General features: G+C 46.5%; 2 protein-coding genes across 2 annotated transcripts; both read right to left on the reverse strand.

Annotated features, from left to right (window-relative positions):
* Positions 1-58,067: 58,067 nt before the first annotated feature.
* LOC147690057 (interferon-induced very large GTPase 1-like) lies at positions 58,068-62,240 on the reverse strand. Its single transcript, XM_086937617.1, has one exon. It carries the CDS (start codon positions 62,144-62,146, stop codon positions 59,594-59,596), a length of 2,553 nt encoding a protein of 850 aa, XP_086793743.1. The 5' UTR covers positions 62,147-62,240; the 3' UTR covers positions 58,068-59,593.
* LOC147690056 (interferon-induced very large GTPase 1-like) lies at positions 58,068-218,656 on the reverse strand. Its single transcript, XM_086937616.1, has 5 exons — positions 218,571-218,656; positions 199,867-199,924; positions 197,854-197,950; positions 72,713-77,380; positions 58,068-62,232 (listed from the first exon to the last, which is right to left on the reverse strand). Exon 4 carries the CDS (start codon positions 77,373-77,375, stop codon positions 72,714-72,716), a length of 4,662 nt encoding a protein of 1,553 aa, XP_086793742.1. The 5' UTR covers positions 77,376-77,380; positions 197,854-197,950; positions 199,867-199,924; positions 218,571-218,656; the 3' UTR covers positions 58,068-62,232; position 72,713.
* Between the last annotated feature and the right edge of the window lie 69,702 nt (positions 218,657-288,358).

A 288,358-nucleotide genomic window follows, 5' to 3' on the forward strand; every position in this document is an offset into this window, starting at 1 on the left:
ATAACAAACCCAAAAACAAAACAAAGAAGTGGGCGCTACCCACGAATACTTAACTAAGTGTTCTCTCACGCCCACAGAGGTCCGTCTAACGTCTCGCAATACCAGTCGTCACAAAAGGGGCAAAGGCAGGGCGGCAGTCAGGGCAGCAGTCAGGGCAGCAGTCGTCAGCAGCCGTCGGAAAGGAGTAGCCGCGCTGCGAAAGACCTTCGGTCCACTTCGACATGCAGGGGTCGCTTGACGTGGTTCGCGAATCCTCCGGAATTTTCTTGCGGGGCTCCTCACTAAGCATGGGCGGAAAATCCGTTACGCTCGCGGATTTTGCGGATTTTCGGTAAATTCGCAATCCGCGAGATTTCGAATTTCCCGCAAAATCCGCAAATTCGCACGCAGCGGATTTTTTTTCTTTGCGGTGTAAGTTCGCAATTGCGAACATGTAGGTGCGGTGGGCAGCAACAATCTCGCACTCGCGAAATTACAAAAATTGCAATTCCGCACAAGAAATCTACTAGCAAGCAGCATAGACCTTCTGAAAATGATTATTTTTATCAGAATAACTCCTCAGGTTGACATTTGCCTGCACTTTTTTAGATTTGAGGCCTTTTGATTTTCTTTGGATAACTTTTGGATTAGAAATCAACTTTCTCATATAAGCTTGGTGGGGCATTAAAGTAGCTGTAATGCTGCTCTGCAGAAAAACGAGTTTTGCAAAAGTGAAAGCAGGTTCAAAAGTTCAAACTCATCATTAGTAACCGTTCCCTGTAGTGCTTCCTGACAAGGGCCCCTCCAAAGTTCAGTTGCTAGTTGCAACAATTGTATGACCCTGCTCTGACCCTCACAGCAGGCTCATAGAATAGCTACAAGTAGGCCACAAAGGTCCTGGAAAAAAAATTGCACTGCAACAGAAAGCAAATTACAGATAAGAATGCAGGTGCCAGACTGGAATTTTAAAACAGTGACACATTAATAAATCAACCCCAAATTAATTCATGTCAGTTGAAGCAGGCAGGTGTGCTTGCTTTTTCCCCCCATAATCTACAGTGATGATGAACCAGAGGGTGGCATAAGGCATTGATGTACCAGAGGGTGGCATGGGTAAAACAGAGGGTGGCAGGGGTGAAACAGAGGGTGCTGGGAACCTGTGATGATGAACCAGACGTAGAAACAACATAATCGTGACCGTTGCGAGCCGACATGTAAGTTCGCAATTGTGAACTGGTACAAAACCCTCGCGAACTGGCAGAAATCCTTGCGAACTGGCAGAATTCCTTGCGAACACAAAAAAAGCATTCAGCAGGTTCAAAAGTTCAAACTCATCATTAGTAACCATTCCCTGTAGTGCTTCCTGACAAGGGCCCCTCCAGAGTTCAGTTGCTAGTTGCAACAATTGTATGACCCTGCTCTGACCCTCACAGCAGGCTCATAGAATAGCTACAAGTAGGCCACAAAGGTCCTGGAAAAAAAATTGCACTGCAACAGAAAGCAAATTACAGATAAGGATGGAGGTGCCAGACTGGAATTTTAAAACAGTGACACATTAATAAATCAACCCCAAATTAATTCATGTCAGTTGAAGCAGGCAGGTGTGCTTGCTTTTCCCCCCCATAATCTACAGTGATGATGAACCAGAGGGTGGCATAAGGCATTGATGTACCAGAGGGTGGCATGGGTAAAACAGAGGGTGGCAGGGGTGAAACAGAGGGTGCTGGGAACCTATGATGATGAACCAGACGTAGAAACAACATAATCGTGACCGTTGCGAGCCGACATGTAAGTTTGCGATTGCAAACTGTTACAAAACCCTCGCGAACTGTCAGAAATCCTTGCGAACTGGCAGAAATCCTTGCGAACACAAAAAAAAAATCCGCGAGAATTCGCGGATTTTGCGGATTGCGAGGTCGCAAATTCGCAAAATTCGCAAACGCCAGATTCGCAAAATTCGCCCATGCTTACTCCTCACGACCCTCGGGCTGAACCACTACCACTGAAGCCGCCCCACGTTGTGCGCCAGTTGAAGAACCGGGCCTTATGGACCTGGCGGCGCAGGGCACGCCTTAAATCTCCGAGTTCACCTGCCTTGTCGGACAGAGACACGGGACACTCTGTTAGGCGTAGACAACCAGGTTTATTAGCTGCAGCTAAGCACTGTTGTCTCAGAAGTACAGAGTAGGTTCTTAGGAGACTGCCACTTTACTCCCTGGCGCACAATATTTTATTACACACATATTTACAACGTATACTCCCAATACATACAAGGCTAGCCAATAGGAAAAGTTGGAAAACAAGCTATCAAGTGTCCCAAATACATCCTTCTTTCAGACCCTGTGTGTCACCCCTCCCCACAAGTTAATCAGTGCTAGTACCTACAATCCAATTCGCAGGTGGCAGGACGTATTTGCATGTCTCAAAGGATAGTTGTGTAACAAGAGAATACAAGGAGAGAATAGCGACGGCCAGTCGGATAAGATAAAGTAAGGAAAGAATAGAAAGAGCCAAACAGTCAGTCGAGACAGGGATCAATCAGCCTAGACATGGATTAGTGGACTCGGCCAGACCCTGACATTGGTTTCGTAAACAAGGGCAGGGGTTACTTTTTAACAGAAGAGACACGTACCAGCTGGAAAAGGCAAAAACACTCCGTTCGCCGTGCTGCCTGAGTGAGGGCAACACAAAATGGCAACGGGACACAAAATGGTGGCCGAATACGGGACGAAGTCGAAAAATGAAGAACCTCAGCATTCCCCTGCCTGTAATATTTTTGAAAGTTTTGAAGAGCGCTGGAGTAAAGACCTGCTTTGTCTTAAGGTTTTCAATCAGTACAGTTCAAAATATCTTTAATCTCGGCATCCAGGTGCTCTGTCTCATTTTTGCAGATATCCCAGTCTTCTTCGAAATGAGGGAGGACCTTTTATAACTGATCTTCTTGATAAGGTGGCGCTTCTTCTTCAAAACATGGAACGGGCACTCTGATATAGGGACATTATCTTTTAGGGTGTTTAGGGCGATTTCTGAAATGTCAGCCACTAAATCATCCTAAGCCGGACATAGGATGGCCCTTTTTTTTTGCTGGATGCTAGCTGTGACTAGCATTTTTAGGAAGGCTAGATCACGGTATAGACGCGCTGGCATGGTCAATACTGGTTATTATAAAGTCAATAGTGTACCTGTTACAGGAGACTCTTTAACAATTCTTTTTATAGTCTTTGGTCTTGGTTTTAAGTGTGTAAGTGATGAAGAGACCGGGTGGGAAAATTTCAGCAAGCAGTCTGTAGTCTTCTAGAGTACTGGGTTTTAAGTCTCAGATTAAGTAACTGTGGGGTTTCTTAGTAGAGTTGTTACAGGCTTCCAAGACAAACTGGGAGTTTCCAGGGTACATCTGTTTAGCTATAATGAATATATGTTGTTTACCTGGGGGTTTACATGAAACAAGATATGAGGCATTGAGAGCTACAGAACAACTGCTCTTCCCCTTGTAAAACAAGTTCTGCACGATGTAACATATGCTTAGATTATGATGGTGTGAATATTGAGTAAAAGCTTTTTCTACTTCATGGTGCACCCACCTTCACTCATAATGGCGTCTACAGTCACCATGTTTACAAGGCCTGTAAGTAACAATGCATCGTCTTTGAGATTATTCAGTAAACCTTTTATAAATTTGATGTGTGGGAACCTTAGCGATAGCTCTGTATAAAGATCTTGCCAGCTCAAATAAAGCCAAACAATATTGTTTGGGTTTAGGATAAAACCCTGGGAACTTTTTCAAATAATTTCTTTTTAAAATAGATTTTACCACAATTTGAGGGTCCTGCTAAAATGCAGGAGAATGGGTGCTGCAACCTGGTGTCCATAGTTGGTGTTACTCTATTGTACCTTCAATAACCGTACAGTAGGGTTTTGTACTCTTCAGTCAGGACCCTTTTATCAAAAACTAGGCACAAGGTTTGGATTGTAATCTCCCACTGTTTTTTGGACCGGTTGCTCGGTTGTTTTACGATTGTTTTATCATTTTCATGGTTGCTCGAGGTAGAGTATTCATTCACCAAATACTTTAGCCTGTCAAAATTGATGTTGACACTGTTGTTTACATTTAACGTGATGCATTTGACTTTCATACATACTGCATTGTTAGAAGTCCTGTAAGAACAGGTTTGAAACTGGATGACGTGAACTTGATTATGTACTCATCCTTTCCTAGCTCGCTGGTCAAATCGGCTAGATAATCACCAAGTTGTGGATCTTAATCCCCTTATTTGCCCACAAAAATAAGAAAGCCAGTATCACGAGCGTGAGCAGTTGTGAAACAGGCAATGATGATGTTTATAGTGTTACAAGTAGTGTGGTACTCTTTTGTATATTTCCAACACAGCGCTGCGGTTTTGTCATCGATAAACTCGCAGCTGGACACCTCGTAACATGGCACAAAAAGATATTTATAAAGTTTGTCAGGAACTGTGATGATGGTCGCGTTTGACAAGTTTGTACTCTGTGCAAATTTTCCCCATAAGGAATTGAGGCATAGCTTGGCTTGCTGTCATCTGGCGGGATTGACTACGATGAACTCGGGTCTCAAGTATGTACCCTCGTGAGTGTAGTAATCATCAATGTATTTTTGATTTGAGGCCTCGTTAATGCACCATTCTGGAAACCCCATGCCTCCTGCTTGACTATGAGAAATAAGTTAATATGCTCAGAAAAGAGTTGGGTGGTAGTCCTCTCAAATTTCATGTATTTTTCCAAGTCAGTATTCTTTCCTAGGCACACCTATACCGCAGTGCTACACCAGGTACAGGCGTCCCTAGGCACCCATTGCTCGTCATAATCTGTACTTGCTAGTCTCGTTACTTTCATTGCATGTTCGACACAGGGTGAACAGTAGCTTACCATCCACTCTGTTGGGAAGAAAAGCCTCTGGGGTGGGTAGGCTTGACATTGAACAAATATAAAGTATTTGTCTATGACTTTAAAGTCCCTATATATGATCCTGGGTGGACCTAAGGAGTATAACTTCATCTTGTTTACAAATGGATACAGCCAACTGTATAGAATGTGTACATCCCCCAAATAAGGCATTGTGGGGCTCCAAAGGTTTGGGTAATTCATTGCTCTGAATGAAGGAGCATAGTTATGTATCTGATGTTAACATATCTAGCCACTCATGCTCCCAGAGAGATCTCAGAACAAAACCACAGTTTCAACATATTGCGCCTTTAACAGAGTATGCCTGAGCAAATGTTCAAATTTGGTACCTAAAGGTTTATTAAACTTGTGAGGTTTGTAGCAGTGGGGACAACAGCGGTAAAAGCAACTGCTGTATTCAAATGCCCTTGGCAAGCCGTTAATTATTGCATTCCAATCTAGGAAATAACCAGCCACACAGTATTCACTACCCTGCAAGATGTGTTGGATGAAGATGTTTTCCTTGTCGGAGATGTACATGAGCTATGAACATAGGGGGTAGAATAATGCATCTGTTTACCGTTATAGAGGTTGGGCAGCACTAGAGCTATGCTTTCAGGTTGTAAAAACATGTGCATGTAGGTAGACAATTCCACAGGGAAAGCGCTAAGGCAATATACTATCACACCTAATACATCTGTGGGAAAGATAAAAAATTAGCTGGAGTAGTGCAGAAGGCCATAAGATCAACCCCTTCAAACTTCGAATTAGGAAAGACATCTTTAACATTAACAACTTTGAGGAGGAAGTAGCTTGCCAAGCAGCAAGATGGCCGCTTGTTGAGAGGGCTCTGCCGCCCGTAAACTAATCCTACATCATCTTAACATTGATGGACTCGAAATCTGCTAACACAGTGCGATAAATAATTGCAAAGGAGGCATGAAACGGCTGTGGTGCGAAAAAAGCTGCGCAGCACCCGGTGGCCCTGAGCGCAACACTCGTAAGTCAACAAGGCGATCTGGACCCAGCTGCGAGGTTGAAGCGAGCCGACTTGCCCGCTAGCTGTTTTTTGCGTGGTAACGAAGAAATCACAGTTCGCCGGGAGGCAGACGCGATACGAGCCCATAGGAAATATCGGCGGCCGGCTCTGACTGGTCGGACGGTAAACTGAAATACCTCTGCCGGAACCCACAGCCGTCCGGTCGTGAAGCGTGGCCCAGGAAGATTTGTAGCAGTAAGCGGCAGGTGAAGCTGCAACATACATGCGGGGAGCAGATAGAAACTGAGACCCTACTTGAGGTGAGCTGGGCCTGCTGTGTGCCGGGTTGCTTCTCTGGCGAAGAGTCACCATTCCATGCCTGTGTGCACCTGGGGGAGGCGGCTTACATGAGTCCCAGAGGCCCCCCATTGTGATGGTATGAGCGGGCATGTGACGAAGGCCACTGGGAACTGCTGCTGTACTGTTCCTGCTGGGGGGCGTGAAGAGAGGAGACAGCGATCACTGCCGTGGAAACACTGTTGTGGCCCACTTCGCGAGCTGGTGCTGCACTCAAGTTGTGCTAGTGCAGGATAAGGAGAGCTCGACCTTCCCCCTCGTGAGCACAAAAAGGGCCGAAAGGAGCGACGCAGCAAGGGCACTGATTTTTATATTATCGACCATATATGAAATGAAAAGAATCTATATATATAAAAACGAAAGTATGTCTGTCTGTCTGTCTGTTTGTCCTTTATGCATTACTACACCATTCATCCGATCGCCATGAAACTTTGAGAAGTTGTTGAGTACACTCCCGCGAAGGTTTCTGGCATACATTTTTTTAAATACCGGCCCCCCAGGGCCCTCATAATCTTTCAAATACTGATGTACGCACAAGACGGTAAAACAAATTGTGTATCCATAAGCACTCAAATAAATAAATAGAATTAAAACACCATTCAACCGATCGCCATGAAACTTTGGGAAGTTGTTGAGTACACTGAATGAATGAATGAAACGGATCTTATCTTGCGCAAACTTAGCCCAGTGGGCGTCAAGGCGCCTAAATCAAATATAGTAGCTAAGCCCCCCACTCAACAGCATTCTCTCATTGATAGGCCCTCTTAAAGAGGCAGGTTTTAAGAGCCTTTTAGAATGACTCAATTGTGGGAAGGGTTTTTATTTCGATAGGGATCGAATTCCAGAGCTGAGGGGCAAACACGGAAAAAGCTCTGGCTCCCCATCTGTCTAGTTTAAAACGATGAACAACAAGTTGACAGAGTCCCGCAGAACGAAGGCTTCTTGTAGGGACATAGCGTAAGGAGAGAGCCAATAGCACTAGAGGAGCCTTCTGTCAAAGCTCTGTAGGCCAAACACAGAATTTTAAAAGAGATTCTGTGCTGGACAGGTAGCCAATGGAGTTCTTTCCTGGCTGCAGTAGCGGAGGAGGTTTTAGGAAGGGCCAGGACAAAGCGAGCTGCAGCATTCTGCACAATCTGTAGTCGATGTATGAGGCTTTTATTGGCTTCCATATACAGCTAGTTGCAGTAATCTAACCTCGATCCTACCAAGGCAACTGCAACCTGTTTACGTGCCTGGGGGGAAAGATACCCATGGATTTTGTTGAGTATCCTGATCACACCCCAGCAAGTGGCCACGGTCCTGTTGACTTGAAGGAAAAGGGAAAGCGAGGTGTCTAAAATTACGCCAAGGTTTCTGGCAGATTGGGAGGGGGTGGGGCAGAAGCCAAGATTAGGTGGCCACCACTCACTTGACCAAGCATCTTGGTCCTTCCCAAAGATCAACACCTCCGTCTTTTCGCCGTTCAGTTTCAGGGAATTTATAGTCATCCAGTCTGCCACATACTGCATGCATACCCTGAAGCTGGCGGCAGATGTCCTGACAGAGGAGTGAGCCAGCGACACCATAATCTGTGTGTCGTCTGCATAGGATACCACCTCCATCCCCTGCGATCTTACTAGTCTTGCCAGGGGAGCCACATAGATGTTAAACAGCGTCGGACTTAAAGCTGACCCTTGTGGCACCCCCCACTGCAATGACTTGGCAGGGGAGAGGTGGTTCCCGAGCATCACTCTCTGCTCCCTTTCCAACAGAAAGGAGTTGAGGAGACTCAAGGCCGGTCCCATGACACCAGCTTCCCTGAGCTGAGATGTAAGAATGGCCAGGGACAGGGTGTCAAACGCGGCCGTGAGGTCCAACAAAACCAAAACCGTGGTTTGGCCAGAGTCCACTTTGCGTCGGATGGTATTGACCACACAAGTGAGGGCGGACTCAGTACTATGATGTTTTCTAAAACCGTGTTGCGTGTTGTCAAGGTATTCGGATGATTCAAGGAAGGAGGACAGATGGAAATTCAGATGCGCCTCAAGCATCTTGGCGGGGGCAGGGAGGAGGGAGATCGGCCTGAAATTTTTCAGCAAGGCCGGATCGAGGGACGGCTTCTTAAGGAGAGGTTTCACAATCGCCTTCTTCCACACAGAAGGAAAAGAACCCTGGGTAATAGCCTTATTCATTACCTCCAGCACAGGAGGAAGAAGGCTATTTCTACACTCTTTCATTTTTTTCAGAGGTAGAGGGTCCAGGGGGGAAGCAGATTTGGTCCTGTCAACCAACAGGTTCAGTCCTTCCAAGGATAAAGATGGACTCCGCAAAGGTTTCCGCCAAAACAATTTTTTTAATATCGCCCCCCCCCCCCCCAGGGCCCTCATAATCTTTCGAATACTGATGTACGCACCAGTCGGAAAAACAAAAAATCGTGTATCCACAAGCACTCCAATAAATAAGTAGAATTAAAACACCATTCATACGATCGCCATGAAACTTTGGGAAGTTGTTGAGTACACTCCCGCGAAGGTTTCTGGCATAAAATTGTTTAAATATCGGCCCCCCGGGCCCTCATAATCTTTCAAATACTGATGTAAGCAAAAGACGGAAAAACAAAAATTGTGTATCCACAAGCACTCGACTAAATAAATAGAATTAAAACACCATTCATCTGATCGCCATGAAACTTTGGGACGTTGTTGAGTACACTCCCGCAAAGGTTTCCGCCATAACAATTTTTTTAATATCGCCCCCCCCCCAGGGCCCTTATAATCTTTTGAATACTGATGTTCGCACCATATGGAAAAACAAATTGTGTATCCATAAGCACTCAAAAAAATAAATAGAATTAAAACGCCATTCATCCGATCGCCATGAAACTTTGGGAAGTTGTTAAGTACACTCCCGCAAAGGTTTCCGCCATAACAATTATTTTAATATCTCCCCCCCAGGGCCCTCATAATCTTTCGAATACTGATGTACGCACCAGACGGAAAAACAAAAAATCGTGTATCCACAAGCACTCGAATAAATAACTAGAATTAAAACACCATTCATCTGATCACCTTGAAACTTTAGGAAGTTGTTAAGTACACTCCCACGAAGGTTTCTGGCATAAAAATTGTTTAAATATCGGCTCCCCAGGGCCCTCATAATCTTTCGAATACTGATGTACGCACCAGACGGAAAAACAAATCGTGTATCCATAAGCACTCAAATAACTAAATAGAATTAAAACACCATTCATCCGATCGCTATGAAACTTTGGGAAGTTGTTGAGTACACTTCCGCAAAGGTTTCCGCAATAACAATTTTTTTAATATCGCCCCCCCAGGGCCTTCATAATCTTTCGAATACTGATGTACGCACCAGACGGAAAAACAAAAACCCGTGTATCCACAAGCACTCGAATAAATAAATAGAATTAAAACACCATTCATCCGATCGCCATGAAACTTTGGGAAGTTGTTGAGTACACTCCCGCGAAGGTTTCTGGCATAAATTTTTTTTAAATATCGGGCCCCCAGGGCCCTCATAATCTTTCGAATACTGATGTAAGCACAAGACGGAAAGACAAAAAATCGTGTATCCACAAGCACTCAACTAAATAAATAGAATTAAAACAGTATACATCCGATCGCCAGGACACTTTGGGAAGTTGTTGAGTACACTCCATCGAAGGTTTCTGGCATAATTCTTTTTTAAATATCGGCCCCCCAGGGCCCTCAAAATCTTTCGAATAATGATGTACGCACCAGACGGAAAAACAAAAAAAAATTGTATATCACAAGCACTCGAATAAATAAAGAGAATTAAAACAACACTTTGAAATGTTTTCCATATTAAAATGAATAAGTTTCAATAAAGATGACACAATGTAAATTGAATGTTATCATAACGAGTTTTCTTGAATTTCCTTTCTTCAGAGATCGCAGCAACGCGCGACGGGTAAGCTAGTTTGAGATAAATTGTAGTCCATCGTGGCGTATTGTTATTACAGTGTTAGTCTTGTAATTATCGAGGGAATGTCACCGAAATTTTACATAAAAAAGTGGTGATGACTAAATGTCTGCTGTGGAAATTTGGGTTTCAAAATATGTATGTAATAATGTAAAAATAAAAAATGGTGTATGCTTTTGTCACTTTTTCTCTTTCCCCAAAATGTATATTTAAAATTGTTTTAATCTATTTTAAAACACTTTTTTTGTTTCTGTATCTGTTTCTGTAGCCCAGATGAAGTCTGTAGTGATGGAACGCATTGGATACCTTTGAAGTAGAGAGAACAAAAGGCATTTTTTCCTAAAGAAGATTAAAAAAAGAATAACACAAATAAAAGTGTGTCTTGTATTTTGGGGGATTATCTGTGACAATAGGGGTTGGGCGTATATTACCCTGAATCTCCCGAGCACTGCTCTTGGGTTACCCCCCACTAGTACAGTTCTGAAGGTCTGGAATTGTGAGGATAAAAAAAGCGGTTCCCAATCCGAGCACCCAGCGGAGTATCCGCCTTCTGCTCCTGAGGATGCCTTGCCGCTATTCTCTGTTTCAAAGCTCTGATTATGATATCCTCGCCATCCTGTTCTGCTGTCGGGTATGTTGAGGTGGGTGATGGAGGTTTTACACTTGACGAGGGGCTTGTGGGATCGTACACGCCTGGAGATGTAATCAATGGCATAGGACATAGTGAATTTAAATGTTGCTCATTATAGCTCTGTGCAGTAGAGGTGTAGGAAATGTTGGGGCTGGGAACAGCAGGCTGCTGCCTCTTGGGGTCTACATTAGAAGCAGCACTGTGAGAGGCTGTTGCGCTGGCTGGTGTTTCAGAACTCAATAGCACCCTGTCAGGCCATTTAAAAGCCCTGTACCTATATAAGATGTGTCCGTTTGGGATTGATTGTTTTCAAGCCCTTCATCGACTAGGGTTCGTGAGATTTTTAAATGCAGTTGTGGCTCACCAATTAGCTCCTTTAGAAGCCCTATACATGCAGAACACCGGTCCTGATCTGGATGATCATTTTCAAGCCTTTCGTCAAATAGAGTATGTGTGATTTTTTTAGGTGTATGTGCCTTTGAATGATCGTTTTCAAGCCCTTCGTCCTAAAGGTTATATGAGATATTTATGGTCGATTATGGGGATACTCTGTGGAGCCCAGCGACATTCACCCTCTCAGAAGGTGAACACTTACTTGCATGAAGATTATGGGGACATGGCTGGGCAATACCTGTATTTTTTAAGATAGATCTGTAGGGATGGTTAATAAGTCTCGGACTGTGGGTTTCTTCTTCTTCTTTAAGGAAAGGCAACTCTATTTGGTTTGTTTAGCGTGAGATCTACTTCATGGTTTTTATATTCCCCTGGCTGTTGTGAGTATGCACCTGGAAGAGTGCACTCTTTTAGGTCTACACCCTTGCCAAAAATGGCCTTCCTGTATGCATGTTAGCTGTACTGGTTGTGGGTTTTGCTGGTAAAGGAGTTGTAGGGGTTACAGTAGCAAGTATCTCCTAGACCATCGTTTGCAGATTCCAAGCATGGTTTGTTATGACCCACTAGACATCTCTCACTGGTTGCTGGCATAGGATTTCTTTGACGGATATGTGTGATGCCTTTATCTGCATCTATGTTTGCTTAACCCTTAACAGTACTCCGGCGCCAGTCTTTTGTGTTGGCTCTACGATGGAAACAAAACAAAAAATACATATTAGAAAAAAAAGCCTACCCGGCTTTTTACAACCTTATGATTGTAACTGCCTGTCTAACTATTGCTTTACATTTTTGTATAGCCCTTACTAGATGCTGGACAATCACGATGCTTGAGGCAAAAGTACATTAGGGTTATTTTGGCTACATTTTGTAAAACACAACTGCTTTGCCCTTTTGTTGAACGCCTTTCTTTATACCCAGTCCATGTATACGCTTTTTCTTTTTTTGAAAGAGGTCGTGACCCTTACAGGACTCATTTAGGCTCCGCCCACCACTTTTGCACAGGGGTCTACCCTTTGCTGAGGTGTGGCATAATTGTGTGTTTGCAGTTGAATTGTGAAGAAAAAGAATCACTGTCACATTCCCAATATAATGTACTGATTTAGCACACTACCGGAAGTCACAATGGAATTTTGGGGGGTTTTGGACTATACGGGCTAATCATTACACATCCTTCCTACAACAAGGTCATCCCTTTATTCACCTGTACTAGTAGTATTATGCTGGATGCTGTGGGATGCATTTTTACTCTTCAATAGCTAGCTGCACTTCCGCTTTATAACCAGTAAAAACACTTACACAAGAATACATTTTTTTAAGTCTGCGCTGTTGAGACAAAACGGTTATTAAAGGTCTCAGAACTATGGCGCTGTAAATATCTACCTTCCTGAAATTCAACCTTTTCCTCATGACTCCATGTTAATTCTTGGAGATCCTGGGCCCGATTCACAGAATGAATTTAAGACTCAATCCTAAACTTACTACTGTTTTGGTATTCACAGATTGCACTTACTACTTTTGGTATTCACGGAATGAACTTACTACTTTTGGCATTCACAGAATGCACTTACTCATTTCGGTATTCACAGAAGTTAGAACTACTAAATTTAGGACTCCTAAATGCCTTCTGTAAATACCGGAAGTCTTAAGATTAGGATTTTTCTCAATTTAGTAGTAGTAAAGTTAGGACTCCTAACTTTAGGACTCCTAAATGCCTTCTGTGAATACCGAAAGTCCTAAAATTATGATTTTTCTCAATATAGTAATAGTAAAGTTAGGACTACTAACTTTAGGACTCCTAAATGCCTTCTGTGAATACCGAAAGTCTTAAAATACGATTTTTCTCAATTTAGTAGTAGTAAAGTTAGGACTCCCCCCACAAGCGGTTTGCCAGCGTACTTTGACATTTTTCATCTCTAGTCCTTACGTATCTCCTGGCTAGCTTAGCCAAGCCCATGTTCCACAGTTGTCGGGTTTTCATTTTGTTGCCACACTGCCCTGTTTTCAAAAAGGCACTGTTTTTACTCAGCTTGGACTAATGGGGAAACGAAAGATAGCTTTAGAAGTTCATGCGACAGCGGAAATAAATACCACGGACTACTTTCTAAAGAGAGCAGCAAGGGTCCTCGACAAGGAAATCGAGTTGGTGGCACGACGATTCTCCCACTCACCGTCAAATCAACAGGTCCTACTCTCATCTAGTGCATCTAAAGGCCGGGCCCCATCACTGCGCACCCTCGAACTAGTGAAGCAGCTCTACCCCCTGTGATCAGGACCGAGGTCAAGGCAGGGTAGCAGACAAACAGGATGTTGTGGACGGGGCCTGCAGGGTACAGTCAGTCCCAGTGACCATGCCAGGTCACAGGATGATTGCCACCAAGCTGGTAGCAACTCGGTCTGAGGCCCAGGGGGGCTTCACTGAGGGCCTGGGTATGTGGCGAAGCAATAGTGCTCCTTGCCAGGGGCCAAGGCAAAGCAACCTAGAGCTGAGACCTCAACATCTACCATCCCGGGAGCAGCGTCCCTCTTGAAAGACGAGCTGGAAGCTATGTTGGAAGCATGTGTGGGCTCCCTCCTGGCAGGACTGGATTCCAAATTGGAACCGATCCAGCAACGCCTGACCTCTATTGAGAGGCATCTCTTTGGCCAGGCCCAGCACATAAAAATGGACAGCAACACAGTTAACAATGGTCCTGTGGCCACGTTAGTTTGTGATGGATATAAGGTCCATCGACAGCCTGGTCCCCTATTTGCAACTGGGGAAGTTATATCGTCACGCACCTTCTCCCACAAGAGCACCATCACCAACTCGGCTCGCCCAGCTCCCGACCCCAAATGAAGGATCAAAGGAGGTAGCGTCACCCCTGGAGACCACCAGGACGGAGGCCCGCCAATGTAGCAATACGATCACCAGGAGAGAGTCTGGGAAAGGAGGGGATCCCAACATTGTAAACGGCGAGCCAGGAGTGCAGTTCCAGGGCCCAATCACCCTCCATTTACCCCCAGAAGCAACATCATATGTTGAGGTCCTGGTGTTGAAGCCTGGTGTCACTGAATACTTTCACCTGTTACAAAACAAAGTTTTGCACTGGTTGAATAACAATACAATTCTGGTATTCAGAAAGGAGAGGCATATTAAAAAAGGTGCGGAGGGATGCGTGGGTAGGAGGATCTATAAAGTGTAGTGATGGTGACTGTGTCTTAATTCATTTTAATCAACCCCACTTGGCACAGAGAATCCTGCATGCGTCCAGCCTTTGCACCACTATGGGCACTATGGGCCCTGTCACATCGATCGATGCCCTTCTGCTATGCTTTTTCTACAGAACCTCGTCCCAAGCTATAAATCTAAGCTTACAGTATTCCATGGGATCCCCTTAACCAGTCCTCCAGGAGTGTCAACAGGTCACTTCATCCATCCAAGTTTAAACACCTTCACCCCCTGGGGTTCCAAGATAACTGTGATTGACGCAAAGGGTTAGTGCCAGAGATCCAGACGCTTCCCTCCTTGCAACTCGAACTTACTCATCAGCTGGACCAAGGCAACCCCGGAAGCCATTCCTTAGATGTTAACCATTACAACCTCATCTCATGGAACATAGCCAGTTTGGCAAGCAATTTCAGGGTCTAAGAGTGGCAATGCCTTGTTCAAATATTTTACATGATATTTTTGCAGGAGACATGCGCCATCTACAATTCTTTTTTCTGGAGTTGTACAAGTCCTTTTTTGTGCCCGCTACCCCTTCGAGGGTAGGCATCCCAAAGGGGGGATCAGACCATTTATGTCTCCCTTAGGTTAAATGCAGTATTGTTGAATTGAAAACAGCTAATTCACGATTGCAGGACTTGCTATTTTCCAGTGGGTCTACTGGACTATTGTTTTAACATTTTTATAATGCTATTTCACCCATTCCTGAGGTTTGTAACATATTTTGGTTGGGCACCTTTTTGAATACTTTGCACTTGCCACATCACTCATTTTGTATTGATGGGAGACTTTAACATCCATTTATGTGGGGACCCAAGAAATCAGGGTATAGGGGGTTCATCCTGTCCCCATCTTTCCAGGATGCATCTAGAACATAGTGGCCAAGTTGACAACTTAAATACCCTAGTATGTGATTTTGATCTTCTATCAGCAATGATAAATCCATACACTCCTAGGAGACTTCAATTTCCATCTTGACTGTAGTGAAGATAAAGACACCATGTCCCTACAGTCTGAAATGGAGGTCTTCGGTTTATCACAGCTGGTGAAGGGACCTACCCACAATGCAGGACACACTCTAGATGGAATATTTACCAATTTAGAGAATCTGTTGGTAACTGATGTCCTGCCAATGACTTGGACTGACCACTATTTGGTACAAGCTTCGATAAAAATTAACAAAACTCCTACCATTACAACGCCTGACCCTAAACAGGAATCGTTTAAAGTATGGAAAGATATCAACATTCCTAACTTTAAGGACGCACTAGATATCTCAAAACCCACTTTGTCCAACGATCCAGAAACTGAAACTGAGCAATATCAAGCATGGCTAGATCAGGCTGCTAATAAATTAGTGCCAGTAAAAAGGATGTCTAGAAATAGAAGTTCCCCTTCAGCCCCTTGGTATACAGAGGAGCTCAGAACATTTAAACAGCAATGCAGAAATAAAGAAAGACATTGGAGGAAAAACTATGACAACGAAAGTAGGAAGACTTATAAGGAACTTCTAACTCAATATAAACTCCTGATCACAGAGGCCAAAAAAAAGTACTATAGTGAGCAAATTGAAAGTGCTAAAACCTCTAACAAAAAGCTCTATGAAATAACTAAACAGCTGGCAGGATGCGTTCCTGACCTTAACCCTCCTTGCTCACAAAGCTTCTGTGACTCATTGGCATCCTTCTTTTATACTAAAGTCAATGATATTTTTTCGGCATTCAATTCTGGTGATAACCAACATATTGGAAATATAACTACTCCATTCATAAGCAATAGCCTGTCTCACTTTGCAGAAATCACAGAAAACCAAATCCAGGACATCATCAAAACCATTAAATCTGGATCTGCATTGGATCCCTGCCCCCTGAATACCCTCCGCTCACTAATGGATACCGTGATCCCTGTTAAAACCCAAATATGTAATCTTATGTTTCGTACAGGCATTTTCCCTAATCCTCTAAAAAAGACTCTATTAAAGCCACTTCTGAAAAAACCCGGCCTAGATAAAACTGAATTGAAAAATTATAGGCCTATAGCCAACCTTCCGTTTCTTGCCAAAATAGCAGAGAAAGCCATGAATACTCAACTTGCGGAATTCATCGAGCAGCACCATTTGCTCGATGAAACACAATTTGGATTCCGCAAGTTTCATGGAACTGAAACAGCGCTCATCAAACCGGCGGACGACATCCGATCTATCAGAGACCAAGGTGGTACTGCACTATTGGTGCTTCTAGATTTATCGGCCGCCTTCGACACGGTCGACCACAAGATCTTAGTCGACCGTGTTGAAAAGATTGGCTTACAAGGTCTGGCAAAAAAACTACTGGCATCTTTTCTGACGGATAGATCCCAGGCAGTTATCCTGGGACAATTCGAATCAGCAGAGTTGTCACTGCCATGTGGGGTACCTCAAGGTTCATCCCTTAGTCCGACACTTTTTTACATCTAAGTGTCGGAACTCGCTAAAACCATCAAAGCGCATGGGATGGACCTTACCTCATATGCGGATGACACCCAGTTGATTCTGGCCATCAGAAATAATGGGGAATCAGTGGCGGAGAGTTTTAAAACAGGTATGCTGGCCATTGGACAATGGATGGCAGCAAACTGTTTAAAACTGAACTCCGATAAAACTGAGGTGGTAACTTTTGGCCACCTCAGTCCCAACTGGTCTCCATATGGTGGCCATCATCCTTCGGAGCTTTGCCCAAACCTGTTACGAAGGTGAGAAATTTGGGCGTCATCTTTGATGACAATTTAAATTTCATGGCCCATGCTAATCAAACTGCTACCACAGCGTTTTACAAACTACGCTTGATCAGGAAGATTCTTCCCTTTCTTCCCAAAAATGTAGGCAAAACATTGGTCAGCTCTCTTGTCCTATCGGCATTAGACTACTGCAATGGTTTATTTGCCAATGCCCAAGCTAGGGTTATTAAGAAAATGCAGACAGTCCAAAATGCAGCAGCCAGACTTCTCTCAGATATCCCCAAATTTATGCCTATAACCGAGACCTTAAGAAATCTTCACTGGCTCCCTATCAGGAACAGAATAAAATTTAAAACACTGTGCATTGTGTACAAATCGCTACATCATCAAGCGCCTCAATTCCTGAGAGACCATCTTGTTCCATACATTCCTTCTCGGACACTCCGCTCAGCTAAATTGAACGATTTGGTAGTGCCACGGACTAAGCTGGTCAACTGGGGAGACAGATGTTTCCTGGTTGCCGCCCCAAAATTATGGAACACACTCCCGCAATCCATAAGATTCAGTCCAAACCTCATGTCTTTTAGAAAGAATCTGAAAACATGGTTATTCAACCGCTAAATACTCATACGATCGCACAGGAGAGCCTACAAAGTACAGCGGCGAGACGCCTGCGGGCAATTGTTCGCGCTTAAGAAATGCTAAAAATAAATAAATAAATAAATAGAAGGACATTAGTTCCACCTTTCAAGGGCATGGTAGTGATTCTTTTATTGACTTTATTTTTATCTCTACCTCCCTTTTTTATCTAATTTCTGAGTTTTCCATCAAAGGGAGCATCCATAGCAATCACAACTCTCTGTGCTTCAAAGTCAGCTGGCCCTTATTGGGCTTGAAATGGGGCAGTTCCGCAGTTGGAGTGGGATCAGTGCAGGCCACAGACGGGGGCAGAAGGCTCAAATGGGATCAGATCATTCCTGAATCTTTTCAGGAGACCCTTTTTGCAAAATGTCAGAATAAGATTGACATATGTTTGGCAATGCTGTTGGAGCTGGAAGAGATAATTGTCAACGCTTTTGTAACCATCTCCCGCTCCATTGCCGACCTATTGATGGTTCCTGCTCCTAAAAGGCACCCAGATAGGGCTCCAAGATGGTTCGACTCAGCTTACTCACGTGCAGCCAGGAAGCTAAAGGAAGCCTTACATGACACCCCTAGAGATAGTGTCCGAGGTAGAACTTTTCAGAAATCAGAACAAAGAAGCCCTGGTTAGGCGTAAGGAGGCTTTGAAGGGGGATGCTTGGAGTAAGCTTATGGAAGCCAGTACAATCAAAAATTCACTGTTTTGGAGCATCGTCAATAGTCCCTTTCTAAGAGTGGATGCAGCTAATGCCCTGGACGCTCATATTACAGAGACCAAATGGGTTAGCCACTTTGAGGATATGTTTGGGGGTCCTTTGGCACCAGTGCGTACCTCGAGGAGCGGGTGTTGATAAATCAGTCTCAGAGGGAGAGGTTTGGTTGGAAATAGATGGGCTGACGCTTATCAAGGCACCGGGACTGGATGGAATCCCTCCCGACCTTTACATCTCCAATGTGGAGTTTTGGGCCCCTCTGTTTACCTCTGTTATCAATGCAGCTGTTAGGTCTGTTCTCCTGGCCTCGTGGGCCACCACGTCATCGTTCCAATCTTTAAAAAAGGGAATAGAGATAGCACCCACTGCTACAGGTCTATCTCCTATCTGTTTAAACAGATTTTATTGGATAGGCTATCCAACGGGGCCCTAGAAGATAATATCAGGCGCCCAATATGGCTGCCGCCCTGGTCGCTCAACGATAGACCAATGTCCGAATCTTTTCATGATCTTGAACAAGTACACAGTCGCCCGTTCTGGTACCATCTTTCTGCCCTTTATGGACCTCTCCTCCACGTTCAACTGCATGAACAGAAGGAAGCTGTGGCAGACCCTGCTATCCCTGGGGGTGGACAGGGACACAGTTCCCTTTTTACAAGATCTCCACCAAGACACGAAGGCAAGTGTGCGATATTCCAGTGACTTGAAGGTTATGCCCTTGTTCTCTATTCAGAGAGGGGTCCATCATGGGGGCCATTTGGCCCTTTTGTATTTAATGCTTATATAAACAACTTAGACAAGTTCTATTGGAGGCCAGGGTGGACTACCCCCAGGTAGGACGGCGTAGCCTTCTGGTTCTGCTATATGCAGACGATGTGGTCTTGATGGCTAGGACTGAGAGGGGTCTGCAAACGCTGTTAAATTCTTTTGTCCAATTCATGGGGATCAGGACCTGTTGGTCAATAATTCAAAGTCCTATGCTATGCAAGTAGGTGCCCGCTCAAGTATACCATATACCTTTAAGGTAGGGTCCACCTCGGTCCCAAGGACAAGTGTCTTTTCATACTTGGGGGTTCTGTTAGCTGCCAAAATGAAATGGGGGCCCCAAATAATTTGTAGGAAAAATGACCTTACCTGGGAGACTGTGGCTGTTTTTTAACTTTGCGTAGATTGGGAAAAAGACCTGTGGGGCCATATTACAGCTTTATATGGTCAAGAGTGTTTCAAAAACACTATATGGCAATGAAATTTGGGGGTATCCATCCCTGACGATCTCCAAAATGCGGAAAATAAGTTCTTGAGATGGCTCTTATCTGTTCATCAGGGCCCCCTCTTTCACTGTACATGAGGATCTGACCCACATCACGGATCTGATAGCCTACCACCCTTTGTCTCTTTGGTTAAAAATCTGGGCTGGCAAGAGGGCATCATTAAACAAAATGATTTTAAAGGACTGTTTGGCTCTCAATCAGGTCTCCCAAGTTCCGTGGCCCAAATATATCAAGGAGAGTCTAAAGAGCATGGGGAGAGGAGACCTTTTCATTAATCCTGAATTGACCAACAAGAAGGACTTGAATTATATCTAGGTGGCGTTTTTCAAGTAGCAGTCAATGGTCAGGGTAGAGAAGTAGCTTCTGAAGCCCATTGTACGTTGTTTCATCATGTGCCATACTTATTGGGGTTCATAAACTCAAATGATCAATTTCTACTGACTAGGTTTTGGTTTAATCTCGTTTACCTCCTTATCGCCCATCCAAGAGGGCAGTGTAAGGGCCAAAGTCTGTCGTCCTGTGGCTGTGATGGAAAATCCCCACAGGACATGGTCCATTTCACGATGTTTTGTAGTTTTTATGATACACCTTGAAAGACCTTTTTAGTCGCGTTCCTGAAAAAGGCCAACTTAAGGCAAGTGTGATCCACTTTTATCTTTTTACAAATAGTTGAAACAACAGATTTTATTTGTACATTTTTGTAAACACAGATTTCCTCACAGCCTGCAGCCTCCTAAGCAAATGCAATCAAATGAAACAAATGACATTCTTCAGCTATCATTCCCTAAACCGCAAAGGAGGACCTTGAGCCCTCACAGTTAAAAACAAGCATTTGCAATGCAATAGGTCTCGCATTAGATCATTTTGAGCTATTGGTATTGTAAATGACAAATGTTTTATTTATGTGTTGGTTTTGAAAACAGCAAAATTAATAGCTTTGTCATTTACAATGCCAATAGTTATAACTTTCGCAAATGTGACACCTATAGCATTTGTAATACAATATGTGTTGCATTTACGTGACTTAGATGTATTGGTATTACAAATAACAATGGTTTTAAGAAAGAATATTTAAATAAAAGTGCTTGTAATTTATAATGGCAATAGCTTAAACTTTTGCAAATAACTTTTGTGAAGATTATGTTCAGTGTATTTTATTGTGACGAAAATCCAAGAACAGAAGTGAAATAATATTTTTTTTGTGTTATTTGTAATAAAGCTTGAAACATTGAGAGAACATATTTGAACCAGTTGCTGTTGAATGGTTGCACAGATTGATGCTGTGGTGGCGCTGAGTGATGTTGTAGTGCCCTTGAGTGATGCTGTGGTGATGCAATAGATAGATAGAGTGAGGGCGATAGATAGATAGAGGGAGAGAGGGCGATAGATAGATAGAGGGAGGGAGATAGATAGGTAGAGGGAGGGCGATAGATAGATAGAGAGAGCGCGATAGATAGATAGACAGATAGATAGAGTGAGGGAGATAGATAGATAGATAGATAGATAGATAGATAGATAGATAGATAGATAGATAGATAGATGGCGATAGAGAATGCAATAGTTGTTATGCTATATTTTGTTGTGTTTTGTTATGATATGCCATGCTTTGTTTTGTTATGCTATGTTTTGTTATGCTATCTTTTGTTGTGTTGTGTTTTGTTATGCTATGTTTTGTTTTGTTATGCTGTGCTGTGCTTTGTTATGCTATGCTATGTTTTATTTTGCTATTCTATGTTTTGTTATGCTATGTTTCGTTGTGTTCTGTTATGCTTTGATATGTTTTGTTATGCTATGCTGTTTTGTTGTGTTATGCTATGCTTTATTTTGTTATGCTATGCTATGTTTTGTTATGCTATGCTATGTTTTGTTATGCTATGCTATGTTTTCTTATGGTATGCTATGTTTTGTTATGCTATGCTATGTTGTGTTTTGTTATGCTATGCTATGTTTTATGTTATGCTATGGTTTGTTTTGTTATGCTGTGCTTTATGCCATGCTGTTTTGCTATGTTTTGTTATGCTATGTTTCGTTGTGTTTTGTTATGCTATGTTTTGTTATGCTATGCTATGTTTTGTTATGCTATCCTGTGCTATGTTTTGTTGTGTTTTGTTATGCTATGTTTTGTTATGCCATGCTATGCTTTGTTTTGGTATGCTAGGTTTTTTTTTGCGATGTTTTGTTGTGTTTTGTTATTCTATGCTATGTTTTGTTATGCTATGCTATGTTTTGTTATGCTATGCTATGCTTTGTTATGCTATGTTGTGTTTTTTTATGCTATGCTATGTTTTGTTATGCTATGCTATGTTGTGTTTTGTTATGCTATGCTATGTTTTGTTATGCTATGCTATGTTTTGTTATGCTATGCTCTCCTTTGTTATGCTATGCTATGCTATGCTATGCTGTGTTTTGCTATGCTATGTTTTGTTATGCTATGCTATGCTGTGTTGTGTTGTGTTTTGTTATGCTATGCTATGTTTTATGTTATGCTATGGTTTGTTATGCTGTGCTTTGTTATGCTATGCTGTTTTGTTTTGCTCTGTTTTGTTATGCTATGTTTCGTTGTGTTTTGTTATGCTATCCTGTGCTATGTTTTGTTGTGTTTTGTTATGATATGCCATGTTATGCTTTGTTTTGTTATGCTAGGGTTTGTTTTGCGATGTTTTGTTGTGCTATGTTATGTTTTGTTATGCTATGCTATGTTTTGTTATGCTATGCTTTGCTATGCTTTGTTATGCTATGCTTTGTTGTGCTATGTTTTGTTGTGCTATGTTTTGTTGTGTTTTTTAAGCTATGCTGTTTTGTTGTGTTTTGCTATGCTATGCTTTGTTAATCTATGCTATGTTTTGTTATGCTTTGTTGTGTTGTGTTTTGTTAAGCTATGCTTTGTTATGCTAGATTTTGTTTTGTTATGCTAGGTTTTGTTTTGTTATGCTATGCTATGTTATGTTATGCTATGTTTTGTTAGACTATGCTATGTTTTGTTGTGGTATGCTATGTTTTGTGTTTTGTTATGCTATGCTATGTTTTGTTATGCTTTGCTTTGTTATGCTGTGCTATGTTGTGTGATGCTATGCTATGCTTTGTGATGCTATGCTATGTTTTGTTATGCTATGCTATGCTATGCTTTCTGATGCTATGCTATGTTTTGTTATGCTATCCTGTGCTATGTTTTGTTGTGTTTTGTTATGCTATGTTTTGTTATTCCATGCTATGCTTTGTTTTGGTATGCTAGGTTTTTTTTTGCGATGTTTTGTTGTGTTTTGTTATTCTATGCTATGTTTTGTTATGCTATGCTATGTTTTGTTATGCTATGCTATGCTTTGTTATGCTATGTTGTGTTTTTTTATGCTATGATATGTTTTGTTATGCTATGCTATGTTGTGTTTTGTTATGCTATGCTATGTTTTGTTATGCTATGCTATGTTTTGTTATGCTATGCTCTCCTTTGTTATGCTATGCTATGCTATGCTGTGTTTTGCTATGCTATGTTTTGTTATGCTATTCTATGCTGTGTTGTGTTGTGTTTTGTTATGCTATGCTATGTTTTATGTTATGCTATGGTTTGTTATGCTGTGCTTTGTTATGCTATGCTGTTTTGTTTTGCTCTGTTTTGTTATGCTATGTTTCGTTGTGTTTTGTTATGCTATCCTGTGCTATGTTTTGTTGTGTTTTGTTATGATATGCCATGTTATGCTTTGTTTTGTTATGCTAGGGTTTGTTTTGCGATGTTTAGTTGTGCTATGTTATGCTTTGTTATGCTATGCTTTGTTGTGCTATGTTTTGTTGTGCTATGTTTTGTTGTGTTTTTTAAGCTATGCTGTTTTGTTGTGTTTTGCTATGCTATGCTTTGTTAATCTATGCTATGTTTTGTTATGCTTTGTTTTGTTGTGCTTTGTTAAGCTATGCTTTGTTATGCTAGATTTTGTTTTGTTATGCTAGGTTTTGTTTTGTTATGTTATGCTATGTTTTGTTAGACTATGCTATGTTTTGTTGTGGTATGCTATGTTTTGTGTTTTGTTATGCTATGCTATGTTTTGTTATGCTTTGCTTTGTTATGCTGTGCTATGTTGTGTGATGCTATGCTATGCTTTGTGATGCTATGCTATGTTTTGTTATGCTATGCTATGCTTTCTGATGCTATGCTATGTTTTGTTATGCTATGCTATGTTTTGTTGTGTTGTGTTTTGTTATGCTATGTTTCGTTGCGTTTTCTTATGCTATACTATGCTTTGTTATGCTATGCTATATTTTGCTATGCTATGTTTTGTTTTGCTATGCTATGTTTTACTATTCTGGTGTGTGGTTGTGTGTGTGTGGGGTTGTGTGTGTGTGGGGTTCTGTATGTGGGGTTGTGTGTGTGGTTGTCTGCGTTTGTGTGGGTGTAGTTGTGTGGTATGTGTGTGTGGTTATGTGTTTGTGTGGTTGTCTGTGTGTGGTTGTGTGTGTGTGTATGGTTGTGTGTGTGTGGTTGTGTGTGTGTGTGTGTGTGTGTGTGTGTGGTTGTGTGTGGCGGGTTGTGTGTGGGGGGTAGTGTGTGGGGGTAGTGTGTGGGGGGTTGTGTGTGGGGGGTTGTGTGGGGGGGGTAGTGTGTGTGGGGTTGTGTGTGGGGGGTTGTGTGTGGGGTTTTGCGTGGGGTTTTGCGTATGTGTGGTTGTGTGTTTGTATGTAGGGGGGTAGTGTGTGGGGGGTTGTGTGTGGGGTTTTGCGTGGGTTTTGCATGGGGTTTTGCGTGTGTGTGGTTGTGTGTTTGTGTGTGGGGGTTCTGTGTATGGGGTTGTGTGTGGGGGGGTTGTGTGTGTGGGGTTGTGGGTGTGTGTTGGGTTGTTGGTGGGGGGTTGTGTGGTGTGGGGTTGTGTTTGTGTGGGTTGTGGTTGTGTATGTGGGTTGTGGTTGTGTGTGTGGGGGGGTCGTGTGTGTGTGGGGTTGTGTGTTTGTGTGTGGGGGGGTTGTCTGTGTGTGTGTGGTTGTCTGTGTGTGTGTGGGGGGGGGTTGTGTGTGGGGGGAGTTGTGTGTGTGGGGGGTGTGAAGGGTCCGGCCTGCGGCTCAGAGAAGGGGGTCAGTTTCCCGAGGAGGGCTACTGCCTGCTTGGCCCAGATGTTACAGTCTGCTCGAGAGTCTCTGGCACCGTCAGAGATGGAGATAACATTCGTCTTTGGGGGTAAATAGTAGGAGGCAAGGGTGGGGGAAAGAGAGGGACGAGGGAGATCACAAACAGAGTGTGAGAAATTTAAAACAAGCCGCACAGGAGTAGATGCTTGACCACCATTATTTAAGATGTAAATAAAAAATAAAAATGAGTTGGCTGAGGCGTGCGGAAACACATTTATTGGGAGGGTGTAACACCCCAAACACCTTCCTTGTCCCTAAAGATGTGCCTCTCTCCCTGCAGGCTCTGAAGAGACGGCTGTGTAATGGGAGGGACTGTCCGTGCTGGTTGTGAAGTCTTAGGGACGGTTCGAACAGGCTCAAACTAAAGACACATAACGTGAGTCTCCGCATGGTCTGATGACTAAAGAGTGAAACTCAGGAGAAGAAATTTCCCAAACAAAGACACACCATTACAGGCCCCGCCCCCACTGGGCACTTCGCAGCAGTCACCGTCTGGAATTCCGACAGAATTCCCCTCAGAACAGCAGGTAGGCGAGCGGGGGAGGGGCCACTGTCGGTGTGAGGAGAGTTGCCTGCCTCAACTGAAATGTATGTGCAATATCCTGAGTCACCACATCAGAATGCAAACACCGCTCTCTGCAGAGGGAAGGACGTTTCCAACAACACGCACAACGCAGAACAAATACTGGGCACAACACAGAACAAGTACTGGGCACAACACAGAACAAATACTGGGCACAACACAGAACAAATACTGGGCGGATACCACACTCCTAACACGTCCAAGGAATCATGGCCGGTGTCAGGAAGTAAGCCAAAACTGGCGAAGCTTGTGCTTGTTTAAAAGGCACGTTGTCTATGACGGGTGATGTGGGACCATTTGCAGACAGTTTAGGGCTCACAGGAGGATGTGTCTCACAGGCCGTCAGTGTCAGGTCCAACGGTCCTCAGGATCTCACGATGCTCTATAGGGTCCACCTCTCGACAGCCCCTGGGTCTGAATGAGCACAGACGCACAGGAATGATCGAGCGAGGGATAATCAGGAAGGTAAGGGAGGGAACAGCGGGGAAGGGAAGCTGAAACGAGAACAAGGCACCATGAGACAAGCACAGACTAAATATACAATTCACTTAGCAGAAACATGTAGCCCCACCCTTGTGTGTATTGAATAGATATACCTGGTAGGAATGAATGGGAGGCTTTGCCTGGCAATCAAAAGAGGTTGAATAGGATGGTAGGTCTAGAATACAAGAACCTATGGTCAGTATCTTCACTCAGCAAACCTCATAGTTCATTACATATTACACATTACACTGTACTACATACCAACGTAAATGCAAAATGGGGCTTCAACAGGGGTCAGTATGGAATTTAGCCTGCCAGGCGAAGCACATAAGCCCCTGTTGTTAGAAAGAAATAAAAGGAGACAACAGTTATTGTCTTCACTCTCGAATTTGCATTGCCCGGTTACTTCACCTGACAATACGCTATGCTGTACACAAGGAATACTATAAAGGTCCTGAGTCCTGAAGTGATAGAGACTCATAAACAAAGCACAACCAACTATGTCTTCCGTTTGGTTGTAGAACCACAGAAATAGATGCACCTTGGAGAATAAAATGTCTCTATGCAGATAAGTCCGTTTTACTCACTCAGGAACAAAGCAAATGCACGTGGAATATCTGCAAGAACAATAGCCCTGGAAGTCAGAAATCAGGTGGAACCCAGAGCAAGGAATGGCAGTTCTCAGAAACAGGGTTCCCACGAAAATCCACAAAACAGCTAACACTGTACAGACTGCCTGGAAACTGGCGTCTCACTAGCCAGTGAAACGCTAGAGCCTCAGCCGAGGACTCCACTGAAATGGGAAGCGCCAGCCGACGCCACCCCTAGACAGAAGCGGAACGCTTCTCTTGCACTCACCAGCCGGTACTGAGTACACTCGATAAAGGATACGCTGGAACACACGATCTTACCACGATCAGGATCGGAACCAGAATCAACGGCGGCGCCTTCTGTTTCCTCGCCGGTAATGTTCTCTGCGCGTGTGACGTCATCACACGGGCGTCGCGCGCGCAGTACCTGGAAACATGGGAAATGTAGTTTTTTTGAGATTAGATCGCGTCTCAAGGCAGGGTTCGCGCCTAGCCTCCGCCGTGAGATCTAACAGTACATCCCTCTCCCGAAGAACACTGACAGAGACAAGGTTTGGTCGGAAAGCGTTGATGGAACATCTTCACAAACCTGGGTGCATGGACATTGGATACAGGTTCCCAAGAGTTCTCTTCATTACCATAACCCTTCCAAGCCACCAAATACCACAATCTGGTGCGGTATATCTTAGAGTCCACAATTCCTCTCACCTCATAGTCTTCTTCGTTATCCACGGCGATCTCAGCAGGCACCAGTTTTCTGTGCATTCTCGTGGGTTTCACCAAAGACACATGAAAGGCAGGATGAATGCGTAAGGAGGATGGCAGAGCCAGTTTAACCACCACAGGATTAATGAGCTTAATGATCTTGTACGGGCCTATATATTTGGGATTGAACACACTATAACGCTTAAAGCGTATGTTTTTTGGTGGACAACCAGACGTAATCACCCACCTTGTATATGGGCCCTGCTCGTCTGTGCTTATCCTCATAGGCCTTGTACCTCGCTTTGGACTGTTTTAACTGGCTCTTGACATGCTGCCATGTCTTATGAATGCCCTGTAGCCTTTCTTGTACCTCTGGGACAGTGGTGTTTGATGCAGGATGGTGAAATGGCAAGAAATTAGGATGGAAACCATAGGTGCAGTAAAACGGAGCGGTCTTGGTGGAGCCATGTACCGCGCTGTTATACGCTATTTCAGCTAGCCATAATCTATCCACCCAGTCTTCCTTGGTGACCTCAACATAGCATCTCAGATACTGCTTCAGAGTTTGATTAACCCTTTCAGTCTGCCCATCTGTCTGGGGGTGGAAACTGGTGGAGGTACTAGATGTTATTCCTAAAGCTTTACACCATGTCTTCCAAAACCGTGCTGTGAACTGGCTGCCTCTATCGGATATGATCACTCGGGGTAACCCATGTAGCCGTACTATGTTGGTGAGAATAAGTCTGGCTAACCCGCTAGCTGAAGGAACCTGTTTACAAGCGATGAAATGAGCCATCTTAGTTAAATAATCAACCACCACCAGAATTGCAGTGCACCCCTGATCTTTAGGCATGCCCACTACAAAATCCATGGAAATGTTTTCCCAAGGCAACTCAGGAGTGGGAAGGGGTTGTAGCAAACCAGCCTGTCTAGAGTGTTGCGCCTTCATTTGACTGCAGATAGGACATTCAGCCACCCACTCAGCCACGTCCTTCCGAATGTTAGGCCACCAAAACTGTCTTAAAATCCTCTCTAAGGTTTTACTGAATCCATTATGGCCAGCACACGGCGCACTATGGCACCACTGGAATACTTGTTTCCTTAAGGATTGAAGGGGCAACAGCAGCTGTCTCTGTCTCATTGGAAGACCCTGAACCATCTTCCACTCGTTGTGTTCACTCAACCATTTCTTCCATGCTTCATTCTGAATGTTTCTATTTACGCTTCTGAGGAACATCTGGGTACAGGTGACTCCGATCACCTTTTTTGGGTCGATTATGGACTCCTCCCTTGCGTTGATTTGTTCTGTTTTGGTGAACTGTCTTGATAAAGCGTCCGCCTTTCTGTTATCCTTTCCAGGTCGGAATGTGACGACGAAGTCGAAGTCCGCAAAATGCATCATCCAACGCATCTGTCTAGGTGTTAAATGACGTGCAGCAGTCATGTATTGCAAATTACGATGGTCGGTAAACACTGTTACTACATGTCTTGCTCCCATTAAATGATGTCTCCATTCCAGGAAGGCGGTTCTTATTGCCAACAGTTCCTTTTCAGCAATCACATAATTCTGCTCCGCTGAATTCAGTGTACGAGAGAGGTAAGCAACAGGATGTAACTGGCCGGTTTCGGAGTGACGTTGGGACAATACTGCTCCTACAGCCGTGTCAGAAGCATCTGCTTCTACGATAAAAGGTTTACTAGGATCCACGTGCACCAGCACCGGAGCAGAAACAAAAGCCTTCTTGAGGTCATCGAAACCTTTCTGGGCCTCCTCCGTCAGTTCGCGATATTCAAACGGTAGCTCTACATCTTGTTCAGCCGCGGTAGCGATGTAATGTATACCAGCTAGACCATACGCAGGTCCTGATTTCACAGGGTAACAGTTTTGCTGACAGTATTCAGACGTGAAGTGTATGGTTTGATTTTCCCAATCTATGGTAGGGTTGTGTCTACGCAACCATGGAAGACCCAAAATCATTCCATACTGAGGTGCATGAATGATATTAAAGGACAGTCTTTCCTGATGTTCAGTAAACATTGTCATACCCAGCTCTCTGGTTTGCAATCGAATAGGACCTGAATCCAACTTTCGGCCATCCACAGCATATACTGCTTCGGGAATCTCCTTTTCTACGAGAGTTAGACCTAAACCGATGGCCTTGGCATGATCCATGAAGCACCCCGTGGCTCCCGAATCCAACATTGCTTTTATTGTTAGTACCTTCTTTTGTACTTCCAGCCTCACTTCCACGAAAAATTGCAGGCCATCTTGTCTCTCAACTCCGTCCAATGAAGGGATGACGAACGTACTTGAAGGACTCCCTTCCTCCACCTTCAAGCCTTCTCGTTTCCCGACTCCTTTTCAGCTGTCACCACCGACACCTTTTTGTACACTGTTCTTGTTTTGTTTCTGTTAGGGCATTCCCTAATGAAGTGTCCCTTCCTACCGCAATACAAACATAAGCCTTTCTTCCTTCTATATTCCCTTTCCTCCGTAGTTAAAGGAGACCTCACTGCTCCTATTTCCATGGGTTCAGGGGTAGATTGGCTTGCTCCTTCCGACCCCCTAGGATTCTCGTATCTTGGGGGTAACCGATCCTTTCTACGATTGTCACCCTTACGATCACTTAGACGATGATCTAACCTCAGGACTAAGCTGATCATGTCTTCACAGGTACTGGGCTGCGGATCAATCTGGGCAAGGACATCCTTCATTTCCTCGGTGAGGCCATTATAAAAAATGGCATGTCTCTTTTCTTCCGGCCAATCTGTTTCTGCAATAAGCCTTCTAAAATCGTTGAGATAGGTTATCAAATCTCTATTACCCTGTTTCAGTCCTAGCAACTCCCTGTCTGCTGTTAATGTAGCTGACCTGCGATTGAAAGTTTTTTCAAAATCCGCCCTAAAAGCCTCCCAGTCCCTTAACAAAGGATCATCCCTCTTCACCAATGGTACTGCCCACTGAGCCGCATCCCCTGCTAAATACGAGATGAGATAAGCAACTCTGGAGTGATTGGTATTAAATACCTTGGGCTTGCAGGAAAAATGCAGTAATACCTGTGTAAGGAACACCTGTACCTTGCCACTGTCCCCATGGAAACGTTCGGGAGGGGCTAGGGGGATTGGGGCGGGAACTTCCACTACGACAGAGGAGGTCTGCTGAGTACCAGCACTGAAAGGGTTACGACTTAACCTATCCACTTGAGCCTGCAGGGCAGCTGTCTCTGTCCTGGATGCTTGCAATTCTGTTTGAACCAGCGCCAGGGCTGCTAATATATCATCCATTGTGGACATTGTATCGTGAAATCGGGAGGACTGAAAGTCTTGGGCCGTTGATTCTGTCAGGTCCAACGGTCCTCAGGATCTCACGATGCTCTATAGGGTCCACCTCTCGACAGCCCCTGGGTCTGAATGAGCACAGACGCACAGGAATGATCGAGCGAGGGATAATCAGGAAGGTAAGGGAGGGAACAGCGGGGAAGGGAAGCTGAAACGAGAACAAGGCACCATGAGACAAGCACAGACTAAATATACAATTCACTTAGCAGAAACATATAGCCCCACCCTTGTGTGTATTGAATAGATATACCTGGTAGGAATGAATGGGAGGCTTTGCCTGGCAATCAAAAGAGGTTGAATAGGATGGTAGGTCTAGAATACAAGAACCTATGGTCAGTATCTTCACTCAGCAAACCTCATAGTTCATTACATATTACACATTACACTGTACTACATACCAACGTAAATGCAAAATGGGGCTTCAACAGGGGTCAGTATGGAATTTAGCCTGCCAGGCGAAGCACATAAGCCCCTGTTGTTAGAAAGAAATAAAAGGAGACAACAGTTATTGTCTTCACTCTCGAATTTGCATTGCCCGGTTACTTCACCTGACAATACGCTATGCTGTACACAAGGAATACTATAAAGGTCCTGAGTCCTGAAGTGATAGAGACTCATAAACAAAGCACAACCAACTATGTCTTCCGTTTGGTTGTAGAACCACAGAAATAGATGCACCTTGGAGAATAAAATGTCTCTATGCAGATAAGTCCGTTTTACTCACTCAGGAACAAAGCAAATGCACGTGGAATATCTGCAAGAACAATAGCCCTGGAAGTCAGAAATCAGGTGGAACCCAGAGCAAGGAATGGCAGTTCTCAGAAACAGGGTTCCCACGAAAATCCACAAAACAGCTAACACTGTACAGACTGCCTGGAAACTGGCGTCTCACTAGCCAGTGAAACGCTAGAGCCTCAGCCGAGGACTCCACTGAAATGGGAAGCGCCAGCCGACGCCACCCCTAGACAGAAGCGGAACGCTTCTCTAGCACTCACCAGCCGGTACTGAGTACACTCGATAAAGGATACGCTGGAACACACGATCTTACCACGATCAGGATCGGAACCAGAATCAACGGCGGCGCCTTCTGTTTCCTCGCCGGTAATGTTCTCTGCGCGTGTGACGTCATCACACGGGTGTCGCGCGCGCAGTACCTGGAAACATGGGAAATGTAGTTTTTTTGAGATTAGATCGCGTCTCAAGGCAGGGTTCGCGCCTAGCCTCCGCCGTGAGATCTAACAGTCAGTGTCCTTTTCACATGATGCCCACAAGTGCTTGCCACAACATGCCTACGAGAGTGCCCAACAGCAGAGTTGAGCAGGATTATAGGGACCTGCAGGGTCTACCAAGGTCTCATCATCCAGGAACAGCCGAGGAGTACGAAGCTTGGGGAACGGGAAGGCTGTCAACGTCATGTACATGCCATGGATTGTCCCGGACTCCGAGAGGCCTGTTGTGGGGGGAGCAGCCCTGTGTAGCGTCCTCACAGCGTATGCTTGGTGATAAAAGTATGTATTTAAGTGTAAATTTGCGGTTTACCGAAAACATCCGCAAGTGCTCCTACAGTCACCATATTTCCAAATAAATTCAAGAGAATGTGATTGACACGTGTAAACTAAAAGCGAACCAATCAGAAATACTGACTAAAAGTCTATGCTCCATTAAAGCTACAGCATATGGTCACAGTACTCATAGCTTGGAGATGAATACAGCTGCGTGGTAGTGAGTGCTACACTTGCTATGCTTTTATTACACCAGTCATCCAACGGACTGCATATGTAATGTTCGTGACAAATGTCTGAGCCTGCGGGGATGCTTTCATGAAATATTCACTTAATCTCCCTGTGCCTACGCAAACAAGAATAGTTGGCATTATGTGTATTTACAAACTGAACGTAACTAAAAATATGGAAGTTCCAACTTTGTGAAAGACTGTGACAAGTGAGGCATTTAGTGTGGGACGTGGGTAGTTACTTGGGGTATTTGGCAATGGGCGGTGAGACGGCATAGAAATGTCCTGAGCAAATGGTTGGGGCCTGAAGCAGTGGAGTGTGAGAGGTGAGGGGGGAGTCACAGGGAGATTAAGGGACAGAAGGCAAGCGGCCGTGAAGTGCAGGCGGGGGGCGGGGAGCAGAGCCTTTGAAGAGCCAGAGTCACGGCCTGCGGCCGTGAATAAGTGAAGTGAATAATTAGGGGAGGAGAACTGGCAGGCTGTTAGGCAGAAGGCTCAGGCAAGCTTGTGCACGAGGCGTGCACTTCCCAAAATCCGCTGGAGAGCCCTTGGCCTTAAGTAGTGGTTTAGCTGCATTAGGGCTCTTTTTCCTATTCCGCAGGAATAGGAAAGGGGCGAGGCCTAAAAATAGTTGTCCCTCTGACACCCCTATTTTACACACACATTTTAACAATTACAGGACAGTACCAAGAGCCGCTTTGTCAACATGTACAGTTTTACATAAGACTGGTACAGACCATCTGTGCATATTGGAAGTAAACACCTGTAAGTAGTGCAGGATTACAAATTAGCTTGTGTTCAAAACATTGCGCCGACCGGCTTCAGGAGGACACTGTAACACATTTGCATGTTCACAACTATCAATGACAAGCTGACACACTTTTTTTCAAACCATAAATAAAAGCAGGCATGTTCAGACTATAAAAAGCAAAAACTGGATTTCACTATGAAACACATTGAATGGAAAAAATAATTTAAATGATACAAGCTAGCATTGTTTTCACCTGTAGCAGAAGTTGTCCTGCATTGCCCGGTTCCTCCCAGCAATTCAGTTCAAAGCTTTTCTCCATATTGCTAAGGCTCAAGGACCACAGAATTAAAATAAGTCTTTCACAGTTGCTTGTAATTGTATGTGTGGCTTAGGGGCATACTTCTATACTTAGTAGAGCTTGTTATTTATGCATGGGGCCACTTTGTGGAGGGGGAGCACCCATATGTGTTTGGGTTCCATTTCATAGCAGATGGCTGCTTCTGACTGTGTGTATAGCCTTGGGTCAACATTTTATACTTACTAGAGCTTTCTAATTATGCCATGGGTCTATTTAGGGGAGGGGGAGTAGCCATCTGTGTTGGGTTCTATTTCTTAACAGTCTTGATTCAATTATGAATTTGTCTAGACATTTCTGATGAAAGACCTTGTTAAGTTAAATATGCACTAACCAAGATATGACCGATGGCTTAGGGAGACAGTGAAGCTGGGGATTTTGTCTGTGTATTTCCTAAGCCTCTCCTTGAAGGGCCCTCTAGATTTCTCATGAAGGATTCATGTCTGCGCATGTCTGAACATGCCTGGGCCTGCTTTATTAGAGATTCACATGCTGTGCACCCAAGAGTGTTGCAAAATTGCCTGTGTGTGGGAGGTCCTGCAGTGGGAGAGGGGTCACGCAGGAAAGAGGGGGAGTAACGCGGGGAAGGGGGTGTCATAATTAAAAAAATATATAAACTTACCTTGAGGCCGGTCCCGCACCCAGCTCCTGCTCTCCTGTCTCCATTCCAGGAACAGGAAGCAGGCAGCCAGGCTCCTTCACGAAACCAATCACAACACTACAATGAAGCATAGTGATTGGTCTCGAGCGCTGTGACACAGCGCTCAGCTAGGGTCTGGAGGGGTGGGCATGTTCTCCATGCAAGCTGCAATGCAGCCTGCATGGAGAAGGGCAAAGTGGTCATGACTGGTTTGGGCGGCCCGAGAGGGCCGACCTAACAGCCATTGCGCACTCAGGAGTGGGCAAACCATTCCTCCCCTGCCCTGCTTGAAGAGCAGAGCAGCCCCACCCACCGCCCACCCGCAAAGCAAACATAAAATGGTAATAACAAAAGGTTATTACCATTTTATGTTTTTGCTTCTTGCACTGCGGGAAAGCGGTGGGGCGACGCTCCTCTGCCATAGCAGAGGAGCCGCCACTGCCCTAGACACAGGGCATTAGGGCCTGTACCTGTTATGACAGTATCCTAACCATGTTTAAGGACCATGAGCAAGTGACTACACGTGACCAGGGTAATGTCACAACACATGTGAGCCAACACGGTCATGTGACCCTCCTTTCCCCGCCCATCTTGAAGTAACATCACTGCCTGGGGGGCCCCAGGGGCCAGGAAGTCAAAGTTACGGAAGTAACATCCTTTTTTTTGTTTGTCGTGGAAGGTATCCATCATTAATAATTTCCAGTTTACTGTGTTAGTGTATCATTTACTTTTGAGATTTTCTTTAGTTTTTTCTTCAACACTTTCAATTGAAATTACACAAAAGAAAATAAAGTAGAATGTAATTTCACCACAGTTCTTTCTGCCCCGTCTATGTGAGCCTCCAGTGAGATGAAGCAAGTGGAAACAAGTTTTTCACAATTATGCAACAGTGTGTGAATTGCCATATTAATTTTCGTGGTCGCCTGGTGGTCCCATCGCTCATTCAAAACAAGTTGATCAATCAGTTAATCAAAAGAATTAAAGATATAATACATTTGTATCTGATAAAAAAGTATATCACTCACTTTCTCCTTTTGTTAGTGAGGAGCCAATGAATATATAGCGTTTAACTATATTTATATCATAGGGGACATATAATGATGATTTCTTTACTCTAAATGGAGGCATGTGTATTATGAGCGATAACTGATCTACTAAGTTTCAATAACTGTGGACATCTTCAGAGGATTTATATTGCGTCATCATAAGTTAAAGCTTCCAACTGTGCAAGGTTTTTCCTTCCCCCCCAGTGCAGGTATAACCGAGATACAGATATCCCCATTTTCCAATGTACACAAATAATTAAAAGCATCCTGATAAAAAATATATTTACCAGTTTTAAAAATAGGTGCTAAAAATTGTTTTCTAAGATCCTTATAAAAACTACAAAATAAACTAAAGTGCAGTGTGCTTTGGTTGGTTCAGGTAGTAAGGTATCAATCAGTCCATGCCCTAATTTTTGGGAAGGTGACCCTTAAGTGCAATGTTCCTAGGTATAATCTGGTGAGATAGAATCTGCGTTGGGTTTTCTTTACATTTATCAATTAGTTTTGTAGGCCCACTTGTACTGGGCCTGACAGATATCTACACACCGTAGATTTTTTTTGACTCTTGAGTATCTCGTTCTCTCTCTTTCTCTCCCGTGAGTATAGATTTAACTTCGGTTTTAGTATATTGCAGAATTTTAACTGTATCCTTAACGCCGATGTTAATATCCACTTTTCTTAGGTGGTTGTCTATGTTGGTTGCCCATCTTATTAGGTCTCGGCTAAAGACGCGCGGAAGCGCGTCTCCGCCGAGATCTTTTGTCAGCGACTGTGCTTCCCAGGAGACAGTTTCGGCCACGCGCATCCTTGGAGGCGATTTGAAACGTGACCGCGCGCTGTGGCCAGGCGCTGTCTCCTGGGAATCTCAAGCACCACACACGCATGCGCATACACACAAGCGCCCATGCACGCACGCACATACATACATACAGAGACACCCCCCCCTGACACATACACACACGCGCACACACACAAGTGCACCGAGGCCCCCCCTCCCCTTCCTCCCCCGCCGTCACCGTCGCACACATACATACACACACGAGCATACACGCGCACACACACACACCCCCAGCCTTTTGGAACTTACCTGGGCAATGTCGGGGACTCTGCTCTCAGCACGCGGCGCCCAACCTCCTGCTGGCGCGGCCCCGGGGCTCCACACCGCTCAGACGAGCCCCGGGCCGCGAGACTCAACGACTCCTCTTCCGGTCGGGACGTGGCCCCGCCCCCGTCACAGGCGACCGTGCCTGACTTCCGGGGCGGCCGCGATACTAAGAGACTGCATATTTCCCACTTAGAGGTTCTACTTTTGATGCGTATTTCCATCTGGACAGGGATGAGGAGTTTAAGGTAGGTCATACCAGGCCAGACCAGTCACATTTTCAGAGTAGCAATGAAAGGAAAATGTACGTATAGTGAATTTAAACTTTTGTTTGAGCAGTTTTACAGAGCGCGAACTGGACTCTAGCTTCACATAAACACCTGGTTATATTACACAAAATCGGATTCTTTTCTAGAGTGAGATATAAAGTGATTTGCTCAGAATCACAGGATGGTAGGGTAACGCCGGGAGTCGTATTCTCCCATGGACTTTACGTAGTACGTGATGATCCCCCTCAAGAAAATCTTAACAACCTATCCTTTACAAGGTGGTTTTCCTGGCGAGTGTGAAACCCTTGGACAGTTATCTCCAGCAAAGACCCGTTTTGTGCTTCGACTCGTGCAATAGCGCCTTGTCGTTTCATCAGAACCGCTGACTGCCGCCTTAAGCACCGGGGCTTACAATTACCACCACGAACTGGAAAAAAAAGTTTGTTTTTCTGAAAAGCCTGCAGACAGTAGCTGTTTATCTCTCCTGCTTCTTTTCATTTTTCATAAAGTTGAACCAAGTCTGTTTGACGTATTATGGACCTAGGCCCCAAATTTAAGTCACTTGAAAACATTTTTCCCAACACACTGTTGGCGTTTGTTAGACCTGGCACCTTGGCGTGAGTCTCCCTTCCACTTTTTGCTGATGTGCCTCCGATGTTTTGCTGGTTTTCCGTTACTCAGGGCACTGCGCCACGGCTGACCCGTGCCACAGTGCAAGTGCTCCCTACTGTAAATTGTACATGCGATTGGTATCCATGATTGGTGCATTGGGTTTACTGTTAGTCCCTAGTAAAGTGCACTAGAGAGTGCCGGGGCTTGTAGATGCCAATACTGCTGGTGGGCCTGCAGCGCTGGTTGCGCCACCCACCGAAGCAGCCGGAAAGATGTGTCTGGGAACTGCGACCGCAGAACCCGCGTGCGGTCTCGTACCGTCACGCTAGCTGGGCAAGCGCACCCACTTGCCAGCCCCCGAACCTTCCCTTGACTACATATTAGTCACCCCTATGGTAGGCCTGCGGGCAGGGTGCGTTGTAGGTGTAAGGTAGGACAAGCCCTGATGTGTGTGGCATGTCCTAGTAGTGACTTACAACCAAAACCGTATTTCACTATTGAAGGCTACATGCTCCATTAGGCCAGACTGAGCTGCTGGAATTATTACACCCTATAATCCCAGCAGGCTCAAGGAGCATGGTAGCGAGTCGTGTTTAGTATGCCTGAACTCAGGATGATAAGATATTTCTTTTAGTAAAGTTTATTTTAGTATCCTGGGTTTGCAAATGCTACTTTTAGAAAGTTAGCATTTGCTTGCCTAACCATTTCAGCCCGCCTCTGCTGGTATGTGGATCTGACTGTCTGGGACGTGTGAGTGACAGGGCTGGGGGGATGACAGGTGGTGAATGCGCAGATTACACCTTAGTGGGAGGTAGGAGTGCCTCTTGACTCGAACTGTAGCTGTGCTCTGCCACCACAATGCTGGCTCCACCCTCCTGGGGAGCGACTAATGACTCAGCCGGCACCTGGCCCAGGAAGGGCGAAGCCCCCATCAACAAGGTACTCTGGCAGCCCCTGTCCGCACAATGCTGGCTCCACCTCCTGTGGGGCGTCTGATGCGCCTGCCCCTCACACTGAAAGCAGAAGCCGGAGTACACCCACCAGAGTACTCAAGGACTGAAAGTGGCTATGCAAAGGCCCCCCTGGCCTGCGAGAACAAAAGGAATGGCCTATAAAAGAAGGAGCCCTGCTCCTTGAAAATTAGATCCTGTTTGGGCTACAGAAGGAACTCTGCCCGACGAGAAGGACCATGAAGGACAAGGAAGAGTGCTGACTCTTGCCTGTGTCTGTTGCCTTGCTGCCGAAGGAGAGGAAGAAGGAAAGACTGCGAGAAGACTTTTGCTTTACTTTGTACCAAACTCTGCTAAAAGATCTCCAAGGGCTTGCAACTGAACTTGCCCCCTAACCAGCGCCCCAGGACCAGTGGGCGCCACACCCTGAAGAAAGCGACTACGTGTGCTGCTTATCGCTGCAGTACCGACGGAGGAATCTCCTCCAAGGCAACGACATCCACCTGACCACCGTGACCGGGGCCCAAAGCAACAGCGAAAGCAAAGTGAGGACCAGCCGCCGCTGGCCCGAACACCGTGACCGCAACTGCACCGGGAGCCCGAGAGCAAAGCGAAGGAGGACCCGTCCGGTCCGAGCTCTCGAGTTGACTGCGCCACGAGCAGCCAATCCACTTGCAAAGACGGACAGTTGCCCTGTGAGAATCCACTAGGTCGGTATCTTGCCCGACAGCTCAGTTGTGAGCGCACAGCTGCACCGGCACTTGGCTGGGTACGTCCTGCACTTGGGGACCGTACTGCCACCTGCCGCCACCACACCGCCGCCGCCTCCAGGGTCGGAACGGACGACGAGGAGAGGACCCTGCCGCCACAGAACACCGCTGCCCCGGATGACCCGTGAACTGCTCGGCTGAGAGCCGCAACGAACAGCGACCCCGGGAAGGCAACGCGACGTGGGACAGATCCCCTGGAAGCCGCCTGCTCCACAAGAACTTTGTTGACACCGGCCTGAGGGCCCTAAGAGAACGCTTATTGCTAGAAAGAACTGTGGCAACCTGAACTAAGTGACTTGAAACCGATACCTTAAAGTACGTTGACTGTATTCACAAGCCTGCTTAAAAACCTATATAAAGATATATATTTTTACAGAATACAGTCTGGTCTCGTATTGTTGCAAGTGTTTAACCCTATGTGCCCCAAAGATTAGCCTACGACTGCTTAAGCCACACTACCTAGAGGGTAAGCAGAGGTTGTCTGGAAGGTAACCCTCAGCCCTGACGAGGAAGAGAGAGTCCCTGCTTGTCGCTAGTGTTGCACTGCGCCAATTAGAGCCTCCCCCTTCCTACATTGGACGCAGCGGTGAGGATTTTCGAATTTACACTTTCGATATCTATACCTGAGCTTCTGACCACTACACAGGGATTACGGTCCAGTTACTTAGCCACAGACTTTGCTTTTTGAATTTTGCCGAAAGAAGATTCCGAGTGCGAAAACCATGCCAGGCACGAAGAGCCTGGATGGAGCGGAGTCCACGACCTCTGAGGTGTTGGAGGTGGAGTGGGACGCTGCAAAGCTGGACAAATACTCAAAGACGGAGCTGAAGTTTTTCTGTAAGAAACTCAAAGTTCCGCACACTGGTTGCAAGAATAAGCCAGAATTCTACAAGGCCCTGAAAGCCTGGATAGAGTCCAGAAAGGCCCCGGAGGATCAAGATGCCCTCGCGGAGCAAGATGCAACTGAAGAGCAGAATGCACCTATGGATCTGGTGGATCTCGAAAGGCAAGACAGCGTGCACAGCTTTGGTAAAGGCCTGTCGCCAGAGGAGCTGGCAGACAGGAAGGAAACAAGGAATCACGAAAGAAAGCTGGCAGAATTGAAAATCCAACTGGAGCTTGAAACAAAAAGAATGGCGCTGGAAGAGCGAAAGCACCAGATGGATTATGAAGTAAAAATGAGGGAGATAAGTCTCAAGGAGAGAGACTTGGATCGTCCTCCCTCTGGTGGCAGCACATCGCCAGTGCAGGTAGAGTCAAGAGTGCACATCCCGAAGGACGTAGTTAAGGAGTTCTTTAAGGGGGATGACATAGGACAGTGGTTTAGGGCATACGAGGTAGCCATGTCCTCCCACCGGGTCCCTGACAAGGATTGGGGAGCGGGGTTGTGGGGAAGGTTCCTTAGCGAAGGGCGAGATACCTTGCTAGATTTGCCCGTTGAGAATCAGAGATCCTATTCCCACATGAAAGAAGCTTTAATGCGCAGGTACGGGCTTACCCCTGAAATGTATAGACAGAAGTTTAGGCGATGTACTAAGCGGCCTGGGAATACGTATGTGGAGTATGTGACTTATTTTTGCAGAGCACTGGATGGTTGGGTGAAGGGTAGCAAAGTGAATGATTTTCAAGGTCTCTTTGATTTAATTGCATGGGAGCACTTGTCTGATCACTGTTTTCCTGAGTTACGCCAACACCTGATCGATAGCAAGCTGTCCAACCCGAGGAAGCTTGCTGAGGAGGCGGACCGCTGGCTCAGCACCAGGGTTCACAAGGGTCCCATGGGAGACTCCGCCAAGAGTGGGCAGGGTCCCCAGCAGAAGAGTGGGGGGGACAAGGGGGAAAACAGAAAGGGTTCCAAAAAGGCCCCCAAAGTAGTTCCCAGGGGAACCCGCAGCAGGGTTCTCAGCCTCCCCCACCCTCAAAGCAGAATGGGGCCCCGACAGGTAAGCCTGTTCCAAAGGGGCCCTTCAATTGTTACAAATGTGGCGAGCCTGGGCACATATCCAGTGACCCCAAGTGTCGCCTGTTTGGAAAACCCGCACCCACTGGTGCTCCGCCCCGTTAAGTGACTAGTGTTCACTTAGGAGAAGAAGTGATGGTCCCGGGGGGTGGAGATCCCGTTCACATGACCCTAGTCTCGCTAGGAGACAGTGAGATGATCCCTACGAACTACCTGCCCACTAACACTAAGAAAAATGGGCAGGTGGTGATCATCAATGGCAAGGAAGCTGAAGCTCTTAGAGACACAAGAGCCAGTGTGACTGCAGTGAGGCAGCACCTGGTGTCTCAAGAGCAGGTTGTACCCCATGCCTACTGTAGGGTTATCAACGCTGATAATTCTGAGAGTCAGTGTCCGATGGCTCAAGTTCCCTTCGAGTGGGGGGGGGGGGTCTCTGGTACTCTGCAGGTCTGTGTAAGAAAAACCATGCCTGTTGACTGTTTGCTAGGGAATGACTTGGAGCACTCCCCTTGGGAAAAGGTGGAGAAAACGACTCACCTGCGGATGGTGGGTCTGCCTGACTGGGCGTGCGTGACCACCCGGTCGATGGCAGCCAGTAGGGGTGATCAAGAGGTCCTGGGGCCTGAAGGAGAGGCCCAGGAACCGGCCTTAGGGAGAGGGCGCAGGGGGCGCGGGAAACCGGCCCCTGAGGTTCCCACGGTCCAGGAGGAAGCAGACCTTGAGGGGGATGCCCTGGAGCCTACAGGGGAACAGATCGCCGAACTGGGGGACCTGCCTGAGCTGACCCATTGGCAGCAAGAAGGAGGACCCTCCAGGGAGGAATTCTGCAAGGAGCAGAAAGAATGCCCCTCTCTCGTGGGTATGCGGCAGCAGGCTGCAGACCAGGCCAATGGTGTTCAGGCCAAAACACATTACGTGTACTGGGAGAACGACCTCCTGTATTCAGAGCCTAAGGCTGCTGAACCTGGGTCAGCCCGTGTCCTGGTGGTACCCCAGAAGTTCAGAGCCTTCCTACTGGGTCTGGCTCACGATGTGCCTTTAGCAGGACATTTGGGGATGGACAAGACCTATGACAGGCTTGTCACCCACTTTTACTGGCCCCAAATGCATAAGAGTTCAGACGCTCATTGCAGAACCTGTCCGACTTGCCAGGCAAGTGGGAAGACCGGAGGGAAGAACAAGGCTCCCCTCCAACCCTTCCCTGTGGTCGGTACGCCATTCCAGCGAGTGGGTATTGACATTGTTGGGCCTCTGGACCCCAAGACAGCCATGGGCAACAGGTTCATCCTGGTCTTGGTGGATCATGCCACCCGGTACCCTGAAGCCATCCCTCTGAGGATAGTGACGGCCCCCGTGGTGGGACGTGCACTGATGGGAATTTTCTCACGAGTGGGATTCCCTCTAGAGGTGGTGAGCGACAGGGGGACCAATTTCATATCCAAGTATATGAAGTCCCTTTGGCAAGAGTGTGGCGTAACGTATAAGTTCACCACGCCTTACCATCCCCAAGGTAACGGGTTGGTTGAGAGATTCAACCGAACCCTGAAAGGCATGATCATGGGCCTAGACGGTCCGATGAGGCGTAAGTGGGACGTCCTCTTACCATGCCTACTCTTTGCATATCGCGAGGTGCCACAGAAGTCCCTAGGGTTCAGCCCCTTTGAGCTGCTGTACGGTCACCCCGTGAGAGGACCGCTGAGTTTGGTAAAGGAAGGCTGGGAGCAATCTCCCAGGAAACCTCACCAGAATGTATATAGCTACATGCTGGCCTTCAGAAACCAGACCAGACGCTTCAGACAACTTGCCGAGGCAAATCTGGAAGCGAGCCAGGAGGAAATGAAGCGGTGGTACGACCAGAATGCCACTCTGGTCGAGCTTCAGCCTGGACAAGAGGTGTATGTCCTGGCCCCAGTGGAGCCCTGTGCCCTTCAAGATAAGTGGACAGGCCCATTTGAGGTTGTGAAGCGCAAGAGCCCCGTGACATACTTGGTGGACATGAAGACGCCCAGGAACCCTTTGCGGGTCCTACATGTCAACCGCCTCAAGACCCACTTGCGAAGGTCCGAAGTGGGCATGTTGTTGGCAACTGATGACGGAATGGAGGAGGAGTCGGAGCCTCTTCCTGACCTCTTGGTGGCCTGTGAGAAAGATGGGTCAGTGGATGGAGTTAACCTCTCACCCACCCTGACCGCCGAACAACAGGAAGACTGCCGCCAGTTGCTGGGGCAGTTTCCAGATCTGTTCTCCCTGGTTCCGAGTGTCACAGATTGGTGCATCCATGATGTGGACACTGGAGACAGCTTACCTGTGAAGCATAAGGCTTACAGGGTGACTGACAGGGTCCTGGCCTGCATCAAGGAGGAGGTCTCCAAGATGCTTGCCCTTGGGGTGGTTGAGTCTTCCAGCAGTCCTTGGTCCAGCCCCGTGTTCTTGGTTCCGAAGGCTGCTGCGCCGGGAGCCACACCCGAACTCCGGTTCTGTGTGGACTATAGAGGACTCAATTCAGTCACGAAGACTGACGCGCACCCCATCCCCAGAGCTGATGAGCTCATTGATCGGCTAGGGGCTGCCCGGTTCCTCAGCACGTTTGATTTAACATCTGGGTACTGGCAGATCGCCTTGACCGATGGGGCAAAGGAGAGGTCGGCATTCTCTACACCAGATGGGCATTTCCAGTTCCGGGTTATGCCATTTGGAATGAAGAATGCCCCTGTCACCTTTCAGAGATTGGTCAACCAGGTGTTGGCTGGACTGGACGAGTTCAGTGCCGCCTACCTGGATGACATCGCGGTGTTCAGTGGCACCTGGCCAGAACACCTGCGACACCTCTGGGAAGTGTTGATGGCCCTGCGCAGAGCAGGCCTCACAATCAAGGCAAGCAAGTGCCAGATTGGGCAGGGTTCAGTGGTGTACTTGGGACACCAAGTTGGGAGTGGCAAGGTAGCACCCTTGCAGCCCAAAATCGAGACCATCCTGGCTGGGGAACCCCCCAAGACCCAGACTGCAGTGAGAGCCTTCCTGGGGCTCACTGGGTATTACAGAAGGTTTGTCAAGGGCTATGGCACAATCGTGACCCCCTTGACAGAGCTGACTTCGAAGAAGCAGCCCAGGAATGTGATTTGGACTGACACCTGTCAGAAGGCTTTTGACACCCTGAAGACTGCCATGTGCACGGCGCCCGTGCTCCTGGCTCCGGATTTCTCCAAAGAATTCATAGTGCAAACAGACGCTTCAGAGCATGGTGTAGGGGCTGTTCTTTCACAGATGACTGAGGAGGGCTTTGACCAACCCGTAGCCTTCATAAGTAGGAGGTTACTTCCACAGGAAAGTAGGTGGAGTGCAATAGAGCGTGAAGCATTTGCTGTGGTCTGGGCGCTGAAGAAGCTAAGACCCTACTTGTTTGGGTCTCACTTCCGAGTTCAGACGGATCACAGGCCCCTCAGATGGTTGATGCAAATGAGGGGTGAGAACCCGAAACTGTTGAGGTGGTCCATTTCTCTACAGAGTATGGACTTTACGGTGGAACACCGCCTGGCACCGATCACGCCAACGCTGACGGTCTGTCCAGATGTTTCCGCCTTAGTGATGTGGAACTCCCTGGGGAAGGGTAGTTCCCCCCACATTTCAGCTGGAGGGGACACATGTTAGACCTGGCACCTTGGCGTGAGTCTCCCTTCCACTTTTTGCTGATGTGCCTCCGATGTTTTGCTGGTTTTCCGTTACTCAGGGCACTGCGCCACGGCTGACCCGTGCCGCAGTGCAAGTGCTCCCTACTGTAAATTGTACATGCGATTGGTATCCATGATTGGTGCATTGGGTTTACTGTTAGTCCCTAGTAAAGTGCACTAGAGAGTGCCGGGGCTTGTAGATGCCAATACTGCTGGTGGGCCTGCAGCGCTGGTTGCGCCACCCACCGAAGCAGCCGGAAAGATGTGTCTGGGAATTGCGACCGCAGAACCCGCGTGCGGTCTCGTACCGTCACGCTAGCTGGGCAAGTGCACCCACTTGCCAGCCCCCGAACCTACCCTTGACTACATATTAGTAACCCCTATGGTAGGCCTGCGGGCAGGGTGCGTTGTAGGTGTAAGGTAGGACAAGCCCTGATGTGTGTGGCATGTCCTAGTAATGACTTACAACCAAAACCGTATTTCACTATTGAAGGCTACATGCTCCATTAGGCCAGACTGAGCTGCTGGAATTATTACACCCTATAATCCCAGCAGGCTCAAGGAGCATGGTAGTGAGTCGTGTTTAGTATGCCTGAACTCAGGATGATAAGATATTTCTTTTAGTAAAGTTTATTTTAGTATCCTGGGTTTGCAAATGCTACTTTTAGAAAGTTAGCATTTGTTTGCCTAACCATTTCAGCCCGCCTCTGCTGGTATGTGTATCTGACTGTCTGGGACGTGTGAGTGACAGGGCTGGGGGGATGACAGGTGGTGAATGCGCAGATTACACCTTAGTGGGAGGTAGGAGTGCCTCTTGACTCGAACTGTAGCTGTGCTCTGCCACCACGATGCTGGCTCCACCCTCCTGGGGAGCGACTGATGACTCAGCCGGCACCTGGCCCAGGAAGGGCGAAGCCCCCATCAACAAGGTACTCTGGCAGCCCCTGTCCCCACAATGCTGGCTCCACCTCCTGTGGGGCGTCTGATGTGCCTGCCCCTCACACTGAAAGCAGAAGCCGGAGTACACCCACCAGAGTACTCAAGGACTGAAAGTGGCTATGCAAAGGCCCCCCTGGCCTGCGAGAACAAAAGAAATGGCCTATAAAAGAAGGAGCCCTGCTCCTTGAAAATTAGATCCTGTTTGGGCTACAGAAGGAACTCTGCCCGACGAGAAGGACCGTGAAGGACAAGGAAGAGTGCTGACTCTTGCCTGTGTCTGGTGCCTTGCTGCCGAAGGAGAGGAAGAAGGAAAGACTGCGAGAAGACTTTTGCTTTACTTTGTACCAAACTCTGCTAAAAGATCTCCAAGGGCTTGCAACTGAACTTGCCCCCTGACCAGCGCCCCAGGACCAGTGGGCGCCACACCCTGAAGAAAGCGACTACGTGTGCTGCTTATCGCTGCAGTACCGACTGAGGAATCTCCTCCAAGGCAACGACATCCACCTGACCACCGTGACCGGGGCCCAAAGCAACAGCGAAAGCAAAGTGAGGACCAGCCGCCGCTGGCCCGAACACCGTGACCGCAACTGCACCGGGAGCCCGAGAGCAAAGCGAAGGAGGACCCGTCCGGTCCGAGCTCTAGAGTTGACTGCGCCACGAGCAGCCAATCCACTTGCAAAGACGGACAGTTGCCCTGTGAGAATCCACTAGGTCGGTATCTTGCCCGACAGCTCAGTTGTGAGCGCACAGCTGCACCGGCACTTGGCTGGGTACGTCCTGCACTTGGGGACCGTACTGCCACCTGCCGCCACCACACCGCCGCCGCCTCCAGGGTCGGAGCGGACGACGAGGAGAGGACCCTGCCGCCACAGAACACCGCTGCCCCGGATGACCCGTGAACTGCTCGGCTGAGAGCCGCAACGAACAGCGACCCCGGGAAGGCAACGCGACGTGGGACAGATCCCCTGGAAGCCGCCTGCTCCACAAGAACTTTGTTGACACCGGCCTGAGGGCCCTAAGAGAACGCTTATTGCTAGAAAGAACTGTGGCAACCTGAACTAAGTGACTTGAAACCGATACCTTAAAGTACGTTGACTGTATTCACAAGCCTGCTTAAAAACCTATATAAAGATATATATTTTTACAGAATACAGTCTGGTCTCGTTGTGTGGTGGGTTGGTTGTGAAGGTGTAATGTTGCAAGTGTTTAACCCTATGTGTCCCAAAGATTAGCCTACGACTGCTTAAGCCACACTACCTAGAGGGTAAGCAGAGGTTGTCTGGAAGGTAACCCTCAGCCCTGACGAGGAAGAGAGAGTCCCTGCTTGTCGCTAGTGTTGCACTGCGCCAATTAGAGCCTCCCCCTTCCTATAGCGTTTTTGGTGCAAATGCTGGAAAGTTGTATTGAAACCAAGCTAAAATAAACGGTCTAAGGGACTCCCCTCAAGCTTAAAAGGCGGGATGAGCAGCACGGAAACTTCAACTTTAAAAATAGTCACCTAAGTCCTTCGAATTTAGACCACGAAGGACTCGTTTTTCCTCAGTCTTCTGGACTTTTCAGCGGCCTTCGCCACGATGAACCACCTCCTCGCGCCTGAGTTGGGTGTCACCCGCCTAAACTTGCCCCTGCTTCCATATAACCCAACGGGGACAATACAATCTCCCAATTTTTTTTCAAAATCTCCCACTTTGAAAATGTGGGCATGGATGCAGCAGTGCCTGCGAAATAACTGCTGCTTTAAGGACCTATCCGGTGATGTAACCGTGACTTTGCAAGAAGAGTGTAACAAAATATGAACGTGGCAAAGAAGGGATGTTCTTGCCTCCCTGTTAGAATTACGTTTACGTATGTAAGGTGTTTGTTTCCTAGTGCTGCTGACAAAGGCCCAACCCCCCTCTCCATCAACAGGGCGTGTTCTCACAGTGCAGGAAACATTTTTCCTGTTTCAAACCCTGGATATATCTACCAGCAGCTTACATGTGGTATTTCAGCGTTTGCCATGTCCGGGGAAACCCTCGGTAATACAGAAGTCCTGGTTTTCAAAGAGGGCTGGACATCTGCTTATATGTTGACTTTGGGTGATGAATTAAGTATCACCGCTGGCTCAGATCACTCATTTCCAAGGACCAAGCATCAAAGTCAAAACACAACTCAGTGCCTAATTTAAGCCGGTGTATTCCAATGCTCGGCACCGACACCGGCGCTTGTGGCAGCGTGCCACAAGGTGGCGTTGTCTAATTTAGAGACGACATCAACAAGTTAATTATTAATTCTGTATACATTAAAATTAAATTAAAATTAATTTTTGTAAATTAAAAATTACAAATTACCTGCTGGCCAAGCCATTCTTTTACGTTTGAGGGTCTTGAATAGTTGGTTAGTTAACAGTGGGAGGGCAATGTGCAGTGCAAGCTGCAGCAGCCTCCTGACGAGAGACCTGGCACATATAGCCGAAAAAGCTCTTTGACACCTTGTGCAGAGTAGTGAGTGCAGAGTAGTGAGTGCAGAGTAGTGAGTGCAGAGTAGTGAGTGCTTAGTGCAGAGTAGTGAGTACTGAGTGCAGAGTGGTGAGTGCAGAGTGGTGAGTGCACAATTTAAACTGCCCTCTTGAGCAATATGTCCTGCATTCACACACTTTTCAATGACCCTGTCAGCATTTTTTCTGTAGCACGAATCAGTATCAAAGTAAAAGTTTGATCTGCTTTTCAGTGTCTGGGCGACTACTACCCAATATAGGATAAAGTGCTGGTTATAACACTGGCAGCACTTTACATAACGAGTGTACAATTTAAGGAAGCATTTATAGAGGGGTACTTGCTTGTCTCCCGCTTAGAGAGCAATTTTCAATTTGAATACATCCAGCTCATAGTAAAACGAGTTGCGAAGACTGCTTGCTGACAAGGACATGGTGGATGAACATGATCACACTATCGGAATGAAACCATGCTTTCGTGACCTATTGCAAGCACTGCGGGCAGGCAAGGCTGAAGCAAGCACTTGCAAACGTCCCGATCGTTCCTTATAACTCTAAGCTGGTCATTAACGCGAGGTATTTTCATCTAGCATGCTGACCAGGCTTTGCGTTCACTGACAAATTGACAGTACGGTTCGAATGAACTGCCTGTTTAGAAGTATTTCATCCACCTAGACACATCAAAAGAACGAACACTGGTTTAATATTTATTTGAAAGAACATAAGTGGATGCGTATACACTTTATAGAAGGCTCGAATTGTTAGATGTACTGAATTCGCCCTTAGATGTTCTGGTCTTAAGGTAGTCTTGTATAGTGTACGTAAATTTCTATCTACATTTGAAAGAATAAATGCTGAGCCAGTGAAGGTGTGTCGCAGATTTTCGCTGCAGTAGTTAAACTCTCTGCATTTTTCCCCTCATGCGTCTGATGCAGGTTGGTTTGGCAGTAGAGTTACACTCCTAACTTTAGATGCTTTATGCTAGTTAAATATTTTTCCTTTTTCTCACTGCCTTTTTCTCTCGCTCGGTCAAAGCGCGCACAACCACGTGCATTGTGCCCAGCTTTCATTTCAAAGCAGACACTTGGTGTGGACGCGCCACCTCTGCTGGCAAACGCATTCACCCCCCATATGAATCTCCCTCCCACCCTTCCTTTCATGTCCACTTTCCTTTGAAGTTTCAGCCCGAGCTTTCACCGGCTCCTCTCCGCCCCCTTCCTTTAATGGGCCTCCCCCTCCCCCAGCTCAGAGCGCGCATCGCTTGATATATTCTATGCTTTGCTCCTTCGTTCACTTTGCCTCTCTTGTTTCTGCTACGTAAGGCTGCCTGCTCCATCAAAGCGATGCAAGGGTCCCGCTTTTTAAAGAAACGTTTAGCAAATCGCGGCAGTCAAAATACATTGATCAGAAAGGATGATTGCCTAAATCCGATTACAGAATTAAAGGGCCAGTTCCCAGGACATCTATTTAATTGTATGATCAATTTGAAGAGAGAGAGTCAGGATCCTTTCAGTCTCCGTTTGGATACTTATAATCAAGTGGGGGAAAGGATCACTAGTCCTGCGTAAACCAAGGTCTGCAGGTACGTAACGGAGTGTCTCCCAATAAAAAGACCCTCATACACGTGTTTTAAAGTTCTTGGGTTCTCGTAGCGGTATATGATGTGTCCCCGCTCTTGTTTTACACGTGCGTGCGTAATCCTTGGGTCAATTCTTTGTGTGCACCCTCCGCCAGGAGGTTTTACCTTTGGTTTAAGGCAGTAGTGATCATGGAAAGGTGGGTGGTGGGGTAGTGGTGACAGTTTTTTAAAAATCCCGGACAGCCAGATAAGGTACTTTAATCGGTATGGATTCGGGTACAAATTATTAAAAATTGTGCTGCTGTGGAATCTGTTATGAAAGGTCAGTAGGCTTTCTTCAGGACCAGGGGGTGGTGAAGTGACTAAGCGCACAAGTATGCAGGCAAGAATGAGAAGGAACCAGTGAAACCTCCATCCTAAAAGCTGCGACCCCGAAGAGGCAAATTGCTCTGTTTGTAGAGGTACAATGTGACCTTCTACTGCCAGAAGAATCAGGTTCTAAATTTACCTATTCTTTTCACTATTAGTCACTTCACCACCCCCTGGTCCTGAAGAAAGCCTACTGACCTTTTGGCACTTAAGGCTGAAACATGTTGACCTTTTTACCAAAATTATAAAGTGTGCTTGAATTCATAACAGATCCTTTCCCCCACTTGATTATAAGCATCTATTTAATCGGCCATTGACCCATGTATGGTAAAGTTGCATTGTGTCAATGAGTATTGCAAAGACTCCATGGTGTTGCATTTCACGGATGACAGGAGGCATCATTTGAAGCACATGGGTACACTCTGGGCCATTTAGTGCAAACACCTGCCCCTTACATGTATATGCTATATTAAACTACACATAATCCCACAGAAACTGCAGCCCTGGTGAGGGTTAATTTCTCAGTGAGGGATGTTATGTACATGCAGGCCTCAATTTAGAGAGTTAAGACTTCCAAGGCCTCTATTTGCCATGGATGGTTCGTAGCTCTCACAGGTAGGTTGTTAATGATGATACCCTTGTAAGAAAGCCAGCAAAGTTGGAATTCAAACCAGCATCACTCAGCACCACCACAACACCACTCAGCATCACCACAACACCACTCAGCATCACCACAGCACCACTCAGCATCACCACAGCACCACTCAGCGCCACCACAGCATCACTCGGCACCACTCAGCACCACCCTAGCATCACTCAGCACCACCCCAGTATCACTCAGCACCACGCCAGTATCACTCAGCACCACAACATCATCACCACAGCATCACTCAGCACCACCACAGCACCACTCAGCACCACCACAGCACCAATCAGCACCAACACAGCATCACTCAGCGCAACCACAGTATCACTCAGCGCAACCACAGCATCACTCAGCGCAACCACATCATCCCTCAGCGCAACAACAGCATCACTCAGCGCAACCACAGTATCACTCAGCGCAACCACAGCATCACTCAGCGCAACCACATCATCCCTCAGCGCAACCACAGCATCACTCAGCGCAACCACAGCATCACTCAGCGCAACAACTCAGCGCAACCACAGCATCACTCAGCGTAACCACAGCATCACTCAGCGCAACCACAGCATCACTGGTTCAAATATGTTCTTTCAATGTTTCAAGCTGTTTTCAAGCTTTCATGCTTTATTACAAATCACAAAAAGATGTTAATATTTCACTTCTGTTCTTGGATTTTCGTCACAATAAAAAACACTGAACATAATCTTCACAAAAGTTATTTACAAAAGTTTAAGCTATTGCCATTACTAATTAAATAAATTATTTAAGTATTAATTATTAAAAAAATTAAAAGTCATTGTTATTTGTAATATCAATACATCTAAGTCACGTAAATACAAAACATGTTGCATTACAAATGCTATAGGTGTCACATTTGCGAAAGTTATAACTATTGGCATTCATCACTCAGCACCACCACAGCATCACTCAGCACCACCCAGCATCACTCAACACCACTCCAGTATCACTCAGCACCACCCTAGTATCACTCAGCACCACCACAGCATCACTCAGCACCACCACAGCACCACTCAGCACCACCACAGCACCACTCAGCACCACCAGATTCACTCAGCATCACCACAGCATCCCTCAGCGCAACCACAGCATCACTCAGCGTAACCACAGCATCACTCAGCGCAACCACAGCATCACTCAGCGTAACTCACAGCATCACTCCGCGTAACTCACCGCATCACTCAGCGCAACCACAGCATCACTCAGCGCAACCACATCATCTCTCGGCGCAACCACAGCATCACTCAGTGCAACCACAGCATCAGTCAGCGCAACACCAGCATCACTCAGCGCAACTACAGCATCACTCAGCGCAACCACAGCATCACTCGGCACAAACACAGCATCACTGGTTCAAATATGTTCTTTCAATGTTTCAAGCTGTTTTCAAGCTTTCACGCTTTATTACAAATCACAAAAAGATGTTAATATTTCACTTCTGTTCTTGGATTTTCGTCACAATAAAAAACAGTGAACATAATCTTCACAAAAGTTATTTACAAAGGTTTAAGCTATTGCCATTACAAATTAAATAAATTATTTAAGTATTAATTATTAAAAAAATTAAAAGCCATTGTTATTTGTAATATCAATACATCTAAGTCACGTAAATACAAAACATGTTGCATTACAAAAAATTATTGGATGGTTTCCTGTCTGTTGTCAACAGACAGGAAACCATCCAATAATTTTTTAATTAAGATTGAAGTTATGCATATGCTACAATGCCTTTTTATCTTTTGTGTATAATGATGTACCAATTTTATCAAATGTATCTATAATTTGTATTGAATCTGTATTTTGATATGTACAAACAATAGTGTTATATATTTCTTTCTTGTGGTCAAACCACTCTTTATGTGCTAGTTGTTTCTAACCAAATTTGCCTGGGTATTTTACTCACACATGCTATTTGCCCTGACCCAGGAAACTGAACTGTTTCAGGGGGTCCTTGTTGTTTCGCACATTACATTTTTATTTGCACAGCAGATCTCTCATAGTTACAATGTATGCTTGACTCTTCAATCGCTCCCTTCACTACACCTATCGGAAGAGAGACACACCAATCCTCTGACATACCTGGAGTTCACATCCCCCCAGAAGCCATACATTTAAAAGCCATCACCATGCATGCACAGTGGAGCCACTGAATCACACAGCTGTACCTCTGGGCGGGTGAGCTCAAAAGTGCAACTGCAAGAGGCAGAGGCAAAGCAGAATCCCAGACATGGCAAGTGAGAAGGCCCATGTATTTAATCCTATGCACACTGACCCAGTCCTATATGATAATACAGCTCAATGTCCAGATCAGGCAAGCCATCCCCTGTTCATGTGGAAGAGACAATGTTGACCGCTTAACTCAAAGCCTACTTGTTCATGCTCCTTTAATCATTAGCAGTTCTAAAGTCAAATACCTAACAAGGTTAAAATAATTCTCTCCGTAACTGCGAATACTTCCGCGCCTATGTAAAAAAAGACTGTCTAAGGATTAAATGAGTAGGGTGGCGAAAGGGAAAAACACTAACCTGCAAATGGGAAATACCGAGATAGTGGAAGAAGGCCACAGAGTAAATCACACATGACTTGAGCAGTATGAGCCAAATTTCAAAATCATCCCAAATCTGATTTGATTACCAACCGAGGGCAGGGCTGGTAAAATTAACTAGAGGAGAGAAATAAATAGGGTAGAGTAATACAGTCCCATAAGATAATATATGGTCAAGTGCATGGCTTAAAAGAAATGCTACATGACTTAGGAAGAAGAAGCTTTAACCATTATCTCTAACATATTATATCATAAATAATGCAGTAACAAAGTACTAGTAATGTTGCAGAGGATTAAAACTGATGACTCACTTTTGTAAGAAAAGATGGCATATTTTCCAAAGTACTCTCGTGTGTTGAAAGATGGTCCATTGTTTCGTAATGGAGACAGAGGCCATGTCCTCCACAACCAGAGAGTTTCATTATGGTGAGAAAGTGGAGGCCCTACTCCAGTAAACACACCACTTCCTCTGAGCAGGACAGCCATGAGTTTGGAATGGTGTGAGCACTGGTGTGAGGGCCTTGATATTAGAGTACAATACTAGACTTACAGTAAAAGGGAAACTTGTTGAAATCCATGACGTTTCCAGATAAATGACACACCCATTTGAAAAGATCACTTTGCCAACCAATGATCAGAAACTCTGGCAGAACTGAGTAAAATGAATAAGAAGAACCCATATCCCTAATTTCAAACAAAATGTGTACATTATAGAAAACTACAAGCAAAGATTTAGAGACAACATTTGTTTTACTTAAAAGATAAGTTGGTGCGGGAGGGGGAATAAAATGAAAGCACTTTACAGCAATATTTCAAGACGATACACAAGTGATAATTTGCGCTAGTTTGAGCTCAACTAATGCTGATGGTATCATTTTCTTGGTGATAAAGGGTAATTGTATGCTGATAAGGCATTTATTTCAGGATGCTAAAGTATTGGAACATTTCTTAAGTGCCAGATTTGCCAGTAAACCTAGTACTTTTTTGCAAATGTGTTTGGGAGATTTTACTACAATAGCCAGTACTGGCTACATTACAAAAATAATTGTTAGAGGGGCAACCCGCTCCTGAGGGGTCAGTCTCATGCATTTTAATCCGAGCCTGTTATACACACACTATCAGTTTGAACGTTCACCATCCACAAATGATTGTGACAAAAATGTTTGTTAAAGGGTACTACTCCCTGGACTGTACCATCAAAGTACTTTAACGAGGACTAACACTTATGGGACACAGAATGGATTGACAATAGGAAATGGTACTGGAACAATGGGACATGGACTGGAGGTATTTCTCCTTCCCATATTGATCATACCCAATAATGGTATGCTTTGGAAACTTAGGCAACTTTTTTCATTAGATCAGATTATCGTGAATAAACAGTTTTATCTCAATCCCTTTAACAGCTTAAAACAACTTATGGTTCAATTTTTTTATGTGATTCAGTTGGTGAGTTGGAACTGTCCTTCCGTATTTGATTTTTATTTTGTTTAAATAACTTCTAAAGGTATTTTGAAATAAGATAATCAAGTTGCAGGGCAAAGTTCATCCTTCATTTCCACCATTATCATTTTTCAATAGAAAAAAGGTAGAGATTTCAATAATCTCTAGATTGTCAGTCATAGTTTTTAATGTGAGTTTTGACTACCATCACAAAGATGGTGTGCACCTATGTGGAACCCATGTGGCTACAACGAAATCTGTTATAGTAAATTTCACATACGGATTCACAGGTTGATGGAATTCTATGTTTGTATATGTGGAAGCTCGACCAGTAAGATAAACTTCCAGCATTCTGTTTTCTTTTTTTGATTGCTCTTACATACCAACTCTACTACCAGTGAGCCATGTTTGTTGCGGCCTCAGTCAGTCATTTTTATCCAGCCCACACCTATTCTCAGGAGTTATTTCGCTGTTTCGAGTCACACCCTCTGTCAACTCTTCTTGCCATATTAATATGGGGTGACAGAAGGTGCCCGTTCACTATGGTCTGTTTGCACCAGTGTTTCACCTTACACAGAAGGTCTGCCGTTGTTCCCCTCGGACCCGGTTTATTAGGGGTACCCCAATTAAGGCTACAACTAGCGGAGCAGATTCGGGGGAAGATGTAGTAGAGTGGTGTCACCCCGCAAGTAGTGTGGGAAACCTGTTAAAATCGGGTGTATCCTGCTCATTAGCCCTACTCTGCTGCACAACCTTCTGCCCATTAGCTATTTTTACAAGAGGCATGCAGCCAGCCCTATTCCTACTCCCCTGTGAAGGTAACAGCACATTCTGCATCCCTGGCGCTGTATGACTGAGCCCATCTATCACCACCCCAGGGCCTGTGAGCAGAGATGCCCATGTATTCATATATGCAACACGTGCATCTTCTGCAGACCTGCCAGGCCCATTGGGTACAGCTGGAGAAGACTCAGTACGGGCTACGGTAAGGATGATTGGATAACTTTGCCTCAATCCCTCTAAGGCACAATAATAATGGTGCCAATATACCTTTAAACATAGCCTCAAATTTTGGCAAAGCATATCCAGTGCCAATTCAACTTTAGAAACATCACCCATATCCAAGTTCAAAGCTGCCCCCTTACGGCCTGATAATGCCTTTTTACCCCCACCCCTCTTCTTTTTAGCTGGGGGTTCTGTAAGGGGTGAGCTATTCATATCTGGAGGTTCCTCAAATACCACTGACTGTGTGTCTGCTGGTGAATGTGTTGGTTCAGGGAGTTGGATAACGTCCCCTGCGGTGTTAACTTGGGGAGTGGAACCATAATCACTTCTGATGTTTTCCATTGAAAGTCTTCTTTCAGTCGATTCTCTCTCCTTTGAGATGACATTCGCCGCCCGCACCAGAAGGGAATCGATAGTAAGTAAGTAAACTGTTTACTGTTTCTGATTAATTAAAACCATTACAAAGGTACATTTGGATACACATTTTATCAATAAACATATTTAAAAGAAAAAGGAAAGAGCTTACTTTGTTAAAAAAGGTGCAGAGGTTATAAAGTAGGAGTTTAAGAAATGTCCATAATTCCTTAATTTTTTTAAACCGCCAATGTCTATGTTGGATTGTTTGAGCACAACTAGTTTAAAAAATTTTACAAACACCCCATGTAGTAGCGGGAGTCTTGGGTCGAAACATGCAAGGACTGCTTGTCTCCTTGTGCGTATACTGTATTCGTTAAAGGTGGTATTTAAGAGAGCGACTCTTTCCTCTTTTAACTTCGTGCAGGAGCATAGCAAATGTTCGATATCTTCTTTCCCTGCACCACATAACCTGCACATTGTCCCGCAGTTCCTTCTCAGCTATGGTTGAATGGGGTATGGCTGGTAGGATACCTAGCCTGTGTTTTAGGAAGGCTTCTTTTGATGCACCAGATGGGAATCAATAGTAGTGATTGTATCTCCTCCTGGGACGCTCGACCCTAGCTTTCTTTACCCCATTGGGATACATTTATACAGTGTATATACTGCAGTCAATTGCCTTGCAGGCTAAAGGGGGTGGCCCAACCCAGCCTCCTCTGGACGCTGATGGGTGCAGATGGGCCCGCTCTTGGCTCGGGCGCGGCCTGTGCAGCAAGAGATTGAAAGCCGCTATAAACGTGCAGGTGGTGTGGCCCCACACTCTCAACACAATACGGTGCAGCGCATCCAGGTGTTGTGAGCTACAGGCATGTAGTCCTGGACAGGGGCTCTGGGGTGATTAAAACCACCAAAGTCTCCGTTCCCCAGGCTCACAACTGGCATCAGAGATTCTCACGCTGCAGGAGGCCAGGACACACAGATGGTGTGGCTCACCCACTCCTCATGATATGTTGCAGTGCCTTTGGGCACTGTGAACTGCGGGCGATGTATTGCACCCCTGAACGCCAGTTTCGATGAGGACTAGCAGAGACTTCCTGTTGTCATAAATGTGGTTTAGAAACAGGATTCTGGCACTTAGCCTGGCAATGCCCAGGGGTCTATGCCTTCTGGGAAAAGGTGTTTCAAGAACTGGGAACTAATATCAGTGCGGATCTGGAACCGGACCCATAAATGGCGTCATTGGGATGGGATCTCACAGTGAACAAGAAATTGCGTTCATTGTTAGCCATTGGACTCTTACTTGCTAAGCGGCAGGTAGCACTGCGATGGATGAGGGGCCCATTCCATGAATCACAGAATGGCATGCTGACGTGTTGTACTGTAATACTCAGGCTGATACATATAGTGAATTACTACCCCCAGGAGTTGTCCTAAGTGTTACTGGGGACCATAACAAACGTACCTGTTAAGTAGAGCTAGCGAGGCAACTCCTGAGTCGCACACTACTGCTGAGGAAACATAATTGCCAGAGGCAGGAATATAGTCGCTTGAGGGCACTAATGGGTGGAGGAAGGCTTACTTTGAGTGTGCCCTTACGTAGCAGTTGAGCCCCTCAACAAGGCATTGGTTAGCAGAGAGATGATCTGTAACCATAGGAGATATTGCTTTTACCGTTGACAGGCTTGTACACATGATACTTACTGTATGCTAGACTTATCGTTTGAATACAAATGTGCTTATGTGCTGTTGAGATCTGATATATTGAACCAAATGACTATGCTGTGATTGTGTTTTTTTAAAGTTTTTATGTATTTTGTTTTATATTGAAAACAATAAATTCAATAACAAAAAAAAAAGTACTGCGAGCGATGTAGTCCTGAACAGGGGCTCCTGGCGATTAACAATGGCAAAGTCTCAGGTCCTTAGGCTCACAACTGGCATCAGAGATTCCCTTCATTGATAAATGAAGGAGCAAAGGTGGAAAAGTGGGGATGAATACTCCTAGAAACCTTCCATTGTTACAGATTCCTAGGATTACTGATGACATTTGATGTAAATCTATTCTGACCTTTTCCCATTTGCCTTAATTAGAGAGTATATAAAGCCATTCCGAGTTCAATTTGAAATATTACTCAAAATACAACTGACACAATGCAGAGATAATACCAAGAAGCAACTCGAAACAGTGACACTTATAACAGATAATATTAATAATTAACGATATTGTATCAACATTTTCACAGTGCCACTTATAACAGATAAATTGGAATTTCCATCAGACACTGTTGGACAGACTAAGACATTTTATTTTGCATAGTTAATAAAAACTGTAGCATACATTGACATAATATAGCGTTAAAAACGACCCAAGCAAATAACGTTAAAATCTCATTAAAACTAAGTGCAGCATTTGTGTTGAGGGGGAATTAGCAAAGTTCTCTGTTCTTCAATTGTTGCGCAACTTGCTTTAAAAAGTTTGTAAAACAACAATTAAAGATAGTATCCGTTGGGTTAAAACATGAAATAGTGGCCTGTCTACAAGAGCAGATGTTTTGTTGATTAAAAGGTGCTCTTAAAAACATCCTCCTTTCACTCAGGAGGTCGGGGCAGATACAGACTACACGAATGATGTTCTCCTCAGCCATATGACAGAGTCTACAGGTTAATGGTTCTGTTTTCTGGGGCCAAAGGCACGATGTGGCCATGCCCGGGGAGAAGACCAAAGTGATTCCTGATAAAAGCCTCCTTTTGCTGCTTGGACCAACCTGCATCTAGATAAAATTGGGATTTGAGAACTTTATACCTCTGTGTATAGTCCAAACATTTGATCTGGCTGTTAATATCTCTTTATTGGGTACAGCAGAGATTATTTTAGTTACGGCATGTATAGATTTTTTTAAAAAGACCCTTGAGAGAGTGTTGCACGCACAAAGTTGGTATTCTCAAGTCGTCGAAGTCAGAGTCAAGAGACAAGCAAGCGTATTTCACGCAGAGAGCTTTGATCAGTCGATTGTCTGATGAGGATGGCATCATTTTCCATGTTTGGATGTATGCCCCCTTTCTAGCAATTAGGTGATTCACTAGACCAAACTTGAGTCTGATCATAGCAGGGGAGGCATTGGGAGCAGGACGAAAGAGAAAGTTTTTGTGATGACTGAATTCCGAGTCACTGCATCTTTCCCTTGTAGAGACTAACTTCAATAAGACAGGCTAAGGATTCATTTTGCTGCTATTAACTTTAAGAGGGGAGTAAAGCTAGGGCCTTCCAGGGGTCTCTGCAAAGATCAAAATGCCAGAATAAAGGCACTACCAATCCATTTAAGCTCCCGTCTTTGTTGATGAAAGGAAACTTTATCATTGTATAAGACACCAAGATATTTATAGGTTGGAGGGACTAGTACATCTGCTTTATCAGTCTATATAGTGCAGTTTGGAACCTAGTTAAGTCAATTATGCACCTTCAGTTTCACAGAAAACCATTGCTGTGTTTTCAAAAACCGACCGGAGCAAAAACTAAGATTTTACAGCAGTCTTTTTTGGCAAATTATGATAAAACAATACACTGCATCGGTGCAAGTGTTTGAAATCTGGCCAATTTGAACTTTGGAGAGATACTATGCACCTCTTTATGCAATGAACACACTGTAAATGTTAATATACATTTACATACATAACCTTGACATATACTGGTACTGGATTGTCACACATAACACTTAAATTAAGAGAATGGCCTTAAATGAATAGACGTTGTGTCAGAAGGTATTACTTCATATAAAAGGTGGGTTAGAAAACATTGTTGTGCTGTTAACCTTTACAACTGTTTCAGTTCAGAGATGGCATCGTCTTTTGTAATTTCAGTCCACGCTTGAGGGATTTCCCCTTTTCCCTCAAACTTTCCTAAATAGTCTCTTTCTAGTGTACTTCGGAAATGGCACACAAACCATTTCCAGTACGACTGGCTTGAGTTATCATGCTTGATACTCCAGTTTGAATATGGGGGTCCTGCTTGTTTATAGTTCTTGTAGGGGAATTGATTGCTTTCACTGAGAATACACATGCAGTCACTTGCCACAAGACTGGAACAAATGTCAGTGACTAAATGATCAGTTTCATACCATTGTATGCCACTGACGGCCTGAGGACGATGGAAATGAACACTGTGGTCCCCATCATGACCAGTAATTGTGCTTGTGCAAATGGCTTTACAGAAGGGGCACTGCTCCATGCATCCACAGAGCTGCTTTGCTAGTATAAGATGAGGTTTTACATCAAATGAATCAAAACTGATCTCAGCGAAGCTCATCCTCAAACAGCCAACTCGACTTTCCCATGTTTTACTCAGAGCCTCTTTAAGAAACTCTAGGTCTGGGATTTCTTGATGTTCAATGACTTTCAGGTCACTTCTTGAAATGTTAAGGTTATCTCCAAGTTTTCTACAAAGTTCATCTAGCCACATTGATGCACTTCCATGTTTATCTTTTACCAATTGTGTGGTTTCACCAAAGACCAAGACAATAAGGTTTTGGAAAAAATCCAGTGTAATGTTCAATATTGTCTTCAGCCTGGAGTTTTTTGCATCTAGCCAATATTCCTCAACACGTGCTTTAATGAAAGTTTTATAGTAATCTTCAGGGAAATGAATGTATTGCCTGTACTGCTCAAAGTCCTCCTTCTCAGCAAGAGATATCATAATGTGTTTTTCGAACTGGGCTTTATTTTCATTGAAGGCTGGATAATCCGAACGCATTGAGTCTGCTATTTTCAGAGGAACACTGTCATAAATTGCTTGCTGCACAGCTTCCTTAAGCTTGTTGCACAAACAATCTGCAAATGTTGTAATGGATGTCGTTCCCTGGCAAGAGATTTTAAAATAATTAAAGAAACCCTCCCGTTTACTTTCAAGATAGGCCACTGGGTCATTCGATTTCTGGAATTCTTTATGTATTTTAATAAATTCAATTGCTGCAACATTGCATAAGTAAAGTGATAAATCAATTTGATATTCTCTTGTAAAGTTAAAATTTTGACCTTGAGATGCACTGCTGACTTTCTTTATGTCATTAACTATCTCGTGGATGTAACTTTTATTGTATGCCATTTTCTGCTTTCGCTTTGTTTCAATATATTCATGAGTGCTCTGCACTATGCGACTTGTTACTTGATTTCTGTGTGCCTTATCATTCTCAGTAAAAGGTTTTGGAATGAGGTACACATACTTGTGAATTTGAATATGCTTGGAAGGATCAAGGGAAAATGCTTTCCTCTTGGAAACATCCTTGAACCTGCCCAATAAATTAGGCACCTTTTGAAAGTGAGATAGGAGAACATTTTCTACATCAACCATGATATTCGGGTCTTCTGTGTGGGGAGTACTAGAGGACAATTCAGTGACCCACTTAATCCACAAACAATTAAAATGATCCTTAAGTTTCTCATCATCCAGTGCTTCATTTTTTAATCTTAAAGCTAAGTGTTTGCTTTTCTCAAATAAATTGTCTGAATACTCTGACTTTTTTAATTCCAATTTACTTTGACTATTTTTATAACTGAGCAGTTCTTCAGACTTATTTTTAAGTTCATCGATAAGTTCTTGTTTTAGAACCTGGAGCTGTTTCTCCACACTAGCTCTCCACTGGACAAGTATTTCACAATCTGTACCTTCACTGAAAAAGACTTCTAGGTCCTTGAAAATACCACCATACAGCTCTTGAAACTCTTCCTCCAGATGTTTATTCTCTATACGGTTTATGCTACAATTTCTTATGCGGTTGTTGTATTTATTCTGCAAGTTCAGCATGTGGCTCCTAAGCTGCCAGGTCCAGTCATTGAGTTTCTTTTCTAGTTTGCTGTATGCAGTAATTTCTAGTGTATTTTTGAAGCTGAAAACAAAGTTCTCATTTAACAAAGCTCTCCAAAGATCTTCAATGCGATTTTTCAACTGAGATATGCTTAAAAGCTTAGATTTAGATTCTTCTTTTGCTATCATTAAAATCTGATTTCTTAGATCCTGAACATTCTGACTGTAGTTTGGATTAAGGGGTGCCATTGGTGGATTTCCTTCCCACAGGTGAGAAAAGTAGTGAATTTGCTCATTGGCATCAAATCTGATAACATCACTGAAGCAAGTCACCTCACACAACTCCTGCTGCGCTGCTGTCTGAGCCATTTCATCCAGTTTTTTCCGAAGGCATTCTCTAGCCTCCATGTTTTTGTCTTGGGCTGATAAATGTCCAACATTCTGATGAACAAACAAACATCTTGGGGAAAGTTTAACTTGTTTCATTCTTAAAAAAGCTTGGACAACAATTTGAAGAATATCTTGAATCTGAGAAGCATTTTCTCCATACACGTTTATTAAAGTCATGTTGCCAAGGCCAATGACAAAGGTAGCCAGCTCATTGTCAAAATTAAGTGCTGACTTATTTTCTCTTTCAATGGACTGAAGGCCTTCTGTGTGAAGGACTGGGTTCTTTGGACCCAGCGGTGCCAGGGCACAACACCTGAAACCTTCGTGGGTAACCTGCTCCGGCGTACAAGTCACAGAGACACGGGACACTTCCTTCGGCGTCAAAGAGTCAAGGTTTATTTACTGCAGGGAACACAGAAGTCACAGGAAGTACATCGAGTGTAGTTCGGGGAGACTGCTTCAAATTGTATTTGTGGATCGCTCCTTTTATACAGTTTTTACCCATAGGATAACATGATACACAATAGTTTACAACCTGGTTCCCACAAGTCGCTCTCAGAGGGGTCGCTTAGATCACTTTGAAACACACAAGATCCGGAACATAAGTGCGGAAACATTTGGCGGTTCCCAACTGTAAAAACCCATCTTCCCACCATTAGCAAATTCCAATCAGCAGTAAAGTAGATCGAAATAGGAACGAAGACAGGTGCAGAGGAAGACGGAGACAGTAGGGAGATCGGAAAGGGTGTAAAAGGGGAGTGTCGAGAAGCACGAGATACAGGCATCAAAGGGACGTGCCTAATGAGATGCACGACTGAGACAATAAGCCCGTGCGGCAAGATGAGCCTCGAGCGGCGCCATCTGCCTTACAGTAGCATCCCCCTCGTCATAAAGACACTTACAAAGAACATGCGTCTTCCGCCATATCTTGGGAGTCCCAGGGTCGCGAAGCGGACAGCGTCCGTTCGCTGGCTACTTGAGGGCAAGAGACAAAATGGATGCCGTATCTAAGATGGAACCCGTGGGTACAGATGACAAACCCACATAACAAACGAACGGTTTAAGTTAGCACAGCGAAACTGCGCACACTTACAAAACTCGTCATTTGCGGTTCATAGATACTAGACTCGACCATATTCGTGCGAGTTAAAAACACCAATTACAATTGTCACGGAACCTCAGACGCTCCTTTTGCCCTCATGTAGGCAAGCACTAGTCGGAATCATACTCGATATTCATCAGACCATCAAGATGTCGCTGTAGCATAGCTCTGTCCAACCGAGTCCCCTTGGTAACAGATGGTTGTCTCATACACGTTGTAGCACAGAGGCCACATAAGGCAGGACCACACTGCACACAAAGGCAACACGTGAACAGGAACACTACCACAACCCCGATGATCGTCAGAATCTTCCAACCCCAAGTCGACACCAGGCCCCAAAACCAACCAAGTAGCGTCCAATCCCCTACATCCACGTGTATGGATTCGGAGATCTTGTGCAACTTCGAGATGGCTTGATAGACAGTAGGAGCATTATCTGGAATGAAAATGCAACAGCTCGAATGGATCACTTTACATACCCCACCGCGATCTGCTAAGACAACATCTAAAACCATACGGTTTTGTAATGTCATAAGTCTCTCCGCCTGAAGTTCTGTGGTGATATTACCAAGGGCACTGGCAGTAATGTTAGCTGTCGATTCTACCACTCGAGTCAAATGTCTCAGGTTCCTACTATTAACCATAGGTCCCCAAAACGGGAGGAAACCCTTGAAAAAGTCTCCTGCCTCTTGACCGGCAGTATCCTCTTCGCTAATTACGCCTCGTACAACTCTAGTCTTATGATAATCGGCATCTACAGTAAACGTCGGAGGCAACAGATTTGCAACAAAACATGAGCCCATGAAGTCTGCGGGCAACCATGTGTATGCACGATCATGACAGATAAAGTATGTACCCTTGGCAGCCAGAAACACAGGGGACGGGGACATTGGCAAAACGTAACTTTCAGTGCAAGCACTTACTCCAAGTGAGGCTTGCGAGCCACGACCCACAAGACAAAGATTACCAGTGTGGGGTACGACCCATATTGGAGGCGAGCTTTTAAGCTGCTTTTCATTAGTGAACGTACTATATTCCCCTCTATTCGGTGCCCTATAGGCTTGTACCTCTGCCTTAGGGATGAGAAAAGCATCATAGATCTCATCTTCTAAATCCTGTATTGCCATCGATACTACCCACTGATACGAGGTAGGACCTGGTTTGGGGGAACGTTCTGGAGAGGGGTGGAAACCTAGTGCGCTTCGAAGCATTGTTTGGTATGCTCGAGCTGACCCCTGGGAACTATACGGTAACACCAGATATGGAATTCCCTTACCCGTAGTATGTGGCATCAACCCACACACCCAACAATTAGTAGTGTTAACCACTAACTGATGCTGATGGAGGAGCTGGATAAAGGAATTGTTGCGGAATTCTACACGTCTAGCCTGTTCGTGTTCTGGTAACATATGAAAGGAATGAGGAGAAGCAGTAGAAGTAATGTTAGGGTAAGGAGTAGGAGTAGGGGTAGGAAGTAAGAAGTAAGACATAGTGTAATACACCCCACCCGCCAAAAATGCAGAAGCAGTTAAAAACAAAACAAACAACTGGGATACAAAACATTTCGTACGACTAAGTTTCTGCAGCTTGACTCTATATGCCTGAGCTCCTTCCAAATCATTCAGCTTCGAAAATGCCATTTCCCTACGACCGTCCGCAACGTTTCTTGACGCACTTCGTTCTGTGCAGCAATAGTCAATCCCCAGGAGTTCCTAGGAACCGACGGTCTTTAACCTAGTGTCAAAACCTACTGTCCAGAAGGAAGTACGCGCGCGGCCCTACGGCCCTCAATACACAATATGTATATATTAGCACAATATTTCTCAGCTGTGGAAGAAAAAGATACAAGGAAGAAGCTTGATATATATATATATACAAAACAATTTTCAATGATACGAATGTTCAAAGTTGATCATGGGAAACGAAGATATTGCAGTTATCAATTTCAGCAAAGCAAGCAAATTTTTATTTGTCCTTAGTGTGAGATCGCAAAGAATATCGATGTTTCCCGGGACGTGTCTGCACGTCGAACAAAGGATCTGTCGAAGAGACAGCGTCCTGCTGATCAGTTCGTTGGTCTGGTCTTGAGTCTCTTGCTGACAAATGTTCAACAGTGGCTTTCTGCTGCGCTGAGGGTTCTCCAACAAGCTGTGCGTCGCTAAAAGGTACAAACGCCGGCAATGTTTCTGTTTCTGTTGACGCAATGCCTTTCCTTACCCACGGGTCTGCCGACAAAGGAATAGGGACTCGCTTACAATGGGTAGCATGTACCCAATTTTTCCGCCCCTCAAGACGAACGGCAGTCCTCGTGGCCAGGAGCACCTGGTAAGGTCCGGTGAAGCGAGGGTCCAGATTGTTTTTTCGTGAAAAATTTCGGGTAACCACCCAATCTCCGGGCTGGAGCTGGTGGCCTGGACCCTCCGTCTGCGTCGGCAAGGCGTCGTAAACCTGTTGATGAATTAACCTCAGTTTAGCAGTCAAGTCATGTAAGTAATCAATCAACATCGGAAACTCAAGATCAGAGAATATTCCTGGCCTAGGAACCCCCCACACATTCGCAGGACGGCCGAACACTATTTCATAGGGACTGAGCCCTATTCGGGAGTGTACAGTCGCCCTAGTTGACAGTAATGCTAGAGGCAAAGCATCAGGCCACGAAAGTCCAGTCGTAGCTTGAATCTTCGCTAATTTTAGTTTAAGGGTGCCATTGTACCCTTCAACCAATCCAGCTGACTGGGGATGATTGGCGCTATGGAATTTCTGATTTATTCCAAGGCCCTTACACACACTCTTCATCACACTTCCAACAAACTCACTTCCGTTATCTGACCACACGACTCTAGGCATTCCATACCGAGGAAAGTATTCCTTCAGTAGGATTTTCGCAGTAGACAAAGCAGTATTGTCTTTGAGGGGATAGGCCTCGATCCATCGGGAGAATGCGCAAACCACAACCAAAACGTATTTCAGGTTATTGCATCGCTCCATATGGATGAAGTCCAATTGGATCACCTCAAAGGGATACAAAGGAGGAGCAAAACTGCCAGGGGGAGTTGGGGTTCCTTTGCCAGGATTGTACATTATACACACCATACAATTCTTCACCAAACGTTCAGCACACTTAGTAATTCCATCATTCTTCCACACATCAGCCAACAACTTGCAAATACCTTTCGCGCTAATATGTGCTAACCCATGTGCCATTTGCACAACGGCCAGTACATACGCATCAGGCAACATCCATCTTTTCTGATCTGACAAATCAATCCAGCAACCATTCACATCCAACCTTCCCGTACTTTCTTTCCACTTCATCTTTTCAGTGTCGGTGGCCTCATTCTGAACTGCTTTCACACTCTCTATAGTATTCTCACACATACTTGATTCTGTAGGCCACCTAACCGAATTCGTCACATACATTCGAGTGCTAAGGTTCCGGGCAGTCTCCTTAGCAATCTCATCTGCAAACGCATTACCACGACCAACATCATCCGTCACTTTACGATGCGCACTACATTTAACAATTGCAACTTGAGCAGGCAAAGTCAATGCATCCAAAAGATCGTTCACAAGCTGGCCATGCTGTATTTTCGTGCCATGTGACGTCAAGAAACCACGTTCTCGCCATAATCGTCCGAAACTATGCGCTACACCGAAAGCATACTGACTATCGGTGTACACATTCACACGTTTACCTTTTGCTAATACACATGCTCTAGTAAGAGCGATCAGCTCTGCAGCTTGGGCAGAATTCTGATTCAATCTCGCAGTCTCAACAACAGTATTCAATGTCACCACAGCATAAGCAGTAGTCACATCACCATTCGGCAATTTAAAACATGACCCATCCACATACAGGATGCCATCCGGGTCTTCCAATGGGGTGTTTTTAAGGTCCACACGACCTTTTGCTTCCTCCTCTGTCCGCAAGTAACAGTCATGTTCTGTTACTGCATCTGACTCTGCACTAATTGGTAACAAAGTTGCCGGATTTAGGACATTACAACGTTTTATCTGAATGTGGCTTGCCAAGAGCGTCAATTCGTACCCAGATAACCTCGCACTCGTCAAGTGCTGAGTTTTCGTACGGTTCAAAAGAGTATCGACTGCATGCGGAACCATCACCGTAAGCATATTATCCATGACCAATCCTGCTGATTGTCGGATGGAGACCGCAGCTGCCGCAGTTGCTCTCAAACAACTCGGCAATGCTCTAGCTACTGGGTCTAAGGTCGAGGAAAAATATGCACATGGACGTTGCTTACCACCAAAAGGTTGCGTTAAGACGCTTAAAGCACAACCTTCCCTCTCGTGAACATATAACGTGAACGGTTTACTGTAATCAGGGGTACCTAACACAGGAGCCGAACACAATGAATCACGTAATTCAGAAAAACTTTTCTGACATTCTTCCGTCCATGGTAAAGGAGTCGAAACATCCTTGCACGTAAGAGCCACCAATGGTTTCGCTAGCAATGAAAAATTAGGAATCCACTGCCTGCAGTACGATGTGATACCTAGAAAGGCACGCACATCTCTTTGGGTTTGTGGCACAGCCATGCGCGCAATCGCTGCAATTCTCTCTGGGGTCAATCTCCTTCCCTCCTTTGACAATAAGTGACCTAGGTAGGTTACTTCTTGACAACAATATTGGAGTTTAGAAGGTGACACCTTGTGATTTAACTCACAGAGATGTTGCAGCAACGACACTGTAGCAATTTTGCAAATGTCCTGAGTATCAGCAGCCACCAATAAGTCGTCGACGTATTGGATTAAAGCCGCACCAACCGGCAACCTAAACGCATCTAGTTGACCCTTCAAAGCTTGACTGTAAATCGATGGACTTTCACAGTAGCCCTGAGGAGCGCGTTTGAACCGGAAGCTACGTCCACCAAGAGAGAAACCGAAAAGGTCCCTGCTCTCTTCGGCAATCGGGATGCTGAAAAACGCATTTTTCAAATCAATCACCGAAAACCATGAAGCTGTAGCTGGAATCAGAGTCAGTAGCGCCGTAATGTCAGGCACAACAGGGAATTGAGGAACCACAATTTTATTCACCTCCCGTAAATCGATAACAAAACGATAAACAGGCGGTTTGGTAGGATCAGTACGTTTAAGAATGGGCAGTACAGGACTATTGCACACGTTTCCCCGAGTTTCTTCAATGACATCTTTCTCGATCAAATCATAGATGATCGCTAACAAAGCTCGTTCACCATCAAGGGAGATACGATATTGGGGAATACGTGGCAATCGCACATTCGATTTCAACTGAACAACATAAGGGGAGATATCAAGTAGGCCCACGTCATTTGGACCCGTCGCCCACAAAGATGCAGGAAGAGAACTCAATTCCGGTGGAAGCTTATCGAGGGACAAGTACATGGGAGAGACTACCCTCTCTCCTAACGTAAGCTTTACACCCGCAGGAGAACAATACAAAGTCGCATACAAGCGTTTAAGCAAATCCAGACCCAAAAGATTTTCGCCACAACCAGTAGACAAAATCAATGGAGCTTCGAGCTCACGTGGCCCAATTTTAAGGGGCAAAGGGCGCGAAACTGGATTGCTAACGGGGGCGCCAGAGAATCCAACGGAAACATTTGTTAAGCCAGACAAAGGTGCGCCAGGGAGTTTCGAATGCATGATAGAACTTTTCGCTGCACCAGTGTCCAACAGAAAAGGCTCAACGACGCCCGATGTAGCAACTGCGACGTAAGGCCCTCTCTGATCAACCGGAACTGATACCACTCCCTCTCCTTGTCTTTGGCTGTCCTAGTAGTTACTATCGTCAGGTCCCTGATCGACGTAATAATCGTCTACATTGTACTGCGCAGATCGTCCTTGCGATGATCCACGTTGATCGAAACAGTTATTAGAATTTGATGAATGGTCAGAGCGATCATTCTGAGCACCACGACCTCTACCACGTGATGCGTGCTGTGCACCACCACGACCTCCTCTAGACGAATTACCACCACTACGGTCATTTAAAACAGGACAATTGAATTTAATGTGTCCCTCCTGTCTACAATAAGCACATTGATTGTACCCTAATGAAGATCTCTGAAAAGATGAATCATTACGCGGCTGCGATCGATTCGATTGCGACTGCGATCTATTCTGCTGAGGCGCATTCTGATTAGAACGCGGCGGATATGCTTGTTGTAACAACACTTTAGTTTTCAGCTCTTTCGTCTTTTTATCGGCACGGTCATTTTCCTCTTTTTCTCTATTTTCGTAATATTGTGCCGTAGCCAATATCTGAGCTGAGGTAGAAACGGCCCATGAACTTTCTGAATTTTTCAATTTATGGCTCAAGTCGGGCAATAAGTTCGATACGAATTTATCCACAAACAACCTCTGTCCACCCTCAGTACCCATATCCTGCCCACTATGATCGACGAATGTTTCCTCGAACCTCGTAAAGAAGTCTGAAACACTCTCATCTTTCTTCTGCTTACAGGCTGACAACTTGTCCCAATTTACCCTCATAGCTGGCATAAGCGTTTTCATTAATGTAATGATTCGCTGGGGAAGAAGTTCAATCAACTGATCGGGTTTAGTAGCAGCCACTTGTCCAGCGTCTGCCGCTGTAATGGCAGCCCAATCACCACCTAATTCATTCGCGTGATCTTGGTGACGAATCTTGGCCCATACCGGTTGCGGTACGACATTGCCAAACAACATGTCGATATCGGCCAGATTCATTATCGTAGCGTCTACGAGCTGCGATAATTCTTTGTAATACCCCGCAGGATTTTTGCGAGGATCAGGCAAAGTTTGTTTCACCTGAAGCACTTCCGATCGTTTCCAAGGGAGGTGTATCCACACTCTCTGGAAATGTGCTGGTATTGGAGCATTAGCATTAGTATTATCAGCGGGTACCCAAACTGGCGGAACTTCACGCATAGGATATTGGCCAGACCCATCTCGTTGTTCAATGTCCTCAACGAACAATGCATGAGGAATAGGAGCGGGACGAAGAGATAGCAACCGCTCAATAGCACGTCGGACATTAGTGTCGACTATCAGTCCAGTTGCGAACTGAAGCCGGAGTTCAGACAGGGCGGTCAGCACCTCGTCAGGCGCATTGGCCGCTATCTGATCATGTAAGAACTTGCACATTTCATCAAACACATATCTCTGAGTAGGTATGTTGAATTGATCAAACGTTTCGAGGACAACACGAGGTGGATTTCTAACAGGGTTTATCATCCAACCCATCGCCATATTGTATAGCGCAACACGTTCTCTATTACCAGGAAGCTGGCTACGTCTCTGTGGACCATCAGAACCTGCAGACCCAAAAACAGGTCCGAGCGACTGAAAGAAGTTTGTCGCAAGGGGAGAATCACGATTACGAGTAGAGGGAGAAGAGTAAGACACAGGACTAACAAGAGAAGGAGTAGAGACGTTAGCAGCAACAGGGGTTAACAACACAGGAGCAGTAGCGTGAGCAGTAGCGGGAACAGGAGTATGTGGAAGCGGAGGAGCAGTAGGAATAGAAATAGGCAAAGGAGCAGGAACAGTCGGAAGAGCAGGTGCAGGTTGAGGAACTGGTGGAGGAATAACAAGTGGAAGAACAGGTACGGCAGGGACCACAGGAGCTGCGGTACCCTGTACGTACGGAGGTGGCGACTTCATAAGATAGGACATTAAAGAATCCTCAACTGCCTCTTCCTTCTTATCCGACTCCGTAGGCAAAACAGGATAGCATTTGTCTATGGACATACGCTGTAATCTCTCAAACACTTCCTTATCCTTATCCTCCTTATCACGCTGAAACTGCTCAGCTTTCTTCACTATAGTAGCAACAGTATCTCGCTGACTACGTTTATTTTGTCTGATCTCTTTCTGTCGGGCTTCTTTGCGCCAGAACCGAAAGGCATCAAACATGGCCGGCCTTGATTTACGTTCGAACAACTTTATTTCCAAATTATCTAAGATCGACGCTTCGAAGCTACCGTGAGGTGGCCAACGAAGATCGCCGTCTTTCTTTGTATATTTGATCCAATAATCGTTAAAAGCAATCGGGCCTAGCCCATGTTTGCTATATAAGTCATATGTAGGAGTTCCAACCGGAGGTATCGGACACGAGTCCTCCAGCAGGGAATCCGCACCACAAGGTCTAAAGCAACTGAACAAAGTACTGCGACCAGGCATCTTGCACACTAGCCGAGTTTCACAAACTTCAAGGGTTACGGGATTTCGGGATTTACCAAGTCCCAGCAAAGAACTAAACCCTCGGTCTTTGGCGGCTGCAGTCGTCAAACAAATACAACAACAACAAAGTACGCTAGCAAAGTGTCACCGACAAAAACACTCACACAGCGTGTACAACAAAGACACCCGCTAAAGTGTCTACAACAAAAACACTCGCTAAAGTGTTTACAACAAAGACACTCGCTAAAGTGCCTACAACCAAGAACTCTGGGAGCGACCCACAAATACTTAACTCAAAGATCAATGGCGTCCTCAGGAAGGCCCGTCAATCGTCTCGCTATACCAAGGTCTACGCCAGGCGCCAAAACAGGTCTACAGTCAGGGCAGCAGTCCGTCGCAGCCGTTAGGAGGCGGGAATCTTCGCGGGAAAAGTCTTCGGGCCACTTATTTCGACAACAGGATCGATGAAGCGGGGTGCACCTTCCCTCGGAGATTTCACACGAAGTTCCTCACGATCGTCGGGCTTGGACCGGTACCACTGATGCAGCCCCACGTTGGGCGCCAACTGAAGGACTGGGTTCTTTGGACCCAGCGGTGCCAGGGCACAACACCTGAAACCTTCGTGGGTAACCTGCTCCGGCGTACAAGTCACAGAGACACGGGACACTTCCTTCGGCGTCAAAGAGTCAAGGTTTATTTACTGCAGGGAACACAGAAGTCACAGGAAGTACATCGAGTGTAGTTCGGGGAGACTGCTTCAAATTGTATTTGTGGATCGCTCCTTTTATACAGTTTTTACCCATAGGATAACATGATACACAATAGTTTACAACCTGGTTCCCACAAGTCGCTCTCAGAGGGGTCGCTTAGATCACTTTGAAACACACAAGATCCGGAACATAAGTGCGGAAACATTTGGCGGTTCCCAACTGTAAAAACCCATCTTCCCACCATTAGCAAATTCCAATCAGCAGTAAAGTAGATCGAAATAGGAACGAAGACAGGTGCAGAGGAAGACGGAGACAGTAGGGAGATCGGAAAGGGTGTAAAAGGGGAGTGTCGAGAAGCACGAGATACAGGCATCAAAGGGACGTGCCTAATGAGATGCACGACTGAGACAATAAGCCCGTGCGGCAAGATGAGCCTCGAGCGGCGCCATCTGCCTTACAGTAGCATCCCCCTCGTCATAAAGACACTTACAAAGAACATGCGTCTTCCGCCATATCTTGGGAGTCCCAGGGTCGCGAAGCGGACAGCGTCCGTTCGCTGGCTACTTGAGGGCAAGAGACAAAATGGATGCCGTATCTAAGATGGAACCCGTGGGTACAGATGACAAACCCACATAACAAACGAACGGTTTAAGTTAGCACAGCGAAACTGCGCACACTTACAAAACTCGTCATTTGCGGTTCATAGATACTAGACTCGACCATATTCGTGCGAGTTAAAAACACCAATTACAATTGTCACGGAACCTCATGTGTCAACAACTAGAATGTAATCAAAACCGTGATCTTTCTGGAGTTTTTCATCAATTTTAACAAGCTGCATAAATGCTCCACGAGTGCATCGTCCAGCACTGACAGCAAATTGCAGACCAAACATTGTGTTTAGCAAAGTTGACTTTCCAGAACTCTGTACACCAAGCACAGAGAGCACAATCAACCTTTTATCACCACCTATGTTCTTAATTAATTCATCTAAAACTGCTCCAACCCATTTTACTGGAACATATGAAGCATCTCCATCCATCAACTCAACTGGGAACCCATTAGCCATCAAATCTGCTGCTATCTGGGGAAGCATACTCACACCAGCATCTAATGCCTCATAGATTTGTCCCAATTCCCTCAATAAGTGCTCAAGGCCAAACATAGATGCATTGATCTTTTTGGATAGTATTTCTAAACAGTTGTCCACTTCATTGTTCAGATCTTTGTCTTGTTTTATTTTTGTCTCTTTTTGTGACTTTAGTTCTAAGTATTGTTGACGAAGGTTTGTAAGTTGTTCACAGAATAAGTCATCTATTAATACTTTGAGCCAATGAAGAAAAAACCTTTTAGTTTTACCAGAACTGGTTTGCAATGTACGTATTAGTGATTCCATTAAGCTATTGATGGGTTGTGCTTTTTGCAACTGAATCATCCGAATAGCTTTTTTTTCTGATTCAATGTCACTTCTGTGCTGTTCTATGCTTCTGTTGCCTTTATTCTTCAAGCGGGTTAGTTCTTTGTCTTTTTCACACCACTTGAGCCAAAGGCTTCCTTGAAGAGGAAGGAACTTTTCTTTCACATCTGTTACAGGTGTATCGCCTATGTGAGACATCAAAGTCCTGGCTAGAGCCTTGCCTTCTCTACATTCCTTCCTGTCTTCATCAACATGGAATCCATGCTTCTGTGCAACACTTGCACAGTCTTCTAATTTGCAAGTGTGAGTAAAACTTGCTAACAGCTTAATAATTAATGTTTTCAGTTCATCAATTAATTCTGCTTCATTTCTGTTCTTCAGAGCAACCATAACTTTGTTTCCAGAAACCACAGGATCACTATTCTCTAAGTCATTGCATAGACAAATCGAAGGTTTTGGGGAAGTTAGAAGGTTATTCAAGAATTGGCTCTCTGCTGCTTCCTTGTCAGAGCAGGACATGAAAACAACATTGACAGAAGAAATATCCTCTAAAAAGGCAGCCTGTTTCATGTGGGTGATAGCATCCCCATGGAGATTAGTAAATGCTATGCACTGGTCAAATCGGTCATCCTTGTTCCCACTTGGGCAATGCCAGAATATTTCTGCAACGCCCGCCATAAGGACCGAGTCCTTGCTACCGCCAAGGCAATTGCGATGGAAAAATATGTTACGATTGTGCTTATTAAGCAAAGAGTTCATCAGCTGAGATTTAGAATGTGCAGACTTACCAATTCTAAAGAAAGACACTATAGGAGTGGGTACACCAGAAATTGATTTTTCAATGTATGTGTTCTCTTTTGCCTGTCCCCTTTTTTTAGTTTGCTGCCAATTCTTGCTAACTTGCCTAAATGACCAGAGAGGAAATTCTATTTCTGAAGTGCACGGATTTGGTACCAGTAAAGGTAAAGCAAATTGGCACACAGAAAGCTTTGTGGAAATCCACTGCCTCATAAAATCATCAGCACAGTGATATATAGCCATCTGCACATCCATGGGATGCACCAGTGCTCGGTTTGCAATAGCCTTTTTATGGGTTTTCCCAGGGACACCAAATATCTTGCCCATTATATTCAGTGGTTCACCAGAAGGATGTATTTCTTCAGAAATCTTAGCATAACCCTGACCTGCAAGATCTTCAGACTTGCAAGTCAAATCCCTTGCGCGGTAGTCCATTATCATAAGCTTCTGTAAAAAATAAAAGGGAAGTTCATTATTGGTGCTAGGCTGACTTTCAGTTATCTGGAGGGTGAAGTGGTCTATAACATGCACATGCTCTGGGGTCATTTTCTGTGGATAGTAGTTTTCAAGTCCAAGATGCTCTATCAAATCGGAAAGGTCTTTGTTTGGGACAGCAGCACATGTTCCATCAGCATTGTGGTAATGGTCTGCTGTTTCTGAAACTGACATATCTACCTGGTTGGCTCTCAATGATATTTCATTTAATTCTCTTATCAAGCTTTCTTTGTGAACCATACCACTTTTACTGTTCCAAAGTCCTAGCTTGATGTTAATTAAGTCTTCCTCTAGTGATTTAAAGTCATTGCATTCAGTATATTTTTCAACCACATCAGACACTTCCTTTGACAAAATCTCTTTCATATGGCCCATCATGAAATCAAAGCGTTCTTTTTTCTGTCTTACAGACACCTCCTTGCACTCAATTGCCAATGTTAAGCTCGTCAACAACAGAAAAGCTTGCGCTCTGGAAGCACTCTCTTCCTTCAGACATACATACATGTTGTGTGCATCTTGCATGTTGTTGATCATAAAGTCGATTTCAGAGCCCCCCAAAAGGTACCGAAAATAACCAGATTCCACGGAGTACCCCAAAGGAACTACATATGAAACTAATAAGAACTCAATGTCAGGTTGTACTGTGGCCCTCAGCACTTTGAATATAGAATATAAAGCTGAGCTGATGTTAAAGGTGGCCTTTATCTGAGCATCATGCACTGCTTCAATGTGGGAATTGAAGCTTAATTTAGCTTCCTCTATGGAGTTTTTCTCTTGTTCTAGTACACCAATAAATTCATAGAAATTTGTAATGCTCATTTGCTTTTGTTCTTCCTCGGGCTGATAAATCCATTTAATTATGGGAGAATATATGAGGGCGTTCTCACTGGAATAGACATCAGAATTTAAAAGGCAGCGCATTTGAGTTTTGATGTATTCACTTTCATTTCTCTGTGCATTTTCATATGATTTCATTACTTTTGCCAGGAAATCTGGAAGAGCTTTGTTGGAGAGGCACACACGAATCCAAATACTGTAGTTGTTGTCTCTTTCAGTCAGTTTTTGCTTGAACCAGATTAGCTTCTTCAACTGCTCTTCGGCATGGGTGACCTCCCAAGATTCAAGGTCTCGTAAGAATGCTTGTGCTTCTTCCGCTGCACTAATAATCCCTTCTCCAAAGAGTAAATGCACATCTTGTTTTGTTATAGCTTTGTAGGCTTCCATTAGACACGTTCCTAGTTGATAAACATCTTTAAAATCATTTCTGTGAGACTGAAGGATTATATCCCAAACTGGTACCAAATTAAATCCTGTATCAATTACAGACCAAGTTTTATTACTTGCCATCAGTCCTGACTTCCATTGTACTAGGGAATCTGCTTCCACTGGACCCCCTGTCTTGGTGACAGACAGTTGAATGTTTTTCTCAATAGATTCTGTACTTTTTCCGTGGGAAGAAGCATCAGAGTGAGAACTAGACACACTCACACCACCTCCTGCACTTAGGCCAAAACCACAATAGCTTGCTCCCACATAAATATTAAGTGTCTGGGTTGCTATTTTTTTCACCTCTTCTATATCTTCCATTTTGAATCCCTCAGAAGAAGCTTTCCACCAATATACCCCTCCAAGATGGAAAGGGCCAGTATCAACATGAGAGCCAAACTTGGTGAAAAACTTACCAAATCTAGTATTCAACATCTTAACTTTGTCTTGTTCTGTGGTAAGACCTAGTAGTTTTTCGATTTCTTTGAGCTCGCATAGAGCTGCAGTGGAAAGTCTGATTTGATGGTTTTGAAAGAAACACGAGGCAAGCGGAATATAGTTGTACTTTGTGGTACAAATAAAAGTATTCTCAGCATGTGACTTTTTATTTTGTTCCATCTCTGAGCTTTTGCTATATTCATTGCTGCATTCAAAATAAAAACCCATACAGTCTACTTTGGCCTTGCAGCTAACAGTAAATCCTCGACTCTCCATAACTTTAGTGAATATCCTTTCTGATGAGTAAGAGGAAAACTCCTTTTTCTGATACACAGGCCCCTGTTCTGGACCAAAGAGGCTGAAATTCTCAGGAATGCTAATGAGATGATCCCGCTTCTTTAAAATGTCCTCTAGTTTATTGGTCTTGTATATTCCTTGCAGGATCCGTCCTCCTGATGCCCATTTTAACACCTCCTTATCATCTATATTTTCACGAGCTGACAATGAGCATTCTGTGAGCTGTATCTCCTTGTGCAGACTTTCTATAATCTCAATCAAAGAATTGCCTGAAGTTGGCCAAGAATTTTCAGGAATGCTCATAGCCTTGCTCAGGTTCTCCAACTTCTTTTTAATGTCCTCATCATCTTGACTTTTTCCAAGAGTCTGCATTTCTTTCATCTCCTTCAGTGTCAACTTTGCCTGTTCTTGATTCTTTCTCATCAGTTCCAAGCGCTCATCTTGCAGTTTCTTCAAAGTTACTTTGCTGTCTGGTATTTTGAGTATATTTCTGAAGGCCCGTTGTTGCCATGGTTGCTTTATATGAGGTTCTAACTTCAGATAGTCTTCATGGCTCAGGTGTTTCATGGCCTGTGCATTGGTCACCCCAAGAATTTCCTTTAGCTTCGGGAGCCAGAACTTTGCATCAAGTCCCTCTTCATTGAGAATCTTCTCAAGTTGATGTCTTCCAGAGTCTTCCAGAACCTGCTTGCCAGTGTGATCAATATCATCAGACATTATTTCTGAAATAAAAAAAACATGTTTTTAGAAGCAATTCTTTTATAGTTTAACAGCCTGTCAGAGTTAGGTAAGCATTAATGACAGACAGCAAACAAACAACATAAACAAGTGAGTGAAGAAATTTGGCAGGAATGAAGAAACAGTTTTGCAGGTCCATGACTGGTTTTAACAAACATAATGATATGCTTTTTATCTTGGTGTCTGCTTAGTGTAGGAATAACCTTTCGGGGCAGTCTGGCACTGCCAGTTGGGCCAGCTTGAAAGGGGCAGTGTGTGGGACATATATTTGGTCCAGTGCGCCGTGATGGGATCAAAAACAGCCCAAACACTGGCCCTTCTGGCAGTGCCAGAGTGCCCGAAAAGTCAGTCCAACACTAGTGTTGCCCTAGAAGTATTTGGAACAAGTAAGCCGTTTCAGACAAATCAGCCTGCTGCAGAGGTCTTAACTGTATGTGGAACACTAAATCCCGATCCCTGTACACCTTCAAATTACCCTTATCTAAGGATGCTTTATGGAAAGCATTAGTGGACAAACTGAATGCAATAGCACCAACACTTTGATTTGTAGTTGAATGCAAGAAAAGATTAACTGACAAGGAAACCGAAGGCTGCAATGAGGACAGGAGGAGGACTGGAAATCCATGAGGGCTTGACTTCAATGGAGAAGCAGGTAGTAGCAATCACTGGACCTGAAATGTTAGCCGTAGATGATGGCACAGATATTGATGATCCTGAAACCTTACCAATAACACAATGTAAAATGTAGAACTAATTTTATTTTTAAGTCAGAGTTTCATACTTACAAGCAAAGGCACTTGGAGGTACAGGCCCTCACCATATTGTAAAATGCTTTTAATGCAAACTTTCCAAAGTACATTGGACGTGTTTGTATTTTTGTACTTTGTCAAATGTTTGTCATAAGTTGGCTATGAATTTACTATACTATCTTGTCATACCAAGCAAAAATTCATTTTCTCTGTGATGCTCATATTATTGCAAGTATATGTTTGCGAGTTTATTTTCGGTGAATACCAAGATATGTTTGCTCATAACAAAGTAATTCACAATTTCATTACTCTACAAATGATCTAAATTGTCAATCTAGCTTCAAAAGATTTAGATGCATTTCAATGTGCATGTACCATCTCCAACATTGTTCATATTTAAATATGTTTTCTAATCTCTTCTTTATCAGGAAAGTTGTTTTTAGTTGAGTTGTGAGCACATCTCAAAAGATATAAATTCCAAAATGTATAGCTTTTGTTTTTTTAATATGTGTCTTTGAAGTACACTTGAGGAAACAGTATGCAAAAGAAACTTCAAAGTATGTTTCTTTTGTTTCTTAAGACGGATTTGACACATTATTTAAATATATTGCTGCTCCGTTACGCATTCAAAATAAAAATATTTTCTGTCGCTTATGTTTAATAATACTAACATGTATAACACATGCCCCTAGTAATAATACATATTAAAAATCTTATCATCTAAGTGTATTCTATCCTATATTTTGTATATACCTTAACAATACAACCACAGCAGCTCTACTGTGCATATCTTATTTTGCAGCAGGTTCAGTCTGTAGTTTCACAGTGTTTCTGAGATCGTATTGATGTGTTGAATTTAGTATTGTTTCTCCTAACGCCCATTCTTTTTAATAGTGAGAAATTGTCAGGCTATGAAGACATTTCTAACACAATATTTTAAACAATGCATTTTCCACATTTCTACAGCTATGTGGAAGTAAATAATAATTGTGTTCCTTGTGCTCCCTTGACTGACCAATGTAAACAATGTAGACATTCATTTTTGGCTCCAGGGGATTGACGATTCTGGATCTGGCAATGCTGAAACCATGAAGAAGAGAAAACAGCATTCTTCTTCCGTTAACAGTGATTTGGCTAACCAGCTAAAGAACAGCATTTCCTCCATCCAAAAATTCTGCCATGGACACGAGCACAAGGTGGACTCCTTCATCTCAATTATGAGTATCCTCAACAGCAACATTTTTGCTGATTTACAACCAAAGCAGACCCTTGCTATGGATTTCACTGTAGCCTTCAGTGCACTCATTGATGTTTTAGCTACCAATATGCCTACATTTTGCTCAGATGCTTCAGTATTAGTCACACAACTTCCTATGCCCTTTCCTCAAGCACAACATGAGGAGCAGCATGCTTACTCATCAAAGGGAGAAGATAAATAAATCACTATTGTGCGTTGGAAGGTAGCTAAATAAGCAGTGAGTTCTTCTTGATCAGTTGCTTCCATTGGCCTGTTATTGTCATCAAGACATCTTTTTTTATTCCACCTGCAGTCATAAGTTGGTGTTTTGGAGTATATTCTCTCCAGATATTGCTCCCATAAAACTACCTCCTTAGATAGGGGTAATTCTTTGTTATGAGCCTGATTAGAACAACTTTAATTTATATTTATGACATTTTTTCCGAATAATTTAATTTATGTATTTGCAAAAAGATATTTGCACAAATATCTAACAGTAGCACACAAACGTTTGCTGTTTCATCATTTTGTCCGTAAGTTCTGTCATTTTGTTAAATGTTGTTAGTTAAAATTATTGGTCCAAAATGTGACCTTTTGTTTTCTTTAACACACATATAACTTCAATTATCACCACATTGGAAGGACATGTCAATTGATGTAAGCTCCTGATAAACTTCGCCTGATATTTTTTGTCATTTTCTTAATCTAGCTAAGTGCAAAGAATACTCTAAAATGTACACTTACACTCATCATCTTATCTCCACACACATTAGCACTTTGTACTGCCTAATGCCAACACAGTCACCCATGCCGCATAGCGTAAGGATGTTTTTGTTATTTTTGGTGCAGAAGGAGCTCCCTTCCTGATCCAAAAGTATCCTATGAGGCAATGTAATCTATGCAGTGTGCTACAGAATGCATCTTATATGTGAAGATTAGATATATATACACACACACAGCCGTCCGTAATGTTCCTTCCACAAAGGACCAGGCGCAGGCCCAAGAATCTTCAAAAGTTTAATTGCACTTTAGTCAGCCATTACAAGTTTCGGTCACCGTGTGACCGTGTTCAAATGCATGCCACACTATTAACTGGCATCACATATAGTATCCACAAGGCAGACTCTATCTCTAAGTCTGTTTTCCTTATTTTTCAAAACACCCAAATGAAAATTACTCAACATTTAATAATACCACAAATATATTTTTACACTCCTCTGTGATACTAGTATGAAGCAGGCTGAGCCCAACTCACACAAATTTCAAAAATCAATTATCAAAGCAGGAATACTTGGTATAGCGGCATGTGTTCGACTTCATTTTAGGCAATTGCAAATTCATGTATTTTAATATTGCACATATATAGCTCACACTCCACATTATTGCATAAATGAATTAATATACATTAAACAACCAATCATATGAATTACCAATCATTCAATCAATCAAGCATTTGTATAGCGCGCTACTCACTCGGAGGGTCTCAAGGCGCTTGGGGAGGGGGGGAGGTCCGCTACTGCTCGAACAGCCAGGTCTTGAGTTGCTTCCTGAAGGAGAGGTGGTCTTGGGTCAGGCGGAGGTGGATGGGGAGGGAGTTCCACGTCTTGGCCGCCAGGTAGGAGAAGGATCTTCCTCCGTTGTGGCTCTTCGGATGCGGGGGACGGCGGCGAGTGCGTGGCTGGTTGATCGTAGCTGGCGGGTTGGAGTGTAGAAGGTCAGGCGGTCATTGAGGTATCTGGGGCCTTGGTTGTGGAGAGCTTTGTGTGCGTGGGTGAGGAGTCGGAACGTGATTCTCTTGCTGATGGGGAGCCAGTGCAGTTCTCTCAGGTGTTCGGAGATGTGGCTGTGTTGGGGGATGTCCAGGATGAGTCGTGCTGAGGCGTTCTGAATGCGCTGGAGTCTTTTCTGGAGTTTGGCTGTGGTTCTGGCGTAGAGGGCGTTGCCGTAGTCCAGTCGGCTGGTGACGGGCGCCTGGGTGACCGTCTTCCTGGTTTCGGTGGGGATCCACCGGAAGATCTTCCGTAGCATGCGTAGGATGTTGAAGCATGACGCGGAGACGGCGTTGACTTGTCTGGTCATCAAGATGGAGGAGTCCAGGATGAAGCCCAAGTTGCGTGCGTGGTCCGTTGGCTTGGGTGCGCTGCCCAGGGCAGGAGGCCACCAGGAGTCGTCCCAGGCGGCGGGTGATGAACCCAGGATGAGGACTTCCGTCTTATCTGAGTTCAGTTTCAGGCGGCTGTTCATCATCCATTCTGCTACGTCTTTCATCCCTTCGTGTAGGTTGGTTCTGGCGGTTGCGGGGTCGTTGGTGAGGGAGAGGATCAGCTGAGTGTCGTCGGCGTAGGAGATGATGTTGAGGTTATGTTGGCGTGCGATGGCCGCGAGGGGGCTCATGTAGATGTTGAAAAGAGTGGGGCTGAGCGATGATCCTTGTAGTATGCCGCAGATGACTTCGGTGGATTCTGATCTGAATGGGGGGAGGCGTACTCTCTGGGTTCTTCCAGCGAGGAAGGAGATGATCCACTTCAGTGCCTTCTCCTGGATTCCGATGTTGCTGAGGCGCTGTACTAGGGTGCGGTGGCAGACCATGTCGAACGCCGCGGAGAGGTCCAGGAGGATGAGAGCCGCTGTTTCCCTGTTGTCGAGCAGGGCTCGGATGTCGTCGGTGGCTGCGATGAGGGCGGTCTCGGTGCTGTGGTTGGCTCTGAAGCCGGACTGCGAGTGGTCGAGGGATCCATTCGTCTCGAGGAAGGCGGCCAGCTGTTTGTTGACGGTCTTTTCGATGACTTTGGCTGGAAAAGGAAGGAGCGAGATGGGGCGGTAGTTTTTGAGGTCGGTGGGGTCCGCTGATGGTTTCTTCAGCAGTGCACTGAGTTCGGCGTGCTTCCAGCTTTCTGGGAAGGTGGCGGTGTTGAAGGAGGCATTGATGATGTCCCGGAGATGGGGTGCGATGATGGAGTCGGCCTTGTTGAAGACGTGGTGAGGGCAGGGGTCGGTAGGTGATCCGGAGTGGATGGAGTTCATTGTGCGGAGGGTGTCTTCGGTGTTGATCGGGGTCCAGGCGCGGAGGGTGGTGGTGGGGGGCGTTGGTCCGGTCATAGGGTGCGTTGGCTGTGTGCTGAAACTGTTGTGTATATCTGCAATTTTGCTGTGGAAGAACGAGGCGAGCGAGTTGCAGAGGTCTTGCGATGGGTTGATGTTGTTGTTTCCGGCGCTAGGGTTCGAGAGCTCTTTGATGATGTTGAAGAGTTCCTTGCTGTTGTGGGTGTTGTTGTCTAGTCGTTCCTTGAATGCAGTTTTCTTGGTGGTGTGGATCAGTTGGTGGTGTTTTCGGGTGGCGTGTTTGAGGGTGGTCATGGTGTCTGTTGTTGGGTCTCTGCGCCAGGCTGCGCTCATTGGCATACAATTGAGCCATGGTGGGCAATTACTGGTTTTTGTGTCAAAAAGTATGGTTGCATGGTAAAAAAATATTCATAACACAAATCACTGCATTGATGTCTCTTTACTAATTTCCTACTCCGCTTCATTCATAATACAGTCTGTCCTAGCCTCCAGCCTTACGATTTCCTGTTACTGTGACCTGGACCTTATGTGGATATGCTCAAATTGCTTTAGTTGCTCCTATGCTGATCTCAGTGATCTCTTACGGTTTCCTCCCCTAAGATGTTTGGGTACTGCATCCACCACAGAATAGGAGAGAAATCTCTGGTCATTTCCACGTACATCATATATGTGTTGTGCCCCTGGGTATGTCCAGTTCTTGTTATTGACAGGCCTGAGGTGTTGCAAAATTTTGCAGTGAACTTGTAAAATGATATTCCTAACATATCTTTGGCCACACCTAGAAACTAACATGTGTAAAATCCCCTAATCTTTCTAGGTTTATAATTGAATGGCGTCATGAATTATTTTGTATTGACAGTGTGTGTGCATGCTTCGCACCTGTGGCACTTGTAGAAACCATCAGTTCCCTGCAGCCAACTCCTTTGCTTTTTTATTTCTGGGCTACTCAGAACCAAGGCATCCCTCAGAGAGTACCCTCTGCCGAAGGTTATCTGCAGGGATTCTTAATCTCATGGCTGAGTCCTGTTTTTTCTTTCCTGTGCACTCTTCGCTTAGGAAGAGTTAACTGTCACTTTCCTTAGACTCTTACCTTAGCTGCACGGAAGACAAAATGGTTTTGGTATAGCCATGTTCAACAAACCTGCTCAACATCTTGTCCTTGCCAAAATGCCAGTCCTCAAAACAGCTGGAATTTTGCCGCAACCTAAGCAAATCCCCATGGGGGGGGTGCTCATTTGAAGGCTGCGTGCATGCTAGGTTGTGTTTCCAGATGACTTTTTTTCTGTACATTTTAGTCTCCAATCTATTCCCTTTCACGAACACCTAGAGATCTAAAAATGTCACTTGTGTTGTAATATTGTAACCAATAAAATGCACATTTTAAATCATTTTAATTGATTGCATCAATATATACACACATATATATATATATATATATATATATATATATATATATATATATATATATATATATATATATATATATATATATATATAATGATGATGATCATTTATTTTATTGCACTGTTATTTAAAACCATTTGCAATATAACAAAGTGATTTAAAAGCAAAACATTAAGAACAAATATTTTACAATTATAAACAATTTCATTTCATAAGAAGTACAAGTAAAATTTAGGAGAGTTAAAAAGGAAAACAATCTGATTAGTAAATTAACTAATATTTGAAGCATTATGAGGGAAGTGAGTCTTTGTATGTCCTATGCACGGCTGTTTTCTCGCAGTTGGCGTGGTCTTGTTCCTTAGCAAGTCTGGAACGCACTTCCTCCATGTATCTCCCTAGCCTGGCCAGGTCAGACAGTAAAGTGCAGGTGAATAAAGCCAGAACAGCGTCTTTTACTGTCTGAACACCTTTGCGTAGCCATATTGGCTTTAGTAGCTTCAGACGAGATTGCAACAGACCCGGACAGCAACACATCAGATGTAGTAGTGATTCAGATTTGAAATCGCAGATTCTACAGCTGTTTCTATGTTCAAGAGCTTTCCACCCTGGATTTAGTTATTTTATTGGGAGTGGCACTAGTCTAGCCCACAGAATGTTTTTTAGAGCCTTTCTCCCCAATTCTTGGTGGAGGTAAGGCTTTGTGCTCCGTGTAAGTTACCATCAGACCAGATCAACTGCTTCCACTCGCAAAATTTGCTAGATCACTTTCTCTTGACACTTGATAGCATTGTTTGTTAATTGCCTTCTTAATGCCCAGGTAAATTATATTCTTTTGACCCCAATTCTGTACTGCCAACTTCTATAGGCCTGCCATGGGTTAGGAGGTCTGCTAAAGATGGGTTATAGCATGCTCTTCATGGTCCCATCCCGATCTTTGAGTAAGTGATAATAATATTTTGTGTGCACTCCCAAGCGTTCTTTGCTCTGTTGCGCTAGACCGAATTCCAGACAGATGCCGCTATTGCGGGTGTGTTTAGGTAATTTAAAGATACGTTTGTATGCCCAACATTGTGCTTTTACCATCATTGTATTAATTTTGCCTCGGAATGCCTGCTGCGCATAACCTGCGATTGCCTTTATTTTAGATTGTAGCACCTTTCTAATTGGGATAGTGGTTGGACTTTGCATTTTCTCGTGAAGTTTACACAAAGCATAGATTGTGGACTCTACTTTAGATTTCATTTTGTGTAGAGTTGCTTTGCCTGACTCACTCAGCCAGCACCCAAGGTAGATATACAACTTTGAAACAATTTTTGTATCTTTACCCATGTGTCATTTGAGGAGTGTTTTTTGTGCATCTCCCAAAGATTAATACATTGGACTTTTCTGGCTTTATTGTAAGCTCATTGATCTGATTGTAGCATTTTGAGCGTCTAGTCCTCTTTGTAATCTTATTTTTGTATGGTCCATCACCACTAGGTCATCTGCGTATAGTAACATTTTTATTTTATATACTCCAGTTTTTGGGACTGCGAGGTTGGCGTTGTGAAGCATCTTTCCTAGGTCCGCTGTATATAGACTGAAAAGTGTTGGGGCAGGTACTCACCCCTGTTTTAGGGCTCGATTTGCAAGGCACTTTTTTGTTGTGGTGATGTTTGTTAGTTTAACTTTGATCCAAGTATTGCTGTATAACGAGATGATTGCGTTGAGCAGGTCTGATGGAATTTCCCAAATGCGTAATTTGGCCCAAAGCTTACAACGTGGTACCCCTTCGAAAGCTGCTGAATAGTCAATGAAACATGCAAAAACTGGTTTCTTATTTTTGATGTTTGCTTGCTGACCTAAATATGATATGCAATAAACAAAAGAAGAGTGTCTACAAAAAAAGGATAAGCCGTTTTAGGGAGCACAGTAACAACCACACTGGGATGTTAAAGAAGGCCCTCACTCACCACCTAGTGATGACATGCTTCATCATCGGGCCCCACCAAAGAGACCGAGTGTCTCTTTGGTGTGCTGCAACGCCAGGATTACTGCGGAGCGGGATGGTGAGTTTAGGGCGTGTTGAGTGTAAATGAAAATTAGTGAGTGATGAGGGTATTAAAAAAGTCAGTAGTGTATCTGAAGTAACAATTTATTAAATGATCACTAAAGACAAAAGATATTAAAATATGTGAGGAACCAGTCCACTTTAATTGAGTGGTGGGTTCCTAAAGAGTAGTCGACATGTTTCTTGCCATCGAAACGGTGTTACTTTACCCGGCAATTCATCAGGACTGGGTGTTATAAAATAAACCCTGGCGGTATGGGCACACTAAGGCCTACCCTTACCTAGGGACGTGAGTGTGAAAATTATTAAAAAAAAGGTGAAAAAAGTGCAAAAAATTAGGAATAGTTGAATTATTCCTAATTACTCCTGGTTTAGGAGGCTTCTACTGATCGTTTCTGCACCTGGAAGATAAAAAGGACAGAGACATACGAGTAGAACAAGACAAACATTTAGAATTACTCTTGGTTGTCATTGGTTTTGTAGTGAATATTGTGCTCCAAAGGTGAAAGACACTCTAGCTGTGTAAGAATAGAGCTATGGTTAACAACACCTGTTAGCCCCGGGTTCACATGAGCTGGGAGAGGTGTAGTGTACTATTCGTGGTACAGACTAGTAGTGACTAAGGGATAAAAAAGGGTGAAAATCTTCATAGAAGATCGTCAGCTTTGCGATCAATATAAATGATATGTAAAGATCGCGATCAAGTTAAAATTGTCTCACTTTCAAGGTGTTAGGAATGAACACCATGGATCTCAGGAAGGGGGTGGAAGCGTATTCGGCACACCCTGTAATATGGCAGAGCAAAGGAAAAATGAAGAAAGGCATTTAAAATAATGTAAGGCCCCTTGGAAAGCGGAGCGCGATCTGTACTTAGCTCCATGCAGGCAGATGACTCCCACTTACGCCCTTGACGCTCGGCACCCGTAGTCTACCTACGTCGCCCTCGAACCGGACCCCGACGATGATAAAGCGGGCTCGGTTCGGTGTTTAAGGTGATCTAGCAACGAGAAACCTCGTGACCGATCGTCATAACCAATTGAACGCACCGTGCGGTAGCGTTGGTTTCACTACGTCACGTAGCCACGCTCACCCGGAAGCAATCACCGCCTCGCTACTTTGCTCTTAAACACCGAACCGAGCCCGCTTTATCATCGTCGGGGTCCGGTTCGAGGGCGACGTAGGTAGACTACGGGTGCTGATCGTCAAGGGCGTAAGTGGGAGTCATCTGCCTGCATAGAGCTAAGTACAGATCGCGCTCCGCTTTCCAAGGGGCCTTACATTATTTTAAATGCCTTTCTTCGTTTTTCCTTTGCTCTGCCATATTACAGGGTGTGCCGAATACGCTTCCACCCCCCTCATGAGACCCATGGTGTTCATTCCTAACACCTTGAAAGTGAGACAATTTTAACTTGATCGCGATCTTTACATATCATTTATATTGATCGCAAAGCTGATGATCTTCTATGAAGATTTTCACCCTTTTTTATCCCTTAGTCACTACTAGTCTGTACCACGAATAGTACACTACACCTCTCCTACCTCATGTGAACCCGGGGCTAACAGGTGGTGTTAACCATAGCGCTATTCTACCACAGCTAGAGTGTCTTTCACCTTTGGAGCACAATATTCACTGCAAAACCAATGACATCCAGGAGTAATTCTAAATGTTTGTCTTGTTCTACTCGTATGTCTCTGTCCTTTTTATCTTCCAGGTGCAGAAACGATCAGTAGAAGCCTCCTAAACCAGGAGTAATTAGGAATAATTCAACTATTCCAAATTTTTTGCACTTTTTTCACCTTTTTTTTATAATTTTCACACTCACGTCCCTAGGTAAGGGTGGGCCTTAGTGTGCCCATACCGCCAGGGTTTATAACACCCAGTCCTGATGAATTGCCGGGTAAAGTAACATCGTTTCAATGGCAAGAAACATGTCGACTACTCTTTAGGAACCCACCACTCAATTAAAGTGGACTGTTTCCTCACATATTTTAATATCTTTTGTCTTTAGTGATCATTTAATAAATTGTTACTTCAGATACACTACTGACTTTTTTAATACCCTCATCACTCACTAATTTTCATTTACACTCAACACGCCCTAAACTCACCATCCCGCTCCGCAGTAATCCTGGCGTTGCAGCACACCAAAGAGACACTCGGTCTCTTTGGTGGGGCCCGATGATGAAGCATGTCATCACTAGGTGGTGAGTGAGGGCCTTCTTTAACATCCCAGTGTGGTTGTTACTGTGCTCCCTAAAACGGCTTAGCCTTTTTTTGTAGACACTCTTCTTTTGTTTATTGATTATTGACCGGGGAACAAGAGTGTCAGAGTACTCTCCCTACCTCTCTCCTTGTCATACATACTTAAATATGATATGGCCATGATGTTATTGATTGTCGAACAGCCTTTATGGAAACCTGTTTTATAGGGGGAAGGATTTCATTATCTTCGACCCATCTGTTTAGTTCTGTCAACAGGGTGTTAGCATAAGCTTTCCCTTCGATGTCTAGAAGGGCGATTTATCTGTAGTTTATTGGTTCTGTGTTGTTGCCCTTCTTGTATATGGGTTGTAAGATTGACCCACGCCACGAGTCTGGCACCTTGGCCTGTAGTCGGAATTCAGTGGATAGAACGCTACTCCAGTAAGTTGGGTCTTCCCTAAACATCGCACCCGGTAGGCCATTAGGTCCTGGGGCCCGTCTTTCCTAATCTTTTTTACTACTTTCTCAACGGCTGTTACGTCTTGCTCATTGTTTGTGGCTACGTTAGTGGGTTTCACTGCATTGTTTGTGCACGCTGTATAGCCGTCCGTGGACCTTCCGAAATAAGTGCCATCTTCCTTTTCCACATAAATTGTTGCCACAAGTCTCAATCATGTGTCAGCTTGTACAGAGTTACGCCGATCTACTTTATCATTATCCAACTGGGCTATATTTTGACAGAGTTGTTGGTGTTTGTAAGGTTTTGTTAGTTCATGAATCTTGATCCATTCTTCATCAAGCTTATTTTGCTTGAGCGTTCATAGCAACTGTTTCCGCTCTTTATGCAGTTCATTGCGCTTGTCCAGTGTTCTTTTAGATCCTGCAATTTTATGTGCTCTATTGCCTTGTTTAAATTGTGAGTAATGACACTCAGTTTTGTGTTATTATGCACTGTGTGTATGGTAGTTTTCTCTTTTGGTTTAAGCTCAGCTTTCTTCAAATCTTTTTTCAGGGCAGTAGTCCACTCTGACCAGCTTTCCATGTTGGGCTTAACGCCAGAGTGATTGCCTGTGCGTTCTTGTTTTTCTTTCCAATCCTTAAATGCTGTCGCCTGATGGTTGTTCCATTTTATTCTTCTCACCAAGCCTGTTCCTCAGTGCCCGTCGATTGGGCTACAATGGTGATTCTTTCCCGTTCTTTGACAGTGATGTTCGGTTCAACCTGGAGTAATGCATGATTGCTGGTATCATCTGTATTGATTTAAAAATTTTCGATTTTTCAGGTAAGTTGGTTCCATAAAAAAATATAGTCAATTGTAGAGCAATTCTTGAATGTAGTTTTCCTTTGGTTTTTTGAGTCTGAGCTTTTAAGTAGATTTTCAGCTGAATTGAGGTCGTAATTTATTAAAAGATTATTAAAAATTCTTCCAGCTCTAGTTATGTGTTTACTATCACCCTGCTTTGTTCCCAAGTAGAGGAGATTGAAGTCCCCCAATAGCATTTTCGCCGGAGAAGTGAGACGCTGTTTTCCTTGTCCCTTTTTCTTCAATTAACAGTGCCTGCAACATATTAAAATCAATGTTAATAATCCTTACTGTCAATTGTTTTGCGTGCTTAACATAAGTCGAGATCCCACCAGACGGTCTTCCGTAGCGGTTGTTTTTAATGGCTAATTTATGGAATCCAGCGTATCCTTCCATGTGTACTGGTTCTGTAGCCCAGGTTTCTTGTAGGCATATGATATCGCCCTCTAGCAGTTTGTTTATTGCTGTGACTTGTTTAAGAGCTTTTCGTAGTCCTGCCATGTTCCAAGTGACAACTTTAAGGGTGTGTGGTGTATTTTGAAGTAGCCCTGATGTATCGATATTTACTGATGTTGGCGATTTTATCTCCGGCATCACCAGAGGGTCCCCTGGAGAATTAATAATGTGTTTTTTTTGTGTCAGATATAAGTGTTACTCTGTGTGTCACTGTTGGTGCCTCTATTATTCTCCCTCCATTGACTTTTCTGGGGTACATCTTCTTTTATAATTCTGTTTGTGGTTGTTTACCCCTGTGTTCTAATTGATATACTTAGATTTTTATAGTGCCCGTCTGATTGTGTGTTCGAGGTACCTTTCAGTATACTTTGGGGATGTTCCTTTGCTTTCTTTGTGTGGTTAGCAGTGTTTGATGGTTCAAGTAAAATTAGGGGATATTTTTCCTGCTCGGGTATCATAAGTGTTATCCCCCAAATTTTGAAAATGTCTTTTTCCAAGAGCACTGCTTCTGGGATGTGATGGTTTATCCACGTCACTACCGTGTTTTCCTGGGTGGGATCTTTCTCCCTTGGTTCGAAGTGAACACTCACCATGTCTGGACTTGTTATACTGGACAGTGATGGTATATGTTGAAAGAGCCTGAGTAAGTTGCCCCTATTCAAGATGTCATGCCTGCCCTTTGATTTGTAAAGTGGTTGAAATATGCCTAGTGTTGCTTTTCTTGTGTCAGCCAGATGGAGATTGCCCGCCACATTGTGCAATTGTTTGGTACCCTCAGACGTTATTTCTCCTGAGAACTTAGGTGTGTTGACCTGGGATTGATTCTTCCCTTCCTCCATTTTATCTTTGGCGTGTTTGTTTAATATTTTGTCCAAGCAGATTTCTTTTGTATGCAATTGTTTGGTTCCCTCGGACGTTATTTCTCCTGAGAACTTAGGTGTGATGTCCTGGGATTGCTTCTTTCCTTCCTCCATTGTATCTTTGGGGGGCTTGTTTAATATTTTGTCCAGGCAGATTGTTTTTGTATCCAGTGTGTTCCTCTTTGCTCCCTCCACTTTTTCGAGTTTCTCCTGTATTTCTCAGGCAGCTAGTTCGGTTCTATATTTTGTCGTCTCTTGGCCGTCTCTTAACTGTTTGTTTGCTTTTGGTAATTTGGTAAAGATTGGATGTTTTTTTTCCCCATTTGTATGTACTGTTTTTGAACTTGTGTTTTTACTGGTTCATTTGAGGCGTAGGTTGACTGCCCCCAACTTTTCATAATTTGTGTAGTCTTTTCGCGCTTTTTTTTTTTTTGGGGGGGAAAACCTTTATTTACAACACAGTAGTACACAGCTATTCAGCCATACATTCCGGAGGCTAGGCAGCAAGGCATTATGCAGCTTGAATGGTGCACACAGAATAGAATGCAAATACGCATAAGGTTTATTTTATTTTATATAAAAGAAAAAACAATGTAATAAAAGAAGGCACCTAGCTAGTGCAAGAAGGCAAGGCAAAAGAACATGAGTGCGACATCGCCCCGTTCCAGGGGAAGGCTGGGTCAATATCTTAAGTAGTAGACCATACGAGCAAACCATGTAAATAGATAACGGGGGGAAGGAAGGAAGGACAGTTGTACCTCAATCATTCGGCCGGGGTCAAGAGCTAAGGGGATAAGCGCTCCTCCAAGGGTGTTGTATCAGGCGGAAGGCAGATGTCACCCCTATATTCATTCCAGGGCCCCCAAATCTTGTTCTATTTCTTGGGCCTACCTCTGGCAACATACACTGTCTTCTCCCGGAACATGCACCAGTCCATGTTAGCCTTCCACATCTCAACTGTTGGGGGCAAAGCCGCTCCCCATTTCTGAGCAATGTCCCTCTTAGCTACCATGTTACCTAGAGTGACCCATTGAGTCTGTGAACTGTTATAATCCGTGGGGCCCCACACATTTAACAGGCAGCGCCGGGCTTCGGCCAGCAGGTCCACCCCGGTTACTTCACCCATCACTGCATGTATTTGCCTCCAATATGTAGCCACCGTCCTGCACTGCCATATAATGTGCATGAAAGTCGCTAAGGAACTGCACCCTTGCCTACAGAGGCCATCCACCGAATGGCCCATGTGTATCAGTCTGGGGCCGTGACATACACCCTATGCAGGATTTTCAATTGCACCAGCCTCAGTCTGGCCGGGATTGCCACCTCCTTTGGAGACGAGACCGCGCACTGCCAATCCTCGTCATCCAACTCAACTCCATCACGGATCCACTGATCTCGCACCCCCAGAAGAAGGTCAGCGCGGACATTAATCAATTTTTTATAGGTCAATGAGATAGCACTGTCGGGCATATGGCCGTCCAACAACCTATCCTCCAGCGGGGAAGATTCAGGGATCTTTCCACCCTCCGGCATTACTGCCAGGAGGGCATGTTTCAACTGGGCATATCTGAAAGATTCCTTTCCACCCAACTGAAACTCCCTTTGTAACACTTCAAAGGATTTGACCTGCCCCTTAGCTATCATGTCTTCCACCCTGGAGATGCCTATCAAGTCCCAGCGGTCAAACCCCTTGGTATGCCACAGTTTGCCCAACAATTCAGAGTCATAAAGTGGAGTTGCCATCGTGAGCCTGCCTTTCCACCCCTGTGCCTTCGTCACTGCTCTCCAGATGTGAACCGCTGTCTTAGTGGGACCTGTCATTCCTCCATCCAGAGACCTCGAATACAGAGCCCTGTAGTATTTCCCGTCGTCCAGGAGCCACCGATCCATGGCATATCACGGACTTACGGCTGGACCATAGAGGCAGTGGTTAAGGGCAGCCAGCTGCGTCGCCCAATAATACCTCCGAATGTCGGGCAGCGCAATCCCTTCGTCGTACCACGGAAGGGTCAGTTTAGTAATGGCTATGCGCGGCCTGCCATCCCAGAGCAGGGTCCGCCGTAGGCCCTCGACCTATCTAAAATACCCAGACGGGACCGGATCCTGGGTGTTCTGAAGTGCGTACAGGAACCGGGGCAGGGACATCATTTTGAACAAAGCCGCATGTCCAAGCAGGGAAAGTGGCAGCTTCCGCCACCCCTCCACATCACACCGAAGGCGCGCAAGAGGGGGAAGCAAATTGCTCGCGTAAAGTAGTTTGGAATCAACCGAAATGTAGATACCCAAGTATTTAAACAACTACCTCGCTACCTGTATATTACAGTCCCGCGGGAGCCCCGGGACCTCACCCCTCAGGACGTACAGGTGGGACTTCGACCAATTGATGACAAGGCCAGAATGTCTGCCGAAAGTGCGCAGTACGTCGCAAAAAACAATAAGGGACTTACACGGCGAGGTGAGGTAGAGGAGAATGTCATCCGCGTACAGAGACACTCTATCCTCGAAACCCGGGGACCATTTGATCCCACTGATGTCTGGATGCCCTCTTAGCCATGCCGCCAGGGGTTCCAATAGTATAGACAACAATTGGTCCTCGACACAAATTTATCATCAAGAAAAAATCATAGTACTTAATCCAGTTGACTAACTCCACGTTGCGACTGAATCGGTCGTCTTAGTAGTATAAAACAATACTAGCCCACAGCCTCAAAAATCATTTACAACAGATGCCCATGGATTAATCAAACCCAAACAGAAGAATCAAATCAGGATAGTTAGTTTAATGTAACATATGTCAATGTATAGACTGTCAATGCAATTATATACAAATATTTACATAAATCATGAAGTAAAAAACTTTTTCTTAAAAAACAGGGAGAGAACGTGCACAGAGAAAGATAAAGTGTGTGCTCAAGTGAATGATCAAGAAAGATCAGAAAGAACAGTGTGAGTCATTTATACAAAGAAGAACATTGAGCCTGTCCTATGTAATGCTTGTAAAAAATAATTCTTTTTTACTTTGCAGAACGCTATTTACAATTCCTTGGTCCTTAACCTGAACCACTGGCAATGGGATCGCCAGACAAAGGAATGGGGTTGGACAAGGGGCGGGGGTCAGTAGGTACAGGCTCCCACCTGTACGTCACCCCTCAGGACGTACAGGTGGGACTTCGACCAATTGATGACAAGGCCAGAATGTCTGCCGAAAGTGCGCAGTACGTCGCAAAAAACAATAAGGGACTTACACGGCGAGGTGAGGTAGAGGAGAATGTCATCCGCGTACAGAGACACTCTATCCTCGAAACCCGGGGACCATTTGATCCCACTGATGTCTGGATGCCCTCTTAGCCATGCCGCCAGGGGTTCCAATGGCAGTTCTTTTGTTTTCTTAATTTTTTCTTCATGCGTCTTGTCAGGTTCACCTGTGTGGGATGAATTAGAGTTTCCTGCTTGTCCTCCATTTTAACCCGGTTAACGCGGCGGACATTCCGCCGCGGTGCGAGCGTTCTACTGAGTGGGCGGGGCTGCGTCGGCCAACGGTCATGGGCAGCACCCAGAAGGTAGTGCGGCCGATGCGAGCACGGAACGGGTTAAGTTTTTCTGTAATGGCTATTTGATGATTGACAGATCCTGAGTCTATATTTACGCTGGCCTTGCTTAGTTCCTCTTTTGTGGTGTTATGCTTGGGCCGTGCGAGCTTATCCTTGTGGTTGTGCTGGTTACTCTGATCTTTAGACCTTCTATAAGGGTTGTAAAGGCTTTCGGGATTGTTGCTAATTTATCAATTGTTGGGCAACAGGCACACTCCGTATTTAGTGTTATTGCATTGACTTGAGCACGCGTAATTAGAGAGTTAAGGTTGATCAGTTTTTGGTCAATCCCTGTAATTGAATTAGCCATAACATTTAGCAGATCTACTTGCACATCCAATTTGTTTGCCTGGTAATTCAGAGCCTCCAACGTGAGTTGTGATGTTTTAAAGAAAATATCCCATATAGTTCCGGAGTCGATTGCTGTCACAGTATTGGTTATTGTTACTGAGTCGTGTGTCTCGGGACTTTGACACAACTTTGTGCTTTTGGGGAACTGTTTTGGTGGTGATGATTTTGAAATGTGTGTAGTTCCTTCTGACTCCTGGGTGTTTTGAGCTGCTTTCGCCTAGTATATTTGCTTCGGTGTTCGATTGATAATTTTTACCAGTACCTCAGTTGATTGTTGAGCCTCGGTTGGTTGGTGATCCTCAGTGCTTATAGATTGCTCTTGAGTTTTTTGCAAAAGTGGACTGTCGGACTCCTCTTGTAGATATCCGGTCACTTGCAGGGATTGTTCTCTTGATGTGATGAGTTCCAGATCAGTTATGGACCCCCAGGAGTTTTTTTGTTGTTCCATTGGATCGGTGGGCACTGTGGTCAGACCTATGGGCTTATTTAAGTCAGTTAAGTCATGTGGGTCATTTAAATTATCTGAGCCATTTGTCTCAAGTATGTTGTTAACTTGTGTGTCCCTTGTTATACTGTTCTTTGTTGGTGCAATTGGTTTCGTTAATTGGTTTACTCCCTCTTGAATAGTAAGCATTGTTCCTAATGTGTCTTTTAGGAAGTCGATCTTGCTTGGTGGATTATTTGTTCTTGCAAATATTGGAAAGACTGGCGAGATTAGTGTTTGAACCTCCCCCTTAATTTTTGCTTTGTTGTTTCTAGCCGTTGGTCCTTGTGTTTTTCTCTTCCTTTTTATTGGAGGGAAGGGCACTCTGTCTCTTCCAGACCTCATCCTTCGCCCCCCCATTTATTTTTTTGAAGATCTTCCTTTTTCTTTTCCTTATGTTTTCATTTTTGATAGTTGAGTAATTGGGTATTTAGTTGATTATTTAGTTCTTTATTTATTTCATAATTTGGTTGATTGACCAGATCTAGAGTGGTGTTGCAGACTGGTCAGTTTGGCAACCGGATAGTGACCCTGGTCCTAAGTCTCCCAAGGGTCCTGACACCTGACACAAAAGTAGCTGGCTTTCCACAGCCCCCACACACCCCTGCAAGCATCCCACACCACCCACTCACTTGCTTAGCTCTCCGTGTCCGGTGTCAATCACTGTGAGGGCTGGCTCTCTCCATACTCTCCGCTATCCTTGGTCAGGCCACTCTCCTGCACCCCAATCCTCTCCTGCCACTAGCAGATAGCGGGCGAGAGAGAAGCAAGAGCCTGCTGGCCACAGCGCCTGCAATCCTTGCTCCTCCTGAGGAGGCAAGGAACCGTCCACCGATTCGCTCAAACTGCCCAACTGCCCAACTGCACCACAATCCTGCTCTCCTGACGTGCAAGGGACCGTCCAACGCTCCGTTCGGACTGTTTTGGTAGTGATGGTATTTTGACGCAGTACAGGTACACCAGTTTTTTTTTCCAATACTGTTTCAATGTTGTGTCATTGTGTCATTCACCAAACATCATTATCGTCCTCCTCTACCGCTACCCCCTGTGCCGCCGTCAAAGTACCGACTGTCACCGCGCAGGAAAGCCTGCACTCTCGCAGACCTTCAAGCCGCAACGGCAACAGCGGCAGATCAAAGAACTTTCTACCGCGATGCGGATCTCAGCAGGGTGGCTGGCCGGCTCACAGCGTTCTTTTAGCGGTTCAGCGCACTGAATGCAGCGCGGCTCAGCCCCACCTCCTCTTCTGTAGGCGCGTGCTGGTCAGCAGGTCACTTTTTGCACTGTGCACTGCTGTCTATTACGTGCTGTATATACATTCACTGAAAAAAAAGCTACATTTACAGGAGAGTTATAGCTAAAATATAAAATTTAAAAAAACTTCAAAATTAACTGAAAAAAACAAGCCCTGCCAAGTACCACGCATCAGGCATTAGACTAATGAAAAGGGGGGGCTCTTGGCCCCCCCGCCCGCATGGCGGCGCGGCGATCGTCTCCTCCCTTCGTGCCTCTCGGTGGTGGGGCGTGCCTTCCTGGGCGCGCCCCACCACAGATTGGTTGGTGCCCTCCCTGACCCGGATACCATGGTAGGATGTCCGGGTCAGGGGCGGGCGTGCTGGGAGGGGCTGGGTGGGGGGCGTAGCCATCCTCACCCAGTCCCTTGTGGATAAAGAGGTGGGGAGCGCCCGGGAAACCCTCTTGTTCCATGGACGCTCCTCCACAGCGTGTTGTGCCCCGCGCTCGGGGCTTCTTGTTTCTATTGATTTTTCCGTTTTTTATTTCAGGTCCATCGGTGCAAGCTCTGTGGAGGCAGTGGCGGTGGTATCCAGCGGCGGTTGCCCGGCGATCTTCTGGTCCTCGTCGGGGCATCAAAGTCAAGGCTGCATTTTCCCGGGCCACGTCGAGCGCCGCCTACCCGATTGTCTGGGTGCTGGAATTTCGGGAGAGCGAGGTATTTCTCGGCGCTGATAGTGCGCCAGAGCCACGTGGAGCGCCACCAACTTGGTGAAAGGATTACGCGGAGGATCTAGGTATTTCTCGTCACCGGAAGTAGCAGTGGGGGGGCTCTGCATAAACGGGCTATCGAGCGGGTGTGTGCTTTGAGGGGCGAGAGGCCATAGCGTAGCGTTAGGAGCTTTTGGGGTTGTTTTTTACATATCAAGGATCGACACACTGAACCCCCGCCTTCTCCGCTCCTCACATTCGTTTACAATTGTTCCCTATCTCCGCATTACAGCGCGCGGTGAAATCAGCCGGCTGTTCGTGGAACTGTATAGGTTGCGAAGCAGGGTCGACCAGGGCAGGACCTGGATGGGAGACCAGGGGAAAGGCTGCCTTTGAATTCATGTGGATGCTTCTTTTTTTAATTACTGCAATTTTGGGGTCGTTTTAATTAGGAAACAAGGGTCTTCTACCAGTGTTATTGTTTAATTGGCCCCCTTTTCTAAACAGAAATCTGGGGTGTTCTTTTAAATTGTTAAAGGCATACAGGCAAAGACAGTGTTGAGGTGGGGGAATAAAAAAGGGGGCCAAGCTTCCAGGTATTGCAACCCTCTTTAGGCGCTGGTTTCAACAACTGCTTCAGCCTCATACTCCCAGGTATTGATATCTTTTCTATTACAGGCGCTTAAAGAAAACATCGCTGCAGTTCAATTGATCAGCTCGAAGAGGTGGACGTAGGACGCGGTTGCGGACACAATACCGGCGGGGAGTGCGCAGGATTGGTCGGTAAGAGGAGAGCGGGGGGCTAGCATTTCATCGCTCCTGGTTGCCGCCGGGTGGGTCTACACTAGGTTTACTCACCCCTGACATAGCCGGTGGTGTTGCGGCCGCCGTTGCATGGTGCTTACAGCCCCCTGGACATCCTCCATCTGGTGAAGGTACAAAGCGCAAGTACGCTCAAATTGTATCACTAGGAGTGTAGGCAGTTCTTGTGGTTTTGAACATGCCAGGGCCAAGGGGTGGTAAAGGAGGGTCCAGGATGGAGGTTATGATGCAGACCGTGATGCTTGAAATGAGCAACATTAACAAGCGATTGGGGAAAATTGATGAATTAGAGGCCCGCTTTAATGAGAGGTTTGATGAGGCTCCTGGCCCATCGGGTAGGCCTGTTCGCCAGAGGGGGGATTTTGTTACCCCGCCTAAGAGGTCTAAGGCCAAGAAGCCCAGGTACACTGCCCCCCCCCCCCAGAGCCGTTAGTTCCGGTACCTATTATACCTGTTCCTGCGGTTCCGGCCCCTCTGGCACCTACGCCAATAGTTCCTGTTCCTGCAGCGCCAGCCCCTGTCAATCCGCTGGCGCTTCCCCCTGCCGGGCCTGCCCCTTCACCTGTGGTGCCCATCCCAACCACGGGTTTGCCGCCACCGGCGGCGCCTTTGCCTCCTACACCTCTGCCACTGGTTATACCCCCAGTGGCGACGGCAGTCCCAGCAGGCAACTTAGACTCAATCCCCCCTGAACTGGTATCTCAGATAACGGCCTTGATGCCGTGGCTACAGAAGGGGGGGGTGTTGCCGGCTTCGTCAGATCATGCGGCAGAAGCGGCAAAATTGGTGAAAAAGATTAAATCTGCAGCGGTGGCTGACAGTACTGCAGTGCCCTCATCTTCTTCCCTCGCAGGTTCCAGTCCCGCCCAACCGAACGGAGATGGTGGGCAGCCGGCCCAGGTGCCCGGAAATGGTAAGGAGGTGGCGCTGCCTCTCTTGGGAGATGGTTCTATACCCTCCAGGAGTGAGAATTTAGCACAACATGTGTCACAGACTGTGAAGGAGATGATTTGGGCTGATAAATATGTGTACATTTATTCATTACTGCTTGATAATAGGGAAATGGAGCATGCAAAGACGCTAAAGGAGTGGATGCATCCAAGTGAATGGAGGGCACAGTGTTCTAGATTTAGGGTGGAGGAAACTCTGCTTAACTGGATCAGGGCTTTTGCAGTATTCACAGCTATCAAGGCCGAACGACCCCCTAATGTGCAGGCGCCATTGGCGTGCTACCAGAGCAGGATTGTAGGGTGGAGTGAACAGTACTCTGGGGATGCGTGGAAAGGGTATGATGTCAATTTCAGGAAAGCCTTGGAATTTAATCCATCACTGACATGGGACAAGGTTGACTCTATGTCATGGCATCAGTAATTCTCAGAGAGCTCGCCCCCCATCAGTCCACGAGTGCAGTCAAGGTTTTTTCCGCCAGACCTCAACAGCCCTTTCGGCCAACCCAAGCGGGTGAGGTCCCGGGTAAGAATAGGGGCGGCGGGTCAGAGAAGAAAGGGGTGTGCTGGGATTTTAATAAACGCACCTGCACAAGGGCCCCGGGCACCTGTAGATTTAAAGATGCATGCAGGCCTGTGGTCACCCCTCACACTCAGAATCATCTTGCAGGTCCAAGCAGGGCAACCACGGTCAGAGGGGAAGAGGAAAGCCAGTGTAGTACAAACAAGTTGGGTACCCCCACGCCTGTAGATGTTCTGGCAATGATCCCATGGTTAAACAGATATCCGGACCACACAGCAGCCACACTACTTCAGGAAGGTTTCTCCCAAGGCTTTAGGATCCCGGCAGGGGGGTACACAGGTAGCGCCCATTGCAAGAATCAACTGTCAGTGAAACACAACCCTATAGTGGTGGCGACAAAAATTAGCAAAGAACTGTCTCTGGGCAGGATATCTGGCCCTTTCGTGAGGGTGCCTGTCCCCAATTTTGTGTGTTCACCACTAGGAGTAGTTCCCAAAAAAGAGAAGGGCCAGTTTAGACTGATCCACAACCTGTCGGCGCCCAGAGGAGCGTCTTTGAATGATGCGATTGATGAGGGGATTTGTAGTGTAAAATATGCCTCATTTGACCAGGCAGTGGACTTGTTGCGTGCCCTGGGGCCAGGGGCTTTGATGGCAAAGTCAGACATAGAATCTGCTTTCCGTCTCCTCCCAGTCCACCCAGCTGATCATCATCTCCTAGGTTTCACTTTTGAGGACAAGTTTTACATGGATAAATGCATGCCTATGGGCTGCTCCATATCATGTGCATATTTCGAGACGTTTAGCACATTTCTAGAATGGGTCATGAGACAGGCGACGGGCCACCAGCAGGTCATGCATTACCTGGATGATTTTCTCTTCTTAGGTGCGGCGGGCTCTCAGGAGTGTGCCTGGGCACTGCAGGAATTTTGCGTGCTCATGCGGGCTTTTGGGGTCCCGCTAGCGCCAGGGAAGACGTTTGGCCCATCCACCTGCTTGGAATTTCTCGGTATCGAAATTGACTCAGTGGAGGGATGTTTCAGGTTGCCCAGGGACAAAGTGTCTAGGTTTAGAGCAGCGCTACGTCAATGCCTACGCAAACACAAGGTTTCATTATAACAATTACAGGAGGTGGTGGGGCAACTGAACTTCGCACTGCGGGTCATCCCTATGGCACGCCCGTTCTCACGCTCCATTGCCCATGCAATGAAGGGACTACGGGAGAAACATCACCGCACGAGGTTGTCATCTGTGGTTCGCCAGGATATGCTTATATGGATGGCGTTCCTGGAGGATTTCAATGGCAGGGTAGTGTGGCCCGGTCCTCCCACCACATCAGCAGAGTTGGGTTTATGGACAGACGCAGCTGGTAGTGTGGGCTTTGGCGCCATCCTGGGAAACAAGTGGGTCGCTCAGCGATGGCCGGAAGAATGGAGAGCATGGGGTCTGACCACCAATATTGGCTTCCTGGAACTCTTCCCAATCTGGGTGGCATTGAGGGTCTGGCCCGAACACCTATGTAATCAATCAGTGGTGTTCTGGTCGGACAACATGACTGTTGTGGAATGTATAAACCAACAGGGGGCACGCTGTCCTTTCATACTGCGCCTGATCAAGGAGATTGTGTTGCAGTGCTTGAAAATGAATGTGGTTTTCAAAGCAAAGCATGTCCCTGGCATTCTCAATAATGCTGCTGACTCCCTCTCTCGCTTTAAAATGCAGGTTTTCAGGGAACATCTTCCTTCAGCAGACCCCTCTCCGGCTCACTTCCCGGCAGTACTTTGGCAGATTGGTGCCCCAGATTACAGGACCTCGTGGTTGCTAGCTTAGCCCCCAGGACCAAGACAGCTTACGAAGGGGCGTTTTTCTCTTACCGTACTTTCTTGGGGCAGGAATGGGAGGTTAGGTGGGCACAGGAGGACAGCTTTGCGGCTTACTTGGAATGGATGCACAGGGAAGGGCGCTCCGTAGCAGCTGCGAGCAGGCATAGGGCGGCGGTCTCCTTCTTTGCGCAGGCTAGGGGCATGCGAGACCCCACTAACACCTTTATGGTGCGCAAGGCCTTGAGGGGTTGGCGCCGTTTACAGGCTCACCCTGCAGATAAAAGAAGGCCCATCGGGCTAGCACGGCTGACAACTTTATTGGTGGCACTTCACAGTGTATGTAGCTCGGAGTGGGAGGTACTTCTGTTCAAAGCTGCATTTTCCCTGGCCTTCTATGGGGCTCTGAGAATTGGCGAGTTGGTGGCAGCGTCCAAACATGATCAGCAGGGGGGCCTACAAGGGGCCTGTGTAAAAATCAGGGAGGATACAATGTGGGTGACAATTCAGAAGTCCAAAACCGACCAGGAGTCACGGGGTCACACCATAGTGCTCCACCGAGCCCGTGCCAATCCTTGCTGCCCCGTAGCTCATGTGGAAGTCTTCCATAAACAGCGGGGGGCACGGCGGGAGGTGAACTTTTGTGTCACGCCGACGGTACGCCCTTGACCAGGTACCAGTTTAGAAGGGTCTTGGAGCTGACGGTCAGACAGGCAGGTCTTGACCCCAAGGAATTTGGCACTCACTCATTTAGGATTGGGGCAGCAACTGAGGCAGTGGCAAGGGGCCTCCCAGTTAATAATGTGAAGGAAATTGGGAGATGGTCCTCTGAATGTTATAAGCGATATGTGCGAATTGACATGTTGTGACAGGATGGTGCTCACGCCCGGCTTGTTTCTGGTTTTTTGCAGTTTCTCAAACCTGTGACGCAGGGGAGGAACTCGCCACCGGGCATCAACAATCTACGCCATCACGGAACAAGCGTCGGGATCAACACAAGAAAATGGTTTGGATCATAGGTCACTCTTATGTGAGGCGTGCTGACTGTGTTTTTCTTTCAGGAGACCGTAGGTTAAAGGCCGCGCAAAAGGGGTTTGACATTTCATTCTTCGGGAGAGGGGGTTTATGTCTCAACCAGTTCAGGGACTTCTTCCAGGGACTCTTAGCTCAGCAGCCCGCCCCCCGTCAGTGGTGATACTTCACCTGGGGGAGAATGCAAATGCTACTTACCAGTATGCATCTGTTCTTGGCATGTAGGGCTGCTGACATTCATATCTGTGCATAGTCCGCCACCTAGTGTTGGGTCCGGATGATTGCACATTGTTGTCCTGGAAGAGTCTTCGAAGTATCACGAGATAGGTGGCTCCTCCCCTGGACTACAGTGCGCATGGGCATCGCCTCCATCCCCAGATTGTTTTTAGCCATTGGCAGAGATGGAGTGAAGAAGTGAGTGATGACCATGCTATGAGCATATGTGTGTATATGAATACATACTGCAGCTGCTACAGGCGCCGGGGAGGAGGGTGGGCGATATGAATGTCAGCAGCCCTACATGCCAAGAACAGATGCATACTGGTAAGTAGCATTTGCAGTTCGAGGCATGTGGGCTGCTGAATTCATATCTGTGCATAGAATACATAGCAGTCCCTCCATTAGCGGCGGCCGCCCGTGCCAGCTGCAGCAGTCTGAAAAAGCGTTTTTAGAACAGCCTGACCAACAGCTGCCTGTTGTTTGGAATGCACGTCTACACAGTAGTGCTTAGTGAAAGTATGAGTGGTAGACCATGTGGCTGCTCTACAGATGTCTTCTAAGGGAATGTTACCTAAGAAAGCCATAGAGGCCCCCAACTTCCTAGTGGAGTGGGCCCTCGGTGGGATAGTGAGAGTGCGCTTAGCTTTAGCGTAACAGATCTGAATGCACTTTACTATCCATCTAGCGATTCCTGCTTTGGAGATTGCATTTCCCTTGTGTTGTGTGGCAAAAGCAACAAAAAGTTGTTTGGTTTTGCGGAAATCTTTTGTCCTGTCCACATAGTACATCAAGGCCCTCTTCACATCAAGGGTGTGGAGCATACGCTCCGCCAGCGTCTCTGGGTTTTGGAAAAACACCGGCAATTCAATTGTTTGGTTTATGTGAAACTGTGAGACCACTTTGGGTAAGAACTTAGGGTTAGTGCGGAGCACCACCCTGTTAGCATGTACCTGGAAGAAAGGTTCTTGGATGGTGAGCGCCTGCAGTTCGCTAACCCTCCGTAGCGATGTGATTGCTACTAAGAACGCAACCTTCCAAGTTAAAAACTGGAGCTCACAAGAGTGCAGTGGCTCAAAGGGAGGACCCATCAGCCTTGTAAGAACCACATTGAGGTTCCATTCTGGAGCTGGTGGAGTCCTTGGTGGAATGACCCTTTTGAGTCCTTCCAGAAAAGCCTTGATAGCAGGGACCTTAAAGAGTGACAGGTGCTGCCTATTCTGGAGGTATGCTGCCATAGCCGACAGGTGAATGCGGATGGAAGAGTAAGCTAGATTACTACGATACAGGTGAAAGAGGTAACATATGATGTTTTGAATGGAAGCGTCTAGCGGGTCAATGCTGTGGTCCACGCAGTAGATGACAAACCTCTTCCATTTAGCCGCATAACAAGCTCTAGTAGTGGGCTTCCTTGCCTCCCGAATGATGTCCATGCAATCGGGAGGAAGATTGAGGTAGCCAAACTCTAGGACTTCAGGAGCCAGATCGCCAGGTTGAGCTGTTGCGGATCTGGGTGCTGAATGTCGCCATGGCTCTGCGTCAGAAGGCTGGGAGTGAGATGAAGCCTTTGATGCGGTACCACGGAGAGTTCCAGAAACGTGGTGTACCATGGTTGGCGAGCCCACGTTGGAGCAACCAGGATGAGCGTCATCGAGTGTTGCCTGAGCTTGCGTGCCACCAGCGGTATCAGAGGTGCTGGGGGAAAAGCGTACGCAAATCTGCCTGACCAGTTCATCCACATCGCATTGCCCTGTGATTGGGGGTGTGGGAATCTGGCGGCGAAGCTTTGGCATTTTGCGTTCTCCTTTGTGGCGAACAGGTCTATCTCTGGATGACCCCACCTTTGGAAGTACGGTTGGAGTACTGATGGATGTATCTCCCACTCGTGCATCTGATGGCTGTGCCTGCTGAGCAGATCCGCCATTTGATTGTCCTTGCCCGGGAGATGCTCTGCCATGAGGAAGATGTTCCTCTGAATGGCCCACTTCCACATGCTCTGAGCCAGATGAGACAGCTGTGGAGAGTGTGTACCTCCCTGCTTCTGGATGTAGTACATGGCCGTCATGTTGTCCGTCCGGATCAACACGACCTTGTTGCACAGATGTACTTTGAACGCCTTTAAGGCCATGAAGATTGCCATCAGTTCCAACACATTGATGTGCATCTTCCTTTGCTGAAGTGTCCATAGTCCCTGCACAGTGTAGTGGAGTACATGCGCTCCCCATCCCTGGAGAGAGGCGTCCGTCGTCAGGATGATCTGTGGGACAGGCTCTTGGAATGGTCGGCCCTTGCAAAGGTTTTGTGGATTCCACCAATGCAGAGAGTTGTACGCCCGACCGCTCACCAACACTAGGTCTGTCAGTTGCCCATGAGCCTGAGTCCACTGACGTGCCAGGCACTCCTGAAGCGGACGCATATGTAGTCTCGCGTGCGGGACAATGGAGATGCAGGAGGCCATCATGCCTATCAACTGCATGAACACCTTCGCTGGAAGCGAGTGTTGGGGTCTGAATCGTTGGATCAGCGCCTGGATACTGGCGATTCTCACTGAACTCGACTGCGCAGTGGCTGCCAGAGTGTCTATTGTCGCGCCCAGATACTGTCGCACGTGGGCGGGCTGGAGATGGGACTTTGGGTAGTTCAGAGAGAATCCCAGATCGTGCAGGAGGTGAATGGTGCGTGACACGTGGTCTACGCACTGCTGTTCCGTCTTTGCCTGAATAAGCCAGTCGTCTAGGTATGGAAAGACATGGACGTGCTGGCGACGGAGATGCGCCGCCACAGTCGCTAGGCATTTCGTAAATACTCTCGGTGCCGTGGTGACCCCGAACGGCAGGACTCTGAACTGGTAATGCTGGTCTAAGATCGTGAATCTGAGATACTTTCTGTGGGAAGGATGCAGGGGAATATGAAAATAGGCATCCTTCAGATCCAGCGTTGCTAGGAAGTCCCCCTGTTGAAGCAGGGGAAGCACCTGCTGCAATGTGAGCATATGGAAGTGCTCCGAGTTGATGTACCAGTTCAGGGGCCTGAGGTCCAGGATCGGCCTGAGTGATCCGTCCTTTTTGGGGATCAGAAAATACAGGGAGTAAACCCCCGTTCCCCGTTCTTGCAATGGAACGAGCTCTATCGCCCCTTTTTGCAGCATGACCAGAACTTCTTGCTGCAACAAGGTCAAGTGCTCGTCGGACATAGCACGGCTTCTTGGCGGTATGTCCGGTGGAATGGACGTAAGTTCTAGACAGTACCCGTACTGGATAAGAGACCTCACCCACCTGTCCGTGGTGATGGACCTCCACGCCGGCAGGAACTGCTGGAGTCTCCCCCCGACAGGTGTCGTGTGATCGGGGGGAAGTGACAAGACGTCACTGCTTGTTGGTGGTGGTGGACCTGGAGGCATTGTTTCCACGTCCCCTGCCTTTGATATTATTGCCTCTGTAGCCACCCCTGCCCTTGTTGTTGTTATACGAGGACTGGGTGTTACCCTTGTAGTATTGCGTGGACTGGGATGCCTGGCCCCTCGAGGTGCCTCTTGAATTGGAGCGGCGAAAGGAACCACCCCGAAACTGCTGACTTTGTAAAGCCCCCATAGACTTGGCAGTTTCGGTATCTTTTTTCATCTTTTCTAGGGAGGCATCCACCTCAGGGCCGAACAGATGGTCAGGATTCACTGTTTGACCCAATATTGTGGTTTGTATGTCGGGTTTGAACCCCGAAATTCGAAGCCAGGCATGGCGTCTAAGTAACACACTTGTATTGATAGCCCTGGAGGCAGTGTCTGCCACATCTAGGGCACATTTGATGGATGCATTTGTAATGAGTTTACCCTCCTGAATGAGCATCTCCCCCGCCTCCTTGTATTGGTCAGGCAAGTGTTGCAGGATGGCCTCTAATGTGCCATAATGGGCCCTATCATAACGTGCAAGCAGGGCTTGAGTGTTAGAGATCCTCCAGATGTTCGCTGCCTGTGCAGCAATGCGTTTGCCTGATGCCTCAAAGATCTTGGACTCTTTGTCTGGGGGAGGAGCGTCACCAGTAGTCTGCGAATTCGCCCTCTTTCGAGCGTTGGAAACCACCAGGGAGTCCAATGGCAAGTGTCCCTTAATATACGTGGGATCCGTGGGCGCCGCTTTATATTTCCTGTCGATGCGAGGATTGACCACCCGCGCCCGGGTGGGCTCCTTGAATACCTCCTGTGCATGCTTCAGCACCCCTTTAAGCATCGGTAGTGTCTTGACTTGTTTTTCGGCTACCGAGAAGGTGTCGACTAAGAAGTCCGCATCCACGGGGTCCGAGTGCAGTTCGACGTCATGGTTCGCTGCAGCTCTCTCTATTAAGGCATTGAAGGCCGCCGAGTCCTCTGTCGGGGACGTCTTTGCGGCGAAAAGTTGAGTGTCCTGACCCGACTGCGGGTCGTCTGCGTCGCCTCCTGCTGTCCAGGGCACATGCTCCTCTTCCGGATCCGAGTACGCAGGATAGGTGTACTCGGCCTCTTCCTCGTCCACATCAGGCGCGGGGGAATGGGCCGGCGAGTGTTCCAGGGCTTGTGGAGACAGAGGTTCCATCAGAGCCGAAGAGTCCGCAGAGTACCTCTTGTTCTTGAGTGGAATCCTAAAAGGTTCCAAGGCCGGCTCCGACGTAATCTTTCGTTTGAGGAGCGACAATTTTCCGGTGTTGGCGTCGATGATCACCTCACGACGTTCCTCCACCGCAAGCGGCTGGAGCCGAAGCTTCGACACCACCAAGGCAGCTTTCGGCGTCAATACCTCCTGTGAGTGTCCGCCCTGTTTAGGCGCGAAGGCCTTCGGCGCCGACTTGGGTGGAAGGGTAAAACGAATGGGCGTTTGTTCCTTAGCAGGCTTCGGCGTGGGTCTAGGCACTACAGTGTCCTGGCTGGGAACCACAGTGGACTGTTGGATCCGCTTTAAGGATTCCCCCACCTTCCTTGTAAGGGATGCCGAGGGCTGAACCGGCTCGAGCGACTCTTCGTCTCTGAGAGCCCGATCGCCGGTAGGCCTCTTCTTCGGGGCCGACGCCCCATGGCTAGGCGCACCGTCGGCGTGACGCTTCTTCGAAGCCGTCTTCGGGTCCACGACCCCTTTCGGTGCCGACGCAGCCGCGTCGGAGGCCTTCACCTTCGGCGCCGACCCAGAGGGCTTCGGGTCGGCCATTTTGGCGTGGCTCTTCTGGTCGGCCATTTTGGCGTGGCTCTTCAAGTCGGCCATTTTGGGTTTCGTGGAAGTTGACGCCTCCAGAACCTTCTTCACCAACGCCACTTTCGGTTTCGGTTTCGCATCCGAGGGTGCGAGACCAGTTGGCTTCACTTTCGGTTTCTTCTTAGAAATGTCCGTGACCGGGCCCGGAGGCGGGGACGTAGGACTCATAGTTAGATCTTGGGTAAGGCCCGAAGGCGATCCCTCGACCTGGGCCGTATGACGGGGAGTAACCCCGGAGTCTGGTTGGGGATGCTCTTCCTCCGAGCTATCTCCCATCGTGGCACAAGCCAGTTCGTCGTCCCCTACCTCGTCGGAGACTTCGTCGTAGGCCTCCTCACCCGCGTCGTAGGTCTCTTCCTCGGACGCGGGGCCAGAGTCCGACCCTTGTACGTCGTCTTCTCCCTCGACAGATTCCTGGAAGATGTCATCAGGTGGGGGTGCCGAAGCCGACAATTGAGCCTGGAGCCGATTAGCCCGGCGAATCTTTAAAGTCTTCTTACTTCTAAATTTCGAACACGCCATGCAGGTGTCTTCACGGTGATCCGGTGACAAGCATGTATTGCACACGGGGTGCACGTCGAGGTGTGAATATTTAGAGTGACACAGCGGACACTTCTTGAATGGAGTCCGCTCCATAGCAAAGGGTGTAGTGTAGGCCCGTCCGCGTCGAAAGCACGTGGAAGGGCAGTAAGAGATCGGAGCTGAGAGTCAGTAAGAAACCCGAACGCAACTATACCGACGCCCAGCCTAAAGACCTTTTGGTCTCGAGTAAAAAGTAGAACAACTATCGGTTCCGATAGAGGGAACCGAAACACATCCGAACCCAATGGCGGAAAAAAACAATCTGGGGATGGAGGCGATGCCCATGCGCACTGTAGTCCAGGGGAGGAGCCACCTATCTCGTGATACTTCGAAGACTCTTCCAGGACAACAATGTGCAATCATCCGGACCCAACACTAGGTGGCGGACTATGCACAGATATGAATTCAGCAGCCCACATGCCTCGAACTGATTTGGCCAAGTTGGGGAGACGCATCCTTATTGAGGAGATCATCTCCACTGCGGGGTGGGTGGCCAGGACTTGTCCGGGTTGCACGGTAGTATGGTCGCAACTTATCCCTCGGTGGCAGTGGCGAGGGGGGGTCTCTGTTAGGGCGTTGAATCACTCGGTAAAGAGGATCAACACACAGTTGGACAAACTATTTCGGGCCCCCCGGTTGCAGACGATTCCACATGGGTGTATCTGGGGCGAACAGTATTACCTAGGGGATGGAGTACACTTGACTGAGGCGGGGAATCTTTTGTGGTCTAACAATCTCTGGGCCTGGTTAGAGGGATTTGCTAAACAAGCTTTCTCCAGATTTGAGTCTAGCTGGGGGGAGGCCAGATCGTCGGTTAACAATGCTGGCCTGTGGCGGTAAGGTCATGACCGGTGAGCAGCTATTTTAAGGTCTGAGGGGGCGGGCATCATCCTATGGAGGTTCCCGCCCAGGGGGAGGGGCCATAGGCCACTCCGAGAACTTCAGGGGCAAGGTAACTGGTGCTTCAAAGGGGCGCGGGTTGGAGTAGTCACGCTTTCCTTAGGCTGGTAGCCACCCCGCGCGCGCATACTTATGACGTCACCGGATGGCGCAGAGTAAGGGCCCTCCTTTAGTGGGTAAATGGAGTTCACGGCGTAGACCGGGTAATTACCAGGCCCGGCTGCGCATGCGCACATCTCTAGGTGAGGCGCAGCTAGTAGGACCTGACACCGGTTAGCGACCTTGCCATATGGCCAGAAATGTAGTATACAAAAATCAAGATGAGGATGTTAGATTCGGTTAGGAAACAATCTGTATTAGAGTTTCTGTTAAGGTTAGTCTCTCAAACTTGTTGACAATATTGTATCTAATGTCCTGTTGATTTTTGTATAAATTGTTGACCATGCAATTAAAAAACCTTTTTTAATTTCATATCTTAATAAATACGGCCGGGGGGTTTTGCGACCTCCCGCCTTCCAAAGATAACCAGGTCTCATGTTCATGTGTCAGGGGTTGGTGTGGTCAGATGGGGAGGGGGCGGCAGCCAGTCGCTGACCATGTGAAAAGGGGGGGCTCTTGGCCCCCCGCCCGCATGGCGGCGCGGCGATCGTCTCCTCCCTTCGTGCCTCTCGGTGGTGGGGCGTGCCTTCCTGGGCGCGCCCCACCACCGATTGGTTGGTGCCCTCCCTGACCCGGATACCATGGTAGGATGTCCGGGTCAGGGGCGGGCGTGCCGGGAGGGGCTGGGTGGGGGGCGTAGCCACCCCCACCCAGTCCCTTGTGGATAAAGAGGCGGGGAGCGCCCGGGAAACCCTCTTGTTCCCTGGACGCTGCTCCACAGCGTGTTGTGCCCCGCGCTCGGGGCTTCTAGTTTCCCCACCCACCATCCCTGGAACTAAATGGTTGATGTTGTCTTAGTCTAGTTTAAGCATAATATGTTAGGTGCTTGTTGCCATCCATCCTAGGCATAAGAGAGCTGTGTCTTGTTTGTATATGATGCTGATGATGCTTTCTTTAGGAATTTTTTCCCCCTTTTTAGTGAACTGTGATGAGACATGTGATGATATTGCAATCGTGCTTAGGACCTTTTTTCCCTTTGTAGCTTTAAATTGTTGTTTTGATATATTAGCTAGAGTAGTTGTCATTAGAATTTTTTCTCCTAGGTCGTCGTATTTATTAGGTTTGGGGCATGCGGTAAGGTCATGACCGGTGAGCAGCTATTTTAAGGTCTGAGGGGGCGGGCATCATCCTATGGAGGTTCCCGCCCAGGGGGAGGGGTCATAGGCCACTCCGAGAACTTCAGGGGCAAGGTAACTGGTGCTTCAAAGGGGCGCGGGTTGGAGTAGTCACGCTTTCCTTAGGCTGGTAGCCACTCCGCGCGCGCATACTTATGACGTCACCGGATGGCGCAGAGTAAGGGCCCTCCTTTAGTGGGTAAATGGAGTTCACGGCGTAGACCGGGTAATTACCAGGCCCGGCTGCGCATGCGCACATCTCTAGGTGAGGCGCAGCTAGTAGGACCTGACACCGGTTAGCGACCTTGCCATATGGCCAGAAATGTAGTATACAAAAATCAAGATGAGGATGTTAGATTCGGTTAGGAAACAATCTGTATTAGAGTTTCTGTTAAGGTTAGTCTCTCAAACGTGTTGACAATATTGTATCTAATGTCCTGTTGATTTTTGTATAAATTGTTGACCATGCAATTAAAAAACCTTTTTTAATTTCATATCTTAATAAATACGGCTGGGGGGTCTTGCGACCTCCCGCCTTCCAAAGATAACCAGGTCTCATGTTCATGTGTCAGGGGTTGGTGTGGTCAGATGGGGAGGGGGCGGCAGCCAGTCGCTGACCATGTGCATTTCAGTGTGGTGCTCCGCATCACCCTATTGAAATGCAAAGTTACGCATTTCTACTAGCACCTCCTTAGCTGTCAAGCAGAAGCGCTCTAAGCACCACTGTTTAACTGTGCAAATTAGTGGCAGCGAGCGTTCAGTGCTGCTTACAGCAGGCTGAGGGGCTAGGTCAGCTGAGGCTGAGCTCGCTCTGTACACAAACACCGCAGCATTCAGCAGAGACGTCATGAGTCAGTCTGATTTTGCCTAATGGCTACTGCTGAGACAACGGGGATATACACTTGTGTAATAAAGAAGCACCTATAGGTGGGTCGGTGGTAGCGCTGGAGTGGGGCACTGCAGTGCACAGTTTCAAACTGCACAGCATGATGCCTCAGTTAAGCCTGCACTGTAGTGAGGGGCTGTAACATAAGAGTGATCAATGTCCATAGTGAGCTGTGCGCAGTCATCAACTGTGGCAGCATGAACACTTTAATCACATTATAATTATTTTCAAGGCAGTATGTCGTGATTATATTTTACAAGTAGCAGTGTCAGTGGCTAAATTCACTTACAAGCACTGGGGGTGCGTTGTCCCCTGCTGGTATATAGTGAGCCATGTGCAGTCATCAACCACGGCAGCATGAGCACTTTAATCATATTTTGTTTCAAGGCTGTATGTTGTGATATTTTAAAGTGGTGGTGCCGATGGCTCAATCCACTTACAAGCGCAGGGGGTGCGGTGCCTCCCTTCTGGTATATGCTGGTGGGGAGTAAGCCATGGGCCGGCAGTGTTGCTCGTGCACTCAAGAGAAGGTGACAGTATAACATATCCCTACTCTACTCCTCCATCCGCAGCTCTCTGCAGGCCTCGCTGTGTGTTAACACCTGCCTGCAGTGCTCCACTGACTAAGTTGCTAAGTGTGGGAGAAGCATTAGCAGGGGCGGCTCTAGGCTCATGGCGGCCCTGGGCAGGGAGCGTAGGTAGGGGGCCCCTGAAGAGGGGGTCCGGGCTGGGCGGAGCGCGGAGGCCAGTGAAGAGGGAGGGGTCAGGGTGTTTGGAAGTGGAACAGAGCTGGAGGCCGCCAAATCCCTGCCATGGGACGCCACACAAATATGTATCCATCCTCAGAGGATTATTATAATAAGGATATATATTGGAGTGGTGGCTCCTTGGGTTTGGTGGCCCTGTGCAGGTGCACGGCTTGCACATGCCTAAGGCTGCCCCTGCAGTTAGGGTGATAAGGCAGTCCATTAACGCTCCGTGCAGAAGGCCAACAGGAGCACATAGCATTTATGTATTCTTTGCGAAGCAGAGAGGCAGCGACTCTCACAGGTACAATTTTGTTGCACTCTTTAGTCTCTAATTTTGGTGAAGATGTGTACATCGGACACAAATATTTTGAGGAACGGCTGGGACCCAAGTGCAATTATCAGCACAGATTTTTCACCAGTTTGTGCGAACATGTCCAATGACCCTGTGTCAGAGGCTAAACCTTTGTTTTCATGTATGCTTGTGACTTGTCTATTTTCTTTGTGAGACCCTAGCGAATATGTTTATACATTTTAATGGTATATTTTCCATTATTAAGTACCAAGAATTTGGAGTTGTATCCGTTTTGAACATGCACTCTCCGCCAGAACTTTTCACCTGTTTTGCACTGAATTATACGTGCACATGGACTCTCAGCACTACATGATCAGTGTCTGGTGAAAAACAAATTCCAGAGGGTTCATTATGGCAGTGCCCACACATAAATGGTACTGTTTTGTTTGTGCTTGCTGGCTCTGCCTACAGACCCATACACACAATGGTAGGCACTTTTCTTTGATACCTAGACGTGGTGGACGCTGGGCTCTGCAGGTGCCCAAGGCCATGGTTCTTCAAGCCAACTCAAGTTGCTCTTCTTTCATTTCACCACTGCCCCATCTCATCTCACTCTCCTGGGACTGTGGAAGAAGCAGACAGCTCAACGCTTCAGTCTCTGGGGCCTTTCCTCCCCCACCATGCAGGCTTCGGTATAGCCCTCTATGACTCTGCAGTATTTTTGGTGCTCTCGTCTCATCTAAGGGGGCCCCCGTTTCCACGAAAAAAAATACTGGCAAGTTCTAGTTGTTGTTTTAAGAGTCTGAAAGGCCCGGATATTATAGTAAATAGGATTTTAGACAAAATTGTATATATTTATATGCAACATCCCTTTTTTACCTTTCATTATTAACGAGGAATCGTAAACGTAGCTCTACAACACATTTAAAAGTGATTTCTATTTACATTTGCTGTTTGAAGTATGTACAGATAATGGATAAAAATACCGGCTTTTAGTGGTTTTGCTTATTTTTGTACTGTCCTGGACATCTAAATACTGGTGGTGCCGGTAGAAAACTGGCTAAGTGGCAACCATAACTTCAGCAGTCCCCCCTCTCAGAGCATGTCATCACCACCCGGAGAGGCTTGCAAGCACTGAACCCTTTTCTTGCCCTCCACATGTGTTGTGAGAGTAGGAGCTGGGCTACAGTGACCAGTGTCTGTCGCAGGTGAGTGGGGCAGCTTTTCAAGGGCATTGAGCTGACCCAGCCTGATGTGAGACTGAGGGACGGTATAATCTCTTAGTTGCACTTGCTTATCTAAGCTATAAGGTTTTAGGTTAGTGAGCGTTCATGAATGATCAGTTCAATGAAGTCACGCAGTCTGTCTCCGGTGAGTGTCCTTCCATTTCTGGTTTTAAGTTCTTCCTGGAGTTTCTCATTGCTCAAATGGGTGTAATTTTTGATACTTATATGTTTCCCTTATCTTCATAGCTTGATTTTGCTAGCAAGAAAGTTACAGTCATAGTCTTTGAAATGTCGCTCATAATTACACTGAAATTATGAAAATGTCACACATAGCAATCTGAAACCTTGTCAGCTATGAAAACCAAAGGTTACAGGGACATTATAGTTAGATTCAGATTTTCAAAAACAAAACCATAGAAATTCAGCAGTTATAAAGAGTTATCTCATGTAACTATAACTTGTGCCCTAAGGTAACTTGCACTTACAGTAAATGTTGCACTGATATTACCAATGATATCATAGAAAATGTCACGAGTGATCTACAATGTGGGGTAATTAGCAGTGCATGGCGAGAGCGTGAGTTTTAGGTACCTTAGGACACGAGCTATAGTTCCTTCAGATAACTCTAACTATAACTGCAGAATTTCTATGGTTGTGTGTGTGTAAAATCTGAACCTAACTATAACGACCCAGTAACCTTTGTTTTTATAGTGAATTTTTAAGGTTTTTAAATTCTATTTCCTGACTATAACGTCCCTGTAACCTTTGTTTTTTTCAGTGAATTTCTACAGATCATTTATGCTATTTCCTAACTGTACATCCCTGTAACCTTCGTTTTTTTCAGTGAATTTTGAAAAAAATGTAATGTAAAGTTACCATCAAAGAATCTAATTGCCGCTATGCATGGCCGCAGGCACGGCCTGTGGCCAGGACTTGCAGACAACCCACCGCATCCAGCCATCCCCACGTTGTGCACAGCCTTTGGACATGCACTAGACCCTGTGGCCAACACCCCACATGCAATCAACCTCACACCATGCACAGCCTTTGGCCAAGCGCAGCGGGGGGTTTGCCACAAGACCTGGCCAGTGGCAATTCCCTGTTGCCAAACCCCATAAGGCAGACAACCTGTGGCCCCCTCCTGGTGCCGCCTTTGGTCCCAGGGCCCTCATCCCCCAGGCCCAGTGCATTATGTAGGCGAAGGGGGAACAGAGCCCCCCTCCCCGGGAGACAATCCCCCAGGACCCACCATTATATTTATGGGAAGGGGGGCACACAGATCCCCTCCCTGGGCCGATTTTGTCCCTGGAACCCCATTCTCTGAGACTCAGCGCATTTTTTTAGGGGAATGGGAATATATGGCCCCCTCCCCGGGCTGATTTTGGCCCGAGGGACCCCATCCCCAGGGCCCACCATTATATTTCTGGGGAATGGGGACACAGAGCCCCCTCCTCAGGCCAATTACGGCCCTGGGGAGGGATCTCATACCCTCAGGGTCTGGCTTTAATAAAATGTGAGAGGGAAATGTGACCCCTCCTGGGATGATTTTGGCCCCAGGGAACCCCATTCCCGGCCCGGCCAAGGTTAATATGGGTGAAGGTGGCATGCAAAGTACAAAGTAGCATGGTACAATGACCTGCCTTGAGTTACTTTGTGACAAGGGTAGTCTGTAGGTGGTGCACATACTTTCTCAACCAACCATACAAACCTTTGGACATGGAATACTATCTACAAACTCTTCTCGAGAGGGATCGTGCAAAACAGCCTTCCCCGTCCTGAGGCAGGCGTAACAAGGACATAAGTATTACATTTTTAGGTTTTGCCTGGCGAAAGCTGCGCTCTGCGCAGCTTTTTCGCGCAGGCGAAAACCTAATGAGTATAGTATGGGTCTTGGAATCCCCCCCCCGTCTTCCATTGGCTAGCTCCATAAATGGAGGCTAGCCATTGGAAGACACGTTTGTCCGTCAATGCAGGACCAGATTCAGGGGCGTTCCCGAGAATTTTTGGCTTTTGGCTACGTCACGCTACGTCAGCCGAAAGCCAATTCTCGGGAACGCCACTGAATCCGGTCCGGCATTGCCGGCACCTCCCTTCCTGAATTAAAATGGAGTATTGCTTGTTTGGAAGTGGTGGGAGATGCGATGCTTCAAGTGGGTAGTGTCACTGTTTGATTAAGCCACCAGTTGTAAAGCAAGGACGCACAGGACACGAACTAGAAGTATACAATGAGACATGTAAGTGCACGAGAAGGTAGAGCGAGCGGCAGTACCAGGGGAGCCCGCGCGAGCAGGGGGAGGAGAGCGAACAACGCCAGCCGGAGAGGACAGGGGGAGGAGACCAGAGCAGCAGCCGGACACAGGAGCACCGAGGGAGCCGAGAGCAGGGGGAGGGGACGAGCAACAGCACCAGCCGGGCTGAGGCCGCGGGAGGCGGAGGCAGCCGCACTGAGGAAGCGGCTTGCAGGGGAAGCAGAGCAACCGAAGCGAGGACGGGAGGGGAGGCGGCTTCAGCAGGCTGAAATACGGAGGGAGGAGACCCGACCACAACAACAGACGGGGGAAAGAAAAGCACGAGTTACTGAGAAACGGGAGAAGGTGGCAGCCAGAACGACTAGAGGACCGTGGGAGACGAGGCGGCTGTAGCCGTCGAGGGCACACCGAGGGGCTGCGCTTCACTGAGGTAAGGAGACTGCTACGCATGGAAGGGCAGAGGGGGCCGCGGGCAAGGGTTGAGGGGTGCGCATGAAAGGTCACTTAGGAACTAGTAATGCCTCCTTTCTGCGAAGTTGTGATCACATAACTCGTGCTGGGGCAAACTATCATTGGCGGGGTGTGGGGGGAGTGCTCAACAAAAACTAGGCCCAGTTAGTTCAAATCGTTGCAAATTCGTTTAAACAAGTCGGAAAGGACAGTGTACTCTAAACTTCTCGTTTCTTTGCGGACGCGTCAATTCTGCTGTGGCCTTACTTCGTATTTCATATTACTGTCTAATGGTATAGTCCATGCGATTGGGACACCGGAAATTACCAATAACAAAAGATACGTGTCAACTATGGAGCCCACCTTCAGCAGTGTTTGAAAGCGGCGGCTGCAGTAGAAGAGTGACTTTGCTACCGAGTTTAGATGTTACAAAACATTTATACGTCACTTTTACCATTTTTTTAATTTTAATGATAAAGTTAACTTTCGGTATGTAAAATTGTGTATACTTCTTTTTCGAGTTATAGTAACGCGTTAGTCTATCCGCATAGCAGGCTTTTACAATGTGATCTGTTCATTAAGATTTTTTTGTGTTTCATGGAAAGAAATCCTATTAGGTCCTCTAACATCTTTCTGTTCTAAGATAGCCGTCGTGTGTGTGCTGTATTTGCGGAAGTGGATATTGGTGTCCTTTCTTTATGTTGTCAGCTACAGTTTAAATGGCCTGATGCTCTGCCGCTGGCAGCAGATCACTTACAGACTCAGCATCTCTCGACACTAACATTCCGCAGCCGTCAATCATGAAGTGTGGTGGAGTAGGAGACGTCAAGGTTGCCACCCCCCAAGGTGCAGCAGTTGTGTGATCAGGTGAGACAGACCATCACAGATCTCCAATTTGAGTGTCTGAACAGTTTCTTGTTTTCATGCATGGTTAATATCAGAAAGTGAGCTTGAATTGAAGTGAATGGGGCAATCGAGACTGGATAGCGCTGCCCTCTACACTATCAAAGCTCAGCGGAGAGAAGGGAAGACATTGATTAAATAATCTGATATAAGAAAAGCGAAAGTGAAGAAGAGGGAGACAAAAATAGGGGTAGAGTATGTGGTGTAATGGCTAGAGCTGCTGACTCTGTGTGTGAGCTGGGGGCTCTCTGTGTGGGGGGGGCTTTCAGTGTGTGGGGGAGGGGCTCTCAGTGTGTGGGGGAGGCTCTCAGTGTGTGGGGGAGGCTCTCAGTGTGTGGGGGGCTCTCAGTGTGTGGGGGGGGCTCTCAGTGTGTGGGGGAGTTTCGCAGTGTGTGGAGAAGGCTCGCAGTGTGTGGAGGGAGCTCGCAGTGTGTGTGGGGGGCTCGCAGTGTGTGGGGGGGGCTCGCAGTGTGTGGGGGGCTCGCATTGTGTGGGGGTCTCTGTGGGTGTGTGTTGGGGGGCTCTCAGTAGGTGTTTGTGGGTGTCATTTGCGAAAGATAAAGCTAGTGGCATTGCAAATGACAATGCCATTTATTTATGTTAAAAAAAAACATGAATAAAAATAATGTCAAGAGCATTGCCAATAGCTCAAACTTTAACAAAGGCAAAACCATTGCATTGTAAATGCTTGTTACTTAGGAAATCAATGTTAAAGCCTAGCATTTGAAAAAGTATTGCCAAGCAATTTTTAACTGACATAATTTCAAATATTTGCACCACTTTCTCATACATTTAGAAAGATATAAAAATGAATTAGAATTAACGGTTCTAATACAGTTATTGATGAGAGGGTTGCTCGCATACTTCTAATTAAAAAACATTTCCTTGTCCTTATTTAAAAGGTTTTTAAAAACCCACAATGTCACATAACCACATTAATTTAAATATGAAAGAAATGTTACTAAAAATAAATCATGGATATAATGGTTAGTTATTAGGGTGGAAAAAGGGCACTACGAAATAAAGGGTAGAATTTGTGCAAGACAGTACAGCAAGCAAAGTAGGTGCGCTGAGATGCATCAACTCAAAAGGGAAGAATTGCACCATATCTACAAAGAAATGGTGCAGTTCTGCTATCTCAATGCACATGCAATGCCAAGAGCAAATGCATGATGAAACCTTGTGCCACAGTGCAAGGGTGTCTGTTTGTGGTCTGGCTATTTTCAATGGAGGAAGCGATCCTGTGTTACCAAATAACTATCCTTTGTGCCCCACTCACCCAACGCACTCATCTTGGACAATTGATAGAGGGTAGTGTGGCTTATGGGTTGGGATGGTAGACTTACTCTGGCGATGCCTTTGGGGAAGTCCGAGACGCTCAGGGAGCTAAGAGAAATTGAGGGTCACAGAGCTGGGATTTACTGGGAATCTTAGTGGTGGGGGATGTCTGGAGGGATGGGGGGGCTAAGTCATTTCCTTACCAGAGCTTCAGGTAGAGTATTATCGGTCAGGGGCTCAATATCTCAGATATGTGCAGATGCGGCACATTATTGGAAAGCATGAGGCTCTTTTTGCGGATCTACCAGAGGAGTCCCAAATAGAGATCTGGATACTTGCTTCCCCATACCTGCACATTTGATCTCCCAGATCTAAATGTCATTGTTGGCCCATAGTTTACCCCAGCAGAATACACTAAGCAATAGCTGGGAACTGAACCTGGGCAGGCTGAATGACACTTGGGGGATGCCTGCTGCTACCCGGGGCACGTGGTGATATGAGCGGGTTTCAACATTGTGCTGCTGAAATTGCTGCACAGAGCATACTATACGAGCGAGAGGCTGTAAAAATGGGGCGTGGAGAATCTGTTTTATGCCTGAGAGGTTGCGGTCAGAGGGCCACCTTGCTGCATACAGTGTGGGACTGCCCGCTGGTGAGGGGATTCTGGGAGAAGGTGAGGGTACGCCTGTCGGAAGTGACGGAGGTGAACATACAACTTATGCCTTCATTGGTTACCCTGGGTATCTGGGGTAAGGAGACGCTAGAAAGATACATGCTTCTCTTCAGCAAAGTAGCCCTGACAGTAGCACAGTGGGATGTTGTCCGGAAACTGGGTAGTCCCAAAGCACTCATGCTGCGAGAGTGGGAAATTAATCTAGATTGGTGCATGAGGGCAGAGGAGTTGGTGCAAAGAGCCTGGGGCTGTCCTCGAAAATGTGAAAAAATATGGCATTCTTGGAAGACAGCTAAAGATGGGTGCTTACAGAGGTGGATGTCAGAGTTGGTGAACAGGGGTCATGATGCTTGAGGGGTCATGTGGTGTGGAGGATGAAATGGAAAGGTGACAGGCTGGATCTCGGTGGGTTGTTGGTGGGGCAAAACCTGAGGTAGAGCACAGGGTGCATGTTGGACTTAGATTTTGAGGGGTGTGTTTGGTGTGTTAGTGAGTGGCTAGTTGATAGAAGCTAGCTGCCTGGTCTTGGTTTGGGGTGGGCAGGGGAGGGGATGGGTTCTGGTTAGTTGGGGGCTTTGGACATGTTGAGGGCTGCTTACGTGTGGTATACTATGGTTTCAAGAGTTAATATGCATTTGTTTGTTGAAACTGTTATTAAAAATTTCGCTTTTTAAAAAGAAAAACTATCCTTTGACGATGTTTCACTTTGCAAAGAGGTCATTACAAGGATATATAGATATCTCTTCTTGCTATGCCACCCTCAGGCAATTGCAACAATTTTGTGCAAACCCATGCCTACAAGTCTTTGTAAATACGGTTTTGCAATGAAGGCAAAGAATGTACTGCAAGAGGTAATCCAACTATGGGAAAACGTTCAGAAGACGCATATTGGGATTGATCTGCACACATATTTTCTTACAACAACAAATGGACACGGGTGTAGCTGCGTATGTCTCCATGATGTCATATAAACAATCATATCCAAATTAAAAAAGGTTTTGCGTCATGTTTGCGTTACTTTTTCAATGCAGATGCAGCAGAAGGAAAGTGCGTCTTACCCAGTATGCAGCTGTTCTTGGCATATAGAGCTGTAGAGTCATATGCTGTGCATAGATCGCTATCTAGTGTTGGGTCGGGATGTTTGCACTTTGTTTTTCTTTGAACCATAATATCCTGAATGCTACAGGCCTGGCTTTATACACCTTCAAAAAGAACTGAAACTAACTAGCCTTTGGCTGTGCATCAGGGGATACCGAGGGTCACTGGAGGGTTCCTTAAAGACACGGTATCCATTTACAGACATATAATGAAAGCCTATGGGGCTTGTCTGTCCAACCCTTCCTCTCTATCATGACACAGGATTTTTGTGAAGGGGAGTTTCTCTATGTGTGAAACTTAGCAAAATGTCTAAATTTCAGTGTTATCTGGCTATCCTTTTTCACTTCAGGATGAAGTACTGGCACGAGTAGCCTTGTTAATTTCAGGCTGCATTATTTGTCTTTGATTTTCTCTTAAGTGTCTATGCAGGTCTGCAGAAGAGGACAACTTAAGAGACTATTTTGATTGCTCCAGGGTCCACTCACATGGGCGGGACTATTCACATGATTATGACTGTAACAGAGATACCCCTACTACAGAACTGGATTTACAGGTAAGACACTACTCCTTCTGTAGTAGTGGGTCTCTGTTTATGGTCATAATCATGTGATTAGAATGACAAGCCCATCCCACACAAACCAATCCAGCAGTGGAAGAAACAGACAGAACCACTACTGTGCAAATAGATTTCTCAGCGAAGCCTGCCCAACCTGAGCATCTGCCCTGGCATCAGAGTCCAGGCAGTAGTGTTTAGCAAAGGTATGGACTGACTTCCAAGTGGCAGCCCCGAAGATGTCTGCAATTGGGGCATTACACAGTAAAGCCGCTGTAGCAGCTTTACCTCTGGTGGAGTGAGCCTTAGGCTTACCCCCTAGAGTCTTTCTAGCTTTCTGGTAACACTGTTGAATACAAGACACAATCCACCCGGAGATGGACTGTTTAGAGGTAGCCAGACCAGTCCTGACCAATCCATATTTAACAAATAATTGATCCGATCTACAAATCTCCTTAGTCTTATCTAAGTAGAATTTCAACAGCCTTCTCACATAAAGAGAATGAAGGGACCTCTCCGCCGGAGAGGAAGGATGCTAAAAAAAACGTGGGAAAAATGATCGTTTGATTCACATGGAAATCTGACACCACTTAGGAAGAAACTTTGGGTGAGTTCTCAAGACAACTTTAGATGCATGAAACAGTATAGGGCTCTTGGCAACAAGGAGCTTGGATCTTACTCACCCTGCAAGCCGATGATATAGCTACAAGGAAAGCTGCCTTCCAAGATAGTTGCTGTAGAGAAGCATTATGAATAGGCTCAAAAGGCTCCTTCATTAATCTAGACAGCACCACATTAAGCTCCCACGGAGGCGAAGGACACCTAATGGGAGGAAACACCTTCCTCAAACCTTCCAGAAAATATTTGATGACTGGGATTTGGAAAAAGGAAGTTTGTGAAGGGCATTTCCTATACGCAGTTAAAGCTGCTGAGTGAACCTTAACCCCTTCCATGCTCATGACAAGGTCAACTCGTCATGGGTGTTACCTGCGCTGTGCTTATGACGAGTTGACCTTGTCATTAAACTATAGTATTCAAGCATTTGCAGCACAGGAGGGGAAAACCCCTTAGCAGCCAAGGTGTTAATGGAATGAATGTTAAGGCCAGATTGAGCCAAATGCAGCAAGTATGGGAGGATGACATCCTCCTTGCAGGATGTAGGGTCTGCACCCTTAGACGTGCACCAAATGCAGAATCTCTTCCATTTGTATGCATAGGAAGTCCTTGTAGATGGTCTTTTTGCCTCTTTTAATATCTCCATGCAGTACTGAGGCAGATTTAAATGTCCTTACTGCACTAGCTCAGGAGCCATGTTGCCAAATTCTACGACAAGAGATTGGGATGTACCATCTGCCCTCCGAACTTTGTGAGAAGGTCCGGCCGACACAGAAGTCGAAGATGCGGCAGGAGAGACTGGTGCAGGAGGTCGGTGAACCACCACTGCTGAGGCCATTCCGGAGCAATGAGGATCATCATGACCCTGTACTGGGACAGTTTGATCAACACTGCCGTGATCAGGGGAATGGGTGGAAAAGCGTAGAGAAAGCTGTTCGACCAGTTGTTCCACAGTGCATTCCCCAGCGTTCCCGGTTGGTAAAACCTGGAGGCAAAGTCTCTGCATTTGCTATTTTCTGCGGTGGCAAACAGATTGATGTCTGGAGTGCCCCACTTTGTGAAGATGCTTCTTAACACTTTGTCGTTTCAGGCCCATTCGTGATTTTCTTGAACAAGACTGCTGAGCCCGTCTGCCTGAGCATTCTGTACACCTGGCAGATGGGTCGCCGTGATCGCCAGGCCCCAGGCCAGAAGCCAGTTCCAGATCATCTGCACCTCCAGAGACAGTGTGCGCGATCTTGAGCCCCCCTGCTTATTGAGGTAATACATTGTTGTTGTGTTGTCCGTCTGTACAAGCAGGGAACTGGTGTGAAACGATGGCTGGAAGACTTAGAGCGCCAAGTGAACTGCTCGGAGTTCCAGAAAGTTGATTTGATACGTGGAGTCTGTCTGTGACCACGTCCCTTGTATTTGAAGGTGTTCCGAATGCGCTCCCCAGCCGTGGAGAGACGCATCTGTCACAATGGTTTGAGTCGTTATCTCTTTGTGGAACGGAATCCCTCTGAGGAGATTGTGAGGTGAACACCACCACTTCAAGGACTGGGCAGTGTGTTGCGACAGTTGAATCCTGTCTTCCCAGCTCCCTCATTTCTGGTACCACTGATCCTGTAGACATTCCAGCAGAGGCCGCATGTGGAGGTGTGCATGTGGAGTGAGAAAAATGCAAGAGGCCATCGACCCCAGGAGAGAGGACACCGTCCTCACTGTCGCAGAAGGAACGGACATGAGAGTCTGAGCCTTCCGAAGGATCGATAAGCGTCGCTCCTCCGAAGGATACACGCTTGCCTAGAGTGTATCGATGGAGGCTCCCAGGTACTGCAGACGCTGAACAGGAGTCAGGACAGACTTCGACATATTGATGTGAAGGCCCACAACAGAACAGCCGTCCTGTTGAAATGTAGCTGCGCTTCCTGAAACGTGCAGGCTTTCATCAGCCAGTCGTCCAGGTACGGATAGACAAACACCTTGTTCTTCCTCAGGTGCGCTGCAACCACCACTACGCACTTTGAAAAAGTCCCAGGTGCCGACTTCAGGCCGAATGGAAGCACTGTATATTGGTAGTGATTGGTGCCGACCAGGAACCGCAGGAACTTCAGATGCTTCCTTGCAATGGGTACATTCTTGCAGATCTATGGCGCATAGCCAGTCCCCTTGATGCAGCTGAGGGTAAATCTGGTGCAGGGACAGCATCTTGAACTTTTCTCTGTGAATCCATTTGTTTGCTTGCCACAAATCGAGAATGGGTCTGAATTCGTTTTTTTATCCTTTTCGCACACCAGAAAGAACCTGGAGTATAGACCTTTTCACCTTGGAGGAGGAGGAACCAGTTCTATCACCCTTTTTCTTAACAGGGTATCGACCTCTACTTGAATGTCGCGCAACAGGTATTGTGAACCAACTGGTGGAATAAATGGAGGAGGACTGATGAAACTTAGACAGTATCCATTGCAAACAATATTCAGCACCCAATTGTCCTGAGTTATTTTTCTCCTCTCTGCCAGGTAATTTTGAATGCTTCCCCCCACCGGAGTGGGTAACAGAAGAGGGGGAAGTAATCCCTCAGGGATTAGAACCCGTGGGCCCTTGTTTCCCGATGTGGACTGCTAGTTGCCCCTGCCTCTCTGAAGTCTCTGAAAGGGCTGCCTCTAAAACTGCTGCTACTGTTGTCCGGCCTGACGTCCCTGTCCGCATTGTAACCGTTGGGAAGAGTATCGCCATTTGTAGGGGCGGAAACTCTTACGCTGTTCCATAGGCTTCTCCAAGCCAACAGCCTTGAGGGTCTCAACTTCTGCTTTCATACGGGCCATTTCCTCGTCCGCATGGAACCAAAGAGGGTGGAACCTGAAAATGGCAGGTTAGCGATACATTGCTCGGCCTCCGGTTTGAGGGAGATGAGACACAACCATGAATGGCGCCGCAGAGTCACACCATGACAATATCCATGGGCAGCCAGGAGAGAGGTGTCCGAAGCCGCACTGATGATCTGATTAGAGACCATCAGACCCTCATTGACAACCTCCTGAAAGTCCTCACATTTGTCTCTAGGCAGTAGTTCTATAAACTGTTGAAGAGACTCCCACAAGGAGGGTTCATACCGACCCAAGAGAGCCGTCAAGCTCGCTGCCCTCATTGAAGTAGCTGCAGTGCTGCAGACTTTTCTCTCCGCAGAGTCAAGTCTATGGGTTTCCTTTTACGGTGGAAGAGGCCGTAGCGTGCTGCTTTTTCGCCACCACCATTATGACTGAATCTGGATGGGGATCCACCCACCAGATTGCAGGGTCTGAGTCCGGGGGCCTGTATTTCTTTTGAAGTCTTGAGGGCGCCGACTTCACTGAGGCAGGCGTCACGAACAACTCCATTGCCGGTTCATCCAAACCGGGTACCAAAGGAAGCAGAGGACAAGAGATTTGCTTCTGCTGTAGTGTCTCAAAGATCACCAACGTAGAAGGGGCAGGCACAGACAGTGCAATGCCCAGTTTTGCTGCTCCTCTTACCAGAACCTCCTGCAACGTGGTAATGTCATCGATCAGTGACACCCCTGGAGGTGGGGGATCCGACAGACTCGGCGAATATCTTCCTGCACTAGAGGACTCCGAGTCCCTAGTATACCTGGAACATAGCCGCTCGTGACGATGGCGACGGCGAGATCTGGTCGAAGACGGGTGTCGGCTGCGAGAGCGATGTCTCGGCAGGGTTCGAGATCTTGGCCTTCTTGGCACCACCGGGACCACAGGCACAGGTGGAGCCACCGGCGGCCGAGGAAGCGGCTGAGACGGAGGAGGTGGTGGTGGCGGAGGCGTCGGTAGGCGTGGAGGAGGAGGAGGAGGAGGAGGAGGAGGAGTAGTAGGCATCCTAGGTAGCAGCGGCGACTAAAAAGGAGCCACAGGCTGAGCTGATTCCGGTGACCTGGTTGGAGAATAGGTCCTGGAGTACTCCGAGTCTGAAGTATGAATCACCCTCCTCCGCTTGCGGGCAGGCCTCGAAGAGGAAGCTCTGGAAGCAGTGCCCCTTGACTGTGAACGTCGACGCCGTCTTGATCTTGAACTCCCAGACGGGGAGATGCTGACCACCGAGGGTGACAGGTTTTTCGACGACGTGCTCCGATGGCTTCTCGACGTCGACTTTCTTCTCGATGTCGACTTCCTTCTCAAAGCCGACTTTCTCCTCAACGATGTTGATCTTCATGGCTATGGCGACCTGCACATCTACAGCGAACGGCGGTGTCACCTTGACGGAGAGCGCCGATGCCTCCTGGAATCAGATCGACGTCGATAACGTGTCGATGTCGTCTGTGAAGTCCTTCCCCTTGACCTTCGATGTCGTTTAGACCCAGAGCCCTGGGTCGACGGGGAGCATATGGTAGTCATACCTGGCCCCGACGTCAACGTTGACGCCTTCAACGTCGACTGGGACCTGCGTCGTTTCTGAGCCTTCTTTCGACTGGGGAGCCCCCCAGAGGCTGACACATGGGTTGTGGAAGAGGAAAGGCTCTCTCCATGCCCAGATGTCCCACCTGCAGCCTGTTGTCTTCTCTGCTTGAAGACGAATCTTCTCTCGGAGAATGACTTGCAGATGACACAGGAGTCAGGAACATGAGATGAAGGAAGACAAAGAATACAAACCCTGTGAGAGTCCGACTTGGCCTTCTTCCTGCCACATTCTGGGCACTTTGACAAGAAAAAAGTGGCTAAACTACCCCAAAAAGACAGCAAAAGAAAGGTAAAGGCCTCAGACATAAAGTGAAACACTCAAACTATCAAAAAAGCTCAAATATATGAAGGTATACCACTAAAGGTAGAGCTTAATGCTCCAGGGTCCTGCTAACAGGAGCAGGAAAAAAGAACTGAAAGTAACTAGCCTTTGGCTGTGCATCATGGGACACTGAGGGTCTTGTTAATTTCAGGCTGCATTTTTTGTCTTTGATTTTCTCTTATAAGTCTATGAAGGTGTGCAGAAGAGGACAACTTAAGAGGCTATTTCGATTGCTCCGGGGTCCACGCACATGGGCGGGACTATTCACATGATTTTGACTATACACAGAGATCCCCTACTACAGAACCACTTTATTTTGGTGCATTCGTAAAAAGAGTTATTCTATAGTTAATGTGTGAAGCTTAAACACTCTTCTAAATGATGCGATAGCAACAAGGTAAGCAAGAAGAGTCCCTCCATAAAGGCTTTGATAACAGGCACTCTAAAAAGGGATTGATGTTGTCTATTCAGGAGGTATGCAGCTATTGCAGCCAAATGTAAACGTATGGATATGTACACTAAATTGGAACATTGTAGATGTAAAAGATAACATATAATGTTTTGTACAGAAGCATCAAGCTGGTTGATGCGGTTGTTATTACGTTTGTTCGTTCGTTCGTTCGATAACTTTATTTCGGCCTCAAAGGACCATAAAAGCGCATACAATATGTACAATACAAATATTAAGACAATAAATATAAAATGCTTCTAAAATACATTAAGTATACAGTAGAATCGATACATAGTAAAATAGGATTAAACTATATTTCATTATCGAACTTACATATTATTGTGGCAGGAGTACATACTAGGCGCTAATCAATTTCCTATGCCGATGCCACATTGCATTCAGGAAGCGCGACACAGCAAAGACAATAGGGGGGTGGGTGTCGTATTTTAGGACTCTCATTGCGCGTGAGCACTGGCCAAATCCCAATTTCCGCAAATGGGGATTAGCCAGTACTTATGTGCGCCCTGATACCCTGGTCATTTTCCAAGGAATATCCACACACGGGGCATTCTTTCTGGTTGCTTTTGTCCCATTTACTAGAGAAAACTCTAAGAGGCAAAGTGCCCAGTCTGAATTGCATATAGAGTTTTCATGCTAGTGCAGGGAATACCACGTCCAAGAATTCTTCTCCTTTATATTCTGCCTTAACCTCAAGGAACTCTGCGGTCAGTCTTCCCACTCCAGAGCTCGCCTGCAGGGTGGCTAAATTGAAGTTCTTATAATGTCGGATAACCTCAGCCTTGGTGATCTCCGGGCAGGCAACATCAGGGGTCTCCCAAAGCTCAGGTAAGCCTATCCTACTACTAATGTACTTTATGTAAGACAGCCACCTAATGTTCTTGCCTCTCAAGGCATCCCATATATCCCTGAATTCATTTCTATAGGACACAAGTTCCGGGACACAAACCGCTTCCACTTTGCTGCATAGTAGGCTCTTGTGGCAGGACGTCTAGCCTCTTTAATATTATTCATGCAGTCTGGCGGTAGATTAAGATAGCCAAACTGTAAGACTTCAGGAGCCAGGTCGCCAGATTAAGTTGACTGGGATCTGGATGTCTTATGTCTCCATGGCTCTGTGTCAGAAGATTGGGTGTAAGATGTAGTTTCTAGTGAGGAACTACTGAGAGTTCCAATAGGGTTGTGAACTAAGGCTAACGTGCCCACATGGGAGCAATTAGGATTAGTGTCAGGGACGCTTGGTTGAGTTTCTGAACCACTAATGGAATGAGTGGGAGAGGCGGAAGAGCGTAAGCAAATATCCCTGATCAATTCATCCATAGTGCATTGCCTTTGGACAATGGGTGTGGATACCTGGGTGTGAAGTTTGGACATTTTGCGTTTTTGTAAGTGGTGAACAGGTCTATGTGAGGGACTCCCCAACGTTGAAAGTATGAAAAGTGGACCTGAGGGTGGAGTTCCCATTCGTGTATTTGCTGTCTCTGCCTTCTGAGGAGATCTGCAATCTGGTTGTTGACTCCTGGGAGGTGTGTCTCTCCCGTTTTTGTATCTTATACATGGCTGTCATATTGTCTGTACGAATTAGGACAGTTTTGCCCTCTAGGTGAGTTTGAAACACTTTGAGTGCTAGGAATATTGCAAGCAGCTCTAGGTGATTGATGTGGACCAACTTCTGTTTTTGGCTCCAAAAGCCTTGCACTGTGTGCTGTTGTAGATGAGTTTCCTAGCCAGTGAGGGACGTGTCCGCTGTCAGTACTATCTGTGGAACAGGGTCTATGAACGGCCGTCCCTTTGATATATTTTGTGTGTTCCACCACTGTAGAGAGCGATGATTACGGCCGTCCACCAACCCTAGATCGGTCAATAGACCTTGTGACTGGTTCCACTGACTGGCTAAGCATTTTTGAAGTGGACGCATGTGCAGTCTGGCATGGGGAACGATAATGATGCAGGATGACATAATTCCCAGTAGCTGCATGCAAGTTTGAGCTGGAATCCAATGGTCGGATTGAAAGCGGAGAACTAAAGCCTGAATGTTTTGAATTCTGGCTGAGCTGGGAAAAGCGAGAGTTTTTTGAGTATCTATTATGGCACCTAGGTATTCCTTTCTATTGGTTGGTTGGAGATGTGACTTTGGCACATTGATTGTGAACCCTAGTTGATGCAGTAACTGAATGGTCCTGAAAGTGTGCTGAAGACATTGTTGGTACGTATTGGCGTTGATAAGCCAGTTGTCTAAATATGGAAAGACGTGAATTTTTTGTCTCCTTAGGTGAGCAGCTACTACCGCCAGACACTGTGTGAAGACTCTGGGGGTGGTAATGACTCTGAATGAGAGTTCCCCGAACTGATAGTGTTGACCCGCTACCACAAACCTGAGGAATTTGCGATGAGCAGGGTGAACTGATATATGAAAGTAGGTGTCTTTTAGATCTAAAGTAGATAGAAAATCGCCTTTCTGTAGTTGAGGAAGTACCTGTTGAAGTTTCACCATGTGGAAATGGTCTGACTCAATGTACCGGTTGAGTTCTATGAGATCTACAATTGGTCTGAGAGAACCTTCTTTTTTGGGAATTAGGAAATAAAAGGTGTATACGTCCAACCCGTGATGTTGGGGCGGCACAAGCTCTATAGCCCCTTATAGAAAGACTGAACCTCTTGCCTGAGGAGGTGTAGATGGTCTGGTAATAGTTTGTGGGGCTTTGGTGGAATATTTGGAGGCGTGATGATAAAGTCCAGGCAGTAACCAGAATGGATAATTTGGAGTACCCAATTGTCTGTTGCTATTGATTGCCAGATTGGTAGAAAATCTGACAGTCTTCCCCCGACAGGTGTTGAGTGGTCGGGGGGAAGTGGATGCAAGTCACTGCTTTGGGTTGGTGTGGGAGGTGCGTGTGTTTAAACCCTGGCCCAAGCCCTTACCGTCGTTAGCCCTGTAACCTCCTCTGAAATAACCCCTAGATGAAGAGGGTTGAATATTGCCCTTATATGTGGAGGTAGTCTCTGATGAGGTGTTCTTGGAATGTCCTTGGTAAAAGGAGCGTTGGAAGGAAGCACGACCCTGTGTGGACTGAAGGGCTCCCATAGATTTGGTTACCTCAGTGTCTTTCTTCATTTTTTCAAGTGAAGAATCTACCACTGTGCTAAATAGATGTTCCATATCGAATGGGGTATTTAAAATGGAGGTCTGAACCTCAGGTTTATAACCAGATATAGCGAGCTAAGCATGCCTTCTTAGAAGGAATAAGTTGCCCTTCATGAACCAGATCTTGTGCTTTTGATTTGTGTTCCTGGGGTAAATATCGTATTAGTGTGTGAGTGTTGGAGACGTGCCAGAAATTGGCTGCTAGAAAAGCTACCCTTTTCCCAGAAGTGTTAATATGTTTTGATTCCTTACCAGGAGGTGGGCCTCTCCTGTTGTCTGGGGGATGGCTCTTTTTCTTGCATTGGAGACAACCAGGGCGTCTAGTGGCAATTGTCCCCTTATATATATACTGGGTCTGATGATGCTGGCTTGTACTTTTTGTCCATTTTAGGGGTAAGAATACAAGCTCTAACTGGGACATTAAAAATGTCATCTACATGCCTGACAATCCCTTTAAGCGTGGGTAGTGTATGTGATGACTTCTGTGTGGTACTGAGGGTTTCAAAGAGGAAATCTTCTTCTAATGACTCCTTATGTAGCTGGACCTCATGGTATTTGAAGGCTCTACCCAGTATCTCAATGTAGCCTAAACCATCATCTGGTGGAGATGGTTTGGTAGGGTACAGGTCTGGATCATTGCAGTGGGCAAAATGGGTCTTGTAATGGCTGATCATCATCCTTATTCTGATCATCATCCCCATCATCCTGGTTGTCAGGTGTATGTGGTGGTGAATGTTCAGCTGAAATTGGTTGAAGCTGAGGGGAAGGTGGTGATGAAGGATGAATAGGTGGAGGAAGAGGAGGGGGAAGGGTTAGTTCTAACGGATCTCTTCTTTAGAGGGATGTGATATTGTTCTTCTGCATCAGCCCTTCTTTTGAGAGTGACTCTGGTGGTGATATGGCCAGTCTATGGATGGATATACAAAATCTTTTGTTTCGGATCCGGTTTTTCAATTGGGGCTTCGAAATTGGGCTTTGTAGTTTTTCTCTGCATTTCTGTCTGTTTCTGCGCCAAATTTTCGGTTCCAGAGACGAAACCGCTGATGTCTTCGCTTCTGACGAAACTTTCGGGGCCAAAGGGTGGAGGCCGGTGCCGGACTTGTGTTTTGACCCCAAAGGTCTGGGCTCCGAACTCGGTTTGGACAGAGTCCTTTTGGAGCAGGAAAGCTTTTTGGGAGGCTTAGGTGCCGCGGCAGAGGGCGGGGCGTCAGAAGCTATTTGTCGGTGCTGACCAGCGCACGAGGACGCAGGTTGGACTGGAGCCTTCTTTTTATTTATAAATGATTCATGGGACGAGGGGGGAGCTGTACTCATGGTACTTTGACCATGTGGGATGTCCCCCTCTTGGTCGGAGTAGATTTCGGAGATGGCGACCGGCTCCCGCTCCTCCTCGGTCCCCAGGGCCTCGCGGTCTCTTCGTCAGATTGTTGACCGAAGATGTCCGGAATGGAGTTTGTGTGCTGGCTCTGCATGACGCGACATCGAGCCTGACGGTTGCAGAGTGTCTTCTTGGAGCGGGAAGCCTGCCACCCGTCGCAGTCTTGTTCTCTGTGTTCGGGGGACAAACACAGATTACACACTTCATGTGAGTCAGTGAGTGGGTATTTTCGAATGGCACCAAGGGCAGAATTTGAAGGGAGTTCATTCCATCAACTGCAGGTCGACCCAACGCGGGTAGGCCCGAAGGCCTTCCACAAACTTTCTGCTCAAAAGATTATTTTAAGTAATTACGATGTGCGGTAGAAAGGGAGACGCGATCGAAAACAATACTGTCGAAGGTGAGTATCTTGCGTGCCGAGGTTCACCGAAGGAACGGTGCCGAACCGGAATACAACGATAAACGTCCGATGTTCGTGAACATCTCCTTTTACTACTTTCACTAACTACATTATCAAACATGCTGGAAAACAATCTAATAATGGAGTTGATGCCCATCCGCACTATCTCAGAAAGGAGGAGTCACGTACCTCGTGACTGGAAAGACTTCTTCGAAGAAAAACATAGTGCAAACATCCCGACTCAACACTAGATGGCGATCTATGCACAGCATATGATCTACAGCTTATATGCCTCGATCATTACTTTTTAGGTTTTGCCTGGCGAAAGCTGCGCACTGCGCAGCTTTTTCACGCAGGCGGAAACCTAATGACTATAGTATGGGGCTTGGAATCCGCCCCGTCTTCCATTGGCTAGCTCCATAAATGGAGGCTAGCCATTGGAAGACACGTTTGTCCGTCAATGCAGGACCAGATTCGGGGGCGTTCCCGAGAATTTTTGGCTTTTGGCTACGTCACGCTACGTCAGCCGAAAGCCAATTCTCGGGAACGCCCCTGAATCTGGTCCGGCATTGCCGGCACCTGCCTTCCTGCTCGGGACGCGCTGCTATTGGCGGAATTTTGATCCTGCCGTGACTTATTCAGGTAAGTGCGTTTCGCGAGTCCATTATTATATACTTTATCTATTCCAGAGAATGAAATTTGGGGCCGAAAGAACGAATATTTTTTTATCGATCTATCTTTAAATCCGCGATACTCATTTTATCGACCTCAGAAATTAGAATGTATAAAAAGGCATGTGGGGAAGGAATAGCCGATACTGTCACCTACTAACCCATTGTTACGCATTTTACCAACCTCGGAAGACGGGGGTACTCATTTTAACATCTCCAGGAGCCTCAAAAATCTCTCTGGGGGACTCGGGGTGTGGGCGAGGTTTGACTGGTGGTCACATTTAAAGGATCAATATATATATGGCTCAGAATAATGAACCCGTGAGGGGGCATGAAAGTCTCATTGGGGTGCAGGTGCAAAATGTAAGGGTACTCATTTCATTCCCAGAACGATAAGCTTCCGAGTTTGGGTGAAGACACCCCATTTCTGCAGAGGCGCACGAGCCCACGGGTCTCTGTTGTCACACGCACTTGTCGCGCGCTCGGATCGGAAGCCCCCGTGCGCCTCCGTCGCTCTCCTCGCCTCGGCTCGCGCTGTCCTCCCTGGGCTGCGCCCCGCCGCCTCCCCTCCCCGCAGCAGCAGCAGCCGCTCTTCTCTCCCGGCGCCCGCGCCTGATCCGGCATCATAAAGCAGATTAGCGGTGGAAGATTAATTTCCTCCTGTCATCTCCCCAGGGGGGCTAAATGATCGCGGGATTGCCTGGAACGGCGCTCTCCAGGAACTGGCTGCTAATTGCAAGGCTTTATGGACGGAGGGGGGAGGGCAGGGAGTGGGGGAGGGCCCGATGAAAGGGAAACCCGACACCTTTGATGGGCGGGCGGAGGGGTATTTGATATTTCCTTTCCACTTGCTCCAATTATTATTTGCTGAATGGATGATTCCAGGTCGCTGTCCGGGGAGTGTTCTCGCGCGCCTGGCTAATGCACGACTCTCTACCTTTGTTCTCGCCCTTGTCGTCGCGTGACAGGTGTGGCACCTGCCCACCTTGCAGATTCTGTGTAGGTGTGTCTGCAGATCGCTGCTCGGCAAGAGGCAAACTACCAAGTGCGCAGACGAGTGTCGCTGCCAAAAGTGCACCAGGTGCAGTGGCGCCGGGGCACCGTGTTTGACTATTTCCCCAGATTCTATTGGTGCCCAATCAGAGAGCGTACTTGTCAATGGTGCAACAGGTGCAGTGGCCCGAGATTTATGGATATGACCCTGCACCCAAGTCACTATCCAGAGGGGCGAGGGGGTGTGTTTGATTTGTGGCACACTTGCTAGCAGGGGTCTGCCTGTCAATGGTGCAGCAGGTGCAGTGGTACCAGACCCAAGGCTCTGAGGGGTCGATTGCACCCCAATACGGCTTCCTTTACCTACGCAGCCAAACGTGAAAGAGGCCTATTTACATGCTTGCGTTAGAGCCAATAGTAAGCTTGCAGCACCACTGCATGTAGATATGGTCGCCAGAGGCCTGGCTAGTAAAAATATTGGAAGAGACAGAGAAATCAGGTCATTTTCCCTTAGAAAACATAAGCTTAAAAGAGCAAGCACATAAAGCAAATGAGTTAAAAATATTTGTGAGCTGTCTAAATTGCTTCAAAGTGATTATAAGAGCAAACACGTGATAAATGCCCTCATTGCTTATTTTGTAAAATAAATTAATAAGTGCCGGTTTACCTCAGAAGTCTCATTCGGCAGGGGTGCGGAATACCAATGTTGAGTAGTCTCTCTCGTGCCTTTTTAACTCACCACCAGAAACATCGGCTCTGAATCTTTCCCCTTTTCAGTTTTCCCATGTCACTCTTTCCCTTTTTTATTTTTTTCTCCTTTACTCACGATCAAGTGTATTGAGAAAAGAATAAGTGGCAGTACCACAAAATACGAGTGATGGTGGGCCCCGCCTGCAACCACCAGCTCAAATTAAGCACAGGACCTGATGCAAAACAACCCTGACAATTGTATACACGTTCAGTTTCAATTACGCTTTCCGCGGCCTAACAATAGCAAAACGTAAGCAAAAGTGCGGTGTATTTTTCTAAGGAAGGTGGCAACCCTACTTTAGACCACCGAAAGCTTATGTGCTGGCAGTAAGCGCTATAACTAGCTGGAGAGCGATGTTGGACAGCCACCGGCTTCTCGCTGCCGACCAACATCTGGGACAGCATCTGTGCTTTAGTCAAACCTGCAACAAGCCCCCCCCACAACCCCCCCTAATCACCTTCACCACCACCACCAGGCTGTGGGCAGCTAGTGTATCATGGGGGGGCGGGGGGCTCTCTGTGTGTGGGGGGGTGGGCTTTCAGTGTGTGGGGGAGGGGCTCTCAGTGTGTGGGGGAGGCTCTCAGTGTGTGGGGGGCTCTCAGTGTGTGGGGGGGCTCTCAGTGTGTGGGGGAGGCTCGCAGTGTGTGGAGAAGGCTCGCAGTGTGTGGAGGGAGCTCGCAGTCTGTGTGGGGGGCTCGAAGGTGTGTGGGGTGGGCTCGCAGTGTGTGGGGGGGCTCTGTGTGGGTGTGTGTTGGGGGGCTCTCTGTAGGTGTTTGTGGGTGTCATTTGCGAAAGATAAAGCTAGTGGCATTGCAAATGACAATGCCATTTATTTATGTTAAAAAAAAACATAAATGAAAATAATGTCAAGAGCATTGCCAATAGCTCAAACTTTAACAAAGGCAAAACTATTGCATTGTAAATGCTTGTTGGATTTGAGTGCCGTCAACTGCTCCCAGGACATGAAGGAAATGGGCCATCAGCTTTTTTTTTATCTTTAGTTCTTCTTCCATAGTATTTGGGAAATGAACAAATTTAAAAGTAAGATTAATAATGGCATCTAGGACTGTTTCCAAAATTAGGATAAAGCGCCGTTGGAGATTCTTGCCATCATGTCACACATGCTTTAGAAGGGCCAAGATACCAACAAATGAAACACTGCCATTAGATTCATGTGTGGTGGGAATGCATGTGAGTAACCAGTTTGGCTTGCCGGGTTAGACCAAATTTGTCCAGTAAACCAGAAAAGAATGTGATGTAATTGCATGGTTTTTTGCACTTGATAGGACCATGCATAGGTTTCTGGTGCAAGTCAAGCATTGCACAACCATTCGGGAGGCGCGTGATATTTGAAAATACCATTGCAATATACTTGCAATGGTTTCGCATGGAAACACCCACTGTGCATACATCAAAATATTCAACTATTTTCAACACAAGGTGACACAATGCAGACCTTTTTGCCACGCAGGATGAAAAAAGTCATGAAAAAGAAGCACTCAAGGGCTTTCAAAATCTGACTTAAGGATCTCCGTTGCCCTGCGTTAACTTGCTTTGTGCGAAAAACCTGTGTTAATTTGCTTAGTGCACCAATGACGTAAGAGGTTTCTAAATCTAGGCCAAAGTTTATGTGTGTTAAATTTATGTGCCATTTCTAAAGGAGCTATCTGAAACTACCAACGTTTTCATACACTTTTTACTGAATTCTGGAAGTTGCAATCCAGTTTTAATCTCAACGACATCTCACCTTCGCAAGACCTGTGCCACTCGTTGGCCACCTTCTTCCACCGCAAGATCGCAGACATCCACGACAGCTTCAACGCCACGACCGCCCCGGCAACAACTGAGACCCCCGCCCCCACGACCACCATCCACACCAACCACCTGCTCTCCTGGACCAACATCGACGATGAGGACACCATCAAGATCATGAACACCGTCCTCTCTGGATCCCCGTCAGACCCCTGCCCACACCACATCTTCAACAAAGCCAGCATCACCATCGCACCCCATCTCCGGAAAGCCATGAATATCTCCTTTGAGACAGCGACCTTCCCGGAGAGCTGGAAGCACACCAAGATCAACGCCTTACTCAAAAAACCCAAGGAGAACCCCAAGGACCTCGAGAACTTCCTACCCATCTCCCTGCTCCTGTTCCCGGCGAAGGTCATCAAGAAGGCTGTCAACAAACAACTGACCAGCTTCCTCAAGGAGAACAGCATCCTAGACCCATCCCAGTACGGGTTCCACAGCGACCAAAGCACCGAAACTGCCCTCATCGCCACCACCAATGACATCAGGACACTCCTAGACAATGGAGAAACCGCGGCCCTCATCCTCCTGGACCTGTCAGCCGCTTTTGACACGGTCTGCCACCGCACACTACAAACACGCCTCTACGACGCCGGAATCCAAGAGAAGGGCCTGGACTGGACCACCTCCTTCCTCTCAGGCAGGACACAGAGCGTCCGCCTCCCCCCCCTTCTGCTCCAAAGCCACTGAGATCATCTGCGGCTTACCCCAGGGCGCATCCCTCAGCCCAACACTGTTCAACATCTACATGGCTCCGCTCGCCCACGTCGCCCGACCTCAAAATCATCTCCTACGCCGATGACACACAGCTCATCCTCTCCCTCACCAACGACCCCCACACCGCCAAAACCAACCTCAGCGAAGGAATGAAGGCCGTCGCCGAATGGATGAGGAACAGCCCGCTGAAGCTGAACTGGGACAAGACGGAGGTCCTCATCCTTGGATCCACCCCCTCAGCCTAGGATGACTCCGGGTGGCCGACTGCACTAGGAATAGCTCCTAAACCCACCAACCATGCAAGCAACCTAGGGGTCATCCTCGACTCGACCCTCTCCATGAGGAAGCAGGTCAACGCCGTCTCTTCCTTCTGCTTCAACACCCCCCACATGCTCCACAGGATCTACAAGTGGATCCCCACCAAAACGAGAAGGACAGTCACCCAGGCCCTCGTCAGCAGCAGACTGGACTACGGAAACGCCCTCTATGCAGGAGCCTCTGCCAAACTCCTGAAACGACTCCAACACATCTAGAACGCCTCCGCACGCCTGATCCTCGACATCCCTTGCCGCAGCCACATCACCACCCACCTGAGAGACCTGCACTGGCTCTCTGTCAACAAAAGGATAACCTTCAAGCTCCTCACCCACGCACACAAGGCACTCCACAACACCGGATCAGCGTACCTCAACGGCCATCTCAGCTTCTACACCCCCACCCGCCAGCTCCGCTCCACAGACCATGCCATCACCACTGTCGCCCACCGGTGGCAGATCATTCTCCCACCTCGCCGCCAAGACATCGAACAACCACCCCATCCACCTACGGCAGACTCAAGACCTACTGACCTTCAGAAGACTCTTCAAGAAATGGCTCTTCAAACAGTACCAACATTCCCCCCCCCCCCCCACCCCCAGCACCTTGAGATCCTCACAGGTGTGTAGCGTGCTTTACAAATGCTATGATTGATTGATTGATTGAATTCCTAGTACTAAAAACAGTCAGCAGGTGATGTCCAGGATAAGAAGCACATATAGCCATAACAGATAACTTGTAACCTTCATCTGAACGCATGCACGGAACCTTTCTTCCATAAAACATTGCCAAACTCAGCAAGCACACCACACCTTATCACCAAACGTACTACACCGATAGCAAGTGCACTACCCCATGTCACCTAACACATCACAACCACAGTCCATGCACTACCCTTCTTCAACAATGAAGTGTTTCAAGTCAAATAAGATTTTCCATAAGCATCTAGCACACTCATAACACAGTATTTTCATCTGTAACAACAACTTACCACACTATGCACATCTTACAACAAATAATCTCACAAATGTTGGCAGAAACCAAACTTTTTTGCAAACGTTTCATGGTTAATGTGCAGCAGCACAGAACTGAAAATCTTATCAGTAACCGAAGAAGCCCCTTTAAGACGGCTTTACATCATTCCCTAGTTGATGCCAACTCTTGAATGACAATGCAATCATCACATCGATATTCTAATTATCCCAAAATCTATTTATATTTTATTAAAAATATTTTCAGGCTTAAAATAATACTAGCTATTCCAGTAGACTGATAGATTTATAAATAATCATATTACAACGGAAATAAATGTGGATTTTGCTATACATCCGTTCATGTTACGTTTTTCGGCAGACAATTTGTATGTCTAGATGTACCTTCGATTAGCCTTCTTGCTTTGAATGTGCGTGCCACACAAGCCACTTGGAAGAGAGACTTGAGAAACCTGATAGCTCAGAGGATGAGGCTCATTCCGTGTACCTTAGTTTTGAGGTATTTCTGCAGGTCTCATGATAAAGCAACCCACAAACTCTCGCTGCCTTGAGATTAGGTTTCTATCACTTGAACGTCCTGTTTAATGCCCATGTGAAACCCCCGTATAAAGGTGGGGCCATTGTGGGAAGGGTTAGCATTACATGGTCGCTAGTTTTGGGAGGACGAAAATCTGTCACTCTAATCAGCAGAATTGCTATTTTAATTACTTTTGAATAAACATGTTTGATACTTCAAGTCGTTTAGAGATATGTTGTCCTGCCGACACTACTGCGAGTCCCATATCTGGCTGTCCTGTCTCCTCCATCCCAAACAACCCTTTATCTGGTTCAAGAATTGTGAAATCCTGATAAGCTGACATCCTGTTGAAGCCCCACCCAATACCCCCACGTGCGCACACCCAAACACCACCAAACCATACCTGGCATTCTGCAACAGCCCTTAAAAACCACAGCCTCACTAATGGCATCATGTCACGCCTATGTCACATATCTGGACCCAGATTTATTAAGAAATCACTTATAGCACCACAAGTAAATCTATTGACCAACGTTGCATGGACAAGATAGAGCAAAACTCCACCATATCTACTAAGATGGTGCAGTTCAGCTCTCCCTGTGTTGACACACTTTATGCTACTAAATGCCAGTGCAGACACTCCGGTCCCATAGTGCAAGGGTGTCTGCATGGCGTTAAGCATAGTTTCTGTACAGGAAGGAACCCTGTCCTATGCAAACACTACGCTTTAAGACGTTTCCCTCTTTGCATATGTGTTGTAGAATGCAGCACACGCTAAAAGAGGGAACAACAAGGAGAAATTAAACAAGGGAGGTGCATAATTTTGCTGAAAATCCTTCCTACAACACCCATGCACCACCCATGGAATGCCCGCTAGACACAAAGTAACGCAAATCACCACATTGCGCAGCACTGCATTGCTTTTGGTTACAACCCAAGGCAAATCACAACTTGCCTCCGATTGTATCTACCAACACAACACTATGTGTTGAGTTTGTTTTAAAAAGTAATGCAAGCCTTACACTATGGGCCTTATTACGATGTTGGGCAGACTTTTGTCTACCCAACACCATTGTGGAAAGGAACCGCTCGACCTCAGGTCGGCGGTTCTGACCACAGATATTGGATGCCACCGCCCATGGTGTGGTCGCAAACCTCCATCTCTCAATGGAGTTGAGAAGGCTTGTGCAGTCATTTCTCAATGACTGCACAAGCTTTCATTGAGAAATGGAGATTTTGAAACATCCCTGCATCCTGTGGTAAGCACCTTGCGGTTCCTGCCACACAGTGCAGGGATATTTAGGGAGGAACCATAGGTTCTTATTTAGTTATTTTTGTTTATTTGTTTATAAAGTTTTATATAGCGCAAACTTGACCCAAGAGGGTATCAGAGCGCTTTACATTTAGGATCGTTGCGTTAGAAGTTACATCAGTTACAAGAGCATAGTAAGGTACAGTACACATAAACAATGTTACAAGAATTCGTAGGAGGGAGGGGAGGAAGGAGTAATAATGGGGAGGCGAGGAGGAACTGTGCCCAATGTCCGGCTGGGTAGGTGACGGTCAAGGGGGAAACCAGGGCCAATCTCCTCATTAGCTGTCTAGCAACTCCACCGGGCATCAGCCATGTTGCTCAGGTCTCAGGAAAACCAGTTTTGAATGTATTTGATTTAAGAAGTTTATATAGTGCCGTCTAGACCCGGAGGTTCCAGAGGGCTTAACCAGAGGATCGTTGCAATACAATGTACATCTAAAAAGGTTTATATAGCGCTGGCTAGACCCAGAGGTTTCAGAGCAATAAAGCATTGTGTTACAAGTTACATCAGTTACAATAGCGTAGTAAGATACAGTAAACAAACAATGAGGTTGAGAGAATTTGTGGGAAAGGAGGGGAGGAAGGAGTCATTGCAGGGAGACGAGGAAGAACTGTATCCAATGCCCGGCTGGGTAGGTGACGGTCGAAGGGGAAACCAGGGTCAATATCCTCATTAGCTGTCTCGCAGCTCCACCAGCCTTGTTGCTCAGGTCTCAACGTTAGGAAAAAACCATCTTGAATAGATACATAGGCTACAGTAACAGAGTCAAGTAGTGAAGAGGATGCCCCCACTAGAGGATAGAGGTAAAGAAGGAGGTGGTGGGGTGGGAGTACAAACGAACCAGAGAAGGAGCTGGAGCTGCCAATTAGGCCGATGGGGGATGTGATCAAGGTCTGGTTGGAGTCCGGTGGTAGGGAAAACTGTGGCAGCCATCTTAGGGTCAGGCAAGGGATTGCTAATGCAGCATCCGAGATCAAAACTGCTTCCCCTGTTTCTCAGGCCGGCTTAACTGCTCTGTGTCCTTCATGCCACAGTCAGACTGTAGATTCATATCATCAGCTCCTGAGCATCACGCTGATGATTTAAGTAGTCAGTCCCAAAACCTCATCTGGGGAGCAAGCCCTGGAGCTCCGCTCCTTCAAGTAGCGCCCTCACAGCAGGGGGAGGTGGTCACAGCAATTCGAGAGCAGTCTCAGGCCCTAAGCAACAGGCGTGAGCCAGACCTCCAGGCTCTCTCTTCACGTACAAACAGCATACATAACACAGACCACATGGGACCGGAGATGCTCTCCGCATGCCGCGAAATGACTCGGGCATACGGGTCTCCACCCAACGATCCACAGCAGGGAACCACTCACACTATGGTGGTCACAGTGCTCAGTTTGCGTATGGCCGCTGTCACCAGTGGAGGTGCCATGGGATGTAGCCTTGGCCGCAGAAGGAGAGAGCCGCAGAATAGGTGACAGTGATAGTTTGGTTGTCCGCTCCAGTGATTGGGAGCGATCCAGGCTGTCTAGGGTGTAGGATGGCTCTTAGGCACTGTTTTGACTTGTAGGGCAAGCACCGGAGGTTCAAGGTCGCCCGAGCTGGTTTCTGTAGTAGGAGTGAAGAGGGAGGCGAGCGCGGACGCCTCCTCCTGCAGCACAGTGTCGGTGAGCGACAGGGGGAAAGGGGGCCCTGGAAGTGCCTCCCTATGTCGCATTCTGACAGCCTTTCCATGTCGGAAAGGACGACATAGAATGGCTGTCAGAAACCGACATCATAATCTTGACTGCGGACCTGCTTTCATTAAGGGGTTATGTGGTCTGTCCGTCGGAATAGCCCCGCAGGGAATGTATGATGTTACAATGCAAACATTTACAACGCATGCCTTTACAAAGCAAGATTTTACATCGCAATATCCATTACAATGCATGATTTTACATCGCATGCCATCACAACGCATTTTTAGAAACTACATTTACAACCCATTCCATTCCAACGCATACCATTACAATGCATATTACTATTAGGGCAAAAGTGTTGGATAGTGTAGGGGTAAAAATTACTATTCCCACTCCAGTGAGTGCAACAGTAGGGTAAGTATTGGATAGTGTAGGGGTAAAAATTACTATTTCCCATTACTTACCTTATATTCCGTTGTAATGGCATGCGTTGTAGTGACATGCGTTGTAATGACATGAGTTGTAGTGACATGGGATGTAATGGCTGCATTGTAATGCCATGCTATGTAAAGGATGTTGCGTTGTAATGCCTGCGTTGTAGAGGTAGTGCAATGTAATGTATGTGTTGTAAAGGTTGTTTACCCCCCGCAGTTTACCTCTGACCGCCATCATCCTAATACGGGGGTCGGACTGTAAACCTACCATGTCGGCAGAAAGCCTGGTCGGAGGCTTTCCACCAACATCGTAATGAGGCCTAAAGTCTTTAAGAATCTGTGCCCTGGTGTCTTTGACTAATGCACCACAGCCCTGTACATCACATCCTGACATTTTCTTAAAAAACAGAAACCCACATTTTCCGTAATGTGTTCTAATGGACTGTTTTGTATTTACAATGAAGTGTTATTAACTTTTTGGGATAAAACCTGTTTTTTTTGCAATGCACTTCTATTCAAGTTGTGTCTTTCTCAATGCTTGAAGTAACAGTTAAGTGTTTTAGCCATCTCAAAAGGATGGAAGGCTGAGCACACCTTGCTGAACTAGATATAACACATCCTCGCTTTTAGGGTACAAGAGGGCAACTGTGGCACTGATGATCACATGAGCAATCTGATGTTTTTGATTAGAAACACCTGCATCTCCATGGGACCTGCACTTGAAGGAGACACCAAGGTGACACCGAGTGAGAACACAATGGGCCAGATGTACAAACATTAGGAATACCGATTTCCTAATTGCAATCATCTTCGAATCGCAATTAGGAAATCAGTTCTCCTAATGTTTGAAGTACCTCTATTCCCAAATAGCAATTCCTAGTGTGTTGCAAATCGGTCTACCTCATAAATATTGATGAGCAAGAACGCAAACTACATCCCATTAGGAATTGCAGCCATGAAAGGTATGGTAGCCTCCTGAAGTCAGCAGACCACCATGTCTGTGATTGCTTTCTAATATAGCAATCTTTTTATTGATTTAAATACAGCCCGTTTTTCTTAAGGAAAAACAGGATGCTTTTAAAAAGAAAAAATGAAACTTTGAAGTTTCTTTTTTAAGAGTAGGCAGCAGTGCGTGAGACCACAGCCTGCTCTTATTTTTTTTTTTTTTTATATATTTTCAAGGGGAAGGGGACTCCTTCCCACTTCCGAATGGGTTACCACCGTTTTTTAAATGATGGTAAATTATTACAGTTTTGCAGCCAGAATTCGGTTGCAAAACAGTAATACATACCATAGCGATCCATTATTTGGAAGAGACGCCCAAAATACGCCCCTTCCAAATACAGAATCAAAAAGAGCAATTTGTGATTCAGTAACAAGTTACTGAATCGCATTTTGTACATTTGAAAAAGCATTTTTTAGGTCACAAACGGCACAATTGAGTGAATCGGGCCGATTGCAACCAGAAAAGTGCTTTGTACATCTAGCCCAATATTTTTTGAATGAAAATCTAAGACACACATTTTCTCTGGGAAAGAAGCCCCCAGGACACATTTTCCAAATGGCTGAGACCATTGTGATCCTATCACACGCATTTAACACTACATTGTATAGCCAGCTTACTGCTAGGATAAATCAAGGAGCAAAAACAAGTGAGAGCAGTGTGCAGTCAGGTCACCCAATAGGTAAAAAAGTGTTTGTGTTAATTCTTCAACTGTGCCAGCCCCTACATTAGGTCAAATGTGTCAGTGAGTGAGCACAGCATGAAAACTTACCAATTAAAATTATCTTGAAGGGGGAGTTGGTCAAATGGAAAATTGTGACTGTGATCAAATAAGTTCAATTCAGTGGTAAAGACTCTGACAGTTTCTTTTTACATATGCCACTATTTTTAAAAAACGTCTCAAATCCATAATTATGTGCACAAGCAAGGCCAGCAACATATGCCCTAGCTTGAAATTCTACTTTGACATACAATGAATGCAAAGAAATAAAATGAAATTTGGATTTGAACAGCGCGTGGCTACTCAAAGGATTGTCCTGCACTCTTCACAGTCAAGGGGAAAGAGCAGGCAATCCAAATTATTGGACAAAAGTCAAGTTTTGAGTTTCATTTTGAACTGACACTCAGAGTGAATTTGACGCAGGTCTGAGAGGGGCTTTTTCCACGCAAGATGGCTCAAATAAGAAAAAGAGCAGCCACCCGCCTTAGACAAGAGGAACCACGGACGCGCCACTAGATAACTGTACGAGGAGCACAGGTTCTTCAAGGGGCTGTAGTGTTGTATCCTAGAGGCCAAATATCTGGGGACAGTTTGATGCAGCGATCTGAACACGAAGAGCAACATTTTGGAAGTAATTCATTTTTTGACTGGGAGCCAATGTAGCTCCCACAAATGAGGAGAAATTTGGACCCGCCTCGGCAGAGTCAGAGTTAGGCAAGCTGTCCAATTTTGTACTAATTGTAGTTTTTTGACCATGTACTGAAGAAGGCCTCAGTAGAGTGCATTAGCAAAATCCAGCCAGGCCATAATCAAAGCCAGTACCACCATTTGCCTGGGTGAAATGGAAAGAAAATGCACAACATGTTTTGCAGAGCATAAAAGGCCAAAGCACGTTTCTACCACCATGTTAATTTGTTTATGGAGGACTAGCTGATTGTTTTCCTTGGCACCCAGATTTTTGACTGCCTCTTCTTGTAAATTGGGCATGGCGGCTCCTTCAGGCCAATTAATTTGCCAATGCATGTTGAAATTACGCCCAAAACTCAGCACCTCTGTCTTATCTGCATTGCACTTTAGCTGATTTGAGTGCATCCACTGAAAGACTGCAGTAAGACATGGTTTGATGTAATCAAGGTTGATAACATCGCCCTCCTTAGAAGAGAAGAAAAGCTCAGTGCCATCAACGTAGGGGATTATTTTGTCCCCAGATGATTCCACCAAAGTCACTAACTGGGTCAATGTTAAACATTGTTAGGCTAAGGGCTGAGCTCTGAGGAACTCCTGCTGTGACTTTCCTTGTGCCTGAAGAAATCAGAGGCATACCGTACACAACAGAGTACTCTCCTTTAAAAACTAAAGAAACATAAACAGACTACTCAGAGAGGCAGTGTAAGAAATGGGGTTATTGGTTGAAGGGGGTATGTATCTATCTCCGGTAAAAAAAACAATATTGTTAGGGTGAACATTTGAATCCACCAAGTTAGTTTGAGCTGAACCCTTTGGAAGCTATGGCACAAAGCAGACACGCGTAGATTAGAGGCACTTTATAAAGTAGATATGCAGCACTAAAACAGTAACAAAGCCAAAATACTAAACAGTAATGATAAAAAAAATAATTAAAAACAATAGGTTAAAGTTTAGGACACAAAATTATATCAAAATGGAAAACATGCAATAAAGGCAATGGGAGTTATGAATTGTGAAAGTTTCAAGTAGAAATAGCGACAAGAAAAAAAAAGTGCCAATGACAGCCAATGGTTGTGGTAGAACAGGAACGATGCACAATTTGACCCAGAGGTGTATGTGTGTGTGTGGGAGGAGGAGTTCCGCGCCAAACGCTGTTGCTGTTGCTGCCAAACGCTGTCGGAGCCGTCTAGCCGCCAGAGCCCTCAGAGCCGCGGCTGGAATCACTGGAAGTTGGAAGCTGCCCCTGTTTTCCGCACGACGAAGTTAAAAGTCAGCTTCCCCGAGCGGCAGGAGCCGCCAAACATTTCCGTACGCGGCTGAAGCCGCGAGTTAAGTTTCCCGAAAGTGGAGGGAGTCACCAAGGAGTCATCAAACATCCCCTTTACGCGGCTGAAGCTGCGAGCCAGTTTCCGAAGCGGCAGGAGCCGCCAAAACTTCTCCGTACGCGGCTAAATGCTGCAAGCCCGTTTTTTATAATGGCAATCCTTGCACAGCTGAAGCAGTGAACACTTTTCTCTATAACAGCAGAGGCAGCAAGTGAATTCCTAAGCACGGCAGAAGTTGAAGGAGTCGCAAGTACAGTGCCCAACCCGGACCACGAGCGTGGTAGTTTTATCTCTTTCAAGAGGCGCACGGCAGGAGCTGGCAGCATCGCCTCCTACGCGAGGGTCCTGTTTGCTTTTGTTTGAGGTTTTGTGTTCAGTCAGGAACGACAGACAAAAGGAGTCGTCAGCTCTTTCTCATTCACCAGAGCACGAGCACGAGCACGGGCACGGGCACAGAGCTCTGTTGCAAGCCAACCAGTAAAGGGCAACAAGAGACAGTGGAGCGGCCGGAGCTAACCGGCATCATCAGTGTCAACAGCCAGCCACAATAAAGCGGTGGACGAGCACCAGCACCACCAGCGGCATCAACCATAAGAGAGGTGAGAGAGCGATTTGCCCCATTAGCAGCCACCCCTAAGCCCTAAGCCATGGGGCTAGTCAGTGTAAGTCTGCTTTTACTGAAGCACTGCCGTTTAAGAGATCATCAAGTATTAGTGTTAGTGGAAGTTAAGGAAGTTAAGGAAGTGCAGGAAGTGTACTCTGGCCGCCAGCACCCGGATGCGTGCAAAGAAACATAGCGCCGGAATTCAGCACAGATGAGATCAGGCACCATCCGCCAGGAGGCCACAGCAAGACCGCGAAGGAAACAAAGAAACAAGAACAAAAAACCAAAAACAAAAGAACAAGAGGAGGAGGTTTCACAAACCTACATCGGGGAAAACGGAGCGGGTCATAGGGAAAGGCTGGTCTCAGCCTCAACCCCACCAACAAAGTCAAACTCCAAACCGACTCACCAAACGAAGATACAAAAGTTCTTCTTCTTAAAAGACCCCTTGGCAGCTATGTACGCCCCCCAGAGGGAATATGCACTACTGCCAACCCCAATGCAGCCAGCCACAATCCAACTTTCTCCCAGAGCTACTACGGCTACGTTAGACAGTGTACCATCACAAGAACAAATTCCAGAGATTCGGCTGGCACACACAGACGGTAGGAAATTGATACCAGTAATAGCCCAGGTGCACCAGGCAGCTATAGAAAGGGCGGGACTAACTCCCAAAATTAAATCGGGAGACGTAACTGAAGTACAAATAGAAACCACAGTAAAACCAAATATAATTAACACCGGAGACACCGTGGAACCCTCGGATCAAGAGGTCCTAGAGGTCCTAGAGGCTCTTATGGGGACAAGCAGAGAGCATGAAAAATCCCACCCCTTTATAGAAGGTCAAAAACAGGAAGAAAATGACCCTTCACCAGTAGAAAATCGAAACGCTGGTGAAATTTCCCAAGGAAATAAGGAACAGTGCCGTGTCAATACAAAATGGTCAAAGGAGGAAAAAATAGATCTAATAAAATCAGCAGCAAGCTTAGCAATAAAGGAATTGCGGATCAGCAAATCGATTTCCAACACAAGCGAGACAAACCTAATTGAAGTCTTGGAGTCTCTAGAAGGGACGGGACAGGACGGGGAGACGCTGTTTGTACCGGATCAAGGAGAGACCTTTGCGTGCTGCTATCCCTGTTGGATTATCCGCGTTCCTTGCAGGACTGTTTGTTTCCCTGGTGACACCTCGCGGTACCCGCTGCGCGGGTCCCGCTTCGCTAGCGTGGCAAGGCGCTTTAACTGGTGAAGCCTAATATCGGGGGCAGAAGGAGAAGGAGGAAGCACAGGGCTGCGAGCGCCAGGCGAGGGACAGGGACTCCATTGCCCAGGAGTCCCTGCGCTGCAATCACCTCCACCTGGTCGCTCTCCCTGTTCGCCCCGCCCAGAGCGCCGAGTGAAAGGCGCCTGAGAGTTGCTGGCTCAGCGGGAGACGCTGTTTGTACCCGATCAAGGAGAGACCTTTGCGTGCTGCTATCCCTGTTGGATTATCCGCGATCCTTGCAGGACTGTTTGTTTCCCTGGTGACACCTCGCGGTACCCGCTGCGCGGGTCCCGCTTCGCTAGCGTGGCAAAGCGCTTTAACTGGTGAAGCCTAATATCGGGGGCAGAAGGGCAGAAGGAGAAGGAGGAAGCACAGGGCTGCGAGCGCCAGGCGAGGGACAGGGACTCCATTGCCCAGGAGTCCCTGCGCTGCAATCACCTCCACCTGGTCGCTCTCCCTGTTCGCCCCGCCCAGAGCGCCGAGTGAAAGGCGCCTGAGAGTTGCTGGCTCAGCGGGAGACGCTGTTTGTACCGGATCAAGGAGAGACCTTTGCGTGCTGCTATCCCTGTTGGATTATCCGCGTTCCTTGCAGGACTGTTTGTTTCCCTGGTGACACCTCGCGGTACCCGCTGCGCGGGTCCCGCTTCACTAGCGTGGCAAGGCGCTTTAACTGGTGAAGCCTAATATCGGGGGCAGAAGGGCAGAAGGAGAAGGAGGAAGCACAGGGCTGCGAGCGCCAGGCGAGGGACAGGGACTCCATTGCCCAGGAGTCCCTGCGCTGCAATCACCTCCACCTGGTCGCTCTCCCTGTTCGCCCCGCCCAGAGCACCGAGTGAAAGGCGCCTGAGAGTTGCTGGCTCAGCGGGAGACGCTGTTTGTACCGAATCAAGGAGAGACCTTTGCGTGCTGCTATCCCTGTTGGATTATCCGCGTTCCTTGCAGGACTGTTTGTTTCCCTGGTGACACCTCGCGGTACCCGCTGCGCGGGTCCCGCTTCGCTAGCGTGGCAAGGCGCTTTAACTGGTGAAGCCTAATATCGGGGGCAGAAGGGCAGAAGGAGAAGGAGGAAGCACAGGGCTGCGAGCGCCAGGCGAGGGACAGGGACTCCATTGCCCAGGAGTCCCTGCGCTGCAATCACCTCCACCTGGTCGCTCTCCCTGTTCGCCCCGCCCAGAGCGCCGAGTGAAAGGCGCCTGAGAGTTGCTGGCTCAGCGGGAGACGCTGTTTGTACCGGATCAAGGAGAGACCTTTGCGTGCTGCTATCCTTGTTGGATTATCCGCGTTCCTTGCAGGACTGTTTGTTTCCCTGGTGACACCTCGCGGTACCCGCTGCGCAGGTCCCGCTTCGCTAGCGTGGCAAGGCGCTTTAACTGGTGAAGCCTAATATCGGGGGCAGAAGGGCAGAAGGAGAAGGAGGAAGCACAGGGCTGCGAGCGCCAGGTGAGGGACAGGGACTCCATTGCCCAGGAGTCCCTGCGCTGCAATCACCTCCACCTGGTCGCTCTCCCTGTTCGCCCCGCCCATGAGCATCTTCCCACTACATATGGACTAGTTGTAGCCACTGCGCGGGAGCGCGCGGGAGTGCGCCGGGAGAAGCCCGGGACAAGGGCGGGACCGTCTGTGGCCGTCCGGGGCCGAAGGAGGCCGGGCTGGGCCACCCCATTGACGAGTAGGATTTGAGATTCATATTTATTTCCTATTTCTGGGACTATACTGACTCATTTATTTGTGTGCCCCACTGTGTTTATATACTCGTAATTCCTATTAATAATGTCCCACACGTTAAACACCACCAGCTTACCACCCCCCCATTCTGAGGGTGGCACGACCATTCTAGGTCCCTTAGATAAATTCTTTTTTAATCGTGCCAATCAAGACATAGACAAAGAGATCTCACTGGCAGAAAAACGAGCAGACCGTAGGCTGTCCATTGAGCTTCTTAAAAGTTCCATGGAAAAACGTCTGCCGCAAGCCTATCCGGCATTGGTCACCCCTCTGTCTTCTATAACTTTGCCTGGGGTGATTGAAATACCTAATGCCTCTCCCTCAACTTTGGAGATTGAGGATGGTTCACCACAAACATCGGACAATGCCACTTTGTCCACATCTCTACCTATAAACCCCATTGTTTATCCATCTACAGTGAAAACCATAGTTAAAACTAGTATGTCGGACCCAAAACCATGTGTAAAAAGGAAAAGGATTACTGCCCCAAGGAAATATCATCCCTCCAAACCTCCCAATAAGGTTAGAAAAGTGGCAAAAAATCCTTTACTTACACAAAAAGCACATAGTGGGGTAAGTGGAAGTGGCGACCAATTAAATGAGGGGGACAATGCAGTTTTAGAGAGTTCTAATCGATCATTTAGTGACCCTCAGGGGAACGGGTTGGCTGTGAACGTTCCTCTAATAGACTCATTGATACCTGAGTTGGAAAAATTACTAAGGTCGCTTTTGACACCCATAGAGGTCAAAGTAAATAAGTTAATGGACCGACTAGACCACTTTGAGCAGGCTACCTTAGACAATTTCTTTCACACTAAGTCACTAATCAAATTGCAGCCCAAGATAACTGAGTCTAGCAGGGCTCAGGAAATCCCGGAAAAGGCTCAAAATCTGACTGTTGTAGCAACACCCCCCCAAGCAGGCTACCCTACAAGCGAGTCCCAGACAAAGGGACCAAGTCAACCGCTTATTCCACCAGAGCAGGTCTGCCCGAGCACTAGCGTAAGGGTAAAAGTATCTAAGGTCCCAAACCCTATGGCAAAGGACAAGAATAAAAAATGTCCACAAAACAGCGACACCGTTGCAAGTAACCACCAGCCAACGCCAAGCATTTCCAATCCCCCCACAAACATTGGAGCAGAGGGCCTTAATGGCCCCAGGATAACAAATGCTTTATCCATAAATTCTCAACAAAAACCGAATATCCCTAACTCTTGTCCTAGTGCCCCGGTTAATAGACCACCACCGACTTACTTGGAGAAACCATCCCGAAAGATTCCTCCTGTGAATCTTACCCCGGATTCCCACCCTTTCGTGGCGGTCCTCACTAATGTTCCACCTCTTTTAGTCGGACAAAGAGAAACCTTCCAGATGCTCAAAAACAAAGTAATGCACTGGTTAAAGGAAAATAGACCATTACCGGGGGGTCTGGATGGGTTGATAATAGGGGCAAGGAGGATTGACTGGATTGGGTACACCTGTAAAAACTTGGGGGGAGACTGTATTATCATCAATTTTCAAGACCCCAGGGTGGCTGGTTGGATAACAAGGCAGGGTTGGGGTACAAGTAGCGGTGGAATTGGCATTGTGGATCTTTCTTTTTTCTACCCAAGGCAAACATGCCTAATAAAAGGTGGTCCCATGAATCTAAATAGTTTCACTAATCCCCCGATGGTAAGGATTGCACCCCCACCCTCCACTCTACAGCAATGGCAACCTCAAAATATTGGCTTAAATTATAATAATTTGGAAGGCACTCAATGTTTGAATTGGGGATATTGACCAAAGCTTAACACAAGGGGAGGCCTTTCATACTGGAAGCCATGTTGGAACCCTGAAACCCCGGCATTGAGTACTGATATTGTGTTGAAGGTAACAAAAGATGATGAAAAGGCTGTATCTGAGGAGGAAAATACCGGGGATTTAATGCAAAACACGGGTGGTGAGGTGTTAACGGAACAAAATATTGTGGGTAATGATTATAACCTGGGAGAAGAGGATGGTAGTCAATTGAATCCCATAGGATTGCCCATTGTTAACATAATAGGCAGTGACAGACCTGCTCTAGGAAGTTTTGTATCTTGGAATATTGCAGGATTGGGGAGTAAGTTGATGTTACAATCATGGGCCGACTTCATTAATGGGTTTGAACTGTGTTTTTTTCAGGAGACATGGGCCTGTGATCCTATTTACCTCCAAGGCTACCTAAATTTTTCGATTCCGGCATGTCGAGGTCCTAGGGGTAGACCCAAGGGAGGCCTCACAGTCTGGATTAGGCAGAGTTCTGAATTTACTGTGAAAATGTGGGACCTGGGTTGTAGAGAGATTCTATTGCTGTGAATTTCCTCAGTAGAGTGGGGTGTGATAGATTTATATAATGTCTATGCCAGAGGTTGCAATAATGGGAGTTCCCCCACCTTAGAGGCACTATCTAATTTTCTGCAATCAAAGTCCCTTGGGAATAGAATAGTAATAGCTGGGGATTTAAATAGGACCTTTGAACCTCTAGACAGTTCCGAAAACCCATTGGGGCAGGAAGAGGACAATCTATGGGGTGTTCCCTACCTGAATCTTGCCCCTGTCAAACGTTGGACAAAGGATATTCTTTCTTTAAATGCTATGTGTTTAGAATATGGGATGCGAGCCCTCAATGGAAGAACAAAGGGAGATAAGGAAGGTGTGTGTACATATGATAATGGTCATAACAGAAGTAGGATAGACTACGTTATTTGCAGTCTCAATCTTTGGCAGGGGGTTCGTGACATGGAAGTCAAGGGCAGGATAGAAAGTGATCACAACCCTCTTTGCGTGACCCACACCTGGTGGAAGCACACACAGCCTAATCTACATGCAAGTGATGGGCTGCTCCCAGACATGGCGAATAATATGCGTAGATTGAAATGGCCCTCGGTGTTGGCGAATGCAGCCTCCATGGATTTTATTGGGTCTGAAGTGGACAAAGCAATCGTTTCCATGGAATTAGCTAGCCCCACACCGCCAGGATCTAGGGCGATTACTGAAATTCACAATAATCTTTTCGCCACCTTAAAGCCATACTTTATGAGAGCATGTAAGGGTAATCGCACAGTTTCCACCAAACCAGCTGGGTGGTTTAACCAACAGTGCAGGGCAGCCAGATTAACACTGGGTAACGCTATCAGAAGCAGGGACAGGGTAGCAATTAAAGCTGCCAGGAAGCAATACAACGCTAGCATTTCCTTGGCCAAAAAAGACTGGGATGAGAAGTATTGGGAGGAATTAAAGGAGGCCTCTGGAGCAAAGGATTCCAGGCTCTTCTGGAAGATAGTGAAGTGGGGCAGAGGTGGTACCCCAAAAAAAACGGACAATAATGTCGCTGAATCCGACTGGGTGAACTATTTTAGGCCCCAATATGCCGAGACAAAGGAGTGGGGTGGTGGGGATGCAATCTTGGCTGTATTTCCCAAGGATAATTTGTTTTCCGCCAAGGAAGTTGAAATTGTAATTAGCTCCGTTCAAGGGGGCAGGGCCCCCGGATTAGATGGGATACCCTCGGACGTTTTTAAAAATGATAAAAATAGGTGGGGCAGATATGTGCTCCTATTAGGGAACGCAATTGCAAAAGGTGCGCTAGTCCCAGAACAGTGGAAGGGAGCCATTATTATACCTGTCCACAAAAAAGGATATCGATCCCTTCCAGCTAATTACAGGCCCATAAGTTTGATTGCCACCATCCAAAAAGTAATTGGGAAGATGGTGGTAAACAAACTTATGGACTGGGTGGACGAAAATAATTCTCTTTCCCCTTTTCAGGCAGGCTTCCGGAGGGCTACCAGTACCATCGACCAGGTGTTCCGCTTTACTATGTTACGGTGGGGGACGGTACTCCTTGGTGGGGGCAGCCTGTATGTCGCTTTTGTCGACCTGCGGGCTGCCTTCGACCTAGTCCCAAGGGGCAAGCTCTGGGCAGTGCTAAGTAAGATAGGCATTCCCGCAGAATTGCTCACTTTAATTATGAGGTTGCACGAATGCAATTTCGCCAAAGTACAGTGGGGGACAAATGGTCAATCCTCAATCGACTTTCCTGTGGAGCGTGGGGTGCGTCAAGGTTGTGCAATGGCACCCTTGCTCTTCACATTATATATCAATGGGATAGTCGGCAGGATGCAGGACGCTAGTGTGGATGCGCCTTCGTTGGCGGGCATCAGGGTTCCGATCCTGATGTTCGCTGACGACACTTTGATAATGTCCAAGACCCCAGCCGGTTTGCAAAGGGCCCTGAATATTTTTGATGACTTTTGCCAGGAGCATGGCCTGGAAGTAAACATAGGCAAGACCAAGCTGATGGCCTTCTCCCGAGGATGTAAACCTCGCCCTAGGATATATTTGAATAATATTGGGCTTGAGGTCGTAAGGGAGTTCACTTACCTGGGGGTACAAATCGCAAGTAATTATGGTTGGTCTCACCACATAGAAAAGGCGGTCTTGAAACACCAGCAAATATCGGGGACCTTACGGGTGGAGCACAATAGATCTAAAACAAAACCCATAAAACCTGTCCTCGCTGTATATGATGCTAAGGCAATAGGATCGGCCTTATATGGGGCGGAGCTGTTTGGTTTTGACAAATTAACATCCTTACAGATAGCTGAGAACAGGTTTCTTAGGGGTATTACGGGACTGCCCCAGAGTACCCCATTAATCCCTCTTAGCCTCGACCTGGGAAGAAGATCGGTAAACGACCGAGCCAGACTGCGTCCCATCCTATTTTGGAGACGACTTTGGTCCACCCCTGAAATTAGGCATTATGCGGAAGGTTTCTTGGCAATAATCAAAATTGATACCTTCCATAAAATATCATGGCTGAAAAACTTAAGGGTATTGCTAGGTGAACTAGGTCTTTCCAACCTTTGGGACAATCCGTCGGGGGAAGTATTCCCAAGTAAAAATACACTTAAAGCACTATACTGGGAATGGATAGACGTGAGGCTCTGGAGAGGGGTCAAATCTGACTCAATGGGAGGTCGTTTTCTGGAAAGTAAAATGTGTCCTGTACTAGAAAATTACTGGGACAGTATAACTGTTCCTATGGACAGAAAGTTGTTCTTCCAATTAAGATCTGGTTCCCTCCCGTTGAGACATCTAACAGGCAGATGGAAGAGTTTGAATACCCAGTGCTGCCCAGCGTGCGGCGCAACCAACGAAAGTGTGGGACACTTCCTATTTGCTTGTAAGGCTTATGCCTCCCCAAGAAGGGTTTGGTTAACTCCTACCTGTAAGAACCTTGGGACATCCAGTGCAGCTGAGGCGCAGAGAATTATTTGTACTACTTCTGAGGAGCCTATTGTCATGGGAATAGCAAAGTACCTGGGGTGGGCTTGGTCCATCAGGCGGAGAGCTCTTTCTCTTAATGTTTCTTGACTATGTTTTAACTTGTATATCTTTTTGTTTTATAATGACTAAGCTTGCGCAACTGTTTTAATGTATTGGATGAAATGCCTTGACTAAGTGTGATGTTTTTATATATATGTATGTTGTGCTTTTATGAGTTTATAACTCGAATAAAGCTTTTCTACTTCTACTACAAATAGAAACCACAGTAAAACCAAATATAATTAACACCGGAGACACCGTGGAACCCTCGGATCAAGAGGTCCTAGAGGTCCTAGAGGCTCTTATGGGGACAAGCAGAGAGCATGAAAAATTCCACCCCTTTATAGAAGGTCAAAAACAGGAAGAAAATGACCCTTCACCAGTAGAAAATCGAAACGCTGGTGAAATTCCCCAAGGAAATAAGGAACAGTGCCGTGTTAATACAAAATGGTCAAAGGAGGAAAAAATAGATCTAATAAAATCAGCAGCAAGCTTAGCAATAAAGGAATTGCGGATCAGCAAATCGATTTCCAACACAAGCGAGACAAACCTAATTGAAGTCTTGGAGTCTCTAGAAGGGACGGGACAGGACAGGGAGCAACTCACCCCGAGTCCAAATAACACAATCCCGCAAAGAAGAGCTATTTTGGTCTCATCAACGCCTCTGAACCCTCAAAGAATTAGGGATGTCAACATAACAGAATCACAGGAGGATGGACATAGCCCAATAAAAAAGAAACAACAAACCCTGTCTTCACCAATAACAATCTCCTCCGGAAATGGGTCAAGCTCCAGCTCTCCAGCACTGACACAACACAACGATGACCGCCTCAAAACGAGACGGGCTGACAATCTGATTCAAACCTTGGAACAATCCATAAAGGTCCTAAATTTCCAATCGGATAAAATGGACGTCCAAATCGACCTAATAAATTTGATGGCTAGTCACATTGCCGGAATAAATAAAAAACTGGACGCAATAACAGTGTTATTAATAAAAAAAGAAACTCTAGATAGGTAGAGTGACACAAATAACCAACAAGTCACCTGCCACTGTAGCCCGATAATAGAGAAACTGGCTACATTACCGGAAATCCTACAAGACGTTTTAGGGGCAGCTAAACAGTCATTAAAACACCAGTGCCAAGGAACACCTCAAAAACTAAATGCGCAAGAGCAAACCTCCCACTTAACTAATGTCAATAATGAGGAAGAAAAAAATAAAAATGACGCTCAAATAAACTCAGATTTGGAGATAAATCTAATCCAACGCGAAGATCAAATAGTGTCACCACAGCCAATAACAAAGGCGGAAGTTAAATTTACAAAACGGGAAAGAAAGCGCGCAAGGAAGGCTAGGCTAAAATACAACAAACAACAAAACCCTGCCCCGGTTAAATTATTTCCACTTTTTACAGCAAAACCTAAAACGGAAACAAAAGTAATACCTCGACCCTTATCTGAGGCAGAAAGTGCAGAAAGGAATCAAACACACTTTTCACAGTCCTCTCTCGTAGACTGTCAAAGACCTTAGGCACACAGCAAAATCTTTTTCTGAGTCTCAAAACAAACATGGAGTCAGAAGCCCAGTTCGTCAGGATGAAGCGATTGGTAAAGAAACCCGAGTGGTGCAGCAAAAGAAGAATATAAAACTAGATGAAATTGAATCGGAAAAAGTAGCACACATGGAAAACCAGCAACTGCCGGGACACAGCAGCCCAAGGGGCGACAAAGTACAAAATAGTCAACAATCAGCATGGCAAGAAGCAGAGACGCAAGAGGGGCCCAACCTAGCAGAACTGATGCAAAACAGGTCAGAGGGATTATTGTCAACCTTCCCTCAAATTCCCCTGAAATCAATTGCTGTAATTCTAAGAGGGAAGGATCGTCACTGCAAGCTCTTAGTTCAGGAGCAAGTGGACCTACAAAAAAAGATGTCGACCCAAAAATATTCGGGCCCTCCAACTGCTAGGCTAGAGGTAAAAATTAAAAATCCGGCAGAGTACGAACGTGGAGGCAGGGAAGAACCCCTGCAAATCCTCACAGAGCTAGGAGGAAGAAACAGTAGCGTTCCACAGTCTTCTGGAAAGCAAGAAGTAAAAGACTGGTGTGAACTGAAGCTGTCGGAATACTCATCAAAAGGTACCCAGGACACGCTCAACAGGGGAAACCTCTTGAGACTTTTCCATGAAATCCCTGAACTAAAAGGAATCTGTTCACGTGATTTAATTTCAGTAGAATTCAAGGAAACACCCCGAAGGGGGGTGGAGGAGTCCCTGACAACGTGGGCGTCCAAGGACCTGGTGGACAACATTATAGCTATGAGTGGAAGATTTGAGACATGGGGAATCAGGCTTCAGGCAGTGCAACGCCCAAGGTACCCGCTTCCCTTCTTAAACAATCCAAATGAAGAGCAAAGCTCACAAAGACATCAGCACACATGTCTACGCGGAGCACGTTCCAAATCACCAACGACATCCGTGCGAAACATTAGGCACCTCAAAAGCGACAGTATGGGTATAACTGGGGAAAGCCCACAGGACCTCAAGGACTGGGCCTGGATCGCAAAAACATTGAATGATAAGTATTCCTAACAAAGGAATACAAACACGGGAACCGGCAAGGGAAAAACAGGAATTAACCAACATCTCGCTCTGTTCATAGAATGTGCACGGCTTCAGGGACATGGGCCAAGACCAAGATACAGTAACTTTCCTAAATCAACAACAAATAATCATGCTTCAGGAAACATGGAACACGGGGGCAACCTCAATACCTGGTTTCATTGAACATCACTGCCTGGCAGAAAGACACTCAAAGTATGGCAATCCAAAAGGGGGCTTATCAACCTTCATAACCCAAAAACTGAATTGGGAAACCAAAGAAATAGACACAGGGGCAAATTGGATCCAAGTGACCAAGGTAATCGGCAAGGAACAAACTATAATTCTCCTCCGAATAAATGTTTACATCCACCCGGAGAGAAAGAAGCAAAAGGGTAAATACATAATTCTAACAAATCTGCTAAAAGTATTGCAGAAAAGCCACACAAATGCTCAACTGGTGATTGGCGGCGATTTTACCACCAATCTTTTGGCGACCAATCGGGGAAGAAACCGTAAAGTACCGAACGGTGCGTTGGAACTTGTCCGCAAACTAGAAGCCCTCGACTTAATAATCATGAACGGTAACGCCCGTGGGACTCGCCTCCAGTGGCAACATACCTGAGTGGAAAAGTCGTTTCGACAATAGACTTTATTATTATGAGTACTAAACAGCTTTCAGAAATTAACAGTTTCAGAATAATCACACGACCTGAAAGCGATCATCTGCCGTTAATACTGAATCTGAAGAATAGAACAAACTCCGCTCAGAGGAATAATGCCATTACGCAGTATCCAGAAACGTTCAACCTGCGCAAAGTAAAATGGCGAGGAGAGGCTCCTGAACTGGCGCATGTAAGCCACTGGGAGCAAATGGTCGAGTTTTTACTTCAAACCGTCCCGGTTATCTAGCCACAGAGGCCTTTTAAAACAGCCAAAAGGGACCCATGGTTCAATCACGATCTCAAAACGTGCAAAAGAGAGATCGCGAGAGAAGTGCGACGTCTATCCCGAGAGGGAGAAAAGGACCTAAAACAGGAAAAAATAAAGTTGCAGACCCTAAGGAATGCTTACAGAAAGAAGTTGGAGAAGTAAAATCAGAGTATAAAGAATCAATCTGGCAGCAATTACTAAAAGCTAGCAAAAAACCCAACAGTAGCGACTTCTGGGGGATTATTAATTCGTTAACAATGGGCCCAACACTTCAGCAACAGGCAGGAATCGGTGCAGAAATCTGGACAGACCATGTAAAGACCTTGTTCAAACAGCGCAGTAAGGATCTAGAACAACAACACCAGGGTCAACATCACGACCAAAAGGAGGCACAAGCCGGACAGAGTCATGCAATACCAACAGCTAATTCAGCCCATTTAAACTCCGCTTTTGAGGAGCAAACTCCTCTGACAAATGAGAAAGAACTAAAAATCCTCATAAAGAAATTAAAGTCCGAGGGAGCGGCAGGGCCAAACGGCATTCCAAACGCAATCTTCAGGAAAAGAGTTATGGTCTGAAATCCTAACACCAGTCTTCAACGAGATTTATGTAAATTCTAACATCCCAGCTTCCTGAAGGGGGACTGTCATACACCCCATACACAACAAGCATTTGCAATGCAATAGGTCTCGCATTAGGAAAGTTTGAGCTATTGGTCTTGTAAATGACACATTTTTTATTTATGTGTTGGTTTTGAAAATAGTGAAATTAATAGCTTTGTCATTTACAATGCCAATACTTTTAACTTTTGCAAATGTGACACCTATAGCATTTGTAATGCAACATGTTTTGTATTTACGTGACTTAGATGTATTGATATTACAAATAACAATGACTTAATTTTTTTAAATATTTAATACTTAAATAAAAGTTATTGTAATTTATTATGGCAAGAGCTTAAACTTTAGTAAATAACTTTTGTGAAGATTATGTTCAGTGTATTTTATTGTGACAAAAATACAAGAACAGAAGGGAAATATTAACATCTTTTTGTGACATTTGTAAAAGCTTAAAACATTGAGAGAACATATTTGAACCAGTTGTTGTTGAATAGTTGCACAGATTGATGCTGTGGTGGCACTGAGTGATGTGGTGGCGACGAGTTATACTGTGGTGTTCAGTGATGCTGTGGTAGCGGATAGTGATGTTGTGGTGCCCCTGAGTGATGTTGTGGTGCCCCTGAGTGATGCTGTGGTGGTGCGATAGATAGCTAGAGAGAGGGCGATAGATAGCTAGAGAGAGGGCGAAAGATAGATAGAGTGAGGGCGAAAGATAGATAGAGTGATAGGGTAACGGCGATAGATAGATAGAGTGAGGGCGATCAATAGATAGAATGATGGCGATAGATAGAGTGAGGGCGATAGATAGATAGATAGATAGAGTGAGGGCGATAGATAGACAGATAGTTAGTGAGGGCGATAGATAGAGTGAGGGAGATAGAAAGATAGAGTGAGGGCGATAGATAGATAGAGTGAGGACGATAGATAGATAGAGTAAGGGTGATAGATAGAGTGAGAGCGATAGATAGATAGAGTGAGGGTGATAGATAGATAAGAGTGAGGGCGATAGATAAAGTGAGGGCGATAGATAGATAGATAGATAGATAGATAGATAGATAGATAGATAGATAGATAGATAGATAGATAGATAGATAGATAGAGTGAGGGCGATAGATAGATAGATAGAGTGAGAGCGATCGATAGATAGAGTGAGGGCGATAGATAAATAGAGTGAGGGCGATAGAGTGAGGGCGATAGATAGAGTGAGGGCGATAGATAGATAGATAGATTGAGGGCGATAGATAGATAGATAGAGTGAGGGCGATAGATAGAGTGAGGGCGATAGAGTGAGGGCGATAGATAGAGTGAGGGCGATAGATAGATAAATAGATAGATAGATAGATAGATAGATAGATAGATAGATAGATAGATAGATAGATAGATAGATAGATAGATAGATAGATAGATAGATAGATAGATAGATAGATATATAGATAGATAGATTGAGGGCGATAGATAGATAGATAGAATGAGGGCGATGGAGTGAGGGCGATAGATAGATAGAGTGAGGGTGATAGATAGAGTGAGAGCGATAGATAGATAGAGTGAGGGCGATAGATAGATAGAGTGAGGGCGATAGATAGATAGAGTGAGGGAGATAGATAGATAGATAGATAGATAGATAGATAGATAGATAGATAGATAGATAGATAGATAGATAGATAGATAGATAGATAGATAGATAGATAGATAGATAGATAGATAGAGTGAGGGCGACAGATAGATAAGAGTGAGGCGACAGATAGATAGATAGAGTGAGGACCATAGATAGATAGAGTGAAGGCGATAGATAGATGTGTGTGGTTGTGTGTGTGTGTGGTTGTGTGTGGTTGTGGTTGTGTGTGTGTGTGTGGTTGTGTGGTTGTGTGTGTGTGGTTGTGTGTGTGTGGTTGTGTGTGTGTGTGGTTGGGTGTGTGTGTGGTTGGGTGTGTGTGTGGTTGGGTGTGTGTGTGGTTGGGTGTGGTTGTATGTGTGTGTGGTTGTGTGTGGTTGTGTGTATGGTTGTGTCTGTGGTTGTGTGTGGTTGGGTGTGATTGTGTGTGTGTGTGTGTGTGGTTGTGTGTGCGATTGTGTGTGCGATTGTGTGTGTGGTGTGGTTGTGTGTGGTTGTGTGTGCGTGGTTGTATGTGTGTGTGTGCGTGGTTGTATGTATGTGTGTGCGGTTAGAGAAGGATGTATGTGGAAGAGAGCAGAAGATCAGCACAGCAGAAGAGAACAGGGAGTTAAAGAAGGAGGTGGGTGGAAGAGAGCAGCACATCAGCACGGGAGAAGAAAACAGGGAGTTAGGGAAGGAGGCGGTGGAAGGGAACAGCAGATCATCACGGGAGCAGAGAACAGGGAGTTAAAGAAGGAGGTGGGGTGGAAGAGAGCAGCAGATCAGCACAGGGGAAGAGAACAGGGAGTTAAAGAAGGAGGCAGGGTGGAAGAGAGCAGCAGATCAGCACAGGAGAAGAGAACAGGGAGCTAGAGAAGGAGGCGGTGGAAGAGAGCAGCAGATCAGCACAGGAGAAGAGAAGAGAACAGGGAGTTAGAGAAGGAGGCGTGTGGAAGAGAGCAGCAGATCAGCACAGGAGAAGAGAAGAAAACAGGGAGTTAGAGAAGGAGGTGAGGTGGAAGAGAGCAGCAGATTAGCAGAAGTTAACAGGGAGTTAGAGAAGGAGGTGAGGTGGAAGAGAGCAGCAGATCAGCAGAAGTTAACGGAGTTAAAGAAGGAGGTGGGGTGGGAGAGAGCAACAGATCAGCACAGGAGAAGAGAAGAGAACAGGGAGTTAGAGAATGAGGCGTGTGGAAGAGAGCAGCAGATCAGCACAGGAGAAGAGAAGAGAACAGGGAGTTAGAGAAGGAGGTGAGGTGGAAGAGAACAGCAGATTAGCACAGCAGAAGAAAACAGGGAGTTAAAGAAGGAGGTGAGGTGTAAGAGAGCAGCAGTACAGCACGGGAGAAGAGAACAGGGAGGTAGAGAAGGAGGTGGGGTGGAAGAGAACAGCAGATCAGCACATGAGAAGAGAACAGGCAGTTAAAGAAGGAGGGGGGGTGGAAGAGAACAGCGGATCGGCACAGGAGAAGAGTACCGGGAGTCACAGAAGGAGGCGGTGGAAAAGAACAGCAGATCAGTACAGGAGAAGAGAACAGGGAGTTGGAGAAGGAGGCGGATGGAAGAGAGCAAAAAGATCATCACAGGAGAAGGCAACAAGGAGTTAGAGAATGAGGCGGGGTGGAAGATAAGAGCAGATCAGCACAGGAGAACAGAACAGGGAGTTAGAGAAGGGGGCGGGTGGAAGAGATCAGCAGATCAGCACGGGAGAACAGAACAGGGAGTTAAGGAAGGAAGCGGGTGGAAGAGAACAGCATATTAGCACAGGAGAAGAAAACAGGGAGTTAGAGAAGGAGGCGGGGTGAAAGAGAACAGCAGATCAGCACAGGAGAAGAGAAAAGGGAGGTAGAGAAGGAGGCAGGGTGAAAGAGAATAGCAGATCAGCACAGGAGAAGAGAAAAGGGAGTTAGAGAAGGAGGCGGATGGAAGATAGCAGAAAGATCATCACATTAGAAGAGAACAGGGAGTTAGAGAATGAGGTGGTGGAAGAGAACAGCAGATCAGCACAGGTGAAGAGAACAGGGAGTTAAATTAAGGAAGCGGGTGGAAGAGAACACCATATAAGCACAGGAGAAGAGAACAGGGAGTTAAACAGGAAGCGGGTGGAAGAGAACAGCAGATCGGCACAGGAGAAGAGAACCGGGAGTTACAGAAAGAGGCGGATGGAAGAGAACAGCAGATTAGCACAGGAGAAGAAAACAGGGAGTTAAAGAAGGAGGCGGGGTGGAAGAGAGCAGCAGATCAGCACAGGAGAAGAGAAGAGAACAGGGTGTTAGAGAAGGAGGCAGAGTGGAAGAGAGCAGCAGATCAGCACGGGAGAAGAGAAGAGAACAGGGAGTTAGAGAAGGAGGTGAGGTGGAAGAGAGCAGCAGATCAGCACAGGAGAAGAGAACATGGAGTTAAAGAAGGAGGTGGGGTGGAAGAGAGCAGCAGATTAGCACAGGAGGCAAGGTGGAAGAGAGCAGCAGATCAGCAAAAGAGAACAGGGTGTTAAAGAAGGAGGCGGTGTGGAAGAGAGCAGCAGATCAGCAGAGGGAGAAAAGAAGAGAACAGGGAGTTAGAGAAGGAGGTGGGTGGAAGAGAGGAGCAGATCAGCACAGCAGAAGAGAACCAGGAGGTAACGAAAGAGGTGGGGTGGAAGAGAGCAGCAGATTAGCACAGGAGAAGAGAACAGGGAGTTAAAGAAGGAGGTGGGGTGGAAGAGAGCAGCAGATCAGCACGGGAGAAGAGAACAGGGAGGTAGAGAAGGAGGCAGGGTGGAAGAGAGAATCAGATCAGCATGGGAGAAGAGAAGAGAACAGGGAGTTAGAGAAGGAGGTGGGTGGAAGAGAGGGAGGGCGATAGATAGAGGGAGGGCGATAGATAGAGGGAGGGAGGGCGATAGAGGGAGGGCGATAAATAGATAGAGGGAGGGCCATAGATAGAGAGAGGGAGGGCCATAGATAGAGGAGGGAGGGAAATAGATAGATACAGGGAGGGGAATAGATAGATACAGGGAGGGCGATAGATAGATAGAGTGAGGGAGGGCGATAGATAGAGTGAGGGAGGGCGATAGATAGAGTGAGGGAGGGCGATAGATAGAGTGAGGGGAATAGATAGATACAGGGAGGGCGATAGATAGAGTGAGGGAGATAGAGTGAGTGAGGGAGGGCGATAGAGTGAGTGAGGGCGATAGAGTGAGTGAGGGCGGTAGAGTGAGTGAGGGCGGTAGAGTGAGTGAAGGCGGTAGAGTGAGTGAGGGTGGTAGAGTGAGTGAGGGCGGTAGAGTGAGTGAGGGCGGTAGAGTGGGTGAGGGCGGTAGAGTGAGGGCGGTAGAGTGAGGGCGGTAGAGTGGTAGAGTGAGGGCAGTAGAGTGGTAGAGTGAGGGTGGTAGAGTGGTAAAGTGAGGGAGGTAGAGTGGTAGAGTGAGGGCGGTAGAGTGAGGGCGGCAGAGTGCGGGCGGTAGAGTGAGGGCGTGAGGGTGGTAGAGTGAGGGCAGTAAACTGGCAGAGTGAAGGCGGTAGAGTGTCAGAGTGAGGGCGGTAGAGTGGTAGAGTGAGGGCATTAGGGCAGTAGAGTGAAGGCGGTAGAGTGAGGGCGGTAGAGTGGTAGAGTGAGGGTGGTAGAGTGAGGGCGGTAGAGTGGTAGAGTGAGGGCGGTAGAGTGGTAGAGAGGGTGGTAGAGTGAGGGTGGTAGAGTGGTAGAGTAAGGGTGGCAGAGTGAGGGCATGAGGGCGGTAGAGTGAGGGCGGTAGAGTGAGGGCGGTAGAGTGGTAGAGTGAGGGCGGGGGCGTGAGGGCGGTATAGTGGTAGAGTGAGGGTGGTAGAGTGAGGGCGGTAGAGTGGTAGAGTGAGGGTGGTAGAGTGAGGGCAGTAGAGTGAGGGCGGTAGAGTGGTAGAGTGAGGGCGGTAGAGTGAGGGCGGTAGAGTGGTAGAGTGAGGGCGGTAGAGTAAGGGCGGTAGAGTGAGGGCAGTAGAGTGGTAGAGTGAGGGCGGTAGAGTGGTAGAGTAAGGGCGGTAGAGTGGTAGAGAGGGTCGTAGAGTGAGGGCGGTAGAGTGGTAGAGTGAGGGCAGCAGAGTGAGGGCATGAGGGCGGTGGCATGAGGGCGGTACAGTGAGGGCGGTAGAGTGAGGGCGTGAGGGCGGTATAATGGTAGAGTGAGGGCGGTAGAGTGGTAGAGAGGGCGGTAGAGTGGTAGAGAGGGCGGTAGAGCGAGGGCGGTAGAGTGAGGGCGGTAGAGTGAGGGCAGTAGAGTGAGGGAGGTAGCATGCGGGCAGTAGAGTGAGGGCAGTAGAGTGAGGGTGGTAAAGTGGTAGAGTGAGGGCGGTAGAGTGATGGCGGTAGAGTGGTAGAGTGAGGGCGGTAGAGTGAGGGTGGTAGAGTGGTAGAGTGAGGGTGGTAGCGGGAGGTGGTAGAGTGAGGGCGGTAGAGTGGTAGAGTGAGGGCGGTAGCGTGAGGGCGGTAGAGTGGTAGAGTGAGGGCGGTAGAGTGAGGGCATGAGGGCGGTAGAGTGGTAGAGTGAGGGTGGTAGAGTGGTAGAGTGAGGGCGGTAGCGTGAGGGCGGTAGAGTAGTAGAGTGAGGGCGGTAGAGTGAGAGCATGAGGGCGGTAGACTGGTAGAGTGAGGGCGGTAGAGTGGTAGAGTGAGGGCGATAGAGTGAGGGCGGTAGAGTGAGGGCGGTAGAGTGAGGGCGGTAGAGTGATGTAAACCTTGAATCACTCAGTCTCTTGCAATAAGCTAGTCATCCAGTTTGCCAAGTCATTCCTCTACACCCCAATGCATAAAGGCATGTTCCCCCTCCAATAGGTAACTTCATGATGGTGTAAGTTTTACCAGAGGTTCTATTTGACATGAGTGCACATGTTGGGTAGCAAGTGCTCTTTATTTCAAGTCCCCATAGCTAAAATATTGTCTGGGGAGGCAGGTATTAGTCATTTTGAATGCATACTGTATTCATAAACTGCCATTTTGCTTATCTCTTAGCACCGGAAACCAATTAAGCACCGGAAACCAATTAAGTGCAGGTGCTGTGCCAAGCACCGGAAACCAATGGCTCAAAATAAGCACTGGGTGTGGCCCATGTGCTGCTGTGTTCGCTTTGAAATGGAAGTTAAAAGTTGAGGTCCGAGTGATTACAGCGCTCTGCTTGTTCTTTGTCCAATTGTGTTTTCACTTTGTTTCTGGATTCCGGGGAGTTGTTTATTTCTGTAGAGTAGACGGGGTACTTTAGAGTGAATGCAGCACCCATTATGTTAAAGTTCCCGGCTGTGTTTGGGTACGGGGTGCTGTGCTGATAGTACTATAGTTAATGCCCAGCCATTAGCAGCCATCACAGCTGATCCAAAAAACTGGCGTTAATCCTTTATTAATGCTCAGCGCCTGGGTAGGTCTGTGTTCTGCTCACACCTTGCCGCTTGGAGCCCACCTCCACCGAGCCGAGTCCATGGCAATGCCCTCTCCTCCAAGTCTGCCAGTTTAGGCGGTACGGGGCAGCAACTGAACGAGTCTACCTCTGAAATATAACTCCTGTTGCTTTTTTTTATATGAATCCAAATGGTTCTAATCAGGTGCATTTTCCACAAATGTGACTTTTCCCTCAGCTTTGGACTGGAAGCACCCCGGATCCTCTCCACCCCACAGGCCAGTCCCTCACTCGTGGTTGGACTGCGAGGGACAGCTGAGCTCCGAGGGACAGGCTGTGGTCGGGAAAGCACAAGGGCCGCCTCAGCGGGAACAGATCACACACAAGAGACGAGGTATGGAAAGAAACAGGGGCATGATGAAAGGAGAAAATGGAGGTGTGAGGACTGAGGGAGGGGCAGGGGAGAGAGGGGGACGCTGATTAAAAGAATTGAAGGGAGAGCAGTGCAGATTTCACCTGGAGCAGCAAGAGAGACGAGGCAAGGGGAGGGAGAAAACAGGCATGGAGGTTTCATAGAGGTGCTTCAGTACATTGAGCTTTAAGCCATAAAGTATACGTAGCATAACCATCACTGTGTCGCTTTAGGTTACCTCACAAACTAGGTCACTTTGCAAGTTTCTAAACTAAATATATGCACAGTGGTACAGGAAGGTACAGCCCATGGCACGGATGCAGCCCATTAGCAGTCGTATTAAGTCACCCGCACCACTGTTTCTCAGAGACTTTGTAGCTGCAAAGGGTGCCAAGTTAAAGCTTGCACTGCGAGTGAGAGGACAGGCAATCGTTACACAACACCATATTAAACAAGCAATGTCCTGAGCAAATGGTGGGGGCCTGAAGCAGTGGAGCGGGAGAGGTGAGGGGGGAGTCACGGGGAGATTAAGGGACAGAAGGCAAGCGGCCGTGAAGTGCAGGCGGGGGCGGGGAGCAGAGCCTTTGAAGAGCCAAAGTCAGTGAAGTGAATAAGTAGGGGAGGAGAACTGGCAGGCTGATAGGCAGAAGGCTCAGGCAAGCTCGTGCACGAGGCGTGCACTTCCCAAAATCCGCTGGAGAGCCCTTGGCCTTAAGTATGGTTTGGCTGCATTAGGGCTCTTTTCCTATTCCTGCGGAATAGGAAAGGGGCGAGCCCTAAAAAGGGAGACCATGGTAAGCCAGGGAATTACAGATTAATCTCCTTGATTGATGTGGAAGCCAAACTATACGCCTCGTGCCTATTGAACCATCTGCAACGTTGGATGGAGGAACAAAACATCATACCCAACTTCCAAACAGGATTCAGGCAAGGCATGGGCACCCAATCGAACCTTGCAACCCTAGCTCTCTTGACGGAACAGGCGCAAAGAAGGAAAGTCCGCCTCTTGGCCTGTTTCGTGGACATCAAATCTGCTTTTGACAGAGTGAGCAGGAATCACTTATCGAATAAACTTAAAAGATGGGGTATACCAAATGCACTTCTCACCGCCATTGTAACCTTGCATACTGACACCTGGACAAAAGTCAAGCTGGGAAACGGGTCGAGCACCACCGGAAATATTCCTACACAAAGTGGTCTGAAGCAAGGCTGTGTCTTGGCCCCAAGCCTTTTTAATCTGTATTTATCGGACATCGCCCGACACTTTGAAAACTCAGACTGCCACCCCCCGAAACTGGCCAACAAACCAGTCGCAATCCTCCAATATGCAGACGACATAGTCTTGTTAAGCCAAACTCCAGTGGGACTACTAAGATCAATAAATAACCTGGCATGCTACCTGGACTCGGAACAGCTAGAGAAAAACAAAGATAAAACAAAAATCGTTCGTCTGGTTGACAGCAGGAAATTAAAGTTCAAATGGAGGGTTAAGGGCGCCCACATGGAAGAAAAAAGCTCATATAAATATCTGGGGGTAAAAATCGGGCAGGGCACAAGTCACAAAGAACACAAAATGTCCCTCAAGGCAAAGACTCAGTCCCTGGTCTACGCTTATAGATCCTTGCGTAAAAAATTGGACTGCCCTAACCATTCGCATTTGTTAAAAGTCATGGCTGCCCAAATCCAACCAAGTTTGTCATACGGCCTTGTCCCCTGGTGTGGCAAAGATTCGCATTTCCAGAACGAATTGCAGTCAAAAATTTATAAATCAGTGTTTGATTTGCCAAAATGTGCCTCGCCCGCCGAGGTGAGACTGGAATTTGAGCTTCAGGATCTTAAATACAGGGCAATGAGTAACTTTATTAAATTCTGCCACACCCTCCGGCTATCCGAAGCGGACACTCTAAACAGACTCTGCTGGGACGAAGTAAGATCACAGAATGAGTAAGATACCCCAAATTCTTGGGGGAGTTATTTGAGCTCATCTTTGGCCACTTTGGAACTTCAACCAGCTTGGGACAACAAGATGGATCGAGTGTCCTTTAATAAAACTGTGAATGTCGCAAGCAAAAAGAAATCTTTATTGGAAGATAAATTGGAGCTCACAAAGAGACGGCACAGATGGACAGTCATGAATTCATACAGGTCTCTAAAGCCACAAGCCTACTTATCTGCCCATTTTAGTTCCTATTTAAAGATGTGCTTTCTAAAGTTCAGGATGGGGGTGTATGTCTCTAAGGATTTATCCCCCTCTTGGGTGACAGGTTTTAACTCAGAACGTTGTCGCTTATGTGGATTCCAAAAGGAAACCTTGGCCCATTTGTTGTGCGCCTGTCCAGCCATGTTAACCCAAAGGAGACAATACCTAAAGGCGATCTTTATCAATCTGAACATTCGCTCTAGCAGACAAGCAGTGGTAAGCTGGCTGGAGGGCTCGTCATGCATCTTGTCTTGCCGAGGAGTTAAGTTTATGAGATTAGTCAACAGCTGTCTATTGCAAGCGGATGATCTTTAACCATAATTGCATGTAACATATCCCCATACTTTTAATCTGTTGGTATATAATTTTAACTTTTCGGCTGTAACCTGATCTAAACATAGTTTTAGAATGATTTTATAATAACAGAATTTTATACAATTGAAATGTATGGGAGACAGAGTACAGATGTAATATGATCGCTTGCACAATGATACTTCTAGCTGTTTGAGTAGATGAAGCTCGCTTATTTTATGTAGGGGGGGGATTGTGATGATTTTAATTAATCAAGCAATAAACATTAAACTTGAAACTTGAACCTTGACCCAGAACGTGATGGAGTGTGGGTCGGAGACACCAACCAGGTTCGTCCTGATCTGAGATGAGGAAGATGGCAAGCCCTATTTTACTAGCTCAGCCGGTCTGCTGCTCTTATTAACGATCATTCGTGCTGTTGCACGGCTCTGATTCCGACAACACAGTGTCTACAGTCCCTATGCATGTGTGGGTCCACCATTGCAGCCTTTTCTTCTGTCAGTTGCACACAGAGAGAGAGAACAGAAAGAGCTGCTGCTTAAAGACGGCAGTATCCAGCACAGCCCGCAACGAGCTGCATGATTAGCAGCATTCACATTGAGTTGGGTAAGCGATGTGCAGCACTACACATCCATCTGTGGTCTAGACGATGGCATGTAGCAGCCCCATGACAGGCAGCTGCACGTACTACCTCATCAGCCCTGGTGGGTAAGTGGGCTGCCTGTGGACTATTCAGGAGGGAGAAGAGACTGAACCCTTTGTTTCAAGAGCAGTCAACTGTTTGAAAGGTGCCTCCTGACCCACAGTCAATGATAGGTAAGCACAAAACAGCCAAACAACCTCTGCCTGCCATACGCACCCAGGGCAGAAAAGAGGACTGAACAGATGGCTGCTGAAGTACTAGACAGTGCACAACAATCCCAGTTGGGGGCCTCCATGCTTTCTTTTTTTTAGAAATCTTTTTATTAAACATACTCGACATAGAGGTACAGTTCCACATGGGTCGATAACAGGGAGCACAGCGGAACCAAGATACATACTGATACAGTAGGATAATACTTTGGAATTCACGGGGAGGGAGGATCATCACGATCAAAGTTACAGGGGGGGGGGGGTACATATATTGCCACTGTACTCATTCCAGGAGACCCAAATCTTCGACCATTTTCGGGGACAGCCTCGAGCCGTGTACACAGTCTTTTCCCTCAACATACACCAATCAAGATCTTTCCTCCAATCCGCACCTTTAGGAGCATGTGGTGCTCCAAAGAGTTGAGCAATGTTTCTTTTAGCGATCATGCAGCCCAGTGTGACCCGTTGTGTGGAGTGTGCGTTGAGGTCAGTGGGTTCCCAGATGTTGAAGAGGCATCTTTCGGCCTCCGGCATAATTCCAACCTCCAGTGTTTTGCTCATTATTTCGTGAATTTTGCGCCAGTTCTCCTGGATCAGGTCACAATGCCATATTATGTGCATGAACATGCCCATTTGGGTGCACCCCCTCCTGCAGGACCCATCTGCCGGACCACCCATGTGTGCCAATTGGGGACCTGTGATGTAGGTTCTGTGTAAAATCTTTAGTTGCACTAGGCAGAGACGCGCTGGGATGGCAACCGTTTTGGGGGAGGAGACCGCTGCCTACCAGTTTTCGTCATCTAGCTCTATACCGTCCCCAACCCATTTCTCTTGCTGGGACAGTAGGGGATCGTCCATGTTGTTGATGAGTTTTTTGTAAGTCAGGGAGATAGCTTTCTCAGGGATGGCCTCCATGCTTGCAACTGAAGGGATCACTCAGATCCTGAAAGTGGTAAACACCTAACAAACTTCTATGGAGGCAAAGATAGAGGCACTGGCCATGGAGGTGAGCCTACTCCACGAGGACAAAAAGAAACTACATGAGGAGGGGCACTAGGTGGCTCATGTGCGGAATGGCTGACATTGTGTGAGGCTCCCGCAGTCCGGCCGTAATCTGTTAATTATCCTGCGTCCAAATGCCTAGCTGAACCCGGGAACACACAGACACTTGCAGCGAACCACGCTCAGCAGAAGCGGAGCTGAAAAATAAAGTGTATGCGGAGCTTAGCGGCAGGATAACGTGGAGTGCAGCTGAGACTGGGACGTCCTTCTGAAACTCCTGGAGCAGTGAATTAGGCACGACACACGCAAGGACCGGGGCTCGCAGACGGGCACTGGGCCTACGGCCTAAGATGGCGGCGCTGGTATGCTAGTCACCATTGCAATCACTATGATACCTGTTGGCCCGTACCCGTGGCCGCGCCTGGTCCATATTGATAGTGCAGTGGGAACGGCCAGTAACTGAAGACGTGAGTGTATTGCTGCAGCAAAGAGAGCTACAATGCGCGGCCTTCAGTAGCGCCATAACAATAACGCTGCATTGTTCTAACGGCCGCGGCACACAACGTTAGCTGGGTAACTCGCTCTCAGCAGCACGTTGCAGGCGGGACGGGCGAATCCTCCTGGGTGATGTATGTAGCCCCAGCGCTGAACGGTGGAAAAACTGAGGAGGCTGGGAATCTGAGGCAGTTGCATGCGAGAGGGACGGCAATCTTTTAAAACAAAGCAAGGGCTCTATAACGTCTATGAATATATGATTGAGCAGTGAGCCATACTACCAACTTATAGCTGGACAGCAGTGGGGCGCTATAACACGTATGAGCAGAAGCAATACTAGGGACAATACCACCACATTGGGGGACTATTCTGCGCTAGATACCGCCTGATGGGAGGAGGTGTGTGATTAGCAACTGGTACTTACAGGCCTTGGCAAACTACATAGCGCGTGACTTCCAGGATGTGCTGAGCAGTCCCAATTAGCATCAGCCAAACTTTATTTGCGGGCTCACATGCTGTATTTGAACGTCGAGACACACAAGAGGATCAAACAAACTGTCCTTCTGGCGAGTAGCAGTCCACTGACACCAAAGGACGTCATCATGGGGAAAACGGATACAAGCCAGCCGCGGCTCACGTTTGAGGCTAAGAAAGGCACTCAGCAACAGGTAGTGGACGGGGACAACGAGGCGGAAGGTGTAAAACAACCTTCCCACGTGGAACCTGGCGACGACCTAAAATTCATAGTCTCTGAGGTGCGCCAGGGATTTGCGACTATCGCCGACAAAATGGACACATTAACAACATGTATGGATAAGATAGCTCGCAAACTTGAAGAATATGACACACGCCTTAAAGATGCAAAGCAACGAATATCTGACACGTAAGATGCAACGGCTCAAATGCAGGAAACGGTCACACAAATGGACAAGCTGCTAAAAATTATAGCCACCAAGAACAAGGCTATAGTAGCGTGCAGCAAGCGTAATAATATTCTCATTTTGGGAATACCGGAAAGTATGAACACAGGCAAGCTGGAGGAATATGTAGAAAAACTTCTCATAGAGGTGGTGGGAACGGAATCATTGTCCCCACACTTCGTAGTGGCGAGAGCTCATCGTTCACTTGGACCTAGACCATACCCTGGGAGTACGCCTCGACCTATAATTGCGCGCTTCTTGAATTATAGAGACAGGGATACAGCTCTGAGAGTGGCCAGGGAGAAAAAAGAACTGTCTTATGATGGGATGCCCTTTACCATGTATCCAGATTTTACTCTGCTCGTCCAAGAAGAAAGGCAAAAATTCCTCTCGGTCAAACAAAAATTGAGACAGGCACAGATTCCCTATGCCCTCCTCTACCCAGCTACGTATCATGCATCAAGGGACGGCCACGATCTGCTCTTCACCTCAGCAAGCGGAGGATTTTCTCAAGAAGATCAAGAAGCAGAAGAAATCGTCTCATGCACTGGAAGACTCCTCAGGAACACAAACGTCAGATGTGGAATGAGTGCATGTGGGAACAAATAATGCACCCCAGTAACTTCTGCTACCCTCTATCCGTATCAAACATGGTTTTATTGTTAAAGAAGATTAAGGAACAGGTTATCATTGTCCCAGGGACATAACATGAATGAACCAGATATGTCCATGTGCAGGACGAGCAATAATTGAATGACCGGACACCCCCGAAGCTTACTCAGGGACCTGGTCTGAGACATCAACTACCCGAGGTAGCGAGAGATATACTTGGGCCACCCAGCAGACTATTCCCACACAGGTGTACCCCATTGTTTGTTTATTCCATATATTTGTGGTTTTTGGTAGTTAATTTTATCTCAGAATCAGCTGAGAATAGATGGTGAAAAGTATCATGACGGGTAAGAGGGTGCAAGATGGGGAGGGGTTGGGGCGATTGATACAGCATGATTGGGATGCTTCAGTGGGAGGGGGAGGGGGAGAGGGAGGAGAGGGGGGTTTTGACTGTTTGATGTCAACAGCAAGTATAGTACGCCTTGACATAAGGGATTCACAGTACAACAGCGGAGAAACAAGGGCACATGGCTAGTACACGCACAGGTTGAAGTGGGTTGGTATGATGACTACGGATAACAACAGTACGTTGCGGATATTGTCTTGGAACGTCAGAGGATTGGGAGATCCGAGGAAACGTAGACAATTGGTGGCGTATTTAGATAGACAACAGATACAAGTAGCAATGCTACAGGAGACACATCTTAATATTGGTTCCCCAGGTACATTTGGAAGTAAATGGGCAGATGTGAGATTATTTGCTTCTTATTCCTCTTACGCCCGCAGCACAGCCATATTGATTAAAAAACAGACGACGTTTGAGCTGGGAGGCACGATATTGGACCCTCAAGGGCGTTATGTTATAGCATGGGGGAGACTTGGTAAGGAGTCAGTCACCTTGGCTAACTGCTATGGCCCCAATGTCGATACCCCGGACTTCTTCACTAGCATGTGGGGGAAGATACTTAACATAGGCTCCATTCACTTAATCTGGGGAGGTGATTTTAATGTGGCCCTGAACCCGGCCCAAGATAGATCTAATCCAACAATGCATCATTGCAATCATTCCCAAGGGGCGCTGCAGGGCATCATAGAAGAAGGAGGTCTCATAGATAGCTGGCGATACATCCATCCGCAGACGACCAAGGGCACTCACTTCACGACACATACGGGGACCTGGGCACGTATTGATTACTGTTTGTTGTCAAGGGGACTGGGTGCTGCCATTCGGGGGTAGCTCATCCTGCTAGAACCTTCTCAGAACATTGCCCCGTGAAATTGACGTTAGCATTACCCAGGTACGAAAGGCCGCAACCTTGCTGGAGACTGCAGCCACAGGCTCTGTTAGATACGGTATGCCAAGCTGAACTGGGGGAGGAAATAAAAGACTTTTTTATTAGAAACAAGGGCTCGGTTGATAGCGTGGTAGTTATATGGGAAGCATTTATGATCACAATAAGGGGGTATTGTATGTCTAAAAGCTTTGTGGTGTAGGAAGGTGGATATCTGACTATATGGTTACCCCAACTTTTTGCCTAGTGTTTTGCTGGTTTTCGACTTAGTTGGCCTGGGATCCTGCTATTCAGGGACCTCAGGCTATCTGCTCTCCCTATTAAATGGACTCCATGTACTTTAGGTACATACTTGATTGGGTATTGGGTCAACTTTGTGAGCCCCTGTATAGTGTACCATAGGTCCCCCGGGCATAGGTGCATCCAAGGCCTACCACGTGCTGAAGCATGTATTATGCCACCACTGGCTGGCCATCTGTTAGAACTGGCTATTTCTGGTTGGCTAAGGCTGACGCCAAAGCTAGGCAGAAACCACCATTCTAGTCAGGGCAAGAGAGTCACACGCCAAGATAACCCCTGCTCACCCCATTGGTAGCTTGGCACAAGCAGACAGGCTTATCCCGGAGGCAATGTGTAAAGCATTTGCGCCAGCACACAACAGCAACAACATCCTAGGCACACCACAAAAGAAACTCCACGCAAGGTTATATAAAAATAACTTTTGTATTGTCAAAACACATCAGATAGTAATCACACAGTATACATTGTGCCAACGGGCACGGGCAATATTCACAAGGGATTATTTACACAGGACAGGGCCACGTGGGCCACTGTCAGAATCAGCACTTAGTAGAAATAGCACTTCTAGAACTTAGAATAAGTATAGCACAAAATAACAATTATAAATCACAACCAGTAACTACTGGTGACAGGTAAGTACCACCTATGCAACCCTAAACACCTTAGGAGAATGGCACGCAGGGAACCAGGACCTCACTAGGACCACTTGTTCTGGAAAGAACAGCCACCTAAGTATCATAATACAATTAGGGGTATAAGCCAGAACACTTTACACATGATGCATCACAACATTCAGAGGTGTAGGGAAGGAAAACACATGATGCATAAAACATACACATTCAGAGGTGTAAAATCAAGGAAGACACATGATGCATAATAACATTCAGAGGTGCCAGACCACAACTCAATAGCGCAAAAACACATGATGCCTAAAAATATTCAGAGAATGGCTATTGTGTGCCAGGGGTTACTGCCTAAAAACATTCAGAGGTGTAAGATCAAGGTGCGTAATCATATTAAATGCATTACATTTCCTAGCACCACATCACATTGCGCATAACTTACATAAGCCACTACCTGTGGCAGTCCCTAGGCCAACTGGCCGTGTTGGGGCTAGGACGCCCTGTGTCCCAATAGTCAGGGTCCTAAACGGTGCAGCTGCCCACTAATTGCTGGGCAAATATCACAGGTCCTGACTAATCCACAGAGGGGGGGCACTCTGTGGATTAGTCAGGACCTGTGATATTTGGATGTCCTAGGGCCTGGTCCTGGCCCTGGATGACTAGAGAGTACCAGTGGGGTATCCTAGTTGTGCCAGAGAGCTCTTGTTGAGAGAAACACATGTGGGTTCCGAGTGGCGAAAAACCGAAGGGTGTCCCTGCCGTGCGGGCCCGTGTCCGTGTTTTGTCGCCCAAAGCAGGGAAGCCCATCAGTGGAGTGATTGGTCTACCCTGCGTTTTGGCTGGAAGGGGGCTGTGTTGGACCCGGCCCTTTTGGCAGGTTCACCCCGAGACTTTTTGCTTTTTCCTAGCTTGTTTCTGTGACCTGGTGTTGGTAATGTTAGGCCTCTACGCACTTTTTCACTGTGGTACAGTGTAAAGTGCGTGAGCTCTCTGTATGTGTGGTGAGTGACCTGCCCTCCCATAGGAATGAATGGGGAATATGTATGACCATGGTAGTTCCTGATGTGTGGGGAGTGCAGGGTCGAGTTTGGTATGTGCGAACTTGTGAGATTGAATGCTGCACAATGGTATATGTGGCATGATTGTGTCTAGTGTAGAAGTGCCGCTTCTAGAAGTTGGCATATTTGTGTCTGGCATGTGATTGGCTGAGGCTGGCTGGTGAGGCTGGCTCCAAGAGTCTGGGAGGGTCTGCCCCGGTGTTGAATGGAGTGTTTAGCATGCTGATGTGAGGGGAGGAGTGAGCCTGGGCCTGCTTGTGGATTGACCGTCTGGTTTGAAGGTCCTGAATGAGGCTGGGTTTTCCCCACACAATGATGGCTCCACCCCCTGGGGTGCGTCTGATGTCCCTAGCCTGGCCGGTGAAAGGATTTCCTATAACCAGTTCTAGCTGGTTCTCACACTGCCTGCACCCTGCTAGACAAAGGATTTCCCTGAATAAAAAGGGGCTGTGTCCCCTTACAAGATGTTCCTGGGAGTGCTTTCCTTTTTATTTCAGGACCCCTGGGTACATCTAGCGCTGGGAACGCTTTTTGGTTGTGTCTCCAGCGCTGGAGGCGCTTTATCTTGGCTTGGAGCGCCTGGGAGCGCTGTATTCGCCCTTAGCGCTTGAGAACGCTTTATTTTTGTGTCCATAGCGCTGGGAGCGCATGATTCATGCCCATAGCGCTTAGGAGCGTTTTATTTCTGTTCTAGCGCGTTTACGGGCCTCTGGCGCCTGGGAGCGCCTTGATTGTTTTGGCCGGTGCTCACCCGGCATCTTGTACCCCGTGTTGGTGTCTGACAGTATTTTTGCCAACTTGAGAGTCTGCAGCGCGACCAGAGCCGAGGGAGGAGGCTCGTCAGGGAGGCCGCGCTGCCATTGGCTGTCGAGTCAGCCTATGCCCAGAGAGTGGAGAAGAAGATGGCGCCTGCCGCTGTGGGGCTCCCGTTCCCGAAGAGGAGCCCTGCGCTGCAAGAGAAGCCTCGCCCGCTGCACCAGCGCTGCCCGAAGAGCCCTACAGGAAGCCGGTGAGTGGGGCCGCAGAGGAGGAGGGAGGGGTGCTGGTACACATTGTCGGTGTCTGCCCCCGACCCTCTAGCAGCGCGATCTCGTGCATTGTGCTGGTGAAGCCACGAGGGCTTCAGGGGGCATTGTGATATTCAAAGCCCGTCGAGGCTCCATCGCGGGGGCACTTTGTGACTGCTTTGAGTCCACGGGGGACTCCAACGACGCCCGCATCCTTGATGATTGGAGCCCCGAGGCTTCTGAGGCCAGTTGTGTAATTAGAGCCTGAGAGGCTCACAGTTGATTCAGAGTCCCCCGAGCGGGGACTCCAACGTTCCGGGCATTCTTTGTGTTAAAGAGCCCACGAGAGGCTCTGAGGGCATTACGTTGTTCTTGAGCCCTGAGAGACTCCATCCAGGCGGCATTTCTTTGTTAGAGCTGCGAAGGCTCCCCGGGGACATTTGTGATTAGGAGCCCAGCGAGGCTCCGACCTGGGGCACTGTTGATTTTGGGCCCCGAGGCTCCAGGGCCCCACAGCTGTTGTAGATAGGCTCGAGGGGGCATATTTGTTTTACGAGCCCTGGGAGGCTCTTGAGGGCCATTTTGTTTTGGAGCCCAGAGAGGCTCAGGGGCGACCAGTTGTTCAGAGCCTGCATGGCTCCCACGTGGCCCCAATTATTGATTCACAGCTGCCCAGCAATTAGTGGGCAGCTGCACCGTTTAGGACCCTGACTATTGGGACACAGGGCGTCCTAGCACCAACACGGCCAGTTGGCCTAGGGACTGCCACAGGTAGTGGCTTATGTAAGTTATGCGCAATGTGATGTGGTGCTAGGAAATGTAATGCATTTAATATGATTACGCACCTTGATCTTACACCTCTGAATGTTTTTAGGCAGTAACCCCTGGCACACAATAGCCATTCTCCACTCTCCCTCTCAGTGTAGCTACAACTACCACTGATCCTTCAACCTAGGGTCCACACCCTCAGGCTGACCAGAGGTCACGGGCAAGAATGCCCCACCCTACCTCTACTTCTGGGTTTCCGCACCCTCACAGGGAAGTACTCACCAGAACACAATTCTCCTACCAGATCAGGACCTCACTCCATCACTGGTCTACCACCTGGAAACTATTTCACTTCTGAGGTACAAAGCACACAGCACAGTTCCTCTTCAAGCAGGTAGGGGGACACAGCACACAGCAAAGTCCCCTTTCCTCTACCTTAGTGGAAACAACAAACTGCAGGTCAGCCCCAAATCACACAGCAAGGGCAGCCCCCTCAGTCTCTTCAGCTGATCCACTTTGGTAGAGATTCCTCTTGACCTGGAAGCTTCCTACTCTCCCAACCTAGGATCTAAACCCTCAGGTTGCACCGGGGTCAGAAGTACACCGTCCCTCTGCACCCCCCTCCAGAGTTCTGCACCCTCCCACCTTGGAGCGGTACCCCTGGAAGCAAAACACCAGGACTGCCGGAGTTCTAGTTACAGACACTCCCCGTCCTCTAGACACAGGAAGATCCTCCTCAAATGACCTGTAAGTACAGCCTAGGATCCTGACCTGGCGCTCCCTTAGGGATTCCTCCAGGCCCTGAGACAGGGTTTCAGGCCAACGTGGGACACACCGTCCCACACTCACTCCGCCTCCACTGAGACAGGACGTGAGCCCCTACACCCCTACCATCCTACTGGGACCTAGCTGGGTTACACATGAACCTCTTCCCCTACACAGGATCATCAGATACACAAGCCACTACTTTTAGAATCACTCCCTAATGCCTCTGCAAGACATCTAGTACGCCGCCAGACGTCCACCTTCTCATCCAGTGCCTCTGCAGGACCTCCTGCACACCACCAGAGGTACATGTCCCGTGCAAGCTTCTTTTATCACACAAAAAAAAACTCACACCAACTCCTCCAGTTTAACACACCACTCATTCACACACTCCCCCTCCAGACTGGTGAGACAGTTCCTCACTGCCCCTGACTCTCAACCTGTACCCCTCTTACTCAGCACCAGGCACCATACTCTGGGAACTGGGAATGGGACTTCACACACTGGTCACATTTTAGCTGCCACCACTGGATCCTGCCATACTTAATCACAAATGTCCCCAGGGAGCCTTCGCGGCTCTAACAAAGAAATGCCGCCTGGATGGAGCCTCTCAGGGCTTAAGAACAACGTATTGCTCTCAGAGCCTCTCGTGGGCTCTTTAACACAAAGAATGCCCGGAACGTTGGAGTCCCCGCTCTGGGGACTCTGAATCAACTGTGAGCCTCTCAGGCTCTAATTACACAACGGGCCCCAGTAGCCTCGGGCTCCAATCATCAAGGATGCGGGTGTCGTTGGAGTCCCCCGTGGACTCAGAGCAGTCACAAAGTGCCCCCGCGATGGAGCCTCGACGGGCTCTGAATATCACAATGCCCCCTGAAGCCCTCGTGGCTTCACCAGCACAATGCACGAGATCGCGCTGCTAGAGGGTGGGGGGCGGACACCGACAATGTGTACCAGCACCCCTCCCTCCTCCTCTGCGGCCCCACTCACCGGCTTCCTGTAGGGCTCTTCGGGCAGCGCTGGTGCAGCGGGCGAGGCTTCTCTTGCAGCGCGGGGCTCCTCTTTGGGAACGGAGCCCCGCCGGTACTCCCAGCCAACTCTTCTCTGGGTGCGGGGCTCCCCCTGGTCACGGGAGCCCCACAGCGGCAGGCGCCATCTTCTTCTCCACTCTCTGGGCATAGGCTGACTCTGCAGCCAATGGCAGCCTCCCTGACGAGCCTCCTCCCTCGGCTCTGGTCGCGCTGCAGACTCACAAGTCAGCAAAAATACCGTCGGACACCAACATGGGGTACAAGATGCCGGGTGGGCACCGGCCAAAACAATCAAGGCGCTCCCAGGCACCAGGGGCCCGTAAACGCGCTCTCAGGCGCTAGAACAGAAATAAAGCGTTCCAAAGCGCTATGGGCATGAATCAAGCGCTCCCAGCGCTATGGACACAAAAATAAAGCGTTCTCAAGCGCTAAGGGCGAATACAGCGCTCCCAGGCGCTCCAAGCCAAGATAAAGCGCCTCCAGCGCTGGAGAAACAACCAAAAAGCGTTCCCAGCGCTAGATGTACCCAGGGGTCCTGAAATAAAAAGGAAAGCACTCCCAGGGCACCATCAGCAAAGAAAAGTCCCCCAATCAGCCCAGGCAAGGCAGAGGGGTCCCCCAGAAGTCCTTCAGGCATCCAGGGGCTGGGCAGAGCCCGCCCCTGGCAGATTCCAGTACAAGACAAGAACATCTTGTAAGGGGACACAGACCCTTTTTATACAGGGAAATCCTTTGTCTAGCAGGATGCAGGCAGTGTGAGAACCAGCTAGAACTGGTTATAGGGAATTCCTTTCACTGGCCAGGCTAGGGACATCAGACGCACCCCAGGGGGTGGAGCCAGCATTGTGTGGGGAAAACCCAGCCTCATTCAGGACCCTCAAACCAGACGGTCAATCCACAAGCAGGCCCAGGCTCACTCCTCCCCTCACATCAGCATGCTAAACACTCCATTCACCACTGGGGTAGACCCTCCCAGACTCTTGGAGCCAGGCTCACCAGCCAGCCTCAGCCAATCACACGCCAGACACAAATATGCCAACTTCTAGAAGTGGCACTTCTACACTAGACACAATCATGCCGCATATACCATTGCGCAGCATTCAATCTCACGAGTTCGCACATACCAAACTCGACCCTGCACTCCCCACACATCAGGAACTACCATGGTCATACATATTCCCCATTCATTCCTATGGGAGGGCAGGTCACTCACCACACATACAGAGAGCTCACGCACTTTACACTGTACCACAGTGAAAAAGTGCGCAGAGGCCTAAAATTACCAACACCAGGTCACAGAAACAGGCTAGGAAAAAGCAAAATGTCTCGGGGTGAACCTGCCAAAAGGGCCGGGTCCAACACCATCCAAACTGACACCACAGGCTGATCACTCAGCTTGGGTAAGGTGGTGTAATCACCCCTTACTTAGATATAGTATATCTATATTTACCTTATATATAGACACATATGCACCTATAAGTCACTCCTATGGTAGGCCTCGACAAGCCTTGAGGCAGAGTGCCTGGTTTTATGTGAGAGGGTGCCCTAGCATGAGCTGAGCCCCTCTACAGCTTTCGGAACCATATCCTTATAGCTGTTCTATGATATAGCCATACTATATACTCTTAAGTGCATTATAATCCTCACGGTTAATGCTAACTTTAGTTTGGCTTTATCAAAACATGTTGTGTAAGGTGTCAAACACTTTGGAATACTACCCCCCCTGCCAATTCTGGTGGCAGGGGTAGCATTCCACCCTTCTAGAGGGAGAAGACAGGTATGTTACTGCTTTACCCGCTTAAAGTTAAACAGAGCCCCAGCATCAAAAAATGGATGCTGCTGCCACAGACACAAGTCTGACCTCCTGCTGCTGGGGGAAACTCCAGCAAGGAAGGCCTGGACAATAGGTTTCCTGTCGAGGGAGGTGCTAGCACCTCCCCCATACAGCCTGTAGTGTATTAGGGCAGGGTGGGTTGAATGGAAAAATGCTTTTCCAGACACTGCCTGGGGCACACAAGGTGCTCCATGCATAGCCTGGTTCAAACCAGTTGCTGGGGCACTCCAGCCCCACTCTGGCGTGAAACTGGACAAAGGGAAAGGGGTGTAACCAGCCCCTTCCCAGGTCCACCCATAGGAGGGACCTAGCAGGTAATCCAGCCCATTTTCTTAGTAGAAAGATAGGTGCTGTGTCCCCAGGAGTTTAGATTATCCTGGAACGAAACTCTGATACGAAACTCTTGGACCTGCGACGTTCTATTCTGACTAGAAGACGGAAGACACCTCCCTTGTGGTCAAGGAGTGACCACCCTGTGCAAACAGGCACCACCAGTAACTTGCCGGTCTGCTTTGTCGACGCTCCCGCCGGCACCCGAAGACTCAGCAACTCCGACCCACATCCACAGCAAGGCTGAGACCCGAGGCGGACACGAGAGAAGTGGGACAGACACCCTGGACATCCTGCATTTTGTTAACTGCATCGACTCCTGAGGTAACTCGCAGTTGTGCATTGGGGTACGAGAAGCCCCAGACCTGAGCGCCATTTGCACCGAAGCTCAGCCCTCAACACTCCACGAGTGCAACGTGGGGCCCACTCTTGCATTTCAGCTCAACGCGTCTTCCCGGTTGCTTGCCCGCTGGCTAGTGAGCCCCCTGAAGACAAACCTTTGAAACCAAACTGCTTTCCTGGTTGCTCCAGGCTTGCTCCAGCTTCCCTGCAAAGGTGAAGCTCCTCAAACCTTGCTGATCTGCTCCGAAGCCAATCTTCACTTCCTGCGTGGATTGCGTTTGCCAAGGCTTGTTGGGTCAAGTCCGGATACCGACACCTCAGTCAACTAGATCCTTCGTGGGACAGCTCGAATCCAGCTCCTGTTTGTCGTCGACACCCCCTGGTCCTCGTGGCTGCAGAGACAAGCTTTACCTCTTCACCTGAGAACCATGCAACATCGCCTGGTTCCTTCCTGGACACTGGCTAGTGACCCAGACTCTGTCCCCTCTGCTTTCAGGTTCTTCACTTCTTCGATCCACCCTTGGATCCACCCGAACGCTCTTCCACTGGCCGCCTGCAGCACTGCTTTTGCAGATCTCCATTGAAAGCATCGACGAAACCCGACACGAAAAGACACCTATGCACCCGGCTTCCCTGGGTGAGGTAACTCGAGTATTCAGGTGCTCCTGTGGGTATTGACTCTCCAAGTGTCCTAGTCTAAAGGGGTTTTGTCGAAGTCCATCCGGAAGTGCCCTTAAACAGTAACTTTGTAACTTCTTCGTTCTCCATTACAAGTCAATGGTAACTCGTGACTGTGTTTAGACACTGCACGCGTCTCCGATGGGTCTCCTACTTCCTAACCTTTGGTTGTTTAGTGTAGCCCCAGCGATTCCCTAGGCCCTAGGCCTATTCACTAATTCTGAAGTGGTTCTTATACCACTTACTTAGCGTATGGTTTGTGAGGCCCCAGGGAATAACTGTATTTGTGCAACTTATTGTATGCTAATTGAGTAACTTGTGATGTACTTCGATCTCTGACCTCATAAAGAGTGCAGAGGGGTTGTGTCAGAAATAAGTACATATATATTTGATATATACCTTGTGTGGTGTCCTTTCATTTGGTATTCAAGGGATTATAATTGGTAAAACTGCTGGCTTCACATGCTCTCTGAAGTTTTAGCCTAAGACTGCTGGTCCATGCTACCACTAGGATAGCTTGTCTATAAGGTTGACTTTACAACCACCATCAATAAGGGTCGTTTAGACTGGTGCAAGGTGCCCACTAGAATTGTGGACATCATATGCCAGGCTAACTTCTCACATGGGGTACTTAGAGACATACAAAGAACGATTCAGAACCTAGATCGTGAATTGAAAGCTTTGGAGAGGGAGATGGAGGGGGAAGAATCGGGACAGATACAGAAAGTTTAGGGAAAAGCTAACAGAATATGAAGAGGCTGCAACATGTTAAACAAAATTTAAAGGGCCATATTGGGTAGCCTGCAAATATGGCGAAGGGGAGAGACCAGGAAAGGCGTTAGCAGAAGTAACACGACACCCACGCTTTGTGCCCATATACTGGAGATAGAGGGACCCGGGATGGTAACACATCGAGATACGCTTGATATCCTTGAAGTATTCACTACACACTACAAAATGATGTACACATCGCAGCGGCAAGGAACAGTATACTTAGATGACTTTATGGGGGATGTTGCACTTGGATGGTGGAGTGACACACAAAGGGAATTTCTTGGATTACCATTTGAGATAGACAAAATCAGGGAAGCAATCATGCAATTGAAAAATGGGAAGACACCAGGGATGGACGGTATCCCCGCTGAATTTTATAAGTCTTATGTAGACATTATGGCACCGGTCCTCAAAGAAATATTCGAGGACTACCTGGAAGTTGGAATACTCCCCCATTCGATGAGAGAGGCAATGGTCACATCTCTCTTGAAGCCTGGAAAGTCTCCTACCTCTTATGATGCCTATCGACCGCTGTCACTGATAAATAGTGATACAAAGATTTTAGCTAAGGTGTTAGCGAATCGACTCGCCCTTTTAATGGACAAGCTAATCTTACCCGACCAATCCGGATTTGTTCCGGGTAGGGCCACCTCCCCCAACCTCCGTACCCTCTTTTCTCTGATGCAGACAGTGGCTCAGACTTCCGGCTCTCTGCAGTTTTTTAAGACACCACCGAGGCGTTTGATTCTGTGGAGTGGGATTACCTTTTTGGGGTTACAGCGTATGGGGTTCACACCAATATTTATATCATGGATTAAACTATTATATAATCAGCCCACGGTCAAAGTACTGATCAATGGTCATGGGTCTTCTAAGCTTCCCATTTCCAGGGGGACCCAACTAGGGTGTCCGCTATCCCCATTGCTGTTCGCCCTGGCTGTTGAGCCGCTGGCCTCCAGGTTGTGCCAGTGCCACCGGGATAAGGCTTTCAGATGCTGTTTGCGCCAAATTCTGATGTCCTTATATGCGTACGATATGACCCTTTATGTTAGAGTCCCTCAAAATAATATCAGTCCCCTTTCAAGAGAGTTTATTGTGTTTGGTCGACTCTCCGGTATACACATCAACTGGGGGAAGTCTCAGGTTTTCCCTCTTCCCACTCCAGTCCCCAAATTCCAACTAGATTTTCTGTTGGAATGGTGCGACACAGATCTTAGATATCTGGGCATACAGGTGACCAGGGATAGAGAGGAGACGGTTCGGATGAACTATGGTACGGCAATTACGAAACTTACTAGCAATGTCATACGCTGGATTTCATTGCCTTTATTGTTGGCGCGGCGTGCCTCTCTTATAAAGATGATTGTGCTCCCACAATTTTGATATCTGTTTTTAAATATACCCTATCACCCAGGACCTTTTTTTTTCTTCAAAACCTTACGAGCTGAACTAATAAGACTGCTCTGGGGAGGGAAGCAACCGCAACTCAAATGGGCAACCCTGATCGAGCCATATGAACGTGGTGGGTTTGATATTCCAGGTTTTGAGACCTACTATCTCAGCCCCCAAGCCCAGTACGCTTATTACTGGATATACCCTCCTAGGTATATGCCACAGATAGCTACCGAGGACTGGCTCGCAGAACCTATCCCACTCAATGGTATTATACATGGACCCAGTCGCTCGCGAGCGACGCCACCCACCAGTCACGAGCACAGTAGATGCCTGGCATCGTACAACCCATATCCTCTCTTTGCCACTTACAAATTCACAGCGATTGCCCTTGACATACCACCCTGCTGTCTCCCTGGTACAAGAAAGGGATTTCAGAATTTGTGTAAACGTATACGTGTCGCAGGATGGGGAGACCTATTTCATGAAAGGAAATTTTGTTCCTCATAACACTTATTTCAGGGGACAGCCCTCTCCCCTGGATATATTTCTTTATGTGCGCCTGATACAAGGGATGAGAGCAATTCTGCCGGATTTCCCCCAAGAACCGACAACTCTTCTTCCATTGCATAACATGTTGGGGTCCACAGATGGGATGCATCCAGTATCTAACCTGTATAAATGCATACATACCCAATGGGAGGATACACTGTGCTCCGCTCACTTCCAATGGAGTGAAGAACTTGATCAAGAGCTGACCGAGGAGCAATGGGAATACTGTTGTACGCAAACCTCACATATCTCTGCTAGTTGCAGACTGCGAGTAATACCCTACAAATTTCTACACCGGTTATACTACACGCCTGCAAAAAAATACTGATTTCGCTTACAAGATCACGACAAATGTGAATGATGTGGTAGGACAGAGGGGGGGGGGGGTTCTTACATTTAGCCTGGGAGTGTCCGACAATACAGACTTTTTGGGATCAGGTACACGAGGCGCTCGAAAAATGATCAGTTGTACATTGGACAGAGAACCCATGCTGGCTCTCTTGGGTTGCACTGCTCAGATTCCCAAGACGTATCGAAAATTCTTAGGTATATTCCTGTTACTTGCAAAACATAAAGTGGCCTGTAGATTATTATTATTATTATTATTAATATTAATGGCAATTTGTATACAAAAGCGCAACTAAACCCATAGGCATCAAGGCGCTGAAGATGGTAACCAGAGAGCTCAGATATCAACCAGGGGGGGAACTTAGAGATAAGCTGCTTGGAATAGCCAAGTCTTAAGTGCCTTGCGGAACTGAAGGTGAGAGGAGATCAACTTGAGATCACTAGGGAGCGTATTCCAAAGTCTAGGCGCAAGAAAGCGAAAGGACCTTTCTTTGGGGTACGGGGCGGGCTCCCAAGTTAAAAGAATGGTTGACAGATCTATTGAATTGCCAGGAACAGGCAACCATATATGCAGAATTACTTCCTGAGGCGTCCATACCTGGAGACATCTGGGGACCTCTGCAGCACTATCTTATCCAGAGGGAGATGGAGGAGGTGGGCACTGGGCACACCAACGACGACTGAGGGGTATGGGAGATTCCTGGCTTCTTTGGGTGGCCTGAGAGGCAGAGGGTCAATACTGGTGGGATTGAGAACTATAAGATGTGGGATCTACAAATTCCTTGCTTGGGGTTTTAAGGGCTAAGATAGTACTCACTGTTTGATGTTCTGCAATACCTTAATGAATATAATGCATGAAATGGAGAGTTGTCATTAACATATGTGTTACCAGGTAAATGTGCTTCATGCCATGCACTTACGGAATTGTTGGAGTATCCTTGCTACTGAGAATGTACGACTTGCTGTATGGCTGTTGAAAGGTATTGTTTTGTTGTACAATAAAATCAAAAATAAAACTAAAAAAAAAACGACATGAGAGGGTGACCCAGGCAGAGTCGTCACTGAGCCAGCTGCATCCCAGATGGCAGATCTCCAGCAACAGGTGCTGGAGCTCTCGGACCATCTTCGCATCCTAGCAGACAGATCGGAGGATGCAGAAGTCAGAGCGTGCTGCAGCAACATTTATGTGGTTGGTCTGCCAGAGGGTACGGAGAAGCAGGACTTGGTACCATACCTAGAGGTGTGGCTGAAGGGAATGGTGTCACACCATGGCCTGTCCACTGTTTTCTCCTGGAATGGGCACATCGGGTTTAGGTGTGGATTCCACCCCAAAGGGCACCACATAGGCCTGTTGTGGCTAAGTTCCTACATTTTCTTGAAAGAGATGTAATCCCACAAGTGGCCAGACAAGCAGGCCACTTTGCGGTAGACAACAGTAAGATCTATATCTTTTCGGATCACACCCTGGTCATCCAGAGGCACAGAGCCTTGATTCTCACGATGAAATGTAGACTCTGTGACATGGGATTGAAGTGCACCCTGCTCTTCATGGACAGGCTCCAGATCACTTGTGACGGTAAATCTTTCATATTCTTCACTGACCCAATGGAGGCCTGGGACTGGGCTGAGGCCCACAAGACATCTTCACAGGTGGGGACCATGCAGGAGTAGTCGCAGAACTAAAGAAGCTCCTGATGCTGGAGAAGTAGATGACAAAGGGGGCCAGACAATCACATAGCCTGACTCCCAGCAAGGCTCAAGCAGACATGAATAGGTCATCAACGCCATGGGCTGTGGTGGCACTCCAGGAGCCTACCTCTGCAATAGCATCGGAGGCCAGCAGTGATGCCAAGGGTCACACCATAATCATCCGAAAAAATGATATGACCTATAGCGATACGGTATGGCGGGTCTCAGAAGACTGCTGCCTATCTTTGCTCTGTGACCAGGCAACTACCTCCTTGTGAGTGGGCCTTTAATCATCTTTTCAGGCCGGAATGGGGCCCTGCCAACACAAACTAAAGACAGGAGTGGCGCCTATAATTACACACTTAAACCTGAGTTGTTTACAAGATGCTTACTGTCTTTCTTTTCCGGCAAAGTGGGGCACGATAACATTGGCATCACTCAATCCGAGAGCCACGATGAGAGCCAGGACACACTATATCACTTTCAATTTCATCACCTGAAACATTACAGTGATGGTGTAGCAAGCTCAGTGCCATCGCATTCGCTCTTACTTAATGACACATACCACACACAATGCCACACTGTAGGAGACACATTTAAAGAAGCTGGATGGCGTCACCTGCAGTCCCGCTGGACAGGCCAGCTCTTCTACACCACATTTTTGGTGTACTGCCTGGGAGATCTGTTACGGGAGGCATCAGGGGTATTGTTTCATCTAGAATGGGAGAAGGTAGATCTGAAGGGATGACATATATTCGTGAGTGGGAGGCTTGATGGCTACTCAGTGCACATCCGCAGGCTGCACTTACTGAACATGAGCCAGGCAGGTCATTTGCACTTGCTGACTGCCCTGCTGGAGAGTACCATGGACGAGCACCTGGTAGTGAGAGAAGACAATAATTGTGTTGTTGACATTGGTCTGGACTGATCCCACCCACCCCTCTGGGGCACACAAGCAGGGCATTAGAACAGTTGAAAGACTGATTAACAAATTGGTGCTTACTGGATGCATGGTGGCAAACACATCCAGTGACAAGGCAGTACTCCCACTTCTTCCACATGCACACTCTTCACACTAGGATAGACCTGTTTCTCACCTCATGATATCTTACAGGGGCGACACACTACATCAAGCACCTAATGATGACCTTCTCATACAATTGCCCACTCCTGTTATCCCTACGATGGGGCCCATCGAGAACTCGAATACCCTTGTGAGATCTACACTTCCCAGCCTTTGAGGACACCGCATACCGAGGCATCATGAAGGAAGGCATAACGCACTTTTTTTCAAATCAATAAGGACTAGGCCTCCACACAATCAATCGAATGGGCCACCTTTAAGGTACAAATTAGAAGGATTTGCATTAAAACCTCTGTGGAGTACGATCAACCCTGCAGTCCTAGATGGACTGCACAAAAAGGGAGCAGTGGAGCCTGGAGCTCCATGCGATTTCGGAGGTGGAGGCCCGACTTTCCCCGTTTTTGCGGAGACCGCAGCATGCAGACCTAGGTACCTAGATGGCCTTTCATGAGTACTGGGAATACATATTGCAGAAACCCACAGAGGGTGACTCCTTGAGGGCGGAACACAGTCACCCCGTCCTAATGACTATCCAACACCTGGACGGCCACTGTGTGCACAGACAAGTGGATTTCGTCATAGTGTTTTCAGACAACTGTAGGTCCTTGTACGGATAGGTCCCAGAAGTTTATGCGGATCAACTGACCTCATTTTTAGCCAATATACTGCTGACGCCCTCGACTCAAGGACGGTGATGGATTAAACCCAGATCTTTTGACTTGGTGTGAGTGTTTGATTGATTCAGATGCTCCGTCCATCACCACCCCCTTTTGTACCGCTTTTGGCCGCCATAAGTGTGGCAGGGTATGCTCAGACGTGAGTCCCTTGCTCACTTTGCCACTGGATTCAAGCAAGCTGGGCTGAAGACGGCTGGAATGCCAGAAACCGGTCCTCGGAAGCTTGTTTCCGGTCCAGGGAAGACATGGCTTGGCAGTTCGGGCTGGACTGTTCCCATGAGGCACAGGGTCAGACTGATTTGCATATAGCCATGTCTGAACTGGGGTGGCAGAATCGGCTAAAGAACGGTGATGGATTAAACCCAGATCTTTTGACTGGGTGTGAGTGTTTGATTGATTCAGATGCTCCGTCCATCACCACGCCCTTTTGTACCGCCCTCGACTCAAGGGACAGAATCCAAATAGAGGGCCTATCATGGAGCGCGAAATAGCTCTCGCAATTAAGTAATTAATGACGGGCAAAATGACTGGCAGCGATGGCCCACGTTTTGGGTCCAGACGGTGGAGCCTCTCTTCCTCTTTGAAGGACGTGGAGGCAGAAAGAAGGTGGGCAAAGTAATGGTCTGCCTAATGTGGAAGGGATTGACAACCTTTGGCAAGAAAGAACAACGGGTCCTTAAAACCACCTTGTCCGGATGGACAGAAAGGAAAGGAGGTTCGGAAGAAAGAGCCTGGAGCTCACTCACTCTTCTGGCAGAGGTGATAGCTGCCATGAAAGCCGTCTTTAGAGTAAGAAGACGCAAAGAACAGTTATGAAGGGACTCGAAGGGAAATCACATCAGATATGTTAATACAAGGTTCAAGTCCCTTTTAGGCATGATGAACGGCTCGGGAGGAAATGTGTGCGTAATGCCTTTCAGAAACGGTTAACCACCGGGACTTAAAAAGAGAAGGCTGATCTGTATGCCGTTAAAAGGCAGACATGGCCGAAAGATAACCTTTGATAGTACCCAGAGCAGAACCCTGCCGGGCCAAAGAAAGGAGGAACAAAAGAACCTCGGAAAGGCTTATCTGTGCACCATGCCACAAACTTGTTCCACCTGCCGGCTTATACCGTCTTCGTAGAGGGTCGCCTGGCTGCCAGGATGACATCACAGACTTCAGAAGGAAGATCGAAAGCTGTCAACTGTCGCTGTGACCAAGTGCCCAACAAGACTTCAGTGAGGGCATCATTAAAGGGCAGCAGCGGCTCCGAAGAAGTGGACGCGGGCTGGAGCACCCCAGTGAGGAGATTCGTCTTCAGGGTCACCGTGGGGAGATCGAGGTTAAGGACCTCAGCAGCCCGATGGAGCACCACTGTATAAGAGGTGCCTTCCTCCATAGTAGGCGGGGGAGAGGCAAGCCCCGGATCAGAGGAGACATCGAGGCCACCGGCCTCCTCCAAGTCATCCACCCAGTCCTGCTCGGAATCACACTGACGAGCAAGCGGGTCCTCAAACCCTTCCCAGTCGTTCTCCTCCGCCAGCCCCGAAGGCAGAGGCCACGGTGGCAGGACAGGGACCAGTGAAGGAATAAACGGCGCCGGGAGCAGGGCCGGCCGGGGCCGAGCCGGCGGCGGTTCCCAATACAGATCCCAGGCGGGGACAAAGCCCTCCGGGAACCGGGGCAGGGGCGGAACCAGCGGGATCCACTGCGGCGCCACCGGCAGAGCCGATGCCGGCGCCGGCAGCATGGGACCTCTTGGCACCAAGGCCAGAGCCAGGGGCACAGGATCCTGCGGCGGTGGGGCCGCAGCCGCTGGCGGCGCCGGAGCTGGATCCGCCGAAGGAGTCGACGGACCAGCAGGATCTGGACACAGGACCGCAGGGCTTGAAGGCACACCGGCGGGAGCCTGAGGCCTAAACAGGCGGCCCATGGCAGCAAGGAATTCTTGCATTTGTGCGGGAGTCACCGACGGACCCAGGTAAGGAGGATAGGCCGCGGGACTCCCAGGCTCCAGAGGAGCTGCAGGGTCGGAGGCCCTGTCCCCCTTGTCCGCATGCGGGGACCGACGGGGAGATGTCGCAGAGCGAAAGCGCTTCTTTGACTGCTTTTTGTGCCATCTCTTATCGGAATCCAAAGGGGAAGAGGAGCGGCGGTGACGACTCCGCGAGCGGTCACGGGAGCAACTCCTGGATCTGGAACGGCACGGGGACGAGTTCCTAACTTCAAACAACTTCCGGCGCCGTTCCCTCAGGGCCATCGGGGCCATAGCCCTACAGTCCAGACAGGACCGGGAGTCATGGTCGCGCTCCAGGCAGAGACAGATGTCATGAGGGTCCGCCACCGACATATTGCGACGACAGGTCCTGCAAGACTTAAAGCAGGCATCCCTACCAGCACCAGAGAAACCAACACTAGACAAAGTCTCAAAAACATAGTAAAAAAATGACTAGGGTACGTGCTCTAACCGGATCTGCGCTTCCTGGTGAGGAAAAAGAAAGAACTGACGCCAGCGCACATGGGTGGCGCCTAAGTAGTCTCCGTGACGCCATCTCGGCGAATACAACGCCAGCGACAGACGCGGAGCTGCAGGACCCCACCTACTGACGCGCACTAACGTGTCTCTTTCAGATATGATTAGTAAGATACTTGGGAAAATCACTGCAAACCATATCCACTCCTCTTTGCCTAACCTAATCCATCCGGATGAGAGTGGCTACTTCCTGGGGAGGATTCCCTTCTCGAACATAAAGCACCCTTTCCATGTGCTGGATGGACTGTTGCGACCTCCCAAATTGGTGGTGGTCTCAGAACCCATGGAGAAGGCATTTGATAACCTCTTGTGGGCATACTTACTATTAGTCGGCCGCCAGATGGGGTTTGGGGTTAGTGGAGAAACTGCTGGCCTGAGTCCGGGCACTGTACGTAGCACCCCAGGATGGGGGGTGAGTTGGGCATGAGTATTCGGACAAATGACAGATTCTTCGCTAAGTTTGTCTTAGTCACTCTTCTGTTGTTTGATTGTAGTATTCCTAAGGGGTATAAGAGTGACTTACCTACCCTTTCTCTCTCGTTGTTTACATAGATTTGCAGAGGCACCAGTGAAGCTGCCTATTAGCAACCCTACTGCTCATGCTAGCCATTGATCCCTTGCCATATGGGATGAGAACCCTGAAACGGGGTTAGGGTCTGAGGGTGGCTGGGCAGAAACACATTATATCTCTATATGCGGACAACATCCTGATCTATCTCAACAATGTCACTTCCGGGCTGGCGCCAAAATTGGGGCTCCTGGACTCATTTGGTATGGTCTCTGGGCTCCACATACTACCACTGTCTGACGCGTAACCAGCCTTCTTGGCTGGGGCCTGGGTTCTATTGGGATCTCGATTACCTCATACATCTTATGATTCCTAGGTGTTTGTGTGTACAGAAACCCTGTGGATATGTGAAAGAGCAACCAGGATAGAGTGGTTGACACCCGCTGCGCATCATCAGCGTTTGAGTGGACACTAACATGGTCACTCATGAGTTCCATCCAGCTGGCGAAAATGGTGGCTTTACAGAAGCTTTTATATGTGTTTGCCAGTGCCCCTCTGCTGCTAGGCCGAAAGTTGCTCTCTGATGTGATCTGGGCATTGGGTGGCCCGGGCTAACCTGTGCCTTCCTTTGATGGCTGAGGCCATGGACTATGAGCTGTACCACCTGGTGGGCCAGTTATAGTGGCTGATGACATGGATTGCCCCAGAGGAGGCACCCGAGTCAATGCTTTTTTGGCCTGGAGGGACTCGGTCATATGTGCTCTGAGTGTCTTAGGAAAGTAGTCTCAGTAGCTGTGCACATCTCTTGTAGGTCTGGGTCAACTGTTCGTAGAGGGCAGCACTCTCTTTTTTCAGAGCTCTAAGGTGCATAAACCTCTCCAATGAGACAAAATCTGACAAATGCAGCACTTGGTGGGGTGCTGGGAAAAGTGTGGGGCGACCTGGGCAGGGAGCATGCCACTGACACGGTATTGCATGCATTGATGATGCAGAGCCCCATAAGACATAGTCACCAGTGTGTACACAGCACTGTGTCAGGTGGTGAGACCGACACTAACCAGTCTACAACACCGTTGGAGTAAGGAATGGATCAAGATCCTGAACCACATCCCACAGGTCTCGCAAAATGCACTACTGAAACTATTGCCTTTTAATTGAGAAGTGCCACATTTATGTTCTAAATCGCAGTTTGCGACCACATAACACACATAATGAGCAGATGCCATATCAACACCTGTTAGAAATGGGGGTCTCCAGTTGGCAATGGCTTGCACCATTGTCCAAGGAGGGACCCTTCTTCCTAGTCAGGGTAAGGGGGATACACTTTTAAAAAAACCCCTGCTCACCCACTTGGTAGATTGACACGAGCAGACAGGCTTATCTCAGAGGCAGTGTGCAAAGCATTTGTGAACACACAGTAATACAGTGAAAACACTACAAATGAACACCACACCAGTTTAGAAAAATAAGTAATCTTTATCTAAACCAAACAAGACCAAAACAACAAAAATACACACTACAGTAATACAAATATGACTTTCAAAAGGTAGAAACAGTTCTGTTCAAAGCAAATTGCAGAAGTGACACTTTTCACACAAAGTACCTTGGATGCGTCACACGCACAAACAAAAACTGACTCAGGGAAGGTGATGCGCCGGTCCCTTACGTCCACAGAAGGTAATGCGTTGGTTCCTTACTTCAGGTGAGTTGATGCGTTGGTGCCGTACTGCCACGCAGGGGCAGTGATGCCTCAGTTCCTTACTGAAGGGGAGATGATGCGTCAGTTTCTTACTGCATTGCGCGGAGGTGCGTTAGTTTTTACCTGCGGTCCCGGTGTTCTTGCAGGCGTGGCGCCCAGATGTGATGCGTGAGGATTGGGGATGCTTTGGTTCTTGCAGCCGCGGTTCCACAATGCGTTTGTTCTTGCAGCCGCACAGCTGGGCCTGCGTCGGAATCAGTGCGTGATCTCGGAGTTTGTGGATCGGTGCACTCGATGCAGCATGCAGCAATTTCTCGAGCCATGGGCAGGCGCTACGTCAGTTTCTTCAGTGATGCATTGGAAACGGATGAGTCACGCTTCTCATAATTACTTTTCCAGCTCCCAACAACAGGAAAAACCTCCAGAGGCCCAGAACAGGAGCAGGCACCTCTTGGCAGGTCAGAACTCCCAGAAAGGAAGTTCAGGGGATCTGGGGGAAGTCTTTGTATCCCTGATACTTCAAAAACAGGAGGCAAGTCCACTTCAAGCCCTTGGAGTTCTTCCTCAAGCAGGGAGCACAGCACACAGCAAAGTCCTAGTCTTTTCCTTGGCAGAAAAAGCCAATGCAGGCCAACCCCAGAAAGCACACAGCAATGGGGCAGTACTTTTCCTCAGTTTCTCAAGCTCTTCTCCTTGACAAAGGTTCCTTTTGAATCCCAGAAGTAATCCTAAGTTCAGGGGTCTAGGCCCCACTCTTTATAGCATAAAGTTCTTTGTTCTCTGGAGGGAGATAAGCTCTTTGCCCATCCAAAACTAATTCTGTCCTCTCTGGTGCAGATTCTTGGCAGGAAGTGAAGACACCATTGTCCAAGGCAGACCAGGCCCATTCAGGTGTGAAGGAAATCTCCTCCCCCTACTCTGAATGCAGCCCAGCTCTATTCAGCCCAGCCCGGATTCACCCTGTAAAGGCACACCCAAACCACCCAAGTGTCTATCCGAACAGAATGCAAATCCCCAGCCCCTGTCACTCCAAAGCCAGACAATCAATGTACAAACCTAACAGCAGCACACTGGATGGCTAAGCAATAAAGTACCTACTTTCTGAAAGCGGCGTTTTCAAACACAAAATTTAAAAATCATCCTTACTAAAAAATGCATCTTTATATTCTGAGTTCAGGCATACTACATTGTATCTTCCTATCTTGTTCCAATGGGAAGTTAATTCATAAGATGTTATAAGTAAACTCCCATTCTATTCCATGGGACAAATAGCCTTACAATAGTGAAAAACGAAATTGGCAGTAGGACCATGCCACACACATCAGGGCATGTTTTATCTTTCACATACACTGCACACTGCCCACAGGAGTACCCAGGGCCAACCTTAGGGGTGACTCACATGTAAGAAAAGGGAAGCTTAGGGCCTGGCAAGTAGGTGCACTTGCTAGGTCGACACCGCAGTACCAAACTACGCACAGACACTGCAGTGGCAGGTATGTGTTACATTTACAGGCTGCTTATGTAGGTGGCACAATCAGTGCTGCAGGCCCACTAGCAGCATTTGATTTACAGGCCCTGAGCACACACAGTGCACTGTACTAGGGACTTACCAGTAAATCAAATATGCCAAACATGGGCTCACCAATGCATAACAACAATTTAAAGAGGGAGCACTTGCACTTTGACACAACAGCAGTGGCAAAGTGCCCAAAGCATCTAGACTATTTGTTTATTATTTATTTTAACAACTTGTAGTGCGCACAAATACCCGTAGGCGCCTCGGCGCAGTGAGCTGGAGGTACGCAGGTAGGCGGGAAACTTATTGGTTAAAAAGCCTTGTTTTAATTTGTTTTGTAAATGATCTGAGCGTGGGACTAGCCTTCACATGAAGGGGAAGAGAGAGTTCCATAGTTTAGATGTTGCCACTATGAAACTTCTGTCACCCCAGTAGGCTTTCCTAGCTCAGGGAACAGTCAGCAGACTGGCATCTGCTGAGCACAAAGGTCTGCTGGGTGTATAGGCTTGGAAGGCTGATTTTAAACATTCTGGTCCTATGTCGAGAATTGCTTTATAGGCAATGCAATGAGTCTTGAATTTTGTTCTACTTCTTAAGGGCAGCCAGTGGAGCTTTCGCACCACATTGGATATGGGCTTGAACTTGGGAGTCCCTGATAGTATCCTAGCGGCTGCATTCTGTACCAGCTGCTGTCTGACCAGGACTCTTTCTTGGGCATTGATTAAAAGGCTGTTGCAGTAGTCAACCTTCGACATAACTAGAGCACAGATTAGATTTCTCCCGGTACTAGCTGGGATCAAAGGTAGCCGTTTCTCTATTAGTCTTAAAACAGAAAAGGATGAGGAGACCACTGCATTGACATGATGTATGAAAGACAGTTTATCATCAAAGATGATGCCCAAGTTTCTGGCCTTTTTTTACAGGGATTGGGGCTACTCCCACGTTCTCTGGCCACCAGGTAGGAGACCATCCTGGGGCAAAACAAAGTCCAACACACAGCAAAATAACAGCAGGCAAAGGCAAAAATTCTGGGGAAACCCACGACAATGATGCCAGGTCTAACAACACCTCAAAAATTTACCTGCTGGGCCTGATGAAGCTCAAAAAAAGTAGAAAGCCGGGAGGAAATGTATAGACTTGGTGCTCACATTGGCATGATGAGCGATTGTAATACACTGGAAAGTGGCCTTGGCACCTCCAATATTAGCCTGGAAGCAGGAACTCTGCCATTGGGCACAACCCAAAGATGAAGCAGTGTAATGGCTCCAACAGGCTACACACAACACACACATTTTTTGATGGGTTACAATACTGCTGGTTAACCTGGCCCCCCAGAGCTCCCCTACTCCGGCCAAATGTGCACCGGTGATGCCTGCAGCTGATAGAATTGTGCCTGGGCTACATCACCTGCTATGATTGGTACTTCCCTATTGGCTGTACCTCCTGTTGTTAGACTTATTGTCCCCCCCCACCCCCCCACGCAATCAACACTGCTGCACGTTGTTCCTGATCTAAAACCAGGCACAGTACTCACTGGGTTGCCTCTCTGGCTATGCTTCCTGAGCACTCAGCCCAATGTGTCCTAGAATATCCACTGTATGAACAACATATCTTTGATATGATTTTAACCGATCGTAATTGGTGTCTTCCAAGTATGTAACATTTTCAATAGTGATTTTAAAAAAAGGTTATAAATGCTCACTTTAGTCCTCCAGTCCCAATCCATCACAGAGGTACACTTCTAAAGCTGCCCCAGGACCTCAGGGGACCCATCCACGGTGTGCCCTGGTGATATACACAGTAATAGGCAATTTGGCTTGGTATTTTCACTGTATTCACTGTGTTGTCATTTAAAATCAATTAAGAATTACGATAAAAAGAAGAGCCCAGTGCAGAATGGACTGTATTCAGTGCAGGTTGTAGAGTCACAGTATGATGTACCCTAGGATACTACTGGCAAACCCTCTCAACCACCAGCACTGAGGCCCACTAGGCTCTGACTGACACAATGCCTGAGCAGCATTTAGTGAAGTGTCAGGTACAAAAAGCACAAAGGTATGCCCTGAAAATATAGAAAGGAACGATATTGCCCTCCTTGACCTTACACGGTTGATTTCTAGGCAGCTTAAATGCTTCAATTCGAAACTTAACAGATGGCTTCTGATGAGTGCAGCCTCATGAACTTCCATTAGTGGCAGGAGTCGCTTACACATAGGGCCTGATTACGATGTGAGTTGGGAAGCCTCCAACCGCAAGTCGGAGGCTTTCAGACTCACATCCTAAATTTCACTTTCGACCACCGCATTAGGAAGTGAAACTGGCCAGTCATTCTGGCTGGATTCCGCCCGTCGGCCAGTCAGAGGCCCCACCATAATCCCTGAGGACAGTATTTCCACAGTCTGGATAACAATGTCGGTTTCCACTGGCTTTCCATGTCGGGCTGTCCGACATGGAAAGCCTGTCAGAAAGTGACTTTGGGGGCCCTGCCCCCCATTCCTCCAACGCTTCCAGTTGAGGGCTAAGGTGCCTGCCATGTGGTGCAGGGGTTAGCAGAATCTCCCATTTCTCCATGGGTGCTTGTGCTACGACTGGTTTACTGAGATGATGATGATGGTTTTGCTGCATGCTTTACTTTCATGCTCACACATGTTGGTGTGCTGACTCATTCATAGAAGCCAGGACTCGCTCAAATCTCTTTAAGTGTGAACATTTCTGATTGACCTTTGAAGCTCTTTACTTGAATCCACGCCCAATAACACTATACATTTCACTCACCTCACATATGTCTCAGAAAACACTTTGAAGTCTGGCTTGTCCTTGTTATGCTTATTAATGGTGAAGCGCTGATAACACTGTTGATTCTGCTATTTACCTGCAGAACAGGTATCAGTTCATCAATGACGAGACAAACATTCTTCTGTAACTCAGTGCAAGATTTAATTTACACACAGTATATAAGAAGTTTTAGTTATACTTCAGTTCTCTTCAGTTTTATTAAGTCAAAGTTATCAGTGTCATGCAAGCAGAAGAAAAAGCACACAGCACAAACAGCCAACTGGAAAGGGTGGAAGGCAAATGTAAAATACAACAATTTAACACGTACTGGCAAAAATTCAGAGTTTAAGATAAAAAAGTGGTTTCAAACTATGTATTTGAAGGAAAATGCAACCTGATTGTGAGGATGTACTCCACACTCAGCCTTAAAATAACTCCCAAAAAAATTAATCTCCGTAACTCTGATAACCTCTTACATGCTCAATAAGTCACGGTGGGCGTGTGCTGATGACAGCCAGGAGCCGGCATGACCACGCCCGCGATCGGAATGTTCAGCACTGCAGCGGAATTCGCTCCGCAGCGATGAGGATAAGCTACAAATGCTCCCATCAATAAAAACATATACTGGCTCCCAAGCAGCCTTTAAAGTTAGTTGCAGACATTTACATTTCTTTCACATAGCAGGCACCCTGGTGAGAGGTCTTGTTTCTTTTTTAGTTGCTTGTCTCACCTCTCACTTCACAAACAGCTGATCGCTCATTCCCTTTCAGCCAGAGGCACCTCAAACTGGGCATTAACCGTTGAGGAACAGTGCTCTTTTTAACCTAAAGTATGGGAACTGTTTTTTATAGCATGTAAAAAGCATGGGAATGGCGCTTCCAAAGAGCCCTCAGCACTTAGAACTCTCCTCTAGCTCTCCAGGGCTAACGCTGCTGCAGAAAAGTGGTTTCCATAAAGGGGTAGGCATTAGACTTCCCTACGTGGCTTAAAATTCATAAACAGGCTAAGCGACTTATTTATCATTTTAAAACATGTCGACAGTGGGTGGCTCATCTATATTGGTTGATAAATCCTTTCTTGCACTCAGAGGTCTGTTCATTTTATTACAGAGTTACGGATCGGTCCCTGTGCACGCAGGTTAAATTATAAGGAAGATGACAATACAGGCTTTGATCAAACGTGTCGCTGGCCTTTCTATAAGGGTTTGCATTTAGCAATATCCCCTCATTAAAGTACCATGTAATCTATTAAAGAAAGCATAAGCTTGACTATTATATAGAATGTGTTTTCACACATTTCGACTCAGATTGATGAAAGACTGAGCCAGCCCTGCCTGTGGGCTACAAACCGATTCGTCCAATTTGTACAATATCACACCTACAATGTACTGCGACTATTTATGCATAGCAATGACAGATTAATACAAAGGGATATAAGGCAGTGTTTTGGTTTAGCCGAGGTTAGGCTAAAATGGAGAGTGGGAGGGAATAGGAGTGTCACAAAAGTTGAGAGAAATAATAAAAGCAAAAATTATGAGAAGAAATATCAACCTGAAAGAAGCCTTTGTGAAACACATCCAGAGAAACATAATTAAGAATTGGAAAATGTCATATCGTATTGTATTATTATTGCATTTATTTACTACTACTGAGAAGACACTAAAGCACATTATGGCGAGTAGCATTCTATTCTAGGACCCAAGTTCACTGGTTAGCCAAGTAGTTATTAGTTATTGTTGGTTATTGGGATTAGTCTTGTCCTCTCAAGGAAATCATTCCATGCATTTACTCAATTTTATTTCTTGTAAATTAAATAGGAGTTAGGGCTGGTCATTAGTGGGGGGTACTTGAGTTCTTGCACATGATTGGTGGGATTAGTAGATAAGCTACAGAAGATTTGGTACTGTTAGGTTGTAAGGATATTAATTCTATGAATGAGAGGTGATTTGAGGAAGGAGGTCTGGCAATTTCGCAGAAATACAACAGAGATTAATACAGTCAGGATATGACTTACAGTACGTAGTAATTTGCAAAGAGGAGGCTGCAGAGGATGGGCGGTGAGGACAGGATCACTAGAGGGAAAGAAAGAAGAGGGAACAATTAAATGGTTTGCTGATGTACTCATCATGCACAACCTCTGTCTTAATACTAGTACCCATCCATCCATCCAATTATATCTGTCCTACTGAGCCCTCTGCTGCCTTTTGACTAGGTTCACACTCTAGAAATACCAAAATACCACAGACATGCATACTTAACTATTATAATGCCCTCTCCCCTACCTTATTACCGTAGTCTCCTCTGTGATGTCCTATTCATGTGCTCCCATGCTGGTACCCACTCTCTCAGACTATGTTGTGTATGTATATCTCAATGGATGAGCTTTTTAGGTCTCGCCCTGGCAATTACAGCGCGAAGCGCTGTCTCGCCGCGAGACCTATTGTCAACGGCTGTGCTTACAAGGAGACAAGAGATGGGCACGCGCAGCATGCCGGAATCGGATCAGCTCGCACGCTTGAACACGCGCTCCGATTCCGGCATGCTGTTTACTCACAATAGATCAGGACGCGCGCAAGCACACCGACACACACAGACACACACATGCGCGCCCACACACAGATACACGTGCGCACACACAGACACACGCGCGCACATACACACACGAGCGCACATACATCCCCTCCCCCCCACTCACCGGGCTCTTTCCGCTTGACCCTGTCTCCCTCCGCAGCGGGTCAGTCTCTGCAGCAGGCGGGGCTCTCCACGAGCACGGGAGCCCCGCTAGCTCACACGCTGACTTCCGGGCACAGGAGCGCGGGGTAGGCTCCCGTCTGCTTCCTGTCTTTTTGCGGGACCGGCCACGTCCCAACACATGTTGCCTGGCTTCCTGTCCAAGCCGGGCTGCGGTGGTGGTTCAGGGAGACCGTAAAGTTTACTCAGTCAGTATTTCTAGTTTATACTGCTGACGGCTCTTTAGTTTAATTGCATTTTTTGCGGTTCATTAAAGCCGACTTGGCAGCCTCAATTTTTCTTCCCAACGTGACAGACATTCACTTTTATCTGAGAAGGGGCGATTGACATGATCTAGATGGTTCCCCTGTTTTTTAGTATAGGCTCATCGGCTACTACTAAAGCCCGGCCTGTAGGTTGCAAGCGCATAGCCAACCCAAGAGCTTATTTTAGTTGAATTTGAACTTGTGATCTGCATGTTGCATACAGATGTGTGAAGCTGGTACAGTAACTGCCAGAACAGCCCTAGTGGGGCTTCAGCCTGTTGCCGCAGGTTACTAACACCTCTCTGCAGCGTTCACATAAATTCTGTTGCATATAGATTTTTGGAGAGGTTACAGTAATGCCCTGACCTCCTGTGCTTGGAGGGGAGCCTGGGGCCACTAGTTTGTAGCACCTCTGTAGCTTGTTTCATGAGAAGTGAAGCCTCTGGACCACATTTTGCAAAGTAGTCTCTGCAGCTGATACAGTAACCCCGTGAGAAGTCTGGTGGGGAGAGCAGCCCATGATCTGCATATTGCACACCGATCTCTGAAGTGGCTACAGTAACCCTTTGTGGAGTACAGTGTATGATCAAGTTACACATACACCCATCTCTCTGCAGTAAGTATAGTAAACCTCTAAGCTGCCTCATGGGGAGTGGAGCCAGTGATCTGAATGTTACACACAGATCTCTGCAGCAGGTACAACAACCCCATAAGCTATCTTATGGGATGTGGAGTTCATGACCTGCATGTTAGGTACAGATCTCTGCAGCAGGTACAACAACCTGGTAGCTACATTATAGGTTGTGGAGTTTATGACCTGCAAGCTAAGTACCAATCTCTGCAGCTAGTACAGTAACCCCGTAAGCCGCCTCGTGGATAGCAGAACCTGTAGTCTGCATCATCCTCACACTCTCTGCAGGTACCAGTGAAGCCTGTGGTACACATCTCTTCCGTAGAAATTAGGGAATTTATCCAGCTCTGCTTGTTATTCGATTCTCAGTCATATCCGCTCAGGCATGTGCCTGGCCCACAAACCTTAGATGTGTAATAACATAAATGCATCCTCATCTGTAGTACTGCGTTCCGGTCCCATTTCTTTACCCTGTAAATAGTGTATCATTCTTTCATGTAACACCTGTCTTCAAATATCACTTACATGAGTTAACAGTAATGTGAAGTTACAGTTTGTATCGCGTGCCAGCCTTTTGCATTTACTAGTAGATACCTCAAAGGGTTCATGCGCAGAAAGCCGATCTACCCGTGATATGCAAATGACAGACTTGTTTTAATAGCATGAACTCCACCAGAAGAGCGCTTTACACGGCACCAGTTGCGTTACAGATATACACACTCATTTTTAGGCATATAGAGAATAAGTGAATTGACCAGAATCACATGATGTTTGAACTTCCGTCCAGACCCGAAACTGGTTCCCCAGCTCCAAAATCGGCCACCCTAGCCATTAAGCCACAGCCTGTCCACATACCTAAAAAATTAGTGTGTCCTTCTGTAACACAACTTGTGCTTGTGTGAAGAGCTCTGATATCTTCGGGTAGAATTTGCGCTATATTAAACTGCAATAGACAAAGAAAAAAATGTGGCCCATAGAATGAGACATAAGCGTAAAGGAAAAGGCACCTTAAAACCCAGCTAAGTGAAAGGACTTTATAAATAAACTTAATACAACCACGTATACACCTCTGTCCCCCTCCCCTTTTAGGAAGCACTATTCACACAGAAAAAGCCGGCTTCACAACATCAAGTCCAAAACCTTTCACCACTAGTGGCCTTGGCATCCTTCAAGCCCCCATTTCGCAGCCACACCCCCACTCCACTCCCTCTGAGACTCACACGGGCACTTTCAAGCTGGAAATGATGAACCAGGGAAGGGAGGGACCCCCTCCTTCTTTCCCAAGATAACTGGACCCCTGGCGCTCTGCTCCCTAAGGCCACTAAAATATTTTCATCCGTTGACCAGCCTCCACAGGGACCACTGCCACCTTGGCGCAGCATGTGCAGAAGCACCGGGGCTCCATGTGACTCAAAAGTGCTCCCCTTTTACACCCACACACATCCAAAGGGATGGGCACCACTTGCTTGCAGCTATTACTCTCACAGCAGTGCTAAGCTACTACCCCCACGGCAGCACCCCCCTTCTCCCAGGGGCCAATGCATCCTTGTGCACGCACCCCCCAACCTGCCCGCAGTGCCTCTCTGTGGCCCTCATGTCAGCCTGGCACGAGCACATGCTAGTGGCTCTACATTAGAAAGCCATACTGCATAAAAGACATGCAGTCCCATATTTATTTTTATGTTTGTGTTCTCTTTGCAAAATACACCGGCACCTAAGAGTGACATACTACAGTTTTACAAACGCATTCTTGCCTCTCATCTAGCAGACCTTATATGGCAAAGAGGGTACACGTTCTTTGTTTAATTGTCTTCCTGTTGCTCCATTAAAGTCCAGGTCCTCACTAATATTACTGCATGGTCCTCCATCGTCTTACCACAGATTACTTTCTAAACTCCACACACACACCACACATACAACTACACACACACATCCACACACACACCCACACACACAACCACACACACAACAACAAACAACTACACACACAATCACAACCACACAACCACACGCGCCCACATACACAACCACACACACAACACCACACAAATACAACACACAACCCCACACACAAAACACACACACAACCACACACACACACACACAACCACACACAACCACCACACACACACAACAGCACACACACATAAAACGACACACCACAAAACTATACACACAACCACACCGTCAGTGCATGCTTTCACCAGGCACAAACACCACCAGCCGTCATTGCACGCTTTCACCGGGCACAAACACCACCAGCCGTCAGTGCACACTTCCACCAGGCACACACCACCAGATGTCAGTGCACTCTTTCACCAAGCACACACACACCAACAGCTGCCAGTGCATGCTTTCACCAGGCACACACACACAACTAGCTATCAGTGCACGCTTTCACCAAGCACACACACCGCCAGCCGTCAGTGCACGCTTCCACCAGGCACACACACTACCAGCCGGCAGTGCACACTTCCACCAGGCACACACACAACCAGCTATCAGTGCATAAGTGCTGTGTTAACGCATCCACAATTAACTATTGTAGCAATCGCAATATGGCACACTTTACTTTTAAACATATTCATCTAAAGCGCAGCATGCCACCATTGCTATAAAATAAATACACATTTTTTTGGCCTACAATTTATAGACTTTTTGCAATTGGTGTTGCAATATTTAGCAATGCCAATAGCTCAAACTTAATTAATGCGAGACCTATTGCATTGCAAATGCTTGTTTTGTAACTGATGGTCAAGCAGCACAGGTATGAGAAGGAGAAAATAGAGCACCTGTGCCACTGTATCAGTTGGTGTATTGTAGTGTAACTCAACCTTGTTGCATGAAAGGGTCCCATGGCACACAACATCCATTGCATTCTCCCCAGTGATGGCTGTTTTCCTGGCATCAAAGAGAGAACGGCCAAAAAGCAGATTGTCTGGTACACTTCCTACTAGCCCGGACGTAAGGGCTGAGGCGAGACAACGACCACAAAAACCAATGGGAGGCACAGCCAAGCAATTATGCTCAGACTCTCCATTATATATTCAGAAGAGGTGCGTGCACCCAGGGCATCACAGTACAAATGTCATCTAAAGTAAACAAATATGAAAGACCTGCTTGAGAACACCGGTCAGAAGGCCCCTCCACCACCAGAGCAAACTTCCACAGACACATGATGAATGTTGCAGTATGAATGAAGGAAAACTGTCTCAAACTAAACAGACAAGACGGACGATCTCTTCTACATGAACAAGGCCTTACCATGGAACAACGCCCGGGGCTGGATGCTAGTGCTACTGATCTTGGTGCCCTATTTAGCCAAATTAAGGATGGTGTTGAATGCACCATTGCCTTCGCATCCACAACATTAACAGTGGCTGAATCCAGATATTTTACCACAGAGCAAGACCCCTGCTAGGGTTCACTTGGTCAATAGAACATTTTAAAATATTTTCTCGGGCAAGCCTTTCCATCTTACAACCGACCATAAACCTTTGATATCTTTACTCTCAAAACATGGAATTGGTAAAGCCTCATCTAGATTAGTGAGGTTGCTTGACAAATTCTATGAGTACAATTTTACTTTTATGTATATACCAGGAGCACAAATGTGAGAGCTGAATGCTTGTCTCGACTATAAGGAGAAGTTCGATCGTCCTACGGTACGCAGCCACAAGAAGAATGTATAGTGGCAACCTTGGAGGATGTAGTGCTTTTGGTAGGACATGTATGGTCAAAAGAATAATGGCTGACTGCTGTTTTTAGCAATGACTATTTGAGAAAGCTTAAACAGTGCATTTTGAATGGGGAGCAAATGGAAAGACGCTTAGTCAAAGAGCTTCAAGTATTTTGGAAGGTTAAAGCTGATTTATTTTTAGAAAATGGTGTGATTTTTAAGGGGGGATGCTGTGTTCCACCTGAAGGCATAAGAAACAAACTGGCTTCGATAGCTCATTAGGGTCACATGGCTCAACCAAATACTATTTAAAAAGTCAGTGAGTTATTCTGGGGGCCATACATGGACAGTTGCTTTGTTAAGTTTGTGGAAAACGGCCCTTTTTGTTTAAATTCTGACAAAGGTTTGACAAAACAAAAATCTGAGCATATTCAAACTTCCTTCCCAGAAAAACCATGGTCACAGTTGGCTATTGATTTGTTAGGTCCTTATGAAAGCATTAGATCTGGAAAAAATTATATTCTGGTAGTTACTATTTTTCAAAATGGGTGGAGTTGAAATGTATTCCACCACACAATACAGTGTCTGTTATTGACGTTTGTATGAGTGAGTTCTTCCTTTAACATGTAATGTACATTTATTGTGCATAAGACGACTTGGCGAAGATTGTTAAATTGTTATATATGATATCAGAATATTTATTGATGGAACTAAGTAAGTAAAAAAATATTAAATAAAAAGATTTTTTTTTTAGAAAAGATGGCTATTGTGTAGTGTTCTCTGGGTCAGAACATAAAGCATAATATAGGCACATAAGAAGTAATACAGGTTGAGTGGGCTAATGTTCTTTGCTCAGTCTATGCACTCTATAAAACTCTACGTTTGCTGTTGTTGTTTTCCCTGCCCCTCCTCCCCGCTACCGCCTCCCAGCTGCTGACCCTCCCACCCACGTTCACAGAGCCTACCTCGTCCTTTCAGCCCCTGTGACCGCCCGGACTCGCTCCTGACCGGTTGCTCCCTCCTTGCTCCTCTCCCAGTACTGCTGCTGTCTTCCTGGGGATTTTCGCACTGCTGAATAACATCACGGTATCGCCTGCATTCTGTTAATTAGCGGATCGCCTGCATTTGACCAATTTGCGCTGTGTTTTCAAAATCTCATAGCTCACAGCGCATGTGATTGTAGCGCCGCCCGCCCTGCATTGCATGTGTTTGTAGCATCGCCCGCCCTGCACTGCATTTAGCTGTATTTGCCCACCTGGCAGCAACGTGTATTATTGTATTAATTTTCGCTGTCCCAGGCGACCTACTGCCCCTGCCACGCCTCCCCTCTGACCTCCATCTTGTTTGCTGTTGTTGTTTTCCCTGCCCCTCCTCCCCGCTACCGCCTCCCAGCTGCTGACCCTCCCACGCTCCGCCCCCTCCACCATCCATTTATGGCCAATGCCTCCACGCGCAGCGTCCACGCGCTTCGGCCTCGCCGAAGGTGCGCCAAAGGTAAGCCCGTCTACGCCCGTCCGCGCCTGGACCGCGCCCAGCGCCAGACCCCCTGCCCCTCGCGCTGCCCAGCCCTCCCGCATTACCTACGACACCGCCACCCTCCTAGCCCTTAACCCCGGTCGCGCCCCCAACTGCGTCCAAGCCGCTCCTGGACACACCCATGGACCTTTCTCTTGCTACTCCTGCAAATTCAGCGGCACCGTCAACATCTCCGCCACGACCACATCACAGATCCCCGACCCCGACCACCTACAATGCATCCTTCTCAACACCCGATCAGTCCACAGGCACGCCATTGAACTATGGAATCTACTAGACACCATTTCTCCGGACATCGCCTTCCTTACGGAAACATGGATGAACGCTTCCTCCGCACCAGACATCACCATTGCCATCCCTGAAGACTATAAGATCACTCGCAAAGACCGTACCAGCCACACAGGAGGAGGGATCGCTATCGTCCATAAGAAATCAATCCGCATCTCAACCAGCTCTGACGCCAACCTCGCCAACTCCGAACACCTCCACTTCCAAATACACATCGACCCCAAGACCACACTCAGAGGCACCCTCCTCTACAGACCACCAGGACCCCGAGCTAAATTCAGTGAAGACATCACGGACTTCATCACTCCACACGCGCTCCCCTCCAAAGACTACATCCTTCTGGGAGACCTCAACTTTCACCTTGAAAAGATCAACGACCGCAACACCGCCACCCTCGTGGACAACCTCGCCAACCTCGGACTTAAACAACTAGTCACTTCCCCCACCCACATCGCAGGTCACACACTCGACCCAATCTTCACCTCCAGCAACCATGTCTCCTTCAGCCACACCACAGACCTCCTCTGGACTGACCACAGCTGCGTTCACTTCACCTACAACAAACCAAAACCCAACATCCACCTCCAACCTACCCTGCAAAGAAACTGGAACAAAATCTCCACGGACCAAATCTCCGCATCGCTCCTTCGAAACTCCCCAGCCCTCTCTTCTAACACCAACGAAGCCGCCGCCAACCTCACCCTATGGTTATCCAACACCGCCGACACCTTAGCACCACTGAAAAAACGTCAAAGCAAACCTGGCAGCAAGAAGGCCTCATGGTTCAACGATGATCTCAAGAAGTCCAAGAAACTCTGCCGCTCCCTTGAAAAGGCCTGGAAAAAAGACCCAACCACCAGCACCAAGGACGCCTTCAAATGCGCCACCCGCACTCACCACCAATTGATCCGAAAAGCCAAGAAAACAGCATTCAAGGATCGACTTGACAACAACGCCCACAACAGCAAGGAACTTTTCAACATCGTCAAGGAATTTTCCAATCCCTCGGCCAACTCCAACGACATCACCCCCTCTCAAATCCTCTGCGACTCCCTAGCCTCATTTTTCCACAACAAGATTGCAGACATCCACAACAGCTTTGACAACCAACCCGGAAACCAACCCACCCCACCATCTGCTGATCATCTCCCCCCCGTGAACACCCTTAACGACTGGAACCCAATCTCCACTGAGGACACCATCCGCCTGATGAATTCCATCCACTCAGGATCCCCCACAGACCCATGCCCTCACCACATCTTCAACAAAGCAGACTCCGTCATAGCACCGCACCTCCGAGACGTCATCAACTGCTCCCTCAACTCCGCCACCTTCCCGGAAGACTGGAAACACGCTGAACTCACCGCCCTTCTGAAAAAACCAACAGCAGACCCCACCGAACTCAAAAATTACCGCCCCATCTCACTTCTTCCATTCCCGGCCAAAGTCATCGAGAAAGCTGTCAACAACCAGCTCGCCGCCTTCCTCGAAGCCAACAAATCCCTCGACTCCTCTCAATCTGGCTTCCGAGCAAAACACAGCACTGAGACCGCCCTCATCGCAGCAACAGACGACATTCGAACTCTACTGGACAATGGAGACACAGTCGCCCTCATCCTCCTTGACCTCTCTGCGGCTTTCGACACAGTCTGCCACAGCACCCTTTTACAACGCCTCAATAACATCGGAATCCAAGGAAAAGCACTTGAATGGATCACCTCGTTCCTCACTGGAAGAACCCAGAGAGTCCGCCTTCCTCCATTCAAGTCCAAGGCCTCTGAAGTCATCTGCGGCGTACCACAAGGATCCTCGCTCAGTCCCACCCTCTTCAACGTATACATGAGCCCCCTCGCGGCCATCGCACGCCAACACAACCTCAACATCATCTCTTACGCGGACGACACTCAACTGATCCTTTCCCTCACCGATGACCCCAGCACCGCCAAAACTAACCTACACGAAGGAATGAAAGAAGTTGCCGAATGGATGAAACAAAGCCGTCTGAAACTGAACTCGGACAAAACAGAAGTCCTCATCTTAGGTACATCCCCCTCTGCATGGGACGACTCCTGGTGGCCAGAAGCCCTCGGAAAAGCACCCATCCCAACAGACCACGCACGGAACCTAGGTGTCATCCTGGATTCTTCACTCTCAATGAACAGACAAGTCAACGCCGTTTCCTCTTCCTGCTTCAACATTCTTCGCATGCTCAGGAAAACATTTCGCTGGATCCCCTCCGAAACAAGGAAAACAGTCACCCACGCTCTGGTCACGAGCCGACTGGACTACGGAAACACCCTCTACGCAGGTACCACCGCAAAACTCCAGAAGAAACTCCAACGAATCCAAAACGCCTCAGCCAGGCTCATATTAGACATCCCACGCAACGAACACATCTCTGGTCACCTTAAAGACCTCCACTGGCTACCCGTCAATAAGAGGATCACTTTCCGTCTGCTTACCCACGCACACAAATCACTCTACGACATCGGACCAGATTGCCTCAACTCACGACTGTCCTTCTACACCCCCTCCCGCCAACTACGCTCTTCCAGCCAAGCCCTCGCCACTGTACCTCGCATCAACAAGACCACCATGGGAGGCAGATCCTTTTCATACCTGGCTGCTAAAACATGGAACTCACTCCCCGCTTACCTTCGCCTTACCCAGAACCACCTAGCATTCAGAAAGCAACTTAAAACATGGATATTTGACAAGTAATCCTCCTCCCCTTCCTAAGCGCCTTGAAACCCTATGGGTATGTAGTGCGCTATACAAATTCCATGACTTGACTTGACTTGACTACCCTACACCACTCCATTCTACTCCATGCCACTCTATTCTACGCTATGGCACCCCACTTTAGGCCACTCCACTCCATTCTACGCCACTCCACATTACACCACTCTAATCTATGCAACTCTACTCCATGCCACTCTACTTCACGCCACTCTAATCTACTCCACCACATCCCACTATATGTAACTCTACTGTTTGCCATTCCATTATATGTCATTCTAAGCCACTCCAGTGTATGGCACTCTACAAAACTTGGTTCTGCACCACTGTAATTTACACCATTCTACTCTACGCCACTTTTTGTCCACACATTGCCACTCTGCTGTACTCCACGTCACTCCACTCAATGCCACTCTGCTCTACTCTATGCCACTCTACTCTACGCCACACCACATCACTGTACTACATGCCACTCTACTCCACCCCACTCTATGCCACTCTATTGTATGCCACTCCACTCTGCACCACTTCATGCCACTTTATTCCATATTATGCCACTCTATGCCACTTTACACCATTCTACTCTACTCTCCACTATTCTACTGTGCACCACTCTATTCCACAGAATGCCACTCTACGCCCCTCTACTCTCCTCTACTCAAAGACACTCTATCTATTCTACTCCACTCAGCCTTACTCCAAGTCACTCTACTCTACACCATTCTACTTTTTGACACTCTACTCCACTCCACTGTACCCTCTTTCTATGCCACTCTACTCTACATCACACTTCTCTGCCCCACTCCAATCTTCTCTACACCACCCTATGAGACTCTACTCTACGCCACTCCACAGAATGCCACTCTACGGCACTCTATTCCAGGCCACCTGCACCACTGTACTCTACACCACTCTATACCACTCTACTCTATGACATTCTGCTCTACCCCACTCCACTTTACCCCACAACATGCAACTCTATTTCTCACAACTCTACTCCATGCCACTCTGCCCTATGACACTCTACTCTAATCCACTCTTCCCTACTCCACTCTTCTATAAACCACTCTATGCCACTCTACTCTAGGCCGTTCTGCTCTATGCCACTCAACTCTACCCGACTGTACGTCACTCCACTCTATGCCGCTCCAATTTCTGCCCCTCTGCGCCACTCCATTCTACTCCACCCCACTCTACTCTATGCCACGCCAATCCACTCTATGCCACTCTACTTAGTGCCACTCCACACTATTCCACTTCATTCTACCCCACTCCACGCCATTGTAATCTATGCCACTCTATGCCACTCTACTCTTTGCCATTCTATTCTGTTCCACTCTAGGCCACTCGTCTCTCTACATAACTCTACTCTACACCACTCCACACATTGCCACTCTGTGGTACTCTATATCACTCCACTCTATGCCACTCCACTCTACTCTATTCTACCCCACTTTATGCCACTCTACTCTACAACACTCCATGCCACTTTACTCTATTTTACACCACTCTACGCCACTCATGCAGGGACCTCCACAGGCGGCCAATGGATAGCTACACCACTGGTGGCAGGCAGAAGCCATGTGAAAGCATTGCTGATTTTGGGTTCGAGGGTCCAAGGGGACCTCGAGCTCAGACAGGGCCAGATATCTGTCTCAAGCTTGCTGTGATGTGCCCACCTCTAATTTTAGGAAGGACTTAATATTCAGTGGATAATGTGTTATGCATGAATTTAAACAGCAGGTAGTCAAGCCCAACATGAAAATCAGCTGCTGACTATAGTGAAATTCTTTACTGAAAATTCAGCTTTTAAAAGTGTGCACTTACCAGAGAATCTCATATTTAGATCTCACCCAAGACACTGCCTGTGTTCTCTTGCAAGACTTTGTTTTCTATCAGTGGGCTTTGCCATTGCTTAGCATTGGTTGGCATCATTGTCACTCCCATTTGCTTGCTTCTTACTGATCAGCTTCTATAAGTGTCCCTCCTTTTCTTGAGTTCGTCCCTCCCCTGGAGCATGGTGTTACATGTTTCCTTCCACAGCTAATTTTTTAGGTGCTACTTTTTAGGTCTCGATCTGACGTAAGCAGCACAAGCGCTGCCCTCGTCATACGAGGCTTCTTGGAATCGATACTATTCCAAAAGCCATGTCCAAGCTCCACCTTCAGTTTTCATTTGTGCTTGTCGTTGGTGTCACAAATTATGCCAAAGGCAGTGCAATGATTGCACCTAAGGCAGGCCAATCGCTGCTTATTGCCACCCTGACTCCTTTTATCCACGCCCAGCGGGATTGAATCTTTTACCCGCGGCGTGACACAGTAGGTTTATTATTAGCTTGCTGCACTTTATTACTTTGATTAGGGGAACGGTGACTGCTTCAGGGACACCGCACTCCATTTATTTACTTTCTTTTTATTACTTTAATTCGGAGCGCGGTGCCCGCTTCAAGGACATTGCGCTCCGTTTTTTTACTTTTTTAGGTCTCGCCTGTCGATGCGCATGCGCATCGAGCAAGCGAGACTATTGCGAGTTATCCACTCTTTATCCACACTGCAAGGAATCGTGGCGATTCCTTGCAGTGCACGAGAAATTTAAGCTCAATGCGCATTGAGCTTAAATGCGCGTGCACATGCCCCCAGCCGCCTACTCTCTCTCTCAGCCTTCCCACAACTCCGCCCCCTCACTACTTGATTGCACGGCCGCTAGGCCGTGCCTCCCCTACTCTCCTCCCCCCTCCTCCTCTCCTAGCACCCCCAGCCCGAGGCAGCTTCCCCTGCACAGACCGCTCCGCCCCCTCCCCTTCCCGCCGTCTCGCATTTCCCCTGTCGCACTTCTCCTCCCCCCTCCCCTCTCTTCCCTCCAGCTTGTTTTTTGTTTATTTGACCCGCTCCGCCCCCTCCCCTTCCCGCCGTGTCGCATTTCTCCTCCCCCCTCCCCTCTCTTCCCTCCGGCTTTTTTTTTGTTTATTTTACCCGCCGTGTCTCCGATCCTTTCGCTCTCCTCCCCCCTCCCCTCTCTTCCCTCCTGTTTTAACCTTTCACGAGTTTAATTTTTTTTCTTGGCAAACGTCTCGTTAGTACGTAGACCCTAAAAACTTGCCTAGTCTGGAGGCAGTGTTCGTCGAAGGCAGGGTGTAGCGAGTCAGTCTATTTACATCAGTCCGAAACAGTTAACAATAAGGCATTGGCCATCAGGTCGGAGACCAAGGTTCTTGCTAATTAAGGATCCGTTTTGCACATTTAGTCTAACAACTGACGGAAAGCCAACCACTTTTTTGAACCCTGGGAGTCTTCCGTATTCAGCAATATAAATCCAGTTACTCTGGTGTCAATTGGGCCGTGTCGCATTTCTAGTCACGGTACATTACCGCAACCAATCCCTACCTGCTTCCGCTGCCAGCACTGCAGCAGGCCACATAGCCCCTTCCACTCCTGATACCCTCCGTCACTGTTCCCCGCAGAGGGCCTTCGGGCCTCGCGCCGCTGAGACGCCCATGCGCTCATCTTTTCGTCTCGGCGCGTGCGCAGTCTACAGGCACGGGACAAGATCACAGCTGCGCGCGTTAGCAAGTGAATGTCTCGAGTGTGGGCACGTGGCGGTCCTTGTGCAGGCAAGCGCGTGACGTGGCTCTTCCGCCCCTCCCTCAGCGTTCCAAAGAGTCTGAGACATTCTAGAACAAGATTGAGCTCTAACCTGCGAGGCCTAGTAGAAACTACGCACGCCTCATCTTGGACATGCAGACTATGCAAGGAACAAATGTATGGTCTGAACATACATTCAATTAAAATAAAGCCGTACCAGCCAAATGCTGCAGTGCCATGCGCGTTTCGGCCATGTAAGTAGTGGCAACTATGGAATTATTTTGTGCTGCAACATTCAGATTTGACAAAAAGCGCATTGCTCATCCTATGTAATGGCGCCCTTTAAAAATAGAGCAGGATACAAGGGCTTGCAAGGTGCTGCAGATGGATTAAAATCTAAAATGTGTTCAATCACTGACCAAATGCTCCAATAAAGGCAAACAGTTCTAGTACTAAACGGACTGTGCCCACATCCGAAGGCAATACCCAGAGTCACTTAGCAACTTAATCAATGTTATGCAAATCCGCAATTACGTTTTGCAGGCTATGTACTGCAGATTTAAACACGGCCTGTAAATTTGTGTTCTGCCACTACAACAAAACTGGTGCGCCTGTTACTAGTACTACAAAATAAAGTTAAGTAGGATTTTCCGACCCATACGATGTTTCCTTCTCACTACATACACGTGTGCTCCATGAACATTCAGAGACTACGTCCCCAGCAATGAATTAAACACGTGAGCATTTCATGCACCAAAACAGCAAGAACATGAATCAACTCTCGTCGTTTAAAATGTTTGTCTGTGGCAGTAGTATGCATTCCACTTGCAAGGCTTCAAATGCAGTGAAGTCAACCCATTCACTAAATCTTGCTCTAACACCACAGCACGATTGACTCAAATTTATCACAAGGTTGCTTCATTACGAACCACTGGTTTCAAATACCAATAATAGCCTCGACTGACTTGGTGACAACAAAACCTTTACAATGGGACAGAAGGTTGGGGTTGTGTTTCACTTGATGTACATTTCGTTTCCTGCCTTACTTCTCTGCTATTAGAGTGCATTGGTTATCCTGGTGCACATAACAGAATCCTTGTTTGAAGGTGGTTTAGATGCAGTAAAAAGTGTTTGTATTCTTATTGGAATGTTGAGCAGTTGTGATGACGGTTGGATTACAGTCGGTTGTACCAGCCCGATGCCAAGGGTTGTGAGAATGCAATAAAGCTTAGTAGCCACTAAGCTTGTACACTGTTATTTAATGAACAGTTTTGTTGAGTTGTCTGAACCCGCCGGTAATGAGCCCATGCTACCTGCATTCAAGACAGACTTTACTTGGGAGGGAGCCCAATGGAGCACCCACACCCTCACCCTCACCCTCACTCACTCTCACTCACCCTCACTCACCCTCACTCACCCTCACTCACCCTCACTCACCCTCACTCTCACTCACCCTCACTCTCACTCACCCTCACTCTCACTCACCCTCACTCACACTCACCCACCCTCACTCACACTCACCCACCCTCACTCACCCTCACCCTCACTCACCTTCACCCTCAACCCCTCACCCTCACTCACCCCCACTCACCCTCAACCCCTCACCCTCAACCCCTCACCCTCCCTCACCCTCACTCACCCTCAACCCCTCACCCTCACTCACCCTCAACCCCTCACCCTCAATCCCTCACCCTCACTCACACACCCTCACTCACCCTCACCCTCACTCACCCTCACTCACCCTCACCCTCACCCTCACTCACCCTCACTCACCCTCACCCTCACTCACCCTCAACCCCTCACCCTCACTCACCCTCAACCCCTCACCCACCCTCAACCCCTCACCCTCACTCACCCTCAACCCCTCACCCTCAACGCCTCACTCACCCTCACTCACCCTCACCCTCAACCCCTCAGCCTCACCCTCACTCACCCTCAACCCCTCACCCTCACTCACCCTCACTCACCCTCAACCTCATGCTAAAGATTTACAAAAAAACCCATAAACAATTCTAAATGCACTAACTCTAATGCTGCGAGACCTATTGCATTTCTAATGCTTGTTTTAATTACTTTGATTCAGAGCGTGGTGCCCGCTTCAGGGACACCACGCTGTTTATTTAATTTTTTTTTATTACTTTGATTCAGAGCGCCGTGCCCGCTTCAGTGACACCGCGCTCTTTGCCATTTGGCTGTTAGGGGAGGGATAGCCTATCATATGGGCTCTGAAAGGATCTCTCGAACTCCCTCCACACCAGGACAGAGAGGAAGGACCACCGGCTGCCTTCAGGCACTGGTTGCGTCTGCCCCAATACTCCCGGGAGCGGGTCCCCGCTCGCCCCACTGCCAGGCACATGACGGCCACAGCCGCCTTGAAGGCACTCAAGAGTGACAAAGTGGACGAGGCGCATGCTCTGGCCCGCAGCTGCGCCGGGCGGTCGGAATGTCTTTTTCCATTCATTCCCTGGATTGCTGGCTTATTTTCACGAAACCCTTTTTATGGGCTAACGTAGAATGCAGATTTATAGTGACCACCCTGAACCACCACAACGACGTAATTGGGCTAGCTTTATTTTACATTGATGGTTTTGCAAAACTCACCATACCAGAAATAAACAGATGACTATCTGATTGCGGTCCATAGAAATCGGGAACGTTATTTAAATTGGCATAGTATGCATCTAAAATGAATGTTTTTAATCACGAGCCATCAACGCTGTTTTGCCTTCTCAGAAAACTGCTAGGGAGGGATCACTAAAGAGTCACTGTTGTCCATGGAGACATATTGCAGGTTTTTCCACTATTTTGCGACTGACATCTGTTTTTCATGAACCGGCTCCAAAGGTAAAACAAGAATTCAAAATGCAATAGGTCTCTCCTTTGATTAAGTTAAAGCCATTCGCTTTGCTAATGGTCTTGTACAGCAAAGCAAATGGCTTTAACTTTATAAAAGGCGAGACCTATTGCACTTTTAATGCTTGTTTCTTTGTGTTTAAGCACTATACGAAAGTGCTTCTTTTTCAACTGTCTCCCTAGTATACTTCTCTCCCCTGGGTTTAGTTGTCCATTTTGCATCACCCACTCCATTGTATGTGTGGCACCACCCACCCTCCCGCTGTTGTCCATGATGCCACATCCATTGTCTGTGTTTCCCCGACCCTCACTCTGTTGTCCCTGTTGACCCTCCCATCTGTTGTCTGTGTTGCACCTTCTAACCACCCTCCCTCCGCTGTCCATGTTGCAGCATCGGTTGGTGTCCTTGTTGGCAATCCTACTCATCCTCCCTCCATGGTCTACCTCACCCGACATAACAAAACAAGCATTTACAATGCAATGGTCCCGGCAGCATTAAATGTAGAGCTATTGGCATTGCTCATGATTTTTTTTAAAATCATATATAAATGGCATAGTCATTTACATTGCCAATGGCTTCATCGCTTGCATATGCGAGACCTATTGCATTAGCACCCACACACAGAGTAAGTAGTAGAGTGAGAAGGTGATAGTGAGTAGGAGAGAGTTATTAGTAAAGAGTATTAGAGAGCGCATCAGAGCTGTGTGAATAATAACAGCTGTGAGTCCGTGCCTGAGGTGCATCATCAGAGCTGTGTGAATAATAACAGCTGTGAGCCCGTGCCTGAGGTGCATCATCAGAGCTGTGTGAATAATAACTACGTCAGCCCCGTGCCTGAGGTGCATCATCAGAGCTGTGTGAATAATAACTGTGAGCACCTGCCTGAGGTGCATCATCAGAGCTGTGTGAATAATAACTGCGTCAGCCCGTGCCTGAGGTGTATCATCAGAGCTGTGTGAATTATAACTGCGTCAGCCCTTGCCTGAGGTGCATCATCAGAGCTGTGTGAATTATAACTGCGTCAGCCCGTGCCTGAGGTGCATCATCAGAGCTGTGTGAATAATAACAGCGTCTAGCCGAGACCCAAAAAAGAGCTCTGGGGAAGCTCTCGCTGGCCATATTTCACTTTTTTTGCCCCCACCTGTCCTCCCTTCATTGTATGTGTTGTCACTCCCCCACCTGTCATCTCACCCCCAAATAACAAAAAAGTGCTGTGCCAAAGCTGGAGGCATCAGATCTAATTGTTCCCTTTGTTTGTGCTGCCTCCCCCACCCCACACACTCTCCTCCTGTTGTGTTGATTCCCACTCACCCTCCCTCCTTGCAGTAATGAAAGAAACAGAAGCGCTATGATGGTACCTGCTGGCAGCGTCAGTGTTATTTTTGTAATCTTATTGTTTTACTTTCAGCGATATTGAGGAGCATTTGTGCTGTTGTAAAACATGCCTGAACAACTGACAAGGCCAATGCATTGAGTAAGCAAGAGTTATTGGCTTTGCCAATGCTTATTTATTTATTTTATCATTATTGCCTTTTGTGGCATTCCCAATGTCTGTCCCAAAGTGAAGAGAAGCACTTTAAAAGCAGCATGCTGCTGCTATTGTCGATAGAAACTTATGTCAGTGAGGGTCAGGGACTGTGAAAGAGCTCTGCATTAGCCAGCCTTGAGGTGCACAAAGACAATAGAGGGGTAGGCTCTCGAAGACGACAGCTGAAGGGCAGGGGAAACAGACTGGATGGAATACGAAAGCATTTGCACACCGCCAGTTTACGTCTTGCACAGTGGCGAAATAGGGTCCGTCCCGCAGCCCCCTCGGTGTCTTGGGGGCGGGACAATACTCTGGCCTGAGAGCGCCTATCTCTGGAGGGTGGGGGAAAGGGGGGGCTCCATGTACTCTGCAGGGGGGTGGGTCCTCAAGTTTCCTTAGTCCTAATGTTTTGGAACTGGTTCTTATGTAAAGCGCTCTGACACCTTCGGGTAAAGTTCGCGCTATATAAAATCGCATTTAATAAAAAAAAAAATTTTTAAGTGCGCCTCTGGTTTCCATTACTTCATCCTGCAGAAAGCTTATCTGCAGTGGCCCCTGTTGCTCACTGTGCCCAGTGACTCCGGCTGGAATCACAGTAGGTCCAAACTCCCTTTCAGCAGCAGTAACCCTCTGCACGAGCTCGCCAGAAATCACTAAAACATGACGTAGTGGACCAGATTTCACATTAACGAAACAATGCATTGACTGTCTAAAACTTTAGTTTCAGTATGACGCACACATTATATATCGAAACAATAATCTTTGCTGCCTGAAACATGGCAATTATCTTACAGTAAACAAAAAAACAGGTTTTTACTATTCTTCGCAAATTAATGAATCAAAACAACTCTAGCATAAAACGAGAGGACAAATAAAAGACACATACCTTCACCGTTCTGCCACGGACCTTGTCTAACGGCTTCGGGAACGCCCTTCACTATTTATACCGCTGCAGGCAGTCGCCTTTAAAACAGTTTCACTTTCATTCTTGCTCTGCTAAGTGAGCACGCGATTTACAGGAAATGCAGCACTGGAGAAGTTTCCAAATATCCACACAGGATAATTTCTGTTTCTGACTTGTTGAAGATAAAGGTAACTAACTACCAGGCCTCATTGACGGAATCCTCTTCATGCTATCTTATTCGTTTGTTGGATTCATATAACAATTTGGCATATTTAAAAAAGTAAACGGCGTGCTTTTTATTTTATTACTATTTATATATCAAATGTTTAGCCCCTTACAAAAGAGACTCTAGGAGCCCATTCAGTGTCTATTTAACTTGTGATGTCAACGAACTGAACATCTGTCAGTTGTCATTATACCCCAGTCAGCGACAAAGGCAAAGACTAACTTAATAGCCCGTCCCAACGTTGTCCAGGTATGAATTGCTGCCGGCCAGTAGTATATTGTTTTGTAGGATTTCGTTTTGATAGCATTTCTTATCTGTGACAGGCCTGTGAACGCTCCGATTCACAGTGCACTGCTGATGCACTTAAGAGTGCGCATTCAGTAGTATGTAACTCGAGTTTCCCTACTTTATTTTTCCATGCAATATTATATAGCGCAAACTCGACAACATGGCATGAGCACAATTTACATTACAGAAGAACACATTCATTTGTGGTAGGCAGGGGGGGACAAAGCGGTTTTCCTGGAATCACAGGATGTTGAGCTGATGCAGAGATTCGAACGTAGCTCCCCAGCTCTAAAGTTCGCAATTCTAGAACTTGTGGCGGGAGGTGTGTCTAAAAGTGTATGTCGGTGCTGGCCATCAATGAGAGAGACCTGTGCATTTTTCAAATGGGTGGTGAAAAAATATGAGTATGTTCCTGGAGATGTGGGCCGCCGTGCCACCAATGTACTTACCGGGGGACGGTAAACACCCATTATTCTGCAACTTTTTTTCCGCATACCATCACTCCGCATACTTTCATTACGAAAGTACCATGACTCCGCAATGCCATTATAACGCATGGCATTACATTGTATATGCTTTTACCACGCGTACATTTACAACGAAATTCGTTGTAAATGCATGAATGGTAAAAGCATGTTTTTTTTGTTTGGATAAGGTAAGTATGGGTATTGGGGCATATGTTTTGGGGTACTGAGGTATATGTTTTGGGGTGTTTGGGTATTTTAAGGGTTCAGATATAGTTTTGGGTTATGGGCTACAGGGGTAGTTTTAGCGTTTAGGGATAGGTATGGCTTTTGGGGTACATGGGTATTTTTAGGGTTCAGGCCTAGGTTTGGGTTTTGGGGTATAGGGGTATTTTTAGGGTTCAGGGCTAGATTTGGCTTTTGGGGTACAGGGGTATTTTAGGGTTCAGGGGTAGGTTTGGGTTTTGGGGTATAGGGTTATTTTTAGGGTTCAGGGCTAGGTTTGGGTTTTGGGGTACAGGGGTATTTATAGGGTTCAGGGGTAGGTTTGGTTTTTGGGGTACAGGGGCATTTTAAGGGTTCAAGGCTAGATTTGGGTTTTAGGATACAGGGGTATTTTAGGGTTCAGGGGTAGGTTTGGCTTTTGGGGTACAGTGGTATTTTTAGGGTTCAGGGCTAGGTTTGGGTTTTGGGGTACAGGGTTATTTTTAGGGTTCAGACTAGGTTTGGTTTTTGGGGTACAGGGGTATTTTTAGGGTTCAGGGGTAGGTTTGGGTTTTTGGATTCAGGGGTATTTTAAGGGTTCAGGGCTAGGTTTGGGTTTTGGGGTATAGGGGTATTTTAGGGTTCAGGGGTAGGTTTGGCTTTTGGGGTACAGTGGTATTTTTAGGGTTCAGGGCTAGGTTTGGGTTTTGGGTACAGGGGTATTTTTAGGGTTATGGGGTAGGTTTGAGTTTTGAGGTACAGGGGTATTTATAGGGTTCAGGGCTAGGTTTGGGTTTTGGGGTACAGGGGTATTTTTAGGGTTTAGGGATAGGTTTGGGTTTTGGGGTACAGGGTATATTCATAGGGTTAAGATGGGTTAGTTTTTAAGGGTGTTGGGGTATTTTAAGGAGTAAGGGTGGGTTATGATTATGGGGTGCAGGGGTATTTAAAGGGAGCAGGGTGGGATTAGCACACGATATGAGACATGGCATGAAGGGCGGAACGTACCACACGCCCCCAGCGTTTGTCACGCCCCCAGCACACGCCCACAGCACAACGCAGACACACCCACAAGGGACTACTTTGCTGGCACAGTTCTTTTACCTTTTAAATGTATATGGTGGGCGTCTGCATAGCCTATGTCCTTCTGCTGCAACTGCCCTTTCCAAAACTGTATTGATTGTTGTGATTGGGGCTGTGGTTCCTGAGATTACCCGCATCAAAGGTGTGGGCTCTCTCTTTATTATATTATTACTAGCAGCCCGTCCCGACGTTGTCCGGGTATGAATTGCTGCCGGCCAGTAGTATATTATTTTGTAGGATTTCGTTTTGATAGCATTTCTTATCTGTGACAGGCCTGTGAAACGCTCCGATTCACAGTGCACTGCTGATGCAATTAAGAGTGCGCGTTCAGTAGTGTGTGAACTCGAGTTTCCCTACTTTATTTTTCCTTGCAATATTATATAACGCTAACTCGACAACATGGCATGAGCACAATTTACATTACAGAAGAACTCATTAATTTGTGGTAGGCACGGGGAGACAAATGATTTGCCTGGAATCACAGGATGTTGAGCTGATGCCGAGATTCGAATGTAGCTCCCCAGCTCTAAAGTTCGCAATTCTAGAACTTGTGGCGGGAGGTGTGTCTAAAAGTGTATGTCGGTGCTGGCCATCAATGAGAGAGACCTGTACATTTTTCAAATGGGTGATGAAAAAATATGAGTATGTTGCTGAAGATGTGGGCCGCCGAGATACCAATGTACTTACCGGGGGAGGGTAAACACCCATTATTCCGCAACTTTCTTTCCGCATACCATCACTCCTCATACTTTCATTACGAAAGTACCATGACTCCGCAATGCCATTATACCGCATGGCATTACATTTTATATGCTTTTACCACGCATACATTTACAACAAAATTTGTTGTAAATGCATGAATGGTAAAAGCATGTTTTTTTTAAATGTTTGGATAAGGTAAGTATGGGTCTAGGGGTATATGTTTTGGGGTACTGAGGTATATATTTTGGGGTGTTTGGGTATTTTAAGGGTTCAGATATAGTTTTGGGTTATGGGGTACAGGGGTAGTTTTAGGGTTTAGGGATAGGTAAGGGTTTTGGGGTACAGTGGTATTTTTAGGGTTCAGGGCTAGGTTTGGGTTTTGGGGTATAGGGGTATTTTTAGGGTTCAGGGGTAGGTTTGGGTTTTGGGGTACAGGGGTATTTTAAGGGTTCAGGGCTAGGTTTGGGTTTGGGGTACAGGGGTATTTTTAGGGTTCAGGGCTAGGTTTGGGTTTTGGGGTACAGGGGTGTTTTAGGGTTCAGGGGTAGGTTTGGGTTTTGGGGTACAGGATTATTTTTAGGGTTCAGGGCCAGGTTTGGGTTTTGGGGTACAGGATTATTTTTAGGGTTCAGGGGTAGGTTTGGGTTTTAGGGTACAGGGGTATTTTAAGGGTTCAGGGCTAGGTTTGAGGTACAGGGGTAGGTTTGGGTTTTGGGGTACAGGGTTTTTTTAGGGTTCAGGGCTAGGTTTGGGGTACATGGGTATTTTAGGGTTCAGGTGTAGGTTTGGGTTTTGGGGTACAGTGGTATTTTTAGGGTTCAGGGCTAGGTTTGGGTTTTGGGGTATAGGGGTATTTTTAGGGTTCAGGGGTAGGTTTGGGTTTTGGGGTACAGGGGTATTTTAAGGGTTCAGGGCTAGGTTTGGGTTTGGGGTACAGGGGTATTTTTAGGGTTCAGGGCTAGGTTTGGGTTTTGGGGTACAGGGGTGTTTTAGGGTTCAGGGGTAGGTTTGGGTTTTGGGGTACAGGATTATTTTTAGGGTTCAGGGCTAGGTTTGGGTTTTGGGGTACAGGATTATTTTTAGGGTTCAGGGGTAGGTTTGGGTTTTAGGGTACAGGGGTATTTAAAGGGGTCAGGGCTAGGTTTGGGGTACAGGGGTAGGTTTGGGTTTTGGGGTACAGGGTTTTTTTAGGGTTCAGGGCTAGGTGTGGGGTACAGGGGTATTTTAGGGTTCAGGTGTAGGTTTGGGTTTTGGGGTACAGTGGTATTTTTAGGGTTCAGGGCTAGGTTTGGGTTTTGGGGTACAGGGGTATTTTTAGGGGTCAGGGGTAGGTTTGGGTTTTGAGGTACATGGGTATTTATAGGATTCAGGGCTAGGTTTGGGTTTTGGGGTACAGTGGTATTTTTAGGGTTTAGGGATAGGTTTGGGTTTTGGGGTACAGGGTATATTTATAGGGTTAAGATGGGTTAGTGTTTAAGGGTGTTGGGGTATTTTAAGGAGTAAGGGTGGGTTATGATTAAGGGTGGGATTAGCACACGATATGAGATATGGCATGAAGGGTGGAACGTACCACACGCCCCCAGCATTTGTCACGCCTCCAGCTCACGCCCACAGCACAACGCAGACACGCCCACAAGGGACTACTTTGCTGGCACGGTTCTTTTACCGTTTACATGTATATGGTGGGCGTCTGCATAGCCTATGTCCTTCTGCTGCAACTGCCCTTTCCAACGCTGTATTTGGTGTTGTGATTGGTGCTGTGGTTCCTGAGATTACCCGCCTCAAAGGTTTGGGCTCTCTCTTTATTATATTAGTATGGATAGTGTGGATTGCGTACAGAGTTGCCCAAGATCACACAGGAAATCAGTGGAGAAAAAGGATGCAATATGAAAGGTCTGCAGAGGTTAATAAGAAGTCAAAACTCAGGAAAAAAACAGGCACTTGAGCATCAATTCAGCATTCAGAATACCTCACAACCAGGATGTGCCAGACATGCATATAACATCATTAACATTGAAGAGAATAAAAGCATTCAGGAGTTCCACTCTCTATATCATAAGCTCAGTACATTCCTCACCCACAATTGCTGTTTCAGTTACTGTCTGCAAATACCCACCTAAGGCATTCTTGGGCGTCCTCAGATTTATTTTCATGGGGGGGGGGGGGCGCAAAATATAAATGTTATCCATCCTCCGACATGATGGGTGCCAGGTGGGAGGCAAGAAACACTGGGGTGCAGGTTGAGCCATGGGGCACAGAAAACAGGACACATATGTTCCCTTACACCATAGGTTTATTGTGCCACAGCCATCTCTTTCTTTTATGGCCTATGATAGATATCACATCTTCAAGCAGTTGGCAAAGAAAAAAGCAGAACTACAGGCAGGAGCAGCTCCTGGTCAAAGGTAAAAAAGCGCAAGCGTGCAGAGGGTTGAGAAACCTGATGCAAAAGTTTAATAAAAGGATCAAGCTGCCACTGTCTGATTAGCAATTTCTAATATGTTTTTAAATCGCCACTATTGAATGCAACACATCCTTCATACACACATGATCAAGGCACTACGGGCCAGAGGTACGACCCACCAATTTGTGACTTGCAATTTGCGATTCACAAATTGGGATTTATAACAGTGTATCAGACACTGTTTGCGATTCCTAATGGGGTCGCAAATTGCATGCCTCATGAATATTAGTGAGGCAGGTGCAATTTGCGACCCCATTAGGAATGGCTAGGACTCCCAGGGATGGTGGCCTGCTGGGGTCAGCAGACCACCATGTCTGGGACTGCTTTCAAATAAAGCAGTCTTTTTTTTGTAAATGCAACCCGTTTTTCTTAATGGAAAACGGGATGCATTTATAAAAGAAAAATGAAACTTTTCAGTTTCATTTTTTTAAGGGCAGTCCTTGGGACCACTTCCTGCTCTTAAAGATATTTTCGCACATACTCACTTGAGGAAAGTTTTCTTTTCATTTTTTAGGACCAGGCAGTGGTCCGTGGGAACACTGCCTGCTCTTTTACAACCTTTCACAAAGGGGAAGGGATCCCTTGGGGACCCCTTACCTTTTGCGAGTGGTTTACCACTTACTGGAAGTAGGTGGAAAACTGCAAGTGTTTTGAGGTCCCAAATGCGATCGCAAAACAAGAGTACATTGCATGGTGACTTGCTATTAGGAAGGGACGCCCCTTCCTAATAGCAGGAGCCGCAAATGCTATTTTGCAAGTCTGTGACTCGCAAAATAGCATATGTACATGCGGACACAAAACAAGGGTCGAACATCTAGCCCTATAACTGAAGTATAAGACAGAAACATGCAGAATCTGCATTTGGTGGTAACGTGCACAAACTGTCAGGATCTGATTGCACACAGTAAGCGCCTGCCTGATTTGTAGAAACTACGAGTCCCAGTCGATCTTGCGGCTCATAGGCGGAGTCTATATAGACCTTCTGAACCCGGAAGTCGGGTTGTATCAGATTTTGTTTTTTCTTCTGGTTCGGTAGCGGAGCGGCTGCCCGTTATCCTCCGGTGCTGTGGTGCTTCGCCGGTCCTTTCTGTGAAGACACGGACACCCCCTGCAACTTCTGCTGGTGTTGGGAGAACGCCGGAATACTCGTTACGAAATTCAGCGCTCTGAGTCGGCTGACTCGGAGGCTTTGGGTCTTGTGGTTCTTCGCTGGTCTTCCGCCGTTTGCGCGAAGACACAGACCCCTTATGACCTTGTACCTTGGACCCATTGAGGAGTGTGTCGGCTGATACACTCCTCCGGTGCAGTGGTGCTTCGCTGCGGTTAAGCGGAGACACAGTCACCGGGTGTTTGTTTCTCCGAGGGATCAGGAGAGAAGGCATTGGGGAATCCTGACTCGCCTCTTTGTTTGTTTGTTTATCAGAGAAAGATCTACTTTCTGTTTGGTGCAGTGAGGACGTTTTTTCCATCAGGCTGACGCTTACCATCAGAGCTATATTACCGAGGAGCCCAGGAAACCTGTTTACTCATTGCGGTTGGCGGTAGGTGACGGTGGTTGCGTATTGCAGCCGTTGGAACCTTGCTCTTCTAACCTATTGATCCTCTGTTTCTTTTGGGGCTCTGGTGCTATGAACATCGGATTTTGACCGGCTCTTCTGTGATGGAACAGAAGGGGAGCGGTCCTAGTACTTGGGATTAGTTGAGTGACAATTAAAGGGACAAGGGTTTTCTTCGGTAGAGATCCTGGTGTATTAACCAGGTATGTATCAAGTTCGGCTCCAACAGTACTTTAGGCAGGCACGGTAGATAGAAAGAGAAGTAATTGGTGCTTGTGTTTTCTAAGTTACCTTCCAGAAGTGCCACAATAGGAGAGGCCCCAGGGTCATACCTAGTCGGTTCGCGCTGGGTTCTTCCCTCAGGTGGGTGGTTATACATAGGGGTATTAGGAGATTAGGGTGGGGCCACTGGTTTTTGTTAACGGGTTGTACTTTGTCTTTTCAGATTGCCTCAGCCGTGCAGCACCGTCCCGGCCCCTCCTTTTTTCCCTCGCCTGATCACCTCTAAGCTCGAGGTACGTTTACTACAGAGCTTGGGGAGATCTGGAGGTGGACCCTCTAGAGCATCACCCGGATCCCGAGGAGCATCGTGAATCCCTGACAGAATCCGATACCCACGAAACTACGCTCTTCCTGGTCGGGGTGTTCCTCTATCATGGCTACGATGGATGATGTGCTGCAGATTCTTCTGCTGGTTCAGCAGGAGTTGGCTGATTCCAAGGTAGAAACCGCGGCATTGAGGGAAAAGGTGGATAGACAGGCTCGTAACCCTTTTGATGCTTCTTCATCCACCCCTCATGTGCATGTAACGGTGCCCCCTCCTGTTCCATTGGCCACACAAGAACAGTATTCAGGGGATCCTCATAAAATCCAAACGTTTCTTACCCAGATAGCTTTACATTTCTCTTGTAGGCCCGCGTCCTTTCCTAACAATCTGTCCAGGGTTGCCTTTGCGATCTCTTATCTCACAGGGGATGCGGCCGATTGGGCGGTTCCACTGGTACGGAACGATGACCCTTTGCTCTCGAATTGGGAAGAATTTAGGAAGGAATTTGAAAGAGTGTTTGACCACAGGGCTACCACCTTTAGCACCCATAAGGAGCTGTTGGGGCTCAGGCAGGGAAAAAAGGATCTGGTGTCGTACTTGACGGCGTTTAACCGTCTAACAGTGGAGACTGCCAGGCCTGAAGAAAAGAGGATGTCTCTTTACTATCAGGGTTTGTGTGAGGAGATGAAAGACGTGCTGGTTCAAATTGACCCTCAAACTACCTCCTGCATTGACCTTATTATTCTTACCTTAAGGCTTGACCACCGCCTGGCCGAAAGGCACGGGGGGATCAACGGAGAGATAGGTTGACATCGGTAAAAGAACATGAGAATCGGACCATGCCTACTGCTAAAGAAGCAGGGCCAGAACCTATGGATATAGGAGCGGTTCGGGCCCCTTTATCCAGAGCTGAAAGGGAGACCCGACGGGCTCATGGCCTATGTATGTATTGCGGAAAAAAAAGGACATTATGTCCGGGACTGTCCGTCCAAACTCAAGAGAAGAAATACTTATTTCCCAGGGAAGAAAGTGGTTATAAGTGTGGTAGGAGAAACCAAAAAGGGTTTGGCATCCTCTGTGGAGATACTAGAGGGGGCCCAGTGCTCCGAGTGGTAGATACTATCGTTGGCTACTAAAGAGCAAAAACACTCTGAGTCACACATTGTATTAGAAATGTTGTTGACCATCCATCAAGCGACGCACCACGTCCGGTCAATGATAGACTCCGGGGCTATGGGGAATTTTATTGACCAGGGACTGGTGCATCGATTGGGTTTGAAAAAAGTACGTAGCGAAAAACCTGAGCCAGTGTTGGCGGTAGACGCGACCCCCCTGAAATCAGGACCCATAATCGAACACACCGAATCCTTAGAACTAACTCTTCCTGGGGATCCACAAGATCATGTGGAGAAAATAATCCTCAATATTATTGAGGCGCCTCAGTACGAGATCATACTGGGAATGCCGTGGCTGTGGCGACACAGTCCTACCATGGACTGGAGACAGAAAACGCTTTGTTTCAGGTCTAGAGAGTGCCTGTCACAGTGCATGAGGAATCATGGTTCCGTAGCTCAGACCCTTGCTTTGGCTTATCAAGTGGCCACAGCCGCTGAGAAGGCGGTTACACTACCGTTGGAGTACAACGCCTATCGTGATGTGTTCAGTGAGGATAAAGCCGAAACGTTACCACCCCATCGCGAGTACGACTGCCAGATCAACCTGATAGACGGGGCAGTCCTTCCGTCATGCAGGGTGTACGCCCTGTCTGAACCCGAGAACCAACATCTAAGAGAATACCTGGAGCACTACTGTGCTATCGGGTTTATCCATCCCTCTCGCTCTCCTGCAGCCTCGCCTCTTTTTTTTACAGCAAAAGCCAACGGAGATCTTAGGGCTTGCATAGACTATCGTGTTCTGAGTAAAAACACGGTGAGGAACGTTATCCGCTTCCGCTTATCCTCGTGCTGTTAGACCAAGTGCGTGGTGCTACCATTTACACTCGCCTTGATCTTCGGGGGGCCTACCACCTGGTCCGTATACGCAGTGGAGACGAGTGGAAAACAGCATTCAAGACACGATTTGGACTATATGAATACCTGGTAATGCCGTTTGGGTTGTGTAACGCCCCGGCGGCATTCCAGTTTTTCTTGAACGACGTTCTGAATGAATACCTGGACCGCATAGCAGTCGTATATATTGACGATATCCTTATTTATTCGGATTCCCCTGCCCAACACCCAACGCATGTGGGTATGATACTACAACGCTTGCAAGAGAACCACTTGTATTGCAAATTGAGCAAGTGTGAGTTTAGCGTCCGACAGGTAGAATTTCTGGGTGTGATTCTGAATCCCCAGGGGTTCAGTATGGCCGAAAGGAAAGTGGCAGCCGTGCAGGAGTGGCCGGTTCCCAGAACAGTGCGTGATGTACAATGCTTCCTTGGTTTCGCCAACTACTACAGGCGTTTCATAGCACACTTCTCACAGTTGGCAGTCCCTATAACCAGACTGTTGAGGAAAGGCGTTCCCTATGTCTGGCCTCCTGAGGCTACGGCAGCATTTGTACAGCTCAAGAAGGCTTTCTGTTCGGCGCCAATATTACGACATCCTCAGGTCAACGTTCCTTTCATCGTTAAGGCGGATGCTTTGGACGTGGCTATTGGTGCTGTATTGTCGCAGAGGGATCGGGAGACAGGCCAGTTACATCAGGTGGCGTTTTTGTCCAAAAAACTGACACCGGCAGAGACCAGTTATACGGTGGCAGAGAAAGAGCTCCTGGCCATTAAAAAAGCCTTCCAGGAATGGAGACACTATTTGTGGGGGGCTCAACATCCTGTCACGGTCTATACGGACCATCGCAACCTGCAGTACATGAAGATGGCCAGATATCTAACACCGAGGCAGATGCGATGGACTCTGTTCTTTTCCGGATACGATTTCGTGATAACCTTCCGTCCTGGCTCTGACAACAGAAAAGCGGACTCGCTGTCCAGGCAGAGCGATGCAGAAAATCCACGCAATGTCTCACCTGAGGCTATCGTGTCTCCCGAGAGGGTTCTGTGTGTGGTTACCGTGGACGATTTCTTGGATCAGGTGAAAAAACACCGTTCCATAACACAATGGCAGGAGTGGGTTGCGAAGGACCGACAGCACTCTCTTCAGCATGGCATACCATTGTATCGCAATCGACTGTATTTGCCACATCACGAGGTACGACAGAAGGCATTCAACTGGTGTCATAACGCGGTGTTAGCCGGAAATCCTGGATGTAAGAAAACCCTTTCATCTTTGCAGCAATCCTTTTGGTGGGAAAACATGGTAAACGACGTCAAGATCTGGGTCTCTCAATGCGACACTTGTGCTAGGGCCAAGGGGGAGTGCTGCAAAGCGAAGGGGGTCTTAGTACCATTACCTACCCCGTCCAGCCCTTGGCAGAACATCAGTCTCGATTTCGTGGTGGGGTTACCCATGGACCAGGGGTGTAACGCGATACTAGTAGTGATAGACAGACAGCTTAACTAAAGCAGGACACTTTCTTCCATGCATAAACTTGCCTACTGCTGCCCAGACTGCTCAAATGTTGCTTCAGCAGGTGGTTCGGTTGCATGGCCTTCCCAAGGTCATTGTATCAGACAGAGGCCCACAGTTTGTTGCCAGGTTTTGAAAGGCATGGTGCAAATCTTTGCAGGTGGAGGTGGCCTTGTCCACGAGCTTTCATCCGCAGTCTGACGGTCAGACCAAGCGACTCAACCAGACTCTCAAAAATTCCTGAGGTGTTACGCGAAGAAGGCCTCGGATTCCTAAGTATCGTTGTTGTGGTTGGCGGAACTTACGTACAACAACTCCTGGCATAGCTCCATCAAAGAAACGCCTTTCAGGGCAAATACCGGATTCCATGCCAACACCCTACCTTTGACAATTCCGAGTGAAGTAACAAATCATCCGTCGGTGCATGCTCAGGTCAAGGAGTTGCTGAAAATACACAAAAAGATACAAGCAGAACTGGTCCGGACAAAACTAACCTACAAGAAATGGGCGGACGTCCATCGGCAGGCTGGGCCTCAATAGCAGGTGGGGGACCGGGTGTGGCTGTCCACCAAGAACATTAGATTCATGTATCGCAGTATATTCCATCCACGCTTCATCGGCCCGTATCCGGTCCTTCGTCAAGTGAATCCTGTGGCTTACCGACTGAAACTGCCAGCCTCTTTGAGAATCCATCCCGTCTTCCACTGTAGTCTGTTGAAGCCGGCGTTTGGGCACCGGCGGGTGGCCCCTCCTCCGGTGGCTAGGGATGGACAGCTTGAGTACGAAGTGCGCAGGATCCTGGATTCCCATCTACGGCGGGGCCGTCTTTGGTACCTCGTATCCTGGAAGGGGTATACCGAGGAGAATTCCTGGGAACCCTGCACAGGGGGGCATGCCCCGAGGGCGGTGCGTTTGTTCCATGCTCGCAACCCGGGCAAACCTGGTTCTAGGAGGCGCTTGGGAGGAGGACGTACTGTCAGGATCTGATTGCACACAGTAAGCGCCTGCCTGATTTGTAGGAACTACGAGTGCCAGTCAACCTTGCGGCTCATAGGCGGGGTCTATATAGACCTTCTGAACCCGGAAGTCGGGTTGTATCGGATTTTGTTTTTTCTTCTGGTTCGGTAGCGGAGCGGCTGCCCATTATCCTCCGGTGCTGTGGTGCTTCGCCGGTCCTTTCCGCGAAGACACGGACACCCCCTGCAACTTCTGCTGGTATTGGGAGAACGCCGGTATACTCGTTACGAAATTCAGCGCTCTGAGTCGACTGACTCGGAGGCTTTGGGTCTTGTGGTTCTTCGCTGGTCTTCCGCCGTTTGTGCGAAGACACAGACCCCTTATGACCTTGTACCTCGGACCCATTGAGGAGTGTGTCGGCTGATACGCTCCTCCGGTGCAGTGGTGCTTCGCTGCGGTTAAGCGAAGACACGGTCACCGGGTGTTTGTTTCTCTGAGGATCAGGAGAGAAGGCATTGGGGAATCCTGACTCGCCTGTTTGTTTGTTTGTTTATCAGAGAGAGAGATCTACTTTTTGTTTGGCGCAGTGAGGACGTTTTTTCCATCAGGCTGACGCTTACCATCAGACGCTATATTACCGAGGAGCCCAGGAACCTGTTGACTCATTGCGGTTGGCGGTAGGTGACGGTGGTTGCGTATTGCAGCCGTTGGAACCTTGCTCTTCTAACCTATAGATCCTCTGTTTCTTTTGGGGCTCTGGTGCTATGAACATCGGATTTTGACCGGCTCTTCTGTGACGGAACAGAAGGGGAGCGGTCCTAGTACTTGGGATTGGTTGAGTGACAATTAAAGGGACACAGGTTTTCTTCGGTAGAGATCCTGGTGTATTAACCAGGTATGTATCAAGTTCGGCTCCAACAGTACTTTAGGCAGGCACGGTAGATAGAAAGAGAAGTAATTGGTGCTTGTGTTTTCTAGGTTACCTTCCAGAAGTGCCACGATAGGAGAGGCCCCAGGGTCATACCTGGTCGTTTTGCTCCGGGTTCTTCCCTCAGGTGGGTGGTTATACATAGGGGTATTAGGAGATCAGGGTGGGGTCACTGGTTTTTGTTAACGGGTTGTACTTTGTCTTTTCAGATTGCCTCAGCTGTGCAGCACCGTCCCGGCCCCTCCTTTTTTCCCTCGCCTGATCACCTCTAAGCTCGAGGTACGTTTACTACCGAGCTTGGGGAGATCTGGAGGTGGACCCTCTAGAGCATCACCCGGATCCCGAGAGCATCGTGAAAACCTAACACAAACAAATGACAATTAAAATATATGACAAAAGTATTTATTTTGATAATGTATTAACTTAAATATATTAAAATTAAATATATTAGCTTAAATGAAATAATAACTGTTCTCATCAGGGTTTTAAATAGGATAAAAAACTGGGGGGTCTCTCAAAGAGGTGTGGTCAGTGTAATTAGGGGCATGGCTTTAAAACAGTTACGCTAAAAATCTGTGTTTAGCATAGTGTGCCGCCCGACTTGTATTTTGCTGTTTCTGTCATTGCATCCAGATGTGTGATACAAGTAGCATCATACCTACAACAAGTAAGGACTATTGGCTTTGTCAATGGTTATTAGTTGCATAAGATAAATAGGCTGCAACTATGGCTTGTTACATATAATATTGAAAATGCTTCCAATTAAAGCCCTGGTGACCCAACCACAATGTTGCTGCTCTTACGTTTCAGAAAGAGAAGGGAAATCCAGAAAGAAAATGACTCTTTAAAGGATTTCTCTTCCCCCACAATGCTCATCTGGCATGACGTCATGCCGTAACTTCTCCGCTAGTGAGAAGTGAGCAGTGTGGGCAGTGCACATAGATGGGCTTGCTGTCTCGAAACAGGTCTTTATCGGGCTCTGTTTTGCGCCCCGGCACTTTTTTCCGGACTGCAGTGATAGGAAGCTGTCACTGCAGTCCGGAAAAAAATCAAACCGCCTGTGCCAGGGCCCAAAACAGAACCCGATAGAGACCTGTTTCGAGGCCCCCTTTAAAGAACTGCCGGTGCTCAGACCCCTTGAGACCCAGCTCACTTAAAGCCCTGCTTCTCATCCAAACTGGAAAATACAACATATGAACTTAAACTGGATAATTGTTGCAGGTTAGGAACTGCAAACATCTACACTCTTGCTCAAATTTAACAATCATATTTTTCAATGAGTAGCTTTTTATAGTCTTTATTCACTGGTTACTGATCTCGAAAAAGGAACTTTAAACATCTGTAGTTTTGAAGAAACGTATTCATTACTTTTTCAATCAGCTGTTGTTTGTTTTAATCAATTTTTCCTCGATGTATGCTCATCATGCACACACCCAACAGGCGATCATCTGCACAACTTGCACAAGTGGTCACTGGTAATGTGAGATCCATGAGAATTACTTGCTGGACTGATGGAAATAAATCTGTGCTGTTTTGAAAATCCAGAAATCCACTGTCAAACTGTTCATCCTTTTTTGACAAGATCTCAAACCATGTGACTGCTTCGGCTTCCAGGTTTGCAATGTCGTAAATTTCCCTGATGTTTGTAGTATGGCATTTGCATTGTTCAAGTGTCATTTTTGTAATGTGTTTTGGTTAAATTCAGAACAGACTCAAATTGTTCTTGTTTTCATGGTCAAACCAGCTTTCTAAAGATGCAATGATAGAGTCGATGTATGGCACATAGATAGACTGGCAATAACAGAGGAGGAACCAAAATTAGAACAAACTATTTGCCGGCCACACTGTCTGGGAACACAACGTTTGATGTTCAATATTTCTGCCATTATTTGAACATTTGCAAACATTTACTTAAATTGCTCTTCTGATTTTTGTCTGGGATCACAGAACATAGTCACAAGGTCTTGCATGTGATTATACACCTTGAATATATCAAGCTGAGCAGCTTGGAAAGCCTGTTTTACAAATCCCAATCTTACTGACTAATTCAAAATTATGGACAAGCAAAAGAGAAAGCTCACTGTGCTTGAGGAACATTGCAATTGATATTCATTGTGATGTGGTTTCCCTGATACTATACTAACCAGTAAGCTTAATTGCTTAAAAAACTCTTCAAAGTTTGAGCTAAAAATTCTAATGCTCTTGTATTTTGCTGTCCATAGTGTTTCACTCGGCAATGGCACATTGGGAATAAGAGATCTTCTTTATGGACTCTCACGGAAACACCTGATGATGGCTTTCACTATGCCAACAGAATTCTGTATATCAGGAACAGCATTCAGGTCATTAACAACTAAATACGGTTTATGTGCAGCACAGTGAGCAAAAGCACCTTTAAGATATTTTCTCTTTATTATGGCTTGAATGCCACCTTCCTTGCCTGCCATTGTAGAGCATCCATGATATCCTTAGCCATGAATTTTTTCTAAGTTTAATCCAAATTTAGAACATCCAACCATAATCATATTTTGAGATAGCATCCATTTCTTTTAAGGTTGGGGATCCAAGGAATTTTTCTCTGATGATAGCTATGGTGCTACTTGTGTTTACAACACACACTCTAAGTGGCATCTCTTCTTTTCCGGATATGTCAGCACTTTCATCAACAATGATTGAAAATCCATTTGACATATTGACTAACGACACTAGAACTTCTCTAATTGTTTCTCCACATAATGTAATCAATTCTTTTTCAACTCGGACTGACGTATAACATGCATTAACTGGTGCATTTTCCAGATGGTTCTTTAGAATGTATGACGTTACAACACATACATTTACAATTCATGGCTTTACAACGTAGTTTTTTACATAGCAACATCCTTTACAACACATGCCATTACATCGCGTGCCACCACATCGCATTTTTGGAAACTACCTTTACAACACATTCCATCACATCGCATAATACCTTTACAACGCATACCATTACATTGCATTTAAGGCAAGTATTGGATAGTATAGGGGTAAAAATTACTATTCTATCTCCAGGGGCTGCAACAGTAGGGAAAGTGTTGGATAGTGTAGGGGTAAAAATTACTATTCCAACTCCAGGGGTTCAACAGTAGGGTAAGTGTTGGATAGTGTGGAGGTAAAAATTACTATTCTAACTCCAGGGGGTCCAACAGTAGAGTATGTGTTGGATAGTGTAGGGGTACTATGCATTGTAATGGTATGCGTTGTAATGACATGCGATGTAATGACTGATATGTAGTGACATGCGTTGTCATGACATTCGTTGTAGTGACATGCAATGTATTGACTGCGTTATAGTGACATGCATTGTAAAGGATGTTGCGATGTAATGACTGCATTGTAAATGTACTGCGATGTGATGACTGCGTTGTAAAGGTTGTTACCCGGTTCTTTAGGATCTGTCACAGAGCTGGTTAACACTAACCTGATCAGCTGGATACAGCGGGAGAGATGCGTGAAGCTAGCTTTCCTTTTCCCCTATATGGAATCACCTGTGAGTACTAGAACACTCATCAGATAAATCACAATTGGGGAAGGGGAAAAAGGGACAAAGGAAACAATAAAGTTGCAGCAGACAATAATTGCAGCCGTGCAGTAGTGCTGACCTCTCTCTCCTGCGTTGACTCCGTGTCTCCTGTAGAACGATAAAACATACCACACATAAAGATGCACTCAATGCCAGCTGTCTCTATTGATGTGATATGTGTTTGTAATTCACTTCCTTTTTAAGGCTGCTGCATATACTTCATACAAAAGGGCTCAAAAGGTAAAAAGAAAGAAAGAAAAAGGAAATCAAGAGGGATTCCTATCACTTCAGCAATCAGTGATAGCGGATGATAAACTCCACAATTTAGGAATGAAGTCAGCAACCAGATAAGAAAAAACGTATCTGTTACCAGTCAGTTCACTGGTATTCACTTGAATCCACATAAGAAGGGATCTTCATTTAACAACACCAACAAAATGTGGACATGAGTAATAACCTAATCCGAGCCACTCAACAGCTCCAGGGCTAAAAGGTTAATTGTCTCTTTGTCAGTCTTTCTCACATCTTTTCTTTCAAGCAAAGTAATGCACTCCTGTGCGTTGACGTGAGAACAGAAGTTATTCAAAATGTACAAATAATTAATAAAAGAAAAGCAGGCACCTCGGGTAATGGTTTTTCTCACAGGAAGCGCTTTGGTGAATCCAGGTGCAGGCCAGGGCCCCAGCACGAAGAAGAATACATTATTGGAAACGCTCCGATTCTACTCAAGATATTTATGCAAGCGCTCACAGGCGCAAAGGAATGTTGAAACTTACAAATGCCCCCCAGCGTGTCCTGAATAGCTTGCAGGCGTCCTAGGCGAGTGTTAAATACTTCAATTGTTAGCACAGCCTGGCAACGATATCGCGTCCTTGAACTCCCAGAAGAATGGGCGTTCCGATTCTGGAGCTTTCGCCGCGAGGAAGACAATCAGGAAAATAAGAGCGTGACAGCTCTTGGTGGCTAACGAGGAATACAATATCCAAAAAGGCAACCAAGGAAAGGTTCCCGGTCTGCTCGCTGGTCTGACGATGTAATGCCTCAGCAATGAATGAATGAAATGAATGAAAATTGCACTTGTATAGCGCTAAACTACCCGGAGGCCTCGTAGCGCTTGTGACTGAATTTGCTTAACGCGGGCTCAGGGCAGATCAGCAGAATTTGGCGTACAAGTGTGTTTTCAAGGCTTTCCTGAAGGACAGGTGGTTACTGTTACCTCGAAGGGGTAGAGGGAGGGTGTTCCAGAGCTTGGCCGCAGTATGGGAAAAAGAGCGGCCTCCCCAACGGGCTTTCCTGACTCTGGCGGAAGTGGCCAGCTGGAGGGTGCCGGAGCGGAGGGAGCGGGACGGGACGTAGGGAGTAACCAAAGGATGCAGAATAGCGGGACCTGTGCGATGAAAGGCTTTGTGTAGGATACACATGGCCTTAAATTGTACTCTTGCCGCTATAGGGAGCCAGTGAAGTTCCCTTAGGGCGTTCCTCACTGACTGCCAGTGAGGGAGGTTGTAGAGTAGGCAGGCCGCACTATTTTGTGTTACTTGGAGCTTCTGGGTGGCAAAGGTCGGGGCTCCCATGTAGAGTGCATTCCCGTAATCCAGGCGGGAGAGTATAAGGGCCTGGACCAGGATCCTCCTTGCCTGGAATGGGAGCAGAGGGAGCACCTTCCGCAACATCCTCATAAGCCCAAAGCAGGTGGCGGCGGTCTTTGTGGCTTGGACTGAAAAGTCCAAAGCTTTGTCGAACCAGATCCCAAGGCTTTTTATTTGGGACTTGGGGACGGGGGGCAGGCCCAAACATGGTGGCCAGATGGATGCAAGAACAGAGGGAGAAGGATTGCCCAATAAGATGACGTCTGTCTTCTCCCCGTTAAGTTTTAGGCAGGAAGATTGCATCCATCTGGCGACAGCCTCCAGACAGGGGCCTAGGGTGTGGGACGATCCCTCAGAGTGGTCTAAAGAGACCACCAGTTGGGTATCGTCCGCGTAGGTGACGATACGCACACCGAAGGGATGGACTATCCTGTCTAGGGGTTCCATGTAGGCATTAAACAGGGTAGGGCTCAGGGAGGAGCCCTGAGGAACCCCACACCTGAGTGGATGTTTGGAGGACACCGCCTCACCCTCAAAGACCTGGAAGAAACGGTCAGTCAGGAAGGATGTCAGCCATTCCAGGGCCGCGCCCGACACGCCCATGTCCGCTAGTCGTTGTAATAGCGTGACATGGTTCACCGTGTCGAACGCGGCGCTGAGATCTAGAAGGATGATGGCGACTTTTCCACCCCGGTCCAACACAGCCCTTGCCTCTTCCGTCACCGCTAAGAGAGCGGTTTCAGTCCCATGCAGAAGACGGAGCCCTGTCTGAGAGGCCCGCAGAAGACTATTGGACTCCAGATAGTTCATCAAGGTGTTGTTTACGTGCCTCTCTAGCAGTTTGCTCAGCCAGGGGAGTAAGGAAATAGGACGGTAGTTCGCCAAGTTGTTCTGGTCAAGATTGGGCTTCTTCAACAGAGCCCTCACCATCGCGCACTTCCATGCAGGTGGTACGGATTTAGAGGTGATGGATGTGGTGAGAACGTCCAATATGAGCGGGCGAATAATGTCCGTGACCTTAATAAGGGTCTGAGGGGGTGCTGGATCGTTGGGAGAACCAGAAGTGATTTTGGGAATAACTTTGTCCAGGACAGGAATGTCCAAAAGTGGGATTGTATCAAGCGTACAAAGGACAGAGGAATCGGAGGTTGTAGATGCGAGGGGTTCTGGATCATTGTTGGCATCCCTGAAAGAGGAGTAGATGGCCTGAATTTTTGGGGAAAAGAAAACGGCCAAATCGTTACAACGATTTTGGGCGCCCTCGGCAGTGGGACACTCAGCAGGAGGTGATATAAGGGATTTGACAATTTTAAAAATTTCCCTTGGGGCATTAGCGGCTGCATTAATTTTGCCACCGTAAAAAGAAGCTTGTGCCACCTTTATCTCCTGTTTGTAGAGCTTAATGGCAGCTCTATATTCGGTTTTCCTGAGTTGGGAGTAGTCCTGTCTCCAGGCTCTCTCGCTTTTCCGGCAAGCTAGTTTCATGGTCTTAAGGGCAGGTGTGTACCATGGGGCTGCTTTAGGTCTTTTTGTGGAGTTACTAGATTGTATGGGGAGAACCAAGTCGAGTGTGCTAGAGATCCAGCCATCGAAATTGTTGGTGGCTGTGTTGGGATTCGTTACCTTCCTAGGTGGGTCTCTAGCAAGGGTGTCTTCCCATGCCGGAAGGGGGATTGAGGACCACTTCCTACCTCGATATCTAGCAGAATGGAGAGTCGAGGGAGGGGGGTTTGTGTGCCACGTGAAAGGTATCAAAAAGTAGTCGGTCCAAGGTAGTGGTGAAGGGGGGTCCACCACAAGAGCATCTATATTGCTATAGATGTGGTCAAGAAGATGACCCCTGTTATGGGTTGCGTGAAAGCCCTTTTGATGTAGATCCAGGGCTTGTAAGTTGGAGCAAAGGTTATTAGCTGTAATGTCGTGGGGATCATCTAAATGTAAGTTGAGATCCCCCAACAGAGTGAAGTTAGGCGAGGACAGCACGAGATTTGCAACAAGATCTGTTATTTTAGTAATAAAATTGTTAAGAGCGCCAGGTGGGCGATAGGCTAGGATGCCAGAGAAGGTGGTAGTGGGGGAGAATTCTAGTGAAAAGTGAAAGCTCTCACAAGTTGGTGAGGTGGTGGGGGTAATACGGCCTTTATATTTGTCTCGATAAATGATGGCCAATCCGCCACCTCTCCCTGTCTGGCAGTCCAGTCTTTTAAGCGTGTATCCTTGTGGGGTGGCCCACACAGTAGTCGGATCGTTATCTGTGTGAAGCCGCGTTTCAGTTAGAAAGAGAGCCTCAGGTTTGAGCTCTTCAATCAATAAGTGCAGTTCGGTATAATGTTTGCATAAGGACCTACAATTAAGGAGGAACATTCTCCATTCCTGACCAGGGGGTGGAGGGCAGGTGTGAGATGGGCTCCAATTACAGCTTTTACAGAGGTACTCAGTAAGGGATGGAAGGAACGTGTGACGACATAACAGATTAGAGCACGGACGTAGGGCGAGAAGCGATGAGGAGTCATAAGAAAGTGGGGCCCCTACCATTGTAAAAGAGCCAAGCCGCCAGCAAGCAGGAAGCGTCTGGACGCGGACTGGCGCAGACTGGCTTCTCTTAGGCGCCTCTTTGGCGCGTCTACGGCGCTACCGCTGCGCGTCACCGCTGCGCGGGAAGGTGCGAGGCTAAATAGATTAGGCGGAGTGGGAGACTAGCGCGTCAACCCACCTTAGATGGCCGCCTCGAATGGAGCAACCAGGAAGTGGTACCGCTTGCCTCCCTCCACAACAAACATAACTGGTTGCTGCGGTGGACCGGGGAGTGAGCGAGCAGAGTACAAGTGAAATTACACAATTTTAAAATGCAGGCTAAGCAAAGATAAAAGAATAACGCTTGTAGCAGTCCTTACTCGCTGCCAAGCGCCAGCGCAGCGATGTTTTACAGTTCAACTTCGAGCGCGAATGAATCTGACCCTTAAGTAGTAAGGGCGGAGTGGGAGACTAGCGCGTCAACCCACCTAAGATGGCCGCCTCGAATGGAGCAACCAGGAAGTGGTACCGCTTGCCTCCCTCCACAACAAACAGCACTGGTTGCTGCGGTGGACCGGGGAGTGAGCGAGCAGAGTACAAGGGAAATTACACAATTTTAAAATGCAGGCTAAGCAAAGATAAAAGAATAACGCTTGTAGCAGTCCTTACTCGCTGCCAAGCGCCAGCGCAGCGATGTTTTACAGTTCAACTTCGAGTGCGAATGAATCTGACCCTTAAGTAGTAAGGGCGGAGTGGGAGACTAGCGCGTCAACCCACCTAAGATGGCCGCCTCGAATGGAGCAACCAGGAAGTGGTACCGCTTGCCTCCCTCCACAACAAACAGCACTGGTTGCTGCGGTGGACCGGGGAGTGAGCAAGCAGAGTACAAGTGAAATTACACAATTTTTAAAATGCAGGCTAAGCAAAGATAAAAGAATAACGCTTGTAGCAGTCCTTACTCGCTGCCAAGCGCCAGCGCAGCGATGTTTTACAGTTCAACTTCGAGCGCGAATGAATCTGACCCTTAAGTAGTAAGGGCGGAGTGGGAGACTAGCGCGTCAACCCACCTAAGATGGCCGCCTCGAATGGAGCAACCAGGAAGTGGTACCGCTTCAAGCACCGGCTTCAAGGCAGAAAGGTTTATGAAGAGGAAAGGACAGACATTGAGACAGGCCTACCTCCTCCCTAGGAGTTATGGGAGATGTAGTGCACACTTTTTATACCTTCATTCACTCCTATTTGGCCCTCATGCCCGTTTCATCGTGACAGTAACACATCTCTTGCTTCAATGTGGTACAGACTTTGCATGTTTTTGCATGTTTCCGGTTGTACTTTTTTCCCACTTAAAGTAATGTCAAGTATACCTCAAAATAAGGTTGTAGACAAAAGTGGAAATAATTTTCCCAATTTTCTTCAACTTGCTTTTTCACAGTATTGTCTATTTGACAAACAATACTTGTTTCTGGTTTCTTTCTGAGCGCCAAAAAGTGAGTTGTATCCACTTGTGCATTTTTATAGTAAGTAAATAAATCATGGTTGCGTGCACTCTCATGGAAGTCTTTATATTTAGCGAAGGGCGTAGTTATGAATGCTCCTTGTGTCCAATGATGAACTTGCTGTGAAAAAACGTGAAATACTTGCACATCGCACATTTCCGTTGTGGAGAGTTGTGTAGAGTAGCTAAGCCATGGTGAATATTGATTAATCCAAACATGACTGAAACAGCGTGGTCCACAAGAATCCTTCTTGAAGTCATACTTTTATAGTGGGGTATAATTATTTATTAGTAGATTGTATTTAAAATCTGTTAGTTTTTTGATGAATTCAAATAGAATCCAATGTCATTTACAGAAGCATCAACACCGTGTCTACATTCTAGTGAAGCTGAAACTGGACCTGCAGAACTGTTGGTGCTTGGTTCTTGGCCTCCTGTTCAACATGTCAACATTATTTTCTTGATTCCTTATTATCATATTCTAAATCAACTAATTTTCATAATCACATTTTTCTTTGCAGCATGCTGTCATCACCCGGCTGGCTGTAATAAATAAACTGTGAATTGCAGATGAGCTGCAGGGTGTTGAAAAATCCTTTTACATTTATTCTACAAGGAGAATCAAGCTATCCTTGCATAATGCATAGCTATATTGGTAAGATTTGTGAACATCAAATAACTCATCTACAATCAGGCCTGGGCAGAGCGACCAAAGTTTCACGCAGTGGAATTCCGTGGAGTGACTGAAGAACTCTGTCAAATTCTGCGGAGTTCGGCACGTATGCAGATTATCGCTTGGCCACCCATGCTTGTATGTAGAAAACTAGAAGGGTGCTTAAAACACTTACACAGGACTGAAGAGCAACACTGCATGCATGTAAATAGTCAGGAAGAAAAATATGGTGCAAAACGACAGGGGATTTAGGTGGAGCTGGAGCAGAGCTCATGTGAGAAATGGAAGGTGCTTTCAATGGCAAATTATTGCTAAAACGTTTAATTAAAACATTTTTCAGCTTTTCTTGAAAATCTTGGTCCCCTTGAAGAAGCACAAGCAGGATTCAGACACACCCATAGGACTGAATCCATAGTACTTGTGCCCCCAATGACCTCTGGAACCTTTTGGCCGGACGGGACTCAGCAGAAAAGTCAGAGACACCACACTAGGAAAGTTTTTGCACATAGACTCGCTGCCCCTTCCAAGCGGGCCCAGGGCCTCCCTTGCTCGGACACCCATCATGCTCTTCTAGGTTGAGGGTGCACAGCAGCACCAGTTCTGGCTGCCCCATGGCCCTGTCAGGCAGGTACTGTTGTTGGCAGGGTATGCCCCGACGTGGGTCCCTTGCTCACTTTACCACTGGATTCAAGCTAGCCTGGTTGATGAGGGGTATTATCCCGAAACGGGTCCCAAGATGCTTGTTTCCAGTTCAGGGAAGACCACCAGTTCCGGCTGCCCCATTGCCTTGTCGGACAGGTACTGTTGTTGGCAAGGTATGCCCCGATGTGGGTCCCTTACTCACTTTGCCAATGGATTCAAGATAGCCTGGCTGATGAGGGGTATTACCCTGAAACCGGTCCCAAGAGGCTTGTTTCCAGTTCAGGGAAGACCACCAGTTCTGGCTGCCCAATTGCCCTCTCGGACAGGTACTGTTGTTGGCAGGGTATGCCCCGATGTGGGTCCCTTGCTCACTTTGCCACTGGATTCAAGGTAGCCTGACTGATAAGGGGTGTTACCCCGAAACTGGTCCCAAGATGCTTGTTTCCAGTTAAGGGAAGACCACCAGTTCTGGCTGCACCATGGCCCTGTCGGACAGGTACTGTTGTTGGTAGGGTATGCCCGGACGTGGGTCCCTTGCTCACTTTGCCACTGGATTCAAGCTAGCCTGGCTGATAAGGGGTGTTACCCTGAAACGTGTCCCAGGATGCTTGTGTCTTGTTCAGGGAAGACCTGGCTTGACAGTTCGGGCTGGACTGTTCCCATGAGGCACAGGATCAAGACTGATTTGCATATGGCTGGGTCCGAACTGAGGTGACGTAGTGAGCTAAAGAATGATGATGGATTTAACCCAGAACTGTGACTGGGGGTGAGCGTCTGAAAAGTTTCAGTGCTCTATCCATCATCTCTTTGTGTTTGCTTTGTTCGCCCTAAGTTGGCAGGGTATGCCAAGACGTGGGTCCCTTACTCACTTTGCCACTGGATTCAAGCTAGACTGGCTGATGAAGGGTGTTACCCCGAAACCGGTTCCAAGATGCTTGTTTCCAGTTTAGGGAAGACCACCAGTTCTGGCTGCCCCATGGCCCGGTCGGAGAGGTACTGTTGTTGGCAGGGTATGCCCTGACTTGGGTCCCTTGCTCACTTTGCCACTGGATTCAAGCTAGCCTGGCTGATGAGGGGTGTTACCCCAAAACTGGTCCCAGGATGCTTGTTTCCGGTTCAGGGAAGACCTGGCTAGGCATTTCGGGCTGGACTCTTTCCATGAGGCACAGGGTCAAGACTGATTTGCATATGGCTGGGTCTGAACTGAGGTGGCGAAGTGAGCAAAAGAATGATGATGGATTCAACCCAGATCTGTGACTGGAGGTGAGTGTCTGAAAAGTTTCAGCACTTCATTCATCATCTCTTTGTGTTTGCTACATTTGAAAGATAACAATGAAGTCCTACATCTGATTATATAAACTTTGAGCATCAAGTCTTGTTTCTACTATCAATAAGGTTTTGTATAATTATGGAGGACGTGGATGGAATTCAAAATTTTGACTTGACTATAAGTGTCCCGAGCAATAAGTATTTGAACTAAATATGTAATGTTTATTTGTCCTTTTTCTTTGTGGTGTTATAGAGCAAACAGTTTTTGTAAGGAATGTATACATATATAATGTTGTATGTTCTTTTTAACAATGTTTTAATTGGTGTTGAGTATATGTATTGTTATAATGTCATAGGTTATACTGGGTCTTTAAGTAACATCTTGGTGTTACAGCAATTATGTAGCATAAATGTTGTATGTGTTTTTTACCAGCCCTGAAGAAGTCCCTATGTTCTGGGATGATGCAGGTTGGCTGTGTCCTCATTTCTTATAAATGTGAAACAAGAAACAAAAGAAAGAATACAAAGAATATACATGACTTCTTGATGCTTTCTTTGGGACAATCATTGTTGTTGAATTATTTTTGACTGATTATTTGGTATTAAGAATTAAGAATGTGAACCAAATGAATAGTTTACTATGTCAAACTAGCTAAATAGACGATACTCCTTCTCCTACAACTTTTGTGACTTTTGTTTTCGGGATTTCCAAATGGTTGACCCTGGAAGTGAACATGTTTAAATACTAACAATACAATGTGCGGTAATAGTGTGCCATAACTGTTTTTGTAATTAAAGATTGGCACACCATTGCCATTGCCTCTCCATAGTGTTTACTTTACTCTGTGCTTGCTGGACTGTTATGCTCCTGTACTCCTCAACTCTGCGCTACTACTCTATGCTATCCTGATTGTGACGTGTTGAGGCCCTGATTGAGACCTCTTATTCATCTACTCTTTTCATCTACTCTACCAACTTTTTTACGTTTTCTTTCACTGCCATCAGAAATAGGAACAGCCACTCAGGGTCACTGGGTCACTGTGCAAGTGGGTTTTTGCATCTGAAATTTGTGTTCTGGATTTGACAGATGCAGCCTTGTGGTGATTTTTTGTGGTGATCACACTAAAGAAATTGTTCAAAAGTCTCTTTAACCTGTTTCAGGTTTTTTTTTAAAAGATAGATAAAGCTATGGCAAAATAGAAGGAAGAAGCTTTTTGCCCCTATTATTCAGCAGCTTCATCATTGACAGTCTCTTCTACACTTCTGACTCAGTAAGCGATTGGAAGCTTTTTTGCTTCCCTGCAGCGGAGATTGAGCCCCTCTTCGGGCCAAAATGGAGGAAAGAAGGAAGGAAGCCAAATCTCCAGGGAAGAAAATGGGCACAGGCAAACTTTTGGGATTGGTAACAAGCCCATGCAGGAGATGTCAGTGTCTGTATCCCCAATTCCTTTGTTTGGGCATCAAATGCCTGATCAGGGCAATGGAGAGTGTTCTATTGCCTTCTTCCCAGTAAGTCGAGAGATATTTACCTCTAGATCTAAAAGCACAGCAAGAGTTAACAGTGTCATTGTTGATAATGAGGAGGTGGTATTGGTGGAGGACTTCACCCTGCGTGATGTTGATCCTGACTATCGTCAGGGGGCGGGGATAGTGCCCTCTGTAAGTTGGTCCACTGTTAACACCTACGGTGACACTTGCGGAGACAAGGGACAATTGAACACAGATCCATCTATTTGTCTCTCTCGTCTATCTCTGCCGACATTATATAGTGCCGATTCTTCCCCAGGGGCTTTCTCCAATCCCAACTAATGTTTCTCTCCAAGTGTACAGTGGATTATAACCCAGTCTAATAATGGAGGTCGCATTTCAAGAGGCGTGCCTACAGACTCTTTGTTTTGTATTGAAAACGTTTTCTCTTCTATCTCGCGTTTATTTGAGAAATTTATGTCGAGTTCTGATCATGTATTAGAATTGTTATCAGCGATTTTGTTGGAGATACAGAATGGTAATAAGTGTGGCTCAATGAAATGTCACACAAACGTTTAAAATGCAAATGGAAATCTAGGAGGAGGTTAGTAACAGTGGACCCCCCATTGGAAGGGGTTTGGGGGGGGTAGGCAAGCTTATGTACAAGCTTACAACATGGCCTTGGGGCAGCCAGAACTAGTGCTGCTGTCTCCAAAAAATCTTATCCCTCATGTCGAGTATCGTTGCTTAGTTTGATTGTGGAACATTGACAGGAAATTCCTGAAGATTCAACTATAATGGAGATTTTCCCCTTGTTTAGAAAAGGGCCTAATAAAGGGAGCACCAAAGTTGGTAAAGAGAATGTGTTAGTAGTAGAATTGGAATCTGTGGTTGATGGTGTTTCTAATTTTGTCATCAATTTGATTGATATACAAATATCAGTCCTTGGATCTATCAGGTGAAAGAAGCAGCTTAATGTAGAAACCTCGTTGGCAGCCCAGCAGGCTGCTGAAAAGAAACATTAAAAACATATATCAGAGGAATCTCTAAACTTAAACAGAAAAAATTGAGATTCTCTACTGTTCTTACATGAAGGTTTCTAATGAGGAAGTGTGAATGGCACTTGGGGACATTGCTTTGTGCCCCTGTCAAGTGCCCATTTGTACAAGCATGTTTGTTGAGTCTGATGATGATTTAGTTCGTAAGACGTAAAGGGTGTTGTTTCTTAATTAATTCCATAACAATGTGATAGAAATTCAGAGAAATTATTTTGTACAGTTTTATATTTGATGCCTCTATTGCTATCACTGGATGGAATTATGTGTATTTGCAATAGCGTGCATAAATGTACAGTTAAATATAAAAATAATTAATCGAGAAGGCGACTGGACAACGTTTAAACAATGCTCGCTTGGCATTCTTTCAATTTCATTTTGCTTTTAAGCATTGCATCAATGTATGGCTAGAGTAATGTTGGTAACAACATAAGTGCATACAGTAGGTATTCTGAAAAATGAGCTGCTACCGTGGTGATGGCAAGCAATGCATCACTCAGCCTGCATGAATGAGGATGAGGATGAGCCCGAAGTAATCTGTAAAACACACGTGCGCCAGACAATCTCTTCAGGACCTGGGGAAATTTGTCAATTTTACAACCTACAGCGGTGCCCAAAAATATTGTAGCAATGCTTATATTCTTTGAGAGCGAGTTGATCCCACAGGAATGTGGAATTTCATGAACGTAAACACCAAAAGAGGCAATAAAAGGATTGCGTTCTTTGTTACGTCATCTTTTATCAATAAGGGTGATTTACAAAAGCATTTTGGAGTATGAATACTATTACTCCTGCAGAGCTTATTACATATTTTTAATTGCCTTTGTGGACAGGCCCAAAAACATTTCAAGTGGGAATTTTTGGGTCATATTAAGATAAAATGAGTACAAATAAAAAGTACTACACCCTCTTCCTACCTTTCTTAAAAGATAGATGCTTCGGGGGCAGATTCAAAACGACATGTAAGAGTATGTAGAAGAGTTCTCTTGTAATACTGCTTCCTGAACTCATAAATGCTTTTGTGAATAGGTCCACAAGTATCTGAACTAAATCTAGATATACATGCATTTGCATGTGTGTCATGATGCAGGTAGTTGCATACGTAAATGCGTGTGTTTATGTGAGGGGGAGCATACAAATGTCTATATATATATGTGTAACTATATAAGTGCATAGGTGTATATCGATAGGCATATCTCTGTTCCTCTGTGCAGATATGTGTAGGTATAGGTGTCTGTGCCTGGATGTGTGTTGCTTTGTTTGTAAGTGCTTAGTTGTATCTGTGTCTGCGTGCATGTTACTAAATGTGTGTGCATGTTCGTAGGTCTGCCTGCGTCTCTTGTGTTTACCTATGTACATGGCCGGACTGGCCCTAACTAGAACTGGGCGTTTCCCTGGTGGGCCTCTAGGGTGAGTTCTGATTTTAGACACCTGGGGGACTGTTTCGGGGGGCCGGTTTTGCAGCATAGCTGCAACATCAGTCCACAGCAACAAAAGCAGCACAAAGCTTAACACCCTCCCCTGGGACCGGCCGAGCTCTTTGCTGGGGCCGCTTTAGATTCCCAGTCCGGCCCTACCTATCTGTGTATGTATGTGTATCTGCAGATGTGTCTATATGTGTGCCCCTAATGTGATTTTATGTGTACCTATGCATCTGTAGGTCTATATTTTTGTGTGTATCTCATAATGATAACTCTTCCTACTTCTGATTTTATTAAGGACGAATTGTTCATTAGCAACCCCAAGAAGTTATTTTAAAGTTACCTGGGCTTTTTTGGCATACAATTAAACAAACAATGCTCAAATAATTCATTTTCCCAGTTTCAGCCTAAATACATCTATGTTCTTTGTTCTAACCACCATTGTCTGCCCTCCATTTATCTGTCTGAATACAGTGCTTACTGTAACTGCCTTGTTTTCAGATACCACACAGCATTATGCATGGCCATAACTCCCTCTTCGGCCTCTGCTGGTGTTACACAGCCAGGGTCAAATTGTGCACTGTGCATTTACAAAAGTGAACACATGCACTGCTCGATCTTTCAGTAAGCATGCAATGTCTCCTTCCCAATGCTCCAACAGTTGCTTCAGTGGATTTTGCTGCTTAACATCGGACTCTCTCAGAGCAGGAAATTAGACGGATCACAGGAAACTCCCAGTGCTGTAAGAGCCCATATGGCCCTAGTAGGCAGTAGTGTTGGAACAATTATCAGATTAGGGTGCTGCCATCAACGTTACATCACTGAGCCCGTAGGGATTCTGAAAAACCCAAGCATTGCAAAAAAAAACAAAAAAAAAACAAGTGTTGGCAATAAAGCACACCCATTCAGCAGTAGACTGGGAAGAGTGTAGTATGTAGCTGGTTTTGCATTTAGGAACAAACTATCACAAATATATCACTAAAACGTGGTGTGGTAGCACAATTTAATTTACAGACAGTATATTTTCAATTGAAATGCCCACTAAATCTTGACAGAAAGACAGTTTACTTATACAATTACTTAGAGAACAAATACTAATGTGTGGAAATTGTGTTTCAGGGAATATTTGTCATTTGTGCATCACCAAGTAAAGTGTCTTGATTTGTTTGGATCCTATTTAAATCTTTGATTACATCACACTTTAGAATGAGAAAAAGGTTTTTTATTTGTGGTTTCCTAAATGTTTGTTTATTTTTAAATATTTGTGCAGTTCTTTTATAGATATTTAAATATTATTATAAGAATACGTCAGTCTACAGTCTTTTTTTCACCGCCAGCAAGATTGTCCCATACTTCACTTTACAAAATCCTCACACTTGCAGTAACAGAAAGAATAATAAACACCAGCCTCCATGTTAAAAGAATAAGCAACAATTTGTCAGACGACTAGGCTAATATTTGACCTCTGTCTCCGTATGCTTAGTAAATGTGACAAGATAAAAACAAAGTGGCAGATTTACAAGCCCCTTGTGCCGCCAATGCTTCACTTTGTTGATGCAACAGCAGCGCAAACAATGAGGCCAAATTACAACGTGACGTATCTAGGGAGATGCATCATTTTGTAAAGCACTCATCACATTATACCTACGGCAGTTGTAATGTATGCAGGCTAGGCGTTCCCACGCAAAAATCCATGTAAAACTGACGCAGTGACATTTACAACATTTCACTGCATCACTCTGTAGTGTAGTTCCTATATTCCCAAAAGGCTCTGCACATTGGAATAACATAAACAGCAGTGTAGACGTAGGACTGAGGTCATCTAGGTCTCTACTGACTATGTTAGACTTAATTAGTGTGGCCAGCTAGCTCAGAGGTCACTAGAAACTTTCTCGAATGAACAGGGAGGGGTTAACTTCCCTGATTCAGACAAGAAGGGATTAGTTCCTGACAACCATATAAAATGACAACTTTTGCTCCCCCAGAATAAGGAGTATATCTCCAGAGTCGTGTGAAAACAATAGACAACTATTTCACTCAGTCAATCGTGCATGCTTAGTTTCACCAGAGTGCAGAGAAATAGAGAGACGGGTGTTTTCAATAAAAGGTGTTATTTTATTGAGCAGTCTTCTTTCTCATGCAAGAGAAATGAATTGCCACAATTGCAATACTTATCATGAAGTAAAGTGCGTACAGTAAAAGGAGTATTATGAAATAATACTGTAAAAGCATTGATATGGTTTCTTAACCATATGATACTTCAAAACGGATAAAATATTTACATACATAAAAACATTGACTAACAAACTCAACTGGTGCTTCTAAGATACGCCTACCCCGGTGTACCTGACCTAAGCCCAATACGTGGGAGTGAGTAAGTAAGTTGCGGTTTTAAGTTAAGTTGGGTTTTTGCCAAGAATCTGAATCAAGAATTCTCTGTAAGGTTTTAATGAGCTCCGTACCTTGGTTATAGAATGAAGGAGGTCTTGTATCTCTTTCTCAGGACTCGATCTCCCAGTAACCCGCAAGGGTGACTGGAAACACCGGAGCTGGATTTCTCGGCATGAGAAAAGGCAGCTTCTTTCCCGGTGTGTCAAAGGGAGGGACGGCTTCCTTCAGCTCTCGCATCAGCTGGGCTTCAGATAAGTAGATAGCCGCTCTGCTCCACACCACCGTGTGTTGCTTAAGGCAAGTGTTGGTATGTTTATACCTGGAAGGTGCTGTGTTTGACGTAATGTTGGACATAAGACGTCAATAAAAGATGTCACTAAGAACGGGCCGTTCTTTTAGTGCTCGCAGGAGTTCTATGACAAATTAAAACAATGGCATGGGGAATTCCCAGGTTGCTAGAGGTTTGGTGTGTCGAAAGAACTCGTTGTGCTCTCTAGGAATCTAAGGAAGTAGCCTTGCCGTATTTGGCTGCATGGGTTATGACTAAATATGGGTATGATTCTTATGCCTTTATAAGGACATGATTTAATATAACCATACAAGGGCATAAATCTGGAATATTTAATTAGAGTCCTAGATACATTCACAACACCCACTCCACGTATAATGTCCATCATTACTAAATACTAAGCAATATATAAACATATAGGTATGCATGTGTTTTCCAGCCCACCCCAAAATACAATGGATGCATTTGAAACGGTATAGATACACGAAAATGAGTATTATACTGTACGCTTTCAAGCAGAGTTATCATTCAGGAAATGTAAATATAATTATTGGCTGAATGAATTGCGAAAATTACATTTATGAAATGGCTCTGAATACAGAAAAAAAAGTTGAGACCATTTCATCACATAATCATACAAGATTGTACATGTGCTACAGGCTGACTCAAAATATTGTCTCTAGATTTCTTTACAAATAGAAGGTCTGTTCTCTAAGAATAGTTCTACTTTAAGTAGAGTACCATGTGCCAAAATAAAAAAAGGTAAATATTTTGGAAATTTGGGAAAAATAATTTCGCTCTCGGGAAGGGAGGAGAAAAAAATAGTTCCGCTGTTTATTAAAGTTCTGTTTATCAAAAGTGAAGGCCGAATTCAGAGTTCAGGGAACGCTGTGAGCTCGCTTTTTCAAATATTATTCTCGTTGTTAGGGGAGAACATTACTTCTGATAGGCCGGCAAAAAATGCGTCTACAACAGTAGGTGAAAGTTGGGCCAACTCCAAAAAGGTGGAAATAGTGCATATGTGCGATGCATTGCCATCATCGATGTCAGGATCAGCAATGTTCACAGAAGGTTGCACCTGTGTGGTGCTGCTTTCATCTCGTACCACACCGCCACCTAATCGTAATGGTGAAGTCTCAATGAATGCCGTCATCAGAATAGGTAGCCGCTGGGGACAACACGTTGCATGAGTCGTTACAGGACAAAACAAAGCGTCGATATCCATTGGTACTGCTGATGGTAGTGTAAGACAAATGTCCAACACGAATTCTCCTCCGCATAGCAGACATCGAAGCACAGGTAGGATGCAATTTTGCCAAATCGGTCTGAATGAAAGAAACCAGGTAGTATTCAGATCTCTTAGCCGGGCAAATCCGAGGACTTTAGTGATATGTTCTCGGTATTGTATTGCTAGGATCGTTTCTTCCATCGTTGCCAGAGTTTTGTCTGTGACTTGGCTTGCCATATCGGAGCAGAAGGAACAAAAGTAAAATTCCTGCTACGAGTCCCAAAATAAGAGGCAGGCCACCGAAGAGCAAATGCACAAAATTCGGGAAGATGCCAAGAACTGCTTCGAAGGGTGTTAGCAGTCCCGAAAAAATTGTCTTAAATACATGTGCAATGCCACTGGTATCTGACATGGTTAAGATTTGACTTAACATTTCTACGAAATGTACTGGGCAATTTGTCGATAATAGGGTATGTATCTCTGCCGCTGTCCTTGCAACTTGCAGGTCATACGTCTCTTTGGACGAGGTTAAAGGCACAGTTGTCTGTAAAAGAATAGATTCATTCTGCTTAAAGTATCAATTCGAATAGAAGAGATATTCACATAAGGCCATATTGCCGCCTCCATGTCTGGATTGCTGTTTGGATACAATACTTGCATACAGAAAAATGACCCTGGACGTTACAGTTACGAGATAGGGTTTTCCTGGCACCAAGCCACAGCAGCTGTGGTCACTTATTAGAACGTAGCTACCATTGGATAGTTGTCTGAAAAATGGCTCTATCTGTAGTAGGGGTGCCCTGCAGATGACATGAAAGTTTGTTTGATGAACCTTCACAGGCCCCATACAAGTTAATCCCTTGACACAAGAGTGTACTGCTTAGTGATTTTTTACAATTGTTACCACTAAGAAATACCTCTTTTTTTCCTTCACTGTAAGATTTGTGTGTATATGGTAAATTCCAGGTCGATTTGATGTATCCTTTACCCAACCTTTCATACAGGCCTGCTGGTATATATTTTTGTCAGTATTGAAACTGAAAAGTTGTTATCGGGATTGTAATGGTGCCATGTATTATCCATTCAATGACATGTCTTTCTGACATTGTCAATGGTAATCTCTCAAGTTTTTCAATGCTCAGTATGGTATAGTCTGCTCCTTTTTGTGCCAAACTGATTTGTTTATCAGTAAGGTTAAAGATAGAAAATAATGACGTTGTGTTGATTAAACGCCATGGCACATAGCCTGAACGCAGGTTTTGCAACATCCAGCCTAGCTTTACAATAGAACGTAATTGGGCCTGGCCATGTTGTAACATTAGCATGTCCTGCTCTATTATATCAATAGCAGATGATACAATGCTGTCCAGTGAATAGATTCTGGAGGACAGAGTCGTTAACCCATTGTCCACTACAGTAAGTGATTTCTCCAAATTAATACGGTCAATTTCTCGTATTTTTTCTGCAGTTTCAATTTGTTTTAATTTCCAAGCTTCATTGTAAGCTGAGTATATACCGGCGTATATGAAACGTTTTTGACGCTGTTTGCGAGGTCCCATTATGAAATCTCACAAGTCAGCACCTTCTTTAAGTAAAGTTAAGTGTTGCTTGATTTCGGAAGTGTGGATTTCTGTAGCCAGTCAAGGCATAGTTTTCGTACACTTTATGTTGTAACTATCCCTGGATGTTGTCTCTGGGAATATCTAGGGTCTGGCCTATTCTGTTTGAACCCCTGTATTTTGTTCAGGAATCTATCTTGACAATTATTAGTGTCTGTGGCCCAGATCAACCATTTTTTCCAATCAGGAGTTGTTCTTTTTCGTTTTAATATATAGGACACGTCTAACCCCTCATCTGTAGTGGTGTTTCTATCAGGCATAGGCTTTGGTATAGATGGGTTATTTAACTCTTTTATCTTGGCTAAACCAAGACAGGTTGTTTGCTGAATTGTGTCATTCAGGAACATTATTTGTTCTGGGATCATGCAGGCTCTGAATAATGCTTCTAGACCTTGTACCTGCCATTCTTTTGTACCCCAGATGGTTTTAGTTTCAATGTTGTTTTTCCAAAATTCAAAACCAAATGTAGATATTTTATCATAACATTTTTCAGAATAAACCAATTTAGTATTTGTCAGCATGCTTTTCATTCCTGTCTTATTTAACATTTTAAATAAAACGTTTCTGGATCAGATAAATTAAACCCTGAAAAGTATGGGAATTTTTCATGAAATGTTTTTGAACTGCCTATTGGTGGAGTTGGACAATGTTCCCATTGATTATAAGTAAAAACATTTCTAGGATTCGCAGACTTATGCAGATAATGATGACCATAGTGGTTATAACAATACATTTCTTCATAATTCGATGAACCCTCTAAATAATCATGTTCTGGAAATTTTGCCGACATTTCTAAATCTGACATCATATTATTAATATTGTCAAAGTCCCAATCATCAGAGAAAGAACTTGGTGTCACAAAGTCACCTAATGAAATCTTGAATTGGTGTGAATATTTCAGGAACTCTACCGGGCCATAGATTTCATAGTCAGTTCTGTCCCATGCAATACCACCAGGTATAGGTTTTGCTGTGATGTTCACTGATGATAGTTCTCTTTTCTCTATGTGAGATGATCTGTGTGGTTTCAGGACCAAGTTGATGTTCTGACTGCTGTATTTTCCATCAATAAATGTTCCCAAAATTAAAACTAAGATGAGCCAAAGTAGTAGTATAAGTACACCTAACCCAATCCATAGTTCAATCCACGGGGAAATCAGATATGCTTCTTTCAGTTGATGAAAATGCTCTGTAATTTTCTTTTTAAAAGTTTTTGTTGCTGGCTTGTCTCCATGTTCACTTGGATCATCGGAAAAATCATCAAAGTTGATAAAGTAGCCAGATGCAGTTCTGTCAATTGGTGGGATTGCTTCCGGATTTCCATTGATCTTTGCATTTTCCTTTGTTACATTTGTATAGTCCGAGGCGACATCGTTGTAGACTGGTGTTTCTTCATGAACTGTTGCAATTTGGGTTTCAAGAGGCACAAGTTCCATGGCTTTGTTGCATATTCCTTTTTTATTCACTGAAGGTTTATCGAAAGGGATTAGTCTCTCAGTTTGAACCTCTTGGATTGTAGCAAGATTTGGTCCTCTGCTACTTCTTGGGAGTCCACTGGGCCTACTACTTATTATTGGCCACATGATTGTGGTTTCACCAGGTCGATGGATACAACTCTGTTCTCCTTTTTACCAGCAAGTGGTGGTAGTACTACTGATCTTGTTCCGCTGACAGCTAAGACAGATACTGCTTTTCTGTAAGAAGGCCCAAATTCCTTCTTCACCACGATCTTTTCTCTGGCCAGATCCCCAATCTTTGAAATCCAGACAGGTCTTGCTGGGACAGGTGGTTCTTCAGTGGTTGTTGGCTTAGACTTTATGTTACTTAGACTTTTTCTTGTTTCATTCAAGTCCTGTAAAACAGCCAAACGATCTTTCATATCAAAGGTTTTTTCTTCTACCACTGAAGTTTGACAATCTAAATCCTGGATTTTCATTCTAGTGCCGAACAATAGTTTGTATGGAGTGAAACCCTTTAGAGCATTTCTTGGCAGATTGTTAAGACTACGTTGGACACTTGTTAGATGTTTGAGCCACCCATCACCCGAACCTAACACCCTCGCTGTTATAGATTGCTTTATGTCACATTTTTTTATTTCCACAACCGCATTTCCCTCAGGATGGAAGGGAGAAGAGTACCGCAATGCAATGCCCATGCTGGTCATGGCTTCTTTGTAAGCTCGAGAGCTAAACGGAGGACCCTGTTCATAATGTAGTATGCCTATTGCGTATGTGCCGATAAAGACTCGCAAATCTTTTATAACAGTTCTGGCGTCAGCCGAGCACTGGGGCCACATCCAAATGAATCTCGTGCAGGAATCCACTGCGACCATGATATATTTATAGTTGCCATCCCTTTGTAAGGGACCACAGTGGTCCAGGTAAACACATGCTAATGGTTTTTCCGAGATTAGAAGGGGCGTCTGTGCTGGTCGTTTTACTGTTGATACTTTAATTTTTTGACATATTTCACATTCTAGAACGTAATTCCTAGTTTATTTTCTCATGCGCGGCCACCAATATCTCTGTTTTAATAATGATACTGTGGCGGAAACACCAGCGTGTGCAGAAGCGAGCCCTTCGTGTGCCGCTAAAATTAGTCCAAACCTGTGTTCCATGTTTGGAATTGCCCTATCCCCCACTCCAGGGACTCGAGCAAAAGGAACATTATTCGCATCAGTTTTGTATGAGTACTTTACTGGAAAGCCTTTCAGGAGTGTTTTTCTATCATCTTTTACTGAAGCACTGACAGCTTGCATTATATCGCTGTCTATTTTTGTTTTTGACCGTGTGATAGCAGCTACGGAAGCCGTTTGCACAGCTGCCTTCGCTGCTTCATCAGCCAATGAATTCCCCGCAACGTGAACGCCATCACGTTGATGACTCAGTGTATGTATCAAGTGAGTCTTTTGTAGTTCTTTCTGTAAAAGAACTACTTGTTCCCAAAGCGTTTTATGCTTGATTGTGCCACCTTTTGCATCTTTGAAACCATTTTGAACCCAGTTCCGCAAGTATTCATTGTAAGACTGAACGCAGTAATATGAATCGCACACTATTAGTGTGGGGAATTCGTGATCGGTATTTTCAACCGCCATCTTAAAAGCCAGTAGTTCAGCTCGCTGAGCTTTACAATCTCCTAGAGATTGAGTTTTAGTGACCAGTGGTCTAAATTTTCCTTCGTGCCAACGACCTTTAACAATCGCGCACGCAGCACTATATGCTTGTTTACCCCCAACAGCGGGTTGTGCTGATCCGTCTGTATATATTATACAGCCGTAATGTTCCAGAGGCAGGATTTGGGTCGGCGGAGGACATTCATATTTATATTGGAGAAATTCCTGTGTTTTTAAATTAGGATCAAATTTGTATACTACGTCTGGTGCAGCAAGAGAATTAACCCACTGTATCCATCTTGGATATAGTGCCTTAGCATTTGGAATGCTTGCTCTTGTTACTGCTTCTAAAGCAGGTACAGGTGTAACTATTATTATACGTTTACCTTGTACGAGAGCTCTTTCTTTTGCTACAGCAGTTTGAACCGCTGTCAGAATTTTTTTGTAGAACTGAATTTAATTTCAGCTTGTGCGTACAAATGTGATTTGTAAGCTATTGGTACCGTTTCCCCCTCAATAGAGGTCAGGCATGTGAATCCGCATCTTCCTGGGATGACTCGGATTACAAGGTTGCATTCGTTTGCGCCTGTTTGCAGTTTTGTTTTAGTTAACATGTCTATCTGTAATGATCTCAGAATTTCTGTGTGTTTTTGAGTCCAATTAATTGGTTTAAAATCAGGTTTTATTAATTTGTGGAGAGATTTAACCCTCTCTGCATAATTTAGAATGTATGTTCCTCCGAAATTCAGGAAACCTAGTATTGATTGTAAATTCTTCAGCGTTTTAGGTGCTTGGAGCACTGCACATTTCTCTAAGAAATTGTCTGCTAGGCTTTTGCCTTCACTTGATAATTCATATCCTAAAAATAGGACAGTTAGATGGGCTATTCTTGACTTTTTAAAGTTGAATTTGTAACCTTCGGATGCAAACCCAAGTATTATGGTGTTCACTCTTTTCAAGTGAGTCTCCAGGTCATCGTCTGTAAGATAGATGTCATCAACATAGGATAATGCCTCATCATCATGCATTTGTAGTAATTCTGCTACCCTTGCTGAGAATAATCCTGGGCTATTCTTCAATCCCTGTGGGAGTCGACAAAATTGTTTTTGCGACCCCATTATTGAGAAAGCGGTCAAATACCTACTTTCAGGTGCAATGTTTTGACAGGAGAATCCATTAGAGATATCTAATGTCGTTTTATATTTTTTGCGCACGATGTTATTCATTAGTGCTGCACTGTGTGAGTTTTGGACTGCAAAAGTTTTACAGCAGGAGTTTATATGTCTGTAGTCCAAAACTAGACCATATGAATCGTCTGGCTTAGAGACAGGAAACAAAGGATTGTTCATTTGTGAGGTGCATGTTTCAATCACCCCTTGATATTCAAGTTGATCTAAGATCTCCCTGACTTGCTTTTTAGCTTCTTGTTTAACTGGGTATTGCCTTTGTGCAGTAGGTTGATTTTTTAACTGGATTTTGTGGGGAGGAGAATCCTCATCCCATCCTACATGATTTTTATATAGAGCAGGGGCTTGGGCCACTGCCCATCTTCTTGCAAATGTGTATTTTTTATGAATTGGGATATGATTTGAGAAGGCAGGCATAATCATTTCTTCGCAATTAGGGCACTCCCTGACAAACTCTGGTGGCCGGTCTTTTTCAGCTAACAGGATATCATAGCCTTTAGATAGATTGTTCTTAATAAAGATTTTTTCAGGATTTTCAATTAGTTGGGGTTTTACTGGTTTACCACCCAAACTATCTCTGCCTAATTCTTCATAGGATTTTTCAATCATTTTAGCAAGCTCAAAAGGTTGGTCTGTTATATCTGTCTCCTTCATTTTTGGCGGATTGCCACACATGCTGCTTCTCCTTTTAAGTTGGCTAATAATATAGCCGAGACCTGTTTGAAGTACTTCAGTAATTTCATACCGAGAGTTAAAGCAGGTTCTGGACCGTATTCGTTTTGAATCTGTCTTAGTACATCTGGTATAACCGCCATAGACGGAACACCATGTGTTTTTGTGTAGATAGAAGCAAAGACCGTGCCCCAAGTATCACAGTCCTCCACATGTGGTGCGATCCCCATTGGGAGACAGATAGTCAGAATTCTGTGTTTTTCATGAGGGGTAGTATCAGGAAATACTGCCTCTATCTGAGTGATTTTTTGAGCTAACCAGAATGGAATTTGTTCCCGTTTTGCGGGTGTTTTACCAAGACATGATTGTATATTCTGTGGTGTAATATTATTTGTATTCCCCTGATGAGGGGTATTTTGTGGAATTCTAATCGTGGGTTGGACTGTTGAAGTCCGCATGACATATTGGACCAATTGTCTATATATTTTAAGTAGTTGTTTTAACTGAACTAAAAGTTCTCCACTCAACATTTTTTCAATGTCTGGGTTTGGTGTGTAGCTGGCTAGAACCGGCCACGTGGCTCCTGGTCTACCTAGCGGACCAAGCCTGGTAATGTGATTTTGATGTTTTAGGGCGTCATTAAAAAGGAGCAGGTGCTCTTGGTATGTTAGTGGAATTTCAACTTCCTCGAAAGGAGAGTATTCCTCTGGAGATTCCGCTATTTTATAGTAGTGAAACTCACGTGTCACAGCGTGTGCTGCTGGAAAAGTTAACCAGGAATAGAATACCTCTCTCTGCCGATATTCATGGGCCTCTACCACAAATACAACTGTACCACCTCTCGGTGATACCCCATTTTCTATAAGTTTTACAGTTATGGTTTTTCTTATATTGACCGGCATTCGGGTCGTCATTTTGGATAACTGTGTCATCCGCTAAGAGTTGAGCTGCTAGTCTAACTATCTCCCTCTCTTTCTCACTGTCTGACATTTTTACTGACAGAGAGTCTTTTGTTGCAGATCAAGTTTCAAGGAAACAAAGATTAGGTGCACAATATTTTGGAACACTGTATCCTTCAACGTTGACTATACCGTAAACTCATACATAGGATTCTCATCCTACTAGGTTTCGGTGGATATTAACCTTACACCCACTCCAGACGTCTATTGGAGTTTTAAGGGAAAAAGGGGTCTGTGTGAAAAAGCACGACTGAGTTACTCTAGTATCTTACGTAAGATTATCGCCTTACCAAACGTTGGGCATCATGTAGTGTAGTTCCTATATTCCCAATAGGCTCTGCGCATTGGAATAACATAAACAGCAGTGTAGACGTAGGACTGACTGACTATGTTAGACTTAATTAGTTTTGCCAGCTAGCTCAGAGGTCACTAGAAACTTTCTTGAATGAACAGGGAGGGTATAACTTCCCTGATTCAGACAAGAAGGGATTAGCTTCTGACAACCATACAACATGACAACCAGAATAAGGAGTATATCTCCAGAGTCGTGTGAAAACACTCAGTCAATTGTGCATGCTTAGTTTCACCAGAGTGCAGAGAAATGGAGAGACGGGCGTTTTCAATAAAAGGTGTTATTTTATTCAGCAGTCTTCTTTCTCATGCAAGAGAAATGAATTGCCACTTTTGCAATACTTATCATGAAGTAAAGTGCGTACAGTTAAAGGAGTATTATGAAATAATACTGTAAAAGCATTGATATGGTTTCTTAGCCATATGATACTTTAAAACGGATCAAATATATACATACATAAAAACATTGACTAACGAACTCAACTGGTGCTTCTAAGATACGCCTACCCCGGTGTACCTGACCTAAGCCTAATACGTGGGAAGGAGTAAGTAAGTTGCAGTTTTAAGTTAAATTGGGTTTTTGCCAAGAATCTGAATCAAGAATTCTCTGTAAGGTTTTAATCAGCTTCGTACCTTGGTTATAGAATGAAGGAGGTCTTGTATCTCTTTCTCAGGACTCTATCTCCCAGTAACCCGCAAGGGTGACTGGAAACACTGGAGCTGGATTTCTCGGCGTGAGAAAAGGCAGCTTCTTTCCCGGTGTGTCAAAGGGAGGGACGACTTACTTCGGCTCTCGCATCAGCTGGGCTTCGGATAAGTAGATAGCCGCTCTGCTCCACACCACCGTGTGTTGCTTAAGGCAAGTGTTGGTATATTTATACCTGGAAGGTGCTGTGTTTGACGTAAGGTTGGACATAAGACGTCAATAAAAGATGTCACTAAGAGCGGGCCGTTCTTTTAGTGCTCGCAGGAGTTCTATGACAAATCAAAACAATGGCATGGGGAATTCCCAGGTTGCTAGAGGTTTGGTGTGTCGAAAGAACTCGTTGTGCTCTCTAGGAATCTAAGGAAGTAGCCTTGCCGTATGTGGGCAGCGTGGGCTATGACTAAATATGGGTATGATTATTATGCCTTTATAAGGACATGATTTATTATAACCATACAAGGGCATAAATCTGGAATATTTAATTAGGGTCCTAGATACATTCACAACAACTCTACGCCTTCACTGCATCAAAATCCCTATGCCTGCTCAGACCAGGAGTAAGGAATGACACATGGCTTTTTGTATGGGACTCACTTTCATGAGCAACTCCAGCAATGCGTCGCTTTTGTGCCAACATATGTGTGTATTTCTGACACATCCGTTAATCCTTGTGCCATGGAGCACTGTATTGTAAATACAGTGCATTCATGGTGGCGCAAGGACATTTGGCACAGGCGCAAGAAAACTGATGCATCAATGCAGATGCATCAGTTCCTTGTAAATCTGTCCCAAAATGTAAAGTCATCTTTAATGCTTATTTACATGTTATACTCCAGCGTGGGTTTTTTGGGGTGCTTCAGCACCCGGTGTACCTCTACTTCAAGTGCCTATACTAGTCGATGTTCTCTGGGCTCAAGGGGCTAGTGTAGTTGGGCCCTCTCCTACCTGTGGGTCCTGGTGCATTGCAACGGTTGCACCACCGGTAGCTACACCCCTAATCACATGTTTCGATCCCTCATGTGAAATTGGCTTTCCTGCCTGTCCCACAGTCTTTGCAGCTTTTGACAGGAGGTGTTGTAGACAATGGTATGTAAAAGCTCACTAGCATCAGGTGGCCCAATCAGATGCTCTTTACATGTGCAAAGATCATACATCTGTTCCTGCTGGAGTTCTAACAGAAGCAAGGACCAGAGCCTAGCAGCTTTAAACCGCAAAACTGAGGCCTGTTACAACAGGACTTCACCAATACCCGCCGTACAGAACTTCCCTCAGGACAGTTCAAGTTCACCCTCCGCAGAACATGCAAATAAGATTTGCCAGCCACCATTGTATTGCACAATCACAATGTTTGTAACACTATTCCATGTGGCACCAGTAATGGAAGTGGGGCTTGCCAGTGATGGAAGATGGTTGAGTCAATAATAGAAGTGGGCAGCATTTTCTCCAGAAAGGTTTGGGCATCAAACGCTTATCCGTTTTACAAATGAGTCGCTGGTTGTGAACACGCAGTAACTCACGGGGTATTCCAATCATACCAAGCTCACTCCACGCACACTTCCTTTCCTTCTAAGTGGATTTAGTCATGTGGAAACCTTTGTAGAAGTGTGAAAACTACTTTTAAATTCAAAATGCGGTTCTTCACTCACACTTTTAAGGAAATATTAGCAAAGCCAAGAGGTATGATTTTTTATTAAGGGGAGTCAAATGCACATGCTAAAGTGATTAATGAAAAGCAAAGTGTATTTCTGGCAGGGCAAGGCTGTCAAAGAGCATACTCTGCAGAAAATAAAAAGCAATACATCAGTAATTGAAAAGTTGTATGTCACAAACAGTGCCGATTTTAGCTCTGGTGGCACCCAGTGCAACAATCTTTTATGGCACCCGCCCCCCACAATGACCTCCTTGGATTCCCTCACTACCACCTGGCAAAAGGGCCTCTTATCTTCCACTAGCATCTCTCTCATATACATTTCATTGGCTTCAACATGCTGGTAAAGGCTGGTTTTACTAATCCACTTAGCTATCCACATAAAATGCAGATCTGACATTTGCAGCAGGAATATAACCCCCCTGTGCTACTTTATGGTGAGTCAAAACAGTCACTACACAATACTCTGATCTCTCTTTCTCTCTAGCAGGAACATTAATCACAAGAGACACCATGAGCTTTTTATTGCTGCCTAAAGGGAACTCTTCGGTATGTGCTTTTAAATGGTAAGATATTGCTAATCACAGCGTCCCCCTCCCCTGAGGTCAGTGCCCCCCACTCAGCACCCAGTGGGGCAGCACCAGTCGCACGGCCCTAAAGCCAGTCCTTGTCACAAATATAATACATCAAAGAATGTATTATATTTGTGAGAATGTTCACTGACGGAAACCAGTGGAGGCAAGATGGCCGCGGGTGGGTTGTGGTGAGTAGTCGCACCAGAGCCTCTCTCCCATCTGGACTGAATAGCAGGAGCTAGCTGTGCGCCAGGATGTTGGCGTTAAACCTCCCCGGATAAATATTAAACAGTATTCAGGACTCTGCTCGTATATACACGAGTTGTGATGCTAGAGAACATTTTTCTACAAGGAACGGCACAGACGAATATCAGCCACTTCAGAGACCTTGGTGACCTAGTGGCAGGTGAACTTGGCGGGCTGTCAAGAAGATTAACGTGGAAGCTGAGAATATTCACAAGCAACCTAATTAAACATGCGGCGAGTATTGCAGTGTTGAAATTCAGGGGCTGGAGCGGTTTGTTTCCTGCCAAAATGCCGCCAAGACAAGCAAAGACTGACAAAAAGAAAGTAATTACTGAAGCGAGCAAGCTGGCTGCACCAGAGACATCTGTCATGCTGAAAACACAGCTTCCAGCAAAGAATCCAGGCGCAATAAAAAAGGTGACGGAGCCTCCCGTAAAAAAGAAAGCGGATTTAAAAGGGTTACTACTTGGCAATGAGCGCATCAAAGCGAGTGAAAAAGCGAGTGAAAAGGCAGTGATTATTAAAAGTAAAAACAAAGGGACCCCTCTCAGGCAGCCAACCCTACCTGAATCGTTCACCCGCCCAGACAGCTCAGACGGTGGGACATTCAATAGGAGCCAAGGAATCCCCGGCGTTACAGGGCAAGAGCCGGATCACGAAGATAATCAAAATAGCGTCCTCGAGGACGCAGCGGCAGTGACAGAGGCAGGTAGTGGAGCACGGAACGTGAGGGACGCCGAGACAGTAGTTGCCAAGCAACCAGCAGCACTGATTTCTTCGAAGCACGAGCAGGACGCCAGCAGAAGCAAACAGGAGGTAACAGCTGGGAATGCGGGACAGAGGGCTGGGATATGCATTGAAAAAGTCCAGGCAAAGGAGATGCCTCAGAGGGGGTTCATTGAAGTCAAGAATAATGATTCTAATGAAAGGGATAAGGAAGTGCAAATGGAGGCAGGAGGGGCAGGAGGACCGTGGGTACAGGAGAATGCTGATGAAATGATGCAGGCGATTATGCAGGTGGAGGCAGAACTAATGACTAAATCCCCTAATCCCACATGGGGAAGCACAGTTAGCTTGGTGGCAGAAAAGCCAGCATTCGGTCACCCCACAGAGAGGGGAGATGTATACTCATTCGAGGGGGACCGCTTTTTTTCAGTGGATGAGGATTCTGATTCTGTTCAACAGGAGGGAGAAATCTCAGAACTAGAAGAGGAGGAAGAGGCAGATAAGGAGGAGGATGAGGATGAGGAGGAGGATTCATGGGTGGCTTCTACCTCTTCAGAAACTGATATTGAAAAGGATTCTACACTAAAGAAGAAGCAGACAAGGCGACACAGGCACGAAAGGTCTCCCACAAGGGGGGCTGATAGGAAGCTGGACTGGGATTACTCGGCAACATCACAGACATACCAAGAAGAACCGGAATCTGGTCTGAACCAGGATGATGCACTAGGAAGAGTATTCAATATGCTGAAGCAAATACATTCAGAAGCGAGATCTACAAGTCGGAAAACAAGGCAGGACTTTAGGAAAATTCAAACGACGCTTAGAAAAACAAACAAACTTTACGAAGGTCTGGCGGGGAGAGTTTCCGAGGTTGAGGAGAGAACTGGCAAGATGGAGGATGACTTTCGCAGTTTTAGCGAATTTAAATCACAACAAGAAAAGAAGGCGGATGATATCCTCTGGAAGATGGAGGATTTTGAAAATCGCCAAAGGCGCAATAATGTTCGCATTTTGGGAGTGGCGGAAGGGCTTGAAGGGCAAGATCCCAGGGGGTTTGTGATCAAACTATTAAAAGGGGCGTTCCCTGAGTCCCAGTGGCAGTGGGAGGCAGAGGTGCAGAGGGCGCATAGATTCCCCTTTGTCCAGCGGAAGGCATACGGAGCTGAAGGAGGGTCAAAAACACTCCCCCGAGCAATACTAGTGTACGTGGGAAATTTTTTACTACGGGAGGAACTTATCCAGAAAGTCAGGCCAGATAGTAAAAGAACTGTTGAGGGTGTTACATTTTTTACTAGACCTGACTTCTGCCACGTGACAGTAGAGAGGAGGTGGAGGCTCAGAAGAATGATCTCGGAGTTTCAGGCTTTAGGATCAGAAGCGTATTTGTTATTCCCAGCCAGGTTGAAAGTGGTCACAAAGGGCAAGGTCAGGATGTTTTCTTCGGAAGTGAAAGCACAGGAGTTTATTCAGGATTTGGAGAGGGCGAAGAAAGAGGGTCACTGAGATATAAAGGTACTTTCTTGAAGAAACGGGGGGGCACATTGGAGAAAGATGGGGGAGGGGTGCGACTAACACAACCAGGAAGCGCCCACATATAGGTCAGTATTGACCTATTTGCCTGTAGGGGGGGGGAAGGGTGGGTAACTCAGGGGAGGGGGGGGGAAGGGAAAGTAAAAAGCAGCTGAAATGTATGGTTTTGATATGGCAGTTAGCACACATTGATTACATATTTTGTTTGTTGTTTATAGTTTTGAGTACAGAGGGAAGGAGGAAGAATGGAAGGGGGGGAGACAGTTGAAAGAGGCAGCTGGGTTAGGAAGAGAGGGTCTTTTTTTCAATATAAAATGTCATGCAAGATTGTCTCCTTAAATGTATGTGGGCTGAATGATCCAAGAAAGAGGGCAAATGTAGCAGCGTATTTAAGAACTTTACAAGTGGATCTTGTATGTTTTCAAGAAACGCATATAGAGGAGAAGCAGATTTATCTAATGAACCAATTGGGTTTTGATGTATTTGCAGCTAGTAGGCAAGGATCTAGGACAAGAGGAGTTGCTATCCTGGGGAGAAGAAGAGAAGTGGCAGTTAAAAGAAAGAAAGAGGACCGTTGGGGGAGATGCGTTATGGCGGAATTATGTGTTAAAGGGCTCAATGTAACATTAGTAAATATATATGGTTCCACTGAAGATGATTCAGAGATATGGGAATTTTTAGATATAGAATTAGCACAGTGGCCCGAACCAGTAATCTGTTGTGGTGATTTTAACATGCACGACCCCACAAGTTCATTTATGAGTACAGGTGCAGCCTATAATGGTAGAAAGAAAAAAGTAAACAGAGCTATTGCCAATATGGTTAGAAATAATCTTTTGGCAGATCCCTGGATAATGCAACACCCATTGGTCGATGGTAGCACTTTTTTTTCAGCACCTCACCAGGTGTTGGTGAGATTAGATTATTTCTTAGTTTCTAGGTCTATGGTACTAGAGACGAAGATTGAGAAGCAACCAAGAACTATTTCTGACCATAGTCCGCTAATACTGACATTTAAGGTCCCGCAAGTACAGATCAAGAGGTCTACATGGACGTTTGAGAGGAGTCTGCTCCAAGACCTTGAGTATAGGAAACATATGGAAGGCTGGATTAGGTTTTTCTGGGAGATTAATCATGGAACTGCCGCAGTAGGGCAAACCTGGGATTGTTTTAAAGCAGGTGTCAGAGGAGAAACACTGAGCTATGTGATGATCAGACGTAAGAAAGAGAGATTAAGGAATGAAGTTATTCGTCAAAAGCTGATTATCGAAGAAGAAAAACTAGTTGATGCAGTAAGATCTAAGTCCAGCTTGGAAAATATATTACTAACATTAGTAGCACTGAAGGCAGATGCAATAGAAAGTCTCTCGAAAAGGTCTGCTGAAAAATATCTGGCTAAGAAAGAAGAGCTATATGAGTGTAGTGAGAAGGTGGGCCACATACTTGCGGTTAAAGTTAGACAGCAGAGGGTAGATGCAGAGATAAAGGAGATATTAGATCCAACGGGTGTTATTGTCACAGGCTCGGATGAGATAAGGGATGTCTTTAGAGGCTTTTATGAAAAACTATATACACAGGGCGACACAGAGGGAATAGTGGAAGTTAGAAATTATCTTAGAGGTGTGTGCTCACCCTCTGTCACAAAAGAAGAAGGAGAAATGTTAGACTCTACCCTAGGTTTGGAGGAATTTATCAATGCATTAACCAGCTTACCATCAGGAAAGGCAACCGGACCTGATCAAATTCCGGTTGAATTTTATAAAGTATTTCGCGATTCTCTGTTGATCTATATGTTTGAGGTTATGGTATATGTGCAGCAAGGAGGACCATCACCAGACTCATGGCGGGGTGCGGATGTAATCGTTATTGCTAAAAAAGGGAAGCCCGTAACCCTTCCTGGATCCTATAGACCCATCACATTGATGAACTCAGACAGCAAGGTTTATTCCAAGATGCTGGCAAAGAGATTAGCAGGTTGTATTGAACATTTGGTGAGCCCATCACAGCATGGTTTTATACCCGGGAAGGGTACTACACAGCACATTAGGACATTGATCACTATGTTTGATGCGGCAGATGTTACGGGTGATCCTATTTCAGCACTGTTTTTAGACGCCGAGAAGGCTTTTGATAGGGTCGACTGGGAATATCTATGGGAAGTTATGAAGTGGTGTGGTATCGGTCCAGGTTACATACGAGCTATGCAAACCCTATACAGAGACCCGGTGGTTAAAATCAGAGTAAATGGTGGGCACTCAGATCTAGTACATATACAGCGGGGGACTCGCCAGGGCTGCCCGTCTTCTCCACTGTTATTCGCCCTGTACATAGAGCCATTATTACGTAAACTAGAGGGAAACCGTATTATTCATCCTATGTCACTAAATGGTTGCACTGTGAAAACTTTGGCCTATGCCGACGACGTGGCTATATTGACTCCAAATCCGGACATAGCCATGGTTGGAGTAGAGGCAGAAGCACAGGAGTTTGGGCTGATCTCAGGATATAGTCTAAATAAAGCCAAAACCCAGATTATTGTGAGTAGGTTTGCATCAAGTTTAGATAGCAGAGTGGTAAATAATGCAATATACTTAGGGATTGACATATCTGCAAAATTGGAGGAATTAGTTGAGCGCAATATGGAACCATTGATTGCGAAGGTTAAAAAGGATCTGGAAAGGATAAACAATCTCCATCTCTCTTTGGTTGGATGCACAAATGTGTTGAAAATGATGGTCCTGCCCAAATTTTTGTATTTATTCAGGTCAATACCATTGATTTTCGACAATAAATGGTTCAATAGGTTGGAGAGTGTGGTGAATAGATTTATCTGGGCACGAGGAAAAACTCGTAGGGCTTATAAATGTATCACCTTGCCAAGAGATAGAGGGGGGTGGGGTGCACCAGACTTTAGATTATACTACCTGGCTGCTGCTCTCCAGTATATGCAGGGAATAATTGGGGGAGGTGGGGGGTCATCAAAGACCATAAATATGTCAAACGAAGCTTATACAATGGTATTAGGACAAAATACTGTTAATGGTTTCCTGTATTTTACGGATCTGGGTTATCTCAGAAGGCAGACATACAAGACTCTTAGGGCGGCACTTAAAATCTGGAGTATTTTCTTGAAAAAGACCGGTATGGGTAGATTTAATAGGTACACCAAAGTCTATAGAAATAAATCCTTCCCTGAAGAAATTTTTGCTGATTCAGTAATGGCGGATTGGGAGGGCAAAGGGATACAGCAAATCGGGGATTTAGTAAATTCAGAGGGTGTCATACAATTTGAGGAATTGATTAAAAAACATAGCATAAACAGAAGGGACTTCTTTAAATATCTCCAGATTAGGAGTTTTCTTAGGAATAAACAAGGAGGGCCATTGGGCTTTCACCCAACCGAATTGATGGAAGGGCTAACTACGGGAGAGGAATACTCCATTAGGCTAATATACGCTGCACTGGCAAAAAATAGACCTGATGATCTAGATAAGCATAGGGTTAAATGGGGGGAAAGGATAGAGGCTACCCCTGAATCATTCAATGAATCACTGGAACTAGGCCGGTCTATGCTATGTTCTGCCCCTTTGCAATCCCAACACTACAAAACATTATTTTCGCTATATTATACTCCAGCCAGGATCGCGAAGTGGGGGGGCACCGAGGGTACTACATGCCCCAGATGTGACTCTACTGAGGCAGATATTGTCCACATGTTCGCTACATGTCCACAATTATATACATTAATCAAGGATGTTGAAATTTTTTTAATCAATTCATTAAAGATAAGGACAACCTTCACTGTAGGTGTAATTTTGTTGGGTGTGGACGTAGGAAATGTACAAATAGATTCAGGCGATGCAATGTTTGTCTTTATGGCAGCGGCTGTCTTTAGATTAATGCTAGCCAGAGTATGGTTAGATAAGACCCCCCCGACCTTGCAAATATGGCTATCTAATCTCATTTCTATACATAATTTAGAGAAATACATATATGCTAGGAAGGGTAGGATAGGGAGAGCCCGAGGTATTAAGATATGGGGACCTCTGGAGAAGTGGAGAACTGGAATAGGATGAGTCATTTGGTTGTTGACCTATGATTGCGTTTTTTTTTTTTTTTTAATAATATGATATATGTTGTCTTGGCCCCCCCTTTCGGTGGTTAAACAGTTTTTGATTTAAAACTTGCTTTGTTATATTGTGGGACGAACAAATGTAGGAGAAAAAGTTTGTATTCTTTTTTTTTTCTTGAAATGTGTGCTTATTGATATGTAAAATAAAATATATTTAATTAAAAAAAAAAAAAGAATGTTCACTGACTCTTAATTACAACTTACACACTGTGTTCCATCTAATGTCTTGAAAAGAAGGTACACTGGCTCTTAATTACAACTTACATGTCATGTTTCATCAGAAGTCTTTAAAAGAATTCAAAACTTGATGCCCCATCACCAAAACCTAATGGGGACCCTTAAAACTCAGCATATCAATCAATCAGTAGATTTGTAGAGCACTACTTGCCACCCTTGAGGCTATTCAGGCACTGACAGAGTCCAATTGATTAGCCGAATTACCAGGTATTCAGGGACGTTCAAGACTCTGGAAGAGATGGGGAGGTCAGTAGATGTAATTGCAGCTCATTTCATGTCTTCACTGCTGGGTAGGAGAAGGAGAGACCTTTGTATCTGATACGTCGGATATAGGACATGAGGGTTAGAAAAAGGGAAGTGGAGGGGAGGTGTTTGGTGGGCTGATGGAAGTTCAGACAGTGATTCAAGCAGGCAGATTCGCAGCTGTGCAGGGCCTTGTATGCGAGGGTCAGTAACTTGAACTTGGATTTTTCTTTACAAGGAGCCAGTGGAGTTTTCTGAGCTAAGGGGTTATGTGGGTTCTTCTAGGGAGGTCCAGGACGATTCTGGCAATGGCGTTCTGTATGGTCTGTAGTCATCAGAGGAGGCGAGCTGCGTTTCCTGCCTAGAGAGCATTGCCATAGTCCAGTCTGCTGGAGAAGAGAGCATGGTTGATCGTGCATCTTGAGCTTTGCCTTTTGAATATCTTATGAAGCATGCAGAGAATGAAGAAGCAGGAGGAGGAGATGACATTGACCTGAGTATCATGGTTATTTTGTTGTCCAGAATGTTGCCTAGGCTCCTAGAATGGTCAGTGGGGTTAGAAGCAGGTCTGAGTTATGAGGGACACCAGCATGAGTCCCATGGAGAGCTTTTGTTTCTGAAGACCAGAACCTCTGTCCTGTCCATGTTGAGCTTCAAGCAGTTGTCCTTCCTCCAGTTGGCAATGCCTGTCATGCAGTTTTGGAAGTTGGTATTGATGTTGGTGGTGTCTTCAGAGAGGTAGAGCGTGAGTTGTGTGTCGTCGGCATTGAATATGATGTTGCGTCCATGGGAGTGCCATCACATGGCTGGGGCATCTCTGATTGCGCCTCCAAAACATCCTTGGGAGTCTTCCTTATTCCTACTGGGCACCTGAAGGCCCCCGCCCCCGCCCCTTGCATTGTAGACATTTACTGCCCCGTCCATGTGATTGTTCAGCCTGGTAAATGATATATTATGTCATGTTCATAGACACATCATCTCATGTGTATCTATGAGTTCCATACATTAGCACTAAATATTGCCTTGGGCTGTGCTGGAGCGGGAATCAGTTTAAATAAATGTGGTTTACCATCTCACACAGGGCTGATCCTGCTGTTCGTTCTGCTCCATAGGTCAATGGATCTTAGAAGTTGAAATTGAAAATATCAGGAGCAAATGATCACATTAGTTATCAATCACAGTTTTGTATTCTAACTCAGTCAATAATGAGAGTTTAGGTAACATTTTTAAGGGTCATTTTAATCAAAGATTAGTAAATCATCTTTATTTGATTAGTTCAGTATTCTGTCATTTAACAGAATTAATGATAAAAATGTGGTTAGATGAAATCATATCAAAATATTTTAAGCGTGTTCCACGAGGGGAAGAATCCCTCTTCTAAGAATGAGGCAAAAGAGTGTCTGTAAGAAACCATAAAGAGTTCAAGTTCGAAAGAGAGTGAGATTAAGCATAAAGCTAAAAAATATTCAAAAGTAAATTCAATCAAAGCGAGTTTCACAAAGACGAATTAGAATGTCAAAGCAATAAGGCATGAGGCAGGATAAATATACCGTAGCTGTAGCAATCGCAATCAGCCATTGGTCTGGAAAATGGCAGGAAATAGAGTCTCTCCTACTCTGGAAAGACACACTATTATAAACAGTCAAAATAAAATGTTGCATTCCATGTTGCATCTTATCCTCCAGAGAACAGGATCACTCCTTTTCTTCTCATGCAAAGTACAATAGACTACGGACAGTAATCTTCCAGGGTGCAACTTTGTTATATTAGTCAAACTACAAATTAGTCTTTTTGAATTCAAAACTTCCTTTGCCACGAATATGACTACATCTCTAACCTTCTAATAAAGGGAATGGTATGTTATCTACCTATGGGCTGTGGGAGACATCTGCTGTAACGAGAGAAAATTATGAACACAGCATCTTCCATAAGAATGAAGACAAATGTGTTAAAAGAGGTACATTTTATTTTATTCACTGCATTTCAAATTGAGTTATTCTTCATAATTCTATGAAACAATAAGTTTTCATTGTATAAGCAGAAACATTTTGCACAGTTATGTGAAACATTTATTAAAACATGACCATTGAAAGATCAAAAAGAAAACATTTTATGCGTGTTTCAACACATTTAGTCAAGCTATTTGAGAAGCAATGCTGCTTTAAGCATTTTTGAGGACTAGTATGATTAAGTATAACCAGGGACACAGGAGTTATGCATATGGAGAGGGTCAAATTATGTGGTAGGTTTGAATGAACTATGCAGCAAGAAGAGGTAAATTATGCCGCGCATTTTGTGATAGTATTACTTAATTATTTTGGTATTTTTAGGTCGAGCATCAGCGCGCATGCACTGTCTGCAAGACCTTGACTAATTAATAAAATGACTGTATTCCTGCCTCCTACTAACCACTGGTGCACTTCAGCGTCGCTCTTCTTTGCTGCCTTCTGTCTCATTGTGGTGCCGATACCTCACTTCCTTTCAATGCAGAGGAGCATGGTTAAAGAACAATGTGCTTACGCTTGATAAACATATGTTTCATTACTGCACGCTCTTTGTTTTCTTTCCCTCACTTCATATATCAGCATGGCACCCTTTCGCTCACGCCACGCTTCTTGTTTTGGACAGCGTTGTCAGGGGCGGCTCTAGGATCATGGCGGCCCTGGGCAGGGAGCGTAGGTAGGGGAATCCGGAAAAGGGGGTCTGGGTGGGGCGGAGCCCCCCGGAGCTCAGGAAGGTGGTTTTATAAAACGTCCAGAAAAGGCGTTAGATGACTAGTACCTGCGGCTGCTCCTACCCTTCCGAATTTGTCTCAGAACGATAACATTTAAGAGGAGGAGCCAGATTGCTCCTTCCTGTGATGCTACGAAAATCTGCTGAGCCGCCTTTCTCTTTCGTTTCAAATAACCAGATTCATGTACTCAAATTAATTTTGCTTGCAATGTTATATACGCCTGTACCAGCGGGCCAGCAGTGGGTAGGGAAAAAAAGAAGCCAATCAAGAACCAGGAGGAACGCAGGTGCAGAGGCCAGTGAATACGGGGGGTGTCAGGGTGTTTGGAAGTGGAACAGAGCCGGAGTCCGACAAATCCCTGCCAGGGGCCACCACTCAAATATGTATCCATCCTCAGAGGATTATTATATTAAGGATATATATCGGCGTGAAGCCCCTGGGGTTTGGCAGCCCTGTGTAGGTGCACAGCTTGCACATGCCTAAGGCCGCCCCTGGTGCAGTGCTAACAATGGTTGTAAACACCATGGGCACGGAAAACCAGTTTAGCAGTCTTTAGGATCACTTTATTCAAATGTTTATAATTGTCCATGACTGCATCATTTAAGACATGTGTTCCTAAAAAAGCATGACATTCACCTCATACGTGGCAGCTCTTCCCTGTTCCTTCTTACTCCATGTAAACAAATGTTGCACAGCTAATCTCACATGGAAGTTCAAGTCTTGTATATCAGCCAGGCCCGGACTGGCTGCTGCGGGCACCGGGCAATCCCCCAGTGCGCCGCATGGGTGGGGGGGCCGGTTTGGAGCCCCTGGTGGCCGTTTTTGTTACAAGGCTGTTTTTCGGCCCTGTAACAAAATCGACCAAAAACCGGCCCTGTCAACAAGCTCAGCCGCACCCCCGCCCCCCGCCCCCGGAGGGGGGAGTGGGGCCGGCCGAGCACTTTGCCAGGGCCGGTTTCGATTCCCAGTTCGGCCCTGATATCAGCCACCATGCAGCTGAGGACACTTGTACAGACCGAGACAGGACCTCATCTTGCAACTGTCATACAATGGTGGCGTTAAGCGATGCAGACCATAGACTTTAGCCCTCTAGCTTGCTTTCTCTGTGTGTCTCTCAATTTCACAGTCTCTGATTAGCCTCTTTTTCTTTCACTCTCTTTTCCTGGTTCTCCTTTTCGCGTGTTCCCTCTCTTGCAATTCTTTTGCTGTACCTATCTTTTTCTTTCTCTCTCAGTATCACATGGCCTCTGTCGCTCTTGGTCTCACTTCTTATCTGTCGCTATACCTTTGTCACCAGCATTCTCTTTAACGTTATTACAGTCTTTCTGGCCTCTGAGTCTCTCTTGGCATATGTCTAAGTTTCTCACTCTCTTATGATCTTTATCTACCCCTTCTCTTTCTTCATCACTTTTTCTTTCTGCTTCTATTTGTTACTCTCTTTCCCTTCCACTGGTCTTTTGCATACAAACTCGGAAAGATGGAAGGATGAATCTGCCTTTAAACAGAACTGATTCAACTTAGTGACCTTCAGATCACTGCAGTTGTCAGCAGCGAGCGTTAAGTCACAAAGCTATCTTGACGGAAATGTAGACAGAAACAGGAATGTGCTCATGTACATACTAAAGTGAATAAGGGATAATAGAGCTGGAATAGAGATTAGAGTAAAGCTCTTTAAATAGACAGTTCTCTATCGCAAGCGTTTACAATATAAGAAAGAAGGATCAGGAGTTTCAGGAATAACTTGAGAAATTATATTTCACAAGGATAGCAGTTGATTTGGGTAGCAGCCTCGTGAAAACTGCTGATACATCTGAGAATGGCCAATAGGAAAGAGGTGTCCCCTCTTCGTGAAACGTGTCCTCTTTTCCTCTGTTTGGTCGCTGGTTGAAATAATATCAAACTTACTAGTTTGCAGAGGTAACCGAACATAAAAGCACCCTCCATTTCAAATGTGATGAAGATCTATACATTTTTTTTCAGAAAATGCAAGTAATTTGACTTTTAAATCATATCTTCTAAAGTTCTATAATTTGATTGTTGCCAAAATTGTTGAACGATTTCATGCCATGCTAGATATGCCTGGACACGTTTTCAACATTTGCCCATCATATAATACACAGATATAATTAAACATTTTCATGTCTCATTAAAACTGGGACAGCTCACTAGACATATATTTCATTAGTAATTTTTATGTCGAGCATCAGCGCACTATGCAGTCTGTTACTGATGTTTTGTAGCACTCTAACACCTTCTGGTATTGTCAGCGCTGTTCAGATCGCTGACTGCCCACATTTGTATACTGTCTTGTATTGCTGCTTGCCTTTGACATTGTACAATATCTTGTTTAGCTTCGTACTTGTTCACATCTCGTCACCTTATTTTTATTGCTGGTGAAATTGATTAATATGCAGTCTGTTACTGCGTTTTGTAGCACTCTAACACCTCCTAGCAATGTCTGTGCTATTCAAATCGCTGACTGTCCTGCACTATGTAGAGCTTTAAATGCATACTGTTATTACTGGGTGTACTTATTAGTCGCATTTAAAGTTTATATTTTGAGTTACAAGTTTCAAAACGTAGTAAATATTCATGACACCAACCCTGTTCCCAGTTCAAAAGGCGAAATATCAGCATTCCAAGATGGCTGCCTTTATTACAAAAACTAGATGAGTGCTTGTGGGACTTGGCATCTTGTGGCATGTTTCCCATGAATTTTTGCTTTCTGACCTCCCGTTTTTTACTCTTTTTTTTTCTGGTGTGATGATTCTGCGCACTTTTCTCACTGCTGTCCAGTGGTAAAGGGCAAGTGCTCCTGTTATAAAATGTGTTATGGATTAGTATTTCCATGATTGTCTTATGTCATTTATGTGTCAGTCCCTAGTAAAGTGCACTGCAAGTGCCAGGGCCTAAAACTCAAATGCTGTTGGTGAGCTGCAGCACTGGATTGTGCCACCCACGCAAACGAATGAATGAATACGCATTTATATAGCGCATGGCTACCCGGGGGCATCCCAGCGCATCAAGACACCTAGTCATTCCTCACTGTTCAGGGATAAAGGAAGGTTTTCAGCAATTTCCTGAAGCTGAGATAGTTAGCTTCCAACCGAATGGAGTCGGGGAGCTGTTTCCAGAGTTTTGCAGCATGTAGTGAAAAACGTCGGCCACACATACGTGCACATTTAATCCTACGGACTGTCAGACATTTTTTATGGTTTGATCTAAGAGTCCGGGTGATCTGATGGAGTTGAAACATAGGCTGGATCAAGGCCGGTCCATTGTCAGAAATGGACTTATGAACAGTGCACATGGCCTTGAACCAGATCCTTTGCTGCACTGGCAGCCAGTGCAACTGACGTAGGGCTGATTTGGCCGAACTCCGCTTAGGGACTTCCATTAACAGCCGAGCAGCGCAATTCTGAATAATCTGTAGGATATTGATAGTTCCCTGAGGAGCGCCCAGATAGACTGCATTCGCGTAATCAAGACGCAATAAAATAAGTGACTGAACCAGAAGACGCCTGGCTTCAAAAGGAAGGAGACCCAGGATCTTCCTTATCAGTCTAATCAGGCCATAGCAGGTGGCGGCAACCTTACAAGATTGTCGAGGAAACTAAGATTAGGATCAAGCCATACGCCCAGACTCTTAATTTGTTTTTTTGGGGAGGGGGCAGGCCAAGGCAACTAGGCCACAAATCTAAATTGGTATGGGCCATATGTCCTAACATCATAATTTCGGTTTTGGAGCCATTAAGTTTAAGAAAGGACTAATCCATCCATTCAAGTACTTTCGTTAAACAAGAAGTAAGGTTATTGTCAGGTGTATCATGCCTGGAAAGGGAGACCGCCAACTGGGTATCATCGGCGTAGGTGACCAACTTGACCCCCCAGGGAAGTACCACCTCAGCCAAAGGCCTCATGTAGATGTTAAACATGGTAGGGCTTAATGAGGATCCCTGGGGAATGCCGTACTGCAGGGGGATCTGTTTTGAAATTGCCTCATCTTCAAACACAGCAAAAGTTCTGTCCGTGAGAAAGGACTGCAGCCACTTAAGGGCCATTCCTGATACCCCCACGTTGCTCAGTCTCTGAATCATGATAGAATGATTTACCGTGTCGAAGGCTGCGCTAATAAAATAATGGCAGCGCAGCTTCCAGAATCCACGATTTTCCTAGCTTTATCAACTACGGCAATAAGGGCAGTCTCCGTGCCCTGCTTGCATCTAAAGCCGGTCTGGGTGGGGTGCAGGGCTTTATTATTCTCAAAAAATGTTGCTAATAAAGAATTAACATGCTTTTCAGCCAGTTTACCTATACCTGGTCACAGAGAGATGGGACGGTAGTTCGCCCAGTCCTCAGGGTCTGAATTAGATTTCTTTAAAAGTGCCTTCACTCTTGCCTGTTTCCATGACGGCGGGACCAACCCGGCTGCAAGATAGGAGTTAATTACATCCCGGATAACTGGGGAAACAGTCTCCGAGACCAACTTAAGGATGGAGGGGGGCGCGGCATCAGCCGGGGAGCCAGACTTAAGATTCCCCAAGAGTCGCTGCAGAGTGGATAAATCAAGCGGAGCAAATTCCACCAATCCAGCATGAAGGTCGAGTGGGGGGAAAGGTAATTTAGGCTCCACATGCTGAAACAGCAAATAGATATTGGCAACCTTAGTAGCAAATAAATGTGCTAACTCATCACAACGTTTCTGTGCATTTAATGGCTCAGGGAGAGTGCCAGGAGGGGTGACCAATGATTTGTAAATTAAAAAAAATTCCCTTGGGCGGGGAATTGACAGAAGAGGCAATCTTCTCCTGATAATAGCTAGATTGTGGAGTTTTGATTTTGTTTTTATAAATCCGCAATGCAGATCTATAATTGCCCTTACTGACCTCGGAGAAGTCCTTCCTCCATTTCGATCTTAATTCAATGAGTATACCACGCTTTTTTGTTAGTGCCAATGCGATGACAGAGTTCTGTCTTAGGAAGGGTAAGGTCCAAGGCGGACTTCATCCAATTATTAAAAGAGGCATTCGCCATTATAGGGTTAGAGCAGAATGCCGGGGTAGAAATATTAAGGTTCGCTACCCAGTTTTTCACTGGAAGCTTGGACCAAATGGGACTCAGTTTTTTTGTTTTTATGACGGGATGTGCCCGATCAGGAGGGGACCACATACAAGATGAAAGGACATGGTCTGACCAAGGGACGATAATGGAGTCCTTCAAAATAGTATTATCAAGATTGGTGAAAAAATGATCGAGCAGATCACCTGCTCTGTGGGTAGGGCCAGTGACAGCCCGTAAAGTGTAACTCTGGCCTGCCATTGCCTGTGTTTGATCTGTCGACTTGGCAAGTGCACACACTTGCAAGTCCCTAAACCCTCCCTCTTCTACATGTGAGTCGCCTCTAAGGTAGGCCCAAGCTACCCCCATGGGCAGGATGCATGGTATGTGAGAGGTAGGACATGCCCTGGTGTGTGTGGCATGTCCTGATAGTGAAATAAAGCCTACTTTATGTGAGTGACAGGGGCTGGGGGAGACTCCAGGAGACAGGGTGAGCCAGCATAGGGCTGAATAGGCACATCTACACATAGATGGGTAGGAGGAGTAGCACCTGAGTCTGAATAGGGCTGGGCTTGCCATCCACAATGCTGGCTCCATCTCCTGTGGTACGTCTGAGGACCCTGGCCCACACTGACAAGAGAAGAAGGTGCACACTAGCAGAATGCACCCCAAACTGGTTTGAACTAGGTCCAGGCCCCTCTGCCTTCAGAGGACAAAGGAATTGCTGGTATAAATATTGGGGCCCAGACCCCAAGGCTTTAGGACTCGCTGGAATCAAGGAACCTGCAGAGAAGAAGAGCTGGAAGAACTGCCAGGAGGAGTACTGCCCATTTGCTGTGTTGTTGCTTTGTTGCGTGGGCCTGCAGCTGCTGCTTCTGCCTTGGGCAGTGAAAGGAATGGACTGAACTTTCTCTACTTGTGCTGAGTATCTCCACAGGCCTGAAACTGAGCTGGCCTCCTGTTAAGAATGTTAAGAAGTCTCAGGGACTGCAAAGACTTCACCACTCTCTGGGTACCGCTCCTGGAACCGCTGTTTCACTTGCCATAGAGAAGAGGGAACCACGAACGACTCTGTCATCCGACTCCATCGCTGGCCTTGTGTCCTGAAGGCACCACAGGCCGCACCATCTCACCCTGCACCATACGCCTTGGTCTCACTGATGCCGTCTGCACGATCGTCACCAAGCCGCTGCCTGCACCGCATCGAGAGACACCGTAGCCCGCACCGCCTCACTTCACTTTGCTGGCCTGGTCTCACTGACACAGTCACCGCTGGCTTGACACCAGTGACTGCCTCGTTACGCACAGCTGTCCAGCACCGCCAGCACCTATTCTCGCCAACCAGCTCTGTCGCTTGCATCGCAACCTTCCAGCACCACAACGAGCACCATCTCGCCCTGCACCATCAGCCTTGGTCTCACCGATGCCATCTTGATGATCGTCACTGAGCCACTGCTCGCTCCGCATCGAGATGCACCGCACCGTGCACCACTTCCACTTTGCATCGCAACCGCGACGGATGCCAAGACTAACTCGCACCGCCGTGTGAGCCTCACTAAGAAAGGTTTTGTTAACGAGTCTGTCCCGCTGTTGCTGGCCCGTACTGACCGGACCGAGCTATTGATTCATACAAACGTATTTTTGCAATTTAAAGACATCTTGCGAATCAACTATTTTTAAAGTACTGTATTGTGGATTTTTATCGTATTTGGTCTTTTTTTCAGTATATAAAAATAATGGATATTTTTCTAAACTGGTGTGGTGTCCTTTTGTAGTGCTTACACTATATTACTGTTGGTTATGTGCAAATGCTTTACACACTGCCTCTGAGATAAGCCTGACTGCTCGTGCCAAGCTTCCAAGAGGGTGAGCAGGGGTTATTTTTGGAGTGTAACTCCGTTATCCTGACTAGAATGGTGGTTTCTGCCTGGCTTTGGTGCAAACCTTAGCCAACCAGAAATCCCATTTCTAACAGCACTCTTCTCCGCTAACTCAATCAATCAATCAATCAATCAATCAAAGCATTTATATAGTGCGCTACTCACCGAGAGGGTCTCAAGGCACTAGGGGAGGGGGGTCCGCTACTGCTCGAACAGCCAGGTCTTGAGTTGCTTCCTGAAGGCGAGGTGGTCCTGGGTCAGGCGGAGGTGGGTCGGGAGGGAGTTCCATGTCTTGGCGGCGAGGTAGGAGAAGGACCGTCCCCCTGTGGTGGCTCTTCAGATGCGGGGGACGGCGGCGAGGGTGTGGCCGGTTGATCGAAGCTGGCGTTTGGGAGGTAGAAGTTGAGGCGGCTGTTGAGGTATCCTGGGCCTTGGTTGTGTAGGGCTTTGTGTGCGTGGGTGAGGAGTCGGAAGGTGATTCTCTTGTTGACCGGGAGCCAGTGCAGGTCTCTCAGGTGTCCGGAGATGTGGCTGCGACGGGGGATGTCCAGGATGAGTCGTGCTGAGGCGTTCTGGATCCGCTGGAGTCACTTCTGGAGTTTGGCGGTGGTTCCGGCGTAGAGGGAGTTACCGTAGTCCAGCCGGCTGGTGACGAGGGCCTGGGTGACCGTCTTCCTGGTCTCGGTGGGGATCCACCGGAAGATCTTACGTAGCATGCGCAGGATGTTGAAGCACGACGAGGAGACGGCATTGACTTGTCTGGTCATGGAGAGGGAGGAATCCAGGATGAAGCCCAGGTTGCATGCGTGGTCTGTTGGTTTGGGTGCGCTGCCTAGGGCGGGGGGCCACCAGGAGTCGTCCCAGGCGGAGGGTGAGGATCCCAGGATGAGGACTTCCGTCTTGTCCGAGTTCAGTTTCAGGCGGCTGTTCTTCATCCATTCGGCTACCTCTTTCATCCCTTCGTGAAGGTTGGCTCTGGCGGTGGCGGGGTCGTTGGTGAGGGAGAGGATCAGCTGGGTGTCGTCGGCGTAGGAAATGATGTTGAGGTTGTGCTGGCGTGCGATGTCTGCGAGGGGGCTCATGTAGACGTTGAAGAGGGTTGGACTGAGCGAAGAGCCTTGAGGAACGCCGCAGATGACTTTGGTGGCTTCAGATCTGAACGGAGGGAGGCGGACTCTCTGTGTCCTTCCGGCGAGGAAGGAGATGATCCACTCCAGTGCCTTCTCCTGGACTCCGACGTTGCTGAGGCGCTGTACTAGGGTACGGTGGCAGACAGTGTCGAAGGCCGCGGAGAGGTCTAGGAGGATGAGGGCTGCTGTTTCTCCGTTGTCGAGCAGAGCTCGGATGTCATCGGTGGCTGCGATCAGGGCCGTCTCGGTGCTGTGGTTGGCCCGGAAGCCAGACTGCGAGGGGTCGAGGGATCCGTTCGTCTCGAGGAAGGCGGCCAGCTGCTTGTTGACGGTCTTCTCGATGACTTTTGCAGGAAACGGGAGCAGCGAGATGGGCCGGTAGTTCTTGAGGTCGGTGGGGTCGGCTGATGGCTTCTTGAGTAGGGCGCTGAGTTCGGTGTGCTTCCAGCTCTCCGGGAAGGTAGCGGTGTCGAAGGAGGTGTTGATGATGTCCCGCAGGTGGGGTGCGATGACAGCGTCGGCCTTGTTGAAGACGTGGTGAGGGCAGGGGGCGGTCGGAGATCCGGAGTGAATGGAGTTCATCGTGCGGACGGTATCTTCGGTGCTGATCGGAGTCCAGGCGCGGAGGGTGGTGGTGGGGGGCGGTGGTTCAGTCGTGGCATGCGTCGGTTGAGTGCTGAAGCTGTTGTGTATGTCCGCGATCTTGTTGTGGAAGTAGGAGGCGAGGGAGTTGCAGAGGTCTTGCGAAGGGGTGATGTTGTTGTTTCCGGCGTTGGGGTTGGAGAGCTCTTTGACGATGTTGAAGAATTCCTTGCTGTTGTGTGCGTTGTTGTCCAGTCGTTCCTTGAATGCGGTTTTCTTGGTGGCGTGGATGAGTTGGTGGTGCTTTCAGGTGGCGAGCTTGAGGGCAGCCATGTTGTCCGGAGTTGGGTCTCTGCGCCAGGTTCTCTCGAGGGCTCGGCAATTCTTCTTGGAACTCGCAGATTCTTTGTTGCTGTCGGCCTCTGACAAAGCACTCCTGAAAAGCCACTCCCATTAGTAACGATTGTGCTTATGATTTCGTTCTGCTATTTGTGTTGAATGATTTGTATTCTTTTGAACAACACACCTGTAGTTCAGGAATCATATGCATAGCTGATACGCTTTCAGATTATTTGTGTTCTTTGAAAGGGAGTCAGTGATCTTCAGCAGCCAAACGTGTGACACTTCAAGTGATGCTTTTTTTGCAGATATATACAGCGCAAACTCGACTCGAAGGTACTGGATCGCTTTACATGGGCACCAGTTACATACACAAGGACATATTCATTTTTTGCTAGACAAGGGAAGATTGAGTGATTTGTCTAGAATCACAAGATGCTGAGCCGACGCCGAGGCTCGAAGCTGGTCCTCCATCTCTAAATTAGGCAGCTCTGGCCGTGAGACCCATGCGTTATCACAAAAGACTTTGAACTATTGGCGTTGTACATGATAATGCCTTTTATTTGTGTTTTCAAAACCTGCACGCTGTGCCTTACCACTCACTTTGTACTTATAGCTGTGCACTTCAATAGGTCTCGTGTTTCCAAAAGTTAACAACTATAAGTACAAAGTGAGTGTTAAGGCACTGCGTGCAGCTTTTCAAAACACATTAATAAAAGGCATTGTCATTTACAATGCCAATAGTTCAAACTCTCACAAATGCGAGACCTATTGCATTGCAAATGCTTGTTACACTTGTTAGCACTGTCTGGGCATTCTTTGCATCTCATTAGTACCAGTTTAACCGGCAAATATAGCATGAAGATACAGAAAGATGACGAGTCAGCCTTTGCAAAGGACCTTCCACTGCGTGGGCAGCACATGTCACTACGTTTTTACTAACTTTTGAACCGTTTGAGCTAGAAACAACATTTTGTTGTTAAAATCTGCAGATTTTGTGGCAGATGATGGATTATGAGGCACATATGGCTAATCTAAAGATATGCGAAAATATTATTATAGGAGCTTATAGAGCGCCTGGTGACGTCTCTCGACGTGTCCCCGCGCTAAATATCCGTGGCCGCATAATCACATTATTACAGAGGACCTGAGTATAACTGGCTAGTACAATTGCACATTTTTAAATGGATCTTCGGTTCACTTTATATTGCACGTTAATACACATGTACTTTAACGATAATATGTATTTTGCATTTTACTAAAAAATACCCTGTCAGCTGCATAGGTTGGATGTGGGTTAGTTTAGGCCTTAGGTGTACGGAAATGAAGTCAAAATGAATGAAATGAAGCCACATCCTGGTCTGCTGTGCAATATGCACTTCAGGGTTACAAAACATTCTTAAATGTGAGCATTCATAGCGCTTCCGTTCTGTACGTTTACCCATGAAAACGTGCTTAGGAATCAAGCACAAACACATATGCATTAACAGGGCTGGTTCTTTACTATAAACATTTATTTACAAGCCACTCTCACTGCACAAAACATACCTTTTCGGAATGCCAAACCCTCCAGAAGGCTGTGTGATATTCACACTCCTGCGTGGTACATAAACGCACCGTGTCCCTAGCACTCTCAAGCTCAGATCACAACCAAAGGTGTTCATTTAGAGAAGAGAGGTGAAGAATTTCCAGAGCAGCATGGGTACTGCAGCCCCATGGAATGAAGAATGGGAAAGAATTTCAACCAAGGTGCAGTTTAAATCGCCAGGACAAAAGCCTTACAAAGTACAATTATGTCCCTTCTGGCTGGCTTATCAGAGTCTGTTCTCTTTGTGCAAACATCAGAAACAAATCACGTGTATTGACATTGCATCACTCTATATCTGAGTGTTTATTGGTCTGAGCAAGGTTATCTGGTATGGAAGGAAACACAGCATATTGCAAGGTGAAACCATGCGTTCACCGTTCACTCACACCTTACAAGCAGTGGTCAAGGTCAGAGAAAGTAAATCATCAATCTATGGATTTGTGGGACTGAATTCGCAAGATGGGAATGATCGGGTGAAGAGCAAAACTAGTGTCAACATATGTGTTTCCTTCTGGCTGCAACCAGTCGCAGACACTGACAAGTGCATTGAATAAAACACCCTGACAGTTGTAGATTAGTGAGATAGGTCAGAGTTAGACATCCACATTAAGTGATGAGACATACTGAGATAGACACTCACAACCCAAGTTCCATTTCAGTTGCAATGTATTATTTACTTGATCGGTCATTTAAATGATTGCAGTTGAAAACCTAGGAAAATCGAGTTAAAACGGCCCCCTAATAAGCAGCCTGTATTCATTCCCACTGGCTCTAAAAACAGAAGCTGTGACTTGTTATTTGCTGGGGAGGGGCAAACATCTCAAAAGTTCATTAAAACGCCTCAATAAAAAACATTTGTGGACCTGGCCTCCTCTGCAGGGTCACCACCAACCTTTTTTGCCTTCACCCCCTCTATCTTCTGAACCAGTTTTTGTGGGTTTTAGTACTATGCACACTTTACCACTGCTAACCAGGGCCTTTGTGCATGTGTTCTCTCCTTTAACTATGGCACAATTGGCTTACACCCATTTATCAAATGTAATTTACTTGTAAGTCCATAGTATGTGTACTCCATGTACACAGGGCTTGTAATTTAAATGCTACTAGTGGACCTGCAGCACTTATTGTGCCACCCACTTAAGTAGCTTTTTCAAACATGTCTTAGGATTGCCATTGCAGCCTGTGCGTACAGTTTTAAACTCTCATTTCAACCTCCTGCAAGGTCTACCTCTCCCATGGGATACCATTGGGTTACTGTAGTACATTTTATAAATAATAGCTTTTAAGTGGGAGCAAGTAGGAATTCATATTTGATGTCTAAAGAATTGTAATTTAAAACCCTTGTTAATTGTAAAGTCGCAGTTTAAGACGCAATTCTGAAAATGCCACTTTCAAGCTGGCATTTTCTTGTCCTAACCATTTGATGCCTTTAGCCTGTTCCTGGGTCAGATGCCTAAGTTTGGTTGCCTGTTGTCCTTCGTGCCTTCCTTCCAGACTGCATCACAATAACTGCAAGATCCTGACTTGATGTGTGGGGGGGCTGTCACCTACCTCATTTTTGTGCGACCAAAGCTCACACAAAAATGATTTCATACTAGCCTGTTGTGCTCCCATAGAGACTGGGACCAGAGCAGGGAGGCAGGAAAATCCAGGCACTTCTTTAGAGAGAAACTCAAGAAACTTTTTCCAGTTCAAAGGAGGTATCAAGTATAAAAACATGACCCATAGACCCCCTCTTCAGTACACTACTTGACCTGTGGATACTACAAAAGGACTTCCCTGTTGCCAGAGATCTATCTTGCTGCTTGAGCCTGCCCTGATGTCTGAAAAGTTAAATTGGATGTGCACCCTTTATCCCAGGCTGAAGTGACTCTAAGGGTCAGCTGACTGACCTCCTGTTCTTTGCCACAGGCAACTGTTCAGCTGACCTGCTGCACTGGACCTGCAACTGGGCCTGCCTGTACCCTACTGACTACGGCTGGAGTGAGATCCTGATACCCATGAGACTCCTCCCAGGTCCTGGATCCATGGTGCAGCATTAGTTGAGCTCCTTCTTGAAGAAAAGGATAAATCCTGAAGTGTTAGGCTCTTTGCCACCATGAATGGGCTCATTTGCCCCAAGATCTTGTCGTCTGACAGCGGAAAGCTCCTTGTACCCGACTCTTCACGCTACAGCAGCCACCAGCGACAACTGGCATAGGGAGATCTGCACACGTGCTACAGCATAGACAGCCAGAGTGACTGCCAACTCCTGCAACGACTGTCCTCAACACCTGACCGGATCTTTGCACTACATTGACAACCATCCATGATGCACGGCCTGCTCTTTGTGCTACAATGATGACCATCTGCAAAGCTCCCCCTGCTCCTCGCAGCCTCCTCCACTGTGAATGGAACTCCTAGTGCTGGACTTTAGAAGGTTCATTTTTCAGCTGGACTGACCTGGTCCCTGTATCCGACCATTGCTCCATCGGGGTTGGCCTGAGCATGTGACTTTCACTCGGTCTTCGATGACCAGATAACTAAAGGTGGCACTTTGTGCTTTTAGGTGCAATACTTACCTTAAATCTTTAAAATTACATAACTCCAGTTCTACTGATTGGATTGACTCCCAAGTAGCTTGTTTTGCTCCAGGTGCTCATATCAACCAGTAATGTATGAGTGTCAAAACTGGCTTTGTCCAGAACTGTCAGCTGCACACAATTGCCCTCCTGGTTTAAGTGCCAGTTCTCTTATCTTGCAAGAGGATATACCAATATCTGCCACACAGAAGTTGAATAATAATGGCGCTAGGACCCATCTCTGTTTCACACCTCTATTTTGGAACATTTTTGGTAATCAAAAGTGACTATTGTCAATTTTGATTCTGACACAGGTCGTCTGGTAAAGTTCTTGAAAAGCTTGAAGGAGTCCGCCTGGATTTCTTCGTGTTACCAGTTTTGATTAAAGCAGTCTTATATTTGTTCAAGCAGTGCTAGAATTTAAAAACACACACACATATAGATAGGCCTGTCGTCTGATGGTTGGAGTGTGCTCAGCTAGGGCCAGTTTGAAAACTGGTTTGACAAATTGGGATTACAGATAGTGGAAAGGCCCAGGCTTCCAATTCCCACTGGAGTAGTTTGGTGTAATAATCAGCTGCAATGTATGTAGGAGAGATGAGTCGATAGTACAAATGTTGCACAATACAGGGGTGTAATATGGACCCTCTCCATGGTTCCAGAATCGAAGGGCAGGAAGCACGTGTCAAAATAGATTGCAAGGCATCTGACCCAGAGACCAGTGCTTTCCCTGAAAAATGTGGCAAGTCCCATCTTGCGAACTGGATTAAATAATCTTTTCGAATTCGAATGCCGTGAAATCAGAGGTAGTGTCTCCTGCTTGTTTGATTGTAGTTAAGCATGAAGTTGGTGTGTTATTTGAGAAACAAATTGAGTTAACAAGCTCAAAACAGGCTGCAAGGGGACATTATTGTGGCTGGAAATAAAATATTTGATCTCTGGCTTGAGAAGAAATCACAATTACGTTTTTTGTATCCACCTTTGCCCTTCCCCAGTCTATCAGTGTGTTCAACTTCTCTCATTTTCATCAGTCGACACTATGTAATTAGCTAGCGTTGGAAAAAATACCGCTTTCAGTTTACATTTGCTTAAATGGTAATGGAGAGTTGTCTTGAGTGACTTGTTCAAATTCACTGTCACAAGGTGGTTTTTTAACTGCAGTCATTCCATCGCCTGCTTGAAATGCAAAACTCTGACTATTTTTCCAAAATGAAGTGAGGTGCAGTGTTTGCTTATAAGCGGCTACCCCTAATGAATGTTATAGGTTTCAGAGGGTATTTTTGTTTTTAAATTGATGGTTGGGCAGTGGTGTCACGCAAAATAATGGGGATCCTGAGACTCCCATAACCCACAGATGATCCTTGACCTCTGGGTGAATGGAGGCCACCCTGACACGTTTGGTGACACCCTGAAGAGCTCGGGGGTCTTCCTGTGCTGCAGAGGCCGCATGGGCACGCTTTACTACTCTGTGGTAGAGCACAATAAGAGCTGGCTTAATCACAAACGTGCTATATGGTAGTGACCCATTGTAGAGGCATCAACTGGCCCTGAATTGGCTCCCATCAGCCAGGGTCCTTGGCCCTCGGCCCCTCCGCCTTCCACCTAGACGCCACCCCAAGGATGCACTTTGTGAAATTCGGACACCAAGCACGTGCCGCCACCTCACAGCTGATTTTGTGCCTGGCTGCTTTATCACGCACCGGGCCGGCGCTAGGCATGGACGGCCTGGGCAGCTGCCCAGGGCCTCGCGTTCAGCCCACCAGCATGGGGCCCCACACTGATGCATGTCCTGTTGTTTCGCTGTCGAAACACTAAAAGAAACGTGTTTCCTTGCAATTAGGGTCCATGGGAGGGGTTCCCTTCCCGGGCCTCTCAGGGATGGTGACTGGAGGCCTCGGGGAGGAAGACGCTTTCTCTTGTCCCAGTTGCAAGGAGACAATTCAGAGACACTGGAGGCCCATTGGCCAGCATTGAAGTGCCCCCACAGTTTTAACTTTCAGCCCACAAGCAATTCTCACACCTATTGATCAGGTTGAAGGTGTAAGAATTACTTGTGGCCTGAAAGTTAATACTGTGCGGGCGCTAAAATGCTGGACTATGGGCCTCCCGCAGTGTCTCTGAATTGTCTCCTTGCAATGGGTCACTTATGTAAATTAGAGGGGCCTCGCACATTCCCTTTTGGCCCAGGGCCTCGTAAATCCTCGGACGGGCCCTGATCACGCCCTCTACCCAATAGGAGTTCCGTGTATTTTGTCAGCTCCACCAGAGTTGAATTTATGATGTGAATTTCATCCCTGGAGTGGTGGGACTCGACACAAGGTGAAAAGTATTGCAGCCAAAGTACTCTCCCAGTAAGCAAATAACAGACTCACCGCTCTTGAGTCGCCTGCTGATTTATAAGACACTTCTACCCAATAGGACTTTCTTGTAGACTGTCAGCTCGCCCTCATCCCCCTTCGCAGTCACACGGATGTAAGCTTCAAGCAAGGGAGTGGACTGAACAGGTTAAGCATATCTGGGAGGACTCGTAAAGTGAAAGTGCAACAGTCAAATATTAGTCTTAGGGGGACACAAGTTGCACAAAGGCACCACGTTTGTATAAAGATCCCATTACATACTGCACCTGCATGGAACTTTGACATTTCTTTCACACAATAGGATGCCGAAAACCTTGGCGGTACCAACAAGCTTATTGCAATGATTTAAACTAATACTTCCTGTTTTATATGAGGCTTGCACTGGAAGTGGGGCATCATCACACCCATCAGAGTAAGTATGGAGGCCTGCACATGTCAGGAAAAACTGCTAAACCTTGTATTTTCTGCATTCCACTCTTTGCCTTGCGGGTACAGTGTTCACAATGCCATTGAGATGAGGACAGTGTGACGGTGGATTCGCGGGACACTTGAGTCGTCTTTGAGTACAGTCTGCTGCTGTGGAGGACCTCATCTTCACAGACCTCTCTTCCCTTCCCATTTCAGACTGGGTGCCCATGACCAGGGAAGACTGTAATCATTCAAAAATGTTCAAGGAAAGGGAAAGATATAAGTCCTCATGAAACTTAGAAGGGTTTCCAATGTGAGCAGTCGCATTGCCAATCACAAACTGCATTTACCATTCTATACTTTACAAAGGAGAACTAAGCATTCTCAAAGTTATCCAGTTTGCAGAATGCTCGTTTGAGACTGAAAAGTCATTTTGCAAATATGAGGCAAGCATATATTATCCAAGCAGCTTGTTGTCATGTGTCAGTATCCAAATAATACCAATCTTGTTTCTCGTCTTACTTGCCAGAGAAGCTGTTGTTTTTCGCTGAACAATGAGGCCCTGATTCACAAAGGTAAAATTCCCTTTTGTGGTAAGTTTACGATTGCTTGCTATTCACAAAGGTATTTTACTAGTAGTATTTTTACGA

The sequence above is a fragment of the Lissotriton vulgaris genome, chromosome 9, assembly GCF_964263255.1.
Source record: "Lissotriton vulgaris chromosome 9, aLisVul1.2, whole genome shotgun sequence".
NCBI lineage: Eukaryota > Metazoa > Chordata > Amphibia > Caudata > Salamandridae > Lissotriton > Lissotriton vulgaris.

Excerpts from the sequence above, each read along its gene's own strand:
- LOC147690057 (XM_086937617.1), bottom strand. The coding sequence starts at position 62,146 with ATGACTTTAATAAACGTGTATGGAGAAAATGCTTCTCAGATTCAAGAT.
- LOC147690056 (XM_086937616.1), bottom strand. The coding sequence starts at position 77,375 with ATGTCTGATGATATTGATCACACTGGCAAGCAGGTTCTGGAAGACTCT.